This window comes from Nesoenas mayeri, assembly GCF_963082525.1.
Source record: "Nesoenas mayeri genome assembly, chromosome: 10".
Taxonomy (NCBI): Eukaryota; Metazoa; Chordata; class Aves; order Columbiformes; family Columbidae; genus Nesoenas; species Nesoenas mayeri.
Window position 1 is genome coordinate 9,513,138 of NC_137560.1, and position 202,028 is coordinate 9,715,165.

The following is a 202,028-nucleotide window of genomic DNA, read 5'->3' on the forward strand; positions in this document are numbered from 1 at the left end:
TCATTGTTCATGTTTCTATGAATTCTGCATCTATTTCTAGCCTTCCTACATAAGTAAATTAAAACTGTCCATGTCTTCCACCTAGCAGAACTTCAAGTGAGGCCTGACAAGCCACGTTCTGAGATCCTCTGTTGGCATCTGTCTGAAAAGCCTATTAAATTTAGCTTTGAGGTGTTTTCAGGGCATTATTTTTAGAACCACCATAACTTTATTTATAGGCCTACAGTTTTCTGGTTTGCTGCAGTCAAAAGCTAAAATAGAGAATGCAGTAAGTGTCATGAATAGATTCACCTTCAAACATGGACTCACTCCAAATTTAATAATAGCTGCAAAGTTTGGGCATTACAGACTGAACTGTCGAGACTCATCATGCAGTTTTTCTCCCAGTTCATTGGTTGCTGTGACTGATGTGTACAAAGTGACATATGTCACAGCTGGAACAGGAGATCCGTTCCATACAGTTGAAATGCAAAGCCAAAGAGAACTGCACTCCTTGGTCATGTTTTATGATCAGGTTTTTTGTCACTTTCTCTTTGATTGTGCTACAAGATCAAGAACTGCTTGGACAGAACCTTTTTCCAGAGCAGTTCACAAAACATCGTCACATATACTGCAGCTTCTAAATGCAAGAAATAGAAGGAGGGAACTGTTCTTGTTTGCTGGGATTCTTTCTTTGTTCCATGAAGGTGAAAAATTTGCCTATACTTCTATTCATTTTTAATGTGCATGAGAGTTAAAACTACCAGAATTAGATCATTTGCCTGCTTTGACTGACCTTGCATTAGGACACATGAACACCAAGCAAAATTGTGTTTTGTGGTAATAGAGTTGAGACACTGGAATACAATCTTAATGACACTGAGGGCTTTAGAATCCTGTGTCTTGCCGATCAAAGTTTGAGATGGCTCACAAAGCATTCAAGAGCTCTGCACAAGTGGTTTAATGCCTCAAGAGGCATATCTAAATGCAAGCTTTCCATTACTGGCAGAAATGAAATTTTGTTCATCGAGAGGAAAGTGCTTTTAGGGCTGAAGGGAAATTTGCTAAGTGGCCACTGAGAATTCTTGGTAAGGCTTTTCCATATTACTCCACTACAGACAGGGGAGTTCCTGAGGGTGTATTGTTCAGCATGATCAGAGGTGGATTTGTACGGCAACAACAACACAACGATTAAACAATGATTTTTCTGAACAGTTTGTTACAACTTCTCTCTGAGGATAACTGATAAACACGTATGTCTCCGTCTGTTCTATGAAATCCTCAGTTGGTATAAACTGTATTTGACAGCAGCTTTCCCCTTTCCCCGTGTAGGACAGCTGAGCTGGTGACTTAGCCTCAAGTTTTGGTTAGTATGTTTCAGTCCAGTCTAGTTAAAAAACAGTCCCTTTAAGTTGTCTAAAAAACAAATAAGAAATTAAAATAGAACTGAATGCTATGTGTGTATGGATCAGAGGCATCTTTCTGCTGAGAGATCAGTGGAATAGTCTACTTGTTCATCACTTGATGAAATTCATTGTACAGAAAAAAGAAGGGATAAAATAGATCAGCTGTATTAAATGCACATTTTACTCTCATATTAGCATATTGACTTTTTCATTTATCTTTGGTTTTGAAGTAGTAGAATTTGAAGCAAGATAAAAGCTGATAGAATTTAACTTACTTTTAAGGAGACTAATGTGTTCTTGTCCTTCTTGCAGAACAAAGAATATGTGTGTCGGGGCCATGACTATGAGAGACTGGAAGCCTTCCAGCAGAGGATGCTGAGCGAGTTCCCACAAGCCATTGCGATGCAGCATCCCAACCACCCGGATGACTCTATATTGCAGTGTGATGCCCAGTGTATCCTTCAGTGAAAGGGCAAACTGTCATTAGAACTGTGGTAGAGCACAGAGCAGGAAGGTAACAAAAAGATCATCAACTTGGACACCTCAGTTCCTGAGTGTCTCACGTAGAGCTGGATAAGGACAAAACCATACACCTGCCTACAGCAGACATTAACTGCTTCACTGTGCTATGTACTGTTGGAGAGAACTGTCCCTTTTTATTCATGGAGAAATGCAGGTCATATTTGATGTGTAAGGTAAAGAGCTGGGCTTGCTCACATCTGCTTGGTCACATCCGTGTTTTAACCTTTACCAAGAGCATTGCCATAATGCACATTTTGTGTTATTAAAAGCACTCCTGATACCTTCTCTTGAAAAGCATTTTGTTGGGAACAGATATTAATTGCAAACTGTTATTTTTCCATTGTGTTTATTTTTCACATCAGTAGTATTATTTTTTTGCAGTCTCCCTTTCTTTTAAACTGATGAACTCTTTCATACCTAAGGATTTGAATCTCATTCTTCTCATTGGTAATCTGTGCTGTGATTTGATGCAACCGATACAATGCTGTGTACACTTACAGACTGAACCACGTAACATTCAGTGGGTCTGCAGAGACTTTGGGAGATTTTAGTCGAGAACACTGCTGTTTGGCTTGTGTGACAACAGCAAGGATATTGTGCAGGACTTGAACCATAAAGAGACATTGTCAGCAAGTAAAATCTCCTGAAATTGTCTCGTGTTTCCTATTTGTCTTGCATAGCACATGCTTTTCACTCTTCTTTGCTACGTGACACTGATAGTTTCATAGAAAGAGGGGTGTTGGTTTGTTTATGCTTGCGGAGATCTTGTCTGTAATACTGAGGTTAATCCAGTTTAATTAAACTGGACTGTAAATTGATGAAATCAGGGAAACTTTGGTTTGTAGACAAAGCTGAGGTATCTAAGGTGAAATTTATCAAAGGTAAATATTAGATATTTAGGTACTTAACACATTGACATGCACTAAAGTGCCTACACAATCAAGGCACCTAGTTCTAATTAAAACTAACAGGAACTGGATATTTTGACTGTGTTACTACATACTGTCTGCATCATCAGGTATTTTCCTCTTTAGTTAATCTGGCTGTGCAGTGCTGTAACTCTGAAGACTCTCCCAGTAGCTCTAATCTACCCTTCTGTTGTTTCACTTGCAAAAGGAGAGCGTTGGAATCCAAAGAGAAGTGCAACTTTCTGAATTCACCATCCTGTTTATTTCCACAGCAGAGCTAGCTTTCCTGGTTGATGTCCTGTGGCTTTCTTTGACTGCATAATTTGCAGATTTACAGATCTATGCAGTGACTCCCATCCCAGACAATATAGATGTGCTGCAAATGGACCGTGTCCCTGATCGCATAAAGAGCTTTTACCGAGTCAACAACATCCGGAAATTCCGCTATGACAGGCCCTTCCACAAGGGCCCAAAGGACAAAGAGAATGAATTTAAGGTAGAAGTAGCAAATAAGCAGTGTTTAAATCTCTTCAAGGCAAATACTGTCTTGTTATTTTATGCTGATATAGCCTTTCAAGTAATCCTGATTTGAAACAAATAGCTGTTGAGTCCAGTGGTTATATACCTGACCTGATTAAAGCATTGTCCAGTTTAAAAGTGAGTTATTTTAGTGCCAAGAGAAATGCATTTTGAAGCAAGAATGGGTTTTTGTTGTTTGGCTGTTAGAAATTTTGAACATGTTGCTCTAGAGTATACTGACTTCTGGTTATGTTGTTCAAGTGACTTTCAGTATGATATTATGCCAAGTAAGTTAATATTTTCTGACCTTCACCCCCTTAGCACCTGTAGTAGGAGAACAGATGATGTGACTGTGATTTGCTGTGCACCTCACATCCTCACTTACTCTTTGCAGAGCTTGTGGATTGAACGTACCACTCTGACCTTGACTCACAGTTTGCCTGGGATCTCTCGTTGGTTTGAAGTGGAGAGAAGAGAACTGGTAACATCCATAGTTCCTGTAATTGGGGTTTGAAATGATGAGTTACTGAGGACATGGGATAGGGAACTGAAAACTCCTTTGGCTGAAGTCTTGCAGTTTAAAATGATGAAGTTTACCATTGCTTAAGTATGTCCTTTTTCCACCACTTAGTCTAAATAATTGTTGAATGTAAGCAGGGAGGGAACATGACAGCATAATAGAGATAGTGCCAAAAAGATGGAATAATTGCATTGTTACCATGTCTTCAGTATACAGAAATAAGTTATCGCAACGCAGTGACGTGAAATACAGCACTGCCACCAGCAAAGTTTGTTAACGTAGCTCATTTTGAATAAAGCTGTAATAACTAAGAGATAACTGAACAATCCTAGAGTATAATTTCATTGCAAAGAAGATAATAAATCTCAGTGAAGTGTCTATGGAATTAAAGTATATTTTTTTGCCTTTGAGGTTGAAGTAAGTCCTTTGGAAAATGCCATTCAAGTGGTTGAGAACAAAAACCAGGAGCTGAGAACACTGATAAGCCAGTACCAGCATAAACAAATGCATGGTAACATTAATCTTCTCAGCATGTGTCTGAATGGAGTGATCGATGCAGCTGTTAATGGGGGAATTGCACGGTACCAGGAGGTAAGCCAAGCTCTGCTTCTGAATTTAGTGTCATCTTTTTTTCAATTTTATTTGCATTTCTGTTTAAAAGAGGGTATGACTTAATTAAGATAAGAACTTTTCACGCACATTATCTAAAAATGTGTTTAAAACCCTGCTTGGTTATTCTGAATCAGTGCTTGCATAGCCACGTGTCAACAGGATGATCCAAAGGTGGAGCTTGGCTATTGCATTGCAGTAGGTGCAGTTGGCATTGGGGCTCTCAAGAATGAAACTTTGCTTACCTGGAAGTCCTGTCTTGGCAGGTAAAAGAGTGAAGCAGATTTTTTTTATACTGCTTTTATTATAAATCCATTTTGAAATAGAGGCAGTGGCACTCATAGTAATCGAGACAGATTGCGCCTGTAATCAGGAAAAGCTGCTGATTGGTGCTACTCACCCATTATCTTTGTAGCCTAAGGTCAGACTCACTGCAACCCTGAAATGATCTTAAATGCAGTATGTTATCCACTATAATCTTTGGCAAGCTGTTACTTAAACTCTGCTTTGCAAATGGTTAAGTCTAGGATGAAATACTGGAAGATGGCCCAGAGGTGTGGGACGTGTTTCCTACAGAGCCGTGAGGAGAACGCACTTCATTCTTTACATTAGACCACATTACTCACTTAATTTCTTTAACTTATGGCAGTTATATGAAGGAAACTGTATAAAATTGAAATAACTAGATGGTACATGGCTTAGTGGTATTGCTCATCACTACTACATGGGGAAACTTGATGAGATTCATGATTCAACAGAATCACCAAGGTTGCTAAAACCGTACTGTAGCTTTACCTGGATCCCAGAGTGCTAAAAGCCATAAAATTGAGCTGCTGCTGCTATTAACTTATGTATGTAGTTTGCCTAAGATTTTTAGACCTTTTCCTCTCCTCCTTTGACACCAAGTTATGATGAAATACCTCCCAGTAAGCAGAAGGCTTTTTTTCCTTTTCTTTCCTACAGGCCTTTTTTGATAAAGATTATATCACAAAGCACCCTGGAGATGCAGAGAAGATCACGCAGCTCAAGGAACTCATGCAGGAACAGGTACTGTTTCTCAGATGCAAAACAACATTGCTACAGTGTCTGGATTCATCAGCAGTCAGTCAAAACATACCAGATCCAACTGATTCATTCAGAAACAAAGAATTACAGTACAGGAGATCTAAAGTACATTTAAACAAATAAAGGGGGAAGTGGCCAAGGAGTTTATGAACAAGCCGTTTACTTTATGGGACATGAAGTGAAGCCTAGCTAAAAGTACATTAATTTTGTAGTCTCCATTTATAATCCAGTAGACATCCTGCCAGATTTCAATCCTGCCAGATTTCAATCCTGCCATTCATTTTTGTCATTTTGAATTATGTTTTCCCAGTAAAATTCAAATAATGATAGTCAGACAGGCCAGGTCAGACAAGATTAAACTGGCAGAGCTACATGGGAAAACTTAATGCCTATTTATATTATCTGCAGTTGTATTTTTCATTAGTGTCTTCATGAAATATCTTGGTAGATAAAGCTAGCTGGATGCTTTGATGGGAGTGAAATCAGAAGCTCCTATCGCTCTTAAATGAAAGTTTGGCAAGATATAACCCATTAAACAATGTGTCCAAGTCTGAATGGAGCTACTAGGCCTGTTTCTTCAACAAATCACTTAACTGCATTTCATATTTCCCATCTGTGAAATAAAGATAATGCTTATCTCCCTTCAATCCTCAAGAGGATGGCTGAAGATTAATTAGTTATTGTTTGTACAGACTTTGGGTCATGTAGGGAATTATATACATCTTGAGCCTGCTATCATTACTATTTTCTTTCATCTGAGAGCTTATATAATCTCATTCAATCACTAATATTATGTCTGACCTTTGAAGAAGTGACCTTTAAATATAAAAAATGAGCAACAGAAAGAGTGACTATGCATGCCGCACTACCACGGTTCAGCTCAATTATCAGAAACTCCTTTTAGAAATCTCTGTTGGCAACTCTGACCCCTTCTCTGACACCGGGTGGATGGAATTTTGTCACGATGAATTATGTGTGTGAGGACGTAAGGCTGTTCACTCTGGAGAGAGAATCAATCTGGTAATTTTTTACAGTTACAAAAGTAATCCAACATGACATAAATGTACTTGTCTCACACTTAAAGTACTTGTTGAAGTAATATGAACTTGCCAGGTCCCTAGACTTGCTTAATTATCAGCATTCTTGTAAATCAACAGTGGCATATTTTAAATCACTTCCTTGCATACTAACAGAAGTGTGGGACAGGCTTCTAGTCTATCTCTTAGATGCAATTTATTTGTTTTTGTGATCTTATGTTTTCTTTTTAACAGGTACATGTCCTAGGAGTGGGTCTGGCAGTCCATGAGAAATTTGTACACCCAGAAATGCGTCCCCTGCATAAGAAACTGATAGACCAGTTCCAGATGATGCGATCCAGTCTGTACCATGTAAGCTGATAGTCATTTTTCCCATTTTGAATCATTTAGAGTTATGATTAAAATTTTATCAGTTGCAGTAAAGTTCACAAAAGAGCTGGGCTGATACAGCACTGATTGAACCTACTAGATTGCCAAATTGTCAAAAGAATTCTTTATTTTTGTGCAAGAAGAAAGTCCTAGTAAGTCTCTTAACTTAGCCTATAATTAAATGAGAATCTTTAATATTTATTTGTTCCACAAAACAAATGTAAAGTTTAATTTTCAGTTGCTGTCTTATATAGCAGAAAATTATGTAAAACGGAGGAAGAAAGATGAGCAGAAAGTGTTTGATGTTGAGCTCTGCAAAAGAACTGCTATAATTTGGAGTAGCATGCCGTGGATTAGGCCCTCCAGAAGTGGCTTTATATAGAAAGCAACAAAAATTCTTGTCGGTTACTTTAGACATCCAACTCTGGTCATCACGGTATGCACTGTTGTGGGTCTGTAGCTCCTAGACAGCCAACAGAACTGCCTCCAGAGCATAGTTCACACCATGTGTTATTTAGCAGTAGTACAAATATCATCCTCTAGGAATGATTCCTTTCTGTCTGGGTGTGCTCTGCTGTACATCAGTGCTCCATGACAACTATACTTGAGACATCTTTGCCAGAGGGGGTCTCAGAAATTTGCAGTGCATTCTCCTCCTCCTTGTATAGTGAAATCTTTACGGATACCTAGACACTACCTTGGACGTTATCACAACCCAACTAAAGGATATCTTTCTGTAATGTAAAAGAATTATTTGAAATACTTGTGTTAGCACTTTACTATGTATTTTTTAAGGTAGCTTCTACCTTAAAGGCTTTTTCCTTCATTCTTAGGAGTGAACACACTATGCAAGGATGGCCAGAAACAACAGCACCAGAATTTTAAAATATGGCCTTTCTTTTTCAAAGCAGATGACATCTGTGCAGGTTGCAGTTGCGAGTTTGAGTTCTCTGCCTTTCTTGAGAGTTTGGATAAGATCTGTATTTTTGAGTTTGCATTCCTTTTTTGAAACATGTAGGTGGCTGTAATTTAAGCCACACTGTGAATAGGGGTTAGAAAGTGGCCTTGGAAACAACCAGAAAATAGGGTTGAAAGCACTGATGCTCTTTATCCTGTGGAAATGCGGAATAACTGAAGAGAACATGGAAACAGATCAGGATTTTCCTGAGAAGAAAATGTGTAATTCTCCATGACCAGCTTAGCTCAAATATGTTCCCTTTGCAGGAGTTACCTGGTTTGGACAAGCTGAGTCCAGCCTGTTCTGGCAATAGCACCCCTCGCAGCAATGTTCTGGTTTCGCATGGACCAATGAGCCCAGAGAGCATAAAGCTGGTGCATCGACACAGGTACCACGTTTTTTTCCTGCTGAAGTATCTAGGACCTCTGCACACGGTTGCATTAAGATTCAAAGATCTAAGAAGTGGTTAACAGTACTGCAGGAGGAGCAGGATGAGTTTTGGCAGAAGTGCCTTTTGTATTCATTCAGTGCTAATTATTAAAGTTTGAGGATTGGAATGAGAAGGCTGAGAAATCCAATTTGCAGCAAATGCTAAACACCTCCAGGTGTTGCTCTGTCAGTTTACTTACTGTAGAGGCAGAAACACACTGTCACTCCACCCTCCAAATTCAGTCTGACTTTGGAGGTTCCAACTTCTACTTCTGTTACGGAAATGGCAAATAAATTGGTCCTTACCTACCATAAAAGGAAAATTGTATTGCTTGTTTTAGAACCCAACTCGGTATGCACCTAGTTTTAAGGATCAAAAAATGTTCACATCATTTTTTAGCATTCTGATCAGATCAGAACCCAAGTATAAGAAAGGCTGCCAGGTTGTTTTGATCAGAATACCAAAAAATGGCTCAGTCCTCAGGAAAACATCTGAAAATGTGGATGATTATTCAAACTGAATATCTGTCTATAAAACCCGAGATAATGATTGAGGATAAAAGTTGGGATTTTCAGGGTAAAACAGTGCTTTTGTATCCCGCCAAAATTGATTATTTGAAAATGTACATATCCATGCCAGTATAAAAAACAGTGATAGGAATCTCACTGAAATGATGAAATTTTAATTGTTCTTCTGTGTTTATTTCCCTTGGTGGGTCCACATAGCTCAGCTGTTAGTAAAGCAGGCATGAAAAGCTGTGGAAACTTGGTCTTGACTACATGAATCCCCGATGGTGACATTCTTTTTAGGATTAGAATTGCACAGCTCTTACACTACTTTACTGACTTGGCATTTGACAATTGGTGTCTGGGTGATAAATTATTTTTCCTCAAAAATCCTCACTTTGTAAAGCTTTTTTTAGTTCTTAGTGCAAGCTATGGAGAGTCTCTAGTGTACAAAATATATATTTGTGTATGCAATTCAGAGTGACAAAGGAAGAATTGATGTCATGAGTGAGATCAGGGTGCAGCCTGCACACCAGCTGCATTAATTTACTGTCAGCCACAAAGTTGCCTTCAACTGTAATGCTGAGGCCCATGAGGTGCAATAAGGAAAACTGTATTTTGACCTGTGTGCCTCATGCTTGGCTTCCTTTGGAATGTTTTTTAAGCTGCTCCCACTCATCATACTTCAGCATTAAAAAGGAGAGTGTTTTCAGAACGCTCTGTTATAAACAAAACAGATATGCACCCAGCGTCATGAAATGATGTTAACATGGCTTTGGATTCTGAAATTCGACATCCTACATGCTTTCTCTCACATGTAACCATATTGTCACTTACTTTGTGTTTACTCACATTATGGATTTATTTAAGCTTATTTGGCCTGAGTTTTCAAAAGTGTTTGACATCTAGAGGTGACCTGAAGCAGTACGTAACTGCAGGTACTTACTAGCCTGGAAGAAGTCAGGCTTCAGAAATTAAAACACAGGTTCAAAAAATGATGATGCCCTGGTTCTGTCTGTTTTTATTGCAGCCCACTGAACTTGCTTGGTTCAGTCCGACACTCATCGTCCTCTCTGTCGTCCCACACCTCCAGCGAAACAGGAAACCTGGTTATCCTAACAGACAGCTCTGTGGGGGAGACTGCTGAGGACATGTACCACATGCAGGTACAGCGGGTGTTACAAACAGCACCGACAGTCATGCTTAGGAAGAGTACGCTTTACCCATACACACACTTGGATCTCTCCTGTGATATTTTTCTCAAAGAACTTAACAGGTAGAATCTAACATTATTCAAGAAAGATGAGAGAGTAATTCAGCCAGGTTTACTTTGGCAAGTAATCTTCTGTATTTGTACAGTAAGAGTTGATACTGTGGTCCAAGATGATCATGTTGCTTTCAGAAAGTGAAATTTTAGTCAGCATGTTATTTATCTGACCAGTTCAACATAAGCAGTCAGTATTGCTCTTGGTTTGTGGGAGGGTGAAGTGAGTCCCACAGCCCCGCGTGCAGACTAACAGTGGCCTGCACTGAAGCTGTTTTATAGACGGAGGCTACGCTGGGTGATCTGAGACAGGTAAATATGTAATGCATTGATCTGCTCAGTTCTCTCTTGACGATGTCTCTGCCTCCTGCAGCTTGTTTACCCTAACTCCCGGTACCAAGGCTCAGTCACCAACGTCTCTGTTTTATCCTCGTCCCAGGCTAGCCCTTCCACCTCCAGCCTGAGCTCTACTCACTCGGCACCATCCCAGATGATTAACTCTGCCCCTTCCAGTGCTCGAGGTAAGAATGGATGGACCCAAACGAAGGGTTAACTGGACGTGCAGGCATCTCCTAAACTTGGCAGTCTTGTTGACATACTGGTGAAAGACAACCCACACTGAGATGTACCACTGTGTCTCTTCTGGAGCTGTGAATGCCTCTTCAAAAAATCGTTTCTTAAATAATGAATAGATGTCTTAATTTTTCTTCAGCAGTATTTGGAATGTATCTCTGATACATGCTGGTTTCAGGCAGTTAAATTTCATAATTATTTCCATTGTTCCGCCACAAAATCGTGGCAGGCAATCTAGAGGAGGACAAAAAGTCTTTGGTATAGAACTTACAAGAGAGAGATCATGAAGACAAAGACAAATAATTCATTTTACACATTTCATGAAATTATGGCACAAAAAAGAACTTGAGGCAGTTTAGCAGAAATGTGTTTATACAAAAGCATATGCATACCGTGAACGTTTAAAGATATGAATTCTAAGTACTGAAGTCAAAGAAGGGCTTCCCTGCTGGGAAATTCTTGAAGAAAGGAAAAATATAAAAACAGACTCTAGGGGTACCCATATTGCCTTTGCTGTTACAGTAGCTGGTCTTGATATTGCTAATCATTTTCTTCCTAAACCACCCATGCAACCTCCTGACTTCGGTAACTTCTATTCAAGTTGTTTGGGTTTTTTTTTCCTCTCATTTTGGATTCTCAGTTGCAGGTTCACAAATTTCTATACCTCTTTTCACAGGTTCCTGAAGAAGGTGTCCAGGACCATAGTCATAGATAGAAGCTGATATTTAAATCTCACCCTTTTTTCCCATACAGGGGAACTGTACGTCTCCTTATGGACAAAGAATACAGAGAAGGGCCCTTTCTCTTGGGCCAGCTTGGGGCTTTTTTGCTCTGTTTTGCAGTAAAATCTTAATTGACTGGCTGTTGTTATGAAAGAGATGCATCAAAGTGTTTTAATTGAAGGATAAGATGGAGTAGAAAGGTGAGAAGTGGACATCTTCAACTAAAGGCAAATAGCTTCACTAACTACCAAGGGCTGGAAGGAAAATAATGACAATTCAAATAGTCAAGTAACCAGATGAAAGTGTCATAACAGAAAGGGAAGGTGGAACTGAGTACAGGGCTGCCCTGTCAGGGACACATCCTTAAATGGATGCGCCTCAGCTGGCCTGTGAGGTTTAAATGTTTGAGGCATCTGAGGCGTTTTGGTGCTCAGAGCATTTCAGGCTGTTTTCCACTTTAAAAAACCCAGTGCTCACAGTGACAGGCTGTGCCAGTCCTCCTGAGCTCAATGGCTTCACAGTATCATCAGTTTCCCTCTTCACTGGATTCTTTGCTGTTGCTTAGAAACCAAAGTGATGACTGCTGCAAGGGGTATGGTGCTGATGGATGAGCCAACAGCACCTCCCAGAGATGAGAAATAGACAGTGTCAATGACCGCAAATGAGGAAACAGTAAGAGAAGTAATGATTTTGAAAAATTCTCCAATATATATATCTATTTTACTTTTAATTCTTATTAGTGTGTTTTAATAGCCTATGATACAACATTTTGTCTCTGCAAGTTTTGTTCACTTTTAAGATAGGTGAGCACAGCATTCAGGCATTACCCGCTGACTGTGGGATTTCACTCCCAGTAAAGTCCCAGATGCTGTTTGTGTTTCACAGTGTGCAAGTCACTATTCTGGTTATTAAGACACTGCTGTTTGGAATGGAGTTGTTCGTAACAAGAAAAAGCCCTTACACTCAAGTTCCACTGTGTTAATATAGCTTTGTTTTTCTCTTTGGTGATTTTTCCTTCTGATTTGTTTTTTAATTGGGTAACTGATGCTTGTGAAAATGAGAGACCAGTATCATTGGCTGGAGCAAGGTACTTCACAAACATCACATGTGCAGCTCTGCCAATGCACCTCTATCCTTTTTTTTTTCTTTTTTTTTTTTATTTATTTATATTCTTTTTAATTTAGTGCTGGTGAAAGGTGCTGGATTGACAACACTGGAGGCTGAAGCCCTCTATTTATCCACAGAACAGATACAGCATGGGCGGCAGCCGTGCAAGCTTCCTCACGCTGCCCCCACCAATGTGCCTCATCTCTGTCCTGGAGGGACCACCTCTAGAGGTGAGAGGAAAGTTCAATCACCATGACCCATCCAAACCGTGGCCTTTCTGCTGAGACTGCCAACAAAGCTACAATAGTCACAATGCTACAGTTAACCACTTCTCAGATGGGAAGTATGCAAAGGCCAACAATTAATTTCATATGGGCCACCTAAATTTATCAACTTAGCATCTTTGTCAACCATGGATTTAACCAGAGCATAGTTACCAAGGATTTCTAGGTTTCTGTCAGATACTTAAATGCTTCTCTCATTGATTCAAACAATCATGTAGAACCAAAAAACCACTATTGCGTTATCCAGATACTTATACCACCTTCTCTGTTTAACTGCAGAGTCCTTTCTGGAGCTCAGCTACTAGCACTGTTCTGAGGAGACAGCTATCTTTATAATATAGACTAATTCTGTTTGTAACCAAAGGAAGCCATGGCCATTTGTATAAAGAATCCCGCAGGAATTTAAATCTTACTTCTAATTCTCCACTTCCAAAAAATTACCCTTTTATTAATGTTTAAAACAGCAACACAAGCAAATTATTTGGCTTGTCCAAAGAAAATAATTTCATTTGAAGGATAGTCATCAAGACAGTAGATTAATGATTTGATCACATCACTGAACAGCAGATTAAAGCCTTATACTAGTTATAATATACACAAGTTAGAGCGAAAGTTTTAAGTGGAATTGTCATCAGAATACAGTAAGAATTTTCTAATTCTGTTCTAAAGACAAAGACATCACTAGTTACTCTGGTTTTGAGTTTCACAAGGATGTGTCTTTCAGTTCACACCTGACTCAACCCTTGTATAGCTTTCTTCCCTACCAAGAAAGCAACACTTGTTGTATGGAGGATCAATAAGAAATTCAGTTTGTTTTGGCTTCATTTGAGTGACTCATGAGGCATTGCTCTAACCTTACTGGAGTTAAAGGATTATTAAGTTATAATATGTTAGTTAAGTAGAAATTGTAATGCAAAAAGGCCTGGAAAGAACTAGGCGTGGGTTCGTCTTTTTTTCAGTAACTTCATTTAAAATATGTTTGGGACTCCTCAGATGCACTCTAAAAGCAACTCCTATTTGACACTTGATGACTCACCTCTTAAGGCATCCTTACTGCCTCCTGGACACAGCCCCCCCCCCTTTTTCAGGTGTAGAAAATGAGTCCCGGTGTCTTTTCAGCACTTTGCAAGAACCCATTTACATACGTTAAAAACTTGTCTCTTAAAGAAAAAAAAAAAATATGATTTGGCGCAGGAGCAAACTGTTTTCATAACAGTAATGAAAATGATGAATCAGGAGAAAAGAATGGGTTTGGAATTTAACTACATTAATTTTCGGTTTCGTTCCTTAAAACTAATTAACACTTTCACAATTAAAAAAAGAAAAACTACCTCTGGCTTCAGCATAGGTTTTCCTTTCTCATTAACTGTATGTACAGCGCTGCACACATCAAGTGTACCAAGCTACAAAGCTAAAAAGAATAAACCTGTATAAACTGATGGCACAAACAGGTGGCTTGCATCTTGGAAATAAAAGAACAAGGATGACAAGATAATAAAAGGGAAAAGTTTACAGTGTGGGTTGTGCTGTGATGTAGTTTTGGGCACACCTAAAAGTTCCAGTATCCTTGCATTTGTCATGCAGAAACAGGACTATCTGTGATGTGTGAGTAAAAGAGACTCAGCATAAAGCGTTAACACTGTTTTCCAAGCTGATGTTGTATCTAAGAGCAAATAATGCTGTCTAACTATGTTTCTGTTTCATGTCTGGGGAGAAATGCAGATACTGCAGGCTGTTCATGTCAGGGTGGGGGTGTAGATTAATCTGGGATCTGCTACCCCTGATGGAATCGTTGCCATTGTAGGACCTTATCCTGCATTCTGCTGGACACATTGTTCCTTCCACTGTGTACTGAATATCAGTCCCCAAAACTGCATGTTTGCTTTTGCTGGGGTAAAAGCTGCATTAACCAGCACCAGTGCCTTTGCTCATACATTGGAGTGCTGTCCAGGTAACGTGTGTGGTTGTGGAAAGTTTGCAAAAGGGGGCATGTATTTCCCAAAAGCCGGCATGGCTCTGTGATATGCGCTGTGTGCTGCCATCTGTTAAGTGCGTGTTTGTGACGCAATGAAATAATCAGTGCACATTAAAGCTCACTCCAGCAGCTTCAGAACATCAATTCCTGCCTAATATTTTGTATCCCAAGGGATGCATCTATCAGTAGTATCAGACTTTCGGAAGTCACTAATGGGAATCATGCTTCTGGCAAATACATTGTCAGCTGTTCCGTATCAGAGGCACATTATGTGGCACTCATCTTGAAGGATGAGTCCCAAGTAATTCCATGCACCAGGAAGCTGTTTACATGAAATACCTCAACATCTTAAATGACAACTACACAAATAACTAATAGTTAAGTCAAGCGCATTTCTACTATGTAACTCTAAGCATTGGTAAATGTCCTGTTGTGATAAAGTGACTCAGTATACTAGCATGCTCAGTGGTAATCATCCATTACCCAGTGGCATTATAAGCAAAGTGCCACTCACATTTATAGGCAGTTCTTTTGTTGGTGGTTTTTTTTTTTTGCTTTAACAAAGACGAAGCTAACCAAGGTGTCACCAACTAAATGGTAACACTGCAGACTATCTCTACCAGAACTGAGGAATGAAGTAGCTTCCTGTAGCTCCCTGCTTTCACTGAATGATGTATCTCAAGCTTTTACCCCTTTCTTCCACATTCAGTCCTAAAATGCACAATTTTATAGCATAACTCTACACTGCTTTATGGGGCAAGGGAGCCGTAGGCACTGTAGAGCACGGCTGCAGCCAGTTCCACACAGATGCCCACTTTTTTGTTTATTTTAAGAGGAAGCACTTTGCAACATCCAGCTAGGGATGCACATATCTTACACACCTCACATGGTATGTCCTTAATTGTATATAACAAACTAGTTCTTATTTCATCTTTGTGCTATGCACCACACCAACTCCTAGCTGCTTAGTGGGCTCGGCACCATGTTTTCTTGAGTCCTGTACAATCATCTGTCTGACCAAACTGCACAGGAGGCCTAGATCCCTGGGCATGCGGAGACATGGCTGTTGTTTGTCACGTGTACGTGATTATTCTCACTTGTTTACAGGCTCTCCCTCTCTACCAGATAAGTACCGCCACTCTCGGGAGATGATGATGTTGCTGCCAGCCCATCGGGACCGACCTAGCAGTGCCATGTATCCCGCAGCTATCATGGAAAACGGACAGGTAGCAGATCTGATTTCTCTTATGGCAGTTCAACCACTTGAAACCGTGACTTTATTTTTACTGGTTTTGACCACTTTAAAACTTCCCTCTTAACTTCTGGAAAGCATGACAACTTACTTAGGATCATTTTCAGAGGCAACACAGAACTTTACATATTCATCCTGTTTGGTAGTCAAGTGATACAAACTGTAATGACTGTTAAAATTGGAGATAGGCGCTGTGAAAATGGAGTCTTCTTACTTCCCAACTTTATCCTATGAGCGTTGGTCCAGTGCACGCAGTCATACTATATTTACCTATTTTTCTAGAACTATGGCCATCCTGCATTCAAGCCCCAAAGTTGATTCTAAATAGCTTTACAGTGATTTCCAGAAGTATCAAAAACCATGAGAGGCTGAAATAATATACTGATACAGGGTCTCCAAACAATCTGTGCCCATATCTACTACTTTCTATGGACAAATAAAAAAATTCAGGGTGTGCCTGCACGTAAGCATTTTAATCTGGCCCTGGCAAGCACTTTGGAGAGAATCTGCTGATCATGCCCACTTATCTCACTTCAGTTCACCTCAGAGGACTGTCTCAGAGTGTGCAAACTCCGTTCTTCCAAATGAAACCAAAGCAAAGGTAAAGCTCCAGAAGGGCATGTGATGCATTCAAGCTGATCATGGGCACAGGACCAGACTAGAACTAGTTGGAAATAACCCCTCGAGGGAACACAAGCAACATCAACTGTGGGTCCTCAGCACTGTTAGACTCTAGAGATCCACTGGTGTTGCACTGCCACACTCGCTAATGTAAACACAGCTTCCCATGATTTTTTTAGTTAAAACACTTTTGTTGCTTAAGAAAAAAGAGAACTGAAAGCGCCAGGGTTCTGTGCCAGCTGTAACCTCTTTTAACTTTTCTGTGCTTTCTTCTGCCTTAGCCTCCAAATTTCCAACGCGCCTTCATCCAGCAAATGATTGGACCATGCAAACCTTGCAGTGATCCCAACCTGTCTGTGGCTGATAAAGGTAACTCTTTTTTCCTAGTTGGCATGCATGCTTTCTAAAATATTATTACTCTGGTCATGCCTACAGCAAGTAACGAATGGGCTTCTACACTTCCTGGCAGTGTGCATTCTCTCACATTGTTTTAATTAACAGTTTAATTAACTGGGCTTTCTGCCAACCTATAGTCATTTCAGATCATTCACAGAAGGGTGGAGTTGCACAAGCCTCTTTATTTAAGAACGTTGTTTGAATTTAACATTTTGTCATTGAAACAAAACCTGCAGCCTTTATCAACAAAACTTCCAAAGTGGCAAACGAGAAGTTATCTAACAGAAGAGTGCAAGATTTGGACCGTATTTTTAAATGAGATATACTGCTTTTTAAAAATATGCATTTATTTTTCAAAATATTAACATTTCTTGTAATCCCTCTCTATTTAAGTTTAGCATTAGCAATGTGTAGTTTTTTTAACTCACTGCTTTGAAGAAACAGGCAGAGACCCTGCAGGAAAGGAAAAAAAAGAGAGAGAAGAAGTTTGGTGTAGCAGAAAAGGAGGCGCTGGCAGAAGGGGTGCCATGGACAAAGCGATGGGCTCAACAAATTATTTGAAAGGCAGCATTCTGAAAAAGCAGAAGTGGGCAAAATTCCTGAGTCAAAATCTGCGACAAGGCTGCCTAAGCCTGCAGCAGCCACGTATATGGCCAGGGAAAACGGTATCTTAAAAGATTTTTGAGGCCAGGAAAGACCATCGCAATTCTCTAGTCTGACCTGCATAATGCACTCCATTGACTTTTATCAGGATTTTTTGTTGCAGTAGCTGTGCCTGAACTGAATTGTATCTTTTTAGAATGTCTAATAAATCAGAATCCACTACTTTAACAACGTGACAGCCTTACAGAGCGGTCCAGATTGAAACCAAAAGCCAACCTACAGTTCTGAATAAATGGCAGAATGATGACTTGCTGACAATAATGAATGATGACAACAGATACTTAAGACTAGGGGGTGAGGGATTAAGAGCTCCATCTTAGCTGTGTTAGTTTGAACTGAACATAGGACAGAGGTGGTGAGATCTTTATACTGGACAGGAGAAAGATCTGGAAGAGGAAGGTACATAAATTTATTACCTGTCTAGGAAAAATACTTGAATTTGTATCTGTGGGCGATATTATGCAAGATTGTAGTATACAATGCAAAGAGCTGGAGATTAAAGAGAATCCCCTCCAGAGGCCCAGGAAAGCCATGCAAGCCACAGATGATGTTCAATAATTGTTCTTATGGGATGGTGTGATGGGAACCCCAGCTCTTCAACCAGGTTGGTACCATAAATGCAGTTAAGAGGTGTTTTTTTGCAGCCCTTGGACCCTCATTACTCTTCGTAAGTCAGGATGCCATCTGCCATGATTTCTGTTAAGTCATGGCCTGTGAATTTTCCCGCCCCCTTCCTTGCCATGTCAGAAGCCCTGCTCAGTAATTCTCGTGGACAGCAAAGTGACATTCGTCGCCCAGAGCAGCAGCGTTAAAATGCAGCTTCCCTGCTAATTAAACTTGGTCACTGAGCCACTTCACGCTGTTCTGGAGAGTGATGGGCTAGGACAGAGCACTAGGAGCTCCCTGGGTGGGTTCATCCCTGAAGTGTTTTGGATCAAACACTGGTTTTAAGAGGCAGCAGCCATTCTCCAAAATCTTCTGACCTCAGGATGATTTCCAGCATTCCTAAATACTCATACGGCCTTGAATGAGGGAACACTGAGAAACTAAAAATGGATTAGGCACTGGGGTACCATGTTCTCTTCTTGACATTCTTCTGCTGCATCTCAGTGTTTAAAAAAAGAAAACACCAGTCATTTTATAGGCCAAGCAAATCAGGTTTTGTTCTGTCTTTTCACTTGATGGTGGTATATTGTTGGAGAGACTGGCCTGGCTGGCATTGTTATACATCTCATCCCTCTGTTTTAGCCTTCTGATACCAGCTGCAGTAGTGCAAATTAGAGAGCTCTGGTGTATGTACAGGGGTGCTCAGAAAATGCATCTGAAGTTACATTTTTTGTGTTGAGATGGAGCCCTTGATTTCAACCTGTTCTCTGTCAAAATTCTTAGTATCTTCTTTGTATGCCTTCCTCAGTTTGAGAGTGTCTCTAAAAACATTTGGTTTTATATTTTATGGGGTTTGTTCCATCCTACAAAGCTGTCGCTTTGTGATCTTTTTTACTTTAGGGAATATTAGGTCTTGCGGAGCCTGTGTTCATGCTAACTCATGAACTAAGGAGAAAAAAAAAATCCAAAGTCATTTTAGAAAAGAAACACACCAAAAATGGCTGCAGGCACTTCAATTAAGGAGAAATCCTCTTTAGAAGTCAGACTCCATGTTTATTTCTCCAGGCTTCCATTTTCCAACCCAAAGGTGGAAAAAGCTATTTTAACCTCAGTTTTCTTTGGTAGGCTCACTGAATTACATTGTTTTCTCTTTCCTTTTCTAATCTGAAGAAATTGCTTATTTGTTTTTAAAAAAACATACACTTATTGCATGTCTGTCTTCTTAGACTGAATCAATGCAGTGTGTTTGGAAGAAAGGAATGTGCATTTTAATAATGTTTAAGGTTGACAGAATTCTCAAGATCTTGAGAAATGTTCGTGTTAAAAAGAAGTAGCTTTTATTTCTATGAGAAACCAAAGTCACGAAGATCATACTCTGTAGCCTTCCTGATCAACAAAAACTTGGATCTCTTCAGGTGAATTGATAATATAAGGAGTCCAAACTGCTGCCTTGAAATATTTTTGTCATAAAGATCTTTTATCAACTCTATAGCTTGGTAAAATGGGGCTTTAAAGTTGTAATTTCCTTGGTGACAGATCGAGGTGTAATTTCCCTCCTGTCCTTTATTCAGTCTTCACTTAGCCACTGTGGTGCAGGCAACAACCCTTCCCGTGTTTCATGAGGGTTCTGCCACAAGTGCCTTTCTGTTCTGTCATCATTCACCACCAAGCAGAAGAGCTCACTACTGAGATCTAGCTGCCATTCCATCAGTGAGATTTCATTTTTACTTACTGGTTGGCGAAAAAAAAAGACCTAGCAGAATTCTGCTGCTCTTCAAATTTGTTAGAGACAAGGGGGTCGTGGAGGGAGATGGGCAGACTAACACCGCAACCACCTAACTCTCGCTTCCTTAACAAAGCAACCTATAAACTTAACATTCTGTAGACTAGACGATGTCTTTTTACAACTTCAATCCTACCATTCACCAAGTCCTTAGAATCTGTCTCTTTACTGCTAAAGAGCACCCAGCAAGCCAGTCCTTCTGGCCTCACAAACTCCCTGTTACGTTACCCAAGTTAAATGTGTTTCAATCCTTCAGCTATGCCAGCAGCACCCAGTAGCTGGAGCCTAGACAGCGGAACCCGAGAGGCCCTGCCATTCCTGTCTGCCCACGCTGGGAGCATCTTGGCCCCACCAGTACCTCCCCGAAGCCTGTCCCATGGTAAGGAAATGCCCAGCAGGCCTGCTGCGTAATGCCAGCAGTCATGCACAGAAAAATCTAGACCACCTGAAGGCTGACCTTAGCCTTTTTTTTCCCCCTGTAAAAACAATCAGAAGCAAAAACTCAAAGTCTTTCCTGGTCTGCTAGGTTAGCACTGGACAAAGTTTTCCATTTATTTTTTTCCAAAATCCTCAAATTCTTTTTACAGTCCTTATACTAATATGGACCTGAGTGTATTTTGCGACTAGAATTAGGTTGCGTGAGTGTTGAAGCTTGGCCTGGCTTCTTGCCAGTGACCATCTCCAGCAGTAATTTAAGGTTACAAAGCTATTAAATGCAACTTCAAACGTTCATTGTTTATGAGCCTGTTGCCTTGCCATGAGATCCTTGATAACAGGGGTGGGTGGAAATCTATCACTGCACTTCACTTCTCGTTAGCATTTTGTGATGTGACAGATGCACTCCAGGGTTATCTGTCAGCAAAGAAGCCGTGATTAGAGTGGAGTTATCAGCATTTGGAGCTGTTACCTGACATTTCAGAGTCTAAAACCTCAGCTCTTTCACTGCAGTGAGGTAGCACAAGCCTGTTTCTGATCCTTGTCTCATTCCAGGACACTACTCCCTGCACTTTGATGCCTTCCATCACCAGCTCAGTGATGCTCCTCCGGCACTGCCTGCACGAACACTGCGCAAGGTAACAAGGAAGTGGGAAGAGAGCAGAGAGGCACGTAGAAGGAAAATAATAGGCTCCTGAAGGCCCCCCCCTCCACTCTCACAAAGCAACTTTTGAATACAGGAACACTATTTTTAACATGCTAGTAACTTACACATGAAAAAATCCATGGAAAGCTCATCACCTATTCCAGAGTTGAATTCTATAGAATTGTAGGCCTTTCCACTTTCCCTTCTTCACACCGTATGCTGTGATTTCAGGTACCCTGATTATCACCTCAGCTGCTGTTTGTTTAACAGCTCTGGTGGTATTAAGTGCACTTGTCTGCCCACAAGAGGTACTTCCACACAAGTCGGGGGGGCACATATAAACCAGTAACCACTGACATTTTGAACACAAATGGCACTGCACCATTGTTAACATCACTGTCAAAAGCTGAAATGTAGAGCGAGATGCAGCATTGCCTCCTTTGTCAATTTTAACCTGGTTTTGTTTTTCTCTGAACAGTCCCCTCTTCATCCTATCCCTGCATCACCCACCAGCCCACAGTCTGGTCTAGATGGAAGTAATTCCACTTTATCAGGCAGTGCCAGCAGTGGTGTCTCTTCCTTAAGCGAGAGCAATTTTGGACATTCATCTGAACCACCTCCTCGCACAGACACCATGGATTCCGTCCCCAGCCAGGCCTGGAACACTGACGAAGATCTAGAGACACCCTACCTCCCTGTCAGGTACAGTCTCTCTGAGCCTGATGTCCTAGAGTCGCTGAAATCCCAGCCATGCCGAAGCCACTCTGCTCCATCTGGAGTCATTCCTCAGGACACCATGGACCCCCCTGCGCTACCCCCCAAACCTTACCACTCCCGGCTGCCAAACATGGAGAACGAGGAGGGGATAATAATTGAAGATGATGACAAACACCGCCCATTGCATCGTAAAGTGTCCCAACCAGTAAGTGGTGGGAAGGAGGAGCAGGCCAGGGTAGCATGGGAGCACGGCATCGGTGAGCAGTAGGGACAGCTCCCGGTAAGCAGCTCGCATCATCATTCCAGGTCTGACTACAAAGGAGAGAGATGAGGACTCAGAGAACAGCAAACTGGTTTTCTACTGCCGCAAGTTTATGTCTGGAGCCCACAAAAGCAATTGGGCCAGCATGGGAGGTTGCTGCTTTCCTTTTTAATTTCTTTTTACACCTTTCCGTTATGTTTTTTAACTTTCTGTGCAGTGGACAGTTAATTCCTTCTGCAGTTTCTTAACCACATCATATGGCGCACAAGCCATAGAGACTTGCAGAGGGTGAAAAATACAATTTTAAGCGGAGGGGGAAGAAGGGAGGAATGTGGCAAGTTGATTTTGAAACTGCTTTCCTCCCAATTCTGAGACGCACATGAGTAGAAGCAGTTGCACTAGGGACATATTTCTTTGCTGTACAGAAGTGAAAGCTCATTGCTGAAATCAGGGATTCTATGAACTGTCAGGCTGGAAGGTGCATGAGCTACAGGCAGTAGAAAGATGTCAATTCTAAGAAGAAATTGGCTCTTTTGAGAGCAGGATTGTACATATCTGTGCAGTGATTTCCCTGCATTGGTTCATGGGTGCTGAGGCAATCTAACCAGTGCTGATGCACTGATTTCCAAGATATCATTTCCAACAAACTCTGCCTCCTTTATTTTTTATGTACTGTTTGATTTCTTAAATTTTGCTTTCACTGGCTAAACCAACCTGCTTTCTCACTGGAACCATATGCTATTCATCTGTGCTACAGGATGAGAGGAGGTTAGTAGCCATTGGAGCTGCAACCTGATTGTAGGCCTTTCCCATGCCCAGCTTTGGGCAGGCTGTTGACACCAGCATTTCTATTCCAGTTTAAAAAGAAAAAAACCCCACACAACCACAATGATTTTCTCATGCCACAGCTGGTTGATGACCTAGTAAAGAAAAGATGGCTTAAATGCATCATATCCCACGATCCTTGCCTCAGGGCTGAACATCACAGTTCTCACCAACTTCCATCACCCAGGAGATGAGATTCATTTCCTGGTAACATAATGTCCTCAGTCCTCCCAAAAACTCGCTGCAGCTGGTGTGTAGAAAGAATCTCCATCTCTCAGAGTAGACAGAAAACGTGAAGATTCAAGAAATGCCCAGTATACAGTGTACAGCCTAGGGTCAGGGATCTTAAAGGCAACCTGTAAAGAAGAAATGTTTCCTCTTTTGCTTCTTTAGAACGTATAAAGAAGATTTAAGAGCTGCTTCTCTCTTCTAGAAGGTTGATTTATTTTCTTCTCAGGCAGCAATGCAGCCTCCCCCACCCACCTTGTTTTTTTAATTGACAGGCTCCAGGAAGGGCTGAAGAATGTTTAAAAAGAAAAAAAGACACACACACACCAAGAAACAGAACTGTGCAGAGGTGAAGACAGAACAAGCCTATGGACACAAAACAAGCCTTTTAATCAGTAGTTTGCTTAGTTCAGTACATGACAAACCAGGAAAAAATGCTGTGGGTAATAGAGCCAAGATCTGTTCTTTGAAAAAAAACAGTAAGAAATCTTTTATTCCTATTTTCCTATTTTTCAAGAAACTTTCAATCAAGGGAGTATCAAATATTTAATGTTTTTAGATAAACAAGCAATGTTCCTTCCCCCTACCATGCCCATACACATTTTAGCCTTCCATGTAGCTCTTTCCACTTGCAGTTTGCAAAGCACACTCCAGAGGGGGGGCCAGACCAACCTCCTCCTTACCACTAAAAAATCTGAAGCACATTCAAGAGACTTGCCTCTGTCATATAAATTAGTGTCAGAAACAGGAATAGCACTCAACTTCATATTCAATTCTTCCCCTAACCACTGAGTTTCCCATGCTACAAATAGCATAAAGAAGCAAAAAAGGATGATATCAATCTTTTACAGGTCACCTTTAGCACTACCTCTAATTACAGTGACTGGGCAGAGTACATTGCTTCTGAACCCTCCTAAAGATGGTCTGTCTGTACAGAGTCTGGACTCAGCGGCTTTGTGAAGGGGATTTTAAGAGGATTTGTTTATTTTAATTTCTCATGCTCTAGCCCATGCAAAACTAGTAAATTACAGATTTGTTTCTTAAATGGCCTGTTTGGCTGGAACAAAGTCTCTCTTGCTTCCTCTATTTTGTTACAAACATAGGCTGCTTGTAAACATTCTACCCTTCACAGTTAAGACAATGATAATAAAACCTGGCCTATAGTGGATGTTTGATCTCTAGCAGGAAGGGTTTTGCAATGCTAGGACAGTCCTAAATGTTAGTGAGCCAAGATGGATCTCTGATATAGAACACATATGAAAAATCAAAATTAAGCTTTTCGTACAGGTAAGTAAGTCAAGGTAATTCCTTAGAAAGGAGTGAAATATTTTCAGGTCTGCTATTCTCCAGTATGACTGAGACTCTTCACGTGAAGTTTTTAAGAGAACTATTTGATTCCATCTCACCCACCCCTTTTTTTTTTGGCAGGAAGATGAAAAGTAGTGACTTACTGAGCTTCCTTATTGGGAAAAAGAATAAACAAACACAAAACATAACAGCATGAGGTCTTGCAAATAAAACTTTGCAAAAATAAGAATGCAGCTAACATGGGACATGGAAAACCTGCCCGCTACAGCTCTAATCAGTCTCTCAAAATGTATCATCTTGCCCTGATTAGAGACATTTTACTACAGCAGTGAGTGCATTTTGGGAGTCTGACATTCTTTGTATTTGTAAGGGTTTGAAGACCAGTCACATGATGGATACAAACACCCAGCTTATGGCAGGTCCACACAGAGGAGGACAGAATTGATTGCTGAATTCACCAAGTTTAAGCCTGTTATTGTTCTGATATCTACCAAGTATTTCATCTCCCTTTTCAGTGCTTGCCTTAAAGGGGGCAGAAGATAGAAAGACCTATTATTAAGATCTTGTGAATGTTGGAATAAATACTTCTTGGACTTAATACTTCTCTGTAGGGTGGGTGTCTTACAGCATAGTACAACTTCAACATCAAGCTCAGTCCTGGAGTAGGTAGAAGCAACAACAGTTGTTGCACTTTCCCCGCAGGATTTGAAGATTCCTTGTATAAACCCAGAGTAACACAATGTTTTCAACAGGACCTTGTCATTCTATGCTTAACTCTAATTCAAACTTAGTATGTACTTGCCTTCATTGGGTTTTCCTTGCGAAACAAAAGAGCATGTGCATTCCGGAGAAAATGGGTGGAATACTGCTACAAATCTCTCCATCGTCAGTGTACCTGCTGGCCCCATCTGAAAAATAATTGAGAAGGGACTACAGTAGTATAAGAAGAGCAATTAAAACAATTTCTCTGAATCCTGCAGATTTGTTTTTTCAACAGCCAAGTTGGTTTTATTACTGTGTGCAAGACTACAGGTCTTTTGGGTCTTTTCCTCTGTTTGCTTTTTAACTTACCCTTTTTTAGGTAAGGGATATTGCATATCCCTTCTGTTGGAGAACCAGCCGAAACTGGGGAGGCTGGAAGAGAGCAAGAGCCTTTGGGAAACAAATTATGTGATATTTAAAATTTCCTCTGATCATGCTTTTTTGTAAATACCCCCATTTGAATGCTGTGTATTTGTACAGGAAATTGAGCAAAAAATGTATAGATTGTGATGTCTGACTGGTATTCTGCCCTGTAAATGTGTTTTTAACCTCTGGCATTCTGTGCTTATTTGAAAAAGGCAAAAACCTCTAACCACTTCTCTTTTGTGTATTCATGTTTAAAGTAAAATGAAAACAGCTATCTTATCTATAACGGAAATCAAATTTAAAAGGAAAAAAATAATTTGTACAAGTGTCCTAAAGGTACTTCATTGTATATATTGTGATAGCATGTTTCCAGAAACAACAAATAAGTGGTGTGAATTTTAGATGTAAATATCTGCCATTTGTTTGAGGTTTCTTTCCCTTACCCATTCACTCGACTGCTGTGATGTGGAATTAAAGATTAATACCTGATATTAAAATGGTACAACTGTATGTTCATTGCTGTCCTCCAGACAGGACTTATACAACTCGGTAGGAATTTCATTATAAAGCTTATAAGACAAGAAATTAAACATAGCCAATAGAGATTCAGCCCTCAGCACTTCGGCACAGTTATGCCTCTATTTGTAGACTCTCCTTAACCAACCATGGACACAGATACATGGTGTTCAGAAGGAGAGAGATATATATATATACACATTATGAGAGAATTCACAGACCACTTCTCCCCTCTCACAGGCTTTACTATCATTGCCACACAAACTAAAACCAAATTTGGAACAGTAGCTCCTTCTACTCCAGCATTTGTTCACAGCAGTACTGTACAACATTTTTCAGCAAACTAACCCAGGTTCACCTCCAGCCTTACAGAACACATCTCACTGCTGTCACAGACTGAAGCTGAGCCCCTTTGATCCTCCAGCAGCTCTTCACAGAGTTGCCTTCTCAGGGGGCAGAGCCAGCAAAGGTCCAGCCCACAGAGGAGCCTCTTTATGAACACACAGGTTCTGTGTTTACATAAACCACCCAGCACCACCATTAGCTAATCCTTGAAGATCACAGTATCACAGTATGTTTGGGATTGGAAGGGACCTCAAAAGATCATCTAGTCCAATCCCCCTGCTGGAGCAGGAACACCCAGATGAGGTCACACAGGAACGTGTCCAGGCGGGTTTTGAATGTCTGCAGAGAAGGAGACTCCACAACCCCCCTGGGCAGCCTGTTCCAGTGTCTGTCACCCTCACAGAGAAGAAGTTTTTTTCTCAAATTTAATTGGAACCTCTTGTGTTCCAGGTTGATCCCATTACCCCTTGTCCTATCATTGTTTGCCAACGAGAAGAGCCTGGCTCCATCCTCATGGCACTCACCCTTTATATATTTATAAACATTAATAAGGTCACCCCTCAGTCTCCTCTTCTCCAAACTAAAGAGACCCAGCTCCCTCAGCCTTTCCTCATAAGGGAAGTGCTCCACTCCCTTAATCATCTTTGTTGCCCTACGCTGGACCCTCTCCAGCAGTTCCCTGTCCTGCTGGAACTGAGGGGCCCAGAACTGGACACAATATTCCAGACGTGGTCTCACCAGGGCAGAGTAGAGGGGAAGGAGAACCTCTCTCGATGTACTAACCACCCCCCTTCTAATACACCCCAGGATGCCACTGGCCTTCCTGGCCACAAGGGCCCAGTGCTGGCTCATGCTCATCCTGTTGTCCACCAGGACCCCCAGGTCCCTTTCCCCTACACTGCTCTCTAATATGTAATTTCCCAACCTATACTGGAACCTGGGGTTGTTCCTGCCCAGATGCAGGACTCTACACTTTCCCTTGTTAAATTTCATTAGGTTATTCCCCGCCCAACTCTCCAGCCTGTCCAGGTCTCTGGATGGCAGCACAGCCTTCTGGCATGTCAGCCACTCCTCCCAGCTTGGTGTCATCAGCAAACTTGCTGATAGTGCACTCTATTCCCTCGTCTAAATCATTAATGAATATATTGAATAATACTGGCCCCAGTACTGACCCCTGAGGCACTGCACTAGATAGTGGCCTCCAACTAGACTCCGCACCATTGACTACCACTCTCTGGCTTCTCTCCTTAAGCCAGTTTGTAACCCACCTCACTACTCTATTGTCTAGATCAGACCTCCTCCACTTAGCTGTGAGGATGCTGTGGGAGACTGTGTCAAAGGCTTTACTGAAGATCTACCAAGCCAAATTAACTCTCCTGCTCACTAACTGCTGCTCTTGCCCACTTAGCCTGGACTAGTTCGTTGATTAGCCCAAAGCGAAGGCTCCAGGGAGAGGAGTCCTTAAGAGTGTCCTTTCAGTACTTAAAAGAACTTGCAGGAAAGCCAAAGGACTTTTTACAAGGGCAGGTAGTGATAGGACAATGAATAATGGCTTTAAACTGAAAGAGGGTAGATTTCAATTAAAGGTAAGGAAGAAATTGTTTCCCATGAGGGTGGGGAAGCACTGGATCAGGCTGCCCAGAGAAGCTGTGGATGCCCCATCCCTGGAAGTGTTCAAGGGCAGGCTGGACAGGGCTTTGAGCAACCTGGTCTAGTGGAAGGTGTCCCTGCCCATTACAGAAGGGTTGAACTAGATGGCTTTTAAGGTCCCTTCCAACCCAAACCATTCTGTCATTCTATTACCTTTTCTTATCAGACTAGTATTTAAGAGCTGACCACATTCCAATTCCTGTATTAGCCCTGCCCTGCTCACATCTTTCCTTTGTACCATTAGCCCACCAAAACCATACACTGCAGGAGCCCTTAACCACACATTTCTCTCTATCTGGTTCCTAATTTTTTTCCCTTTCCCAAGTAGAGCACTTTCAGCTATGGAAATGGCCTGGCGGCATGGTTTAACCCAAGCTAGCAATACAACCATGATAGCTACTCACTCACCCCCTCACCCACCTCCAATAGGGGAGAGAATCAAAAGGGAAGGGAGAAACTTGGATTGAGATAAACACCATTTAATAAAATAACAAAATACTAATACACTACCAGTATTCATATATATGTGTGTGTGTGTATGTATATATATAAAAAAATATAAATAGCATATAAAATAAAATATATTCAATGCAATTCCCCACAAACTCCGTCCACACTAAGCAGCCAGTCCCAGGAAGCAACACCCCAGTCCTGAACAGCTGGTCCAAAAGAGAAAAGAGAAGAGAAAGGCAGAAAAGTCCAGAGGCCTCTGCAAAATGGCAAAAGGCCAAACAAAACGTCCTGACTGAAACTACCCCAGCTGTGCCTCAGAAGGAGAGAGCAAGCAAGAGAGAAACCTGGAAATCCGGTCCCAACTCTTCTTAAATATGAAGCACAATGCTAATGGGATGCAATACTCTCACTGATCAGTCTGGGTGTCAGTCAAGCTCTGCCCCATCCATCCCCCCCTTCCTCGATTCCTCACACCTGTGGGCAGAGCCCTCGGAGTGTCCTTGGCTCTCAGACCAGAGCAACTGAAAACATTAACTCTTGTTCTCAAACTAAGTCCAAATAATGACCATGCTATCTATGAAAAATAAAGGTTTCTAACTGCACAAAGAAAATTAACCCATTTTTCAGTCAGACCGGCACACCTGGTTAGAAACGAACACAATCCCAACTTTGGTCCTTATCAATAGGGAAAATATGCAAAGCATTTAAGTGCTGGAATCAACTTCTCCTTTTCTCTCACAGCTCCATCTCTCTATGCCCTTTTCCACATGCAAGATTGAAGAAGAATGTTCTATTAGTTTTGCTGAGGTTTTTTTGGTTTTGTTTGTCTGGTTGGTTTGGTTTTTCTTTTTTTTTTTTTTTTTAATTAGCTACCTTTCTCTCACTCATACATGCCCAGATACAACACAATAATGCCTGGCCTTCACTGTAAAACCACCCACAGCCTGGAGAATAGTCACTCTCTATACAGTCACATGCAACACTAAATTCCTAGCAGACTGCCCATCCATAATCACAGCACTCTGCCGGACTGTCATAACTGGGTCCAAAAGCTTGCAAAACTCACCAGAGGTCACTGGAGGTTTATTCCTCACTCAGCCTCATGCTCCAGCTCTAAATCTGCAATTGTTCACTGGCATAGTAACTCTCCTATTTGCCAGCGCCTCACTTCTTCAGTACTATTTGCATTAGCTAATACTACAACCAAACTCACAGCCAAACACTTCTACGAGCATGGGGAACAAGCACAACCACTCTGTCCCTCATAGCACCCTGGAGGGTATGGAATCATAGAATCATTTTGCTTGGAAGAGACCCTCAAGATCATCGACTCCAATCGTTAACCTAACACTGGCACTAAACCATGTCCCTTAAGTGCCACACCTACGTGTCTTTTAAACCCCTCCAGGGGTGGTGACTCTACCACTGCCCTGAGCAGCCTGTTCCAATGCCCAACAGCCCTTTCGGTGAAGAAATTTCTACCAACATACAATTGAAACCTCCCATGCCACAGCTTGAGGCCATTTCCTCTTGTCCCATCACTTGCTACTTGGGAGAAGAGGCCAACAACCTCCACGGTACAACCTCCTTCCAGGTAGCAGTACAGTGATAAGGTCTCCCCTCAGCCTCCTTTTTTCCAGGCTAAACAGCCCCAGTTATCTCAGCTGCTCCTCATAAGACTTGTTCTCCAGACGCCCTCACCAGCTTCCTCTGCCCTTCTCTGAACTCATTCCAGCACTTCTAGGTCTTTCTTGTCATGAGGGGCCCAAAACTGAACCCAGGATTTGAGGTGTTGCCTCACCAGTGCCCCATACAGAGGCAACTGTAATGGTTACAGCACTAGCAACCTCCCCTAAAGAGAGCTAATACTTTGTTTAATCAGTTTAACTGCACAACTGAGCACAGTACTAGAAACCCTCATCACAGGCTCCTACAGCCTCTGCATGTTCCTATTAACGATGTAAAACTCCACCCACATTTTGTCTATGTGGAAGCCTTGGCCTGGTCCCAGGGATATGATATAACTGGCATTAGCGAAACCTGGTGGGATAAATCCTGTGACTGGTGTGCCATGATGGCTGCTGCACACTGTTCTGAGGGACAGGCAGGGTAGGAGAGGTGGGGGGTAGCACTGTGTGTAGCAGAGGGGCTGGAGCACATGGAGCTGGCAGTTGGCAAGGGCTGAGAGCCTCTGGGTAAAGATTAGGGGTCAGGCAAATAAAGCAGATGTGGTCATGGGTGTCTACTATAGGGCACCCAGCCAGGATGGCAATACTGGTGACTTATTCTTTAAAGAACTAAACAAAGCCTCCAAATCATCTGCCCTTATGGGAGACTTCAACTTGCCACACATCAACTGGGAATATCACACAGCTGGCACCAACAGGTCCAGAAGATTCCTGACACAACTGGATGGTAACTTCTTGGTGCAGCTACTAAAGGAACTGACCAGGAAAGGTGCCTTCCTAGATATGATTCTCACTAACAGGGGCCCATTGGAGAAGCAGCAATTGGTGGCTCCCTTGGACACAATGACCATGAAGCAGTCAGCTTCAAGATCTTTGCTAATAGGAGGAAAACTGCCAGCAAGGCCTTAACATGAGATATGAGGAGAACAGACTTCAGGCTGCTCAAGAGAACTACTCAGTAAGAATACCTGGGAAAAAGCTTTTGAAGGCATTGGAGTCTATCATTGTTGGTCGTCTTTTAAATACCACCTACTAAAAGCACAAGACCAGGCAATTCCAAAATGCCAAAAATCTAGCAGGCGAGGCAAAAAGCCAGCTTGGTTTAGCAGGGATCTTCTTGAAATACAGCAAAAAAATAAATTACCTGGTCAGGGGAAGCAAGGCCAGGTAACATGGGGAGGACTACAGAGACGCTGCTCGCCATTGCAGGAAGGAAATTCGCGCTGCCAAAGCTCAGCCCCGCTGCAGGTGTGAGAATCTGCCCCCTTGCAAGATGGCGGCCGTAGGCAACTGGTAGGAAGTGCACGAGGTTTCTCCCTTAACAAAAATGGCGGCTAAGGGAGGCGGAGAAACTCGCCGCGCGCCGGCGTTCCGCCGCCTCCTCCAATCAACGGTCGCCAACTCTCCCGTGGAGGCCGCAGACCGACCAATGGGAGGAGGCGGCGTGGAAGCCGGGCGGGGAGCGGACCAATGGGGCGGCAGCGGCGGGGGGGAGCCGGTGCAGGGGCGACGGTTGCCGGTGCCGGTGCTGGCGGGCGCAGTGCGCGCGGGCTGCCGAGCGAGGCGGGATGCGGGCGGCCCACGGGCTCTGGGCGGCGCTGGCCCTGCTCCTGCTGCCGGCCGGCAGCCGGGCCCTGCGCGACGGGGAGTGCGAGGGTGAGTGCGGCCGGGCCGGAGGGGGGGCGGGCCCGGCTGGCGGCCCCCGGGTCCGGCGAGGTGAAGCCCGCTGGTGTGCGAGGCCGGAACGCGGTGCAGCCCCGCAGTGGCCTCGGGACCGGGCTCCCGCCACGCCCCGCCGGCGGAGGGCAGTGACAGCCCTGCCGGGCCGGGCCCGCGGGAGCGGTTCCTCCCGGGGCCAGAAAAGTCTCCCCAAGTGCCGCCGGGCCGGAGCGCTGCGCGACCGTGGCCGGTCCCAGCCCGGGGCAGTGCGCGGGCGGCGGCCGAGCGGCTCCGGGAGCTGGCGGCCCCGGGAGGCGCGGGGCGGGGCTGGGGCCCGGCCATCCCGCGGGAGGGCCCGGGACCTCCTCCCGGAGGTGCCGCGGGGAAGTTGCCCGTCTCTTTTCAACCGAGTTGGCGGCAGCGCAGCGCTCCCCCGGGACACGAGAGCGCCGAGACTGGATCGTCTCCTCGCCGGGCTGTGAGATCCCACAGCCCTGCTGTGCCAGCCGGGGCTGGAGACACGCTCTGCCCCGGTCCCCCCGAGCCGGGTGGCGGTGACCGCAGCGGGGAGCAGCTGCCAGGCAGCAACCGGGAGGCAGCGAGTGCGGTTACTCACCTGGATTCCTCCCTTAGTCATCATAGCACAACCTTTATCTCAGCTTCCTCGCCTGACTGCTGGGGTATGGGCTGTCCTCTCTTTAAAGCAAGGAGCAGTGCTCAGCTGGTCTGAATCACAGCAAATTAAACTTCTCTTGCATGGCGGAACAGAACATATTCCACAGGTGAAGCAAGAAGAACTTCAGGTGGGGCTGTAGTAACTGGTTGGGAGTTTGTGGTACTAATGCTCACCCCTTCCTCCTTTTTGTAGGGAGAGAAACAGGGGGAGGGAACAGAGTAAATCAAAACTTGCGGCTGCTGTCCCACTAGGTTGGAAACTTTTTTCAGCTGTAGTGTAGTCATCGGTACCACTGCCTGCAGTGTCTTTATTCTTTCCAAAGGTTTACACTTCCAAACAGCACACAGTGGACATCATTGTGTGTCTGTGACTGGAGACAAACGTGAGGTAAATGATTCTGTTGTATCCTACAAAAAATGTTTTCCTAAATGCCCCAGCATATAATTAATTCTAATTTTAATATAACAACAGTAAATTTCTACTTGGCTTTGTGATGGTCATATTCTATTTCCTATATTTGCTTGTTTCCTGTGCCATTGCTTGTGTTCACAGTTGAATACAAGTTGCTAATGACAGTAATATTTGCCAATCCCTTCCTGTTGGGATAAACAAATCACATAAAAGACGTAATTTGTGCCTTTCCTCTAGACACAGGCCAGTGTCTGGTACTTCTCTCACACTTGGAAGTTGTGAGAATCCCCAGGTCCTGCTGCGGGAATTGGTGGGGCCACAGAACTCTTGGTCCAGGCGATGCTGATGTTCACAGGCAAGTTGTGTGAGCAGCAGAATGAGCGAAACCGGACACTCTGCAAACTCGCAGTCGCCCTCTCGCACAGCCCCTGTGTGCTCCAGTAACCGTAGCCGTCTGCCATAGCCTGGAGGGTATGCGGAGGGACAGCTGCCAAAGGCACGGTGTCATGGCCGGGTTTTACGTACCCTCCCCACAGGCAGAACTTGGATCTGTCCTCTCAGCTGCTGGTGCACTTGTGGGAGTTTCATTGTCTTTCAGACTCTTCCCTCTTTCAATCTGAAAGCGATTCAGAAGCTTGTGGGAATGGAGAGGAGAAACATGCCAAGTGGATGTAGTGTGTGATCGCTTAATTTCTTTTCTCTTGGAAATAACTTACCTATGAACTGAACCAACTTGATAATTGGTGATACTGTATCACTAAAAACAGCACCTGTGGATCCTCTAACAAAATTATGTGTAGAGAGTTGGTTTTCAATCAGAACTGGTTTTGAAGCCCGTGGTCTGACAAGTTGCTTCCCAAAGCAGCAAGAATAAGTCAGAAAATTAAGTTTACATTTTTACACGGGTACAGTTTTGTGCTGTGTCCCTCAGCTGAATCCCGCTGTTCACTCGGGACAGAGTAGAGAAGCCACTGGACACTTCCATGGATCTGTTTTCTCAGATTGTGAAAAACCCACCAAAAATACCAAGGCATATTGTTGATTCATGTGTGCTCTGAAAGCCTTCCTGAAATACATGTAAAGTCCTGACTGCTAATACAGCTTCCAGAAGTTTTGTTCTCCAAATCCCTTATTTTGTGTCCCTACAAATGCCCTCTGTGAGCTGCCACAAGATTACTGCAGTGGGAAATAACCCCATCCATCTTCCCTTCCAGTGTGTGTCACGTTCCTGGGAAGGTTCTACCAGAGTCTAAAGGACAATGATGTTGAATTCACACCTGCCAGTATTGAAAAGGAGCTATTGAAATCCTGCAAAGAAGCAAAAGGCAAAGAGAACCGTCTGGTAAGTAGCAGTAGTCAAGGATACTCGCCTCTTGAGGGAATAACTTGTAGAATACTTGGCAAATGAAGGGAAACTAGCGCTTCTGAGTTTGTATGGTATGGCTTCCCAGAGGCAGTTCTTCCTAACTCCGTGGCCACAATCAGTCCTGTATTTTTTTATAAGAGAGAAGTTTGACCTCAAAAACAGTCTGTCAGCAGACATCTTACTCACTGACACTTTCTCCCTGTTACTGAAGCGCTGGGTATTACAAAGCTTTTATTTGCTTGTAGGGCTTCCTTGTCTCTTGAACTGTATTTGAGGTGCGCTGTAAGCTGTTAAAATATTTATGCTCTTTGGCTGTTCAGTTGAAAACTAAATAAAGTAAAACCAAATTGCCTTAACTAAAAACAGAGGCAATCTGCAAATGAGAAGGCCCAATGAAAAGGCCCTTAACCCCCCTAACAAGAGAACTGCAGAGAGACACCATCAGAAATGTGGAGGGGTCACACTTCAGAAAGTCTTTCTCCTTGAACACAGAAGACTTTTTTGTTAATCCAATCCAATTCTTTTAAAAGTTGAGAAACAAGACAACAACCCTCAACAGCTTTAAAAGCAGTGTGATGGGAAACACCTGCTCAGTGCCCTGGGCTCAGAGTTAGGTTTCCTTTCACCTGTGTGTAGCGGTCACTTGGAAGGGTTCTGCAACATTCAACACGTAGCTGCAAAACCAAGTGAGAACATGGACAGAAAACTCCCATTTTAGAAGCATTTTTCCATGCATCCTCACCTCATTCTTTTCTTCCCTGTAGTGCTATTATGTTGGTGCCACAAGTGATGCAGCCACCAAGATCATTAATGAGGTATCAAAGCCCATGAGTCATCACATCCCAGTGGAAAAGATCTGTGAGAAACTAAAGAAGAAGGATAGTCAGATCTGCGAACTAAAATATGGTGAGTTGCCAGCGTGAGGGGAAGTGCCCACGCTTTTCTGGGGTATGGATCATTTGGGGTAAAACAGCTTACTAGAACTATGCAGTCTAACAAGGTTGCACGCTCTGGGTGGCTCTCCATGAACACCCTACAGAGTTTTATAGAGACTGCTGGCTACTAAACCTTTTTAGCTTCTGCAGAGCCTCTGATCTGCAGTGAAATAGGTCACTCCCAGGCATATCAGCACTGCTGCGCTCAAGTCACTATTTGCAATACTGTATTCAGGAGAGCGTGCTGTAAAGCTCACACCGGGGAGCAGCCAGGTGTGGCCTGGGATGATCCTGCACATGGGTTCAGCCCTTAGCTAAGCTCTGCACTCCCAGCTGCTCTTGTGTTTGTCAGTAGCAGGTCGATCAACACTTGTTTCTCACCTCCTCTGGTGTCCGCTCAGAGCATTCAACACACTTTTCTTACACCTTCCTTGACCTCCTGCCTTCCTAGATGGCATACTCTTCCTGAAAAGACTAATCTGAAGATCAGTCTTGGAAATAGCTCCTCCTGACTGCTTTCCTCTATCTCTGCCCTTACGTTCTCTCGAGACACCCCTTGGATTGCGGGTCTTTACACTTCTCATTTCTCGTCCTAATGTCCTGTTTCTTCCTAAAAAGCTTTTTGTTGTTGTCACTTGCTTGTCTTTCCTCTGAAATCCCTCTGCTACCTTTTCTTTAACCAGTGGAAGAGAGAATTAAAGTGTTGTTGCTCATGTAACAAAGGACTTTTCAGGGCTATTGTGAAACTCCTATACCCAAGCTGCAACCAAACCTTCTGGCTTCTAATGATGACCTTTAGTGTTAAAAGCCTTATCTGCTGTCGAACGCCTAACTCAGCCGTTCCTTCTGCCCCCCCGGGAGCCCGGCGCCTCTCTCCCCCTCGGCTTCCTCGCCTCCCATACCGGTCTGTGCAGCCGTCGGACCTCTCACGGCCGGGCTCCTCTCCTCGCCGTCTGTCCCCGGCCCGGGCGGAGGCGCCGCAGCCCCGGGCCCGGCTGAGCGCGGCTCTGCTCTCCCCGCAGACAAGCAGATCGACCTGAGCACCGCGGACCTGCGCAAGCTGCGCGTCAAGGAGCTGCGGCGGATCCTGGACGACTGGGGCGAGACGTGCAAGGGCTGCGCCGAGAAGTCCGACTTCATCCGCCGGATCCACGAACTGATGCCCAAGTACGCGCCGCGGGCGGCCGGCGCCCGCTCGGACCTGTGAGGGGGGCTGGCCGGGTCGGGCCCGGCGCTGAGGCGGCTGCGGCGCGCGCCCCCCGGCGGCGGCGGCTGAGGCGGCGCGCGCTGTACGGGACGTTCATTAAAGTACAACGGTGTGTACCGGGCGGACACGTGCCGTGTGACCTGATTGCGGGGCGGCCCCGCCCCAGGGCGCCTCGGGCTCCCACTCACTCCCCTCACGCTCCTCCAGCGGCAGCGGCGCCGGTCCCGCTCGCGCGCACCCCGCAGGCGCAGCGGGGGGGCGGGGCTTCGCCGCGCGCGCACCGGCGCCCTCGGTGATTGGGCGCCCTCTGTCACGTGGCGGGCAGCCGGCCCGGAGGCGGGAGGCGCTCCGGCGTCACGTCGCTGTGCGGCGCCATCGCGCTCCTGGCGCCGCCATGCGGCGGGACGCGGGGCGATGACGTAGAGCCCGCGCGGCGCGGCGGCCGGAGCCGCCTTCGTTCCCTTTTGTCCAAGATGGCGGCCGCCGCCGGAGGCGTCTCCTGAGCCGCGGGCCCCGGCGCCATGAAGCGGGGCAGCGAACGGGACTCCAGCCCGCCGGGGGCCGGGGGAGGCCGCGCCGCCGCCGCCAAGCGGCCCCGCGAGCGCGACCGCGAGAGCAGCAGCCGGCGCGGCCCGCACCGGAGCTCGGGCGCCTCCCGCAGCAGCAGGGACAAGTCCACGCCCGCCGGCGGCAGCGGCGGAGGCGGCGGCACCACCACCACCGGCGGCGGCGGCGGCGGAGGCGGCTCCAGCTCCCGCAGCCACCGCGGCGATGAGCGCGCCGGCGGCGAATCCAACCACCGCCCGGCGGGGAGCGGCTCGGCCTCGGGCGCCCGCGGCGGCAGCCAGGCCGCCCCGTCCTCGTCGTCGTCGTCCCGGGCGCTCGGCGTGCCCAAGGCCAAGGCCCTGCCCGGCGCTGTGGTGGCCCCGTCGCTGCTGCTGGCCGGGCCGCCGCCGGGCGCCGCGCCCTCGCTGCTGCTGGCGCCGCTGGGGGGCTCGGCCGGCCTGGCCGGGGAGCCGCCCGGCTCCTGTGAGTACAAGACGCTGCTGGTGAGCGGGCTGAGCGCGGCCCTGCCCGACCAGCTGCTGGAGGACGGGCTGTTCCGCCTCTTCCAGCGCTTCGCGGGGGGGGGCGCCGGGGACATCAGTGTCAAACTGTCCCACACGCCCGAGCTCGGCCGTGTCGCCTACGTCAACTTCCGACACCCCGGGGACGCCCGCGACGCCCGCCGGCACGCCCGGGCCCGGCAGCTGCTCTTCTACGACCGGCCCCTCAAGGTGGAGCCGGTGTATCTCCGCGGGGGCCGGAGGAGCCGCACGCCGCCCCCCGCCCCCTCTCCGGAGCCCCTGGGCTACCTGCCGCCCATCCACGGCGCCTACCAGTACAAGCAGAGATCGCTCTCTCCTGTCACCAGCCCCTTGCTGCGGGAGCCACGGCCCAGGCACGCTCACGCCGCTGCCGCCGCCTTCGCTTTGGAAGCGGCCGCCATCGGGCTCTCCCGGGAGCGGGAGAGGGCCTTGGATTACTACGGGCTGTACGACGAGCGCGGACGCCCTTACAGTTACCCCATCGTGGCCGAGGAAGACCTGATGCCGGAGGACGACCAGAGAGCGACCCGCAACCTCTTCATCGGCAACCTGGACCACAACGTCTCCGAGGTGGAGCTGAGACGCGCCTTTGAGAAGTACGGCATCATCGAAGAAGTGGTGATCAAGCGCCCAGCCCGGGGCCAAGGTGGGGCTTACGCTTTCCTCAAGTTCCAAAACCTGGACATGGCGCATCGGGCCAAGGTTGCCATGTCGGGCCGCGTTGTCGGCAGGAACCCTATCAAAATTGGCTACGGGAAAGCCAACCCGACCACCAGGCTGTGGGTGGGGGGTCTTGGTCCAAGTACTTCCTTGGCTGCCCTGGCGAGAGAGTTCGACCGCTTCGGCAGCATCAGGACTATTGACTACGTGAAGGGCGACAGCTTCGCTTACATCCAGTACGAAAGCTTGGACGCTGCCCAGGCTGCCTGCGCACAGATGAGGGGCTTTCCTTTGGGCGGACCGGAGAGGAGGCTCCGAGTGGATTTTGCCAAAGCAGAAGAGACGAGATACCCGCAGCAGTACCAGCCTGCGCCGCTCCCCATGCACTATGAACTGCTCGCTGACGGGTACGGCAGGCACAGAAGCCTAGAGCAAGACCTGAGGGTGCGAGATAGGACTCCTCCACACCTCCTGTACTCGGACCGAGACAGGAGCTTTGCAGAGGCAGAGTGGGCCAGCCCTGCCAAAAATGCTGAACGCAGAAACAACTTGGAAAGCTACAGCCGTTCGGTGCGTAGCCGGAGCGGAGAGCGCTGGGGCAGCGACAGCGATCGCGGCGTGCCCAAACCATGGGAAGAGAGGCGGAAACGCCGGAGTCTTTCCAGTGACCGCGGGAGGACTACTCACTCGCCTTATGAGGACAGAAGCAGGACAAAGGCCAGTGGGCCAGCTTTAGACCGCAGCCCAGACAGGGCTCGCAAGGAGAATCACACTACAGAATCCGGAGCTGAGAAAGAGCAGAGTAACTCCCTTCAGAACAATCGTCACGCGACTGAGGAGAAACCCCATCGTGAGGCATCCGATGCTCCCCAGCCCAAAAAAAGGGACAGCGAACGCAATCATCGAACTGGTGAATCGGAATCAAAAACTCACGAGGAGCCAAAATCCGAGACCAAAAAGCTAAAGAATTTATCGGAATATGCTCAAACACTGCAACTTGCTTGGAACGGTCTTCTTGTGCTAAAAAACAGCTGCTTCCCCACCTCTATGCACATCCTGGAGGGAGACCTGGCTGTCATCAACGGACTCCTTAAAGACCATTCGTCTGGCGGGAAGTTAACGCAGCTCAAAATCGCTCAGAGACTTCGGCTCGACCAGCCCAAGCTGGATGAAGTAACTCGCCGCATCAAACAAGGCAGCCCCAACGGCTACGCCGTGCTCCTGGCAACCCAGTCCACCGCGGCGGGGGCAGAGGGGACCTTCCCTGCTGTGGAGCCCGGCTTGCAGCGACGGCTTCTCAGGAATCTGGTCTCCTACTTGAAACAGAAGCAGGCTGCTGGGGTTATCAGCCTGCCCGTGGGAGGGGCGAAGGGCAGAGACAGCACGGGCATGCTTTACGCGTTCCCTCCTTGTGAATTCTCTCAGCAGTACCTCCAGTCAGCACTAAGGACATTGGGAAAATTAGAAGAAGAACATATGGTGATAGTTATAGTCAAAGACACTGCCTAGCCCTCACTGTCTTTTCAAATTCCATGTTTTCTTTGTGTGTCACACAACCCGGTTGTTTTTAAGGCCAATCATTTTGGTGGAGGCTCAAAACACCTCGACCAAAGTGGTAAGATTTTTAGTTTCTAATTAATTTTAATACCATTTAAATAGAGCCCATTTTATTCGTTTTTAATATGTGACACTGTCCGCTGTTGTTCTGTATTTTTATTTTTTAACTGTATGAAAAGTTGTCAGTAAAGCCTTGTTCACTGATGGATTTCTAAACTTGTGCGGTATCCTAGTTTTTATGGCCCAGGACGGGCTGGTCGCCTGCGCTGTCAGGAGCTGGAAGGTGATGGTCCCAACCCGGTTCAGTTTCTCAGGCCCCAGCCTCCTGCACCTCCTCTGTCTCTTTATATGTGTCCTGCAAGGTGGGAGGGGAAGGGGGGCTCTTTGTGCTGCATGAGAGACTGAAAGGTTGGTTCTATACTTTTTGTTCTGTTTGCTTTTTATTTCATAAATTTGAGTAGATGTGTTCCTGATGTTTCCCTGATTGAGGATAGAAGCTTCCTAGGAAGCAAATCTTGATCATGAACAGAAGTGGCTTTTACACATAACGGAAAAAAAATTATAGTTAATACTTGGCAAAAAGTTTTCTACTAAGGAGCCAACTCTGTGTTCAGTTCTGTGGGGTTTGAGAGCACCCGATATGTGTCTCAGTCAGAAGATCCTGGGTAAAGCTTGACATGCCTGGTTTTTATAAAAGGAAAAAAAAACAAGCAGAAGAAAAAAGAAGTCATTTAAGGGGAAGCTCTCTTGGGCCTGTATTAGATGTAAAAAAGCAAGTAAAGGGCACAAAGGTTTTAGTGAACCGCAGGTGCCCGTTTGCATAGTTGATCATGTTGCACTATCCAAAGTCCTTTATTGAAAGATAAATGGCAATTTTTTTTTTTTTCCTGCTGAAGTTGAAACTTGTTTGCAGCTGCTAAACATGTCTGGCTGTTTGAAAAGATGTTAAGGTTCTATAAGCTACCTATGACTGTAGGAAACTATGGAGATCCAAATTTGAAGTGTAAAAGATGGGATGGTTCCATCACCTTCCCTGTCTGTGGTGTGAGACAGCAGTTCAGGAGAGAAGCCGGGACACTGCACCTCTGGTGGCTCAGTAATGCAAGGATGCAGAAACAAGTCCAAATTTAGGATTAAAATCCACACTGTTCAGTTTGGGGATATTTTTTTAGAATGATGCTTGTAGATTTTAGGAGGCTTACAGAAAATTGAGTGCGATTAAAAACACTAAATTTTAAAGTTTCTTTAAATTTGCAGGGTTTTTTTTTGTTTTGTTTTGGTGGTAAGCAAGTGAACAAAATCCTGGGAGAACCATAGTCTTGCACCAGTCTCTGTGACCAAGCAGACTCACTTGCTGATGGCTGCCAAGGCCCTTTTAAAACTGTGCTCTCAGGTATGATTGGTATCGAAAAACCTACACAGCAGGAAGCATAACTCAGCCTAATGATGCTTTTTAAAAACTTTTTTAACCCTGCAGTTTCACAGTAGGGATATCATCAGTCGATGATGTATGAATGGTCACTTAATTTAATAATGTATTGATAGCAACAAGTAGGGGTTGGTTATTGATTTTTTTTTTGTTTGTTTGTTGGGGTTTTTTAACATTTAATACTCTGACTATGTTAAAAGTAAATCTAATGAGTTAGTGTGATCATGAGGGGGTTAGTATTCCACTTGATAATGCATCTTCTGTACCCCAAAAAACCGCAGTTCTGTCTGTAAGGGCCAGAGTACAGCTACAAGGGTGCAGAGGGTTTTGTCCGTGGCGTGCAGGCTCAGGTCTGTGCGAGGTGAGCTGGCTCGTCTGCTGGGAGCTGCGGGGCTCCAGGAAAGCTGATGGAGGCTGCAGGAGCAGGAACAGCACTGCTGCTCCCAGCAGCCAAGCCATGTCTGCAGGCTGCACTGGGCAGCACAGAGGCCCATGGCTGCACAGTGCAGGGTAGCTGGACTGCCCCTGCTTTTACACGGTTACAGGGACACCGACTTTAACCTTGTGACCGAGTCCCCAATGCTGTTGTAATATAGACAGTGCCAAATGTCAACAATTGTAACCGTTAAGTGTTATCTGAAACCAAGTGCTATTAAATACCCCTTATGGCCAGAGTCATAGAGTGATTAGAGCTTTTTGTCAGAGCATTCTACGTGATGGAGCTGTCGGTTCAGTCTGAGGCAGAGTGTATGGTGGTGCTGTAACAAAGGCCTGCTGGCTTCTGGCTGCCAGGGACCTGGAGCTTGTGCTGCTGCAAATGGACTCGTGTGTCTGTGTGTGTTACGTTGTGCAAATATGAGTAATCAGAAGGAAAAAAAAAAAAAAATCAATACATGATAAAAGCTGCAACTGCCTGACAGCAAAGCCAGGGAGCCACTAGAAATCTCCCAATTACCACTTGCCTTGTGAGGCAAGTAAATAATAATGTAGGAGGTTTTTCAAAGACAAATACTGTCATGCTTTGGACTGGATAAGATTTTTAATGATGGGATTTCTGTTCCCAGTGAGGTGGCTGACAGTTGTGAACATGTGCACAAATAGGACACCAAGAAATCTCCCTCCTACAAACAAACAAGTGTAAGCTAGGAGAGTTTAAGGAAAAAAACAAAAACAAAACACCTGGGAGAGAAGCAGCATCCACTTTCTAATAGGGTGACCTCAGCCTCTCTGCTCCCCAGGATGCAAGCGAGCCACAGGGTTTGCTTGAACAGACTGTGCTGAGGCCAACAGCCCTGCAGGCCTGTCCCCCACCCCTCACACCTGCAGCCAGGCTGATTCTGAGTGAAACATGCCTGAAAAAGGGTAAATAGGTAGTTACAACAAAATAATGCTACATCTGTATCTTACAGCTTGCACAACTTGGCCCTTAAATGGGGAAGGTACATGGGGGTGTGGGAGGAACCATGGCCCTGGTCAGAAGGCCTGAGACACTCAGTGATGTTGGAAGATGGTGGGTATAACAGTGCTGGAGGGGCGTCTTTCAGCCTGGTGCAGCAGTAGCTGCAAGGTCATAGCAACAGGGTTATGGTCTCCATCACTTTGAGGGTGATCTGAAACAGAGTGGGACCAGGGTGTGGGGTGGCAGATTTGGTGGTATGAGAGCACTACTGTTTAGACAGAGTTGCTCCATTTAAAAAAAAACCAAACCAAACCAAAAAAACCACCACCCATTCAGTAAATATTCTGTTTTACAAAGCCTCTTTGTGACATCAGCTGCTGCCTGTCTTTACTACAACAGAAGCATGGACAAGAGGGCCAGCCCGAGGCAGTCCCCAGCATGTGTGTAGGAACAGCGTGGATGAGCCAGTCAGACCCTGATCACTACCCTCAGCTAACATGCAGGTTAAACTACTGACCAGCCCTGAGGTTTCTGCTCTGCTCTCCAAGCCATGGCCTATGTGAGATTGTTTTGAACCACTGTGCTGCAGGGATGTGTGTGCAGCCTCCCAGGGTGCTGGCACAATGGTTACATGGTCTGCACTCCATGGAATGGGCTGAGCAGCTACTCACGGTCTGGTCACACAGCAAGGAGGATCATTCGAATGTGAGGGCACAGGCTGGTCCTGAGCCAGTTTCTACTCCATCACGGGAAGAAGCACAGCATCCTTCCTGCAAAGGCTCTCCTCCGTTGCAGAGAGGTAGGTACGTGCCTTAGCCAACTGGCAGGACATTTAAATGCCCCTTCCATCCCCTAAGCCAACGTCTGTAACATCTGCATAGGAAAATACATACTGTATGGCATCACATCAGCAATGTGCTGTGTGTATTCAGGAAGATAAGGCTTTTTTCCAAACATCAGGCTTTTAAATAAATCAAATCATGATGCCAGGGGAAAGAGGTGATTTTCTAAACACTCAGTTTTCCCCCTGTCCCAAGTAGCTGCAGAATTAAAGCTTGACAAACATAAGCAATCCCTGCCAGTCCTCAGCTCTGAATCTCCACTCTGCACCCAGCCTTGCTACAGCCACTGTTCACTTAAATAATCGGCAAGAAGCAAGGAGGCAGCACGGGGTGCAGGCAGCCTCCCCTGCAGTTCTGGGTTTAACTCTGGCAGCTCTGCAATAAGCAGAGAGGCTGGGAGGCTGCCCAGGGGGGCTCTGGGTGGGGGCTGGGCAGGCTGCAGCAGCTGGCCACAGGCTGAGGCCCCAGCACACTCCTGTGGGCTCTATTCAATAACACTAGGATAGGTGGGGGGGGAGGGATGGCACACATACTTACAGTGGCCCGGTTTCAAGTCAAATTTATACAGGAACTCCGTCCTAGGTGTCTTGGTTCTGTCTCACAAAACTAGTTGGTAAAGTTCTCTGAGATAGCCAGGCCCTAAACAGCAACAGATGTTATGGCTGTGGTGTAACGCCAGAACAAGATGCAGATAACCAGCATGGCATCTTCTCTGTCATTAGTGGTTGAGTACATGCTTTGTATTTTTTCTTCTCCTGAGCGACACATTTTCTAAGGTGAAGTTGCTGTGGCAGAACCCTAAATCACTCCTCTGTGACAGCTGCATCAGATGTTTTTTGACAGGGCAGAGGCTGACTTCCCTGGCTGTTGGATGGCACAGCCTATTTTCAATCTTCTCATTTTATCAGAATTCTGCTTCAATTGTTGGTCTTAAGTGCTGTAGTAATTGCAACTTGTTCATCTTATTGACTCTGTAGGGTACAATTATCCATTTTAAGTTGCAGCAGTTTTAATTATTAACAAGCAGTACTGGATAAGTGCATTAAGTAGATGTGATGCTAGAGGAAAGAAAAGCTATCCCTTCTCTTGGTTAAAAAGAATATCCTTCGTCTTCAAGCAATGAGACCTTGAGCCTTGGTAAAAAACTTGCTGTAGGGTCAAGGAGTGAGCAGCCTCCAGCACCCTGTTCTGCCTCAAATCCTGTTCTCAAAGTGGCAAAAACAGAAAGGGTAAAAAGTTGAGTGGATGTTACCCAAATACCTGGGAATAAACAGAATGTTTAGTGGCCTTGTCCAAGCAAGCCACAAGTTTACTTACCTTCCAGTTCTGACTCTCAGAACTAAGCTGTGAGGTTGTGTGCTGCACAGGGAAATCAAACACTCAACTGCGATGTTTTTTTATCCCTGTCTAAGGGCGGGGCCTCTTCTCACGTAAAAACAGGGGCACCTAACGTGCCTTCTGCCAGCGTAGCCACAAGGCAGCCTGCGCGATGCCAAACCACACAGGGATGAGGAGGCCCAATGCCACTCCTGCCTCCTGACACACACTGGCGATGCAGCAAGAGCTTCCTGCAGCTCACCGCGCTGCCTGCGCCCAAACCGCTGAGCTCCTGGTGCAGCTTTAAACAAAATCACAGCCTGGCATGACAGCACCCTCCAGCTCCCGCACGGCGCAGTGCAGACACGTCGCCCACAACCCCACAGGGAATTCGAGGCTGTCAGGCAAACCAACCCATTGGAGTTGAACCCACGGGCACTGTGAAATGTGGTGACGCTACTCTGGGAGTCCCCTGAACTGGCACAGGGGATGGAACCTGCGCTCTCAGAAATTTCACCCCTTGTTCACTTTGTCCTCCCTTACTGCAGCCGGGCCAACAGCTGCACCTCGCTGCTCTCCTGCCCAGGCTGCGCTCCCCATGTGCACAGAGCACCGCACAATTCACAGCCATAAAGAGACAGGACTTGTATTTAATTTTTTAATAAATACACTTTACATTAAAGAAAAAGGCCTTCAATTTGCAGTTTCCACACAGAGGGCAAGAGGGGGGGGGGAAAAAAAAAAAGATTAAAAAACTTGAACCACAAAGGGTAGAGGGGAGAAAGGGGGCTCGAGGTTCAATCCCAGACCCCCAAAGCTTCAGGAATAGTCTCTCACTGTAGCTGGTATCGCAGCAAGAACCTCTGCTTTAAACAGCCTGTACCTCAGTTACCTAACACCCGCACGGGTGTCCCTGGAGGACAAAAGCATCTGAACACACACTGACGCACTAGCAGGTGTTAACACCTGTTGCCTTTTTTTTTAAAAATAAAATCATATTTAAAATAAAAATATTCTCACTCCTCAACAATTTTAGAAACCATGATCCTCTTATTTCACTTAGTAGTTCCATAAAAATGCCTCTTCTTTTAATTTTAAACAATTTTTCTCCCCCGAACCTACCCCATGGTAACAAGGTACTACAGGAATACAAAGTTCAGCCCCTCTTTACTAGAACACCTGCCTTTTTTTTTTTTCTTTTTTTTTCTGTTTTATATAAAACTATTTCTGTTCTTTAGGAAAGAACTTTATACAAAGAAAATATATTGTGAAATATCTTCAGAAGTTTCCTTGAAGAGGAGAGTCATCTCAGCCTAAAATAAAAAATAAAAAAAAAGGCAGAGGAAAAAAAAAAAAAAAAAGAGGCCTAACTCCAGGTCTCTTTATTGTAGAGCCTCAGACTCAGCCCCGAGCCCCAAACTGACTCAAACCAACACAGCAGATGGGCTGGAGTTCCTCAGGTTTTCCCAGGAGAAAAAGGCTTGGGGTGCTCAGAATTGGTTTCCGATTTGGTCTCCAGTCTTCTGCTGGGAAGGGAGCATCTCCTCCTGCCAACACCCCACCTGGCAGTCACTCCTCACTCGTTCAGAGACAGGATGATGTCGTCCTCCAAGTCGGAGTTATCTGAGCTGTCGGCTGAAAAGGAGACACGCAGGTTACGCTTGGGCTGTGGAAGAACCCAGCTGTCATGGCTGCTAAGCAAGGCAACACATTCATAGTTACAAGAGATGGCCACCACCTGCTTGGAACCAGCAGCTCCCCAGCAGTGAGGGAGGCAGCTCACACCCTTGGCACAGTTCAAATCAACCCAAAGCAGTGAGCAAATCTGCACAAGGGCTTTCTTCCCTTGCTTAAACCAGAGGGTCAAGAGGACAGCAGCTTCATCAAGTGCAGTTTCTATGAGCTGGCAGATTTTTTTCCCATGACAAGGTGGGGAGAAGGCCACCAGTGATAAGTCACCTGCACATGAGCTGCCTGCACAACTTACTGTGCACAGCTGGGGCAATAGCTCCTTGTGCTGGGGGCTGGACAGATCTGGCAGTCACTCCTCACAGCTGTGACCTGAAAGCAAGCTTGACAGTTCTACCAACCTGATGTGGTGAAATATGGCCTCTGTATAATGTTCATAGGGCTAATTAATTATGCAGTTAAGTCAGACCCAGACTTTCTCAGTATTAGGTTCTTATCCGCCTGTCACTCCCCTCTGCACAGCTCAGTGGGAGACCTTCCCACTGAAGGGGAAGCAATCCACCTGCTCCCAGCTAGAACCTTCCTCTAGCAACCCAAAGGTTTCTGTAATTAATTTAACTACATTACACTTACTAAAGGTGACCTGAAAATTGTGCTTTTCCTGGTTTTAGTCGTTGTAGTACACAACAAAGACATGAAAGGATTTGCCAGAAGCAGTTACGCACACACACACACTTGGTTTTTATCTTAAAACGTAAGATCTCTCCTCCCTCAGTTGTGCAAGAGGGAAGTGGTAGCAGCTCTGGCAGCAAGAGGTCTCCTGCCTTACCTTAGAGGTGACGTTGGCTCTTTTTCTTATGTGAATTCATTGGATGCTGCAGTTAACTAGGTGTTAAAAATAGGGTTTTTTTAAAAAAAAAAAAAAAAAGACACCAAGACTTCCTCTGCGCCATCTCAGTTATACTGGATCTCTAAAATGCCTGTCAAGGTAAGCAAGACCTTCTGGAAGGTTCACCCCTTCTCAGATGTTTTCCTTAGGGAAAAAAAATCATAGGCAAGCAGCAGAGGATACAAACCCCTCCCCCAACCCTCCTCCCTGACCATCAGCCAGCTGCCCTTCCACTGTGCTCAGCAAGGGATGCTCTGGTCTCACCATCCATCAGACTGAGCCTAAGCTGGGTCACCAGTGCTCCCAGAACAGCTACAGCCACGTAAGGGGAGATGTGAAACAGCAGCCAGTGCTGCAGCAGCTACACTTAAGCAGTAAGAGGGAAGGAAGCAAAAGCAAAAAAGCCATCCAGAAACTCTAGAGAATAATAGAATCTGAAAAAGTTGGTGCGTTTTTGTAAAACACCAGAGGAAAGCTTTGAAAAGGGATCTCCCAACTCTCTATTCTCCAGTCCACCACACAACATTCCAGTTTTGAACTCCATGTTATAATTCAGCCTGACTGCACTTCTGCTTGGCAGAAACTTACAGACCAGCCTGGAAGTTGCCATTCTCAGTTACAGAAGACAAGAGGAAGCAAGAGTCAGCCATGCTGCTGGTGAGAATTCCATCTCTTTCTTCCAGCCTACATCATACGTGCATTTCCAAAAGGTCACCCCACTGGCCCAGGAGCAAGGTCTTGAAAGATCTGCACAATGCATAAACTACGTTGGATAACACAAACAGAACTACCTTACTCAAGGTGGTGACAAAGCAGAAGACAAATTTATATTTAAAAGGTTCTCCATGGATTATTCCTGTAAAGGAAATAAAATCTCTTCTAAAGCAAGAGGAACTAAAGCCACTCACTCCCCTGTTTCAACTGTTCTTTGAATTATTTTGTTTTGAAGCACCCCCACTGTATGTTCTGGAGGTTCATAACAAAGACAGTGAGGGTCTGCAGTAGGAAGCACTCTAAATACACCACCACGCCTGAGATATGTACTTTAAAACAGTGTCAGTGCCTGTACAACTTTTAATTCTGGAACACAGCGCAAGCAAATAAGAGGGCAATTTTAATTGTTCTTGCTGGGTGAGTAACAAAAGCAAGCCAGATGAGGCTGAAGTCACAGAGAAGCTGCAGAACCCCACTCATCAAACCCTGGGCAAGGACCACCCATATGTCAGCTTGGCAGAGCTGCAGCTCCACAGCAACACCAGATCCAAGTTTTGATCGAGTGGTTCAATCCATAAACAATACAGAGACATGGCCATTTCGTAACACCTAGTGCTCTGCAGAGCACAATGGAATGTCAAGTAGCACCTAGTTTTGTTACAGGAATAGTTATTGAAATGGCTGGAACTTCCCCTCCATCTTGCCCCTTGGACAATCCAAGTTACAGCACCCTGCATGCTCTCCTTCCCTCAGGAAACAGAAGTGGAGTTGTGTCAAGAAGGTCCTGCCAGCTACTGAGACAGGCAGAAATTATCCACGATACCAAAATGTTGAACTGCAATATACTATTAATGAATCCGAGCTATTTAAGTGTCCTACGTGGTCCTGCATTGTATACCTACTATCTTCAAGAGAACAGCAGACTGACCCCACAGAATACTGATGTGGCCACATCCTTAAAAACAACTGAGCTACATTCTAATGGAAAAGAGGGACATGAATGAGTCTGCCAGTCACAGCAGTGCCAAAACAGAGGCCAGCATGCTTAATCCTCCAGTGCATCGGCAGAGAAGATTGATTTCCACCTCAGCTCTCACATTAATCTCCTATAACTTCAGGACTTCAAACACCTTGCACACTGTAATTGCTTATCCTTACCAACCTTTTAACTTAAGGTAACTATGTTATCCCCATTTTACAGCTTGGAAATTAAAAAAGAACTAAGTGGCCTGACTATGCATATTCAAATTTGTGCTGCAGAAAAGGGAACAGAATCTGGTGTCATAAATCCCAAGCCGGATGCTATCCTACTCACTTTCTCCTCCTTATGAAGCCTTTTTCCAAATTGAATCACTACATAAGTTCTGAACTTTCTTTCTTATACACGTACACACACACTTTGTTAACCTTTCAAATCTCTGTGGCATGCCAGAAGAAGAGAACACTTTAAATTTTATCCCCAAAGTTACATTAGCTTTAGAATAGTCTGGAAAAGGAAGTGAAGTCAGAAATGCCACATTGGTTTTGCACTTTAAGCAATTGCAAAAGAGAAAGAAAAAGAGAAAAAATAGCATGAAAGACCAAAACCACTTTTCTGTCCTTACAGGTACAAATAAGGCAGGGAAGACAGGTGAGGTAACAGTTCAAGAACAAAGGGCAGGACAGACAAGCAATCAGACAAGGTTTCTTCACGTGGAATTTCTTGGCCTGCCTTTAAGTTCTCACGCACACACACCTGGGAGCACTTGAAGAAAGGAAATGCCTTCCTTTCCAGAACTCTCAGTTGTTCTCTCAGATAAAAGCTGGTTTTACCAATAATTACTTTGAAAGGCCACAGGTGAACACACATGATAATCTGTGCCTTTCATACCAGAGAGTGGAAAGCCAGCTAAGTCATTTCAGGGAAGACTTAGATGTGGCATATTTGTCAGGACATTAAACAGAGAACAAGGTCACCTGTGGTCACCAAGCTGGGCACACACTTACTGTCTCCAAGAATCAGCTCAACTTCCTCATCAGCATCAGAATCTTCATCTTCACCCTCATCTCCCTCTTCCAGGAGGTTGGCAAGCTCCTCATCATCGGAGGGAGAAAAGTCATTTTCTCCATCCTCACCAGCATTCTCATTGTTCTCATCCTCCTCCAGCTCAGCCTCCAGCAGCTGGTCTGTATCTAGCTCATCAAGGTCATCTGTATCATCATCATCTTCGTCATCATCTTCTTCTTCTTGCTCTTCTTCCTCCTATAAAGACAGCAAAAATAGTCCATTGCAGACATTAAAATAAATGTAAAATGGAATAAGAATTGAAGAAAACAAACCTCCTGTTTTCACTTCTCCCCATATCCAGAGATAACACATTATAAACAGTTTCCCATCACCCGTATAAACACCTTCTCACCACAACTACAGGTCATGGCACACATTAGATCATTTGCAGGACTGCAAAGTCTTATCTGCAAAATGCTGGTGCAACACAGGTACCATTGCCTCAAGCTCCTCTCCAGTACTGGCCACCACCACGAGTCACCACAATGCACTTCAGAGGGACATGCAATCAGATCTGTTAATCCACGGCTTTGTTGCTAGTCTTGTACAAACTGCTTTAGTTTCAACTGGACCAAAACCTCTACTTTGCATCAAACAGCATGCAGCATGGATGTTCAGTCTCTCAGTCACTCCCAATTTAGATGAGATGTAAAATGTAGGCAAAGATTATTAGCCTCAACCGATCCCCGAATCGCTCAATCTCAGATGATTGAACTGTTTAAAGCAGCTCAGAAGTCTTGTCTTTGGCATTTACCTCTGGATCAAGATCTTCCTCTATCAAACTGTAAGAATTTGCATTCAATAAAGGAACTGAATTTCTCATTGTAGATAAAATATAGAAATTCGTATCTAGCAGGTAAAATTGAGTGGGAAGAAGCTGTTACATTCCTATCGTTCTTCCAGACAAATGACCAGCCAAAAAGTGCCATCACAAGGCAAAGTCTGGGAGGTCTCCAGGACTCAAAGCCAAGGTTCTGTATACCTGCACGGCAGTCAGTCACACCCTTTTTCTCTAACAGAATGCTCTCATGTGGCAGGAAGGCAGCTCTCAAGTCATTCAGTTTAATTGCCTCTTTGTTTTGGGAGGGAACGCATTTTGCAAACTTATGAAGTGGTTAAGATATGTATTTAACAACTCACTTGAAGGGTTAGTTTGGTCCCTCTCACCATATACACACTGTGCTGTTTAAGTCTAAAACAGGGGTGTCAATCTCAGTCCTAAAATGACATTTGGCCCTTTGAAGGCAACCATGTGGCCCCTGATGAAAATGAGTTTGACACCTCTGGTCTAAAAGGACAGAGGAAAAAGATGTTACTGTCATCTTCCCAACCTACTTTTCTTCAGTCAGTGCTATTAGAAAAACCCATGTAAATCCAACATCTGCCATAGGCAAAAGAAATAAGGAATGCCAAAAAGCTTGGGCAAATGTTATTGTTTCTTCACTTGCAAAAGGCAGACTAGTTTCCTCTACTGGCCAGAAGTGCTATGTTATTTAAATGGAGGATACAGTATAAAAACACTGGTTTGCTACATACAGTTTTTCTTCTGAAAGAGGTTACATGAAATATAAAATTAAAACAACCTGTATTAAAGCCTATGCCCGTTTTAGGCAATTACAAACTTTACTTTCAGACAATGAGTCCTCAAATAAATGTACAGTTCTTTTTGCATTGTATACAGACTGGGAGAGGAAACATCTTACTTGCAGTTCACAGTTTTAAACTGCAGTACCATACTAAGAAAAATTTTCCATAAAATATATTAAATGGAGCATAAAGGCTTTTGCCTTAACTTTTACTTTTGTTCTATGCAGTATCTGCAGAGAGACCAGTGTCTTAAACTTTATTGCTCCATTCAGAACTGAAAAACTGATTAAAAGCTGAAAAGGCAGGAGAGTTTATTTTCCTTTTTTTCAGTCTCTAAGAAGCTCTGAAGCTGGAAAGGAGGTGACCAATTTATTTAAAAAGCTGTGAAAAATTAAGCCAAGTTTTTCAGTGTCTGAAGACAGAGGCACAACTGTAGACATTAGGAAAAAACTGTATTGTCTACAAGATTCATTTAGAGTCCAAGTAGCTGAAACCTAAAGGATTCTGAAATTAGTTAGGTACCCTCTTTGTTGCCACATCTGAGGAATTTCTGAAAGCATTTTTTCCTATATATCTACCCCACAGTTACTTAAAAGAAAATGCCCAAATAAATGAATTTGATTATGTTTCACATTTAATGTATTTATTGGAATTTGAAATACTGTTGTATCAACATTTTCATTTAAGCTTAAGGCAAGGCATATATAGCAATATCATCCTTTAAATATAGGATGAAATAAAATATAGCTGTATAAAGCTAAATATTTCTTCTGGCTGACAAGTGCTAAAGTACACAGAAAGGGTGTATATTTAGCTGCAAATTAACTTTGAGGGATTATACCACCCAGTGAGGAAAAAGTCCTTTGTGAAAATACAAATGGCAACAGAAGATGAGAGAACTGAAATCAATGATTCACATTTCAAGTTTAAACTACTTAATCTGAAGTAGGTGATTAAAATCAGGCCACACATTTAAAAAACACCTAAGGACAGTAAGATGAGGTCTAAATCAAACCTCTCTTTGGTAAACCAGAAAATAGTGTGAAAATCATACCACAAGAAGTCATGTGTGCATGTGACAGAGAGAGCTGAACGAGTGATCTGGAACGCAGGTCAAGAGTGAAAACCCTGCACCTTGTCATGTTTTAAAGAACGCAAACAGGAACTTGGAAAACATGGTGTGTCTGCTAAGTAACAGGCAAGTTAATTCTGCGTGAGCTTCTGAGCGATCTCCAAGCACAAACCTCTGCAGGCACACTGCAATACGCCAGCCTAGAAACACAAGGCTTGCGTGTATGTGGTGGCATCGCTGTTAGGAATGCACAAGGAGCTTCTGCATCCAAAACCAGTCTGTGGGAAATAGAGCCGAGAAAGACTCCACCTGGTCTCTCCTCACAAGCTCATGTGTAAGTGATACCCAGCCTGCTAATGGATATCAAGGCTGTATCCTCATCAGATGCCCCAACTGCCTCACGTGAGGGATCCCGAACAGATAAAACTGGCATGCCTTCCCCAGGCACTCATGGGAGCACAGTAGTGAGAGCACTGACAAAAATCCTTCTGCAATGTCACAAGGGAAGACAGGCAGAACATTTATTCCAAACCGTATCTGGTTTTGTGAAGGAAAAGATTGCCAAAATAAGTTCCTACTCATCAGTAGTTCCCAAGAGCTTTGGGCAATGACAGAGGTGCTGCTGGAAAAAAGGCCTCGCATGCACATCTGTGCAAAACAGGCCTGGATATGTGGTTGTCTTGCTCACTGGAGTGAGCAGATCCACAGAACCCATGAACTAGCACACTCCATGTGACTTAAACAATATAAGGAACTGGTTTAGCCATTGCTAACTCCTTTAGATGCCTAAAGATATTCTTCTATTTGGGTTGTTCTCTGTAAAAACTGCTTAGATCAGAACTAGAATTGTTCATGGAGTGCTCACATTACTCCTCTGCTGCCTTGGAGAACACTCTCCTCCCTCTCCAACAGAAGCCACCTCTCAGCTGCCAGTTTTCTTTACAGAAGGCACGAGGGCAGTATTGTAGAATCACAAGCTGACCGTCTCATAACCTTATCTCTGTAAAACGTTCTACCTGGCTGTCAGCACTATGACTCACTGCCTGACACCTGCTGTTACCACAACACAGTCCAATCAAACCCCCTCTTCCCATGTAACTCATGTAAGAGTACAAACAAACGCAACCTGAGGCTACGATGGAGGAAAAGTGAAAAAAAAATAATCAAATACTCCTTTTAAATAGAGTAGGTAACACTCAGAAGGACACGATAGAGACCAGCTTTTGAATAAAGATGTCACATTGCTACCCATTTTACTTACACAGTGATTCAGGTATATTAATTGCTTATTGATACCTAAATTTAGGGTTACCTTGAGGGAGCTTTATCTTGGCAGATGCCAAGAGTAGAACACTATAAAGCAGAATACCCACTGACCTCTAATGACACTCAAATTTGTAATTATATATTACATACATATGCATTAATGTTATTATATATTATAGTGAATACAAATACTAGGGGTTTTCTGTGTCATCTTCACAATACTGTACTAGTGCTACTTTTCTTAATCTCCAGCATACACAGATGACACCACATAACAGCTGCACTGCTGTATCAACATATGTGGATGGTCAACTCTTTCTGCTTTTCAAAAACACAGTATCACAATTATAATAAAATAATTTTAATCTGTGAAACACCTACCCTGTTTCATACCCAAAATGGCTTCCTGGACCCACTTCTCTGCATCAATACTTACGGTGCTGACTTCACCCCAGTTAAAGCAAAAAGACTGCAAAAATAAGGCAACGGACGAATACAAAGCTGGAAATTTAAAGTGAACAAGAGAATAAGACAAAATCCTGGTTATAATTACAAGGAGAGAGCAAAGAGGGAGGCTGCAGCTTCAGTGTGGAATAGCTACCCACAGACCTAAGCAGGATGTCCACACAAGGACAGGCCGCAGTTGAACTCAGGAATTGTTTGACTCTACTAAAGAGTTAATTTGACTCAACTAATAAAGAGTAGCTTAGGCTAAAAAAGGCCATTTATACAAAAGGTTTGTATCAGTTCAACTCAAAAAGCCTTAAGAATGTAAGCCAGTAATATAAAACAGCAAAAGTCAGCAAAAAACTAAACATCCCCTAAAGGAATGGCGTATGCAGGGGTGGCAGCACTGTAACAAAAACATGCTGGACATAATTCTTCATGTTGCCAGTATTTACAGCCCATTCAGAGCTTAGAAAATACCCTTTCCTCTTGCTCAAGTGTTATGTATTTTCTTCCATATTGTTCTTTGATACAAGTTTGCACACACTTCATAAGACTTTCATCATCATAATCGACTTCCTCCCTGTTTCCCTTTACCCATTTATTTTGCACATAAGAAATCCACAAAATTTGTCTTTTTGGTTAGTACGGATTATTGACATTTAACATATTCACCAGTGTTCGTCTCTCAAAAAAACCATTCAAAAGCTCAGGAATCGCCCTGTCTTTCATTTATTCAAACTCTGATGAAAAATATATGTTAACTAGGTAGAACTTTGATTTTTATTTTATTTTTATTTTAACATATTTTTGCACTGTATTTTAACATTAAATCAGCATATGTACAAAAGTGCTTTCAGGAAGTATGGCTTACAACACTGCAGGTCTGCAGTATATAAAAATACACCAGCTTGCTTTATAAGGAGTCTTAAGACTTTTGATAGAGTTTTCTTACATTTCTTGAATCCAAAAAATTTTTATGGCCAGATGAACAGAATTTGAGACTTCTCAACTGCAGGTTACATAACCTCTCAAAGTTACACTGGGCTGGCTGTTATATGATCCCATGGGTCTTTTTCAATTGCTGATATTAGGTTTGGAAACCGTAACTCAGTTTTGAGATTTACAGGTCACTGATTTTTTGCTTATTTGACATGGTTTCAGCTGTTACAAAAAGCTTCATCTAACAACTTATTAACTGTTTCTTCCTCTACCAAGAGTTGGTTCACAGTCCAAATCAAGTATTTACATCAACAGTTCTCTGCTGCTCGATGAACTGTTCAGCTCCTTCATTCTCCTGGCTGCTCACAAAATCACAGAATGTCAGGGATTGGAAGGGACCTCGAAAGATCATCTAGTCCAATCCCCCTGCCGGAGCAGGAACACTTAGATGCTCCCGCCCAGCCCCACGCTCACCTCCCATCATTGCCTCCAAGCAAACACCTCTCACCTGCAGGTGTTTTCCAGCAACAGTCTTTTCTTCTGGAAACACAATCGCTATTGCACCTCTCAGTCTGAATCACGCTATAGGATACTACTCTATTATTACTCTAACTATTCTCACTTCCATCTATAAGGCTGCCTCCTCCCTACCTGCAAAACAGTTAACCAAACGTCAGTGAAGCTTTCCCCATTTTTAAAAATCTTTCAGCTCATATTTAATTCACTTCTGACTATCTGTAGCTAAGCCTAACCTGCTGGTAAGCATCCGCTTCTCAAAACGGTTTATTTTCTCTAGTGTTTGGGGGTTTTTCTTGGTAAATAAATTCAGGTTTCCTACAGTCTCATTGTTTTGGGCAACTTATTTGCTTTTCCAAGAAACCACCTACAAGTTTACTTCTCCCTCTCTTTCACCTCCTCCCCCAAGTTTCTCCTAAAGAAAACCAAACACACTTTTAATAATCTGCTCTCTTCCAAATTACCAGTATTATTTTAATTACTATCTATTTCAAGCATGAGAAGGGGCTTTGCTTTCATAAAAAAGAACATTCAATCATTGTTCAAATACACATTCACTGAAGAATGTTTCACTCCAGAGGAACAAATCTCTCCTTGTTTTAGTGATTTATCTTTCTCCACAGACAATCCCCTTGTCGTATCTTCTGACAATTGTTCTCTTTGCTTCCAAAGCATCTGTGTAGCATATTGGAACTTTCTAATCCTTTGCTACGCAATTCTCAGGAGTGACAATGTCTGGTTTTCAGTCACTTAAAAAGTTTCTATCCAACTCCTCCACCACCCAATTCTTCACACTCCCTAAACACTTGGCAGTGGAAAAAGCTTAAATATAGCCAACAGCCCTTCTAGGGGGTCAAGCATGTAAGGAATTTCACATCCCAGGTTACCTAGACCCCATCTTTCCCCTCAGCTAACAAGACCAAACTCATTTCCTATTATCATACCATTAAATTCATTCTAAGTATTCACCTCCTTCACACTACAGGGCTGCACCTACTTTTACATTCTTGGCTACTTCAGTGTTAGAAGTTCTACTTCTTCACAGGTATTAATGAGGTCACAGAGCTAGAAACTCAGAAGCCTGGGAATGCGCAGAAGTTACTATATGTAACAAGCAAGGAATCTTACCATAGGCTTCTACGCAGATGTAGGTATGTGCAGATTTAATACAGGAAACAGCACACAGCACACAGTATGTCACAGAGGCAAAACATGGAGTGAAGAAATAAAAAAGCAGTTATTCTCTTAGTCTATGTAAGTAGGTCTAACTTGTCTAACAATGACTACTTACCTGTGATGAATGAGAAAAGCATCCATGACACGGATAAACAAAACCTTTAAAGTAACCAGGCCTCTGTTGGATTGGCGTGTTCAATTGGGACTCTTTTGATCAATACTCCGGTTTTGCCTATGAAATGTTTTCATTGTAACATGACTGCATGCACCTGATGATAATCAGTTTAACTCTAGAGTCACTGTCATCTCTTTGAGGCATGTGCAAGTCATAATTTCACAGTTAAATATATTCCTTACTGCTAGTGATAAATATGTTCTATTGTGACTATAACATTCTCTGTGCTGTAGGGCTCAGAAATTATATAAGGAGTCCAAGACTAGGTGCCATTTCTGAATCTGCTTCGCTTCCTTCCTCTCACTGATCTCACAATTCCCACTCACAAAAATAAGCCTATTGCTTTAATTTCACAGCAAAACCCAATCATGTGTAAAGGAATTTCAAAATTTGGCAGGTAAATGGACAAGAATCTGCCCATTTATTTTCTCAAGCTTCTGACCGACATTTCTCATCACAGCTAAGGCAGCTTTTATTTTCTTGAATCCCAATTACTCTGGGAATTCTAGAAAGATATGTTAGGTGAGAGGAAGTCAACCTTTGATTTCTGCCACTGAGCAGGAAGAATATGCTTTTATCTCTGCTGAAGCTGGTTTTCTCTACAATACTAGATCTAGTCTTCTGAAAACTCAAACTACTTTTCCAAGAATCTCCTCTGTTGTCACTAGCTGTGAAACGAGATTCTGAAATAGCAGAAGAGGCTGCGGCCGTCATAGGAGTTTGCTGCTAGCTAAAAATGTAGTAAGAAATACAGGTACTGGGAAAACTTTTTTTTTTACGTGTCTGTTTTGGAGATGCCTGTTCAAAGGATGTCTTATGTAAACAGGTCTTTGATGGAAACCACTCTTTACTTAACCTCCCTCAGTGAAACTAAGTCCAGAGATTCCTATTAAGGTGTGCAGCAAACATATGTATGTTATTATCAGTTGAGACATTTGTCTGAAAATGCTTGTTCCCAGCTATTATCCTATACATCATTTCATCTCAAGCAAGATTTCAAAATAAACCGTATCTTCAAATGTTACAGCAACAGCTCCTGAAAAACTAAGGGCCCCTGATGACATAAGTCATTCTAGGTAGCTTGTAATGACAAAGCACCACCATGGTCTGATGGTTCTCAAATACATGTCCCAATACGGACTATGGTTTGTGAGTTTTTTCCCCCAGCAAACAAGTATAAGCATGAAAACAAACCTGTATCAAAACAACAGCAATAAAAGTGCAGTGGAATTGCTGTTGCACGCAGATAGGGAGAGAATCCTAAAATAAAAGTAGAAACTGAGATCACAAAGATCCCACAGAAAGCTGAGGAAAAACATTCTCCATCCTGGCTAAACCACATGTTAGAATAGTGGTTGTCTTTTGAGTCTTTATTGCCTTATCTCCAAAGCTTTCATTTCACATCACCTAGAATTTTCTAAACCAATGCAAAAAGACAAATTACACACCTACCATCACCATTTGGATAGCCCAGAAGCACTGCAGGATAATTAACAGTTCTTCAGTTCTGGCAAAAGAAGTAGAACACACTTTATAGGACAGGGACAGCTAGGTGTGGCAAACTGCTGCTGAAGCCATAAATCTCTCTGAACAGGAGAACAACGGAGAATACTACTTGAGCCTCACAACGCAACGTCATCCACATCAAGTACCACAGAGAGAAACATAGGCCTTAAAGAACTAATACAGAAAGAAAAACCAAAATAAAGAGGTAAAAATGTACAGACTGAAGATCCTGTAACGCACTCAGAAGATCAAGTCATCCAGACTTAAGTTTCACAGTTTCCAGTCTACCCTGTGGTCAGCCAATTCCCTTGGTTAGAGCTTTTCTGATCACTTAATATTTCTGAAGTCTCCTTTTCTAGCCTGTAGTGACTGCCATGTGCCATTTCTAGACCAGATCAACACATTCACTTTCCTTTGCATCGTTTCATCTGAAATTCCTTGTCTGCCTCATTACAGAAGACAGTAGATTACCAAGTGAATCAGGGACTACTAATCAGCCAAAAAAAGGGAAATAAGTAAGAACTAAGCAAGGTAACAACCAAAGATGGTCCAGTATCTGTAGCAGTAGCTCAGATACCCATCTTATTTTTGCCAAGCCTAACTGAAAGAGTATCAAAGCAATGGCAAACACAGGAGGAAGAGGACGATCTTGATGCAAACTGAAGAATAGGGAGCTCTGCCTATTTCCCCATAGGCTGAACATAGTCTTGCAAATACCTGTGAGACTGTTGGTCACTGAAGGACCTGTTTAGACACTTACCTGACAGTGAAATAATACACAAAACTCATTAAACCTGAAGGCAGAAAGACTAATATTTTTGGAGTAAAACTTACAACCAAATGAGCTCACAAACCAGTTCTTGCTGAGCGTGTTTCATCTTCACTTCCCTCAGTTACTGTAGTAAGTATAGACTACAGAATATCGGTATCCATTTAGCATTTGTTCTGTTTAACGAGGCTGGACACCCCTGGATCAGTGGCCGTAATTCGGAAAAGGCAGCTTGCCAGAGATCTCATACAAAAGGCTGGTGCAACAGCCAAGGAAGAGCCCTGCTACCATGCCACTATTCTCAAGTATTTCAAACAAAACAGACATTTACTGCAGCAGGACCATGCACAAGCCAGCTACATGAGCCTGATCATTTCATTGGAGGGTAATTTATGTAACAGATCAGTTGATTTTATAGGGTTTTGTTTGAGAAAGGGAGGGTAATATAGTTGTTTTGTTTCTTTTGTTTCTTTGCTTAAATGAGAGAAGGAATTGAAAGATATTTGTAGGGCAAATAACTCAGCCAGGTTCATTTCACAGACTCTTAGCCCTTGGCTTTTCAAAAATCTGTCACTGAATGATCAACTGACACTTGTCAAAACTGGCATTATGAGTCATCAAAATTTAAAGTAAGAAACATCAGGCAGCTATTTTTCAACACAGTTCTTAACTTGTCTCAAGCATAATTTTTAAAGTGATTTTATTCTGTGTCACATGATTTCCAAGCAAGGTTTGCCCAAAAAACATGCTTCTATTTGAGTACTTATTACTTTCCATATAGGCAAAAAACTGTACTCATGGACCCACATAGATCATATACAAAAATATATACATATATGCATAAAATCAAGGTGTGAAGACAAAGGGGTCAAACAGATTAATATCTGCTCTAAAAACCTCGACCGAAGAGATACCAGATTAATGTTGATTTACACGATTTCTCCTCACACCACTTTGATGAAAAAGATCAGCAAACATCTTTCTTTAGCCAGAAGGTACTTTTCAACATCTGTGAGAAGTCTCAACAAGTTTGAAAGTTTATTTCCAATTTTTCAAAGCCTAATCACAGAAACTAACTAGGCAAGTAGTAAACACCTACGCATGTGAGCATATGTATACACAGAAAACAAGTTGCTCTTGTTGGCCTTAACAGGCAAGTGTGCCAGAGAGATCCCATCCTTATTCTGGAAAGTGTCTACTCATTCTAGCTCAATGCTTGGTGTCTCTATGGAGACAAAAAGCTGTATTTTTTTAAGTCTAAGACTAGAATAAACCTGGAAGAACAGCAGTGAACAGCTATGGGACAGAGAGCAAGAGGTTAGTTTATGTTTTGCTAAATATATATAGATCAAATTGAACTGGGGTTCATAGGTGTTGTTTATATTAAAACCAAATCTCTCCTACTAAAGAGACATCTAGGAAACATCTACACACACCAGAAATGACAACCATAAAAAGCAGCAATTATGCACTATCAGGTAGTGACTCTTAGCTTGCAAATCAATCCTAGAACAGCTTTGTTTGAATACTCCATAATCTGTACAGAAAAGCTTTTAGTACACTTCAATTCTGCCTGGGGACACCTCCACTTGTAAGGCATGAAGCGTGCCCTGTCACACGTGATGAATGGGAGACACCTTATCTCTGCTCAGTACCTAGTGTTACAGCCTGGAACCAACAGCATTCGGACTGCATCTTCTTATACAAATACAGTTCTCCACTTAAGTCAACACTTACCAGCGATATTGCAAAACAGTGTCTTGATAGCTGCTAGTTAATCATTGTACAATACAAAATCAATTTCTGCTACAAACTTTTTTTTGAGATCTTATAAAGAAAATACGTGAACAAAAGTAGTAGAAGCTGAGACAAAAATTGAAACTATTGCTCGAGGCAAGCACTGGATGGCTAGAAAGTAGAACCACTTTGGAAGGAATAGTAATTTCCCCCCTCTTCATTGCTTTCCAAGGAATTTTCCTCTTCACTCATCCTAAAATTTGCTAAACTGAATCCATCCCATCTAGGGTTAGAAACAGTAACCAATGATTTCATAAGAATGCCAAGACTTCAACTGCAACCTTGTAGCACATTGAGAGGACAGGACAGCAAACTGTATGCAAAACAGAACTTCCGCTTTATCTTCAGAATTACAGTGAAATTGTAACAGGAACAACCAACTGCAAAGAAAATTAATCTTTCCTAAGATCTGCTGTCCAGTCAGCTGAACTAAGAGTTCTGACCTAGCAACAGGAAGATTCAGAGACAGAAAGGGTATCAGAAATACAGCGTTCCACACAGTGTGGAAAAAAACCCAACCAAACAAAAAAACCCACCACCAAAATATTACCTGCTGGCATTCTTTGGAAAAAGGTGAAGTCAGCTTTTCTCACAGAAGATACAAGCATATGATTTACTAGAATGCAGACACCAAAGAGTAGAGCATAATGCCTCTAAAGTCTTTAGGGAACTGAAGTATAACATCTTTGCCTGTTCAAAAGAAAAAACTCACACCTGACACCCCAAAAGCTATAAATTTGTCTTCATTTCTCTCTGTACTGTAGTTAGTACTGTGGGCTACCAAGTGCACCTGAAGGAGCACTTATTGCAGTTCTTGGCTCTTCTGTAAAGTTGCCAGAGATCAAATCGCTGATCTAAGAAGGAAAATAAATACATCCTAATGCAAACTTACAGCTGTCTTCAAAATTCTTAAAACCCTTTTCTGTGTAGAAGTACTGTGTAGTTTAACTGCATTAGTCACAAGTTGTGTCTCATTCAGAAACTGGTGACAAGTTATGCCCAAATATGAGACTTGAAATTGAAAAAAAAAAAAACAACAAACCAAACCCTCAAACGTTACTGTCCCTCTAGGTGTTAAAATACTTTAAAAAACAAGCAGAACAAACAGAAAAATTTCTGATCAAGATTGAAACACTTAGGGAATTAATAAATAAACTATAAATTATCATGTTGGTTTACAGTGCACAAAGTTACTGTTCACACAGGTTCTACATCAATAGTCTCAGTTTATGCTGACAGTAAAGCGATCTACTTCACATTAGGTGAGACCAAATGAGGCATCTGTACTTTATGGGCAATAAATGAACAGGTAGATGGCTAACAGCTACTCCTGAACAACCAAGTTAATGCTATACTTCTCACCTGATCTTCTTCTTCATCCTCTTCATCTTCTGCCAAACGCTGCCTGCCCACTTCATACAGTCTGCAAACTGTATCCATGTTCATAGCATCCATGCTCCCTTGATTCTGAAGGGGAGATGCCCACAAAGCAGTTAGCTCCAGGAATTAAGGTCAGCGTTCATATTCAACACTCCATCTGATCTTAATTACAGAAACATTGCTAAAAGCTTTCCATCCCATTTGCTAGCAACAGTACAATTAGACCTAAAAACAAGTCTTCTTGGCTCCAAGAACCAGCCCAGAAGTGATATAAATATCTACTTTTTGCATCTGTCATTCACAAGTTACACTCTCGGTAGGAGATTTAACAAAACCTTTACTGGATCCTTAACACGCTTTGGTTTAGTTCTCACCTCACCACACACTACTAGCTTTAAAGTTTGCCTCCCTGCCATATCGTGGTACCATACGTCTTGAGAGGACACTAAAAGCTCTCATATAGCTCCAGAACCCACCAGTCTGATAGCCCAGCAACTGCTGCTGCCACATGCCAGGAAGTTACATTTCCAATGACCTCTATAGAAGAAAATTTTCATATCTTGGCCTCATGACCTTAGCAGCTCCAACTTCAGTTAAACACAAAGCTTACCCTACTACAAATCCTTGACCTGCTTTTTCTGGCCTGTAAGGATCAGTAGTTCACAGAGTATTAAGTCAAAAGGATTTTAAATCAGTCATTACATGTACACAGTCAGGTTCAAGACTCATTAGTTTAATTTGACTTCCCCCTTAACAGACCAGAAGTTTCACTCAGCAATTTTTGCTTCAAATCCTTAGCTTCTGGGATTTTGCTAGGAAGGCAAGTGAAAAAGAAACAATAAGAGTGATTCACAGAAAAGCTCCATGGGAAGCCCCAGGAAGGTTGTATTTCCCAGTTATTCCATGTAGTGCAAATTTTAACAGGAATTTTTTGCTATAAATAGAAAAAAAAAAAGGCATTTCTCTCTATGCTTATGAGAAGGAAAACCTCTGTACATTTTAAAGAGGGAAGAAGAGAGGCAAATATGTTCGGAAGTTTAAAGAATCAGAAGCAGAAAAACAGGACTGCTGTGGGTGGACAATAAAAAACTAACAGCACCTTTACCATCATCAAAACACCATCTCTGCTTAGGACATGAATTTAATAGTAGGAACTCCAGAATCATCAGTTCTGAGGTTTTAAAAAGAAACAAAAAGCATTGCACTCAAACCGCAGCTATAGAGACAAGAGTTTATTCTTAGCTCCTTTACCTCAATGACGGCCAGGTAGCAGTCCTTGCTGTCTGTGCACAAGTCAAAGATATTCCGCTTTACATCTATTGTAGCTGGAAAACATGACAAAACAAACTTGGTGGTTAACTTACTGCTCACTGAAAGAAAAGATCTAACAATATATGTCTAAAAGCAGATGGTAAAATGTTGGGACAAGAAACAACAGCTGAAATAAAAATGAAATGAACAGTTGTAACTCATTCAACCTGTAATAAAGAATAGAAATGTCAAAAACTATCACAAAAATAGATAGGTAAGTTCTTAACATGCTCTGCATAGCACCTCCCCCCTTAGTAACACATTTATTGGCTTCTCTAAGCACAGTAAACAACAAATAATCTTCCAGGATAGGTGGCAAGCAGGGGATCGAGCTGTGTTTCCTTTCCATAGCAAAAGCCACATTTGTTTATGTCTGCAGCAGCAATTAGCTTAGCTCCAGGAGCTTTGCAGGCTGGAAGCCAAACTGACAGCATTTTGAATGACCATCGTGGGGAAATGCTGTTAGAAAAAACAAAACAATGCATGAGGGGTGGCGGGGAGATTAAAAAAAAAAAAAAAAAGAAAAAGAAAAAAGGGAAAAAAAAAAAAAAACAAACCTAAAAAAAAAAGGCCCGTCCTGAAATGAGACCAATGCCATCCTGGCCAAATGACCTACTATCTCAGATTATGTCCTATTTAGAAAGAGGAAAGGAAAATAAAGCCAGAACTGCAGAATGGTAGCAAGTAGGGCAGTCACACACTGAACTGGATATGATACTTGAGCCTATTTCAGCATTAAACCCAATTCTTGTGCTTCAATCAGAATGGGCTGTAGTAGAATTTGTTTTGTCACACATGCAAAGGGGAAGAAGAAGTGAATGTTACTAAACAGAACTTTCAACAAATCTTCAAACCTTCAAATCAGGATATTTGCTCCTCTCTTACCTATAGGTTTATAATCAGTTGCATTAAATGTCCTGAAAGAAGAGCCAAAGGGACTTCTCATTCTCTCCTCCAGAAGGTCATCTTCATCATCTGCCTGCAACATAGCTGATACAAGGAAAGATTACTCCACAAATGCACCTTCCATTCAGCACCACCATTAATCAACTTAAGATCAAATCTGACTCTGACATGAATTCTCTTTTTATTTAATAGCTTGGCAAGACCCATTTAATATCTACTCTTCCAGAGCTGCCTTTATTAATACTGCAGATCACTGAAACTTAACACAGAGGACAAAACTATTTTCTCAAGCATCATCAGACCTGCCATTATATGCATTTTCTTCTTCAATAGGCTGATTTTTAATCTCACAAGTGAGTTTTGACATTGCTTACAATTTAATTGAACAACCATCTACTTATCTCAAGCCAGAGGTGACCAAGGAGGGTAATATAAGACTGAGAAATCCTACCTCCATACATAACTGTGCCAGTATAGTTGAAGACCACACGACACTGATCCAGTGCAGGTACTGTGTGTAACAAATGGAAAGTTCGGAGGTCCCACTGAAAAAAATACAGGCTAAGGAGCAACACACAATTGAAAGTTTCCATATCCATTTCAATACAGTGGCAAACAATTTATCGCATTCAGGAAACCTCACTGCCACCCTCTTGCAAATATGACAGAACTGGAGTTTGATTCCAGCACCAGAATCTCTTCCATGTGTTCAAAATGAAAAAGCTCTTACTCTAAATGCCACTCCCAGTCATGGGATGTTACTGCAGTAGCTTCAAGGTTGATCTTGGTAAGGGATGGGAAGAAAGCAGAGGTACCACAGAGTATATTGGAAAATAAAATCTCTCTCTCTCTCTCTGTTTTAAGTATTTCCTCTAGGCCGTATCAGAGGCAGAATCTAGATTTAAATTACCGAGCTGCCAGACAGTCCCTACTTAATTCACAGATGAAAACCATTGTCACCATACATAACCTGGAACACAGCAGACCATTACCACAGCTTCTGCAAACAGCTACTTGCTTATCAATACAAATTCTTTAGGTTCCAGCACCTTGGTTACCACAGTGGCCAAAGGATACAATTTCTGTGTTGACTATGACCTCTAGCCCATTGGGATGGAAAACACCACTGATGGTCATGTTGAATTTGTCAAACTTGTGGATGGCTTGTGCCGATCTGACATCCCAGAGGACACCATCATTTAGGACAAGGTCATCAGTGGGGTTAAAGGTGGCACAGTTCTTCTTATAGTTGTTGGCAAGATCTGGGTTAAACAGAGTCAATAGCTTGTTGCCAGTCTGAATATCATAGATCTTTTAGATTAAAAAGAAAAAGAAAGATTAGTCACAATTTGCAGTGTATCTGTGCCTAAGTCCACCCCATGTTCCCCTTCTAGATTGTTTCCAGAATCAGCCTGTTTCCCATTTTGCTTTTTCATATCAAGTGGGAGCATTCCAAAGATAACCCTTCCTGCCAGTCCTTTAATAGTTTTTCACAGCTGGAACCAAGTCTCAAAACACATTTGGGGCAGTATTTCACTCACTGCAGGTTCACTGATACATTTCAATACGATCAGGATTAGTTCCAAAGAAACTAACCCCACTATGAAAAGTGGGCTGGGAAGCTGCAGTCACAAGGTACCACTTAGCCAGAAACTGGTTTAGAAATGGAACTGCTTTGAGAGCAGATGGTATTGGCAAACAGAAAAACTCCAAAGCGCATAGTGAGGGAAAAAACCAGAAAACTAGTTACAATTCCTGGTATTTACACAGAAAAGCAACTTTCTGAGCTTTGGCCCAACTAACTATTGCAAGATAAAGAGGGCTTTAACTAGTACAAAGGTTTATGACCATTGTCTCAGATAATTCTGATCTGTAGCATCCCTCAGAGCACAGCTCTTGTTCAAACTTAAAGGGAACAAATCACTTTATCAGACAAACACAATACACAAACTGAGCTGACTTCCAGATAAATTCAAGTTAAAAACTGGGCAGGAATAGATAGTTTGCTTAAACAAATCAAGATCAATAAGTAAGATCATAACTAATTTGTATACGTCGTGTTTCACAACAACTTTTAATGCAAATACTGTTTTGAAACAGACACTGACTATAATGAATGAAAATTAGCACTGAGAAGAAGCAGAAGCACTCTGAAGCCTGTGTCTGTCAAATTTGCAGGTATTTATACAAAACACTCCAACAGCATTCTCTAAAAATATATTGCAAAAATTAACTTAGCCAATAGCAAGCTGCAAATTTGGGCAGACAAAAGTGGGACACTTCTAACAGCACATTTCCCACAGCTGTTGACTAAGCTACTGTTTAAAGGGAAACTTTTACTATTACTGAAAAATAAGTCAGAGGAGTCAACTTCAGAAACAACAACAAAAAAAAAGACCTGCACAATTTCTCTCAAATTACCAAAACCAAAGTAGATTCTACAATTGCCCAGAACACTAACCAGAGGGAACACATTGCACATTACTTTTGCTACAGTTGGTTCAAAATGGTCAAGTTTATACCCTTAGACACAGGGAAGTTTTTTGACGCTTTCAAGGCTTTCCTCCAAAGCCTCTTAGCTCAACAGTTACACACAGCATCATAGAACCCAGAGCTGTTAATAAACACCCTGTGAATAATAATATTCTTGTCACAGCTTCACAACCATGACCTTTACTGGTACTTACATGGGCAATGTCTCCTTTTGTGCCAATGACCCTATCCTGAGAGTGCTTGCTGAACTCCACATACTGGTCATCAGGGAAGGAATGCCTGGAGACAGAGTCAGTGAAGAAGTCAAGGAAATGCAGATTCAAACTGCCTGTGTGAAACAAACGCCACCCCAACACCTCCAGCACGTTTTACAAAGCAGACAATTAAAAATGTAGAAAAGACTTTCCTTCACCATTGACCATGGCGTAGTACAATGCCAAAATGCTCCACTGGCATTTACAGGACAGTATCTATTACAGACGGAGCCTTTACAGCAGAGAAGTGAAAAAAACAGAAGCAGCAAATTCACAGACTTGTCATTAACAAGGTTGGCCATAAACATGTCATAACACTGCTTAGAGGAGTAAGGAGTGAATGGTGTCATGAACATCCCAACACACATGCAGGCCTGAGGCACATTAAACTTTTAATTTGAAGAATGCCCTCTGGCTGACCTAAGACAGGTCACACCAAAACTGTTGCTTACAATTAAGGTAGACAATAGTCAAACCTTTTAAAAATGAAGAGCCTTCCACCTGTTTTTTATGAGAGGGAACAATTGTAAATACTGAAGTCAACTTTAAATAGCTTTAATCAGGTCTGATATAGCTTGTATCCAGGTCTGAAAATTTCACCATGCAAATCATCACGCTAGTAAAATTCTGTAACTGGCTACAGAGAGATTGTCAAGATAATATACAAACATGAGAAGAAAACCAAACATATTTCTTTGCCTTTAGGGACAACAGTGATTTTACTGATCTATCTTGCATTAAATAGGACTTAATGTAGTCAGAATTTAGCAAAGCTGTCTGTACCAAATAGAATACGGAAGATACTAAATATCAGAAAAGGAGCACATTTTATTTTTTCACAAGAGACACTGAGAGCTGTGCTGTACTGTTCTTTCACAGAGTTTGTTCTTAAGGTTTCTGCCTATACTGAATGGTTCTTCGACTGCAACATACCCCACAGGGGGATCAGAGTATACCTACTTCATATCAAAGACAGACTTCATTCCCCACAATGCAGACAGAGGTTGGCTCCACGTAGCAGATGTCAGCAATAAAGATCCATCCTGTATTTCCAGATGGGAGTGGAAGGGGAGGAAGGGAGAAGAATAACAGAGAAAACAGAGGTTATCCTTTTACCTGTACACTTTAACTTACACTTATAACATGAATCCAGAAACTAAAGCAGACTTTGTGCTTACTAAACTACTCCTACAGGGATGACGTCTAGGTATCTAATACTGTGTATAATATAAAGAGCCCTTGGTAGACAAACATTAGAGATAACAATGGGAACGATCTAAAATAACAGCAGATAAAATCAGGATAATCTACGCCTGAACTGTGATGTCCTGTGAGTGAAGTTCATTCTGCTTATAAATCAGTTAACTTTTATTTCTTCCTAGAATCATCCCCCAAAAGATTTTTTTCTCCAATAAAGGAGATCAGATAAACTCCAGTATCTTATCTCATATTTATCTTAAATACATAGTCAGTATAAGCATTTTTCCACTTCCAGCATACATAATCGTTACCTATGAAGGCACACAGCAATTGTGCATCTTCTGTATTATCTTGGGAAGAAAAAAATAATTGTAGAACTCACAGAGAGGGAGTATGTAAGTACAACAGGTACTTTAATGACAGGCATTGCAGGGCAGCCAGTTGGTACATTTTAGATTTACATATCCAGATAGACCAAAAACATACAAGGGCTGTGAGACCTAAAACTCAGAACAAGTCTTTGATTACTTACCCGGGATGGCTCAAGGTGCGTGATGGCAGAGTTATGGCAGTTGTAACTGGCCTCTTCCTGTCCACTGAATACATTATAGAGTTTCAACTGCCCTGTGCAAGTACCCAGCATTAAGAATCGTTCTCTTGCAGAAAACGCACAACAGGTAAAGCCACTCTCATCCTCATTTGCTTCCCTGAACACAGAAATTGGACGGAACCTAGAGAAGGTAGAAATACAAGTGTCACCCAAAAGAGAAAAGAAATGCAAAACTGAAATGCTGCATGATGGTAATAAATCCAGTCCCTAAAAATCATGTAGGTACAAGTTTTAAGTTTTCTTCTAGGACAAGCTAAGTGTCAGTTGTAAGACTAGGACTCAAGCAAGTATATTGCAACATTTCAGGGTTTCTTGTGGATTACTACATACTTCTGTCAAAGCACATCATTAAGTTGAAGTACCTGGAGACTATCTTCAAAGTTGGATCGATGGAAAACCTGTAACGCCATCACCCAGATAGGTACAGAGAGCTAGCAAAAAAATCTAACAGTTCTGAAATACTCAGCACAAGAAGGCATGGCACATCAGCCAAATAACCTCTTGGCATCATGATTTCCCAAGGTGAAACTGGTTTCACTGTGAATCTGCTTTTATCTATGCATCACCTTTATTTTTATAAACTTTATATCATCTTCCAATTTAACCTCCGCAAAGAAAGGCCACATAAAAAGGCCAGCAACTTGCAGTGCTACAGATTCAGCTGCAGGAGCAAAATATGGATTCTGCTGTCTTGCATCTGTCAGCCAAGTAACCTCCAGGCTATGCTACACTGTTGTGTAAACCTGGCATTACACACTTACCTTCCAAAGGAGAACAAAGAGCTACGAGCTTCATTAGTCTATGTTGTTAATGAATTACAGTGATACTAAAAATAAAGTGTGCTTTATGTACTAAGGACAACAGAAACAGAACAACTTCTAAAAACATCTTTCAAGCCTCTCCCACTTGTCATTTTTGAATTAAAACACTTTTTTTCTCCAAGGATACTCCACTGTGGGACTGCACAGCCTGAATCCAGGTGAGGCTTGTTGGCACAGGGTACATCCTCAGAGGGATCAAGAAACATTTTTCTTCCTTACCTGCTAAATATAAGGTGTCTATCAAAGCAGCCACCATCCACCCCTCCGTACTTCGGAAAAGCTGCCCTGCGGGTCAGCCGTGAGGTAAAGTTAGTTGGCGCTTGGCGCCTTTGTTTTGGCTCAGGACACTGGTGGGGAGTAAAGAGAGAGAAAGGGGGACAGGTGGCAACAGGGTTCTTGCAGCGGGCGTGCTGCTCCCTAAGGTACTCTGTGATTATACTGTCCAGCGTGGGTGGGGAGGGAAGGTGTCTGTCCAGCTGCTTTTTGATAGCTGGGCTCTGGCTGTAGGCGCCATGGTCCGATTTTTGTCGCAACACTCTGATTTTTCTGCCGTTGCAGGGGGATGGCCGCTCCCGGACAAAGCTAATCCTGCCAATCAGAGGAGAGTTGCTGGCATAGGAAGGGCCTGGAAGGGCAAGTGGACCTTGGGATGCAGACGGCCTTGCCTGAGCATGGACAGAGGTGGCAGTGGAACCTACAGAAGTGTGGCTACTCAAACGGGCTGAGATGCCATTAGCTATGCGAGGAGTGCGAGGCAGGGTCACAGGAGAGGCAGCAGCTGCAACAGGGGTGAAGGCAGACGAATGAGATGCTGCAGTCATGGGTAGGTCAGCCTCTTTAGTAAGGATAGATGCAGTTTCTCCTAGGCCCTTAGAGATGAGATGGTTTCGAATCAAGAGCAGCAGCTCCTTCTCAGGAAACGTGATCCTTGACTGGGCCACCACATCTGCCTTCTGCAACCGTGCCAGGGAGACGTCTGTGCCGATCAGCAATGGCTTTCCCGAGACACGCTCTATCAGCTCAGCAGCATATTTGCAGAACTTCACGTGCTCACTGCGCTTGTCCTGAAGCACTGGCTCTTTCATCAGTTGCTGAATTTGGCAGCTGCTGAAGAGGGGGAGCTTACTGATAATCTGCCGGACAGTACTGCTGCGTGAGAGCCCCACCAAGGCTTTGCAGGCTAATGCTCGGATCTGATCTGCATCTGTGATCGGCATCTTTATAGACAGCAACGACAGCAGCACTTTGATGCCATTGTTGGACTGTACCACATTCCACATCTTAGCTAATGTGTGCTCACTGCTCTTGGGGGCCTGAGGAAGCTTTCGTCGAGGAGTTCCAGAGATGAATTTACCAATACTGGAGATCCGATTATCTGGGCCACATACACAATTGATGATGATCTGAAGGGCTGATTTCTGAATTTCTGCATCATGGATGAAAAACTCACCCTCAGCAACTCCAAGGATGATACTAATACCTAGTGAGGGAAAGAAATAGTTTCTTTAGTATGCTAAACCATATCTTACACAGTTTGTCAGACAAGGGAGTCTTCAAGAAATTTCAGGAAAATAGGTAATTCTCTTCATTGTGGGAATTTCTGAAGTTCTGCAAACTAGTGTAAGATGTATGCTTCTACCTCCCCTGCAAAATGTCATCCTACACTGATGCTCCTCCACTTCATCATCAGTAAGTAGGGAGTCAGTCTTTCAGAGAAGGTGATCAGGCATGGCCTGGAAACAAAAAAATCTGAGATACCCGCCACAGAGAAAGATGTACAGGCATGCTTCTTATTCTTACTGCAGAAAGCAGCTCTCTTGTATGAATACTAACAAAGTGGAAATAGAGGAAGGAAGGGGACTGTGATATGAAGGTAAAAAAGTAAATCATATCATTGGCTTGCAAAAGGAATCAGGCAAAAATGCAACTCTGGGTCTATTTTGTTCCCCCGCAGTGTTCCTGTTACTTTCCTGTCCGCTTCAGAAGATCAAAACCTTCACTGAAAGAATTGATGTTTTGCCTAAAGAAAGCTTTTCTGCAAAAGAAATTGTCTTTTGCCTATATCTAGAATCCTGCCCACCTTTTTTTTTTCTTAAGAAAAAAAAAGTCACACTCCATTTAATGCATAAGCCTTAGATGTGATCCAGGCACATCTCATTCATTTACATACTGAATCTGCAGGTAGCCAGTTAGAGCATAACTCAAATAAATAGCAAGAATTGTTCCTCTTCCATAGTCTAAAATGCCATATTCCCAGGAGACTTGAATTTCTGAGAAGTTAAGGGAACCTAATAGTTCGATTGCAGAAGTAGATTTGCCTCTATCTGTATTTAATGAGCTCTTGAAAACAAAAACCATGACTTCAAAGCTGTAATCCAACCACAGTGCTAATCATGACACAATTTTAACCAGTCTACTCTCCCACTTATTTGCATCCCTGACAACAACTCTGAACACATTAATTATTTTTAACCCTTGTCTCACTGTAGGTGAGAACCAGCCAGCTGAAAAACACATAGCAGAAGACAATAAGTGTGTAAGTCATCAGGATGATATTCAGCTTACCCACAGTGGAAACAGTAGAGCCAGCTTCATCTAACACATCCACAGGTTCTGCCAGCTGCAACTGGATTTTAGGAACCACAGTCAGGATGGCTAGTACATCCAAAGCATATCGTACTGTGTCATTCCTGGAAGACAACAACAGAAAAACTTCTTAGAGGTATACATACAGAGTTGTTACAATAACATAAAATAGTATTCATTCTACTCCAACAAATACGAGTAAAACAATCACATCTGATGTATTTGATGGTGCCTTTTGATTTTAGAATGTTCCATTCTTGAAGGGCTGGTCTCTACAGAAGGCAGAGCTCTCATGTACACCATTGCCTACAGCCTGTCAACATTTATCCAACCTGCCCACAGGCTCCTAAAAGCACTGTAATTCTGTATTCATAAAAATAAGTATGTAAAGCCTTATCCACAAAAGCATTCAAAATTAAGCTTCTCAATCTAATGCAACTCTATGTCTTAGCTGGAAAACACTGCTGTCTAAAATACCCTCACCAGTCAACTAGAAAGGAAGTTTTTCTAAGTGAAAGGAAATGGTTAGCAGTAAAACAAACAATTGTGATAGGGAAAAAAGCATCAACTTAGGCAGCAGTTTAAGAGAGACACAGGTGTGTAGAAGATGAAAAGGGCTATTAAGCAAGAGGTGGAAGAAGAAAACAATGGAAGTAAAGGTGACAAGGTTTGTAAGCCTGCATGGAAAGGTAGGAGTTAACCCAGGTAGCAACTAGAAAACAGCTGCAGAGAATAAGAAACAGGAGAACCGAAACCACCCTGGAGAGTGCAACCTGAGAGAGAGGGAGGGGACTGCAGAAACAGAAGGGATCTCAAAAGCTTTCAAGTTAAGTTAGACAAGGAGCTCCTGCAGGCAGCACAGGTAAGGAGGAGGGAGTCCTGGTGACAAGTATACAGCTGATGATAACTAGTTATAGCAGTGACTCACCAGTGAGCATATCTCTAGGGAGGATTACAGCTTCACTGGGGAGCAGATGGTCATTAGGATAAACAGAGGCTGGAACTTTACACCCATCCTCCTTCTGAACTGGGCACAGGATCCTAACAGTATTCTACCAGAGCCTGGTGGCAGCTTCCATTCTTTTCTAACAGTAAGGATGCTACAGATTTTTTCAGGGTAGGAAAGTGGGGGAAGAGGTGCCACAGAAAGATAACAGAATATCATGGTGCCCCCACAGCTTGTCTGCAGCCAAGACAAGGGAGAAACATAAAAGTGGTATTATAAGGTGAGCCCCTCTACCAACATGATGTGTAACAGGTGGTGCTGTATCACCAAGGGACAATGTCCTGCCCAAGCGTTACAACTTACTGCACAAAAATACAGCACTACAGCAAACAGCTCACCTTGCATAGTACGTCTTCCAGTTGCATGCAATTGAAATGAGCTGAAGCATGAGCTGGACACAAGATAATTTGAGAAAAACCTCTGCTGGCTCCCAGTAGAGCTGTGCGGGACCATACTCAATCAGGAACTCCATCATCTCTACAATCTGCTCATGAGTATATGAACAGGCCTGCAGGAAAGGGAGTTGGGAGTATTACAAAGAGATCATAAGCATTACAAACTTGCATATCTAGTCTGCTACTGCTAGGATTTAACTGAAAACTGCATCCACAAAGATTAGACCACCACTGTTTCCTGCAGATTTTTACTTCCTGTTTCATTCCCCAACTACAAAAGAATACAGGACCTGTCACTATAATATACAACAACAAGCTTAAGGATAATATCCTTTAAGTTTCTTTGCAGTCTTAAAAGGCTTAGGACAAATTAAGAAGAAGTAAGCTACATGAAATTAAAATTTTACTCTGCTTTTAAGCAACTAATGTAGTGGTTACTAGACCATCATTCAAAATAAATTTACGCTAAAGTATTAAAAAAGTCTGCAAATAATATTCCATTACAGTTTCTAAGTTCTGACTACAAAACATGCTAAAGAACAAAGGAAACTCCTAACAAGCCTGCCTTTCATTTTTTTTTTAGTTACACAAGAAGGCAACAGCTTATACATATTTCTTTAGCTACTGAAAATAAGTGATTTTTGCAGAAGCAGAAACACCTTTATGTAGATAAGCAGGAATGTTAATCAAATGTAGTTCACATGAACCTCGAATGTTCTTCCATATTTTTCTATCACAGTGTCATTTCACAAGGCAGGAATAAAGCACAAATAAAAAATCCCTACCCCTATAAATTGCACACTGCTTAGTTATTCCACTGGCTCCCAAGGACATCCACAAATTTGTGCAGCTTAGATTTGCTTGAAAAATACAATGACCATGTTAAAAGCTTGTAACAGGCTGCTCACCTTGTAGGGGGGCTGTGGATGGACCAGAATGCCACCTTCAGTGCGCTGGAGTGACTGCTTCACCTGTTCAAGTTTGATAGCAAGGTGAGCCTCAAAGTATCTACGCAGGGCCATGCAGGTGTGTTTCCCTGTCTGGCGACTGGCAAAGATCTCATCATCACTCAAGAGGGCTCCTTGGTCTTCCAGATTCAAGATCTCAAGCGTGCTTATCTTCAGAAACAAGTTGGGTAGGAAAAAAACTTCCATCAGATCACTCTTGAGGAAAAAAAAAGCACTTGCAATTCTCAGCTCCACTTGTACTAAACTCAAACTTACTTGGCTACACGACATACAAGCACACTCTCTGAGAGCTAACAAAAGCTGTCTGAACAGAAAAGGCTATTTGCATGGATAAATAGTTAAGTCTAAAAAGAACCATTCCCTCTCCTTCACTCTCTATGAAGAAACAAATCTAGAAGTTACACCAATGTAGATCTGGAGGCAATGCTGTATCTAATACTATTACACATTATAATACACAAAGTGTGCTTAAACCCTGCAGTGCCGATGTCCCTGAGTCAGTACCAACCCAAGCTATTAGGACTGCACAGCAATGCAGTGCAGACATACCAGCTTCCATACATAAATAATATATTCTGTGTTCATAAGGTACTGTGGTTACCACAGCACAAACACAGCTGTATCTCTCCTGCAATGAGGTTGGATTGATCTGCATCCAGAAGGGTGCACGGCAATACCACACATGGTATGTGGAATGGTGAGACACATCTGAACTACCACTAAGTCACCACTGTTCGAATACATACTGCTTAACCCAGTAGTTGCATCAAAAATCTCTCAAAGGGTAGCAAGACTTTGGACAATAAGTATACTAACAACAACAGGAACAAAAATAATGGGATCCCCATGAAAGTTGCTTAGAAAGCTCAGCCCACCTCTTCCTTTATTGGGAACTGAGGAGGAAAAAAACCCAAGCAAAACCAAACAAAAGAAGACAGCTCTCCCCCATTGCAATGTAAAGGGTACAAAACATGACACTAAGACCCTGTTCACCACATAAAACTACAAGCTTTACCAGGTTAACCAGACGTCGAAGGCCATCATGCCTGTCAAAGAGCTCCAGTACAGCACGGAAGGAAAAGCAAATGGAGAAGAACATGGTAGCGTGGCAGCATCCTGAGGCATGAGAGCACTCCATCAGCCATAAGGTGTAGTTTACTACATCTGAAAGCACATTATGGGGGTGCATGCACACCTGGAAAGTAAAAGAACATTCTTGAGAAGGACTTCAAACATCTGGCTGAAGACAGTTTGCCCAAAGAGAATGAGGGTTCTTTGAGGGTCAAACAGAGGACAAGTATGAGTTACTCCCAGTTTGATGTGGGACAGCTGAGACACGAAATAAAAAGTCCATTTTCCAGAGCAGTAAAAGAAAGCCCCAGTGAGACTAATAAAGGCGATGATGTGGCAACATAGGACTAGAGATTGGTCCATTCCTGGACCTAAACAAAATACATATAGCAGTCTTAATGTAATATAATTCCAGAGAGTCCTCCTCCATACCACTTCAAGCTACCCAAAGAATGCTTCACAAGAGGTGGAGAATGAAGACAAGTTTCCACTGAAGAAACAAAAATTCTTTTCAGTCTAACAGTACCATACGCTGTATTGAATTTCTAGCAAACTCTGGTAGCACTGAAGTCTATGGGAACTGCAGGGGTCATTAAACGCAAATCTAAAGCTTGACTTTCTCTGGAAACAGACAACTGAGATGGTATTTTTCTTTTTTTCAGGCCTTGCCTAAAACACTACTGAACTGAGAGAAGGATTTATTTTAAAAACTTTTTTCTATGTTAAAATATGATACAAGGAACTTTACCGTCATTATCAGCTGTTTTAACATTTATAAGCTCAGGCCACAGAGAACTATTAGTGTCATTTAATTTGGTTTTCGATGCAGTACAGACCAGACCTGCTGCACTGTAGCATCACCACAGAACTTGCACTGCTGTCTGGAACCTGACTGAGGTACTGTGTGACACTAAAACCACCAACGCTGGGACTGGGCATGGAGAAAACAATCTCAGGTACAGGAGTCCATTGGAACAGACGGGAAAGGACAGATTAATGAAAATGGTGCATTTTTCCTCCTTTTTTTTTTTTTTTTTTTTTTTTCCCCCAAGACAAAGAGGGAATAATATCATAGAATGAAAAGGGTCGTGAAAGTATTGAAACAAGGTTGACAAGACTGATCTTCAATTAGTTCCCTAGGAAATGAAATTCACAGCCTTGAAACAAAACACTCAAATACACCATTATTTATATATTTACTATTGCCTCTATAAAAATTTGCTTTTGGAGATGTTTATTCACTGTTTGAACATGGGTAGAAACGCTAAGAAACAATGGAAATCACTGCAGTTGTAGTAAAAGAATGCCTCTTACCCTCTCCATGGCATCTTGATTGTAAGACAGATAATATAAGCACATGGAGACTCCTGTTGCTGCCATGGAAGGACGAGGAATCTCCAGCAACTTTTGCACTCCTCCATGAGCAACAAACTCGGTTGCAAACTTATTGTGCAGCAGCAATGATGCCAAATGCTAAGGAAGGATACAAGCAGATTAGTCTGGAATTCTTCAAACTGTCAACAATTCCATCCCCTTCCCCACAGAAAAACAGACGACAGAAATAAAAAGTGCTCCAGGCTTTGTCCACCTTATTTCTTACTCCTCACATTATACTGAACTGCAGAATGCAGTATTTATCCCAATGATAAAACCCAAAAAAGGTATTATCACTCTGTTTTACACATCCTGCAAAATAAACAAGAAAAGCAAAGCAACTCTGAAATTATCCAATAGGCCAACTTAAAGTCATATTACTGGCAAGAAGAATTTTACATGAAGCTTAAAGGCTATTATTAAAACTCAAGTCTGCAGCTGCACTGAAGTTTATTACACTTTTCTGTATTATCAACACCTTAAGAGGAAGCAGTAAGAACCATTGTAAACCACACCCACTCCCAACTGAAATAACTACACCTTTTGTAGGAACACTGCTCCTTGGAAATAAATCCTCAGACAAACAACAATGAAACAGAGAGAAAGATGATACTGGAGGCCCAGAGGCAGAGATGCTACTGTGAAGGAAGTAAGTACCACACAGAAGAATATAACTTGTGCTACTGCACTGCAGGTTTGGCTTCAAGAAGGTTATTTGGTGTGGTTTTGTACCTTTAGGAGGCAACCTAAAGTCTGTTCACACAGAATTATTGTATTTCAAACATTAATCTCAGAGCTGTCATGCTGGGGCTTTTGCGAGCAAGACGCTTATGCTTGTTACTCGTAACAAATGTCCCTTGAGATGACAGGCAGTGGAACAACTTGAGAATGCGATCTAAGGGCAGCAGGAACACAAGTGTTCGACAGAAAAAGGAGTTCTTTTCATCTTCAGATAGGCAGATGGCTGGTGAAATTAAGGCTGCTTCCCGCAAAATTAAGATCTTTTAGCCCACTCCTCCCCCGCTCTTTTTTTTTTCTTTTTAAAAACATTAGAGTTATAAAACCAAAACCACAATGCATTCAAGTTGAGTGAGAGCCAATTCCTGTCCCAGGGAATCCTGCACAATACATAAGCCTAAAGAAGGTGAACATTTCCCTTTGACGCATACAGCAGGCATATATTCAATGCTTTTACAATGCTTACAGTACATTTCATGCATTACAAAAGTAATTTACCTTAAGGGCTTCAAAAGTGAGCAGTACATCATTGGTTCGCTTCAAATCGATGTAGTACATCATCAGCTCTCTTGATCCCAGTTGCATAAATATGGGTAGCAGCTGAGAAAAATAAAAATAGGAGACTAGCTGAATGTTTCACAGGAAACAAGATCTGGTTTGGTTTTTACTCTCTCAAACCTTCAGTTTTCCCGCATTGGCAGATACCTGTTATGAGAGGTCAGTGGTAACCAGCTCCATCCATAGGAAGCAATAAAGGTTAACAGACCTCTTGTAATATACCTGCTGACGGCAGCAAGGTGCATTACAGCTGCCACACAGAAATCTGAAGACTCTCCATCAAGTGCAGCTATGGCAAGTCCACACAGATACCACCCTGGTGATAGGTTCCACTTTCCATCTGTGCAAAGACAACTACCCAATAACTAAACAGAAAAAAACAGGAGAGCAGGGCAACAAACCAAAACCCTTTGCATAATTCTTTGTGTAACAACTTTATAGTTTTATATCCTATTTTTTATATCCTATTACTGCTGGCATATGAAGTGATCCAGTCAGCATGTGAGGTATTAGGGGGATTATGGTTTATTTGGCTCTCACAGAAGCAAGGCACACGTGTACACAAACACAAAATGGTGTTGCTTTGCTCTACTTCAAATTAAGTTAAACCACTTTAAAAAAAAATAATAAACTGAGATAAAGGTGGTCTGTAGACCTACACTAACTTGAGTTTTATGGTTAAAAAAAAAAAAAGGAAAGCCTTTGATAAAACTGACACTGCCCAAGTAGTTTCTTCATGGAAGTACTAACAGCTCTCAAAGCATTTGTATAACACGAGCACTGCCATTTCTCATCAGAACTACAGCACAGGTTATATAAACCATTCCATTTAGAATTTCAAGTACATTATTTCCTCAGACTTTTAATTACAGCAATCTATCACCTCCCGCAGATGAAAGAGGAAAAAATGTCTGCATTTCAAACAGACTGCCCTGTGTCATGTAAAGGAAAAAAAATATCACTACATTTAACAGAAACCAGAATAAAATTCCTCATGTCATGCTCCAACCACTAGACCACACACCTGTAATATTCACATTCAGGTTTGAGCATTACCTACTGCGTAATACTTGGCGTAATGACTTCATCAATTTGAAAGTCATCAACAACTCAGGAAAGGTTACTGATGTTAGTCATATCAGGAAATATCAGAGAGCAACATAACAGTTCTACAGATTTTTCCTCACAGTACCATTCAGTTTTGTCAGGAGAATTCAAGCATAGAGTTCTTCATAGGCTCACCTCTTGGTACTCCCCTAGGGGAGTCAGGTACTGAAGAATTAGCCTCTGCTCTATGGCGGGAGTCAAAGGGTAAAGCGTATAATTAGTGCCAATCACCCATGGGGACATTTCTGACCAGCTGCTGTTGGACAGTTCAACAAACATCCGCTCTGGTTCTGAAGTAGAGAAGCCCAGTTTTTGTTTGGCTTTCCGGAAGCCGTCTCTTTCAAGCTGTTTCCCTGATTTGCTTTTTCTCAGTCCCCCATCATCCAGTTTTGTAGCAGAGTTTACTCTGCTACTGGTCTTGTGACTTGAATCAAGATGAAAGGAGATCTCCATATCCCCAGGTACTTCCTCTTGCTCTCCATCTACTGCCATCTCCCCATAATCCATATCCACAGCCTCTTCATCTAGAGGCAGCAGAGGATCTGATGGCACTTTTCGAGGACTGGGACGCTTGTTTTCTTGTTTTGTAGTCATTTCAGTAACCTGTAACTCTCGTAGCCGCCGAAGCACCAAAGCCACCTGTTTCACAAAGAAGCATGCATAAGAATACACTTCTTGCTTTGGTCAGGCATCTCACATTGACCATATTTTTTTTCTTGTCATGTAACCATTTCCACAGCATAAAGTGTGTCAACATGCTGTGCTGTACACTTGCACAGAGAAATAATGATTTCAAAGTGAATAAGAAAACTTGAATCCTTTTTCATACAGGTACTTTCATTCTAAAATATCAGCATCTAGTCTCCCGAAAGAGAAAGAAGTGGCTTAAAAGCAATTAAGAGCAGATGAGCTATATTGGTGCTCATATTGGAACCACATAGGATGTTCCACCATTCCTCATCATCTCTGCCCAGCCTAGAGCAAAGGCAACATACCCTTTCAAAGCAGCAGCTCGGACAAATTGCAGTTTCACTAAACCTAAGGCCACACTTTTACTTTTAAAGGCCTTATCTGTGCAAGAAGTAGAATTCACCTATGCTTCACCACACTCTACACTGTCCTGGGAGACAAATTTGTCTACTCTACCTTCTTCTGAAAGTCATCTCAGTTGCTGATAAACATCATACAGGATCAACGCTAAACTGCTGAAACGTTTACAATACAAGTTAACACAATTACATGGTAAGTTGTCCCCACATTGATTTACCTTTCATTTTAAAATCCTTGTCCAGTATGTAAGTCAAAACATGTAATACTTACAGATGTAAAGCTTCTGAAAATTTTTCTTTAAGGAAGTTATGAATATGAGCCAATTAAGAAGTATAGTATTTGACTTCTTAGGTTTCTATTGCCATTTTTAACACAACTGGTATAACAGAAGAATCAGGCCGCATGCCCCAACCTCAGCAAATGCATTGTCAGGAAACAATGGAAAGTATGAGCTACTGACTTGCAGATATTATAACTACTATAAGATCCATCTATAAACACATCAATGTGAGCTCCCCACAAATTAAAAGAAAAAAAAAAAGTAAAGGGATCTAAAAAAAGGAAAGTGATTGAGAGATCATTACCAATTGTGAGTTCTCATCCCTGTAATTTGCAGCAATATCTTGGTTTTCCATAGCTCCTCCTAACAGCCCTGTTGCATACGTCCGTAGTGGCTGATCAGCCTCTCGCGCCCACTTGAAGAGATTTTCAACTATGCCTTCCTAGAATGAAGAAAATAAGAAAGCAACTCCAACAGTTATATTTCATTTTTAACTTCTTGTCCCAGCGAAACCATCTGTTGATAACAATTCTCCCTATCCCTAGTAATGACCAGGCTAGATTTCCTACCAATCATGTAATGAAGCAAAAATAGCTTGAAGGAGGAGGGGAAAAAAAACAAAACCAAACATACACCCCACCCCCACCCCCCCACCCCCCAAGCACCCAAACATTTTAAGCTGCATAAAACTATTCCCAGGCATCAGATATATCTTCTGAAGCAGACAGCAAACGTACTGCCTAGGAAGTAGCAAAACACTACAGTGTAAACTGATTAGTCAAAGAAACACGGCTAAAGCTCCTCTAAGTTTCAATCATTTCAATTCCCAGCAATTTTGCAGATTTCAAAGAATCCAAGTTGAACTTACAACAACTAGAACGGAATTTTACTGAAATGTAAGAAATGTAGCCAAAGTTTACAAGGGCTAAATTGAAAAGTCATTGAAATAAGCACACTACCTGGGGCCAGAGAAACTCTTCATACCAATGACTACTCACCAACCAAAAGAACAATTATCAACATAGTCATAAATCCATAATGTTTGGAGAACAGGGAAATGAATGCAAGAATACCAATCGATACATATGTAAATCTTAATGTAAAAGATTCTTAATATTTTTAATAGTAACAAAGTCAGCACAGACCACCATGCAATTTTCCTTAACAAGGTTGGATAAGTGTTAACTAAAATTAAAAGAGTCAATTAAAAGACAATGAGTTAGAATGAAAGATTCTATTTTTTCCTCTAAATCACTGATGAATATTCTCAAGTCAAAAGAAAAAAATTCCTTAAGTGCAAAAGTTAACTTAAACATTTGATTTCAATTTACAGAGAGATTCAGTCTCTGAAAAAAAGCTGTATCTTCCACAAATAGGGAGCTATTGTTTTCCTTTAATTTTCTTGGATCAAAGTCTCACAGCCTTAGCCTTTGAACAGATCAAAAAATATCTCAAATTAAATTCAATCCTTCACAAAGGGAGCACATTATTCCTTCCTTTTATCATGCTCTAGAGTTCATATCCGTATTTCAAATAGTAAATTAATTAATTTAGAATTTTATATAAAGCACTACCTGATTGCCAAACTTCTGTAAAAAATGAATGTAATGTTTTTCTGAAGAGGAAACTTGGGCTCAGGAGTGAAATACACCTTCTGCTCACTTTCAACTCTGTGCATTGAATCAGACGGAAGTCTGATTCAGCTGTCCGTCACAGTTCCAGATAATCCACACAAAGTATGTGGATTTTAGGCTGCTTAGTTAAAGTATGACTTGCTTATCACTTAGCTCTCTCTAATAACGCTATCACTCTGCTGTAGCTGGGGATTACTGGGCAAGACTCCTATTGCAAGTCTTTATGTTCTATACAGCCTGCTCCATTCACAGGCCTATAAAATAACAATTCAAATTATAACATTTCCCAAAACATTAAGTTCCAGGTCCTCTGTCTGAATCAGTCTCATTATAACTTAAAAGCTGTGAAATACCCAAGATTTGATCAGTTAAACAAGCCAAGATCAAAAAGCCCCAAAACATTAGTAATATTGAGTAGATTGTCTCCCAGAGACAGAATTTCAATGTTTTTTTACTGGCTGCTCCTATGGAAAGAACAGTTGGCGTACATAACCCACCAAGCTTAAAAACCAAGCTTTAGTAAAGATGATACCTTTTCCTGAAAGACGACAGCAGTTTCCAGTCCTGGCATGATATCCAGAAGAAGTCGGCAGGCAGCAGTGTTTAATGGAGGTTCTCTGCTTGTCATCACGTAGGCATTCACTAGCTAGAGAAGATCAGGAACAGTATTGGCTTGAAATGTAACTCTGATCAAAACCAGTGCAGTAAAAGCCTTACAGCTCCCACAGCAGCAAAACGATAAAGTAAGAAACGTCAGTATGCAAGCCCTGGATCTGATGATGACTGGCCTTTAACCTGCTCCCTCCAGTGCCTCAGAAGTTGAAATCACTTCTCACAGAAACACAGTTCCCCTCTGATCTGCTGTCCACTGACTAAACATCTATCTTGAACTGATTTGTAAAGACAAGTGCCTAAAAACAAATACAGTTTAGTAACAGTGTAAACACAAAAAGATAATAGCTGATAAAAATTAACATAAAACCCACACATTTTAACAACATCTACGTTTGCTTATCACTTGCAGTTTAAAACAGAAACATACATCCAATTAATCTGTCAGAATCCTTACAGAAATGTGTACTAATACAGGTGCTTCCAGGGAAGTGAGGGTAACAAAAATTCTAGCTATTATGTTAGAGAACAGCAATGCAAGAGGAAAGCCAGACTTCCATCTCTTAATCCTCTGCCTGAGCCTTCTAGAGCTGACATACTCTGCTCCTACAGGCAGCCCAGCATTCCCAAGTAGTCAGAAACAAGGCATTGGAATTAGTGGTATTAATTTCCATTACAGAAATTAATTATGCTTTCACACTTGTATTAGAGGAGCTACATTTTCTTTAAAGAGACTGATAAACCTTGGGAAGAACTAATTCAATTGTTACCACACATACTACAGCACCCCTAAACTGCTGACAAACTCCCTTTTCCTTGAGTTACTTTAACAGTGGCAAATGAGTCACACTCATTTTAAAAACCACTGCTGCGGAAGAGGCAGTCCCTACACCAATAAAATAAATATTAAACAAGTTCTGAGCTCAATCAGCACAGAGTAAACAAAAACCATAAGGTGTCAGGAATTGACAGATACAGTTCTCAGAGCAAACCTACTGCATTCATGAAATCATCATTCTTGAAAAGTATCCTCAGTAAGTGACCAAGCATGCACTCTGGGTCCGCTCGACCTGTGGGAGAAACAGGAAAAGACTTAACTACCTGCCTCGAGATGTCAAGATTAATACTCAACTGCTATCTTCAAACTGATTGTGGAATATTCTAGTTAGCAGGACCTTTATCAGAATTAAAAGTACGGAAAAAAATCACATGAATTATTCACCAACATAGCATTTTTTTCTAGTAGGCATTACCTCCCTAGAATTCCGACCACAACACACTTCAGTGGTCCAATAGTATGGAATAGTCATTTTGCAAACTGTTCCAGTAACTTGGAACTAAGTAGTTGCAAAAAAAAAAAAAAAAAAAAAAAAAAAAAAAAAAAAAAAATCAGTGGCTATATGTAACTATTTTAAAGCACTGCACCTAACAGCAAATTCAAAATAATGAGACAGACTGTCTTCTCTGTCCATCTAACAACTACTACTTCACATTAACTAAAACTTGTTAACATAACCATACCATATGTCATAAATAGCCTCTGAAACACCCTCCCAAAACTCTACCCAAGGCCTCAAAATCTTGCAGCAAACATCAAAATTGCCAGATAACAGCGCTACAGACCACAATTAACCAGTGCAAAAGCAGGATCAGACCTTGATTGACAGTGGACACATTCAGGCTAAAAACTGCTTATGCTTAAATATTAATTAGTAGGTATCCATTGGGACAGAGTTGGTGCTGCCAAACCCTGACCGACAACCTACCTGGGTGTCGGTCATCAAATGGGTCTGGATCTCCTTTGCGGTACTCTTCAGTCTCCTTCTCGATCAGCTCAGACATTCTGCAGAAGGAACAACATTAAACAAGCAGAATTCACAGTCAGTCTTCTCCTAGTACACAGCTCTTCACAATAGCCTGTTTCTCAAAGTACTGTAAAACACCTCATCAACTTTTATCTGAACAGTACTGGTTTCAGACTGTCCACAATAGAGGGGTGTGAAAAGACACTTGTCTCTAATATCTCATCCCCCTTCACTATGCTCCAAAGCACACTGTACCCATATCAACACTCCAGTTATGCACAAGCACGACGCCCTGGCCGGGCAAATCCCTTTTATTTACTCAGACATCTGGTGATGCTCTATGACACATACTGTAGAGAACAAGGGTAAATAAAAGGCTTGAGTAGTTCTTCTCACCATCACATAGTCTTTCTTTTGCAGTAGAGTAAGCCCTAAACAGGTGACTTAGTATTCCTTTCTATTCAGTCTGTGCAGGGGCAGCCACTCACATAGTGTACACAGGTTTTTTTTATTTTTACACATTAATTTTTAATAATATTGTGTGATAATAAAAATATTTAATATTTTATCAACTATTGTGTAATCTCTAGTCAGCTTATCTCTTCAGCTCCATTGAAGCTTAACTTTCTAGCATGTGCCAGTTACCACAATGGATAAGACAAGCAGCCAGCTCCCTATTCATAGACCTTCAAAATACATTAATGTTCCTTTGTATCAGAAAAAAAAATAATGGAGGCTGTTTTGAAGTTATGCCTTGTCCTAAACAGAGATACAGCCTCAGCAGACACAAAGAATCCTATGCTCTAATTCATTCGAATAAGCAGTAAGGGAATTAATATTTTTTTTTTAAAACAAAATGAAGAAGAGGGAGACTATCTCATGGTCAAGCAATAAATAATTCCATAGTCATCCACTGTTTTACTCCATGAAATGCTACAGCAAAAATATATGCAGTTTGGGGTGAAATAAAGAGTAGTATTTTTAAAATAGCAAATTAAATCTTATTTCCTTGATATACAGGGTGTTTCAAAAAGATGGACCCAATTTCAAAGCAACATGATTTAAATTGGATCCATTTTTTTGAAACACCCTGCAAAACCAGCCTCATTCCCTCCCCTCTACAGAGCCCTAGCGTGGGATGCAGAATATATGTGCAGCACAGCATCTTAAAACAAAGTCTTAGTACCTCAGGGAGGGAAAACTCCTGGAAGGCTGCAGTAATCCCTGGAAAAACATTTGCCTTTCATGGGGGATTTCCCTTACAGAATGCCACTGACTTCTACTCCATTCTTGCTGCTTTCCAGAAAATATCCTGTGTTCCCAGGGACAATTCGAGGCAAAAATTTACTTATACGAGTCTCCGTGAACTACACGGACTTGCCGATATGACAGAGGATGATGTTACAAAGCCTGCCCAGACTGCAGGAACAGTAAATTAGCTTATCAGAAGGGAGCAGAGAACTTTCTTGCTTGTCTCTGAACTGACAATTACCTTTCAGCAAACTGTTTATTCTGTGGGGTTCTAATATTTGCTCTTGGTAAGCCTGGATGTGAAGAGATGCAAATCGTGTCCCTTGCTAACAGGTGGCACAGCTTGAGTTCTCATGAATTTCTGGCAAAAGCAAGTTACTTAAATACTTCACTGCCAGCTCCTCATTTTTTTTTCCATGAGAATAGCTTGAGGAGTGCCTGCTAACAGACAATTGAGACAAATGGGGAGTTCAGAAGCTGCACCCTAGACTTGTCAGGTCTTTTTAGGTGATAATCAACATTTTGGTTATGTGCCAGAAAGGACAGACAAGCAGCATGGAAAGCGAGCATAACATTCTCATCAGTCCGCCCTGTTTAGGTAGGCAGCCAAACAGCATGCCAGCTGAAGCTGCCAAGTAGTTTCAGGGACAACAACATTATCACAGCCTAGATGAAACAGGCACGTGAATCACCACTTACAGGCTTTTTTGAGACAATTAGTCACAATTGTTTGACCAAAACAAGAAAGCACTGCCACTTTACTATTTATTAAAAAAAAAAAAGCTTAAAACAAGCTGGCTTATAATACCCTTCTTTTAACTAATAAGTACAAAGGTGGTTTGTGAAGTGACTTGGATTGATCTATCTAGATCAACAGCTTTGTCAATTCTCAGTTGAAGTAATAGAAGAGTCAAATACCTAACCAAGTTCATTCCTGCCTAATAACACAGGCATGTGGTTAACAAAAACCAGTTCACAAAAACACTCAACTTTCATTCAGGTTTTGAGATTTTCTTTGTTCACTTGACCTTCTATCACTTCTCTACCACTTCAGAGTTTGCAGACAAGATATAGGTTTTACCTGGAGATAGAGGTTCTTTCCCCGACTAACAACTATTTTTTCTCTTTATGACTGTCTTTGCAATCATCTTTGGAAAGTCAGTCAAAACCTCACTTGCACTTGCCACAAACTGAGCTCACCTTGGTGGCAGGGAAGGAAGGGGCTGTGGTATAAGTCTGTCAACTTTACAAGACTCCCACCAATCTCAATAGCATAATATAAATCCACCTTAATACGCCTCCATGCCATTATTTGGCATCAATGAGCAACCCAGGAGCCTTTAAAACAGATTGCAGCAGTGTAAGATGCTCCAGGATCCCACACCACCACACGCTGGGTACTACCTCAGCATTAGATTTAATGGGCCCTCATCCACACAGGGAAGTTTTCTTCCATTTAGCTCAGATGGTGGAAGGAAGTAGAAAAACGTCACTCACCAACAAGTATGACCACAGCTTCCTCTGCCTTAAGTCCAAAACAATATGCAGGGGAATTATTCTGCCTCAGGACATCAGCTAATGCAACCTCCACTTGGTGAGGATTCCTAGCAAATTCTTTTAAACCCACGATGTACCCAAAACCCTCCACTCCAAGCAGACATATGGCTTTCATTGATACCTGAAGCACTGCAAATCCAACTTCTGCCAGAGACTGTAGATAACCTTGCTATCTACCTTAAATCTGTATTATCTCCACTAAAGCCAAAGTACCCAAGCTTTCCCCATCTCAGCCACTCTGCCTGCTGCAAAGAGACCCTGGAGAACCAAGAGTTATCAGACTTGTCTGGGGATAAATAATGTAGGGAACTCAAAGAGCTGAGGGGAAGCAAGAAGTGTCAGACTGCTATAAACATAAGAAAATTTCTTGGAATATAGTAAATTTCTGCCTGCAAGAAAATAGCACATATGTTTCCTTCAAGACACAAATCAGACAATACACAAAGATATACCAAAACAAGTCTCATGATTTTCAGGAGATCTACTCATTTTCAAGTGTTTAGGATTGGCTTTCTGCTGCTCCTCTCCCTGTTCCGTGCTGCTATTTTTAAAATGCAGTAAGAAGAGCAAAACCATTGTGCCCACTAGGTGAGGCACAGCACAGATCTGTGCAAAAATGCTGCAGTAGATTCCTGTTACTTCCACCCAGTGCCAGCTCAGAGTCTGTGCACTGACTTGTCTGATCCAACAACACAAAGCAGTGCAGTACAGAAACCTGAATTGCTCTCAGTGTACAAGTGTAGTAATTCCTTCTGCATATAGTAGGCAGGTCACAGGTCTGCCAGCGGAGACATGAGAAACTGGGTGGAATTTCTGTGAATCTCCTGTCAAGTAAGAGTAATATCAGTTTCCCTGGCTTGGGAAACCATAAATGCAATTTATAAGTCTAATGTTTCTCTTGTAATAGAAGATGTCTTATAATTAATGGTGCTACTAGTACCTGCACATCTCCTGGAAACAATTTATTGGTCAGGGAATATTTTCCTTACACATACAATACAGTGTCAGTTAATCAACATCCAGTTTTTAAAAAAATTAAAGCAAAATTTTAAAATTTGATTTAACATGCTTTATGAGCTTCATTAAATCTTCCCAATATAATCCCCTTGATTCATCCAACGAGCCACTCTCTCCCTTTCATTTAATCTGACCAATGTTACTACAATCACAAAACACACACCACCACTCTGATGGAACATCCTCATAGCTTTCAGTCTTGATCAATGTTTTACAAGTTTCAAGTGAAGATCCCAAACTTATTTGATTATTTAGTGATTCCCCTGACTTCCATTATTTCAGAGAATTAAATTCATGCTTCAGAGACAGTCTATGTAAGAACTTTGCCATATAAATTTCTTATCAGAAATTCTGTGTATGTAAATACCATCCTCATAGTTCAACTTCCAGACCAAACAAAATGAATTACCAACAGGTGATCAGGTATGCAAAAACCTCAAGTAAAAACTTAGCAAAAGCTGCTGTCAAGTAACTTCAGATATTCAGATTTAGGAATTCATTTAATATATCTTACCTGGTGAGAATAGGGACCATGTCTTGCCCACTGCCATGTTCTTTCTCCCACTGCTCAAGTAAAGTAGTGAGCTCAGCCTTGGAGTCCACATGTCCAGATCCTGAAGTCATGGCTTAGCCTATGGCAGAGATAACAACAACAAAAAAAGGCAGAAAAATGAGAAGAAATACCACACAGTTTCACTGTATTCATTGAAATAATCTAAACCAAAGATCACAAGCCATTTGGAAGAGGCAAGTAAATACTCAGCAACAAGGAGTGAAAAAAAAGATTAATGACAGAATACTGCTGTACTTCACTTTCAAAGTTGGATGTTTCCTTTTGGTCCTTTGCCTGAAGAATAAAGAACGAACACACACACACTTTCAACACAAGTCTTAACTAGTGTATGACAACTCTGATTATGGGGGGCAAGTATGCACACCTAACCACAAGTGTGTTCAGTACTGAAGCTTTTTAAAAATCTACCTCAGTTCCATAAGCAGACCTGAGTCCTTTGCTGTTGTTCCCAGATTTACTCAAGAAACAACAAAGTCAGGGCAGTGAGATTATGATCAGCATCATTATTCCAGTTTAAGACCCTCCAAACAGCAGTGAAAGTGCGAAGAATCACATTTAGCCTCACACTGCCAAGGGGGCAGAAGGCAGCAGCACTGAGTAGCTGCAGGCAGTAGAAGAAGCACCATAAGAGTGGTAGTTTGGGAAAGGGGCAGGTCACCACATCACTGCTTGTTCAAGGTTTCCAAGGACCGTCAGTGGCTCCAGCAAAAAGGAAGAAAGATCGCAGGAAGCAGCACTGGAGGAATCACTTCAGGCTGATCTGCTTTTACTTGCAAGATAGCAGCTGACAGAAGATTTACCTTCCCATCCACAAAAGAGAGATCTTTGTACAGTACTGAGTGACTTGTTAAGATACCACCTAATGAAAGGAACTATCCCTCTAGATTCTGTTTAAACCTCTAGATTTCCAAGTGTCAATTTCTTTCCGACTGATAAAAATCTGCTAGCAAAACTAACAGACCAAACAATTAAAATCTGTCTCAAAATATCGCCATGCCCTTAGTTTCCAATCTGACAGACAGCGATCACTGTGAAGAGCTGTCGCTTCTGGAGGAAGGGATACCTAATCCTAATTTATGAACTGACCCTGTATTGAAGATGAGGGGACAGGATTGGGGGCGGTACAGGAAAGAAATCAAAGCAAAAGAAATTCCTCTACATCCAAAACCACACATCTGTCATGAAACTAAATATCCATTTGTCATAAATGACCAGAGAAAGAACTTTCCAAAACAATGTTAAATACAGATATGTTTAAGACAATTACATAGACACCAACTCCTGAAATACGTATTCAGAAATCAATCAAGTGACAGACTATAAAGGGAACCATAGGTCAACACAGATTCCATAAGCATTTATAGCCCAATTCTGAAAAACATCACCATGTTCACCTGAGTGTTAGATTCCTCTAATTTGCTTAAAACCTTTTCACATTCAGGGCCTGGATGAACAGCTCTACCTTCCATCTCGTAGGTGCTTCTGAATTTAATGTATTGTGACTGGTTAGTTAAATGGGAGACAACAAGCAAAGATCACCTGGCTGAAGATGAAACTGGCAGAAACTGCACAAAAATCATCACTCAAAGACTATGGAAAAATAAGTATGTGACTACATGACCCCCAGTCTGAAGAACACAATTTTGATAAGTAGTATATGAAATGAGTGTATGCTAACAAAAAACCTATGTAAGCATAAAGTAAGTTGATGTTTTCTAAATGGCAAGTAATTATGATTTTATCTAGAGCATTCATTATTCATTCATCACAGAACTCGACTGGGAAATTTGATGCAAATGCATAAATCACTTCAGAAAAAACGCTACCTAAATGCGAGCAACAAAACGTAATGAGATTGTACACACACACACCCACCCTGAAACATCTTTGAAAGGGAAAACTACTCCAAGCTCATTAAGCTCTATTCCTTATTTCTTTAACTGAAGAACATTCGCCAGCAGCACTTCTGAGCTTTTAAATATCACATATAAACATTCAGACAAATCCATTGAGCCTCAGAATGCAAGTGCTTTAACAGCATCTGCATTCAACCATTTCAGACATCTCCACCTTCATCCTATACCTAAGGGACACAGAAAAAAGTGCCTTGTGACCCCAGAGCTTGTATAAGGCCTATACAGGCCCTCCTGCAATCTGAAGAATAGTTTGTTTCCCCTAAAAACCTTTATTCGATCTCGAAAATAAGAAAGGTCCAGCAATACCTGCAACAGGCCAAAGTTCCAGTCAGGAACTCACTGCTCCCATTGCCCTCTGGGACATCCAGTCCTATACCATAACTAAGCGAATATAGAAAAATCTACACTGTCCCTAAAACCTGATGTATTACCACCTACTTAAAGCACATTATGGGGCTAAATAGCTGGTGCTGATATGCAACTATTTTCCCAAAATCAAGTTAAAACACAAAAACGCCACTCTTTCTATAGGTGCACAGCAATTAAAGTATATGTCTCACCAAGGCATCCCACTTGGGCTTATCACTCCCAACCTCCCAACCAATTCACATAAATTTGACTATTCTAGATGGCAACACAAAGAACAGCAACAACACAAATCACCTCGGAAGCATTTACTTCCACAGCTCTCATATTAAAGCATGTTAGCAGTAAAATATATGTGAATGGAATATTATGGCAGATGAATGACTTTTTAAACACAGGAAGGAAAGAAATGCCTTCTGTGCTCACTTTTTTCAAGAACTCCATCATCAATCAAAGTTAAGAACTCTGCAGAAAGGACAAGATCATAAATGGTATGAACTAAACTGTAACTGTCAGAAATATACCCAGCCTGTCGGAGAAGACCAGTGAGAGAAACTCTGACTTTCACCATTTCCCTTGGACAAGCTAGTGAACAAATTCAATCTTAAATTGCTTTCCAGTAACTAGCAGAACAGGGAACAGCTATCTCATCGTAGATTTAAATCCATGGGGGGGTTTAATTTTTTTTAAATACGTTTTTACAATCTTGGCTTACTACAGATTTCAATTAAAATACCTAATAAGCTAAGGAATGGAATATTTTTTCTACACATCACTATTGTCAAAATATCACATTTAGAATCAATAGAACTGATATAAATAAAACATGAAGCACTTCAAAGGATTTGACTTAGAAAGACAAATATTTACAACCTTAACTATCTCTCACTGTGAACACTCCCACTGATAATCTTCATATGCATGTTTCAGCACAGTGGTGCACACAGTATCACTTTAATATTAAACACTACTTAGTATTCCAATATCATAGCAAAGTTTTTGTGAGCATTCTACTCTTCTGAAATTAGATGTAAAAATTTGATAGCAGAGAGAAACCCAAAGAAGCATCCAGACACATACCTAGAAGTGCTCACATGTTTTGAAACCTCATACACCTCAGTGCTTGAGTCACCCTAGTCAGACACAGGTGAACAACCAAGATATATGAGTCCCAGAGACCTCTAACTGAAAACCCTGATAAGTGCACAGTACAGTTCAAGCAGTTCAGCATCACCCTTTTGTTCCCTGACATATTCAAGTGGCATATCAACTGAAACTACTACAGGTCATTCACTTATTGATTTTGTATTGTGCTCACGAAAAGGATTCTGAGGTTCCAAACGCACTGATTTCAATACAGACAGGCATTTTAAAGTATTAAACATCTCAGGTGAAAATAAATCTATTTGTACAATCTGAAAACCAACAATTTGGTTACTTGGGAAACAACCACATATCTATACCGTAACAATTTAAATGTAAAATGAAAGAGCCACATAACAAAACCAAAAATTATACCTTAGGGGATAACAACAACAACCAACTTTGTAGAAAGACTGCACATTTAAATGCAGGTGTGGACAAAAATTACAAGGGGATTTGCACACCCACCTGTATAAAGTCAACTCAAATTCTAATAACTACACTCTGACCTACCTTAAATAATCAAGTTTTGTATTGTTCCTAAACATGATTCTAAGCACGGGTGAGGACATAATGTAGATGAGAATCCTAATATAATAATATCATCCCATAAGGAAAAATTAAGAACTCATGAATTGGAATCCAGTTAAATAGATAGCAAGCAAATCAGCAAATCTGTATGTTCTTCTACATTTATGTTTTAACATGAAGAATTTTTTTTTTTTAAATATAAAAAAATCTCTTTCTCATCACAGTTCTCTAAAAGGATGAGATACCAGACAGCTATTTGCCTAAACCTGATGAGTCTGACACTGCCATGCCGAAGCTAATGCTGAAGCATAATGAACTGTCAACACTGAAGTTCACTTATGGAAGAAAGTATGCCACAAACTCACGAAATCTTCAGAACCTATGGAGAATAAAACCATGTTTTGGCATCACACATGACTGAAGCTCTGAGGGAAGTCCTTGTTTGTTCTACTTCCCACTTTAACCCCTAACAGAACTCAAATTTATCTGTTACTACAGAATATATTCCTGATGTCACTTTAATTATTTGTTTAAAAAAATGATATTTTTTTTTACAGGTAGAATATTTTTAAGGCCAAGGAAAACAACAAAGTTATTTAGTTTCCTGGAATTTCTGCTTTTACAAAACAAACCTGGAACTATGTGCTGATCTGCCAGGACAAGCAGAGAAAAGAAGAACAAACTTTTGCTGTCTATAAACGAAAGTAAAAAAAAAATCCCAAACAAATGAAAAAAACCCGCTCCATTTCAACATCAATTAATTCCTCTTCACACAGCTGGGAAGAAAACTCACGGGGACACGACGCCCCCCGAGGAACAGCGGGACCGACCTCGCCAGGGAGCGCAGCCGGTGACAGCTCTGACAGGCTGCGGCCGGCAGCACGGCCCGGCCCGCACCGCGCCTTGCGGCAGCGGCCTGTTCGCCGGCACCCAACGGGAGCAACCGCCGGCGCTGCCCGTTCCAACCGAGGGTTTAAAGGTCAGCACAGCGGGCCGGGGCCCCCCCACGCCGGAGAGCCGCCTCCATAGCCGAGCAGGCCCAGCGGAACCCCGCGCGGAGCGGCGCCTCCGCAGGCCCCGGCGCAGGAGGAAGAGCCCCCGAGGAGGGGGCGGGCCGGCCGGCGGAGCACCGGGGCGGGCGGGGCCGGCGCGGCGCAGGCCCGCCCCCCCGCCGGGAGGCTGACAGGCCGCGGGGGGACGCGGCGCAGCGCCCGGCCGGGCCCGGCCGCCCCAGGCCTCAGCAGCGCTTCGGAGGGCGCCCCCTAGCGCGGGGGCGGGGCGCGCAGGCCAACCCGCCCCCGTCCGGCGGCTCCCTCAGGGCCTCAGGCGACCCGTTCCCCCCTGCCCGGAGCAGAGGCCACGGCCGCCAACCGGCCCGGCCCGGCCAGGCCCAGCCCAGGGGAAGCGCGGAGGCGGCGCGGCCCCTTCCCGCCCGCCGCCCCGTACCTGCCCGATGCCCCGCTGGGTCGCCGCCGCTGCCCCGGCCCCTGCGCTCGGCCCCGCACACCCCGCGGCGGCCGCGATTGCTATGGCGGGCACACACTTTGCGCGTCACCACGCCAGAGGTCGCGTCACGGCGCGCGAGGCGGCGGCGCGAGCAGCAGTGAGGCTGGGGGAGGAGGCGGCGAGGGCCTCGCGCTCGGCCTCCCGGGAAACGGAGTTCGCGCGAGGTGAGCCCGCTGCGCATGCGCGTTTCGGGCTGCTGCGCCGCGAAGGACACTGGGAGTTGTGGTTCTCGGCGGGCGCCGCCATTGCGCCTTCTCAGCACAGCCCAGAGCGCTGCGGCGGCTCGTAGGCGAAGGGGCGTTCTCCCGGGAGAGAGGCGAAGCTGTGGACTCTGCTGCTTCCAAGCCGGCGCTGAGGAGCCGCCGAGCAGCGGCTGCCGGCCCCGATACCCGGGTGTCTGCCCCGATAGCAGTGCAGCAGCTGGCGCGCCGCCAGCCCGTCCTGCAGCCCCCGGGCACGGCGGCGACCGGCACCGGCTCTGCCTTTCACTCCGTCCTCACGTCGAGGCTGAGTGTTCACTTGTGCGTAGTTCACCGGCTAATGTTACTTCCAGGTAGACAGCCAGGTGTTCCGGCAAGAGGGCAGCTTGAGGATGAGCTTAGATGACATTTGTGCCTTCGGTCCCTGCCCAGAGCACTTTCCCCTCTTCTTATCCGCAAGACAGGAACGTCATTCTATTTTCTCCCAGTTAAACTGCAGCCGGTTTGGCTGTGGAAGGCAAACCCCACAGCGGGGCCGAACACCCACCTCGGCTCTGACCATGCCCAGCAGCAGGAGGCGCAGACCGGACCGAAGCATTCCTCAGGCTCTCCTGAACCTCCAGAGCTCCTGTTCCCACAGCCCCAGCCTTCCTCCCGGCTGGAGAGTTCATCCTCTCCACAATCCTTTCCTCTAGCACCCCCCAGGAGAAGCGACACGCATGCAACGAGAGAGTGCGTGCAGAGAAAGCTTTCAGTACCGTGTAGCCCCATTCCTGTTTGCTTTTCCCGTACAAAGTCTTCCATTCCTCTGGGTTTTTTTCCTTATCTGCTGTCTCTGCAGTGGGAGTAGCCCAGCTCTTCGGGAAGCACTGTGTCCTTTTACGGTGGTAATAAGTTATTATTCTGCACTGTCCCGTGCCACGGCATATTAAGTTACGCATGCAGAAGATCTGTGCATTCTCAGCAAGGTCACCATTTCTGAGCGGGAGGAAGACAAGGAAGGGTACACTTCTCAACCACACCCCTATGGCTGGGTGAAGGATCAAAGGTATCAGACCTGCCTGCAGCATTATTATCCAGGGAGCAACACCATATCCACAGCTGCACCTTCTTCTCCGCTTCGCGGCAGCTGGCAGCCTCCAGGCCAGCCACAGAGCTGTTCAGGAGGCTGCAGAGGTTAGCGCTCCCACCTCCCACCACCTAAGCTCAAAGGGCTAAAAGCAAAATTAATGTTTCCAGCTCCTGCCATGTCTATGATGCACAGGAGATAGGGTCACTTCTCTGAGAAAGTGGGGTTCAGTCCCCCAACTCACCTGGCTTGGAGCCTGCTGCTTCATTGCCTGATATGTTTTGGGACAGCTTGCAGCTACACCCAGGCAGCTGTGCCACAGCCTCCTACACAAGCTGCCTGGCATGGTCAGGCCTCCAGCTCCTGCATTTCCAGGCCTCAGGAGATATTTTGGAAGGGCTCAGTTTAACACCCTTATTCTCCATAGGGCAGCTGAGAGTCCTACTGACTCACTTGGCAAAGCCAAGACAGTATGAGCTCTCCTTTCATTTGGCTTCTCTTTAAAAGCAATGAAACCTCAGCTCGTGCTGCAGTTCTCTACTAATTGCCCAGGAACAGGCAGAAGCTCTTCTCTTAAAGGAATAAATAAGAGTAAAAAATGGGTAAATAAGAGGAAACAGGGTCCTCCCTCTCAAGGAAAGGCTTCATAAGCACTGGCACCATCTCCAACTGAGATGTTTCCTGCCCCAGAAGTGTCCACATTAACCCTCTTACTTACACTGCACCTGTATAAACTCCTGCCATGGGCACTGTTTGAACAGTCACAGATTCTGCTACCACACTTCTAATATTTGACTGTGAAGTCATGATTAACTACAGATGTCGACTGCAGCAGTGAGAATCCTGCTGCAGAAATCCCCCTGAGCACTGGATATAGTGAGCGACCCCTCACCTTCACACCAGCCCTTTCCTTTAATAGTGTAATTGAAGAGAAAAAGACAACACCAAACTATTGCTGTGGATTGCAGAGCAATAAAACAAGGGGCCAGCAGTAAGGTTGTACCTCTTACCCTCTTGGATCTTGTGGCAGAGAGATAGGCCTGTGGCATGTGAGGAGGGGAAGGTTATCTCTGCATGTTCACCTCTATGGGCTCCCCAGCCAGAAAGACAACATACTTGCTTGGGATGGTTAACTAGCAATGATGACTTAAGGCTGAATCAAACCTTACACTCACTTGAACAAAATAACCACTTCTCCCCATTGTTGTCACATGCAAGGTCGCCTTGCAATCCTCTGGTGAGATCTGCAGTCTGTAAACAGAGGATAAACCCACTTCACCAGACTCTCATAAGCTTCTAGGCTGAAGGACGATTAATTGTGGAATCAGAGGAGAAACAGCACTAGTAAAAGAAGCCAGGAGACAGAACCTGTGTTTCCAGAGGATGCCTGAAGTACAGCTAAGAGAGGAAGGATGTGGCTGGGATGCATCATCTGCTCACAGCTGCTGACAGGGAGCCCAGACCCAGCCTCCAGGCAGCAGCTTCACCTGCCTGCCTGGATAGACCTTTGCTCTGGGAATGAGAAAAAAGTTTGTGATCAGGAAGCTCACAGCATTCAGAGAGACTCCTCACCATGGCTGCCCTACAAGGACAGGAAGGACCCTTCAGGTTTTCAGGAGAGTTAATTGCTTACCTTGACCTCCCACACAGTTCTACACTGATAAAATTTGACTTCTTACACTTCACCTTTTATTAACCGCTCCATCTGCTTGTGGGAGTCAGTTTGCTCATCACCTTGTTTCTACTTGCAATTGAGTTTCTGTTGTAGGGCAGCTGAGACAGTAGTTACTGACTTAGCAGCTATCAACCTCTGCAGCATAATTTTGCTGTATGACTCATAGCAGGTGAGTAGTAAGTCCAGTAATAAAGTTCAGTCCCTTCTCAGCACTTGTGTGTATCACACCACTGCTGCAAGTACACACAGCACCCAGTTGGCTGAACTGAACATTTGGGAGGGTCTGAACCTGCCCTGGTAAGATACTTGTAAACTGAGGGGTGTTTCTTCACAACTCCCGTGCCTAAGGGGACTGCAGAAATCAGGCGGGAGGTCAGATGTCTGGGGAGCTGCACGTGGGAATGGAGGACATTTTCCAGGGGTGCAGTGGAGGTCAGTCTGCCTGTGCACCGGTTCAGCTGTGACGCTCTGCTCTGGGGAGTGCTTCCCTGCCTTCCACCCCACCAGCCTCCTGCAGTGCCTGTGGGTACCTGGGCAGTGAGCAGCACACACAAAGGTCTCCCAGGAAGGCCTCAGCTCCAGCCTTAGTACCATCAATCGCCTTGGTCTGCCTGAATAGTTCAGAAGCTGTTTTATGAGGTGTGATACAGTGCTGGGGCAGCTCATATTTGCAATGATATCCCTCATGCCACAGGAGCTTTGAACACTGTCTAGACTCGCCAACAGCACTTGATTGGCATGTATATAATGCTAAGTTTTTACATGCTGTGCAAAAGATTGCTTGATGGATTAGATTATAGCCATGAGTGACCTGCAAGCTGGCAGCCAGCACGTCAGCAAATGGTCTGTGCCCGTTTATTGCCTACATCTGAAAGAAGGCAGATACTACAACGGAAAAGATGTGATAAAAGAGGTAGAATATGGGAGAAAGCAGAGCAGTTTCATCCTGCCTGCCTAGACAGACTGAGCGGAGCAGAGAGGCTGAAGGCATTGCCACAGGCTACCTGCAATCCAGGTGACCATCGGCAAATGGGACCAAAACATGTGCACTCAGCACCCCTGACAAATGATGTGTGACAGGGAACAGTCCAATCACTAGGTGGCACACCAGGATCATCACACCAGACCAGCATCCCTTGGGAGGAGAGGAAAGCAAGCAAAATAACCCGAAGCACAAATTAATAAGCAATCATCTGGGGCTGGTGTGCTTAGAATGAGCCATTTCTTTACACACACGTGGAGCAAAACCGTCCAACGACTAGAGAAATAAAATGTAAAAGAGCAGACAAAGTTTGTTCACTCAATCAAATTCTGCCTGTGCTTCTGTGCTATTTCTAAGTGACAGTGGGTAAGGTGGGGGAGGCCCACTCATGAGTGGAGTGCAAAGCACAGAGGGCAGTAGAGGTGGATGTTGCTCCAGGGAATGCAGTTACCAGCTCTTCCAAGAGTTATGCCTCCTCTTGTGTGTGGAGAGAGCTTCTGGGTTTTGCTTAGAGCAGAAAAAGTTAAGCAAAGTGCAGAGAGAAGTTTCTTGCAACAGATAAAACTTGTCTGTTTCCCAGATGGAGGTGGAGTGATGGACAGTGCAACAGGCTAACATTACCTAATGCAAAAAAGAGTTCAAGTGTGGTTATTTGTGGGGAGAAGAAAGAGTGATAGAAGGGTGATAGCATCGTTTCTGGGGCAAGTTTTCTCTAGGCTGGAGCTAACACAGAAACACAAGCTAAAACCAGCTAAGCTATTCACAAGGAGGGGCTAGAAAGAGACCTACATTTTTACAGAGGCCCAGCTACCATTGTGTATTGTTCTGCTACTGTAGATCAGTACAAGCAGTTCACTTTTGAAAGCATTGAGGACTATATCATGGCCAAGTATGCTAACTCTTCTGGACATTCACAGGGTCTGCAGGACTTGTCATCCAGCACAGAGTGCACCTCAGGCTTTCCGAGAGTTTGCATGGACTCAGCAGTGCAGACACCGGTTCACCAGCAGCATTGTCCCTCGAGCAATGGTTTGGTTGAGAATTTAGCCCAGACTGAAGAGAGAAGCCAGATCTATATCTAGGAACACAGAAATGCAGAAGAATGTAGTTCATCAGCTCAGATACTAATGAGAACATGAGAAGGCAAACGGCTTTCTTCCAAACCAGCTAGTGCCAAAACTCTCCATTCAGACACTCAGTCTGATGCCAAGAGCACATAACTCTGCCTAGCTGAGAATCTGAATGACAACACGTCTGTGTTCACAAGCCAAAAGTCAACAGGGAAGTTAAACAATACAAAATGATGGCTGTTGTGTGAAGTAGAGGTTCATGCACTGGCATAAGCCTCTCCTTTTTCAGTAGCATGGCACCAAAACCTAACCATGCTGCAGTGACACTGCATGGTAGGTAGTATGGGGCAGAGTCTTGCTCAGAGCTTTAGACTCAGCTTCTCACAGGCATCAAGCAGCTTCAAGCAGATATTAATACTTCTCCTCTGTCCCAAATTACTGTAAACTGGGGTTATTGGTGCGTTCTGTGGTGTATGGGCTGTGTCTTGCCCAGGGGGATGAGCCATGACTCAGCAATTGGGAAACAGCCTTTGCGAAAGTGGAACCACATAGATAAACCATTTAAATGGAATGTATGATGGAGAATATGAAACAAGTAGGGGATAATAAGTACACACAAAGTGGCATTATGGCAGTGAGACATGGTTTTCTCACTAAACTGATTTCTCTAATGGGGAATGAGTTAAAAGTTCATTTCAGGCACTATACAAAATCCCTTGCTAGTTTTTGTGGTTTAATGAGGGTTTTCCTTTTTTATCTGCTTTGTTACTATAGGAAACAGCAACTCAACAAGCAAAGAAAACTCTTCACACAGAAGGAAGCAAGAAAAGATTATGCACAGCAGGCTATGACATGCCTGCAAGTCACACACTGGGAGTATAAACAAATTCCTCCTAATGTTTTCCAGCAACAAGGATTTTAGGGATTACTTGTAGCAACAGCAGCTTTAAAAAACAAAGACTAAACAAAACCAGGAAAGACTATGGTTTTAAGACAACTGTCCTTTTTTTTTTTTTTAAGAGAGATTATCAGACCTGAAGTGCAGGTTATATATGTGTTCTCTTCATGGAGTTAATCAGGTCAAGCATCCGCATGTGACAGTTTTGATGCATGGGGAAACAATAAGCAAATTGGTGAAGGTGGGCTATAATGATTACAGGCACTGTAGATATGTAAAACATGTTAATTTTGAATTAATGAGTTGTTTTATCCCTGAGGGTTTCCATGAAGGGTCTTAGTAACAACTATGTGGTGTTGCCCATATGTAGCTTCTCCAGTATTTGCTAATCTAAATCTTTAGCTTGACAGTGGCAGTTACAGCTCTCAAAGCTCTGCAGATATCTGGTCCAAGCAGCCACGTGTGCATGGTACCACCGCAATCACTACCGAGACATTTGGACCTGGACCACTGTAAAATCTGAATACCGATCACTTTACTCTCACGTACATTCAGCCACACCTTGAAAGAAGCCTTGAAGCTGCCCCAGCAACATAAAGCATTCAACAGCTTTTGGCACAGGAAAAATCATCAGCTGAAATGAGGAAATGTAAAGCTGCGAAGCAGGACAGGCTGCAGGAACTTGTGCTGGGATTTACCTGGGACACTTGTCCCAAGTTTCCCTCTCCCATGAAGCAGTTCATGTTTTGTCACGCAAAAGGAATTACTTCCTCTGGCAACACCTCTGTGCTGCCCTGACCCCAAATGGCCTCTGCAGCCCCAGAAATGCTCTGGGACAGGGACATTTCAGGGCACTTTACTGAAACACTGAGCACCACCAAGCCCACATACCTTGGAAATGCAAGCAGGCCTTGGCACATGGTGTTAACGGCGCAGACCCAGATCCCTGCTGTCCTGGGTGACTTCATAAAGTGCTAGTTCCGGCACTGAACTCAAAAAGCCAGGTGAAGAAAGAAGCATCGGCTTGAGAGCTCTTCCCTTCCCTCTTCCAGTTGTCCTCTCATGTAGACAACACTGTCTCTTCTTTCTTCCAGGTGCTGCATAGCCCCAGTCAGTGGGGAGGGAATATAGCAAGAATTAAGTTTAATTATTCTCTTTGCTCAAATAAAACAGAAGCTCCTGCTGATAGGGCAGAAAGGGAAAAGCACTGAATTTTCAGGAGTTAAACATGGTGCCAACCCACAAAGGAGAAAAATCCCACTGCTTTCCAGGGCACAGCACACTGTGTTGGCAAATGCAGAGACATACTTATGGGCTTTGCTCTCCAGGGAGCTTCGTTTGTGAACATTTTGTTGCATTTATAGGAGTTCAGGGTATTTTTATCTAGCAGTCTATTCCTGTTGGGATGCAGATCCTTATCTTTATTTTAAAAGCAGCATTGCTGTATGATAACCAGAAAAATAGCTGAATGTCACCTCTGCTTCTGGAGCTGGAATTAGGAACAGTTTGGATGTCCAGTAGCAACTACAAATGATAGTAAGTGGGTGACATGAAGCTCTGAAGCTCTTCACTCAAGCTGAAAGCCCAGCATGTTCTCTTTAACACACACAGCTCGCTCTGTACTGGAGGATGTTTCTGAAAAAGAAACAATTTTACCACTTCTGGACATAACAGAACAACAACCTAAAAAAATACCAACTTTAGTACTGGACATTTACATGTAAGTATTTACGATTTAGAGACTGTGAGTAAACTTGACTTGCAACAACATTGCAAGTTGCATTTGCATAACAAACAATGTAGTCTAAAAAGTGGTACCTTTCTTCAGGCCTAATTGCCACCTCTTAGATGTATGTATCTGCCTGCTGCAATATGATTCTTAAATTGTGATAAAATGCAACATTAAGAAATGGAGGCATTCTGGAGGGATAATTTTGCCATTACCACTGCAAAGAATTTATATATATATATATATATACATATTTGAGAGAGTTATTCACTTGATTCTTTCTGCTTCTAGTCTTCTTCAGAAAAAAAGATCCTTTTGAGCTGTTGGACATACCAAGTCACCAGAACAACTGGATAGGACTGGCAGAAATTTTCCCTGTATTACCTTACTTGACAGTCTGTGTTTTGTGTTTAATGTAATGTTTGTATCCTTATCATAATATGACATTACAATTAATGTAGCATCTGGACAGTAATCTTCAGTGTAGCCTGGGAGGGAAACAATGCTTCAGCCCAAAGAGAAGCTAAAAAGATGGCAGGAAGTGATGAGAGATGTTTATGGCTTTTACAGCCTGTTTGGACAGCAGAACTCACAGGAGATTTTTGCAATACAGATACAAAGCTTTGAGCCAGGAAGGAAGAAGGAGGCGTGTTTAACCACTTTTTGAGGCTAGGATGCTATTTTCCACAAAACAGAGTTTTGCATTGTGGCTGCAAGTACTAAGGTTTATTTTGTTTTGTCTTTGGATTGTGGGAGTAAAAAGCTGGTCTCCTTGAAATACGTGGGATGTGAGTGACTCAGATAATAAATGCAAGATTTCACCATAGACATTGTGAATCACCTCCAGCACGGCCCCTCCCAGCCAGTTCCACAGCAGACAGGTGTGTCAGGCCTTGCTACCTGCCCCATGAGCTCCTTGTGATGCACAACCATCTGCCGCTAGCTATTGTTAGCTCGTGCTGTGTTCCCTGGGCTGTGGAATACTGCCCATGAGCAACGGGAGAATCTCCTGGCAGACGAATCCCCAAGGGACATCAGCAAGGAACAATGTTGTCTGCTGTGGAAAGGTTTACAAACCAGCTGCAGTTACTTACCATCCAGCAGATTAATATTCAGTGTTTGCTTCAGAGCAGCATCTTCAGATCTAAACCTACAAGTCTCCGTATATCCCCTTCACAAAGTGCAACCAGCTAAAAGGGGATGCTGAGGTCTCACATCTACAGCTCTTCTGAACTATTAATAGAATTCCCTCCTCACCTGGAGTTGATCAGCATCACCCTCCCAAGAGCCTTGAAAGATGGGAAAAGAGGAGGAAAAAACTTGATTTCTTAAAGCCAGGCAAGTTCACAAGCCATTTTGCTTGCTGGACTAACTGCAGAGATTCTCTGCACTTTTAGATAATTCTTTTGCTCCTATTCCAAACACTGCTTTTCTCTCTTGGTCCTTTACCAAGACTTGGGTAACACATGGATTCTGCAGTCAGTGGAGTTTTACCCCATACCCTGTACATGTAGGAGAACATGTCACCCTGCAGACACTATCATACCCCACAGTTCTATCTCCCTTCCTCTGGAAACTGTACTGGATAGTGGGAATTTGCTCCATTAGGAATAATCCCCAGGAGCGATTCACAGCTGGCTGAAGGGGATTTGCTAGAGGCTGGGCTGTGGCTCTCCTCTTCCCCATAAAAGTGTCAAATGCAGCATCCTCATCCTCGAACTGTGTTTTCTGGAAGGAGTCTCTGACTTCACCCTTTGCTTCTGCCACAGTCACAGTGTCCAGATCTGCAAGTCCTGCTCAGGGCCTTTCATCCCATCTCAATTCACTTGATGGTGGGGAACTGCTAAGAGCATTCATGTCCCAAACCTCTCTGAGGAATTTGAGAGTCTCCTTCCCATGCAGGCACCAGCTGGGAGCAAACCATTCCTCCTCAGCTCTGCACCCAGACTGTGTGCAAGCAATTTTAAACCCAGGGTGTGGATTAGTTGAATATAACTAAGAAAATCAAAGATGATTAAGAAAACAAGTTTGTGTGCTGTGGAATATATCTCCAGCCTGAAACAGCTAAAAAGCTCTGCAATTCACCCGCGAAGTTCCCAGAGGTGCACAGATCTCCTGATAACATTGAAGCACCCTGAGAGCCAGCGTTCCTGCCTCCAGGTCACCTCCCAGTGGAGCTGAGAGCACAGCACTTGTGTTCAGAAACACCTCCACCTGGGAATCTTCCAGAGGTCTGTATCAGTGCAAAAACCTCTACCTACTTCTTTTCACTCTTGTGGAACAAGTGGCTGTGCAGAGGAGTGACCAGGGCTGTCACCTCCTGCTACAGCCCTCTGCCCCATCTTCTGTCCATTTGTGACCCCAAAGCACACCGGGGTTGCTGCGTCCACAGGGGCTGTTAGCAGGTATATGTAAACCTGCCTGGGCAAGTTTTGCTTCTATTATTTGGCTGATTTCTAACCATCTGCAGCTACAGTTCCAGTCATTCCCTGGCTCCTTCTGTCTTGTCTCTTCTTGTGTGGTTTTTCTTTAATTTTCTCCTAATACTTCACATAATTCTGGTTGCTATGCAGTGTTTCCATGCTCAGTCATCTGTAACAATCCCCAACCATGGGTGTGTGCAGCTTGGGTGCACTGTGGACATTTTCCTGATGAATTTGCCCTTTTTGTATAGTTACTCTGGCTGCTTGGAAATAAACTGAAAACAACTGTTACTAATACCTTCCCTGTCCTAGTACCAATTAACTTCAGAAAAATAGTATTTTCCAACATCCTTTGTGTGGTCTAGACCAGGGTACAGACAGTAAGGTAAATCATATGGCTTAATTTACTCTTCACTTTTGTTCTCACCAGTGCCATGTAGATGAGGAAGGTAGGTAGAGTGGAGCAAGGAAGTGGTGCAGTGGAACTGCACCCACAAAGGGGGTACATTTGAACAGCTACCTGGGTTCTGTGCTGAGTCACCACATAGGGTGATGGGGCAGTCCCAGAGGCTGCTTCCTGCACCAGAACCTGGAGAAAGGGAATGATCTAAGTTCAGTCCCTCCACATGCTGAACACAGGTCCCAGTCCCCAGACTATTAAAAGGCAACCATGTGCTCTCTCATGCCTGAAAGGGAGTTCTGTGCAGTTCCGAAAGCTCTTCAACAGAAACATTGCCACCTTAACTGCTTTTCTGATCTGCAAACAGCAAATTTCCAAAAATAATTGTCCAGCCTCTTGATTGCTTTGTCCTCCCCTCCTTCCTGCCAATGGCCTGGCTGGGCAGGTTGTGCTGTGTTTGAGCAAGGAAGGTCATTCACCTGCACAGGCTCCAGCCATACAAAAGAATGAATAACCTGTACTTTATGCATTGGGACATCTCGTGCACACAAGCAGCCCCAAGATTACCCCCTTCACACAGACAGTTCCATAATTTTTCTACTTAAATACATCTGCCACCAAAACTATTTGAAAGCCTTGCAGGAATGATCATGTGCTTTTGAAACAGAGATACTTCCTTAAGCCTGAGACACCATTGTAAAGCCAGAGGAGTCAATAAAAGGAGGAAAATGCTGCTTAATGCAGTTTAAAGAGTTGTTGTTTAGAGGGTTGTTTTTCAAATGCGTGAAATGGCCTACTGTGGGGGGAAAGCAGACTACAATGATGTTAGATTATTCCAAAATTCAGATACCACTCTTTGTAGGAGGACAGAAACTGTAGAGAGTACTACACTACACCAGTATATTCCCACTGAGTGAGGAAGCCAAAATAACTGCTGTGAAGATCCCTTTCCAAAGACAGGGCATGCCAAGATGCTAGAGCATAATGAATTGTGGATTTTAAACACATCAATTTCTGCCATTAGCAAGATTATGTTCTTCAACTCCACCAATGTTTTAGAATGATGTTTCAGCATCACGAGTAGTGTGAATAATATATACTGGGAGTGAAACAGGAAAGGACATCAGAGTAGCAGCAAAGAGAATGTAGGTACAAATTAGGAGATGCTATGGCTTGCATCTCATTGTATGGAGTTTTAAATGTTAAAATAGTAATTGCAGCGCACAGGGTGTTGAGGAAACCCCTCCAGTACAACAGGCCCCACCTGGAAGACAGTGGGCAACAGCTGCGGGTGGGATGCAACCACAGATACCCATGGCATGACAGGAATGGAGCAGGTCCTGGTGACACTAACACTTCGCTGCCTGAACAAGCAGACGTGTATGACCAGGAAATCTCACATGGTACATTGCCTCAGGATTACAATACTAAAATGTAACTGTTACTGCTAATAAATAAAACGTGAAATCAACACTAATCCCTTCATATGGGCTGCTTACATCAAAGAACTTGCAGTGATTACAGGTGTTCTAACAAACAAAAGATTAGGTCCAGCATGAAGAATAAAAAAAGAGAGAAGAAAGCATACTGAAAAGCAAAGAGGAAAAGCTAGGTATCTGGTTTTGTAGCTGTAGATTAATAGTAAACCCTGGATGAATCTACTGAATGAAGAAGCAAATGTAGGTCTTATCAGCATCAACATGAAAAGTGCACTGAATTATCTTCCCAAACCTTGACAATCCACCTCCTTCACAGTCCTTCTGCCTGTTGTATATCTGCTCAAAACCAAGAAATCTTTTATTATTAGTCATTTAGTTGCACATATCCTTCCCTCTTCCATAAAACAAACACCTCCCGTTGCCATCCTCATCTGTGAGGATAAGTTTCAGGATAAACAACTGAAGCACAGTTGTGAAATGAGGAAAACAGAAAAAGCTCACTGTTTCCATCTGCTCCATAGCCATGCTACCTACCAGCATCATTCACATATAATTTGTAGTCATGGTAAACCCCAGGGTCTTCATCAACAGATGATGTGAGGGTAGAGACCAACAGCCTGAACCCTAGGAAGAGCAGCAGGGACTGAAAAGCAGTCCTTCACTTCTCTACCAACAGCACATACCTGCTGCTCTTAAAGGGACAAGAAGTGAGGAGCCAAGGGGATCCCAGAACTGCTAGGGCAAGGTTGTCCCCAGTCAGTGCTCATACCACAGTACCTAGGCCAGATCAGCCAAGGGACAGCAGTCAGCATCAACCAAGAACACAAGTTACCAGGCAAGTTCATGGTGATAAGGCAGCACCAAACTTAAGCTAAGAAACAACTCTATAGGCCACATTCAACAATACCAACCAAAGTCAAACACATCCCAAGACTAAGTACCCAGGGCTGAGTTTAAATAGAGCCCCTGTGCCAATTGACAGTGAGGGGTGAGTGGAAGCCCCAGGTGTGGCTGGTCAGGGCTGTTGAGGCCCATTAGGTCCCTAACATCTGCAGCCCAACACAGGGACAATGTTATCGCACATGGGAAAACCCCCTTGTTCAGAGTATTATCAAAGTTGATTCCTCAGGAGAAAGCTGACTGTAGCATTAGAAAGGGGGTTTGAAAGCACGGCTGGGAGCAAGGCAGTCCTGACCAGCCACTGGGTTTATTTTCCACTAAGGAAGGTGAGGAGGTGATTTTTTATCCTGTGTCCTCCTCTTGTTCTAGGTGAGTGAAATGTCCTGGGATACAGAAAGGCCACACTGGCCAGAAAAGAGTCAGTGCATTTTGGGGGTGAAGTGGGAGTAGATGTTGTTGTGCTCACCTGGCTGCACCTGCTGTAACCAGCTGTCTTGGAAGGAGGGCTTAAAAGGAGTGAGCTGGACCTGAGAGGGAGTACAAGGATGTCTGGTTTCTTAGGCTGGGTTTAGAGGCAAGTAAGGCTCTAGTAATATCTTGTTGTAAAACTGTTTTTTAGTTGCTTACTTCATTCTCAGTTGCACTACAATATGTGTTTCTGACTAAGCAAAACAAGAAAGAAACTATGTAACTTCAAAATATTTTTTACCTCCCTGTGACTTTGCTAATGGGCCTCACGGGTAATTCAATGAAACACTTGTGTGTGCTAGAGCTGTGGGTTTAACTTTGTCACCTTCATGGGAGTTCTCAACACTGCAGGTCTCTGTGGACTTTGCTGCTGGCTCCACAGTCCTTGTCCTTGCAGTAGGTGGCTAAGCAGGCTGAGTCCTGCTTTAGTGGGATGCCCTGCTGTGGGGATTGCCGGGAGCTGCTGTGTGACCTTCTCTGATAAGGTGCTGCCTTGCGTTACTTCTTAAATTTGTTACTTTTGTTTCTTTAAATATACCACTGCTCTTCCCATGAGCAAAGCGCCCTCTCTTGCCCCCACTTCCTCCTGTTACTCTATATATCATTGTATTTTTGTTATTCCCTTTCCTGACCAGAAACTGCAAATACTTGTACCTTCCTCTAGAAAAGGTGGTGCCTCGTTTTACCTTCCTGCTGTCTTCTCTGAGTGGCTGCACCCAATTTGATGACTTGGTGTTTGAGAGTGGGGTATTGAAGGCTGAAAAGCAGTTCAAGCAAGCAGCACTGTGCTGAGTTATGCAATGGCATTACAGCATTTCAATACTGTAATCTTCTCAAAGCAGCTCACCATAGGGTTAAGAAAACAAAATAAATGCCTGCTTTCCAAGCAGAGCGATCTTGCCCTGTAATGGCACTGATTCTCTTCTGGATTAGGCTAGTGCAGAGCTGAGCACACAGAGGAAGTGTTCCAGTTGTTTCATGTAATGAGGGTTGTCCTTAGCTTGTCCAGAACAAAACTTACTTGTTTCTGTTCTCCAGTGTCTGGTTCTTAGCCCCTTCTAGTGGGGAAAGGAGAAGATTGCAGACTGAGTGTTAAGGTGCAAGTGAAATCCAAGATGAATACCATGATTCTGGTTAAATGTTCATGAAGCAGAACCACCATAAAATTAACAGGCTCCTCTGAGATGAGACTCCCTGGTAATTCCTTGACCAAGTCCTTCAGCACAAAGCTTAATGTTACATTAAGTGTGATATTAGAAATAGAGTGAGCTTCTGTTTCTGACTTTTCACTTTCCTTCCCTCTGTGTGGCTGCCTGAGTTGTTCTCTCAGAATGGAAACAGTTTCTAGGTTTCCTATCCTGCAGAGTGGATGTGCCTGCTGTGAGAAAGGGACTGGCCAGAGTGTGTTCTCCTTCCACAGTGGGACAGTGCAGCAGCAAGCAGAGGGGACAGTGACCAGCACCCAGAGTGAGTACCACATGAAGAAAGAGGCAAGTAAAGGCACATAGAAATGGAGGCAACACAGATGTGGTTTAGCAGGTGACTGGTGCTGTGAAGCACAAGGATGGTCACCATGGCACCACAGATGATGATGCCTCCTCCATGTCAGGTAAAGGAACACAGGTTAGACCAAACGCTTGAAAGAGAAGGATCTAAGGACATGCCCACCAGCATTAGGAATTATGCTGTAGCAGTTGTAGCACTGTCACTAGAGTACTTGGGAAACAACTGCTGTGATTCCATCAAACCAAACACATTTGTGCCAGGCTTGTGATTTATTAATTGATTGAATGGATTGTCATATGCTGACTCCCAGCTGCTTGGGTTGCAGAGTGAAATGTAGACCTGCTGCTTTGGCTGTGCCCGTGGATTGCACCTTGATGGCATCTGCTCTGTTTCCAAGCATCCCATCACAGGCTTTCAGTTTCTAGAACTCTTGGACAGAGCTTAGGTATACTAAGTGCCAGAGGTATTCTAGTGCCAGGGCATGGAAGGCAAAGCTAAGTTATCTTCCTGATGGGATATGTATTTTTCTCCTGCTATAGAGACACCCTTCACAGAGCCTTGTCTCCTGTGGCAGGGTGAGCAGGTTTAGGAGAGGCTTCTATAACTCTCATGGAAAGTTTTTGTAAGGGCATTTTAACTCCCCACATGTTCTGTGGATTATGCATCTCAGAGCATTTATTCAGAGGAACAGAGACCTTCCCAAATCCTGACTTTGACTCTTTTAAAGACCCTGGTGTGTAGGAAGAGGGCCCAGAGTATCTAGAGCGGTACTGATGTCCCAGTCAGGACAGTGAGCATCAGTGCATCAGAGTTACTTGATGGACACTTTTTTCTGGACACAAAAGTGGGGCCTGATGGCTCTATGTATTGAGAAAGTCTAATCAGTAAAGCTGTGAAAGGTAACACTTTGAAAGTGCCTTTTCCAAGTAGCATAAAACTTTGTAAATTGTGCTCTGCTGGACAAGAATGACACAGCCAAGTACAGAAGTGCTCATGGTTATGAGAGAATCAATTAGGGCATGTTGATGAATAATGCATGTGCAGCTTAGGAGGGATGGATGACATCAGTTTTATTTTTGTACTGTTAATTGAGAGTGATTCTAGGACAGAAAAAAGCACAAAGGGAAGAAGGGGAGCTTTGGGGGAGATTCTGGTCGGAGCATCAGAAGCTGGAGGCTCACCAGCAATGCTTCCTGTCCATTAAACTGTAAAAACCTCAGGAAGAGGAATTGTGCTAATGTCCTCTACAGCTGCTAGTCCATGTAACTGATACTGCCCAGGAACCCAATTCAGACTGTAAATGATATGAGCATTTAAAGCGATAGAGGTTGAAGCTGTTGCTTTGAAATCTGGTGGCCTTTCCTGTATTAAGATAATGTTTGCCTTACTCTTCTGAGGCCCAGTTGTAGGATATCAGTCAGCTCTATTTATCACTAGAGATGAGGCTCTGCTGTTCCTTGGTTGGATTTGCAGAGATTTCTAGAGGAAAGCTGGAGTGGCGGGGTGCTGAAGAAAACCTGGGACCCTGGTGGGAAGTAATCTGTTGCTGCTCACAAAAGCAACTACTCTACAGGTCTTACTGTTCTCCCCTCGGGCCTATGCACTGGTCAGGTTTGCAAAAGCCAGAGATTCTGTGGGACCTCTGTGACTGGCTTAACTACTGCAGGCTGGAGCAGGAATCTGGCAAAGGAGGAGGTGCACTCCACATCCCCGTGCTTTGGTGTTTCACAACAGCCAGCTAAGGGAACTTCCCTGTGCTTGGGTGCCTGCCCAGCTCAAACCAAACCTGCTGCATGTGCCCAGTATTATTCTCTTAAGTAGAAGGACAGAGGGCACACTGCTGTGATGACCAATCAGCCACTGGCCCAAGGAACCATGTCAATTTGTTGTCTGTATAGCACTTCTGGTGATGGTTGATATATCTGTGAAAGGCTGTGAAGGTACTTGAAGGGTTGTGTGGCTGTTCCACTCATGTAGGGTGGGAATTACCAATACCACCTGGAATATTTCAGAACATTTCTTGATATGCTTTTTCAAGGAGGGGTCACTCCTTCAACCTGATCTTCCACAGTGATCATAAAGGACAGGTGGTACCTGTTTAGGGAGCCAGAGCTGCTGTGTGTGGTGGGATTTGAGGTTACTTATGTTTCCTTGAGGAATAACACCTGAGCTTTCTACCCAGTTCTCTCTGGACACTCTAACTCCAGCCTCAGTGTTGCAAACCAGCAGTAATAACTCATTCTTGCTCTGTGGACTGAAAGTTGTTGTTGGTGTGAGTTCCTGGTGGCATCTGCTTCAGTGTGGTGAATGTGGGTGTTCTGCGGCTGGACTGTGAGCTACCTGCTGAGAAAACATGTATGATGTGGAGCTGGGTGATAGGGACAAACACTGCAGCAGGACTGTGCAGGCAGCCCCTCTGTGCCCAACTCAGCTTGACACACCCACCTGATACATGTGTCTGACTGGAAAGAGCCATTGACTTTGAAAGATAGTGGTTGTACACCTATATTAGCCAAGAATAAATTTCTAGGTCTGTTTTAGCTCCCTTAGTTGACTCCACAGAAACAAGGAGAAGGGGCTAGCTGCTGGAGTACTTAGAGGAGGTCCTTAGAGAAGCTATCCTTACCTGGATTGAGCTTGTCAATGCTGCTGTGGAGCAAATTCCTGAGGTGTGACTTTTTTTTTTTTTCCAAATGTTGTACTGTGGAATAAAAGCCAATAAGAACTCCTCACTGCCCTGCTGGGGGTTCTTCTGCCTGCTTTAACTTCCACTTGTTCCACTCTGTCTCTGAGGCCTCTGTCATCCTGCCTTCTGAATGTCTCATCTGTGTGACAGGCTGGGGCAGGGAAGGAAAACCTGGAATTTCATGTCAGATTTAACAGAAGGTCCCATGGAGGATTTGGATGTGTCTGGGTGGGAAGGAGGGTGAAGGTTTTCTGTGGTACCTCATGTTTTTGTTTCAAAGTGCCCAGGGACATGGTGTTTGTCAGATGCCTCTGTGGTGTTACAGTCCTTTTCTTCTGGACCAGCTCTGGCTTCCCTGAAATCCAGGAGACCCCTGAAGAACTAAGGGTTGTGTTGCACTGATCATTCCCAGACTGCAACTACATTGCTGAAGTCAGATACTCGTCTCTTGCTTTTATTTTTCATGCTCTGGATATTTGAGTACCGACCTGGGGAACCAGACAGGCACATTTTCTGCTGGTCTTGTTCTTTTTCTTCCGTTTAACAAAAGGAAACACCAGGCTCTTGCTGTTGTACGGGGCGAACAGCATGCTCTCCGTGCGGTGTCAGCAGTGTCTCCTGGCAGCGATGGAGGCTATCGGCACGCTGGGCTGTGTCCATGGGACTGCGGCCAGCCGCGGAGGTGAGTGATGGGCTCCCCTTTTACTCAGCACTCGTTAGATCTCATCTGAAGTGCTGTGTGTGGTTTTGGATCCCCCTGATATGTGAGACGCAAATTTAAGAAAGTTGTTAGGAGGCTGTGAAGGGTTGGGGCATAACAGGCTGAGGGAAGGGAGTGCGTTGAGCTGGAGCAGGTTTGGGTGGATGCAGCGGTGGCTGTCCAGTGCCTGTGGGGAGGTGACAAGAGTTCATGGCAGGAGAATGAGAAACAGTGGTTGTAAACATAAATGTCTCGTGTCAGACTGGATATGAAGGCAAAGTTCTCTCCTGTGAAGGGGTGCGGCACTGGAGCTGGGTACCAGAGACGATGGAATGTCATATGTGGAGGGTTTTAAGACCTGACAGGACGAGGCCCAGAGCTGAGCTCTGTGTTGTCCCTTCCTTAAGAGGGAGGCTGGGGGAGAGATCCCTGAGGCCGCTCAGCCTGTGGTTAATTACCCTGCGGCTAATGAACAGCATCTCGCGGGGGGTATCCCCACGCTCCACGCAGCAACTCTTCTCACAGCCGATGGTACCGGCAGAAACAGCCGAAGCTCCAGCTGGTGAGCCAGGCGGCCGGGCAGGCCCCGTATTCCCCGGCCGCGCTGCAGCTCCCGCCGTCACCCGCTCCCGGGCCTGCCCAGCGGGCGGATGGGGCCCGCGGGACTCCGGCGGGAGGCCGGGCCCTGGCGGCGCGGAGCAGCCCCGTCCCGCGGCGAGCGGGCCCTGACGGCCGAGCGGCGCGGGGCCCACCCAGGGCCGGGCCGCCCCGAACCCGCCGCGCGGCTCCCGCCGCCTTCCCGCCCTCCGCGGCGAGGAGGAACCTTTCTCCGCCCTGCGGAACCTTTGCGGCGGAGGCGCCTGTTGCTGCCCGGGGGATCCTGCGGATGCTCCAGCGGGGGGTGGGGGGGGCCGGACGCTGGGTGATGCGGCCCCCGAGCGGCGGCTGAGCGCCGAGGCTGGGACGGAGGTGGGCGGGCGGCCTCAGCTCCCGGGGCCCGCCGCAGCCCCCCCCGCCCCCCCGGCCGAGGTGAGAGCTCGGCGGTGCGGCGCGGTGGGGGCGCCGCTGCCACAATGGGAGCGAGCCGGGAAGGGGCGCGCCGGCGGAGGCCCGCGGCCGCCCGCCCCGCCCCGCCGGGGGTGTGTGAGCAGCGGCGTGGGGCGCCGGCCGCCCGGGCCGGGGGGCTGCGGGGGCGGGCGAGCGGACACCCGGGAGGGGGGTGGAGGGGCAAAGGCCGCTGGGCCCGTGTGGGGTGGAGTGGGGGCAGCGGGGAAACAGCCACCCGGTGTGAGGGGGCGGGAGGGCGGCGGGGTAGCGGCCCGGCTGCGGGGGAGCCCGATGCCGGCGCAGCGGTGTGAGGGAGCCGGGGGCTGCCGGGCTGAGCCTGGGGGCGAGGGTCTGGCTGAGGCTGCACCCCCCCGCGCCGGGCCCCGCCAGCTACTGTGGGAGCGGGGCGACCGGCCGGGGGCCCGCCGAGCCCGGGCTTCGGGGGGCTCATCTCCCGCTGCATCCCGCCGCGGTTCGGGGCCTAAGCGAGTGTCTGATTTCGGGGGCGTGGGCGGGCCGGCTGCGGGGCTGCGTCTGCCCCCGTGGGGTGTCGGGCTCCTCGGTGCCCACCCGCGCTGCAGGGAGGGACCCGAGCCGGGGGGCTGGCAGAGCCCGGCTGTGCCGGGCACAGCGCTTGTCCCGCTCCGGCTGCGGCTGAGCAGCCGTGATCTCTAGGGCTGGTAAACAGACACGCAAAGTAAAAATTGAGTGTCTGTGGGAGACTTGGTGGTGAGCTTCAGAGGGCGAAGTCTCGGTGTGTTGAGCTGTTATCTCTTGATCCTGTCTCACTGCTTTTTAACTTGCTCCCCCTATGGAATAGTTTATGGGCTGCTTTTGTTGGTGGTTACATTGGTGACTGGACGTTTTGGTGCTCGTGTTTATGAGACACTTGTAAACTCCATTGATTTCCCCTCCTGCCACTTCACTGATTTGTACAAAACTGGTGCTTTAAAAAGTTCTCAGTACATCACCTTAGTCTGCAGGTGGGGAATTTTTAGTGAAAAAAAAGTCTTTAAAAGGAAATAATGGAGCTCTTTTTTTTTTTTACCTTTTATGCTAATAAGATGTTAATGATCACATTTGCTTGTCTTTTTAACTTTGTTAACATTGGATATCTTTGTATGGTTACACAAATGTTGTGGTTACAAATAATCAATATAACCCGTAGGAAATGACTGCAGAAACTTCTGTATTGTTTTAAGATGTTCTTGCTGCCTGGTCAAAGGTGGTAACTCCCCTCCCCAGGTTAGAGTAATGGACCTTGTGAGCAATTCTCTGTCTGCTTCAGTGCAAAATCAGTTATTTTAGAATAAACATCCTTTGTTTTGGTAGTTCTGCTCTAGGGGCAGTAGTGTCCAGCAGAGGGATGAAAACAAACCAGCCTGCTTAGGCCACTGCAGGTGCTTCTGATGGGAGCTCTGGAGCGGCCTTTGGTTTGCTAAGTGAGGCTTCTTTTCCCAGGTGTGAAGCTATACATCCTGAATACACAGAGCGAACAGCTCTTGTCCTGTGACCTTATCAGCATCAGAATATAGGAGTTGTTCATTAACGGTAGGTGCTGAATGTGAAATTTCCAAAAAAAAAAATATAGTTGCTGCTTTAAGAAAAGCTTTTGTGGTTGTGTGATGTTTTCTGGGTTAACACTGCCTCAGACTGAATACTACCTTCTCCCCTTCTCAAAAGAAGATGAATGTTTAGCCACAGTGTTCCACGTGTACTACACTCAGGTAACTTCTGCATGCCTCAAATCTCTTGAAATTCCAATTTTGATATTTGAGAGTATTGTAGGTCCTGGACTGGAACATCATGTGCTCTTTTGAGGAGAAAAAACAAATAATATGTTTCCTGTCTTATCTCAGTAGTGGAGATTTGAGAAGTATAATCTGGCATAGAAAATGGTAACAGGTCATTTTAGTGTTCTCTGGGATCCAAGTCAATGTCATCGAATAATTCAGGCTGGAAAGGGCCTCAGGAGGTGTCTAGTCAAACCTGCTGCTCATAGCGGGGTCAACACCAAATTCAGACCAGGGCTTTGTTCATTCAGGTATTCAACCTTCCAAAGATTTGTCAGTTTCTGTGTCCCTCTTCCAGTGTTTGACTGTCTCCACAGGGAAAGGTCCTTTCTCTATGTCAGGTCACAACCTCTGCTATTGCAGTTTATGTTTCCTGTCCTCCTGCCGTGTATCTCTGTGCCTCCTATCTTCTGGAGAACCTCCGTGTCTGGACAACCCCAGCTCTTGCAGCCTTTCCTCACACAGCAAGTGCTCTGTTCCCCTGAAGATCTTGGTAGCCCTCCACTGAACTCACTCGGGTTTATTTGTGTCTTGCTTGTACTGGAGTGTTCAAAACTGCACATGGTGTTTCAGGTGGGTATGGAAACCGCCAAGTGACAGGGAGTGATGGGTTCCTTGCTCATGCAGACTGTGCTCCTACTGGAGCAGCCCAGCATGCTGTTAGCTTGCACCTCTGCCAGGGTACACTGCTGACTTGTGTTTAGCCTGCTGTTCAACCTGTGTCACATTTTGTGTTTGTATGTACCTGTATGTAACATACACAACTGTTGTATCTCGCCTTCTGCCGTGCATCTCTGAAAAGAGCCTCCTTGACATGTATGTGAGCACATACCTGGGTGATACTTACACACATGCATCAAATCACACCTTCTGCAGCACTGAGCCGTAGTTTTTCTATCCTTTTCCACACATTGCAGTTGTTGCTAGTGGTGGCTGTTGACTACCTGGCCTTTCCTAACTCTTCTGCTGTTGCACATACCCTGACTGGTTGTGCCTCCCAGCCCACAGGTCCGCCAGTTGTCTTGCTGTGACTTTGTTTCTCAAAATTGTGTTATTTCAAATACCTCTTTGAGATATATCAGGTTACCGGGCTGAGAAGGGAGTGGCAGTGGAGTGAGACTTTTACCGTGAGGATTGAGTTGAATCTCATTTGATCAAATTCAAATCCAGAATTTAGTAACGTAGGAAATGTGTTTTCAGATAGTGTTGTTTATGGATGTCAGTTAAATGAAACATTTAAATGCAATATTTTTAAGAATGCAGTTAGCTGCAGTGCAGTTATGTTAGTGTAATTTCCTTGAACTTGTTTCCTTCAGGTGCTTAGAAGTTTTTGCAACATAACACTCTGCAGGACAAATATCCCATGCTAATGAAGTTTCTTAGTTTAAACTTAATTCTGGAGAACACAGTTCCTTCAGAAGCTAAGTACCATTTGATATTCCTAGATACTTGGTACAGATATAATTTTGAGATGTGTGTTTTCTGTTTACACAAAATAATTTCTACATAATATTTTCCTGATTGTCAAGCATGTTGAGTTAATTACAGATGGGTTTGTTTCAGAGAATGCTTATTGCAAGATAGGAATTTGTTGTACTTAAGCAACATTTGAAGCTATATAAAAATAAGATAATCTATAGAGAGCTGCAGTTCCCCTCTGTCCCCTAAATCAGTGTTTATTAAGTACTTACCACAACACAGAAGAAATAGAAATCAATAGTTATGTTCAAACTTGTAGAACAGCATGTGTAGAATCTGATATTTAGGTAATTTGAAAAAAGCTTCATTTCTTATTAAATTTTAGAAACCTCTGGTTTCTAGGGTTTTATGCTTATGAAGAAACAGAATCCTGAAAATGAAGGGGGATGGTAAAGTAACAGTTGATGAAATCGAGTGTCATTCCATAATGCAAGAAGGAAGAAGGTGGAATTACAGGTAGCCATGAGAGGGGAAAAATTGTTGAACAGGCACCTTTAGAGGCTGGTTTGACTTCTGAGAATATGGTAGTGTGCGTTGGTTTTTTTTCAGTCATTGTTCTTTTGAAGCTGCTAGCTGGTGACTTCTTATTCTAAGGAACACTAAGAAACTAACTGATCAGTATTTTATATGTGGTAACCAGCAAGTGCTGATTGCACATATTTGCTATCAGAATGAGGATATCTGAAGTTGAAACAAGTTTTTTGGGGAAAATGAAGGGTGAAAAATGTATGCATTGATTTTAGCCATGCAGATATAAAACTTATCAAGAATGATTGCTTTGAAATATACCTCAAAGTATAGAAAATAGGCTTTTAGAAGTTCTTGAAGGCCAGGCATACAATTGACTCAACTTTATATCTGAAGTGGAATAGCAGAATGTCAGTTTAGTCCTGCAAGCGAGACTGATTCAGTCCTATTGTAAACTCAGAGCAGCACTCATAATTTAAATCTTGTTCTTGCTCAGTGGTAATGCTGGAGTTGGGGTTACTCTGACACCTTTAAAAATCTTGTGGCATTTTGAAGGTAACTAGAACTCATTTGAAGGAGGGGGGGAAAAAAAGAGAAGTATTACATCACTTTAAATTTAATAGCAGCATTTTCAGCATGCTCTGAAGTGTGTAAGTGGGAGCAGCGATTTGAAGCACTCTGTTGGCTTGTCCCAAAGCTGCTATTCTGCAGATGTATCTGCAAGTTTGAATGCAGAAACGAAGGAAGATTGAACCAATTTAGGTATGAGTAACAACTGATTATTCAAACATTAGAACAAACATAAAGGCTGGTGTGAACCTGTCTGGAGGGAGTATTGACTCTGTGCTTGAGAAAAGCGCTAAATAACTTCATGGCAGAAGATGTTCAAGGATGCAGAAAACTTGAGGCGAAGACTTTTAGCCAGTTGCTTGACAATGAGGCTGAAGAAATGTTAGATACTGTCAGTGTGGCTTGTGGTATAACATATATATATATATATATATGCGTATATATATATATATACACAGTGTTCAAACCTTATAAATAGTGCCCTCTGCTACTGTCCTAAATCCTAGGAGGGGTTTTTGATTTGCAAAGTGCAGTTAGCATTGGCTTCTTGAACACCTATTTGAAAAGGAGGAGAGCTGATTAGGTGAACTAGCTTCTTGCTGATATGACTTGATGTGACTCTGTCCTCCTCCCCCCACTTCATGTGCACACACAGCGGTGCTGGTAGAAGCCTCATTAGATGCGCTGGCACAAAACACTTTCTACTGCCATGACTTAAATTTCTAGCCAAGGATTAAGCACATTAACAGAAGCTCTCCTCTGCCACTGTAATTAGCGCTACGCTGGTGGACTTTTGCTGGCAGCTAAGTGAAAAATAATAGCTGGAAAAGCTCAATATACCCACATGCTTTCTTGTGTTACAAATACATCAAAATTTATGCTGAACATGAGAGGACTTTGATTGAGGCCTAACATGCAAAACAATGCAGTTTACACAACAAGAGAGCCTTAAGAGAGACATTAAACTTAGAAAAGCAATTAAAGAGGTTTTGTAATGATTTGGCAGTTTACAGGCAGATAACTTTACTCTGGCATTCTCTATGGAAAGCTAGCTTGATCTAATTAACAAAGAACTGGAGCTATATGGGGGCAGAATTGATTAACAGGAACTACAGAACCCTTCGATTACTTAGCCAATGTGGATGGTCATGTACAAAGAATTTGTTAGGGCAAGTACAGCGTATCATTTAAATGTGGTGGATGTAATACGATCTTGACTTGTACTTTCTTCCCTTGGCAATGAAAATTTTTACCCAAAATTTTTGCTTGTGAAGAAAGCTTTTCTAGCCCATGAGAACCGTGGAAATCATGTTTTAGGTAAAAGATAATTCATCAAAAGATTTTCTTCAGTCTCTGAGAAACTCAAGCCTTGTTCCGGATATCAGCATCAATTAAGTGTGGGCTATTATATTTGGAGTTGTTGAATCTGCAATAAATAGGTTATTAAAGTGTATTGATCTCATGTGAGTTGCACTAGCTGTATGTTGCACCCAAGGGCTAATAAAAAGGCAACCAATCAAACCTCAAACCAAACAAAATTTGTGAACTGGACAAAGCCTGAAAAGGGGCTGTGGGGTGGCAATGCTCACACAGCCTGAGTCAGCATGGAAACCAGGATGTTACTCAAAAATGAGTTGATTGAGGAGGGCTGGTGGTAGGGTTTACTCAAAATTAGTGAAATAAAGGAAACTGGTACATGGCTGGTGAGTGTCAGTGCTCTGGAAGATCAAAAAGTTGTAATCAAAACTCTTGTGTCAAACATATACTTGGATATGGGATTTGTGTGATGATTATATTCCCATTCCTTCTGCAATACTAATCAATAAGGGTATTGTTGCAAAGTGAATCTTGTTCAACAGATATGTTTTCGTGTATGGTCAGTTAGTCAAAACCTAGATTAAAAATAGCAGATGTGGGAAACAGAAAATGAATGGAGGATGTTTCAGGGATTTATAGTAGTCTAGTGCTTTGTAGTATTTTGTTCAGTGGCCTGGAAGAAAACATGAAATTGGAGCTGATCAAATTTGTGGATTATGTAAAGGATGCAGGGAGTGGTGAAGCATGAAGAAGGAATGGCAGCTGTACAGTGTCCTTCGAATTGTGTGGGTAACTGGGTCTAATATGGCCAAATATGTGTTTATAGAGATGGAGCATAAAGTTATGCATGTTGTGGGAAAGACTGGAGGCTATCAGTCTAGAAAAAAGAATTGTGCTTCCAGAAACTGGAGACCTTGGAGAGGACGGCAGGAGCTCAGCATATACACACACACATATATATATGTATATGGCCATATGTGAGTCCTCAGAGTAACACTGTAGATAGGAGGGCTACTAAAATAAGCTGATTACTTTTTTAATACTAATGTACATCCATAATAACAGGAAATACTGAATAAGGACAGAGGGGTGAAATCAGTGTGAAATCAGTGAGGAAATATTTTGACCTGGTTTAATACTGACATTTTTAAAGGGAATTTTAAAAGCAAGGAAGATGATGTAACATTTGATGTTGCTTGGGCGATTAAGTCAATCATTATAAAACTGTTTCTTAAAGTGCTCAATTGGTTTAGCTTATCATGAGATATTTAAAAGTTTCTCAGTTTTCTTTGGGGAAAATAAGCTGTGTACCAGCTTTTTAGTGGAAAAAGATATGATATCAGCCAGCGCCTGGAAGTTAAAAATATTATTTCATAGTCTAGATTACTTTGTTTATTTTTTTCTCTTAAAGGTGATCATTGTGACTTAGAATGGTTCTCTAAGTAATGATCTTTTTGTTTCTAAATCTGTTGCTGGTCTCTTTCCGTTTTTAAATATTTTGGAATATAGTTTTCCTTAAAACATACTGTCACTTTTAATGGAATCCTCTAGTTTTTCAAGTCTTGCTGCTTTAACAACACCTGTTGTTATTATTGTGGAAAAATTGCACCACAAGAACTGGAGTGGCATGAGAGATGAAAATGAAGCTGCGATTTAGGTAACATTTTTTCCCGACTTCCTTAAGGAAGCTCCAAACTGATACAGAAAAAACCCCTTTGAATACAGACACTCTTGCTAGATTTTCAGAAATAACAAATCTTCCTTTTAGACTTCAGCTTGTATGTTTTTAACTTCATTAAAAAAATCTTCACCTTGACCTTACAGAAAATGGATTCAAAAGTTGAAATTTCTCATGTCTTTTTCCTTGAATAAAAATAATATTACTACTTTGCTTTCATTTTTACCGTCTTTAGGTTTCAGGTTAGCTGGGTTGTATGCTATATGCTAGCCAAAAGAAACTCATGCATGGCTTTTTGATTTGTGTTTATCTTAGAAATTTAAAAAGTACAATAAAAAAGGACAGGACAGAGGGGAGGCAAACAGTTTTTGCTCTTTCTCTGTGAAATCACATCAGTTTTGTGCTGCTGCTCCCCATGAGGATTATAAGGTAACTCCACCTCTCTCATTATTTACAGCAGGGAAGATTGAGGGAGAACAGCGTTAATTGTCCAGGAGCCTGGGTGAGATTTTGAGGATGGGGGAAGGATTGTAGAACTCAGGAGATAAAGATTCCATTCTTTTTTTCTACTTTGTTTTGTCCTGCTCTGCTGGAACTCTTCCTACATCCTATACCAGACAGGTGTGTTGCTCAGAGCTGCTGAGGGGACCTGTCTGTTCTCTCATCACCCGTATCTTCACTTGTCTGTGATATTATTCAGTGTGAGGTTGTAGAGGAAGGGGTTACCTGTGACCACGGTCAGAAAATGGAGACCACGAGTAGCAGTTTCTGAAGTGGCAGCGACTTCGTTCCTGACAGGAGAAGGGATGAGCGGTGCCTTTGAGGACTTCATGACAAAGAGGGTTCTGCCCCCTTGAGCAGTTTGTGGGAAGTTCAAGTGCTGAGTGAAATAAACACAAAGCAGACAGGGAGCATGCGTGAGAGGCTACATATACCAGAGGTATTTATGGCCAGATCTCTATGGTGGCCCTTAGTTGCATGGGATGGGTTGGGAGGGTCAGCCTCAACTGCAGAAAGCACTGCGTGCCAGGAGCCCTGCATTTTAAGCAGGCGGCAAAGTATAGTGGATGTTGAGAGCAAAGCAAAGGTTTCTGAGGTCAAGAATAAAATAAAATATTTGCTGAAAATCTCAGGGAAAGGTCTACATTCTAGGACAACTCAGGAATATCTGCTATCCCAGATGTAATAAGACACAACATGAAAATGAAGAAAGATAAAGGGCTGAAGAAAGTGATTTTCTTCTGGTACTAACAATTAGCCCTTGATCTCAGGCAAGGGCATCATGGCCAAAGCAAATTCCTCTTCATGAGGTCAAAGCAATTATCCATTTGTCTCATTGTGCAGATTACGTCACTTCCCTTTGTCACCACGTAGACATGTTCCTTTCATGAGTCCTGCCTGAGTGTATTTAGGAGAGGACCTGCCCTGACCTGGAGAAATTTCAGTCACCAGTTTCTCTAGGTCAGGGCAGCTTATCTCCTGCTCCCCAGGACAGAACCTTATCCTTTCTTTGTGCTAGTACCCACATGTAACTGCAAGGACCTGCTCACAAGGGCTATCAATAAGTACGTTAAATGTTAAGGACTTACATGAGAAGGTCTATCTGTATTTTGCTTTGAGCAGTTTTAAAATATTTGCTATGGGGAGAGAGATGTTAACAGTGCACAGTGAGAGTCTCTAACTGTGTGGTATAATTGATGGTACTTTTGTCCTTTGAGTGGCAATTGCATTGATTTTTCAATTAGAAAAAACCAACCAAATGAACTTCAAAAATAGATACCTCTCTGCACAAACCACATAATGATGCTGTGACTATTTAAAGAAGGGGACAAATGAGAGGATTAAATATGAGAATGTTCATGTCTCACCTCAGATACATGCATGATCCTTTTGATCGGTGATTGCAACAAAGGTAAGGAAGTTTTATCATTTTCCTAAGTCAAAACGCTGTCTGTCCCCTGTACGTGGAGCACCATTCTGGCTGCTGAGAGCACGGCCCTGCGGACATTGATGCCAGCTTGATCTGGCCATAGCCAGGGCTGCTTGTTCCCACCCTCTTGACTGTTTTTTTTTCCTTTGTGCCTGCACAGCTATTCATGCAACGTTGTAGTAAATCACCTTTGGGAACTGAATGTTGCTTGTGGGTTGTTTTTTTTTGCTGAATCAGTTTGCTGTGCAGCCGTGCAGGCTGTGGTGCTGGCACAGTCCGGATGGGTGCGCTTGGTGGGAGAGAGCAGCTGCTGCAGAGAGTGTCCGAGGCCTGAGAAGCCGCAGTCAGCAGAAGGGAAAACGGGTAATTTAGTCAAGGACAAATGTTTATTACCCTTCTGGTGCCAGTGAAATCTGAAAATGCCTGGCCGTGTCAGGGCATGTCACTGTCTCTCTAACCGGTGGGATTAGCATCAGGTTTTGGTTACCATCTTGTGTTTATCACTCTCTTTTGTTTAGTCTTTGCATCACTCACTGATGAAAGACACAGCACTGGTAGTATAGTGTAACTGTCCAGAGGCTGAGATTAGTCTTGCAGCATCACTACTTGTGTGAAAAATGACTGGCTGTGGCTTTTCCTTTCCAGAAGCAGTTGGATGTTCCTCTTAAAAAAAGTGCCTGGGTTGTGGAGTCATCTCAGCGACCCCTCAAACACAAGTGTCCGGGCTTAAGAAATAAGAGAAGTCAGATTGTTTTTGCAGGGTATGTTGGGGTGTGGGAGGTAGGAGGAACAAAGAGTATTTTCTTAAATTAAGAAGTTGTTGTAGGAGTGGTGTCATGGGTTGGGTTTTCAGTTTCTTGTCCATAGATGTCAACAAATTGAGGGAACGGGACTAAAAAATAAACCTTACAAAAATCAGTGCCTTGCAACCCTTACCCTAAACAGGGTAAAGCAATTGCCTTGAAAACTGGACAGCAGAATGACCGTTGCGTAGAATGAGGGCCTGGGGTTGAAAAAGTGGGATGCCTTTGAGATTAGATATTTGGGAAAAAGCTTTTATGCCAGAAGAGATTTTGTTTCCGATTTTTCCTCAATCCTAGGACATAATCCTCTTATCTCTGGAGGAGAATTTCCTGGGGAAGCTGTTGGTTTTTTTTTGGTGGGGGGAACTCTTAGCTCTGGACAATGCATACCAGGGTTTGCCCTAGCCAGCATTTTTAAGTTTCTATCCACTGTAACTTCACATCCTGTTCTCCAAGGAATGTGAGCAACTAAGGCCTTTATTATGTGATCTGAATTTGTTTATTCTATAATGACAGTAGTTAACTACTTGAGAGAAATAAGAGTCAGATAATGAGCAGAGAACACTGAGGAAATGGGTGATCTGCTTAGTCATGCACACTCTGTAAGAAATACTTTTTTTCTGACTCTCTCTTAAAAAATTGTTTAGAGGTGCCTTTTTCTTTCTCCTGTACTTACCACAGCACTTGTGAAACACAAGGAAGAGAGGAGATCTTATATTTCAACTAAATCAATATTTCTAGTCAGTGAAATGCTTATTTTAACAGAATGAGGTACAGATCTGTGAGCCTCTGCTGCTAGCATGGAACATTTTGTGAATATTTTTATATACATTCATAGCAACAAATGCATCCAGAGGTGTGCCCGCTAGAAAGTCCATTTACCATTTAGTACCATTTACCTCCTTCATCCCTAGCAAAGAGAGAACTATGAATGAAATTAAGTGAGGTTTTACAGTGTTGCCAGTAAATCTGCTCTGGAAATGCCATGTAAACAGTTTTCTCTGTTAAATAGTGCTAATAATTGTACCCAAGAACTGCAATCAAAAGAAAAGTTGTACTTAGTGTTAAAATTTCTGAGTTCAGCCGAAATCAATAATGATTGAGTTCTTACAATTAGGCAAACGGGTAGCTTGAGTAAAATGACTTGGCAGCCTGGATTCAAGGCTGGTAATTCAACTCAAAATTTGAGAGGGGGAAGAGGAAAAATGAAGATGGGACACAAAATTCTGCCTCTGTTGTATTTCGGAAGATCGCAGCAGCTGAGTGTAGGGATGTTGACTTCTTAGAACATACGTCCCCTTTGCCTGGGGTGGTGACATGTCACCAGGAAGCAGGAAGAGCCAACCTGCTGGCAGTTCCTTCTCTCCTTGCTCGCTGGGTACAGCTGCCGGTCAGGCAGCGTTTGGAAATGCTAAATGAGTTCTGATAGAAAAAGCGGTCACTTGGGGAAAGCAGTGAACTGAAACTTGCACTTATCTTTGAGAGAAAGAATACTCAAAAGGTTGTGGTGTTTTGAAGATCACAGCTGAATGCTCTTTATAGTTCTGTTTCTGAATCTTGGAAACATAACATTTGGATTCTGCATGGGTGTGAGTATCTCTACAGTGTTGTCTGTTCAGTAAGAACTAGTACTACAAAAGACATTCCTGGCAGTTATGAAAGTTAAGTGAATTTGTACCTCTGGGAAGTAGTGGCATTTCTACTCTAAAAGAGTTGTGTCTGTAGCCAGCAGCTACTTCTGTAGGTGACTGTCATGGTCCTTATTCACCATATGGTGTCTTTTAATGATTTGCTAATATGTCCATTTTCAATTGTACCTTCCTGTCTTAGCGTTGGATATGCCTGTGCCCATTTGTAATAGTAGTTAATGTCCTGTTTAACGTACATTGGCACTGGATAGTTGGGTATGTTTACCAAAAGGGTACGATGACCCACAGGGTATATTATCTTTCTGTTAATATTTGTGTATCTCCTTAGCCAAACTTTCATTGTGCTGCTTTTAAAGCTCTTTTGAAAGTAAGCTCAAATACGCAGAGTCATATACTCACAATTTTATAAGATAAAAAATCTAATATGTGTATCATGAGACTCATAGCTCAGTTTCTTTTGTGAAATAATACTAATTGTCTCTGATTGGGGTGTTTTGTGTGTGTGTATGCACACAACAGTGTGTTGGATGGTGAGAGGCAGTGAGCTGCATTCTTTTCCCTTGCAGGCCTGTCCAAACCATTGGGAGGTTTTGAGCTAGTGAAATGCAACCAAAGTGGTGCTTCCATTTCTAAGGACAAAGCCACAGGAGGCTACTTCATCCCCTTGCTTTCCGTGTGAGCTGCCTATAGTGTCAATTATAAGTGTTTTCAAAGCAAATGTATTTGTGCAGGATAGATAAGGATCTGTGCGACGGTTTTATTTTGGCCCGTTTAGTGGGAAAGGCGAAGATCAAGAGGTTTTGGTGACTTTGTTCTCAAAACCATCAAAAGTGACCTTTATAAGTGTGACTTACGGGAAATTTTTCCAGCACTGTGCAAGTAGAATGTAGGGGATGACTGAAAGAAACTCATGTTTCTGACAGATTTTAATTCTTTAATGGATTTTTAATCTGCAGTGGAATCCAATAAAAATTAGTATGTCTGATTGTTTGACAGACTAGAGCGACTAGGGTCTAACATATGCTAATTGTCATCTTCATATCATGGGAGTTCAAAACTGTTTATTTTAATTTCCTCCTACTTCAGGATTTTTTGGGTTTTGTCTTTTTTTGCTCTTGTTCAAGTTTCTTTGGTAAACTGTAGGTGGCATAAGAAATGCTTTCTCGTCGCTCGTGTAATTATCATTGCTGGAGGTGGGGTAGGGAATAAAGATGAACAAAACCATGTTGAATTCTTCCTTTTTCTAAAAACTGCATAAACCAAGAGAAAGAAGGATGAGGCACTGAAAACAAACTCCCGGTCCTCTGCAGCAGTTGGTAGTCAGGTGCAGACATATGACCAAGGGAAGAGTGAAGTGGTGTTTACTTTGTGATCGGTTGGTGACAGTGTGACACGTGACTGGTGTCAGTCTCACTGGGGATGCTGGGTTGCCCTGGACCGCGGCTGGTGGGAACCCTGGTTTCATGAGCAGAGACACAGTGTTAGGTGTGAATCATTCCTCGTAATGAAATGTGCTTCTCTGTGGGGCGAAGAACAAGAGCGTGTGGATGGGGTGATGCTGAAGGAACAGGATAGATCAACTAGACCTTTCAGCATCAGGAAAACATGCAATTTTCCTCATTCTGAAAGATGAAAACATTGGTCATGAGCTGTATCAGTCTGTTTCTGTAGGGTACTCTTCAAGGAGGTAAGCCCGAAGCCACAGCTTGTCTTCATAGGGTGACAGTGACTGATCTTTACTTGAGAGGGGATTAGCTCTTTGCCTCTTCACTCCTCTGTGTTCCACTGCTTCTGTTTATATAATTTATTCTTGATTTATTACATAACTTCTTATCTGGCACCTGTGTATATCAAGAGCTTAGACTCCTAGAGGGATCTTTTAGTTATCTGGATCTTCCTTTCCCGTGGGAATTGGCTCACCTCTGGCCATAGTTTGGGTACGCACAAAGAGAAGGCTTAGCATGCCTCTACTGGGAGCTGATTCTTAAAATCTATCTTTTGGAATTTGAGAATGGTTATCGTTAATGCAGGGTAAGCAAATTTGCCCCAAATTAATCTACTATATAAAATGTATTGAATATAATTTGGAATCCTGACTTGCCATGCCCTACTGTTGGGTCTTCCCCATAATTTGAAATCTTTTATTGGGATTTTACTCCTCTCACAGGTACTGGTTATTTTTCTATAGCTATAGCACCATGGGCAAAACCTGTAAAAGCACACTTAAAAGTGCCTTTTATGTTGAAATACTGTTTGCTTGGACTAGATGATCTTTTGAGGTCTCTCCCAATCCCTAACATTCTGTGATTCTGTGAAAGCAGAAACACTGATGAGGGAAGGAAAGTTTCCTTTTCTCAACATATTCTTTAGCAGGGAATGCAAGTGCCATTTATACAGGAGTTACCAGAGCTAAAAATGGGGGTTGAGTGAAGTAAGAGACAAAATTTCTGTTCATTTATGATGGTGTTAATCCAGATGAGTATCAGTAGTTACTGGAAACAAAACTGATCACATGCTTCTTACGTCAGCCTGAAATTGTATGTAGTACAAACCAAACCGCTCCTCTAGACAGTGAGGATGTTATCAGTATTTCAAAGAAAGAGCTCATTTATATGAAGCCAATTTCTACTTTAGTGTGATCAAATCAAGTTGCTTTTAAAAGCAATACAACATTGTTTAGGCAAATAATTATATACATACACACGTATACAAACACAAAAATCGTTTGCCCATTTCTACTGGCTCTGTCTAGAGGTAAAGAGCTTGTCAGTGTCTTACAAAGTCTGTGTGGAAGTGAGCACTGACATCTTATAAAGAGTATTCAGGTTTTTTTTCTTTAGAGGTCACAAGCTATTGGTACTGTGGGCAGCAGGGTGTCTCTGCATCCCTTAGGAAGGGTGGGAGGGAAAGGAGGCTGTTCCGGCAGCGGCTGGTGCCGGTGTGCGCGGTGGCTGGTGCCGGTGTGTGCCGCTGTCACCGGTCCGGGTTGTGTAAGGATCGGCAGACGCTGCCATTGACTCATGCTGGCTCTTTTTGTTCAGGATCACGGTGGGAGCCAACCCTTATGTAATGTTCATTGTCACATTCGCCGTTCCAGCACTGTCATGTCAGCAGAGAGGAAGGATTAGCTCTCCCTTTTCTTTCTTTATGGGTTGGATTTAGTTTGTTTTTTGTTTTGTTTGCTTTCTCCCACCCCTTCTTGCAGCAGCTTTTGTTTTTGTTGTCTGGGAACAGCCAGTTTCAGGCTGTTTTTAGTGTTGTGGTGCCTTTTAGGAAGGAGATTGTTACCCTAGAGAGAATAAAAGAGCAGGTCCTGCAGCTGATACATGGAAGTGTTTTTCAAAGCACTCTCTCATTCTTCCTCTCGATTCCTGCTCCCCACAAATCACAGCGGGCTCCTTAATACTCGCGTCACACGTGGGCAAAGACGAGATGCATTGTGCCTGTATTTGCATGGGGTGGGGAGAAACGCACTCGCCTTCTTCAGAAGAGTGGCCCAGGGCAAGCAGATGCTTTCCAATTTATGATTTTACAAGCTGCTGCTTTTTCCTTTCTTCAGTTTAACGTTCCTGTAGTAAACACGTCGCTTAAGGGATCAATGCCACTTTGTTTTGCTGTGCTTGAACAAGAGAAAAGGAAGGAGGAGAATTGTTTTCTTCCTTCCCAGCCAGCAGTGCATGGCCACCAGTTATCTGTGAGTCACAGCTGAAAAGCTGTATTGCTCAAGTCCTAACAGCCTCAGACTGCAAAGGAAGAAGGGATTTAAGTCACAAAGTAATCAGTTAAGGATGGCTTTAAGTGCAATTTGGAGGGTTATCTTTGGGGAAAAGTTCCTGTTGATTTTTCAGTAAACACTTAAGTTTGCTTTGTTAAAAACATAAAGGGGATCTGCTAGACTAGTATTGGTCAGTAACACTGTTGGCTCTCTTTTGAGAAAATATTTATTCTTTTAATGACCCCCTCTCCCCCACCTTTTTTTACATGCTAATGTAAAATAGGGATGTTAGTATGTTACATAATGTAAATTAGATAAGTTCTAATGTTTGTTAGAATCAAACTGTCCAAAACCACTGAGCTCAGTTTTATTTCTTATCTTATTTTTAAATAGAACAGAAAAGTATTCATTGTTATTTTGCAATAACCTTGAAAGTTATTACTTGCAAACTGTTACAGTTTTGTTTTTATAGTAAAGAGAAGCTTAAGCTCATGACATCTTTTTTAGTGATCCAGCTGTATGCTTTGTAATAATTCTCCATTAGTGACTGAAGGCTACATCTAAGGTACCAAAACTCTGCTAGCATGAGATCTAGTAAAAAAATAGGATTTCTCTCAACGAGCCAGCAGTTACCTTCGTACACATCCCATTTGAAGTGTTTGTGTGAGAGCTGAGTGTTTAAGAGAAATCTTATGGCCCCAACTATTTTGCTGGTTTGTTGCCAAACAAAATGAAACAAACAAACAAACAAAACAGAAAGGAAAAGATAAGGAAATTATTGCCATACGAAGTGATTGTATAGCAGGAACTGGAGAGTGTTATGCAGCATGGACTTCGAAATACCTGTTTTTTTTAAACTGTCTGTGCAAATCCTCCCGTGATTTGCCAGTGTGCTTGATCCTGTTTCTATGGCCAGGCACCACAATGACCAACGTGAAGTCTTGGTTACAAAACAGGCTTTAAGGGACAAATCTTGATGAGTCCCAGATCTTGGGCTTGGCTGGAGGTTGGGGAGGTGATGGAATCCTCTTTACTGTTCAGCACCGTAGTAGCATTAGTGTTAAACCTGCCCTTTCTGGAGGGATTTGTATGGGATGGGTTTGTACTCAGGAATGAGCGTGTCCTGTGCCTGAATCACTTGTGTCGTAGCAGGCAAAGAGCTGCTGTAAAGCCATGTTGGCTTCCGTGGCTTCCTGGAGGTACAGGGGAATCCTGCTTCTCCTTGCTCTGGTGGGGAAGGATGCCCTGTCCTGCATTCTTCCTTTGTTCTTGTTTGTACTAGTTAATTAAATACGAGTTCAGGTTTTATACTGCTGACAAGGCCTCTATGGAAGCCGTGATGTCGCACAGAAATGGGTAAGGTCACCAGATCCCATGATGTTTGCTTTCACTTAATAGTTTCCTCATGGCCGGCTTGACCCTGTGGTGAAAAACTATCACTTAGAAGGGAAAAAGTTCATGTTCACTTTTCTTTCCCAACTTCATACGTAAGAAGAAATGGTGATTTTAAATCTTTGCAGAGTGAAATAAATACATGAGGACAGCAGAACTGTGTCTGAATTTGCAAGCCCTGGAAGTTTCCTAATTCAGAACTGGGCCTCCGTTCTGTGCAGGCTGAGGAGGAGGCAGTCAGCACCACATGGCATTTACTTGCTATTTGAAATGTTCTACCTTAAAAAAGCAAAGCCCAAAAAACTTCAGGCCTATTTTTATCTTCGTTGAAAGACAGGACGTAATACATGAGAGAGGCTGTCTTGGATGCTAATTTGATGTGCAGTTGATTGCAGGGTTTAACTTCCCGGGTAGGATAAACATGACAGCGCTTTTTTCCTCCCTGAGTAAGCAAGAGGATTTTTCAAAGTGTTTTCACCTAATACCCCACCATGTGTTCAACCAGGTGCTGTATCGTATGGACTTGTGGCTTTCAGTTGTGAACTGTGGCATGGCACATTTGGTTTGTATTTCCTGGTGCTGCTGAACCCTCCTCCCGGCAGGGCAGGAGGCTGGTGGGCTGATGGGAAAGTCCAGACAAACGATAACTTTGATTAGTTGAAGGTAATCTGTTTATCTCTTGCAAAGTGCCCTTCCTGCAGCGATTAGATGTTGAGCACAATGTGCCAGTGTGTGCAAAGGCAAGAGATGGGGCAGGTTGTAGTAACTCAGCCATAAAACGGTCATGGCAGCTACAATCTGGCCCTGTTGTGTAATTCCCCTTGGTGGAAGGCTCCAAACTGGGTCAGATCGGTGTGAGAAACGAGGGCAGTCGCATGGCTGTGTGGTGCCTACCTGCCTGTCCTGCCGTGTCCCTGCTCCCGCTGCCACCACGCGGCGTGACAGCCCTTTGGCAGGGTGACAGCCCACCCAGACTTGGGCATACACAGTGGACGGTGGCCGAGGAGGAGGATGGCAGTGAGTTAGACAGACGGCAGCGTGACAATAGGCACAGGAGCTCACCATCTTTGTTTCACCCAGCTTCTGCAAAGTTTAATTAAGTCTTTTTGAAAGCTTCTGTTTAACCCTCCTGCTTGTGGTGGGGCTGCTGAATGGGTGTCAAAAGTTAGCTTATAAAGAACATATGTGTACTGCTGAGCAAAAATAAAGCTTAAGATTAGAGCCCTTTTGTACTCCAGTCTGAGACATGGCTGCTCTTCACTTTGTCTGATTTTATTTATAGAGATACAAGGACCCACATCTTTTCCTTTAAACAATTTTTGTTTATGTGTGTTTTATGGTGTGTGGGGTTTTTTTTGCTTTGTGTTTTTTTTGTTTGTTTGTTGTTTAGTTGTTGTTGTTTGGGCTTTTTTTTGTTTTTCTGGTTTTTTTAGACTTTGCAACAAACAATGAAACATGAGAGATGATACACAGGAGGACACTGATGGGAGAAACTGTATCATGTGTCACGCTTTGACCTGGAGCATTTAGTGGCATTAAAAAAGCACTTCTGCTTTTTCTGTTTGTAGATGAGAATTCATTCCTGCTGCGCTAGTAGTGTTTGTATTTTTTCCCCCCTTTGGGTTTTTTTTGTTGGTGCTTAGTTTGCTGGGATAGTAAAACATGGAAAATTTTTAGCATGCTTTTGTTGATATGGTCTCTGGCAGATAGCATGCAAGATGCTTTATAGCACAGTATGGACAACATAGGAATAAATAAAACGCCTTGAAATCCCAGGTGACCGGCAGAGACCCACAGAGGTAACACTATTGACCACCTCCTTCTGAAATGTGAGGAAACACATGCAGCTTTACAGTTTTGAATGCAAAAAAATTGCGTACAAAACCAATGTTTATTTTTCTCAGGCCTGGATATCAACTGGAAGGGAACATTGTTGCTATTTAAAAGTAAAAAACCCCGCTGTTTTGAAATACAACTAGACTTTAGCGCAGCATTTTTCAGGAAAAAAAAATTGCGATAATAGGTTGTTTTGCATCTGCAGTCCCTGGCTGAAGTCACAGGGTCAGAAAGCGAGCAGAGCCGGCGCCGTGCCCATGGTCCCGGCGTCGCCGCGGGGCTCGGGACCTGCCACCAGCAGACCGCAGAAGCTGAATGAATCTCTTTGGCTGGTGTAAACTGGCACAGTTCCACTCGAGCCAATTTAGATGTTGGCCTTTTCTACCATCTACTTGACTAAGCCAACTTATTTTGTGTGACACGTGTAACAGTGCAGGGATGTCACTTGCCTCTGCCTGGTGGTAAAGTGCTCCTGGGACCTGGCAGTGAAAGGCTTCCTATGCCAATACCAATCCCTGCAAAGCCTCTTCTTCCCTTGTGTTTATTTTCTTTTGGACACTCTTCAATGTTATTGAGGAGCTGAGAGAGGCAAAGCAGGAACTGATGACTTCAACTGGAATAATTCAGTATACTTGACAGATTTTCAGCCTTGCTACAGGGGTGTTGAGTTGTGCCTTTAGCCTTCAAGTTTCTGAGCTCATCTAGTTACTGCTGAAACACAGCTGAAAATGACATTTTAATGTTTCTTGAAGTGTTTGTAGATATGCATGCTGCCTTATCTGCTTAGATTTATTTTTCTATAAATGGCTGATTAGTTCTCAAACATTTCATAGTTTACACTGGAAATGTGGTGTAAGTAGGGGGCAGTGGAAGATGAGTAACGAAGAAATGTTTCCCTTGTCTGTCTTTAAAGCTTTCTGGGGAACGTGTGGGTAGTAATTCTTCTGAGGCTTGTTTTTTGAACACATACTTTGCTTTATTTTCCTTGAGATCACGATGCCTTCTTTATTTTTCTTTCTCAGTTGTGTTTGTTTCTTTTCATCCATCACAGCTGCTTTATGATAGTTCTTTGTGTACGGAAGAGAAGTACCCAGGAGTACCCATCGCTGTCCAGAAGTGACAGTGCATGATCTGAACAGATGAACCTATGATTGCCCTGGCCCTCTCTTCAGGCTTTATTGTTGTTTTGTACTGTGATTTCTGCTGTGATGCACTGGGGTACCGTAACAGAGGAGTCATCCCCAGGCCGCTTCAGTCTTGTCCTTTAGAGCAATTCTCTCTGATCCATCCTTCCTTTGTGTTTACTTTTCTTCTTACCCTGCTTTACAAAGGGACACACAAACTTTAAAAACTGGATCTTCATTGCCATCTGTCCATACGGTTATTAAGGTAACGCTGTGTCTTCTCTGTTGGTTGGAATGGAGGCTTCAAACAGGCCGTGGTGAGGAGCTGGTGACCTTCCCAGTGGGTACAGCTGAGCCAGAGGATGGTTTCTGTCTCTGACCCACAGTCTGTATACTGCGGTGCTGTTCACTGTGCTTGGGGTTCAGGGTAATGGGTATCCATATGGTGTTCTGGGACTGGTCCTTTTTCTGTGCTTCGTGTTTGGATGGCAGTGTTCTGAAATAGTTCACATAATGTATTTATTTTTGCATTTTTCTATAATCAGGCATTGGTGCTAGGAATCTTTCTGCTGTCTACATGTCAAGGATACCAATAAAGATGTTTTGTGGTATGATTAGTTAATATGTTGTTTCTGATGTTAATTCAACAATGCTGGCCCTATATCATCACGATACATTGCTTATGGCATCCATTTTCTGCACGGGATTTTGTGCACAGTCTGATATAACTGTTATTTAAAAGACCGATGGCAGGTTTGTGTTTTTATATGCAGTAATCCTGCTATGATTTTGAGCCTTGAGGATCAAAGATTGGGATTTACTGGGCTCATTATGTACCTCTTCTTTCCTCGCAGGGCTGCCTCCCGGTAGAACATGAGCAGGTAATGCACAAGGAGCACCACTGGGAATCATGTCAGACGAGTCAATCTCAGGGAGTGATCCGGACCTGGACCCGGACTTGGAGCAGGAGGATATGGAAGAGGAGGAGGAGGAAGATGAGGAGGAGGCGATGGAGGAGGACAATGATGGGGATGATGAGGAGGACTTACTTGATGAGAGTGGTAAGTGAATGGGGTTGTGAATTTCTGCATACATTTGTTATACAAAACCAGAGTTACTGATTTTGGTGAGTGACACCTTGGTAGATAGCACAAGGGTTAGGATTCGTCCAGCACTTAGAAGGGAGAAGTGCTCAGGTGTATAGTTTAAACAAGGATTGAATGTAGGTTAAATTTGGACATCTAGCCGAAAGAAGTTTTCATCATGAAAACAAACCACAAGCATAAATTGTAAGGAGGATAGAAATTTTAAAATAGCTACAGATTCAGGGAAAACAATTATATAAAGAATTAAATAAATCAGTTTAGAATTACTTGTATTATTAAAAGGATCTGGTAAAATTAAATATGTTTACATCGCTGGCTTGCCCATAGGTAAACAGTTAATGGATGCTGTGGGCAATTACTGATCACAATAATAATCTTTAATGACTGAGAAATGTTCTTTTCTCACAGTGTACAGGTTTGGGGTTTTTTTTGTTGTTGTTGTTTGTTTGTTTGTTTTACAATATGAAAGGTGGCAGTGCTGACTAAGGAAGTTGTCACCTTCTATCCTCACCTAGTTGTAAGTGCCCCACTTTCCTCTTCAGTCAGGACCAAGGCAGCCGTTTGTGGGCCTGTGCTGCACAGGTTGCATTTAAGCAAGATTAGGTAACTGCTCTGGTTCATAGCATGATCCTGGACATATGTTTCATCCATCAGAAAGGCCAATGTTCTAGGTCACGTAGACAGGAGTGCATGGCTCAGGTGGGAATTCCCCATGCTGTATTTGCCACTAAACTCCTTTTATCATAAAACTACAGCCCATGCCTAAGGGATGTTGTATTTGCTTCCTTTAAAATTGTGATTTTTTTATAATTTCAAAGAGTATGTGCATTTTTTTAACGCACCCCTTCAGCCTATGGAGTATAGTCTTCCTTTTCTTAGTGTAGAATGTGTTAAAGACAGATACTTCTCTCTTCCTGTAGTTAGTGGAGTATTTTTTGTTTCAAAGTACATTGCTGTACTCAAGGGGTTTTCTTTTGTTGTTTTGTTTGTTTGGGTTTTTTTTAATATTCTTTCAGCCACATGCTACTCGAATATACTATTTTGATTTTAAATGCTTATAAAATGTTTACACAAATTAATTTTATTCCTCTAGTTTTATTCACATGATGGCTTCTTCTAATGAGAGAGTAGCAGAAATGGAAGTGTTAGCTCAGATAAGAAACCAGGGAATTCCCAGGACGTGGAGTTACAAGGCCACTGATGACTCTGTCTCAAAGAGACTGGCAGTTACCTTGTCACTTTGTTCACAGGAACCTGCGCCCAGCGGAGCAATAGGAAGCATGACATTGTAGACAAGCTTTTATTAACAGAGGAGTGGCTGTATGTCATGTCCAAGTGGCTCATTCCACATGGTTATTTTATCATAGACCTATGTATTTTATCATCTACCTCTGTCCTATAGTGTCTGAATACTCATACTTGGATTATTTTTTCCAAAGCAAAGGTAAATCAGAACATCACTAACTGTTAATGACAGCTGTTTATTTTCATCTTAAAACACTAGAAGCATGTTTATGTTTTGTATTTCGTTAGTGACTAATTAAAAATAGATTTTAACAAATGTAGGAAATAATGAGGAAGATTTAAAAGACAATTTACATATAAGTAGCATAAAATATTTTTACAGTTGTTCATTAGATACAGGAAAAACTCTCTCTCACACAATCTGAGCAAAGCTAGATTGCCTCTGAGCTTTCAGGTTGTTTCAGCTTTATTTCTGTCTGCTAGAGTATCAGGATGCTTTCTCTGTGCTTAGCTATATAATTACTGTTTTCTGTGGAGGTGTCCACTCTGCTTTTCCTCATGTCTCATCACAGCTATGTACTGCCTTAGAAATGACATTTGATGTCTATATTACCTTGGATCTAATATAAAACCAGTCTCCTGCTAGTTGGCCTACGAAAACATAGGTGACTTCAGAATTAAGAGGATCATTTTATTTTGTCCATCAGATATTTATAGTCCTGTCTCTTTGTAGATGACCTCCGTTCATAAAAATCCTCTTAGGAACAGACAGTTACTTTGATTCACAAGAGGGAAGTATGTGCTCTAATGTTTATACTATGAAGTTTTTTAACAGCTTAATTTTAATAATTTCTGTTAAGCTTTGTTCTGCCTGTTCCCAGCTGTGCTGTTCTCCTCCCCTCCTGGTACTGTGCTTGTTCTGTAGATGTTCCATTAAGGGTCCCAGGGGATCCTTCCCTTGTAGACAGGTTCTTGCATATTTCTAGCACTACAAGATTTAAAAGATCGTTAATCTTTCATGGTTATTTCCTTGGAAGAGCGACAGGCTGCATCTATGTTTTATCCAAACTGAAATGGATTACTTGTTTTAAATAATAGTGATGATAACAATTATAAAACTAACATTTTTACTGCTTGATTGCAAAACAGTGACTTTGTTTTGGGTATGTAGGTTTTCCATGATTTGATGGTGACTCAGATTCCTTCTGAACCTTCCATGGTTAATGTAATGTTACCCACACCTGTTGATAGTTGAAGGTTTGGTCTCACACTTAGCAGTCACATGGGTTTTGCAAATTTAACCTGTTTTCATTTATTAATATATATATATAGTGTGTGTGTGTGTAATTAATACTTGTGGTGGTTTCAGTTTCAGGATTTTGTGTTCTTTTACGTTCTGGTAATTAGGAGTGCTGTCTTCAGTTTTGGTGAAGTTTTGTTTGCATTTAGTGTAGGCTATTGCATAGGTGGTCTAGAGTTTAGTCTGGATGTTTATAGTACAAACTTTGTCTTGATGAAAGCAGTTCTTAAACCTTCTCCTCCTGCCCCTAGGGAAGAAAGAGAGCACAGAGGACTAGTTTTCTGAATATTTCTGAACAAGTGAGAGTCAATAACCACATAGCTTAAATCCTTTGGACTGTCAGTGGTGGTCAATTAGTGAACCTTAGCATCATGTGTAGGAGCTCTGACAGCTTTAGTCTTTTTTTCTAGCACACTTCTGCCAGGACATGCCTACCCTGACACTTCAGACCCTTTCCAGGGGCTGCCAGGCTGCACACCCATCCTGGGAGCATGTGTCAGTCCTACCCAGAGGCTTCCGCTGCTTTTCCAGCCTGGTCATCCCTGCACGCTGCATCTGTTTTCTCATCGCTTGTGAGCAGCAGCACTTGTTTTATCATGTTTGATTTCGTGATAGCAGTGCGTGACTGCTAAGAACTTTTTTCTTTAACTCCCTAAATCCTTTTCACTAGAAATGTGATGTGCTGATGACTGTAGAGATAACAGGCTGTTTTAAGTCCTGCAGTTCTTCTCTGGTCCCGGTAGTTGCTCAGGGCTGTGTAGAGCTCCATAGAAATGAAAGCTAATTCGAGCAAAGAGGAAACAAACCTCCAATATGAATTTTACAAATAATTTCAAATGCAAGGACTGTTCATATCTCAGAGCTTTCCTGAGGAAAGCTGTTGAGTGTTTGAACAAATCGCACTGTAGTGCTCTGGTTTTTTTTGTGTTCTGAATGTCTTTGGATTATTCTGATTGAAGTCTCTGAAATTCATTGTCTCCTACTCATTGCTGTAATTCTGCTATTAATAGTAGTGGCACATTGCTTCTTACCTCTGAGTATATGAGTTACACACTTTTTTAAAGGTGTAATTTGGGTAAAAGTGTAAAGAGGTGATTGTTTCAGTTCTCTGAAAGATGTCTTAATGAGCACAGGCATTCAGACGCTGTTCTCAAAAGCTGCGATAGTTGTGTTTGCACACAGGATGTGTGGTACAGCAGACAGATTGGAGTCAGTACCTCTGGCTTATGAAAGTGGACAATTTTCCGATACCACAGTAGTACTGCAATACTTGATATACAGATGTACCAGGCAACACTAAATAATAGTGTATTAGATGCTACTGTTGTGATATAATAATATCCATGCAACTGGCATTGTCTGTCCTGTGTTGTCTGCTTTGCCTGTTTTCTCCTGTCCCATCCCTTCTTTCTTTCCCCAGGGCTGGGTGCATGCCAGCTCCATGGCATCTGTGTCTGACTAGTGAGCAGGAGAAGGTGGAGGCATTCTGCCCTCCCTCTTCCCACCTCAAACTTGTCCTATTCCTACTCCTCCCCGACAGAGTGCTGGAGCAAAACATAGCTGCTCTGTGCAGGGTTTCTGTGGACAGATGGACGCTAGGAGAGGCGTGAGCGAGGAGCACAGTTGTATTGTTGGTGCAGAATTGCAAGTCCTGGGAGAGTGGAGCACATGGGGTAACTGCTCTTTTGCACTGCAGCTTCTCAGTAGTGTGAAGGTACCAGGGCCAAGTCTGAGAACCTCTGAAAGACTGGCACAAGAGGTTAGTGAGGGGAAAGATCGACCCTTTTCCTCACCTTAGCCTGCTCACCTCACCTTAACTCTGCTCATCCCTTTCTATGTCATTTTGTAGCATCATGACAGACCCGGTTACCTCTTGTTTCTAGAGCATCATCCAGAAAGTATTCCAATGGCTGCTTTTTGTTTGAACTTGAGCGTACCACTTGGTACTCACAGTTTTGAGTTTCCTGTGATACCAAGGCAGGAGTACTTGACTTCAGATGGCAGCCACTATCATTCAGGTTTGAAAAGATCTTTGCTTTCCTTGAACTCTCACTAGAGGGAAGGCTGTTTGTTTAAAGGAGTACTGCTAGATCAGCTTCATATACAATTTGCACTTGGTGGTCGGGGAAAAAAATGTTGGCATGAAATTATAGTAAGAACGTATTTTGTTTAGTGCGATGTTCCTATGTGGCTCATCATCATGTTGCATGCAGCAAGGGGTGCAATTACTTTGAAAGTGAAACGGATTTGTAGCTGCCTGGATAATTTCTTTGTCTAACCTGAGGGGAAAAATCAGTAGTTAGTGCCATACTTACTAGAAAGTTCATTAGCACTTGAGTTATTAAAGCTGAAATGATTTCGGAAATCTGTTTTTAAAGTCATGTGCAAATGTGAGTTAATATTTTTTGAATGATACGTGAATGCATCCTTGAGGTGCAGGGAGCTGCTGCTCATCTTGGAAGATCGTGTTATTCATGCGCTTCCCACCTCCAAGTCATTCCATCTTTACTTCTCCCCAACAAAGTGCTGGAACAAAACGAAACTGGTGTGTGTGTGGGAGTCCCCAGCTGGATGTGTGGGGTTGAGAACAGAGCAAATTTCTGTCCTTACAGGGAAAGAGAGGAAAATCGTTGTTATAAATCTGTTCATTTAGCAGGCTCCTTCTGCTCAGGTACACGAGATTTTACTTTTCATCTGAAGTTATTCTTATAAACTGGGTCATGTTATACTCACCTGTATGAAAATGAGGGGCAGAGCGTGAAGACAGTCTCCTGAATAATACCCTGCTAAATTATATCCTATTCCGTATCATTTTATATCCAGATTTAGAAAGGCCTTTACTGCTGGAAGAGAAAAGAGGGAGCTGCTGTTAGAAGGAAATTTACCTGCATGTGTCACTTGAATTGGATGGTCCTACTTGAACTGGAAATGGAGATTAGTAACAGCAGCCTGAAATCTTTCTGTGTTCTACTTTTGACCACACTGCACACCACTTTTTCTTAGGAAAGACTGGTTTTAGGTTGTCCTCCCTATCTACTAGAAAAATTAAATACATGCCTTAAGAAGAGGAGGAACAAATAGGTACTTATTTCTTTAATCTCTGAACTCCTTTAGGAAAGGAGCTTTTCACAGCTGTGTTGAGGGTATTTGGGCATCCCAAGGTCTCTGCAGCCTTGGAGACTTGTAGCTGCTCTTTGAGCAGCTCTTTAATGAGATGCTTCCACCTGCTGCAGTACGTGGGCATGATGGACTTGATTGCTTCTTGCTTTCTCCCTCAGGCTGGTGGTACACAGGCTTTAATTCTTGTCCTTGTTCAGCTGGAGGCTGGTGGCAGGGGCTGAGGAAAGGGACAGGCCTGTTGGAGTAAACTTGGAGTGGAGAGGAGGCTCTTTTTGTTGATTGAAAATGGATGAGTCAGAAAAAAAGGTAGGAAAGTCCTGACTTCTGTTTCTTTCCCCAACTCTAGAAAAGCGCTGAAGACGATCAGGAGGGTTCCTTTAATTTTAAGCTCTGCTGTATTCTGTATGTACGTATGCCAGAGTGGTGGGTGCTAGTAAGTAATACTCCTATAATTTAATCTGCAAATTATCGTTTGCAGAGTGCAAGGTGGATTTTTTGGGGGGAAGAGAAGAGTGGTGATTGACATATTTCCATTTTTTCCATTTTTTCCTTCTCGATGGATTTCCTTATCTTGAATCTTTTATTTTGGTTACTCGGGGCAGGATGCAGCTCCCTCTGGAGTCCACCAGTACCATTTCTAAAGAGGCTAGAAGGGCATGTCCTGGAGCAAGCCAGCCTCTTCTCCACAGTAAGTTTGTTGCCTCCACAGTATCCCTGATCTTTCTAAGCCTGGGAAACCAAACCTTAACTTCTGTGTACCACCGTGCACTTTGCTGTTCTTAGCCAACCACATAGATTTTAATGCTTATTGTGACTTTTTGTAGACTGTCTTCCAAGTCAATCAAATTGTTATGGGAAACTGCATTACCTTAGAAAATTATCCTTATAGATCAGATTTTTAAAATATGCTTTATCATATGAGTACAGACTGTGGGGCTTGACCTTGAATCAGCTGGTTGTGGATAACTCAGCAAACCTGCATCTAACTGCAGATATTGGATGCATTTCTCAAGTGACTTGCTATAACTAAGTTGCTGAGGGGTTTTTATTGTTTTCTCAGACCCTGGAAGGGATGAGAGCATCTCCAAAGATGCTGGGTGTCTGTGAAGCATACGCTCTCCGCCTCTGCAAATCTTACATTCGAGACTTGCGTTGGTTTCCTAAAACCCAGAAAATTACAAGCTGGCTGTCATCTATGTTTCCACAATCCGGCTGAATAAAATACGAAAGAGATAGTATCAAAGGTGAAAAGAGACTGGCTACTAGTATTTGCAGATTTAGCAATCCTGGTTACTGAGTAATGCAGAGAGGTTACATTGAAATGGCAGGGAAAGAGGCTTGGCTCTCATATTTAGGCAAAAGCCCCACTGGTTTCTCTAGGAACTTTACTTCGTTACAGAAGGCTGCATACTTTACCCATTATTTTTATTCTGGCAGTTTCCCTATAGTACAGTCTGTCTTTCAGAACAAATGGTGTTTCTGTGTGCAGTCGGAGGGGTTTGGACCTGCCTGGCTTTTGTCCATACCCAGCACGTTGTACGGGAGCTGCTAACGCCCATGCAGACCCTGTGGCAGGCACCCAGCTCCCTTGAAGTGACTTTACTGGACTCACTAAATGGTGACATTAAAAAAAAAGTGCTCTTGGGTGCTTTGCTGGGAACAGCCAGTACCGTGTGCTTTGTGAGCTCCCTTTCTGTGAGCTCTCATTGCAGGAGGATTGGACTAGGTGACCTTTAAAGGTCCCTTCCAACCCAAACTATTCTATTATTCTGCTGAAGCTGCAGATTGCCTTGCTGGGCATTTTGTTTGTGTTGGGGCAGTTTAGGCTGTTGGAAAGTGATAAAGACAGGTGGAAGTCCCTTGTCTATGGGCTCTTTACCCATAAATATGTGAGGAGCAGGTGAAGATACCAGGAATGGAGTGCGGAAGGAGTGACACCAGGGGGTTGTGGGGGTTTTATTGACCGATTCCAGCATTTTAACTAACCCTGTGAACTAGATTATTCTCAGCAGGGTGAGGTGTGGCTTGAAGGCTGCTGTGGGAAGGAAGGATGAGATCCTGACAGCGCTGTCCCTCAGCCCCCTTCACAGGGAATTACAGACTGACGATGTCGCGGATCAGTCCCTGAGCCTTTTGCCGCACACTCGCTCTGTTTGAAAGTGCGGATGCTTTAGCCGTTTCCTCTGCTTATCCTAAGCAGGGGGAAGCTCCGAATGAAAGAGTTTGTGACTCCTCTGTCCCCTCCCAGGCTCTCTGACAGCAGTTTCCTCTTTGAGAGGATGGCTCAAAGTCTGGCAGAGCCTGAAGGTTATATAACCTGGAGTAATGACTCGCTTTACTTCTTTAAAAGGAGGTGATGACGCCAGAGCTCCGCTTCCTTCGAACCTGCCGACTGGGCACAGGGACTGGCTCATCTCACAAAATGATGTGGTATAATAACTAGCTACACTTTTTTTTTTTCCCCTCATTTCTTCCTCCTTCCTTTTGATCTATTGCATATGATGGAATACAAAATAGAAATATTTCTGTGCAGTTCAAGAACAGCCCATGTCCACAGTTCTGCATTTTCTATTTATATGTGTGTGGATTTTTTTCAAATGTTTTTTACCTGTAGCTACATGCTCTCTTTTATTAAAGTTGCCCCAAACGTGAGAGTAGCTTGAATGCCCGGGGAGCAGGGTCAATGAGCGGGTGGTTTACTAGCTGAAGAAAGAATTGCTCCAAGACCTCCATGGGGAGGAGAAGTATCTTGTTTCTTCCTGATTTTCTGGTAGGGGTTGTGCTTTATTGGCCAAAACCTTGTTTTTCTCTTTTCACAAAGCAGCCAGAGAATCCCTAAGGAAGGATAATCACACTCATGTTTACTTCTCTGCCATGTTTGTTACCTTTTTCCCCGTGTGTGTTTGCAATAGTCAGCTTTGTACCGTACCTAGTCACTGCTAGTTGATACCATACTCCATTGTCTGAAACGTCTGAAACCATGACAAAATCACAAGGAAACTAATTAGCAATTTTGCAACATGGTATTTTCACTCTTGAACAGGTAAGGAATGGCAAAGTGACTTTGCCAAGGTTGCCTGATGAGTGTGATGGAACCAAAGTCAAAATCCTGTGCTTTACATTTTAAGCAGCACTGCTTTTATTTTCAAATGTACTGGGCGAAACACTTATCTGTTTTCCGTTTGAGTTTAAGCTATGCAAGGGGTCCTTATTTTCATTTTTCCTTAGTTTATCTGGTATTGTGCTGTATTTAATGACTAGTTAAGTAACATGTGCACGTAGCTATATGTTACACAAGTATAATGGTTTTTTGCCAAGAAACAGCAGCAAGTTTGTAAGGAAGGGGAACTGTTTTAACTGAGCTAGAAGCATTCTTCAGATTTTAAAACACAGCATCACATCACAGTTATTTGCTTTATTTGTTGTTTTAATTTTCTGCTTAGGCTTTATAGAAAATTGCAACACCGAACTTGCTGAAGTGTCCGGCTCGTCGTTTGGATCAAAGATTTTGGTGCAATACCCATTTTTTTTATTTTAATGACAATAGTTTGTACTACAGATGTTGAAAATATGTTATTCACATTTTCTTCAACGTGCAGTTCACTGACTCAGTCTCAAAAAAATTAGAAGTAGGAGTCAGAAGACGTTATTTTCACTCGCAAATAATGAGATGGGAAAGCTACAAGATTAAATCTTTTTGGACTAGGTGAATAGAAACTTCTAGTTTAAGTCTCTGTCAAAACAAATTTTGCAATTAAGAGCTTCATCTATGTACAATATTTAAATACTTGAAGTAGTAGAAACAATTTTAAAATGGCACTTTTCTGTACTCTTAGCTTGTGATTTATGTCGAATTTGCACCTAGAGGAAAACTGAAGTTAAAGTTGTACAAAATCGCTCTTCCATGGTGCACAAATACATCGTGTCATCAGCAGCAGAAATGTAGCAAGTTACAGGAAGATATGAGAATCAGTTTATTGAATATAACAGATTGTAACTTGATGGATTTAGCTTTGATTAAGATGCTGATAAATACCTGTGATATAAATCCTTCAACTTAAAATCATTACATCTTGTAAAAAACAAGCTTGTTTTCTTCAGTGCATTTAAACAGCCTTTGAAAGCCCAGGGCTGAAGTCTGAAACAGTGTCTGTTTTGCCCCAGTGAGAGTCTGAAGAGCATTTGCACAAGGCACTGCAGTTCATCACTACCTGTATTTTGTGTGATTAGATTTTTCTCACATTGTGTACAACTTCCCTCCCCGGTTATGATTTAAATGAGTGTGGGAAAGAAAATAAACCAAGATTCATGTGAATGCAAACAAAATGAGAAAAAACAGATTGATCAAATTTTATGCCTTACATTCCAGTCCAAAACTCACTAAAATCAATGGAAAGTCTCCTCTGATTTTCTGTGCTTGGTTTAGGTCTTATTGAAAAGGAGTTTTAATTTACAGCACAGAATTTGTTTAAAAAGCAAATGATTCTCAAAGCCCAGCAATACTCAGTTGGCAGCAAGTAGTATGGAGTTTAATTCTGTCTGAACTGGTTTAGGTTGATAAACACCACCTATGTTATAACCAACACAAAATTCTATTCTTCTGTGTTTTCCATGTTGCTAAAACAACAAGAAAAACAGGACAGGGAAAACAGCTTTAATGATGGTTGTATGTGTTCCTAGAAGTTGATAATCAGGAGTGAAATTTGGCTGTCAAGCCTAGTTTGTGTTTAGTAATGTGCATACAATTCAGATTCATAGGCAGCTTCTCTACTGGTTGGTGATCGGTGGGGTGTGCAGCTGCTGGAGATGGAATAGCCTGTGAGAGCCTGTGCTGGGTTTGGCTGGGATAGAGTTAATTTTCTTCACATTATCAAGTATGGGGCTATGTTTTGGCTTTGTGCTGGAAGCAGTGTTGATAACACAAGGATGTGTTAGTTACTGCTGAGCAGGGCTTATACACAGTCAAGGCTGCTTCTGCTCCTCACCCCACCCCACCAGTGGGTAGGCTGCAGGGAAACGAGGAATTGTGAGGGGACACGGTTGGGACAGTTGACCCCAACTGACCAAAAGGACATTCCATACCATATGGTGTCATGCTCAGTATATAAAGCTGGGGGAAGAAGGACGAAAGGGGGAATATTTGGAGTGGTGATGTTTGTCTTCCCAAGTAACCATCATGTGTGATGGAGCCCTGTGTTCCTGGGGATGGCTGAACACCCGACTGCCCATGGGAAGCGGTGAATGAATCCCTTGTTTTGCTTTGCTTGTGTGTGTGGCTTTTCTTTTATCTATTAAACTGCTTTTATCTCAACCCAGGAGTTTTCTCACTTGTATACTTCTGACTCTTTCTCTCATGCCACCGGAGGGACTGAGTGAGCAGCTGCGTGGAGCTGAGTTGCTGGCTGGGGTTAAACCATGACAGAAAGCTGTGGGACAGGGAAGGGACTGCACAGCCAGCGTGGAGCAGTCGAGGATGGGCAAGGAAGGTTTCTTGTGTTCTGCAGGGTGGAGATGAGAGTGAACGGCACATGGGGCAGTCATTGGAGAGAAGGGAACCACTCCAGCTTGTAGGGACTAAGAGCATGATGACACATGGTGGATCCAGTGCTTCTTGCCTGCAGTTTGCTTGGTCGGCGTGGATCGGGTTGATGTTGAGCAGTCCTGGAGAGGACAAGGGGAACAGGAGATTGAAGGAACTAGGTTCAAGGTGGACAACAGGCACAGGAATGGGGAAGGTGAGTCACTTGTGTTATGTTTTGGGATATTTCGTTGAAACTTTTTAGTTGACCAGAGTTTAGTTTGGTTCCCCGCCCCCCTCATCTCCAATGTTCTCTGCTATACAGAGGAACTGGTGTCCTGAAAACCTTTGTGATTGAGCTTCTTGTGTGTGTAGGCAGGTTTCGGTGTGAGTTTGAACCCGTATGAATTTGCAGTGCTCAGGGATGCTGACATTGCTGCTGGAAAGACTTGTCAGTATTATAAAAGCCTTTGATCTTGATATTCTATGAAAATCAAATTTTATAGTGATTTTTTTTTTTTTAACAGGGGAATCTCCTAGGTTGTTTGCAAGGGAATCTCTCAAGTGACATCGGTTTCTTGACCAGCCTCTTCTGTGGATTAGTACAGTTGTACAATTGCAAAGAGCTTGTGGTTTGAGGCTGAGGTGGGTGAGGTACGGCAGCCAGGTGAGATTTCAGACCGTGTAAGGGATGCAGAACATTCTTCCTTACCAGCAAGGCTGGCCTCGCAGAAAAGCAATTTAGTAAATGGGCTTATCTATAACAAGATTACCTTCCATGAGGAGCTCATTTTATAAACTGACTGTTTCTGGCAAATCTAATTCTTGGCTGTGTGAATACGTATTTATCATGACTAACAGTGGTGGCCTCCCCAGTTGGCTGTTGTAAGTAGAAAAGCTAGAAAAATTCCTTTCCATTCTGCACACTAAGGTGAAGGAGGAAATCTCCTTTTTATGGCGGTGTGCAGAAGGACAGGTATAGGTCATGTTTCCCCCACTGTATTGAGCTTCCATTTTCCTCGTGCTTATTTGCTGCAATAAGCATGGCTTGGAAAGTACCCAGTTGCATTTACACAAATACTTGTCTTAAAATCTTGCTTCCTAGTTTCGTAACTCTGTTAGGTCAGATGCTGAGGTCATGTTTGGTTATTTATTCCAAAGTCCTTACAAGGCCTGCTACAATATCCTTGGCTATATACTTTTCTTAATATATTTGTCCCTCATTTCCCCCTTGATGACCACTGTATGTTGTATGTACCAGACTATTTGAATCTGTGGCACAGGTGAAAGGCTGTCTTGTTACCAAGCTTCTTAATTTTAATACAATTCATAATATTTTATTTGGTAACATTTATAAGGCTCTAATTATGAAAATAGCACCTTGGGTTTGTTTCAAAGTTGCGATGTACCCTGAAGCAATGTGGATATGTTGATGGTAGCAAGCGTTCACTGCCCTCTGCCACTATCTTGAATGAAAGGTCTAATAAGAATGGCTGGAGTCACACAAAGGGTACCTGGGCTTGCCCTGGCTGTGTTTGCAGACCCCTAGACCAACCATTACTGTTACAAGCGCAGCATGTTGTTCTGCAGCCCTGCAGATCCGTGCCAGGGCTGCTCAGATACAGCCTGCTTCGGGCTTCCTGTGCCCACCCTCGCTTTCCCAGCACTCACTTGCCAGTTGTTTCAAGTGATGAGCTGACTTCGTTACGTGGACAAATGCTTGCTAAGAGCGAGCTGATTGTGTTATGTGTCTGTCAGCCCGGGTTTGCTGTTTGCTGCTGGCATCGAGTACGGCTGTGGAGGGAATCAGACATGGAAAAAGACTCTGTGGCACTGAAGAATGATGTTTAGCCTTTAGGGGTTCAACCGCAGCTTTAAAGTACTTATTCTCTCCTGTGCTTACTTATTCTCTCCTGTACCCATCCTTCTGGTGCAGATGGATGATGGGGAGGACAATTTACTTAGAAAAAGCTTGCACTCCACAAAATCTGAAAGGTTGTTTCCTAAAAACTGTGAAATCTCATTCATAGTCCATTTGCTGCACACAGAGCCTTCTGCATGCTGCCGACGCTGTACGAGCTGCCGATTTAACCAGGCGAACAGGGTGCTTTTCTGCCTGTTACTGTGCAAACAGGTTATCAGCTCCCAACATACTTCTCAGGTTTCAGTCTCAGTCGTCCAGTTTTCTTGGAAGTTAGCAGGCAAATAGTTCATAAAATCAGAGATACCAAGATTCTTTTAAAAAAAGCCAGAAAAGCTGTACTTATTTTTGCAGCTCATTGCCCTCCTCTTTTCCTTTTGTGCTGTGAAACTTGGAAGCGGGTTTACGGTCCCACGTGTCCCCTGTGCGGAACGTCCTGTTGTCTGTTGGGATTCCCCTTGCACGGGCCCCACCGGAGCCCGAATGGTTATGTAAGGATTTTTATTTTATTCTCAGTCTTGGTCTCTGCCACTAGTTGAACTGGATCATGGGCTAAGTGAATGGGATCCGCTCAGAACGGCGTGCAGCTCCGCCGCTCGAGATGAGGGAGAGGAGTGAGACCTCCACTGTACGCACCCCTTCAGCCTCCCTACTCTTCTTCTCTCTTTTAAAACTCTTTTCCCAGGCATAACTGAGGTTGCTCCCTCTGATTGGGAACACGTACTGAAGTCAAACGGGCCGGGCAGCGTAGCTCCAGCCGTTGATCCCTGGGGGAGCACCAGCTCCCTCGGGCAGGGCTGTGCTGTTTGACTCTCCAAGCAGGGGAGGAGATAGTGACAATTTTTATTTAGGCTGAACACGAGGGGTATTTATGTAACAGTGACCCCGGTCCGTCTCGGCTGGGTGCAGGGAGGATATATGCGTCCTGATTCCTGTCACACCGGCTGGGTGGATGCAAGCACTAGGAGCTATTTACCAAAGTTATTTTCAGAAACCTTAAAGTGCAGGTTTCCCTGCCTGTGCCCTGGACTGTTTTATTGGGAGACATTTCCCACTTGTGAACTGAACAGCCAGTGAGAGTGGATTTAGGGCTCACTGGGCTGTGGGCAGAGATAAGGAGTTGTCGGGAGTGACTGGAAACTTTTGTCCTGAAGACCCTGAGACCAGAATAGCAGAAGGGCTGAGAGCTTGTGGCCACGCTGAACGAGTGTCGGGGCAGAGCTCTTACCTCAGTGCCCTGAGCAGCATGTTACTCTTGGATGAGTCTCAACAGTTTCCAGGTAGGACACAGGTTGGTGGTGGGGTTTATTTTGCACTTTTTGTTTATTTTTTGTTTGGTGTTGTGGGCTTTTTTTATGTGTGGTTTGTTTGTTTTTCTTTCTCCCCATTCCCCCCCCCTCCGCCCCGCCTTTTCTGTTCTTTCTTGTTTTCCTGTTACACACTGTTCATTCTTCCAGCCCCGTTCGTTTCTCCCTCCTGGAGCACCCTACTCACTGGCCAGCAAAGTGCAGGAGGAACCAAGACTCTTCTATGGGGTTCTGGTTTTAATTTGCTGCCTATCTGGCAGGGATGGAAACAGTTGAGTTTTCAGAGTCTTGCAGTGCTTGTTGGCTTGATGGAGGAGATATAAGAAGGAAACTCTTTCTTTGTACTTTTAGTTCTCAAGACTTTGGTGATGTGACATTCTGGGTCTGGCTGCTGTTGTTTCTGCTGCTGTCTTATTGTAATGCTGCAAAAGTAATCTTTAGCAAGAGAGGAGGCAGCATTTATTATCAGTATGATTTTATATCCATTGTCTCCTCCCTCACACCCTTCAACTTCTTGTGTATACTTTCCCCCAACATCTTACTCGATAAGAGTTTTGAGAGTTTCTTTTATCAGTGAAATATTTGGTGACTTGCTGATGGGGCAGCAGTCCGGGCACCAGGCAGAGCTGTTGGTGCTTGCTCCACATCCCCTAATTAGTGCCTAATAGGCTAAGAGCTACTTGGCTTTTTTTTTTCTTTCCCCTCCCCCTCTCATCAAATAGAAGATGCTGATGAAACAGGACTTTGCAGTTTTGGGATGGTTACCGCTTAGTTTGCTTGCTGGTGGGAGGACATTGTCTGTTGGAGGAAAAACTTTATTCAGATTTGAGCAACTTTCTAAACTTTTAATTTAACTTGTTACTTTGAGGTCAGGTACTCGGGGACACCAAGCTTCTTCCACCTTGTTCATGTGGCAAATACTTACAGAGTTCATGATATGAATTTAATAGACTGGTCAAAAATGGTCCCCAGGGGTTCCAGCTCTGGGTTCCTGGTTTGTTATACGAGTCCAGTGCAGTGTGGTCTTCATCACGAGTTTTTATAGAAAGGGCCCATGCAGTATTTGTTGTCCATTAGTCGGAGGGGTGGATTCTAGCAAAAGCTTTCTTAGTTCTCGGGTTGTGTCATTTCGGGAGAGTGTGAATTGAGAAAAGAACTACAATACAAAATGAGTTTAGATAAATGAGGAATCTGGGTGATACAAGTGGCTTATGTAACTCAGTCTTTGGAAATGAGACTGTAGGTCATAGAGGGAGAATACAAGGTTAGAGGCCTTCCAAAGTTTTGGATGGAAAGGTATTTTGGGGTCATTTGTACAAACGTAGGAGAACAAGAGTGCAAGTGCACTTCTCTTTGTGCTGCATTGCTCGTCAAGTTGTAAAGTCTGGGAAAGGTTCATCACAGCCTGCTCTACCAGCAGGAAAATGGTCTCTGTTTGAGGAAGCATTAATGGAGCTCACATGGTTGTGCTCTGGCTACTGAATCCAGGAGGGTCTCTGTCCCACTTCTCCATAGCTCTTTGTCCCTGGAGAGGGTGATAAAACTGCACAAGGTCACAGAGTGAGACTGGGACAGAACTGAGTTGTTATGCTCTTCCCTGCCTTTGTGCTTCAACCACTGGTCAGGATTTCTTTTTGTCTCTGGTTTACATGGCTTTTTCTCACTCCAGGTGTCTGAACACTTCTTTGGGGTGTTCAAAGTAGCAAACACTTGTATATGTGATGCTGTGCGATCTGTTTATCATTTTATAAATGTTTCTGCAAAGTTAGAGAAGATTTTTGATTATTTTGTGGTAGCACTCACCAGCGAGTAAATCAGGGCTTGTGGCAGTACATTGCCCATCCCCATTTGAAAAGAGGCTGTTGCCCTGCAAGAAAAGAATCTCTTATTTACAGAGCCCTGTCTCTTCTCCATATACACGTGTACTCCTTTTTTTACCAAAGAGGCAGTTTTAATTTAGCAGTCTTCTGAAGGAAGCAGTGCTTGTCTTTTTTCCAGGATGTAGTGGGCTTAGATTTTGGGGTGTTACATATTTTGGATGGAGGTGTCCTTGTGACATTGTGGCTTCAATGTGCATGAGTCTGATTGCTATGAACAACTTCGGAGCCCTTTGTCAAACTCCTTTAGGAGCACACGAAATGGCACCAATATTTTGAAAAGAAAAAGTAGAAACAGATTGTTCTTTGAGTGATGCTGTTTCATCCTGGTCTTATTAGCTTTCTCCAGTGCTCTCGGTCACTTTTCTGGCTGCACTTGATGGGAGAGGTGCCAGTGGAATGCAATGGCACACAGGCTCAAACTCAGCAATTTGTGTTTTGTTCCCAAGTGATGCCTCCCTCATTAAACAGAATCCTTAAAAATTCCTCTGAAATTAGAGACTGAAGCAGAAAAAAAGAATGCAGCTGAAGTTCTGTGCTTTGTTACAGTTCTAAAAAAAAATCCTCAGCTATGTTTTGGTTTTCCAAGTAGGAAATTATATTTAGGGAAAGGAAAGAGAACCTGTTGGTCAGAGCATAGGACAGGGAGCCAACGACTTGGGAGTTCCTCAGCACTGATGCCTACCTGATTTCTTCACCTGGGTTTCCTCTGCTGCAAGATGGACAGGGGTTGTTTCACAGGTTATTGTGAGGATCGTGTTATGCTTGGGAACTCCTTTGACACCAAACAAATGCCAAGTATTATTATTTTGAAATCTCTCCTCTCTTATACCATTGCTACCATGAGCAACAACAAAAGAGCACTCAGATGCTGAAGGATGTTTTATGTGGGATTATTTCCCATGTTGCTCTTTCAAATTAGGAGTGAGTATCAGATGTCTTCTCCTCCTGCTCTGTTCATATAATAGGTCCTGAACAAAACTATGGTGAGGGCTTGAGGCTGGAATTAAAGTTTGTTTTGTGCTCGCTATTTGTTTGCCATTTTGGTGGCCTTGGAAGCGTGTGGCAGCAATAATCCCTTCTTTGTTATTTCTCATTGCTCTCAGGGTATCCTGGTGTAAAGCTAATGCCACAACTCCCAGCTACCTAGTGTAAACTAGTGCTTATGTAATGATTGCGTAATGCAGAATGCTTGCTCCCCTACTCGTCCTCTTTTCTTAGTCCCTGAAATTTATCCCTAGAAGAGTCATGGTAGCAACCAGCTGGATTCACTGTGCTAGGAACATGGCAAGCCCTGTATGCATCTGTTTTCTGAAGCTGGGAGGTGAAATTTACCTAAATCAATTATTTATCCACCTTAATAGAATACAGCAATTTTTTTTTTTCCTTAAGTTTTGAACTGTTGTGAAAAAAGCAAGGTCTCATGGTTAAATTCAGTTACCTGTGGTTTAGATCCCTATGGTAATTTTTGTAATCTGGCTGGCAAAACTGTATTCAGGGTTACTAGTTAACTGGGATAACCAGAAAGGGGAGGTTTCATTTCTTTCCTCTGTGCTGCTTGTTGAAAACTTCCCAGCACTCAAGCCTGAAACGCTTCCTGACTCCGGTGCGTGGTTTTATGTAACTCGGTTGCTCTCGCACAGTCCCAGCTGAAGGACACATGTAACCCATCCCCGCTTCACTCCTACCTTGCTACGTGCATTTCCTGGCTTTGCTTCCCTGTCTTGGCCAGTGCCCGCAGTGTCTGTGTGAGTGGAGGGTTCGTGAGGAGGAGGAAGCAGTTTAAATTTTAGCTTTGAGGACTTTTATTGGGAAAAGTAATTTTGGTTATCTGTCTAGGAGAGAGATGCCAGGTAGCAGCGCTCTGCATTTCTCCAGATCTTGCTGTCTCAAAGCGCCGTGGAAATTTGATTTGAAGTTTCACGATCTTCCTTTGAGCACACCAGAGCTGGCCGCAGACGTGAGATTGCCTGGTGCTCCGGAGCAAGGATCCACCTCTCCTCCGTGGTGCGGGCGAGGGGGAGGACAACCTGAGGGCCACCCCACCAGGGCTGCGTTTCAGGGGCTTGTGTGAGGTGCTGGTGGGGCTGGGTGCAGCTGTGCCAGCACTGGGCCAGCTCTGGCGGTGCGGGGTGCTGGTGGCTGCAGGCCTGTGCCATACCACGCTTATATAAGCGCTCTTTGGGGTTTATGTAAGCTTGGTCTCAGCGTCCCATAGCATTGAGGCCCAGCCAGAACAAGAGCTCTTGTGTATTTGGGGCCTGATTCTGCTTGCATAATCCCAGGGCTAGAAGATATATTACGTTTGTCACCAAAGCTGGCTGTTTGATGTTCCCATTTGCCTCTCGGCACTTCTTGGCTGCTTCCTTTCCCTTTGGTTTTGGGTGTTATCCTCCTGCCTTTCACTTCTGCTGCTTTTTGCTCCTGAAGGATTCCTTCAGGCCAGGAAAGGGGTTTTATTCTGCAGCATAACCTCATCAGTAATGGATACGCTGAAAGACCTCTGAAGGAACAAAGAAGGGCAGTGCTGCCTTATAATTTATCTTCTAAACTTTTCCATTGATCGGGGCTTCCTGCCCAAGAAGGATTCTGGAGATAGGTTTGGCTTTTGTGTGTTCCTGGTCTGGCTCTCTCGCTGTGCCCGGGCCTGCAGAGCCGTGCTGGGGGTGTTTTCTTCGGAGCTCATTTCACATCTCTCCCCTCCATCCTCTGGCCCTGGGGTGGGGATGTAGCAGGCTGTCACCAATCTGCAGATCTCACATAGGTGTCTTGAGCCTGCAGCAACTGATTCACTTCACAGATACCTAGAGAAATGAAAAATGTGTTACTCAGGCTTCAAGCAGTGCTGTTTATTATACCAATATGACAGTCTCTGTGTCTGGTTACGGTGACAAGAACGAACAACAGACCTGAGGTGGTTAACTCCTAGATAGATCAGTGACAGGAATGAAGATGTCAGAGCTGATGTACGTGTGGTTTGACAGGTGAGGGAAGCCTCCCCTGGGAGCAGACAAGCGTTGGGGCTGGGCAGGCTCTGCCAGAGAGATGCCTTTGTGTCTCGCCGTGCCGTGGCTGTGACTCAGCAGGACACCAGCCGTTGGAGCCTGGGCGAGGGCGATGGTAGAAATCAGTCATTCTCTTATCAGTGGACTGCGTTTCGTTAGAGTTGAGCAGGGCCAGCATGCAGAGAGGGGCTGAGAGCTGCAGATCCCGAGGCATGTGGCATGGCTGCCCTCTTGGCAGGGCTATGCCTGGCCTGGGAGCTCCCCACAGCTGTGGCCCTGGCCAGGAGAGGACATCCATGAGGGGCACCCTGACACGCACAGGAATAACGCCCTGCACACAAGAAACCACTGGTGTAGAGAAAAGGCCGATCCTGGCTGGGCGCTGTCTCTCGTGTTGCTGGTGAGGGCCGAGAGGTGCCAGCGCTGGGTCCCGGCGTGCTGGCGGGGAGCGCAGCCAAGCGGGTGCTGCAGCGCGGGGGGGCGGGTGTGCCGGTTGTATAATCCTTACATAATTAGGGCTTTGTATGGCAGTTGTGGCTGGGAGGAGCCTCCTGCCGTCAAGGACTGAGCCCGATTATTTTCCGAGAACAAAGTCTTGTTACTAATTAGCTGCCCTGATAGTGGCTGCAGGGGGTGGCCACAGCCTGAAGTCCCTGGAGGGGCTGCCTCCCCCTCTGTGTCCCTGTAAGGTGGCTTTCCCAGTGCTTTGGGGGGAAGGAACTGATGTGTGTCAAGTGGTGGGAAAGGGCTTTGTGGCTCTCCTGGGTGTTGCAGCAGGCAGGGCCTGGAGGAAGGGAGTCTGAGCTTCCTCCTTGTTTCACCTGCACGGTCCTTGAGGGGTTTCACAAGGACTTTCCTGCCTTCAGCCTTGGGGTGCTCAGGTGTGTTGTAATGCCGCCTCTTTGAGAGGGTGCTCTGCGCAGACACCTCTCCTTCCTTTTTGCATGGCATCCATGGGACAGCTGCACCAGTTGCATACAGAGAAAGAAATGCAATATTTTCAGAGTATTCTTTTCTGCCTCAGCTGAATACAGGATGAGCCGGAGCACTCTGGCGATTGCCAGCCTCTGAGATAGTTGCTGTGCCACAGCTAGAGAACTGCTGTTCTTCAGGTGCCAAGTACAGTTAACTCTGGCATCACGTACACACCTCTCCAGGGCCCAGTGCACTGGGAAAACATCACCCCAGGGAGCATCTTCCAGCTTGTCAGTGCCTTTGCAGCTGGGCTTGCTTTGCAGAGTTGCTTCTCTTGCCGTGGGCACAGTTGTAGTTCAGTGTGTCAGTGACAGTGAGTGTTGCAGCTGCAGCTGTGCAATTAGTCTGTCTTGTGCCATCCCTCAGTGCTCCTCCCATCCTTGCTTTGACAGCTCAGTACTGGCTGTAGTAGTACTAGCTAGTACTAGCTAGTCTGACGAGCTGTTGCCTACAAACTGCATGGAAGCTCCCGATTCCCTGCAGTAAGATTTAACTGCTCCTTGCTCTTTGTGCAAGACAAAAGAGAGCTCCCAAAGCAAGAACTGACTCCTTGCTGCTCTGCATGCAGCTGCCTTCCTCACCAAGCATGCACATCCCTGTCCTTAGGCTGGGAAGCAATGCCCAAAGACCCAGCAAAATACTACTATTCATTCTGTAGTGAAATGATTTTAGAAGTAAACAAGTGTCTGTTTTTCAGTTGTATGCCTTCCCTGGAGTCATTGGAGTTGTGCTGGCAGAGAAGTTGGCCTCCCATAAGGAGGGTAACCTTCCAACCAGCCGTGTTAGCCAGGTTTTAACTGAGGAGTCAAGGACTTACATCTTACATGATGTTTTGTCTACTGAGAGGCCTCTTGCACTTTCTTGTGCGTACAACAGCCTCAGGTAGGGAATCCTCAGGTCTTATCCTGAATGCCAAGTTTTGTACTACTAGGAGTGCTAGCCTGTTGCTAGAACAGTGGATGATTACTTGTGTGTGCACAGATACTTGAACTTATTGAAGTTTGCCTTGGAGTGTGGAGGTTGGATGCAGCTATAACGTGGTTTCTTACACATCTCAGATTCAGGAGAAGGCTGTTACAGAAGCTGCACACAGTATCACAGTATCACAGTATGTTCGGGATTGGAAGGGACCTCAAAAGATCATCTAGTCCAATCCCCCTGCTGGAGCAGGAACGCCTAAGTGAGGTTGCACAGGAACATGTCCAGGTGGGTCTTGAATGTCTCCAGAGAAGGAGACTCCACAACCCCCCTGGGCAGCCTGTTCCAGTGCTCTGTCACCCTTACTGAAAAGAAGTTTCTTCTCTGTTATAGATGTAGGCTTGGCAGAAGTGGGGCAGGAATTATTCCATTGATTACCTGATGAGACCTGTTCAGCAAGGCTGTTCCCACACTCCCTCTAACCCAAAGACCAAACCTGTCATTGTACAAAAGAGTTTTTTGTGTGTGTAGTTACTGCTTCTTAATGTGTTTCTGTCCCAGTGTGGGTCCCAGTTACACAGCTTGGAGCTCGCCATGCTGGAGCACAGCCACACACGCCTGCAGCGGGAAGCCTCGCTTTTCATATGCTGTGAGATTTGTCTGTGTACACAATCAGAAGTTTGGTACAAAACAGCAACAAATAATTCCTAATAGTAACTGCCAGCTCGTTTCACAGGTGTGGTGGGAGCTGTTGCATGGTTAGATGGAAGTTACTTGTGATTTTATCATTGTATTAGTTCAGCTTTGTGAAAAACAGCTTTATTCATGTTAGTGGCAAGGAAGGTTTTAGCTGGGTTAATTTTCTTCCCAGTGGTTAGTATGTAGCTGTGTTCTGGATTTGTGCTGGAAGCAGTGTTGATAACACAGGGATGTTTTAGTTACTGCTGAGCAGGGCTTACACAGAGTCAAGGACCCTTCTGCTCCTCACCCCACCTCACCAGTGAGTGGGCTGGGGGCACAAGGAGTTGGGAGGGGACGCAGCTGGGACAGCTGATCCCGACTGACCAAAAGGACAATCCATACCATATGACATCCTACTTGGTATATAAAGCTGGGGGAAGAAGGAGGAAGGAGGCACGTTTGGAGTGATGATGTTTGTCTTCCAAAGTAACCATCACGTGTGATGGAGCCCTGCGTTCCTGGGAATGGCTGAACACCCACCTGCCCATGGAAGTGGTGAATGAATCCCTTGTTTTGCTTTGCTTGTGTGTGTGATTTTTGTTTTACCTATTAAGCTGCCTTTATCTCAGCCCATGAGTTTTCTCAATTGTATTCTTTTGGCCCTCTCTCATTCCACCAGAGGGACTGAGTGAGTGGCTGCGTGGGGCTGAGTTGCAGGTTGGAGTTAAACCATGACAGATGGGACCAGCCTTGGGAAGCCGGCTGTCCTCTGAATCCCACCGCGACTGAGTCAGTGTGATGTTTGGTAATGTTGCTAGTGCAGAAGAGATCTCAGTATCTAGATGCATAAGTGTCAGGAATGTGGGCTGAGGCACAGATTGTGTTCCTGACCTCAGAACTTGTATTGGCAGGACAAACACCAGCCTGGGCAGACATGGCTGTGGTGGATAAGGGCCTGTACTCAGTGCAGGGCCAAATTTATCATCAGATTTTAACTTTCAGGCTCCTGCTCAGATGAGAATTATCTTTAAAAAAAATACCATATGATCCAACCGTTTTTATGTTTCGGCAAATCTTGTGTTACACACCATTAAGAGGAAAGAAAAAGGTAAAATGCAGAGGTGGAATGAGTATCCAAAGGGATTGCATAAGAAATAGGGAAACGTACAGAGGAGATGCATAGTGGCCTTACCTTTGGATTTTGCTAGCATCACCATTGTGCTAAAGGAAGCTTTCCCGGCACAGTGTGGTGGCAGAGTCGCTGCTGGAAGAGGTGATGTGGGTAATTGCAGGGCTGAGAAGTGCTTCCTCTTCCAAACAAGCATGACTTTGTGCTCTCTGGTGCCTTGTCAAGGTCCCCTGGGCCCTGGGTGACATGGCAGCAGTGTAACTATGACAGTGTTTTTCTCCAGGATAGTCACTGGTTTAATGACTCATCACAGAGAATGTGATCACGTGTGCAGCCTCCCTCCTTCCCTTTGCCCTGTTTCACCCAATCTTTTGATCTAGTTACATAACCAGGAGTTGCAGGGGGTGGGGGGAAGCAAGTAGTACTGAAGAATTGCAGGTAGTGTGGCCAAGATGTGTCTGTGGCTCAAATAACAGAGCTGTTGTCTGAGAAGCCTGGGAAACTGGGTTTATTCTCAGCATGGTTCTCTGTCTGCAAGTGAGTGTGATGCAGGATGTCTGAGGCTGTAAGGTGGAGAAGGCATGGCAGGAAGACAGGGCTCCAAAACCTTGACGGTGGTAGAACTACCATGATTGCAGCAGTGAATCTGTTTGCCTTTAGCTTTGCATGCACCATAACTTCCCTGCATTCATCGTGAGCTCTGTTTCATTGCTTAAGTTGTGGATACCTGTTTCTTTCTATTATGTGTAAGACTGACTGGGACTGATGTTCACAGAAGTTCGAGCTGCTCTGCTGGTATTGGCTCATGGTGGGGTGAGCCCTGAGGTCCTAAATGGATTCTGACACAAACTTTGAGCAAATACTGGGGCAGGTCTGGTGGGATGTCTGGAGATGAAACTTGCAAACTTTGTGCTTTTGACCAAGGTGTGAATCTAGTTCTTGTCATCTCAGTTTTAAGAGGTGATGTTGGTGGTAAGGTTAATTTAATAGGCATATTAATGGGGCAGCTGTAGAGGTGCCTGTACTGAAGCATCCTTCATTTAAGCTCCCAGCTTTTTGAGAAGGGATGTTCTTTGTCTCTAGATCCCACGGAGTCACAATGTGATGCTTGTTGGTTCTGTATTACTTAATCTGCTGCATTCTTCTGAGCTGATGTCGTCTTTCCTTCAAACTTCTGAGTGTCATTTTAGTTCAGTCATTAGCTCAGATACACATTATAAGCAAGAAAGCTGATTATGAGATGAGGGTATCTCTTTGCCTGACACAAGGGGACAGGATGCTTCAAAGAAGCTATTAAAAGGCTTGTCAGAAACAGTTTACTTCAAGGGAAGCTTTTGAACAGAAACATTTCCTTTCTGTGCTCTGCAAACATTAGCTTGGTCACTGGCAGCCTGTTGAAGAGCAAAATGTCACATAGAACAAGTTGTCATTTCGCATAGTGCCTTAAGACTGAAATCAGCCACTAATGGAAATCTGAAAATAGGATAATGCAGAGAAAAAGAAATGCAGGTGATTTATAATGTGGAAAGAGTATTGCCACTTACTTTTTGTTTTCAGAAAAGCTTCCCAGAATTTACCACTCAAATCATGAGAGTGGAGCCTGGTGATAAAACCACTGAGCCACCTGCTAAGCCATGGCCCAGTGTTGGGACCAGATAATCTCTTGCATGACATGTTCTGCTAACTGGGAAGGCGGTTGCGCAGGTGTCATATAAATGGAAATTTCTGCCCTACTTGAATGCTGTGAATCAAAGAAAAAAGAGATTTGAGTTCCTTGTTTTTATCAGAGCTCATCAGGTCCCTGTAGGAAACCAGGCCCTGAGGGGCAGCAGACGTTCTATGTGGACTGAAGTAATTTTGCCTTGTTTTCTTTGCAGGACACTTTTGGACTGTATTAGTGGTGTTAGCCTTGGCTTTCTCTGGGAGCAGACCCTTCACTGTAAAACTTCTTAACTCTCTTTGAGTGGCACTGTTTTGACACTTGGAGAAACATGCTTGTAAACAAGTGAAACTCAGAATTATTGGTTCCCATTCAACTCAAATCCTAATGAGTGCTCATGTAAAAGCTAGCTGCCAGCTGTTGTCCTCATGTTGCTACCTCCTTCTCTTTTCAGACCAACCCCAGGAAGCCGTGTTCAGCAGTGACCATGTGGAACACACAGAGGATGGAGAATGGCAGCGCTCTACTTCAACTACCTCATCTCAGAGTGAGCGGGCAGAGCGACTCTTGCAGAACCAGCACAAGAGCCTGGCCTCTGAGGACACCAAAAAGAAGAGGGCTCAGAAACCGTCTCACATGCGGAGGAACATAAGGTAAGCAGCAGCAGGACGGAAGGAGCAAGGGTCCTATATAGCCTTTTCAGCAAAAACAGAATCTCTGGACTTTGCTTCTGAGCTACGTTTTGCCACTGCTGGCAAACCAGATGGCTTTTCTTTTCCAAAACTGTAGGATTTCACCAGTGGGAGTAGTATGTTCTCAGATTGGAGTGCTGCATGTGGGTGCGGAGTTCTTTGGTATTTCAGAAGAGCAAATATTTGGTTATGGAATTTATTGCAAAAATTGTGTCCTTGCTGCTGGCTTTAAGACATGCAATTGAAAAACAGCACAACCATTAAGTAAATATCCAGTTTCAGATATCTGCTGATGAGGATCCTATTGCAAACACCCTCTACTATCCCCAGTACTTGTTGGTAGGAATGCTGGTGCTGTGACTGGTGACTGAAATATTGGCAACCAGTGTCACCTGAATTTTATAAAGCAGTAATTGTTTGATTGTGCAATTCACCACATATATTCTGGGACAGGTTGTGAGGTGGTAGTTAACTATGAAATTTTGTTCAAGGGGATCTAAAATACTCACAGGAGCTCCTGTGGCAGCAAGTGACTCTTTGGCCTTGTATGTGATGTGCTGGTGGTCTTTGCTTCGTGTTTAAGCTTGTGCAGATTGATTTTTCTTATAGCTGAAGGAACATGCGTTCAGTAGGCTTTGTAAATGGAGGCTTCATTAGGATGGAGGAGATGTCCCTGCAGTGTGGGGTTGGGTAATTTTAAAGGCTGGTTTGAGGGAACAGGATTTCACTCCTGCTTGTACTGAACCTCTCACGTAGCAGAAGAGCCTTCATTTCTAGAGTTGCACATGTGAAACTGAAGTAGGGGAACAGCAACTTTTGGAAGCAATGAAAATTACCTGTAAAAGTAAGGTAATTTGAGAGCATCCTTTGAAACAATTGTTAAAGCCCTTACAAGTCCTAGTTCCTGAAAGTACTACTTCACAGTAGAATCAGTGATGGCTTTTGGGGGGGAATGCCTCTCATATCTTCTTTGCATGACTTTGTGCATTTTCTGTTTATAAACTGCAAAGCAATAAGTAACATCATTTCAGATAGAAGAGCTAGTGTATGATAACCTAGCTTAAGCTTACCCACTCACATTTTTCTTCCTTTCATTATTTTCCTTCTGTCAAACTTTTGGTTTTTATTTGAGTAATATTAGTGTTACCTATAGTTGGGAAGCACAGTCTTGAAGTAGCTGTAGAATTTGTCTATAGCTTTTGACAGTTATGTTCCTAGTCTGTGTCGCTGACAGACTACCTGGAGCTTGTCAGTCATCTTTTGAGACAACTCTATAGCTGTTCAGGTTTTTGGAAGAAATTGTTTGACTGTAACCAAATCTATTGGCTCCTGTGTCCAGAAAGCTGTTGCGTGAGGACCAACTGGAAGCAGTGACAAAAGCAGCCCAGCAGGAAGAGTTGGAGAGAAGGAAACGGCTAGAGCAGCAGCGGAAGGATTATCCAGCCACTATCCCAGCTGTACCCCTGGAGTTTCTTCCTGGTAAGCATAGGGAGATGCCACCCGAAGCAAGATGTTTAAGGATAGAAGCTGAATGAGGAAGGTACTGCCATGCTTGTCCATAATAGGACAAGGGGTAATGGTTTTAAACTAAAAGAAGGTAAATTCAGACTAGTTATAAGAACTAGTTATATGAAACTTTTTATGATGAGTGTGATGAAACCCTAGCCGAGGTTGCCCGGGGAGGTGGTGGGTGCCCCATCCTTGGAGACATCCCAGACCAAGCTGGACAGGGCTCTGAGCAAAGGGGGTTGGACTAGGTGAGCTTTAAAGGTCCTTTCCAACCCAGACCATTCTACGATTGGACTTTCAAGTGTAAACTCTTGAAAAAACAGTATCAAAGCACTTTTTGGTTCAGTGTGGTCGTTTCCACATCTGAGCTAGTTCTAAATCAAGATGCTGCATGGTGAAAGGTGCCCAGTAACTTCTGTTGAAGATACTTTGACAAGTTAATTGTGGTTAAGTGGGATGCTGGAACAGGTCTCTCATGTCTTTTGAAGTGGTATGGAGCTTAAACAAACGGACTTGACAGAAATGTCATGTCCTTGGTCCAGATCATATTTGAACTGTGAATGGTCTGGTAACGCATGGGTCTGGTAGTAGGGACAGCGGAACAATAGACTGGATGTATGTGTATGTTCATGATGTTAGACTGGATGCACATATGTTCATGATGTAACCTCGTCCTTTCTTGCACATTTCAGCAAGTAGTGAAACATCAGGCACTATAAATGGTTGTGTCTTCTGGGCAATATGTCATCTTGCATTGTCTTCTAACCTTGATGATTTCAGGGATCTAGTTGATAGCACAGCCTCTCAGACTGGTGTAAAGGGCAGAGAAGTGCAGCTAGAAGCTGTGTCAGGGGTACAGAGTTCTTGAGTTGGCTTTGCCTCTTGACAAAATGTCTATTCACCCTTAAGTACAAGTGTTCAAAACATTTTTACATGGGGGAGAAAGGAATAAAAGCTACTTAAAACACTAATAAATGCTGCAGAGTAGGTTGCTTCCCCAGAAGAACATCATTGCTTGCTGACTCGCTGCAGTGGTGCTTATTTGGCCCTTTTGAGTAAGGCTCTCTCTCCACATGGCAATGCTTAAACATACATACAAACAAACGGTCTTGATCAACAAAGGTCATTTATGATATGTGGGATGTAATTATTGCAGTGTCCCTACTAACAAAGAGCAATTATCCTCCCTTCAGCAGTTGATACTTTCTCAGCTGGATGAAAAATAGCTTTTATTTCTGAAACCTCCCCCCAAAAAGAATTAATAAAAAAAAAGGGGGAGGACTTTAGCATGTTGCATGGTCACTGTGCCACAGCCAGGGCATGCAATAGAGAGGGTGCCGTCAGCAATGGGCTATTGTTTTGGCATATTGAGAAAGAAGGAGATTGTGACCCAGGAAGCTGAGTCACAGCAGTACTGTAGACAGTGAGAGTCTGTTATGGAAAATTCCAGGGCTAAGTTATTGGAGCAAAAGTAGAAGGAATTACTGTCTGGTTTCTGAGCAATTTTGTCTCCTTCTCCATTATTATGAATTACTTACTGTTTGTAATTTATGTTTGTAGAGGACATCGTTTTCAGAACAGCAGAGGCTGCCCAGCTCCCCTCGCAGGTCCTGGCTGAGGAAGTGATCTGCCTGGATAGTACCAGCAGTGGCAGTGAGGATGATGCTAAAGGAAAAAATAGCATTAAAGATGGTAAGTGACCAGTTGCCTCAGACTGTTTATTTAGCCACAAGCCTCCCATTTTCATCTAGTCAAATGCTCCAGTTGTGAATAACTTCAGATTTCTGTAGGCTTATTGGTTTTCAAATATATGGCCAGTTCTGGCCTTTGAGTCCTAAACTGACATCTGTAACCTGGCCTGTCAGGCACTCTTGTGAACTTGTGTTTATTTCTGTTTTATAAATGCACTTAATTTTGCTCAGTGCTCTGCTGAAGAGTGCTTACGTGAGATGTGGCATCATCTGCTGTGTATAAAATGAGCATCTAAGTATTCAGATCTGCAACTGAAAGTGGGTTTTGTGTCCCTTGTCCCAAATGGTTCTAACCTGACTCCTTTATACCACTCCAGTAGAGTACTCCTGCCTGTTTTTCTTGGTGGTTCTTAGGCATTGTATCAACAGATAAAACATGTGTCTAGGTTTGGGAATTAGGCGGGTGTATGGAGGAGAATGTAAAACACTTACAGAAACTGTCTTGTTCTGTTTGGCAACTTTACAGAAGTGATTGAGCTGAGTTCAGGAGAGGATGATGCCCTCCAAATTGTGGACAGCAGTGACTCTGGCAATGAAGGGGAGGAGGATGGCAGTGAAGAGAGCAGTGGCTCTCACGTGAATGATGCCTTAAATCAGTCAGATGCTCTGGGGCAAGTCATTGTCAACATTAATCATCCACCAAATGAGGAGGACATTTTCCTGGCTCCCCAGCTTGCACATGCAGTAAAACCTCATCAGGTAGGCTTCATTAGCCTTGAAAATGGGATGCATTCAGGCGAGTCCACCTTGTAATCTCAGCAGAACTTCCTTGGTGAGCTCTGTGGCCACTCTGATTATGATGGTGGCTGTTGTGGACAGTCAAGTGATAAGGACAAATTAAAGGAAGGCCAGGGCTATGTATAACTGGCTGTTGTTATTGTCAGACCTTTATGTATTTACATGAACATCTTAAAAATAAAATTATATTTATCAACAAAATAAAAACCCCAAATTCAGATTCTCTGGCTACAAATGAATTTTGATTTTGTTATTATATTCTCAGGAAATTTTATGAGTATCTAAAAAATATTGATTTTCTGAACCTTCCTTAGATTAGTGTGCTGTAGTGAATGGAAACATCCCTTTTATGTTTTCATGGTTTAGGCGATCTTAATGTACTTGCCACTCTGTAAATACATACCCATATTGGTTTTTTTTCCTCCCACTGTTCTAATACCTTTTCTATCTTTCTCTCTAGATTGGTGGAATCCGATTCTTGTATGACAACTTGGTCGAGTCCTTGGAGAGATTTAAAACCAGCAGTGGGTTTGGGTGTATTTTAGCACATAGCATGGGCCTGGGCAAGACCATACAGGTCATCTCTTTCTTGGATGTACTTTTTCGGCACACGGAAGCAAAGACTGTTCTTGCCATTGTACCGGTAAGTAGCCACATGAAGGGTTGGCTGAGGGGCTGCCTGCATAACTTCTTTCTTTGCATAGAGAAGACTGATTAGTGTCCTGTCTTATGTCAAGCTCTGTCATACCCTTGCTGCTGTTCTCCTGCCTTCATTCCCTGTGTCCCTGAGTTTGCATGCTGTGGTCTGCTCCATCTGTCTGGGCACAGCTGGGTGTCATTCCCTATTCTCATTTTTGCTATTAAAATCCCAAGTGACTCATTTGGGTTTTTAAACCTTCCATGGCTAACTTTTTCAGGTGAATACTCTCCAAAACTGGCTAGCAGAATTCAACATGTGGCTCCCAGCGCCTGAAAACCTTCCTGCTGATTATAACTCCAAAGAGGTCCAGCCCCGCACCTTCAAAGTCCATATCCTGAATGATGAACACAAGTAGGTTTCAGTAAAAGCCCTTTAGCCGTTTTGACTGCATCTTATGGAACTGTTATCAGAATTGTTGTTGCAGACTGTTTAGTTTGGGCTGATTCTGTGCCCTCGACTCCCAGATCTTTCCCACCCAGCATTCGTTGTGGATGGTTTTCTTTCCTGAGATTTTTCACACATTCAGGGATTCCTCTATCCAATGCTGTAACTTTCTGTGAATTGTGTTGTCCTTGAGGGATTCTGGCAAGTTATACAAAGCTTCCTTGTCCAGAAAGGAGAAATCGGTGATTGCAGTTACAGCCTCGTGGGGAGTGTATTCTTGGCTTGTGGATCTCTGCTTCTTTCTGAGTCATTTTTCTTGCCTGGATCAGAACAGTGAAGAGATTCTAGGGAACTCTCAGTTCATCAGCTATTTTTATACCCTTATATGTTGAGGTCTTCACCTTCTGGGTAGAATGTACTTTGAATCTGCTGATGCCATGTGTTTACTGTTGGATGGGATCTGATGTGCTCCGGGAGGAATGAGTGCAGACAGTGTCTTGATCTGCACAAATTCTGAACAGGCTAGCAGGGAAGGAATAACTGAAGGACAGTAGCATTAGAAGAGACAACACCAAGAGATAATTGAATTATGATAACCACGCACAATAGCAGATTGTTCTGAAAATGTTTTTTGTAGATGCAGTGTCCTCAACGGCTCTTTAAAAAGGATGCTCTCAAGTTTGTTATACTTTTGTACATGACAAACTTCTACAGCTCAGTTCCTGTAAGAATTTGTCATTCTCAGCCCTGCTACTTGTGGAACATAAAAGACTTCTTTTCTTTTCCTCTGTTGCCAGATTGTCTCCTAAAAAAACTTCATTGTATTCTTCTCTCTGGTTTGATGTGAGAAAGTGCTTTGATTAATTGAACTGGTCTTTTTTCTCATCAGACTCCTATCCACTGGTTCAAAGTGAAACTGGGGAGAAAGCTTATAGGTTGTTTTGTTGATTGGTTTGCTTGTTTTGCAGGACAACAGCTGCACGTGCGAAAGTGGTGAACGACTGGGTGATAGAAGGTGGTGTACTGCTGATGGGATATGAGATGTACCGTCTCCTCTCACTGAAGAAGTCTTTTGCCACTGGTAGAAAGAAGAAAACAAAAAAACAAACTGGCCCTGTCATTATTGACTTGGATGAGGAAGACCGACAGCAAGAGCTTCTGAAAGGTGGGAGGCCAGGCCTTGAGAGAGAGAATGTGATCCCGTTGTCCAGCTGGCTGTCAACTCTGGCGGCACAGGGAGACAACCAGTAACATGCTTTTAGCATCCCTGACATGAGCAGACTTTGCTGGATAGGATTATGTCTTTGGAGACAGAAGGTTGTTGAGCTTCGGTTGAGTCTTTCATTTCTTGCAATAGGTGCAAGTAAGCATTGAAGTCTGTACTCCCAACTTGGGGATTTGTCTGTGTGAGATTTGCTAGTCTGAGCTGATGCAGGACAACCAACTTGATGCAATGCAGGTCATTGAGTGAAATCAAGGGACAGTCATGCTTGGTCATCACCATATTATGCTAAATTGGAGCTAGTGTCATCACATTTTATTTCCTGAATCAGCCTCGAATACTGCTTTTTTGTCTTTCAGAGCTACCCCTCTTTTTGTGAAGTTGGTGACCATATAAACCCAGAACTTTGCCTTGTTCATCTCTAACTAACACTTAATGTTCCTTGTCCTCAGGGATTGAGAAAGCTTTGTCTCGCCCTGGCCCAGATGTGGTTATTTGTGATGAGGGACATCGGATAAAGAACTGCCATGCCAGCACTTCGCAGGCCCTGAAGAACATCCGCTCCCGCCGGCGGGTGGTGCTGACTGGCTACCCACTCCAGAACAACCTCATTGAGTATTGGTGTATGGTAGACTTTGTCCGACCTGACTTTCTAGGCTCACGGCAGGAATTCAGCAACATGTTTGAGCGCCCTATCCTGAATGGGCAGTGTATTGACAGCACCCCTCAAGATGTCCGTCTCATGAGGTATCGCAGTCATGTCCTGCATAGCCTGCTGGAAGGCTTTGTACAGCGGTGAGTCCACAGGGGTTCTCAGTGGTGTATTCCATGCAGACAGCTCCTTTATCCCAAATTAGCCTGCTTGTTCACTGAGTTTATGCAGTACAGCTAATCGTGCTGCTTTATAGGGTCATTGAATCATTTAGTTGGAGAAGACCCATAAGACCATTGAGTCTGACCATTAACCTGGCACTGCCAAGTCCACCTCTAAGCCATGTCCCTGAGAACATCATCTGTATGTCTTTTAAACCCCTCCAGGGATGGTGGCTCCACCACTTCCCTGAACAGCCTGTTCCAATGCCTGACAGCCCTTACAGTGAGGACATTTTTCCTAATACCAAATCAAAACCTCCCCCGGTGCAACTTGAGGCCATTTCTTCTCATCCTATCATTTGTTACCTGGGAGAAGAAACCAGTTCCCACCTCACTACAACCTCCTTTCTGATAGTTGCAGAGAGTTATAAGGTCTTCACCACTCTGGACTCTTATTTCTGTTTTTCAGCTGCCATGGAAAACAGGACTTTAATCCCTTTTTTAACATTGTAACTTGTGCTAGAAGATTTTAACATTTCAGGTCTTTGTAATTGTGCTTATAGTTGGTATTTGGCAGCAGCAAGAGTATCTCAGAAACACTGTGTGTTAGAGAAGCAACTGGAGGTCTTTCTCCCTGCAGCCAGGTGGGCAAGAAGTCGAAATCTTACCCTACATGCAGCCACAGAGAGATTGGATTGGATTGGATTGGGAAATTCCCTTCCCTCTATTTATCTCTTTCTTTATTTCATCCACAGGCGAGGCCACAATGTGCTGAAGGTTCAACTCCCGTCTAAGGAAGAACATGTCATTTTGGTACGTCTTTCAAAGATCCAACGGGCCCTTTATACGGAGTTCATGAACCGGTTCCGAGACGCAGGCAACAGTGGCTGGCTGGGACTGAACCCACTCAAAGCTTTCTGTGTCTGTTGCAAGGTAGGTTTTGACAGGAGCTACAAAGAAATATTCTGGTATGCAAGGGAAAGGCAGGAATACAAGTGAAAGCAGGAGATAAAAGTGTGGCTGGCCAGGTGCATCTTCTGTCCCCAGAGTGCCCTGCAATAGCCCAGCAGAATTGTTATCCCCACTTCCAGAACTGGGGTGCAGGGATTTTAAATGTCTTTTTCAAATTCGTGCAAGAAATCTGCAGCCATCAGCTGAGCCAGCACTGGGCTCATACCTTAACCATTTACCAAACAAGCAGCTTCCTCGGTGGGGTGCGCAGAGGCCTTCTGTTTTGTTTTCAAGGAAAGAATTTGGCAGTTTTAAAGTCAGGAGAGCCTTGGTTAAGGTGATTTATACCTTGTGTCATGGAAGAGCCCTGATTTCTGTTTTCACTACCTTAATGCAGACTGGTTTTCTCTGCAGTGCTTCACAGTTCCATGTGGGGATGGTGAGGAGATGATCAAAGTATTAGTTCTTTCCTTTGAATAGCTGTGGGGGCTTTCAGTCCACAATCACTGGCAAGCGCAGGCCTAACCACTTTCTCTTCTGACCTCTTCAGATCTGGAACCATCCAGATGTGTTATATGAAGCTCTGCAAAAGGAGAATCTGGCAAACGAGCAGGATTTGGACGTGGATGACCTTAGCACAGCAAATACAAATTCCCGCTGCCAGCCTCAGGGAATTAAAGTCAAAACAGAGAATAATACTTTGGCATCACCAGTTGCAGAAGCTACCAATAGCAAGTTCCTCCAGAGCGTTGGCTTCAACCCTTTTCAGGAGAGGGCAAATCAGGTTGTTACGTATGAGTGGGTGAGTACCACTGCTGGAAACCTCTTTATGTGGAAAGTTATGATAAACATAGGCTAGATACTTTGGAAGACCGTACCTCTTTTTGCTAGGGCAGTTTTCTGAACTAAAGCAGAGAAAATACTCTTTTGTTTAAGAGTTGGGGATTTCTCTTACATTTTTTTCTACCACAGAGCATCTTGATAAGTATCTCTGCATGGTGCTGGGAAAGGCTTTTGGGACTCTCGTGAGGCAGGAGTGCAGGTGGCACTCTTTTATACCATTGTTTTCATCTGACCAAAAAGGCTGTGGATTTTTTTCTTCTAAAAATGTGTTAGATTCAAGTTTAATCTAGATAAGATGGTAGTAAATCTAGTGGGCTGGAGGAGAGGTCTTGAGCTCTAGTAGAAAGTCATGAGAGGTTAAGACGATACTCATTCATCCATACTCCAAGAAGTCTGTCATTCTGGAATGGGAGGTAGCAGCAGGACATTGTCACCTTGGCCTGACTGGGTGTAGATAATCTCTCTGCAATGACTCATTTCTCTCACCGTGAGACAGGGATGTTGAACTAAATAGGGAATGAGCAATTCCACCTATAATAGTCTCCTGTTTCTCGGTAGGCCAAAGACATCTTGTGTGATTACCAGATGGGAGTCTTGGAAAACTCACCCAAGATGGTGTTACTGTTCCACCTAATTGAGGAAAGTGTGAAGCTTGGAGACAAGATCTTAGTCTTCAGGTAAGCAAAGTATCAACAGCTGATCCTACACTCACCAAATGCTTGAGTAGTTGGACCCTTCCTGATAGTAGGAAGTTGTTACATGGGATGAATGGTGTGGCAGTTTCCCTTTTCTCCTTTGTTATATTAGATCCTACTTTTCCTCTGTGAATTTTAAACTTCTGCCACTATTGATTTCACCAGTGAGAGGTGTGCTGCCACAAACAGGGTTTGACAGCTGTCAATGCTGTCATGGTTGGGGAAGAGTTCTCATACGCTACTTCTGCTGCTGTGGGGGCTTTCTCCTGAACAGAGATCTTGGTTTTGCAGCCAGAGCTTGTCCACCTTATCTGTCATTGAAGAGTTTTTGGCAAAGAGACCAATGCCAGGTCCTCCAGGCTCAGATGGAGGAGTTCACAACTGGGTCCGAAACATCAACTATTACAGTGAGTGCAGCCAATCCTCCTCTTTTGGTGTGACATTGTTTGACCCTCCATGATGGACTAATTCTAGAAAGTCACCCACCATCTTCTTGTAGTTGTCCCTGGGTGTGAAAATGCTCTTCTGAAACATTTTTCTGATGGAACCTCTTTCAGATTGTTCTTGCTTTAGTTGCTTGGGAAGGCAACGCCAGTTTGATAGCAACTGATAACTTCTAAATATTTTTGATATCTTACTCAGAAGATGTTAGACACCTTTAACATCTCACACACCAGCACTTTTTAAGTTTTAGAAGATACTTTTTGCTTCCTATGTGGCTATTTTCTAGATCTTGCTTTCCAAACCAGAATCACTGTGGAGTGCTTTCCTTAGCCTGGGGCTTTGAATTCCTCCTCCTCTCTTCTCAGCTTTAAATCTTGTTCTGGCATGGGTTGTTGCTTTGTGTGGCTACTTTAAAGGCCAGGACTGAGAGGAGGGGTAGATTACGGTGTCCCTGATTTTTGCTGAGCTGCCAGAAGCAAGCTGCTGCCCAGGAACAGGGACGTGACACCCCTCTGCATTCCTTTAAACCACCACTCTCTGTGCTCAGATCCAGTCTATGGGGTTTTGCCAAAGGCTTTCACAATTTTGCTTTTGCTTGGTTCCTTGAGCTTCTAGCATACATGAGGCCTTTGTGCCTGCTGCTCTTGCCTAAAATGGAGCCTAAATGTGCTAGGTGCATTGTAGTACTCCCAGTCCTGGCCTTGCCAAGCTTGAGTAATGTTTTGCTTGATCTTTCAGTTGAACAAATCCCAACCTGGCTGGCTGCATTGCACCTGTCTGGCAGGGCAAATTAGAGATGCAGAATGGTCCAGTGGAGTTCCTAGAGTGCATGACTTGAGGAAGACCTAGAACTGGTTGGAAACCAGTACCAAATTCAGTATTTAGGAAGTGGGTTTGTTCTCATGAGATTCTTCCGAACATACAGAACTTCCAAACGTGTCCTTTTTTCTTCTCAGGACTGGATGGCAGCACCTCTGCCTCGGAAAGGGAGCGGCTGATTAACCAGTTCAATGACCCCAGTAACACCTCTGTTTGGCTGTTCCTTTTGTCCACACGGTAAGTTGGCTGGAGCAGAAGGCTGCAGTGGAGGACTCATGCTGGAGCTCTGTGTGCATATGGGTTTTCAATTCTTAAATTCCTTTGTAGTGTGCTCTCAAGACTCTGTGGGATGATAGTGTGATGACTATGCCTAGAAACTCTGAAAATTGGCCAAGGCAGCAGTCTGAAATTTGCCTTTAATTTGAAATTTGCCTTTAATTTCCAGTGCTGGGTGTTTGGGTGTCAACCTCATAGGAGCAAACAGAGTGGTGGTGTTTGACGCTTCTTGGAACCCATGCCATGACGCACAGGCCGTGTGCCGAGTATACCGCTACGGGCAGAAGAAGCCATGCCACATTTACAGACTGGTTTCTGATTACACCCTTGAGAAGAAGATCTACGACCGTCAGATCTCCAAGCAGGGCATGTCAGGTAAGTGTGGATATGGTGCTCCACTCTTGGCTTTCACTCCTTTTGGCTCCTTCAAGTCCTGTTTCCTTGGGATTTGTAATGTTTTTTAAGGTTGAAAATCAAACAGCCAAAGAAATAACAGGCATGTTATCTTTGGGCTGTGTTTGATGTTATGAGTTGACAGTGACATGAGACCCTGTAAGAAATGCAGGGCAGAGCAGTAGTGTTGTAGAGCTGGCCTTCTGCCGAAGGGATGCGCTGCCAGACTAGTGCATAGCCAGTTGTCTTCCTTGCTACTCCTCTGGTTACTGTAAGAGACTGGAGACTTGGGGGTGCTCATCCTGTGCCTGGGTGCTACTTGTCTTAAACTGGGCATTACTTATTCAAAAGCTCTATACCTCCGTCTCTCCAACAGCAAGAGAGGGAAAATGACCAAATTTTTATATATATATATATATATACACACACCTTTTACTGATAGTGCTTACTTAGGAGCCAATAATAATTAATTAATTCCAGTTCTGAGTTCTCCTTATAACAAAAGTATCTTTTGTGCTGACTTGTGCCAGCTGTTGAGCTGCTCTTGTTGAGCGTGCAACTGAGGGTTGTGGTGACCCAAAAAGAGTTCTGCTGCCTGCATCCTTTGTCTCAAAACCCAACTCCAGAGGCAGCAGCCCAGCATGATTGGCTCAGTGTGCTGTCTTGCACTTGAGCTGGAGTCCTCTGGCTCCTAGGAGGATCATGGAGGGTATTTTCTCCATGTGCTCCTGTTTGCCCTGTGTGTAGAAAGGAACATCTGGGGAAAACTTTCAGGCTCTTGTGAGAGGGGGACGGTGAATTTCTGAGCTTTTGACACAATAGAGTTCTGTGAATTGCAACACCTGGTTATTAACTTGAGCATTTTTGGTGGGATTTGTGGGAGGGCACATACTGATGTGGCTGCATTCTGTCCCAGAGCTTGTACATTTTCAGCCTTGAGATGTGTGATGGGGCACCAGCCATAATTAGCCTCAAGTTCCTGCATGCCAGGAGCTCCATGACCTGCACTGCATTGCTGTGCAGTGTGGAGCGCAGGGTGTTTGTCAGCCTGACTTGGTCAAACAGGCTCATCTCTGAACATGGCTGATGATTTTTCTCCCTGCCCTGACATATACAGAAGGCTTCTGAGGACTGGGCAGATTGCAAGGACGGAGCTGTATTTGGGCAGGAGTGTAGGAAGGGCAGCAGGCAACAGTACCACTCTTTTCACTCTCTTTTCCAGATCGGGTGGTGGATGATCTGAACCCAGTGCTGAACTTCACCCGACGAGAAGTGGAGAACCTGCTGCATTTTGTGGAAGAGGAATCCAACCCTGCTCAGCTCTCCCTCAATCCAAGCAAGATGAAGGAGTCTGTTCTACAATTAGCCTGTCTCAAGTATCCTCACCTCATCACCAAGGTAAGGCAACCTGCTTCCTGGCTGGCACAACATGCACAGGCAGGAGGAGATCTGGAAGAGTCTGGCTGTTTGAAGGGGACATGGTGGCAAGAAGGACACATCTGTGTGCTGGTGGGAATAGGTAAAAAATCCTTCAGAGAGGGCTCTAAGAGCCCTGCCCTTCCCCACAATATCTTCTGCACATTTAGAACCATGTCTGTCCTGGACAGATTTGGGGGCCGGTTGTAGGGCACTGTTTTCAACTTGCTGCTGGGTGGGAAGGTGGCAGTGGTACATCCCAGCTTGCTGCAAGCTGTCTTCCTGGGGTGACTTTAAAATAAAGCTGGGACAGCCAGCACTTGCCTGCATTATGAAGAGTGTCCCTGTCAGGGTAGTGCTGCAGAGTGGGACTGTGGCCAGGTGCCACAGGGCTCTGGTGGCTCTGTGACATCTCAGCAGGCTCCATGCTTGTGCTCTTTGCCTGCCCGTTGACTGGCATTTTTCGCTGTGTGCTTGTGGTAAGTGATGGACAGGCTTAGTGATGGTGAGTGATGGCTTAGCTGACTCTGTCACTTTTCAAGCTGAGCCTTGATCACATTTGCCCCACACATGCTTTGCCATGACCAGTTCTGCCTCCCAGCTCCCCTCTTCCCTGCTCCAGCCAGGTATGGAGACAGTGCTGGTGCAGGGATCAGGTAGCTGCCATTTGGGGCATGTTGGTTCCCTCTTGTGGTGTGTTGCTGTCAAAGCCTCAGTGCTGTGGGGTTGCAGGAGCCTTTTCAACATGAGTCACTGCTGATCGACCGGAAGGAGCACAAGCTGACCAAGGCAGAGAAGAAAGCAGCCAAGAAGAGCTATGAGGAGGAAAAGCGAGCATCCGTCCCCTACACCCGGCCGTCCTACGCACAGTATTACCCAGCCAGTGACCAGAGTCTGACGAGTATCCCTGCTTTTAGCCAGAGGAACTGGTGAGCACCTGCCTTGTCCCCTTCTTCCCATGCTGTAGACGTGAAATGATGGGGCAGAGGATGCTCAGCCCTGTCAGTGGGGGCACTGCACTTCCCTCCCTCCTCTCTCACTAGGCGACCAGCCCTCAAGGGTGAGGACAAGCCGGTGGCAAGCGTCCGCCCAGTTCAATCCACACCCATTCCTATGATGCCCCGGCACGTCCCCATGGGCAGTGCAGGATCAACCTCAAGTTCCAACCCTGCTGTCAACTTCCCCATCAACTATCTACAGCGAGCTGGTGTCCTTGTACAAAAGATTGTCACTACCACAGGTGAGCTGCTGGTGCTTACAGTGAGTTGAGTTGTGATGCCCACGGTGAATTGAGGAGCGAGTTGTTGATGACCATGTGTGCTGTGGGCAGATGGGCATCAGAGCCACTGATACTGCTTCTCTGCATTCGAGGGGTTCCCCTGTACCTGGAGGACTTACCCTGCAAGGTGTGCAAGGAGTATGGGCCTGGCAGGCTGTTGGGAGTGAACTCCCCATGAGGAGACCTGCAATACTGTCACCAGTCGCCCCTGTTGGGATAGGGGAGATGCTGTGCTGGAGTTGCATGGCTTTTGTTTCCTCGGAGCCTCTGCTGCCTTCCTGTGCTGCTCAGAACTCAACCCAGGGCTTGCTTCCAGCATAGTGTGTAGTAGAGACAACTGCACTGCTAGCAGAGGTGTTCAGTAGTTCGCCTCCCTGGTCCTGAGTGTGGCTGGTGTGTAATTTCACATACATTGTTCTGTTCCTTCCCCCATTGCCAGATATTGTGATTCCGGGTACAAACACATCCACTGATGTACAGGCAAGAATCAGTGCTGGCGAGAGCATCCACATCATCCGAGGGACAAAAGGTAGGTCTCTCTGTCACAGTAAGACTTGGGGATAGGGTCCTAGCTGATGCTACTTGGTAAAGAAAGGGGTGTAAAAGCATGAATCGGTCCCTTGAGAGGAAAGGAAACAGGAAGGGCAGGAGATCTGGACTTTGCAGTGGCTCTGTTGCAGCCCATGATTTGGATATGCTGTTGTAGCTGATGCTTCAGGGCTATTGCAGCTGTGGCTGCTCCTGCCTCTGAGAGGAGCTGTTGAACTTTGTGGTAGGGTATCTCATTCTCAAAACGCCCACTTTGTGTACTGGGGTAGCCAAACACTTACCAGTGCTCTCAGAACAAACTTAGTCCCAAGCATGAAGATCCTTATTTCCCACAGACAGCACATTGGGAAGGGATGAGCTCCAACCTGGGAAAGCTGAAGGGATGGAAATGAGGAGCGAGAAAGGGGGCAACAGCCCCCTGCCGATCCCCTGCACAATCTGTGGGCTGCCCTTATGCAGCACCGCTGTCCTAGTCCAGCCTGGGCAGCCTCACAGGCACACGGAAACTGTGAATGAAGTTGTTCTGCCTTTGTCCCAGGGACGTATATCCGGACCAGCGATGGGCGGATTTTTGCAATCCGGACCACTGGGAAGACCAAGGGCAATGAAGACCGTCGGGCAGCTGCCTCAGGTAGGGGTTTGTGAGTGCCGTGTGGGGCTCGCTCGAGGGCTTTCCTACCTCAGTGTCTGGGGTGCTGTTCCCTGGCTGCCTTCCATCACACCTGTCTTCAGAGCTGACCCCATGATCTTCCCATGATTCCCCCACCTTCCTTCCTGCTGTTGCTTCTTGACCCTCAGGTTTTTCTCCAAGATTGTCTTTCTCACCTGCTCCATCTCCTCACCCCCAGGCTCCCAGAACTCTTCGCTGGAGTCCACAAGCAATGGCAGACACAGTGCCTCATCACCTCAGCTCCCCAGCACGGAGGAGCTCACTCGGCCCATATCCCCTGACAGCCCTGAGATCATCAGTGAGCTGCAGCAGTATGCAGAGGCCGCAGCTGCCCGGGAGTCCCGGCACAGCTCTCCCAGCACCAATGCAGCGCAAGGCCACCCTGCTCGCACGGACACCGCACCTGGCTTAGCAGCCCGAGGAGCTGAGCAGCGCGTGGGGATTCACTGCATGGCTCCCACTGTGACTTCAGCCCTGCCAGCCACCAGCCAGCATGTTGATGCCCACTCGGTGTTGGACTTGCGGGGCAACAAGCGCAAGTCGACCTCACCATCAGCTCCAGAGGAGCAAGCCCGCCGGCAGCAGAAGAAGCGCCAGTTGCCATCGTCCGTGCAGCCCTACGAACACGGGTACCCCGTCTCTGGTGGGTTCGCCATGCCTCCTGTCTCTTTAAACCACAACCTAACCCATCCATTTGCCTCCCAACCAGGAAACTCCTTGTACATGGGCGCTGGCTCCTCTTACTACCAGCTGCCCAATTTACTCCCAGACCCTCATCTGGTGTTCCCTGTGACTACTGACCCTCTGCTGACAGCCGGCACCGCCAGCTCTTCTGCTGCTACCTCAGCCACCGCCAGCATCCCCTCATTCATGCTAAACCCTTCTCTGACGGGGATGCTGCCCAATTACTCGCTTCCCTTCACGCAGTCACTCCTGCCCGAGCCCAGGATGTTTGCTCCTTTCCCAGCCCCCGTCTTGCCTAGCAGCCTTCCCAGGAGCATGGCATCTGCCTACCCTGGCTACGTGTCCCCTCACTCGGGCTACCCGGCTGGGGGCCTCCTTCGGTCCCAGGTGCCTCAGTTTGAACCCCAGGAGGTCCCAGAGGTGGGATGCAGCTCTAATGACGAGGACAAAGATGACGACGATGTTATAGAGATCACAGGGAAATAATGGGCCCAGCTCCTGCTTGGTCTCAGCTCTGCCAGGAGGCAAAAGTTGCAGGACCTTTTTGGGAGTCAGGATTTCCCCTCTGGGCCACAGCAGTGGGTGGAGAAGGATGCAAAGGGTGTGGGGGTGGTTTTGTTCTTTTCATTTTGTTTTGTTGTTTTTTAGCTGTCAAGGGTCTGAATTGTTATTAGGGACTGGGAGATGGGAGGGGGATAGAGTGGACCTGTGAGGGCAGGTGGAGCAAGAGCCAGGGGAGGAGGGAAGCAGCGATGCAAACATAGGAGTGCCTCCCTCCCACGCTCTGTCTGTCTGTCTCTGTTCTCTGTCTTGTCTGGAAGAGGGAGGTTTGATGTTGCAAGCCACTGCCCTTCTCAGGCCTGGAGGCTTGGGCTTGACTGCGGGCAGGGCCGAGCTTCCTCTCACACAAACTGCCTTATCTGTGAACTTCTCTCACGCCGGGGGGGACATCTCCAGCAGAGTTTGGGGACGAAGTATTTTTACTGGGGAGGGTGCAGAGGGGCTTCTGTGTTGTGTATGTTGGGGCAGCGGGATTGATGTAAAAAAAAAAGGGGGAGGGGGAGGGGATAGAAAAAAAAAGAATCAAAACACCCCACAAATGATTTGCCATCTTCTTCAAATTCACCTGAAAACAGTGTGAGGGCTCCAGGCAGGCTCCTGCTGCAGTGAGGTGGGCAGGGCTCTGGTGAGGGCTCCCCCAGACCCTTTTGGAGGATCCTGTCCTCCCCAGCCCTTCTGGAGGGTTGCATCCCAGGTAGGTTGGTCCTAGGGTTCAGATGCCAGCTCTGTGTGCCAGATGATGGGAGCAATCCCAGATGTCTTGGTGGCCATTGGAGGGGAATCCTGGTGACTTCCCCACGACCCTGCCATTCTGTGTGAAGGCCACGTCTCGCCATGCCGTGGCCCACCAGATCTGGCAGCAGGGGGGCTTGCTGCTGCTTCTCCACTGCACCAGGCAGTGGGGAAGGTTGGAAGGGACACTGGGACCCAGTGTTGGTTGCTGTTTAATCTGTGATCAGAGTGATTTCCCCCTGCACAGAATCTCTACATTAATTTATTTCATGAAGGCTTAATATTTATTATTTGGGAGACTCTTTCTTTCTATTTTTAAATTAATTTCCATATTAAAAAAAATAAAATGCTGGCCTCCATCATGCAGTGATTGCTTGTTGGGTTGTCTGTGTGGGGAGAAGCAGCCAGCTGACCAAAGCGTGACTGGAAGCAGGGCCGGCTGCAGATCTCTGCAGCCTGTAGCTGACCTGTGTTGCATTGGCTGGATGTGCCCCATCGGGGCATCGTGCCGGAGCAGGGAAGAGCTGCTCTGGGTGTGCAGCAGCAGCAGAGGGAGGATGGAGCCCTCTGGCTGCGTTGGGGCAGGTGGAGGAGTGTGTGTTACAGCCTCCTGTGCTTGTTCCCAGTGAGGAGGAGGAGGGTTGTGAGGTGTGTGGTGGTGGGAAGGCAGAGCTCCTGCTGGGGACGCACCTGTCCCCACGCAGGGAGTGGCACCGAGCCCAGTCCTGCTCTGCCACCCGCCTGCAGAGCCTGGCCCTGCCAGCAAATGCCTCGGGGCTGGGGATCCTGAGCAGAAGCTGGGCTTGGGGTGCATGACTCTGTGTGTGACTGTGTTAGGATGGAGACCTGAAATCTGGGAACCTCCATGTCACAGCTGGATGTCACCAGGCAGAAGGTGCACTCACCTGTGTGGGATGTCCCTGGAGTGTGGCTGGGACTTGGGAGCAGTGGTAGCTTGTAGGGGACCTCGTGGGCTGTGGAAGCTGTGGTCATGGGTGTTCGCTGGGACCAAGTGGGTGTAGGAAAAGGCAGGATGTCCTGACATCCTCCATCAAAGGGGCGCTGGAAGGAGGGGACCTCCCTTCCTGAGAGAAAGAGAGGGGGGTGTATGCACGCGTGTGTTACAAAAACATAATAAAAAATGTTATGGGGCTTTCCTAGTGTCTTTCTCTGTTTAATGGACATTGTCTGTCAAACATAACCACACCATTCATAGAAGCCTTAGATCAACAGTTTAGCTATGCAAATTATTTTAATTATTTTTTTAAAAAAACAAACATTAAAATAGTGCTTTCTTCTTTAACATATCCTAGGAGTTGAAAACCGAGGGGTTCTGAGCAAACTGCTGGACAACTTGTCTTTGGATGCACCATGGAAATAAAAATCAAACCCCCCACAAAAGTAACAAAGCAAATTAACTGATGGTGTTCATGCAAGTTTCTCCAAAGACTTGACAGTGCTGCGTCTGTGAGTCATGCCCTCCTGTGCTCTGTGTGTCCACCTCGTGCACAACCCTGTGACACTGATTGTGTGACGAGCTTGCCCTGATGTCCGTTGCATCCCTGTGAGGCTGTCGGTTTTCCGGTGGATTTGGGGAATGGACCTAGGCAAGGGCTTTCCTTGTCGAGAGTAGCCAGTGTCGAGACCTGCGGGTGTGTGGGGGAGGCCGGAGTGTGAGCAGCCCCTCGCCAGAGCCCTGTTGCAGCCCTGGTCCTCGCTGGCAGCTGTCAGGTTCATCCGAGGGACCCTCCTGCGTCCTCTCTGAACTGGGTTTTCTGTGGCTCTGTGCTGGGATGAGGCGTGAAGGTTCAGCTGGAGGGTAGCTGGCACTGCAGCCATGGTACCTGTGACTGCAGACCCTTTTTTCTGCCCCTTGCCTTGCCACGAGAGCACTTGGGGGTTCCTGAGCAGGCCCTGGCATGTCCCCACACTGTCACCTGATGTCCTCCTGGGGGTCCCCAGCGCAGCCCAGGCCCTGTGGCCGTAGGAGCTGGTGGTGGCAGGTACTTGGTTGCTGCAGGGCACATCCTTTGTGCCATGGGCACCAGGGCAGGTTATAAGGGCTCTCCTGGCTCCTGTGTGGCCATGGGGGCTTGGAGACCCCTCACTGCCCTTCTGTGGTGTGGCTGCCCCTGGGTGCGACCCGCTGTGGGGGACTTCCTCTCGCTGGCAAATGTCCGTGGATGGGGGCAACCACAGCACGGTGTCTCTGCTCAGCAAGCACCCAAGCGGAGCCCCAGCTGCCCTCCTGGAGCATGGCAGGGCACCTGGCACCTCTCTGTCCCACAGACCAGCCCTGAGCACCTTTTAACGAGGGGCCAAGTCCCCTGGGCCCTGTCAGAGCCTCAGCTGAGAGATGGTAGCAGAGACAGCTGTGACCGCCTGACCACAGGGCTGCCATGGGGACTGGCAGCGACTGGGGCTGCTCTGAGGTAATCGGAGGCACCTGCTGTGCCCCAGTGCTGCGGGCAGGATTTCCTCCACCCCACAGAAGCTGCGTGAGTTATCCAGGGGCTTTCTGAGTGGGGGGACCTCTCAGAGCCCTGAAGTTCTCTCCCATGGGATTCCCTCTTACCCTTGTCTGCCATTCCCAGGCTTTTTTCTTCTTCAGCACGTGGTTCTGTTGCAGAGGGTCTTGTCTCAGTTTTCCTGAGCCTGGAACAGGGGCTTTCCCTGCACAGGTTAAATTATTCTTTTGCTGCTGAATTTCTGTCTCCAAACAACCAGAGGGGAGCAGCTGCCAGCTTGCAATGGGGCTGTGGGTGACACCGAGGACAGCCATGCAGGTCTCTCTGCTGAGGGTTTTGGGCGCTAAGGGAGGTTTCTGAGCACAGCCCAGGGGCCAGGGCAGAGCCGCAGGGACCTTGGGGACACGCAAGTGCCCTCCGCCTGGGCACCCAGCCCTGGCCCTTCCCGTGGGTGGGACATTTCACTCCTGAGGGCAGTTGGGCTGGGTGCTGTTGCGGGACGGTGCCCCAAGCATGGCCAGGGCTGCAGCTGCTGTGTGCCCCCATCGCCATGGGCCCCTGTCTCTCTGGGCTTGTTGCCCACTCACCAGCTGTGGCGGATGCACTCGACCCCCCGCCTCAGCTCTTGGGACATCATGGGAGTCTGTGGGGTGTGGGCAACACAGCCCAGCCTGGCCTGTGCTGGGCGTGATCTGCTGCACGTTTGCCTGGGGGGGTCAGTGGGGTGGATGCAGATATTCACAGAAAACAAATATTCCATCAAGCAGAGGGTGGGATTTCCACGGGATCTTCACTATAAATGATGTATATTTTGGGGTAATTATGTCAGCAAATGGCTGGATGCAAGAGAATAGCTGTTGTTTTGTGGGTGGCTTCCAGGCCAAAAGGGACGAGCACAGCAGATACCTTCACAACTGGTGTTTCTCACCACTCTGGGATGAATTTTGTTAATTCAGTCTTGGGAGGACGGGGGGCGGGCAGGGAGGGCTGGGGTGGGGACCAGAGGTTGAGAGGGGAACGTAGTCCAGCTAGATACAGTGAGATGATGGCTCCTTGCAATGCGGAGCAAGCGCTTGCTTCCAAGGGGCGGTGGTGCGAGTGGGGGGCAGCAGGAGAGCAGCCTCTGCAGCTCTGTGCCTCCCATCTTGGTGGCACATGGCTCAGAGCCGGAGTCCCTGGCGCATCCACAGGAGCCTGAAGGAATCCATCACTGAGTCTCATTTTGGGTTTTCTGTTGTTTTGGGGTTCTTTTCTTTTTATTCCCCCCCCCCCCCTTTCTTTTTTACTACCGCCTTAGTTTGTGGCCTGTCTTTTTGTGGTTGGAAAGAGGAGTGTCGCTAGCAGGGTGGGTCAGTCGATTGCCCCCACGCATGATCATGTGCTTCCCTCTTCTCTCTGTTGAACAGGATGTGCTCGCCTGATCTCCCAGAACAGAGACTTTGAACAATTTGTTGTTTATATGATGTATTTATTTTTACTTGTGTTTCATGTCATTTTTAAAAAAAATAATAAATTGTAAGTTGGTATAGCTGCCTGTTGCTTCTCTTCCTTTTTTTCGGTAAAATGAATGTCAAAATTTTAAAAAGCGGTGTGGCTTGAAGTGGATGGGAGCTGGGCTGCGTGTGGCCATCTCTGCAAACCCCAGGTGCGTTGTTGCCAGAGCCCGGGCTCAGCAAGCAGCCGTGTCTTGCTGCCTCCAGCGGCCTTTGGGCTCCACCAGCACCTTGGCAGCGCCTGCGCGAGCCCCCGCTGGGGCACGGTGCTTGCTGGGGAAGGCTGGGTGGGTGCACGGTGTCCATGGCAGGGCTGGGTGCTGCTGCCTGTCAGGGAACCACTTGGGAGAGCCAGCTGTCCCCCTTCTCTGTCCTCTGTGCTTATTATTGCTGCTGATAATGGCCATTGTTAAGGCCCAGGGGAAAACAAGGAGAATAAATATTCTGCTGGGTAAATAGCTTTGAGTCTTGGAGAGCTGGTGCAGGCTGCGTGTTCTCACCCCAGCGTGCCCTGTGGGGCACATGGAGAGGCATTGGGGACTGGCAGGGTTTGAGGTAGTAACAGCGAGGCATTTTCTGCACAGGAAGCTGCAAGGTGTCTCGGAGCTGATGCCTGCCTGCAAGAAGGGCCCTGGAGATTCTGGGAAGGGAGCTGAGGGTGGCCCCGGTTCCCTCTGCCCCTCACAGGGGCTGGGGGTGCCTCCGCACCCGGCCGTTCTTGCTGTCTGGAGACGGGTGCTGCCACTTCTGGTGCCAGGTTTTCTGCCGCTGCCTCTCCTGGTGCCGCAAGGCATTGCAGTAAACGTCCAGGCTGGTGCCCGGTGCCCCCAGGGCCCGTGGGAAGCCCTTGTAGCTTGGCTGCAGGTCAAGACGGGGCCGGGGGCTCTGGTGGGTCCCTCCCAGCTCCTTGCTCCGTTTGTAAGGTGGCATGTCCATGGCCTCGTGCCGGATGACGCGGAGGCTGTATCGGGTGAGGGGCCGGGAGAAGGAGCGCTCCACCGCCTGGCACTCATAGGTGCCCGCGTCCTCCCTCGCCAGCTGGCGGATCAGCAGCCCTTGCTCCAGCACCGAGAAGTGTCCGTTGCTCCTGACCTGGGACAGAGCACTGTGGGTCAGTCCCTGGGGACAGAGCCACCACTGCGCCTCGTCCCCACTGCCCTGTCCCCTCTACCTCGCTCAGGCCTGTCTCCTCGCCGTGCTGCACCAGCCACCGGACAGTCATCTGCGGGGAGTGCGCCAGGCACTCCAAGAAGGTTGAGTTCTTCTCCACGCCAAAAACCAGCTTCTCTGAGACAGTGGTCCCTGTGCAGGGGATGGGACAGAGGAGGGGGTGAGTACCCTGTGTGGGAACTGTGTGACAGGTGGGGAGGGAGGGCAGCTCATGGTGGGTTGCACAGGCTCTGTGGCAGATGGCACTGCTGCAGCTGGTGGCACTGGTTTCCCAGCACCATGCCACCCACCCTCCTGGGCATTGCTGTCCCTGGCAGAGCTGGTTGCCGGCCCCGGGGCTCCTCACTGGGGCTGGGGCTGGTGCTCACCCTCTGCGGTGTCCTGACACTGGCTGAGCGGGTCAGACTTCAGCACGTCCTGGCAGCGGGCACGCCTGTGGGAGAGCAGACAGGGCTGAGGGGTCACACCTGCCCTGGGCTGTGGGACACCCCTGTGGCAGCGCAGCCCCGGGAGCAGAAGGGGGACCAGAGGGCTGGAGGACTGGCCGGCAGCAGTGGGGGTGTGGGCTGACAGGAGAAGTCCCCAGGGCTGGTGTCTTGTCCTTCTCTGCTGCCAACGCAGGGGAACGGCAGGGCTGGCCCAGGTGGGTGCTCACCTCTTCTCAGTGAGGAGCTGTGGGACGCAGGTCCTGCCATCCCAGGTGCAGTAAGGGTCCCGGGCCAGGCAGCAGTCGGTGCAAGTTTTGCCGTAGAGCTCACAGCGGTACAAGGAGAGCTGGAGCAGCCCATGGGTGCTGCTCACAAACAGCTCCTGCTGCTCAGGTGAGCAGAACAGCGACAGTCAGTCCCCGGGCTGAAGACCAGGATTATCCAGGGAACAGAGTTCCCTGCCTGCACTGGGCTGGGGGCACTGGGAGCCAAGGGGAGTGTGGGGCAGAGCCTGACACCCCCTCAGCCTGCCCTGGCAGGACCCTGTTCCCTAAACGTGCAGACCCTGGGGCCAACGGAGCCAGGCAGACAGCTTGGGGCCAGCTGCACCCTGTGCCCTGTCCCTTGGCTGCTTTAGGGAGAAGCAGGAGGGAGGACTCACCCGCTTTGGTGATAACTTCATGTCCAGGATGGGAGAAGGCACCTGAGGGGAAGGAGAGGCTACTGCAGCTGAGTCGGTCCCTCCTGGGTGCCCCAGCCTGGTGGGACCCCGGGGTGGCAGGCTGCAGGGCTCTGGTCCCAGCTCCAGCCGCTCCACGCTGGCAGCCTGGGCTGGCAGACACACTTCCAAACCTGGGCTCAACTCTCCCATTTTAGTTTGCACTCCAGCATGCCATCCCCATCCCCCCTAGTGACTAGATGGGGAGCTGGGACATGGCTTGCCTCCGGTTCCCCTGGCTCCCCTCCATGCCAACAGCATCGCCTGCCGGTCAGGGCAGTCAGAGCCACCAGCAGTGAGGTGAGGGACCTCCTGACAGAGGCCAGGGACTTGCTGCAGAAGCTTGCAGGAAGTGTGCTACGAGGCCAGGGGAGGCTGTGTGGTCCTGCCACTGTGGTCTGGCTCTGGCCTCTGGTACCTTAGTGACGCTGATCTCCTCCAGGCTGATCACCTCGGTGCCACCGCTCACCCCGCCGGCCAGCCCCACCTTCAGCACTTGACCTTCATCTGTGAAGGCAGTGGGAGAAGGAAATGTCAGGGCTGGGAGCCACCCAGGCCGGCAGGACTGCTGTGACATGGTGTGCCGACAGTGTCCCCAGGGCTGGGGTGACCTCCCACCTGTGCCGAGGAAGAGCACATCGTAGTGCCGGCTCTCCATCTCCAGCCTGTGCACCAGCAGCCGCCGCAGCCGGTAAGGGACATTGACCTTCACCAGGACGGGCTGGCGGCCCTGTGGGTACACGGGCTCCCACATCAGCTGGTGGCTGCGCATGAAGCTGATCACCTCATCGGGGAAGTCCTTGGTGGACTGCAGGAGGGGGTCGTACGTCTCACTGGGGCACTGCGTGGTGACACAAGGGGGTGCATGAAGGCCAGGCCAGCCCGTCCTGCTCCCCCCCACCCTGTTCCCCAGCCCCTTACCGTGCCAGGTCGGGGATAGGGGACACGGCCCTTGTATTCTACCCAGCGGTAGTCAAATCCTTCCTTGTGTGCAAAGGGACCGCTGAAGGCAGCTCTCACGGCTGCCATGGAGTAGACACAGACAGCAGAGCCACTGAAGACACCGCTGCGGGGGGAACATGGGGCTGTCAGTGTCCCTGCTGCTCTGCAGGGACTGGGCACGTGCACACCCATGTCCCTGAGACCACGCTGTCCCCTGTCACCCTGGGAGTCATGTACAGCACCCAGGGAGTGACAGGAATCTGTCTGGCACAGCTGGTCCAGCCTGTGGGACCACTGGCTGTGCCAATGCCAAACCTGGTGGGTTTGCACTGGTGAGGGGCTGGAGGGGGGCAGACTGTCCCACACAGAGCCCTGCTCACCTGGAGACAGTGAAGAGGCCAAAAATGAGGGGATTCTGGGGGTCCCGGGTGCGCAGGAGGAAAACGTCCTCTGCAAAGAGAGCGGTGGATGTGAGTCACCCTGGAGCTGGAGCACCGGTCCCCGGGATGCAGCGGGACATCCTTGGCTGGCCATCCCCGTGGTGAAGGGGAAGGAGCAGCCGTGCTGGAGCAGTGCTTTTCCCAGCTGCGGAGTGGGTTGTGCACTCACCGAGCTGGTCGAAGTGGGTTTCAGTGCCCTGGGGTCCGGGGATGGAGCACACCAGGCGGGCCTTGAGGAACGTGCTCCAGCGGTTGATGAGGCTGCGCTTCCCTCCAACGTCGTTCTGCCGAGCACCAAGAGCCAACCTCAGAACAGCCTGTCTGAGCCTCCCACACCACCACGCACACCCTGGTCCCGCCGTGGGACATCCCCAGCCCTGAGCCTTCTGCTCTGTGGTGGGAGTGCAGTGACACTCCCCTGTCCTGCTGTTGGCCCCTGCTTGGGATGTCCCTTGGCCCAGAGAAGGTCAAACCCACATGGTGGGACACCAGCCACAGCATGCTGGCTTTGGTGACTGACCTTGCAGACCCGGGCCACCCTAGCATGGATGTGCCGCCGCTCCCACTGCCCAGCTTCCATGGCCATCTCGCGGAAAAAGATGTAGACCTTGTCATCATGTGGGTTGTAGGTATCAGGGATGGCGTAGGCACCGACAAACGCAGGCTCTGCAGGGAGAAGGAGCAGCACAGCATAGCCCTGTACCTCGATCCAACCCTCAGAAGCCCTTTGGAGCAGGGTGAGGTGCTGAGGGTATGCAGGGTGTCCCATGGAGACCCTGCCACCAGAAGGCAGAGCCCCATTCCTGGATGCTCAGGCTGCAGAGGTAGTGCTGGAACATGGGTCCCATCAGAGGCTTCATCAGGGCTTTCCCCCAGGAGGAGAAGGGGCCAGATCACTGAGCTCTGGACCCCAGTGCTGGCCCCAGCCTCTCCCCACCTGGCAGGAGAGCCAGCCCCGCACCCCACAGTCCCACGATCCCCCTGTTCCTACCGTGTAGCCAGTGGTCCTGGTTCTGCTCTGTGCGGATGTAGCTCTGCTCAGCTCCATGAACCCAGGTCCGGAAGAAGGCAGCACTGCTGCCCATGAAGTCGCTGGAGGTGCCTGAATAGAGCTCCCCATCTGCGGGGCCAGAGGGGTGGGGGTGGGTGGGGGTCCCACCGCGGAGGTACCCTGGCAGGTCACCCCTGTGTCCTCGGAGGCTGGAGGAGGGCAGAGGTGGCACAGCCTGGCTGGGAGCCTCCTCCAGTCCTGTGACCCAACACGGCTTCTAGCCCCATGGCCACCCAGCCCTGCCGCAGTGTTGGTGTGAGTGGGCAGGATGGTGACCAGGCACACCCCATTTTAATCTGCACCCGTATTTGTGACTGTGTAGCAACCGCGAGGCTGGGGTGAGCCGGAGCAGGGCTGGGATGGCTCCTCTCCCTCGCACTCGCTTCAGCACCAGCCTGGGCCCACAGCCACGTGCGGCAGAGCAGGGACACGGGGACCTGCCAGCTCCTCCCAGCACTGACCATTCCCAGCACTCCCGGCTTCCAGCACTACCTCTGCTCCACACTCCCTCTTACCAAGAAGGAGTCCTGTGAAGGGTTCATGGGGGCTGTATGGGCACCGTCCTCGCCCTGATTCCAAGGAGTGGGTCACCAACCGCATGGGGGGAGCCCCGGGACCCTGCCAGCGCCAAAGACCAAATGTCAGCCCAGGGGGAGGCTGGAAACAAGCTGAGCATGTGGGGAAGAGCGGGAAGGAGGCTGATGTGCTGGTCTCTGCAGGGAGTCCCAGCAGGGGCTGCCTAGACCAGGTCCTGTCCCCACGGGGCACCCCGGCTCTGCCACACCAGGGCTGCTTCTGGCCACGTGCAGCGAGGCCGTGCAGGGCGCAGGGACTGTGGCAGGCTGGCTGGCCACTGTCCCTGGCTCCGGGGATCCCTCTCCCCCATGCTCACTGGGAAAGAAGATGGGGATGTGCTGAGGGTCTCTTGCCACCTTCCGCAGTGGGGACGTGTCCGGCTAGGGTGCCCCTCACCTTTCCCCTGGCTCCAAGCTGGATGAAGGCACAGACAGGCTGGTAGGAGCCGGTCCCGCAGGCAAACACATGGCTCCTGTTGAAGGGCTGGAGGAGGCGAATGAAGTTGGCACACTCCGTCTGCTCGAGGGGACACGTTTGTTAATGGGCTGAGCCCGGGGCTGGACAGTTGTGCCCAGCCCCATGGTGTGTCTGCCCAGGGTGAGGGAACTTGGCCAGATACTCCCCCAGCAGCCAGCAAACTGAGCTTAACTCTGGCTGGCTCAACACCCTCCTCCTCTCAGGCAGACCCCGAGGCTCACTTTTGGTGTGTTTAATAGCCATGACAAGCTACAAAAGGCTGCGAGCCGGGGGCTGCCAGCCCTGCTTACCTCCACGTTCTTCCCAGCCAGCTGGCAATGCTCCACCTGCTCCCTGGGGGCTGGCCAGAAAATCTGCAAGAGAAACCCTGCCGATGCAACGCCTGCTTGGGTCGGCTGGGTCCCACAGGCACTGGTGGGAACAGGCTCAGCTTAGGAGTGCGGTGAGGACATAAGGCTGCTCTGCAATGGGTCTGACACCCCTTTGGGTCCCCAGGGCCCAGCCAAGCTTGGCAGGCAGCTGGACAAATAGGGTGAGAGCGAATCTGGTGTGGGGACAGACAGAGCTGGGGTGGGTCATGGCAGGCCTGGTGGTGGGCAGGCTCTCCTGGATCCCGCTGTGGGAACGCCGGGCTGCAGCGCCATGACGGGCTTTCCTTTTGTTGGTCTGAGCTGCGCCCTGCCAGCAGGATGTCTCGGGATGACATTAGCAGACTTGCTGCTGGAGGTGGTTTAGCTTGCAGCAGCATCAGGGACTAGATGTGATCCCAGGGCTCTGGACGCTGCCCTTCCAGCCTCACCCGGGGTCCACCCAGGTCTCCGCTCCAGGCCAAGCCACCCGGTCCCTCCCCGGCGTCGGCCTGTCCCAGCAGAGCTGACCCCCACCAGGGATGGGCTGGCCCTGCTGATTGAGACATCCTGGCGTAAATGTGTCCCTGGTGATGTTAAAGCAGCCCAGCTTGGAGCACGTCCATCTCCACGCCCTGGTGCTGGACTGAGGAGCAGCTCCTGGGGAGGAAGGGACCAGCCTGGCCAGGGTCACACTCACACCCTCCTCCCAGCACTGACCTTCTCGGGCTCTCTATTGGGATGGTCCAGGTGGAGCAGGAAGATGTGGTTCTTTGCTCCCACCATCAGCCAGGCCCTGTCTTCATCCACCAAGAGGGCTTGGAAATCCAGCCGGTCCCCTGAGGCCAGCAACAGGTGAGAGCTATTGGATTTCAGAAGATCTAAGGAGCACAAGGTGGGAGAAAGAGAAACCCATCCGTGAGTGACACAGCAAGCAGCTCCCCCTCCCCAGGACAGCTCTGGCTGCCCACCCCTGCCCCAGGGAAATGCAATTTTCCTGCCACTGCCTTACCAGAAAAACATGACCCTCAGTGCCCCAAAGCTCCTAATGAAGCCTCTTCCCATGAGCTTACCTGGAGGAAACACTGAGTCACCCCTATGGAGACAACTCCCCTGACCTTGCCCTGGGCTGGTTCCAGGGTGCAGGGCAGGACAGTGGTCCAGCCCAAGGAGCCCTGTTTCTTAGTGTCCAGCCTGCCTTCCAGAGATTTTGGAGAGACTCCCAAAGCCTCTGCACCCTGAAACTGTGGGGAGAGGGCTGAGAACACAGGAGTCTTGGTGCCATAATTCCCAGTGTGTTCTCCCTGGGCTTCAGATTGAGAGGGTTTATAGAAAAAAAACCCAATCTTGGCTATTTGCTGGGGCAAAGCATCGCCCCAAGGAAAGGCTGTGTGGAGCACGGCTGCCACAGCCCAGTCTGGCAACTTCTCTCCTTCATCCATCCCTGAGCCTTTTTTTCTGTGAAGTGTCTGCTGGGCTTTATCCCAGGCACCGGGATGCACAGGCAGGTGGCTGCACTGGGACAGACAGACAAACGGATGGCTGGTCCCTGACCCAAGGAGCTTGTGAGGGAAGGTCCCAGCTGTGTCCCAGGTGCTGCTCTGATCCTGCCTCTGCCACCTCATGTTTCCCTTTCTGCATCCTAAGACCCAGCCATAGCCCGGCATTAGACTGGCTCAACAAAAGGGCTTTGTAAGAGCGCCCCTTTGGCACTGCTGGGGGGACAGTGTGCCCTGGACACCCATGGACATGGAGGGGCAGCAGTAAGGGCTTTACTGTGCAGGCTGCAGCTCCTCCAGTGCAGAACCCCGGGGGGCTGAGCATGGCCTCTCCGGCACTGCTGTGTGGGTGTGCGAAAGGGACAACAGGATCCTGTCTCTTGGTTAACCACACCTGAAACAACATTCCTGGGGCCCACATCAGTTCATGATGTGCAGCGCCAGGTTTTGAGGCTGGCTGCTGGGTGAGCATTCCCCTGAGCATCACAGCAGCGGCTGCTGCTGCCCCAGCAAGCGGCTGCTCCCAGGGATGGAGGCAGGACAGGCTGACACCAAGGTGAGCCTTAGAGCTCCCAGAAATCCTAACACATGGCTTTCTTCTTCTAAGGTGGCAGGATCTGGCTGGGGAGAGAGTGAAGGTTGACAAGGCTGCCCCTGGCTTTGGTGCTGTGCGGGGAAAGGTGCTGTGGGCAGGGGAGATGGAGATGGGGACTGCAGGGAGTTGGAGTGCGGCTGGAAACCCAGGGTGATCTGTAAAATCTATGCTGCAGAATTACCCCAAATGGTGTGGATTGAAGCAGTGTGGCAGGAACTGAGGGAGGGAAACCATGGAGGGGAGCGGGTGTTGGCAGGGTGGATGGGACGTGCGGCCCTGGGTGCAGGTGGGGTGTACGTGGGCACGGGCACAGCTCTGTTCAAAGGGAACTGGCTGCCCTGGGAGGCTGCGTCTCTCTTCCTTCCACCCCATTTCCAGGGCAGAGGGGAAGCGGGGCCAGTGCCTGCGAGCTGGAAATGCCACTGACGTCTGCTGGTCCCCGGGGGGAAGGACCTGCAGCAGGCGGGGGTCCCTGCCCGGATCCACAGCCAGGCTCGTTCCCAGCTGGCGTTTCCTTCTCCCCTTCCTCTGGGGCCAGAGCTCCAGTTACTGTGGGACACCAGTCCCCCTCTGCCAGGAGCCAATCAGAACTGTGTTAGGGAGCTCCTAGCCTTCCTCCTGCTCCCCAAAAACTGAGCACAGCCCTGCTTCACTCCCCGCTACTTCTCAGGTACCCAGGGGCTCTCCTGGGTGCCGCGGCTCCAGGGGGGCACATTTCCAAGCCATTTCCCACCAACTGAATGGGATTAACAGCTGAATTCCTGTCCCTGCCTGCGGGCCATTGTCACGGCTGGGTCCCCAGCGGGCTGCTGTGCATTGCCCACCCTCCTGCATCTGCCAGCAATCCTGGACCTGCCAGATCCAGGGGTAAATGTCGGGCAGAGAGCAGGGGAGCCAGGATGCGGTGAGAGGGAGGTCGAAGGTTCATCCAGTACACAGGTGTAATTAAGTGGATTAAGGCAAGGCTGGTCCCAGGGAATGTCACCTGCTGGTCACCCTCTGATCTGTGTCAGGCCCTGTGAGGACAAGTTCAGGCAGGACGATGGAGGAGCCCTCCCTGCCCTGCACCTACACTGTGAGACCTATGTCAGTGTCAATGACCGTGAGGGTCTCAACCTGACTCTGTGACATGGCTCTGCTCCCTCACCAAAGGGACATGGAACGCTGGGGACCCAGACCCCGTGTGCAGGAGGCTGCTGTGCACAAACCAGCTGCCTCTTGTCCCCAACCCAGCCATATGCCCAGGGCATTTGATCCAAACCTCAGCTCTCCAGGCAGGGAACCAGGTCTCTGCAGCAGCTGCATGGTGGCTAAACCGATGGGTGAGCCCAGAGAAACATCCTCTCCTTTGTGTTCATTATCTCCCAAGGCCACGGTGTTTTTCTTTGTTGTCAGAACCACTATAACCGCCTTGTCCCATCCATCATCTCTGCCTGCCCCTTAGCTACAGCATCCTCAGTGCGGGTGACCCTGGGCTTCCTGGGGTCACAGCCCGGCTGTGCTGAGGGGCTGTCCTCTCCCCTTCCCCCCACCATCAGACACAGCCGACCATAGGGGAGATCCCTGAAGCCCAGGGGAAGCTGTATGCTAAATCGGGATCCAGCCCCTCACTGCCATCGGCTGATAGAGAACATGCCAGCACAACTCTTGGTGTCGATAACCAGAGACCCATCAGCCTCCCGCACTCCTCAGCACTTGCTGCACGGTGGTGGCTTCTGAGTCCTGCCCTGGTGGGCTGGCTGCAGGTCAAAGGCTGTCAGGAAATCTATTTGCCAACTCATAGCTGTGCTTGCCACGGATTATTGCAGTTAGAGGAGCTGGGAGGTGTGCTGTGGTTTTGTTGCACTGCTGTATGGCCTCGGAACATGGAGTGGCTCAGCTCCGGCCAACGTCAGGGCTGACCCAGCCTGACCCAGCTCACCCGCAGGCTCCTCTCATGCGGCTTCGATTGCCAGCATGCTATTTGCTGTTATAAACCTCCTCCTTGCCTCCTTGGCAGGGTGGGAGCTGCTGTTGTTGTTCCTGGCCCCGTGCCCCCTGCCCCATCCTTCCTTTGCTCTCCTAGCCTTCACCGCTGTCATTTCCTCCTTGCAAACCCATTTGCATCTTCTCCCCTCATCCGCCAGTGGCTCTGCCTGCCTCCCCCATGCTGGGATCTGAGGGCAGGGCTGAGCCTGTAGAAGGATGCTCAAAGGCTTCTTTTTATTTATTTCTTTTTTCTAGGGGCTTTTAAACCTAAACTTCTCAAGGCATTGTATCCTTGAACCTGCCCAGTGCTGTCCATGAGTCACATCCCCTGCCATTGTTCCCATTGTCCTTGAGCCCTCCTGATGCTGGGAGCTTCCTCTCCTGCTTTTGCCCAAGGCTTAAGGGCTTTTGGCATGTCTGGCCCCAGCACACTGTGGGGCTTTGAAGTCAGCAGCCCCTCTTTGCTCCTGCTGCCTGGGCAGCCCTGCTCTGCCTCCTGCGGCTCCAAGGAAAGGCAGACCCTGCACCATGCTCCAAGTTGGGCTATCGGCAGGGACCACCTCCCTGCAGGGACATCCTGTATCCCTGGGTGGTCCAGCCCTCTCCAGCCACAAGCTGGGGGCATCTTCCACATCACTGGCCACTGCTTGGAGAGCAGCTTCTCAGGGTGATGGAGCAGACCAAAAGGATGGCTCCAGACCTTGGAGCATGATGCCCATGGGAAAGCAGCACTGCTACCTCACGGGCCGGTTAAGGTCTGCCAATTGCTGTGTCCAGCGCAGCACCAGGCATATGCTGAGCTATCTGTCCTTCAAAGCAACTTGCTCTTTTTCACAAAGGAGAAGCTGAAAGCATGTAAATTGGCCAAGTTCAAGCTACTGGTCCATGGCAGGGTGGCCAGCTGCTGGACTAGTAAAGCTCCACTCTAACCACTCAGGTCATTCCTCTGCAGAGACATTTTCCCTACAGACTCATCCATTTTGCACTTCCCTGCTGGGCTGTGTTCTGTGCTACCTGCCAGTCTGCTCCTGCTGCATCTTCAGATCACCAAAAGCAGCCTCCCCAACTTTGCATCAGGCACAAGAAGAGCAAACTGTGCCTCCCCTGGAAAGCTCATAATCTAAACAGACAGGACAGATGCAGGGGGGAAGGGTGAAGTGCAGCATGGAAATGATCCGTACAAGGGATCAGCCTCTCCTCAGCAGGGAACGAGGGGTGAGGGCAGAAGGGCTGAGCTGGAGCAGGGCTGTGCTGGTGGGAGGCAGGGCAAGGGGCAGCAGCACTGCCTGGGGCTCAGTGTCCCCATTGCACCAGGATGGAGAAGACAGGGGACATTCTCCAGGGGCTGTCCAGCTCAGCTGCAGCCCAGGATGCACCTTAAGATTCCCAGAGTGAGTCTGTGCAGAAGGAGACATTGCTGCTGGTCCCAGCATTGTGCTGAATGAGGGCAGGGTGTTCCCTGCTCAGCCCCCTTCTTCGATGGGTGCAGCATCCTCAGGGGCTGTTCTCAGGGCTCCAGCCATGAAACATCCCGAGGGCCAAATGTGTGGAGATGTTGTAGCCATGATGTTAGGGCTACTGCTCACCTCCTGCCAGCCCTGGCCCCCGATTCGCTCCCTACCGACGCTCTCCCAGCCCTCTCAAGTGAGGTGCAGACCCCAAGACAATCCCCCTTACCTCTGTAGGCAAGGCGAAGGCGTGGGGCGTGCTGTTTCCATGCCTTGCTGCTGCCTGGCTGCTGCAGGAGAAGGCAGAGGAGGAGTGCAGCGAGGGGCAGCCTGTGGCGGGGGTCAGCGTGCATCCTGCTGGTCAACAGCTCGCTCTCACAGCACCATGGTCCTGCGCCAGGATGTCACCTCTGCCACCAGCTGCAAGCAGAAAAGCAGGAAGACTGCACCACAGCTAGTTATGTGCGGGTTGGGACCTCTGGTTAGGGAGGGTGCTCAAGGGACCACGAGTGACGGCTCAGCAAGTCAGCTCATCCCCAAAAAAGTGTCAGGCCAGCTGTCTGGCAGACATGGGCCACCAAGAGCAAGTGGCCAGCCCCCCAGACACCCACAGTGCTGCAAACCAAGCCAGGGCTGTGGTACAGCCTGTTGGGGGGGGTGCACAGCCACGGCTGGCTCGGCACACACAAGCTGAGGACCCTGCAGTGCCTGCCACAAGCATCTCATCAGCATTTATCTGAGCAGAACACCTGCACGGTGCCCCAACCCGAACCAGCCGGACTGGGAGGGAAACTGGGGGCCCTAGGAGGTGGGTATCTCTCTGGCTGGGCTGTTCTCACAGCCTCATCACTCATCGATGGTGCTGGTCAGGTGAGGAGAATTTCTGAACACGTTCATTGCTGTGAACCGCACTGATCCCAGCTGGGACACCCGGCACCCTCCACCTCCTGGAGCTGGCAGAGCAGCTGGTGCTCTCAGGGCCAGTTTGGGTGCTGGGAAAAGTGGCTGTGGCTGGGAGACCCGCTCACTGTCTGTCCCTTCTGCCACCCAGAGCCTGAGCAACTTTGGAAGAGCAGCTATTACAGCCTGACGAGGGGAGGTGTTTTTTGTGCAGTGTGGCATGCCCATAGTGTGCAGTACTCATGAGTACTGGAGTTTCAGTATCTCGGAGGTGACTGACACAAGGGAGAAGGCAGGCAGTGTTTTGGGGGTGGTACACCCTCTGACAGGCTCTCGGAGCTTGAGAATCATCTGCAAAATGCCTGCTCAGAGCCCTGGTGCTTGGCCAGAGCTCAGTGAGGGACCTCTGATATTCGTCCTATCTCAGCTTGGGGTTACATCTTGTCCCTCTTACTGAAGGCAGAATTAATGTTTTAGAACACTGTCCATAATTGCCACATTTGTGATCCCTTCAGCATCCGCTGTGGCTGCCTGTGTACATGATACATCGGTCAAATAGCCTGGTGACCCCAGAGCTCTCCAACGCTACCGGCATCCCTTGGCTGCGGGACGCTGCAGGCTAGAAGGACTCTCTCACATTTACAGCCCCGCAGAGCCATACAGGGTTTCACAGCCTCCTCCACCAGCCCCTACGACCACCGCAGGGAGCAGGCCTGCCCCGCCAGCTCTCAGACGTTAATTCAGACAATTTAGATGTTTTTTCCCTGCTTATAAATGTTCTGGTCCCAAAATTGCAGCTCTGACTAACTCCCTCTCTTGCTGCAGATTAAGTTCTTCCAATCCCATGGCTGAAAGATTTAAAATGAGCTTTTTGGCTCATTCCTGGCCAGGGGCTCTTGGCACATGGAGAAGGGGATTTCTGCTGCCCTGGTGATGGGCTGTGTAGGAGGGATGGACGGTGCAGCCAAGCCTTCCCTTCTGCCTTGTTCTCTGCCTTGCACAAGCAGGAGCACTTGGTTCTGCTTAGGGAGGAGGTTTAGGGCTGCAGAGGCTGGGGGTTCTCTCACTCCCACACGGAGAGCAGGCAGCAGCCTGCGGTGCAGCCCCTTGCACAGCTTCTCTCTGCTTGTTGCCTGCCCTGCTCCAGCCAGCACAACCTGCTCCTGCTCCAGAGCCTTCCCCTGTCCTGGAAGAGCTGACACCACCCTGGGACATGGATGTGACCTGGGGGTGGAAGCTCTGTTGTTTTCTGTCTTTGTTTAGTTTGGGTCTGCTTTCTCAAACCATCTACCTCTTTCCTGGGCAGGTCAGCGACTGCCTAGGGAAAAAACAACAACAACGAAAACAAAACACTAACATGGTAGGTTTAGCTAGGTTTAAATTGTTCATTTCTCGACACATTTGTCATGGAGCAGGATGATTTCCAGATAGGGCTCCCATCAGCCACACTGAGGGCCCGCTGACAGGCAGTGCTGCCCTCGCTCCCCAGCAGTCAGAGCTGAGGAGCAGCTTTCCTGCGCTGGGGATGCTCCAGCAATTTCAGCTCTTCCCCATGCTCAGCCGCCTGCAGCAGAGTCTCCGGGACCCCTCCTGCAGCCTCACAGCCGTGCCCTGGGCGAGCACCGCTATCCTGGGGTCAGCGCAAGGACATGCCTGACATTTAACAGGGATTTTATTTTTCTTTTGCCAATGTGCATTTGGTTGCTGGATGACTTGGGAAAACACTGGCCTCTAATTGCAGCTTTCTATAAATGGAGCAGCGCCTGTGCTGGGCTCAGGTTTGGGCTAAGCCAGCCCTGGGAGGAACCTTTCATGACCCTGAGCTCCAGGGGCTGCTGGGGTGGGTTGGGAATCTGCGGATGGCAGACAGGGCACTGCTCCTGCTCCAGGGCACGCTCACGCATGGGGTGAGATTTAGGGATGCTTCGCATGTCTCCAGCAGGTGCTGGGTGGTGGGGCAGGCATGCAGGCTCCCATGTATGGCTCAGCTGTGCTGGTGCTTCATCTCCTCACCCTGGGAATGCCAAAGGTGGGTTTGATGGTGGCAGGAGCTGCAGCCATGCATGGAGGAACCTGGAGCCCTGGTGGAGCTGGGTGCAGGGTGGGGAGATGTGGGGATCTTGCTGGAGGGGCTCAAAGTGGGCAGGGAAAGAAAAAACTGTTGGAGGATGACTTCCAGTAAGAGAGGCTTCCCTTATGACATTCTTTCACCAAGCCTTGTGGGACCCCCATCATGCCCAGGCAGTGCTGAGGGACTCAGCACATCCTGACCCACCTGTGCCCACAGCACTAGGCACAGGGACATCCCTCACTGTGACAGTCGGAGCAGGGACAGTGTAGGGCAACACGCAGCAGGGCCACAGCCCCCGCCTGTAAACCTCTACCCAAATCTGCCTGGAGGTGAAGAGCTTGGCAGAGGCAGCGTTTGCACTGCGAGGGGGAGTGCGGGTGTGTAGTGGATGGAAACAAGCTGCGGATGATGAATCCAGGGTTAAATTAAACACTCCGACAGCTTTAAATAATCAACTGTCCGGAGCTGCGACTATTTCTATCTCAGTTTGGAGAGGGAAGTGCTGGTGAGGGCAGGCTGCTGGATGAGGGGATGTCGGGGGGTGAAGGCAGGAGCGGTTCCATACTCTGGGCACCATGGGAGGGATGTGGGTGTTCGCAGCCCTGTTTTGGGGGGCTGACAGTCCCCAGGAATGCCTTGGTGTGGGTGACATGGGTGGTGACTCCACAGCACAGGGCTGACTTTGTGCCAGCAGTCCCCAGTGCCATCGGTCTCCCTGTGTCCTCCCCTCCCTCCCACTGGTGACCATCAGGTCTGTCAGGTTTATGGCTCTGGGCTGTCATCCAGAGTCACCATTCCATGGCACAACAGCACTGAATTTTTCCTTTGGAGATGAAGTCCCCTGGAAGGTCTTGACAGAGACCGAGCAGCACAGGGAAAAATACAAATCTCTCATGTGTGAGACGTGCGGGTCTGTGAAGGAATTGTTTATCCGTGAAAGCACCAATTTCCTCCTGACAATGCCTGTTTGATGTGATGCTGTGAATACTGTAAAACAGACCAAATTTCAGAGGGGTAAGGACACTGGCAGTGGATTTATCAGGCTAAGGATTATCTCCCAGGAGGGACAAGCATGCTGAACCCCACCTCCTCTGTGACCCTGCGGCACAGACAGCAGCCCCCGTGCTGCCTCCCTGCCCAGCACCATGTGCTCCCCTGCTTCTACAGGCCCCGATTGTGTCCCAGCTAATCCCCACAGCCATGTGCAGCCTGGTGCCTTCTTTGGTTACATGGTGGGGCCGGCTGGGCCATGGGCAGCGGGTGGAGCGCTGGCCCCCGGCAGCTGGGGGACCTCATGGGAGCGGAGCCAGGAGGAGGAGAGGGGCTGCGCTCTGGTGTCAGCATCCAGCCGCAGTCACCCTCCCTGTGCGGGGATGGAGATGTTGTGCCAGGGCTCACTGTGAGAGGGGAGAGCCTCAGGGACTCCAGACCCTCACCATGGGGGTCACAGAGCTTTCAGACCTGAGCCCCACATCCTTGAGACCATCCTGTCTCCCCCAGCAGCAGCCCTGGGTGCCAGTAGTCTCCCCTCTGATGCTTTAGTGAGCTGGGAGAAAGGAGTTTCATCCCACAAAAAAACTGAGGCACAGAACCAGGTGAGGAGGTCCAGCAGCCCAGACAGCTGTGACCTGTCTCCCCCTCTCCCATGACTTCCCCGAGTGCCCGTCCCTGCACACACATCTGCACACCGCTTCTGTGCACGCCACCTGCACAGCTGGAGCTGTTGGTCATGTGCCTTGGCACGCACCCCTGCCTGCGGCTGGCCCTCTTGCAAAAGTGCTGCCTACCTGTCCCCCTTCCTGCCCCTGTGCGCAGACAAACCCTCCCTGCTCAGCCCAGGCTGTCGGTTGTTCACCCCGCGCGGGATGATGGATGCCACAGCAGCTGCAGGCAGAGGCAGCTGTCGTCCTGCTCCAAGTGGGAGAACAAAGCCACCGGGAGGGGCCCTCATTTTCCCCCCTACCTTCCCCCACAGCTGCCTGGCCAGGGCAGGACCAGCGCAGGGGAAGCCTGTGGTGCTGAGCTGCTTGTGGGATGGGGTTAGAGGCACGGGATGCTCCTGCAACCTTACACTGGAGTTGGGGCCACAAAAGCCAGCACCAGAGGGCAGGTAGCATCAGGGGGCTGTGGTGTGCCCTGTGAAATGACAGGGCTTTGGCAAATGCCTCAGTAACACAGGTCGCATATGCCCAAAAGCGAATGGTCCACACAGAGCCCCAAAGGCAGGAAGAGTAGATTTTGGAGAGTTTGAACAGCAGCAGAAGGCTGAGGTTGCTCAAGCTTCACCCGTGTTTCTTTGCCATGGCACAGCAAGGCTGGCCAGCAGGCTCCCTGCCAGCTGGGACATCTCCCGACAGCCTCCCAAGCTCCCACCTCCTGAGATAAAGCCCATGGTCGCAATTAGCCCCAGACCACCCTTCCTTGCCAACCACCGCTGCTGAAGTGTGCCAAGTGCAGCGAGTGGGGGCGAATGAGCTCCAGATGCCTCTGGTGTGCTGTGGCCATTTGGCCGGGCTGTGCCATCAGCACATCACCCTGCCAGGCAGGAGGGCTCCTCGCTAACAGGTACCTGGTGACAACGGCCGTGGGGCAGGCACAGGTCGGTGGCCCAGGTGGTGGTGAGGGGCACCTCACTGCCTGTGGTCACACTTGAAGGCATTAGCACTTTTTCTTCCTTCTTATGTGTGCTGATCACAGAATCATAGGGCAGCCTATTCTAGTGCCTGACAGTCCTTTCTGGGAATAAATTTTTCCTAATATCCAATCTAAGCCTCTCCTGGCTCAACTTGAGGCCATTTCCTCTCATGCTATCATTTGTTACTTGGGAGAAGAGACCAACACACTCCACGCTACAACCTCCTTTCAGGTAATTGTAGACAGCGATAAGGTCTCCCCTCAGCCTCCTTTTCTCCAGGCTGAACCCCCCCAGGGCCCTCTGCTGCTCCCCATCACACTTGTGCTCCAGACCCCTCACCAGCTTCATTGCCCTCCTCTGAACTCATTCCAGCACCTCAGGGTCCCGGGCTGTGAACCCCTCCAGCAGCGCTGCCCCAGACCCAGCAGAGCCCGGCTGTCCCTGCCCTGCTGTGCTCCGCCCTGGAGCCGTGGTAGATGGGACCTGGGCTCAGCTCCTTATCTTTGTAGGGGTAAATCCTTGTGTTGGAAGAAGCAATTACAGCACCTCCTCTAATGATTTCCATCTCCCTGAAGTTTCAGTTGCTTAAGGCATGCATCGGTTGGAACCACATTCTTAGAAAGCAAATGGGGAATTGCCAAGCCCAAGGCTGCTTGGGATATTAATAACTGTTTATGAAGGGATAAGGAGCTGGCTTCACTTAATGTCCTGCTAATTCTTTTCTCAGGAGGCTGTTGGCTCAGCCCCCACCTTTCCCTTGCTACTCAGAGAGGTGAAGCCTGCTCTGGCTTGGCTCTCAGGCATCAGACTGGGAAGGTGGCCCAGCAGCTGGGCTTGTCCCACTTGCACAGTGACGGGCAGGGTGACGGGTTCCATGGTGGGCATGGTGATGGGCTGGACTGGCACATGCTTTCAACCAGGTAGTGCCAGTTGAGTAACCTCCATCGTTCCTCCCTCTAATTCACCTCAAGGGCATCCAGCACCAGGGAGGCAACAAGCCCGATGTGCAGAGAAAGCTGGATGGAGATGCAGCACAATTGCACCTTGCAAGTCTCCTCTCACTGAAAATGCTGGCAGACTATAGGCAACTTCCAGTGCCACCAGACTACAGAGTCTGAGCAAAAACGCCTCTGGGAAAACCAAGGCAGGCAGGGACTTCTTGGGACCCCAAACACCCTCTGTCTCTCTCCCTGCCATCCCAGCACCACACCTCCCCACCTCTGTCATGGCTTTCATGCCTGCATCCCCAGCACAGGGCAGTGCTGAGGTCCTGCTGCTGAGCCCTGGCTCAGGCAAATGGCTGCGGGATGCTGCTGCGGGATGCTGCCCAGGGCAGAGCTCCCGGAGGGGACAAGGTGCACTGGGATCCCAGCTGGCTCCAGTGCAGAGGACAATTTGGAGGAAGGAGGCTGGGCTCCTCCAGAGGCCAAGCAGAGGGCCAGGGGGTGAGACAAGTGCAGAGTGTGTCTCACACTGTGCAGCAGCCGCACAGCTCATCTCAGCCCAGCCAGGATTGGCTTGGGGTATTACACTCCAGACTGACTTATATTAAACTCCCAACCTGCCTCCTAATGTGACTGAGAAGTTTAAAATTCTTTCACGTTGGGAAGGGGCTTGCTACCTTCTGACGCTGTGGTTTAGAAAAAAAGCACCCGAATAAGGCAGGGAAGAGGCCCTGTGCTCTACGGCCAGGCCAGCTTCCCAAAGCCTCGGTGTCCCCTGAGGCAGCAACGCATTCCTCAGAGACATTTATACCACGATGTCCCTGGCCAGCTGAAACCCACCCTTGTCACCCGTCCCTTGTCACCTGTCGGCCACATGGCCTGACATTCAATACAGCACTTGGGGGGCTTGGGGAGTTCTGCCCTCTTCAGAAGACATTTTCTGGGCTTCAGGCTTTCCAGCCTGAGTCTGGCTGGACCACACATGTGCTAAAACCAGGCAGGGGGTCCAAGGCCAGGAGTCAGTATAGGCTGTAGCCAGGGACAGGTTTGCTAATGCTTCTTGCCCCAAGCTGGCCGAAAAACCTCTGCTGGGGGGTGGGCTGGGTGACACCCATCCCAGGGTATTCTCATGACAGCACCAGCCCTGGGGAGCGGAGCATCATCCCTGCTCCCTGGACAGGCAAATTTCCTCCAGTGTTCCCATGCTAGAGCCTGTTGCCACCTTATGCTGCCAAGGCATTTTGCAGCAAACCCGTGCAATTTATAACACACATTTCTTCATTCACAGTGGGATTATTGCTTCCCATCTCCAGACCTATTGGGCAGGGATGCTCAGCACCTCTCAGAGAGCTGTTGTTTTCACCATGTTTCCCCAGCTACAAACCAGTGAAGCACCTGCTGCACTGTACAGTGACCTGGCTCATCCTCGTCACCATCACCAGCCAGTGACTTGGCCGCTGGTCACACTCCCAGGGCCATTCTCTGTCCCAGCCAGGGCTGCCCATCTCCTCTGACACTTGAAAGCTCTGCAGTGTTTTCTTTTCATCAAGAGCAGCCGTGCTCTCTGCCCTCCCTGGCCTGCTGCACTAATTGGAA

The 202,028-nt window shown here is 45.6% G+C and overlaps 6 protein-coding genes across 16 annotated transcripts in view; 4 read left to right on the forward strand and 2 right to left on the reverse strand.

Moving 5' to 3' along the window:
- The window catches only part of DOCK3 (dedicator of cytokinesis 3), a gene marked incomplete at both ends in the record, with an annotated part of 193,529 nt that extends 171,389 nt beyond the window's left edge, over positions 1-22,140 (forward strand). The window contains 15 exon segments of the mRNA XM_080350585.1: positions 1,698-1,839; positions 3,145-3,311; positions 3,729-3,815; positions 4,266-4,445; positions 5,427-5,510; positions 6,800-6,916; positions 8,159-8,280; positions 9,859-9,994; positions 10,532-10,613; positions 12,572-12,724; positions 15,861-15,979; positions 16,908-16,995; positions 20,331-20,453; positions 21,065-21,147; positions 21,634-22,140. Coding sequence (XP_080206711.1) covers positions 1,698-1,839; positions 3,145-3,311; positions 3,729-3,815; positions 4,266-4,445; positions 5,427-5,510; positions 6,800-6,916; positions 8,159-8,280; positions 9,859-9,994; positions 10,532-10,613; positions 12,572-12,724; positions 15,861-15,979; positions 16,908-16,995; positions 20,331-20,453; positions 21,065-21,147; positions 21,634-22,140 — 2,190 coding nt within the window.
- Positions 22,141-31,781: 9,641 nt separating this feature from the next.
- MANF (mesencephalic astrocyte derived neurotrophic factor) lies at positions 31,782-36,644 on the forward strand. 6 transcript variants are annotated; one of them, XM_080350795.1, is made up of 5 exons: positions 31,804-32,997; positions 33,259-33,376; positions 34,236-34,363; positions 35,152-35,293; positions 36,345-36,644. In XM_080350795.1, the coding sequence occupies exons 2-5, from the start codon at positions 33,361-33,363 to the stop codon at positions 36,527-36,529; spliced, it is 471 nt and encodes a 156-aa protein (XP_080206921.1). In that variant the 5' UTR covers positions 31,804-32,997; positions 33,259-33,360; the 3' UTR covers positions 36,530-36,644. The 6 variants fall into 6 exon arrangements, 4 of the variants coding, with proteins under 4 accessions (XP_080206920.1, XP_080206921.1, XP_080206922.1 ...); XM_080350797.1 differs by having other exon boundaries at positions 31,858-31,931; XM_080350794.1 differs by lacking the exon at positions 33,259-33,376 and having other exon boundaries at positions 31,782-31,931.
- Positions 36,645-37,001: 357 nt separating this feature from the next.
- Positions 37,002-40,020, forward strand: RBM15B (RNA binding motif protein 15B). Its single transcript, XM_080350408.1, has one exon. The coding sequence runs from the start codon at positions 37,051-37,053 to the stop codon at positions 39,784-39,786; it is 2,736 nt and encodes a 911-aa protein (XP_080206534.1). The 5' UTR covers positions 37,002-37,050; the 3' UTR covers positions 39,787-40,020.
- Positions 40,021-45,390: 5,370 nt separating this feature from the next.
- DCAF1 (DDB1 and CUL4 associated factor 1) lies at positions 45,391-95,497 on the reverse strand. Of its 5 annotated transcripts, none has more exons than XM_080350760.1 (25): positions 95,374-95,497; positions 89,912-90,029; positions 85,534-85,610; positions 84,764-84,837; positions 83,688-83,801; positions 81,826-81,963; positions 80,327-80,830; positions 79,025-79,126; positions 77,729-77,887; positions 76,359-76,538; positions 75,284-75,493; positions 74,319-74,488; positions 72,954-73,078; positions 70,608-71,868; positions 69,490-69,688; positions 68,718-68,800; positions 67,698-67,782; positions 66,088-66,321; positions 65,462-65,555; positions 64,990-65,094; positions 64,045-64,118; positions 62,776-62,880; positions 50,100-50,355; positions 47,340-47,395; positions 45,391-46,456 (listed from the first exon to the last, which is right to left on the reverse strand). In XM_080350760.1, exons 2-24 carry the CDS (start codon positions 90,019-90,021, stop codon positions 47,376-47,378), a joined length of 4,479 nt encoding a protein of 1,492 aa, XP_080206886.1. In that variant the 5' UTR covers positions 90,022-90,029; positions 95,374-95,497; the 3' UTR covers positions 45,391-46,456; positions 47,340-47,375. The 5 variants fall into 5 exon arrangements, 3 of the variants coding, with proteins under 3 accessions (XP_080206886.1, XP_080206884.1, XP_080206885.1); XR_013922568.1 differs by lacking the exons at positions 45,391-46,456; positions 47,340-47,395; positions 50,100-50,355 and adding exons at positions 57,355-57,398; positions 58,794-58,848; positions 61,964-62,267; XM_080350758.1 differs by lacking the exon at positions 47,340-47,395.
- Positions 95,498-116,026: 20,529 nt separating this feature from the next.
- On the forward strand, positions 116,027-179,664 carry RAD54L2 (RAD54 like 2). Of its 2 annotated transcripts, XM_080350712.1 has the most exons (23): positions 116,027-116,176; positions 135,234-135,440; positions 160,596-160,794; positions 162,173-162,312; positions 163,903-164,034; positions 164,560-164,792; positions 165,292-165,474; positions 165,749-165,882; positions 166,884-167,080; positions 167,590-167,932; positions 168,706-168,883; positions 169,452-169,703; positions 170,303-170,421; positions 170,731-170,846; positions 171,840-171,939; positions 172,148-172,353; positions 173,594-173,769; positions 174,520-174,716; positions 174,831-175,027; positions 175,506-175,595; positions 176,154-176,246; positions 176,464-176,928; positions 179,576-179,664. In XM_080350712.1, exons 2-23 carry the CDS (start codon positions 135,290-135,292, stop codon positions 179,641-179,643), a joined length of 3,969 nt encoding a protein of 1,322 aa, XP_080206838.1. In that variant the 5' UTR covers positions 116,027-116,176; positions 135,234-135,289; the 3' UTR covers positions 179,644-179,664. The 2 variants fall into 2 exon arrangements, with proteins under 2 accessions (XP_080206838.1, XP_080206837.1); XM_080350711.1 differs by lacking the exon at positions 179,576-179,664 and having other exon boundaries at positions 176,464-178,041.
- A 3,240-nt stretch (positions 179,665-182,904) lies between these two features.
- LOC308044198 (semaphorin-3D-like) lies at positions 182,905-194,235 on the reverse strand (the record flags this gene model as incomplete). Its single annotated transcript, XM_080350728.1, has 17 exons — positions 182,905-183,315; positions 183,395-183,525; positions 183,762-183,826; positions 184,049-184,206; positions 184,483-184,524; positions 184,958-185,046; positions 185,158-185,380; positions 185,461-185,605; positions 185,862-185,931; positions 186,091-186,205; positions 186,442-186,587; positions 186,913-187,041; positions 187,488-187,590; positions 187,945-188,064; positions 188,316-188,378; positions 189,093-189,253; positions 194,112-194,235. The coding sequence occupies 17 exons, from the start codon at positions 194,233-194,235 to the stop codon at positions 182,905-182,907; spliced, it is 2,295 nt and encodes a 764-aa protein (XP_080206854.1).
- Positions 194,236-202,028: the final 7,793 nt, after the last annotated feature.

What these genes read in the sequence shown, in the direction of transcription:
- MANF (XM_080350794.1), top strand. Translation starts at nt 31,844, where the DNA reads ATGCGGGCGGCCCACGGGCTCTGGGCGGCGCTGGCCCTGCTCCTGCTG. An exon ending in AAGGCAAAGAGAACCGTCTG is followed by an intron (nt 34,364 to 35,151) that starts GTAAGTAGCAGT and finishes TCTTCCCTGTAG; the next exon opens with TGCTATTATGTTGGTGCCAC. An exon ending in GATCTGCGAACTAAAATATG is followed by an intron (nt 35,294 to 36,344) that starts GTGAGTTGCCAG and finishes CTCTCCCCGCAG; the next exon opens with ACAAGCAGATCGACCTGAGC.
- RBM15B (XM_080350408.1), top strand. Translation starts at nt 37,051, where the DNA reads ATGAAGCGGGGCAGCGAACGGGACTCCAGCCCGCCGGGGGCCGGGGGA.
- DCAF1 (XM_080350758.1), bottom strand. Translation starts at nt 90,021, where the DNA reads ATGACTTCAGGATCTGGACATGTGGACTCCAAGGCTGAGCTCACTACT. An exon ending in ATGATGATTTCATGAATGCA is followed by an intron (nt 83,802 to 84,763) that starts GTAGGTTTGCTC and finishes GATCTTCTCTAG; the next exon opens with CTAGTGAATGCCTACGTGAT. An exon ending in AGACACCTTATATTTAGCAG is followed by an intron (nt 69,689 to 70,607) that starts GTAAGGAAGAAA and finishes TACCTTCTCTAG; the next exon opens with GTTCCGTCCAATTTCTGTGT.
- RAD54L2 (XM_080350711.1), top strand. Translation starts at nt 135,290, where the DNA reads ATGTCAGACGAGTCAATCTCAGGGAGTGATCCGGACCTGGACCCGGAC. An exon ending in CACATGCGGAGGAACATAAG is followed by an intron (nt 160,795 to 162,172) that starts GTAAGCAGCAGC and finishes TCCTGTGTCCAG; the next exon opens with AAAGCTGTTGCGTGAGGACC. An exon ending in CCGAAACATCAACTATTACA is followed by an intron (nt 170,847 to 171,839) that starts GTGAGTGCAGCC and finishes TTTTCTTCTCAG; the next exon opens with GACTGGATGGCAGCACCTCT.